The sequence below is a fragment of the Mustela nivalis genome (genome assembly GCF_964662115.1).
Source record: "Mustela nivalis genome assembly, chromosome: 16".
NCBI classification, from domain to species: domain Eukaryota; kingdom Metazoa; phylum Chordata; class Mammalia; order Carnivora; family Mustelidae; genus Mustela; species Mustela nivalis.
The window spans coordinates 44,707,408-44,987,533 of NC_139035.1; the positions used below are offsets into that span (position 1 = coordinate 44,707,408).

The 280,126-nt window shown below is 52.3% G+C and overlaps 6 protein-coding genes and 4 long non-coding RNA genes across 32 annotated transcripts; 3 read left to right on the plus strand and 7 right to left on the minus strand.

The window, feature by feature from the left end:
- The first annotated feature begins 4,532 nt into the window (after nucleotides 1-4,532).
- Nucleotides 4,533-6,539, plus strand: LOC309849499. Its single transcript, XR_014303732.1, has 3 exons — nucleotides 4,533-4,615; nucleotides 5,988-6,110; nucleotides 6,388-6,539. It is a non-coding gene; the product is annotated as an uncharacterized lncRNA (long non-coding RNA).
- A 3,121-nt stretch (nucleotides 6,540-9,660) lies between these two features.
- LEMD1 (LEM domain containing 1) lies at nucleotides 9,661-36,587 on the minus strand. Of its 5 annotated transcripts, none has more exons than XM_082702122.1 (7): nucleotides 36,511-36,587; nucleotides 34,962-35,082; nucleotides 34,043-34,165; nucleotides 31,347-31,417; nucleotides 29,247-29,324; nucleotides 11,392-11,468; nucleotides 9,661-10,263 (listed from the first exon to the last, which is right to left on the minus strand). In XM_082702122.1, the coding sequence occupies exons 2-7, from the start codon at nucleotides 35,041-35,043 to the stop codon at nucleotides 10,068-10,070; spliced, it is 627 nt and encodes a 208-aa protein (XP_082558248.1). In that variant the 5' UTR covers nucleotides 35,044-35,082; nucleotides 36,511-36,587; the 3' UTR covers nucleotides 9,661-10,067. The 5 variants fall into 5 exon arrangements, with proteins under 5 accessions (XP_082558248.1, XP_082558250.1, XP_082558249.1 ...); XM_082702124.1 differs by lacking the exon at nucleotides 36,511-36,587 and adding an exon at nucleotides 35,828-35,848; XM_082702123.1 differs by lacking the exon at nucleotides 36,511-36,587 and adding an exon at nucleotides 35,246-35,548.
- A 16,904-nt stretch (nucleotides 36,588-53,491) lies between these two features.
- Nucleotides 53,492-71,363, minus strand: BLACAT1 (BLACAT1 overlapping LEMD1 locus). Of its 4 annotated transcripts, XM_082702137.1 has the most exons (3): nucleotides 60,648-61,817; nucleotides 59,905-59,999; nucleotides 53,492-56,634 (listed from the first exon to the last, which is right to left on the minus strand). In XM_082702137.1, the coding sequence occupies exon 3, from the start codon at nucleotides 56,594-56,596 to the stop codon at nucleotides 56,495-56,497; it is 102 nt and encodes a 33-aa protein (XP_082558263.1). In that variant the 5' UTR covers nucleotides 56,597-56,634; nucleotides 59,905-59,999; nucleotides 60,648-61,817; the 3' UTR covers nucleotides 53,492-56,494. The 4 variants fall into 4 exon arrangements, with proteins under 4 accessions (XP_082558263.1, XP_082558264.1, XP_082558261.1 ...); XM_082702138.1 differs by lacking the exons at nucleotides 59,905-59,999; nucleotides 60,648-61,817 and adding an exon at nucleotides 71,064-71,363; XM_082702135.1 differs by lacking the exon at nucleotides 59,905-59,999 and having other exon boundaries at nucleotides 60,648-61,056.
- Nucleotides 71,364-85,548: 14,185 nt separating this feature from the next.
- On the minus strand, nucleotides 85,549-89,330 carry LOC309849524. Of its 2 annotated transcripts, XR_014303750.1 has the most exons (4): nucleotides 89,055-89,330; nucleotides 88,622-88,778; nucleotides 86,516-86,621; nucleotides 85,549-86,027 (listed from the first exon to the last, which is right to left on the minus strand). It is a non-coding gene; the product is annotated as an uncharacterized lncRNA (long non-coding RNA). The 2 variants fall into 2 exon arrangements; XR_014303751.1 differs by having other exon boundaries at nucleotides 85,549-86,621.
- A 22,728-nt stretch (nucleotides 89,331-112,058) lies between these two features.
- Nucleotides 112,059-136,877, plus strand: CDK18 (cyclin dependent kinase 18). Of its 8 annotated transcripts, none has more exons than XM_082701769.1 (18): nucleotides 112,061-112,298; nucleotides 124,351-124,533; nucleotides 125,556-125,822; nucleotides 127,640-127,789; nucleotides 127,945-128,084; nucleotides 128,662-128,787; nucleotides 129,623-129,679; nucleotides 130,500-130,614; nucleotides 130,804-130,898; nucleotides 131,121-131,183; nucleotides 131,799-131,922; nucleotides 132,050-132,170; nucleotides 132,954-133,051; nucleotides 133,280-133,385; nucleotides 133,500-133,542; nucleotides 134,237-134,327; nucleotides 134,654-134,731; nucleotides 135,348-136,877. In XM_082701769.1, exons 3-18 carry the CDS (start codon nucleotides 125,702-125,704, stop codon nucleotides 135,380-135,382), a joined length of 1,563 nt encoding a protein of 520 aa, XP_082557895.1. In that variant the 5' UTR covers nucleotides 112,061-112,298; nucleotides 124,351-124,533; nucleotides 125,556-125,701; the 3' UTR covers nucleotides 135,383-136,877. The 8 variants fall into 8 exon arrangements, with proteins under 8 accessions (XP_082557898.1, XP_082557895.1, XP_082557897.1 ...); XM_082701770.1 differs by lacking the exon at nucleotides 112,061-112,298 and adding an exon at nucleotides 112,330-112,412; XM_082701772.1 differs by lacking the exon at nucleotides 125,556-125,822 and having other exon boundaries at nucleotides 112,059-112,298.
- Nucleotides 136,878-161,502: 24,625 nt separating this feature from the next.
- On the minus strand, nucleotides 161,503-165,687 carry LOC309849496. The gene is made up of 5 exons (XR_014303729.1): nucleotides 165,597-165,687; nucleotides 164,860-165,217; nucleotides 163,408-163,485; nucleotides 162,380-162,532; nucleotides 161,503-161,791 (listed from the first exon to the last, which is right to left on the minus strand). It is a non-coding gene; the product is annotated as an uncharacterized lncRNA (long non-coding RNA).
- MFSD4A (major facilitator superfamily domain containing 4A) lies at nucleotides 165,451-195,649 on the plus strand. 2 transcript variants are annotated; one of them, XM_082702116.1, is made up of 10 exons: nucleotides 165,451-165,767; nucleotides 176,298-176,496; nucleotides 177,138-177,398; nucleotides 180,456-180,624; nucleotides 181,065-181,180; nucleotides 182,468-182,641; nucleotides 187,431-187,578; nucleotides 190,854-190,924; nucleotides 192,157-192,277; nucleotides 193,414-195,649. In XM_082702116.1, exons 1-10 carry the CDS (start codon nucleotides 165,538-165,540, stop codon nucleotides 193,467-193,469), a joined length of 1,545 nt encoding a protein of 514 aa, XP_082558242.1. In that variant the 5' UTR covers nucleotides 165,451-165,537; the 3' UTR covers nucleotides 193,470-195,649. The 2 variants fall into 2 exon arrangements, with proteins under 2 accessions (XP_082558242.1, XP_082558243.1); XM_082702117.1 differs by having other exon boundaries at nucleotides 165,458-165,767; nucleotides 192,255-192,277.
- A 4,595-nt stretch (nucleotides 195,650-200,244) lies between these two features.
- ELK4 (ETS transcription factor ELK4) lies at nucleotides 200,245-218,764 on the minus strand. Its single transcript, XM_082702118.1, has 5 exons — nucleotides 218,527-218,764; nucleotides 213,261-213,476; nucleotides 211,122-211,994; nucleotides 209,772-209,888; nucleotides 200,245-208,401 (listed from the first exon to the last, which is right to left on the minus strand). Exons 2-5 carry the CDS (start codon nucleotides 213,465-213,467, stop codon nucleotides 208,303-208,305), a joined length of 1,296 nt encoding a protein of 431 aa, XP_082558244.1. The 5' UTR covers nucleotides 213,468-213,476; nucleotides 218,527-218,764; the 3' UTR covers nucleotides 200,245-208,302.
- Nucleotides 218,765-236,240: 17,476 nt separating this feature from the next.
- On the minus strand, nucleotides 236,241-255,432 carry SLC45A3 (solute carrier family 45 member 3). Of its 7 annotated transcripts, XM_082702110.1 has the most exons (6): nucleotides 248,359-248,564; nucleotides 247,783-247,867; nucleotides 242,707-243,082; nucleotides 241,078-241,860; nucleotides 240,095-240,360; nucleotides 236,241-238,032 (listed from the first exon to the last, which is right to left on the minus strand). In XM_082702110.1, the coding sequence occupies exons 3-6, from the start codon at nucleotides 242,876-242,878 to the stop codon at nucleotides 237,595-237,597; spliced, it is 1,659 nt and encodes a 552-aa protein (XP_082558236.1). In that variant the 5' UTR covers nucleotides 242,879-243,082; nucleotides 247,783-247,867; nucleotides 248,359-248,564; the 3' UTR covers nucleotides 236,241-237,594. The 7 variants fall into 7 exon arrangements, with proteins under 7 accessions (XP_082558236.1, XP_082558235.1, XP_082558238.1 ...); XM_082702109.1 differs by lacking the exons at nucleotides 247,783-247,867; nucleotides 248,359-248,564 and adding an exon at nucleotides 255,298-255,432; XM_082702112.1 differs by lacking the exon at nucleotides 247,783-247,867.
- A 9,442-nt stretch (nucleotides 255,433-264,874) lies between these two features.
- On the minus strand, nucleotides 264,875-274,329 carry LOC309849497. Its single transcript, XR_014303730.1, has 2 exons — nucleotides 272,422-274,329; nucleotides 264,875-269,610 (listed from the first exon to the last, which is right to left on the minus strand). It is a non-coding gene; the product is annotated as an uncharacterized lncRNA (long non-coding RNA).
- Between the last annotated feature and the right edge of the window lie 5,797 nt (nucleotides 274,330-280,126).

The window sequence follows — 280,126 nt, forward strand, 5'->3', positions numbered from 1 at the left end:
TCCTGGTTTTGGCTTAGGTCGTGAACTCAGGGTTGGAGGATGGAGCCCTGCCCTGGGCTCTGGGCTTGGTGCCCAGTCTGCTTGTCCCTCTCCCTCTGCTCCTCCCCCCACCACTCACTTTCTCTCTCTCAAATAAATAAATAAAATCTTTAAAAAAAATAAAAAAAAAAAAAAAAAAGAAGAATCTCTCCCTATCTCTCCCTCTGCCCCTCCCCTCTCTAAAAAGAAAAAAGAAGTGTTCTTCGGAAAGACCTGTAATGCTCTGAAGCAGGATAAAGGGAAAGAGCCACATGGAGCTTTGGTCCCAGGCAAACTGGAGCCCTGGCTGGATTCACGGTAGAGGGGTGAGCAGACAGGGTCCTCTGGATTGTAAATAACATCGCAGGGTTGCCTGGGTGGCTCAGTCATTGAGTGTCTGCCCTTGGCTAGGGTCGTGATCCCAGGGTCCTCGGATGGAGCCCTACATCGGACTTCCTGCTTGACAGAAAGCCTGCTTTGCCTCTCCCGTTTCCCCGCTTATGTTCCTGCTCTCACTGTCTCTCTCTCTGTCAAATAAATAACTAAAATCTTAAAAATAGATACAAAAATAACATTGCAGAGTTGTCCTGTCCCCATCTTGATGTCAAGGGGCTGCCTGTTCGTTTATCTGTATCAGTTAGTCTTTGGCTGTGAGCTGCTCAAGGCGGGTATAAACTGAGCAGGAGAAGTGGCCCTTAGCCGCTGAGGATGACTCTCAGAAAGAGGGGTCCTCCACGAGCTTTTGCAGCCAACCCGCACAGCAGGGCTGGGTATGCTGGGCCAGGGAAAGAAATCTGGGCAGAGCGCCAAAACAGCGTCCGCGGACATACTCTGGACAAGGCGTAAGCCTCGGTCTGTGTCTTTGCTTTCCCCGCTGGATTGTCTGCTTTTGTGTCATCAGATCGCAGTTCCCAGCACAGGCCTGGGCACCTGATAGGCTCTCTGTAAAGATCAACAGAATGATTCACAGGAGGAAAATTGCCACTGCTTTCAAAGAAGCAAACTCTAGTGGTCTGGAAAAAACTGCCAGCTAGGTGAGGTATCACTGGGGTTAGGGCCACGCTGGAGCTCAAGAGAGACTCATTGAATATGGGGGCCACAAACTCCCCTCGGCGGCCGGGTTTGCTGAGAATGCAGGTCTTTTCATCAAAGCAATACGGCTTTCCCACTTTGGGAGAGCATATCCCATCAAAAAGAACCTTTTGATGGCTTCTCACAAGCGGGAGACATATGTGCTGTCACTGAGAATTAATTGTCGAAAGCCTAGCCTAAGGAAATGCCCAATTTTCTCCTTTTTGCTACCAGATTTGGTATAAGCAAGAAGTAGACTGGCAGATGATTACTGATGTGTTCTCTACACCTCTCCAAATGGCCTACTTTTGCAAGCAACATCCCACCTTTAAATAAAGCTGCTAGCAAATGCAGAAAGCTGTCTATGTTCTCTTGCCAAGTTGCAGTATTGGAGTTATAAGTGAAATACAGGAAACCTCTAGAATCTGCAAGGCCGCTGCTACTCTGATAAGGAAAAATCCCTCAACCCCGGGGATCTCCCATACTGGGATGTAGTCTTGTTTTCCACGCTTGTCCAAAATGAAGAAGGATGGACAACGCTGTCTGACCTCTGAACACGGTTACAGAAACGGAGACCAGATACAGTGGGGAAGTGGACTGGTTTCAAAACAAAAACCGGGAGATGGAAGGCATCACGTGAGACGGGGCTGTTAAAGAGCTATTTCACGAGGCCTCCATTAAAACCAAACAAAATAATGGTAAGCATTAGTGGAACTTGGGGTGCAGAAAGTGGCTTTGGGGCTAGAAAATGCATATGAGCACCTCAGATCCCAGATGGGCTCTGCTAGAACCACCCCAAGGTTGATGTTCACATACCCACCCGTTACAGTACGTACCTACATGGACCCTTCCTGTTCTGGCACATTCTGGTGGGGTTCCCATGGGCACAACGTGGAAAGTCGAGGGCTTATCCAGATTCAGTTCATCTTGGGGGGGGGGGATGCTGGCAAGGAAAGAAGAAAAGGACAGCCATTGTGATCTAAAGCAGCATTTACACAGAGGGAGAACACTGGAGGTCTGGAAGCGGAATGTAAACTGTGGATGTATTTTGTTTGGCCCAGAGGTGGGGTTTTTTTTGTTTTGTTTTCTGTTTTTTTACGAATTTTGAATCAGTTGCCAATTTGAAGAATTCAGAGATTTCACCTAAACATCCAGAATTTTCGCTTTTCTGGAAGAATCTACCCACGTTACTACACATGGCACATCCTGGTTGGGCTGGGGAGCTACTGCCCCCTCTGGTGTACCGTGCGCCCTGCAAGTCGCTGGGCTCGTGCCTCATTTACAGTAGCCTTGCATGGCCCTTGTGAGTTGTGTGAGTTTGAGACCCCCTGATGCTGTAAGCAAATGCTGTGCATAATTGTTTGGTTTCTTTTTTTTTTTAAAGTGTGATAAAATGTACACAAAATGTACCATTTTAAGCATTTTTCAGTGTACAGTTTCATGACGAAGCACACTCACACTACTGTGCCATCATCGGCACTGTTCATCTCCAGAATGTCCTTCATTCTGCAAAATGGGAACTCTGTGTCTCTTCAACTCTCCACGCCCCTGTTGGCAACCAGCATTCTACTTTCTGTCTCTCGGAATTGGCCTCTTCTAGGTCTCTCGTAGAAGGGAAGTCCTACAGCATGTGCCCTTTTATGACAGGCTCGCTTCACTTAGCACAATGTCTTCAAGACTCCTCATGGCTTTGTTTCTGACTCAGAATTCTGGGGCTGAGTTTACGGACAAAACTGAGACCCCAAGAAAGCCCTACAATCCTATAAGCAGCAAGGGGACCAGTTGGAATGGGAACCTGGATCCTCTCAGTCCCTGCTCCGGGCACTTTCCTCCTCCTTGTCACTCTTCTTCCTTCTCTTTCTCCTTCTTCTTCTTCTTTAAAGGTTTTACTTATTTGAGAGAGAAAGAGAGAGCACAAGCAGGGAAAGCAGCAGAGGGAAAGGGCTTAGTCCCAGGACCCTGGGATCAGAACCCGAGCAGAAGGCAGCTGCCTAACCCGCTGAGCTGCCCCGACGCCTCACGTTGCTCTTCTTAGACCAGATTTCAACTCCCCAGCAGGATAAGTAGGAAAGACGTGTTCTTCACAGGAGCAGAGTCATCCTTGTTCATAAGGGTCGTGAACCTGCCCTTCTCCTGGTTGGCCCCTTGGAGGGGTTGCCCAACATCAGTCTCATGAAAGGGGAAAGAGGTGCCCTCGGAGGAGGACGGTCATGGACATTAATAACGTTTCCCCCCCCAAGGGCCTAAACACAGTTGCAACCACAAAAAAAAAAAAAAAAAAAAAGACAAAAGACAAAACTCACTCTGTCCCCTTCACATACTTTTAGTGAATCCTTGAACTCCAAAGAGGATTTTAACAACGGCTCTCTAGGAAATTGTAGCTGTCACACCGTTCTTATTGTCAGGAAATGAAGAGAGCCGCCCTCATTCATGTCTGAGTATTTCTAGAATAACCCCCTTCTGGCTCTCCCGGGATTGATTCGCAAGGTTACATACCCCCCCACCCCCCCACACATGAGAATGTTTGCAGGAGCCATTATATGGCAGTGAATGTGGTCCTTGAAGGCTGAGAGGGAGCTTGCGGTAACCAGGCTGATGAGCGCACACATGTCCTCCCTGCTGCCCCCCTGTACCCCCTCACCCCCCCATCTGCCCCTGCTCTGCACCCACCCACCTGCTTTGACAGAACACCCCAGAAGGACGTGGGAGAGGGCTGCCTACCCAGGCGGGCACGGGAGCCATGGGTGACAGCGGCGCTGGCATTCTGTACCCTCTTAACGGGTTCATTCCTTCTTGAGCAAGCTTGTTAAAAGTTAGAGGGGCTTCACACCAGCTAACTGGCTCCTGTCTCATTTTCTGCCACGCTGGTTTCTACGGGAGTCTTTCTCCCGAAGCACGGGCTACGGTTGTTACGCACTTTCTCATTTTAGCCTTGAGATCATTTCTTGCTTCAGGCAAGAGTGAAGTTTAATTTTACTCTGCGTCAGCCCCTTCCCATTACTCTAATCAACAAGGCTTTTCTTGGCTGGGGGCGGGGGTGGGGTTTGGGGAGAGAAGGAAAAAGGGAGGAAAAAAAAAAGGCAAGAAAAGGCAACCTCCCCAACGTCAATAATCCTTTTCCTTGAGTGAAGAATAATCATCAGCTACTATAGATATGAATAATGTGGTCTAGCACTTCTTTATTTATGACTGTGGCAATGAAAATAACTTGGTACTTAACCAATTATTTTTAAGAGGTGGTAGCACAGTGTTTCTTTGAATGTTAAAAACCAGAAATAGAGCCTTTAAGAATTTCTCCCATCTGCCAGCCTGGATGTTGGCTGGGTAGAGATTTTAACAGCACACATGTGATAGGCCGGGCCTCCTCGCCCCCTATGTAGAACACAGGCCCATGAAACCCAGCACCCCTCTGTGACACGCAATTAGCTGAATTCCGCTTCGCCAGCCAGCGCTCCACCAACTGAACCGTTGGGCAATCGGGGGAGACAGAGCCCCTGTCTGGGCGGCAGGTCCTCCCTGGAGGTAAGTAGTGACATTTACGGGAATGAACGCTGTGCTGCTCTGGGAATGACAGCCTGTTACCAGGGTAAACACTGCATAATGAGGTTGATTGGGAATGCCTTTCGGCAGTGCCTTGCTCATTTCAGGAACTTCTCCTCACAGGGATGAAAAGGAGGCAAAATCTGGGCTATTGGTTTTGTGGTTTTGCATGTGTATTTGGGTTGGAATCCACTTAAAAATGAAGTGGGCTCATTCTGCATAGAGGGAAGCCGGCGCTTTGAGAAGAGATCCAGACATGATTAAGATCCAGTCCCCAAGCCAAGGAGCTCCAGGAGTTGTAGGGGAAGGCAGATGAGTAGTTAAAACTGGAAAAATACCACAGCCCGATGGCTGGGAGTTTGCTCTGGACAAGAGGAGAATAAACCTCTATACAGATTCTCTTTCTATTACTGAGACTAGTGGGAAAGGGAGCCCTGCCTGGGAATTTGATTTGGCCCAAGGTAAGAAAATCTCAGTGTCATGGCTTCTGCCCGATCGGTGTGGAGCCGGAGGTGGGGTGGGGGCAGGTAGGGGACTCTTTGGGAAGACCACCCAAATAGGCTCGTTCTCTCCTGCCCACATTTTAGCTTCCTTATGTCTGAGATTTCAGAAAAGTGTCTTCTGCAGCTCGTGTTATACTGTGAAGAATTAGGGCAGTGGTGGAAGTGGCCTCCACTCCTCTGGCCCTCTGTTGAGGTCAGCTGGGTGACCTCACCTTGGAGGCCGTTTCTTATGGAGGGCGCTGCTCTTGGGGTGGAGGGGACAGTCAGCCCCACTCCCCACACACACTTTCCCCACATGACCAGGGGAGGGGGAGCCTTGGAAGAGAGGCTCCTGGAATACTTGGGTCCAACCCACATCACCAATATTCACACAACAGGACAAGTGCACTTTGGCGGGGGTTTAACGGTTTCTTTTCATGCCCCACCCTATTTGCTCTGGACAACCGTGGCCAGTCCTTCTCTCCCTGGGCGACCCATGGAGGTGCCCCATGGCCGCTCTCCAAATGGATGTCTTCTCTGCCACCCTGGTTCTCACCGCGTTGCTGCATTTGTTGGCACACACGATGGAGAGTGTGTCACGGTGTGCTGCCTCTCGTAAGTGCTGGGCTCCCCGCTCCTGTGGCTGCAGGGCCCGAAACACCGAGAAATGCGGTGCCCTCCCAACATCCCTGAGGAATTTGACCAATGACTCCTTTGGTTTGGCAGCTCTTTAAGAAGCCTTCTCTTCCTAGCTCTCCTGGGAAGCCAGGGAAGCCGCGAGAACCAACAGAGAAGACAGTAAGGGAGGCAGGGAATGTTAGCTCTTTTTTACTTTTTTTTTTTTTTTAATATTTTACCTATTTATTTGACACAGAGAGAGAGAGAGAGGCAGATGGAGAGGGAGAAGCAGGCTCCCCGCTGAGCACAGAGACCATGGGTTCATCACCAGAGCCCAAGGCAGATGCCCAACCCACTGAGCCACCCAGGCGCCCTGGGAAGGTTAGTTCTTAGAGGTGTTCCTCTTCTCAAGTTTCTGCCTCTGAATCAAGTTCAGACTCCTTAACCTGGTTCCCAAGACCGTGATCTAAATCCTGCCTTCCCTCTGGCCCCATTTCTCACCACTTCCCCTTCCTTTTCCCTTGCGGTTCCCCAAACGTGCCTGCTTGCTCTCATATACTCATCTCCATAAATACTGTGCCCTTGACCTGAAGATGGTTCCCATAGCCTCACCCACTTTTCTCCCCCTTCTTTTGACTGCCTCCTGCTCATCATGCAGGATTTCGCGATGATCTTTCTCCCACGTGTGCTCCCAACACCTGTGAAAGTTGCCCTCCTCTGCGCTCCCAGAACACCCTGTCCTACCATCACAAAGATACCGCTGAACACTGTGCTGTCTGTTGGCATCCCTATCTCCCTGCTCAGACGGCATAGTCCTTGAGAACAGGGACTATACTTTATGTAGATTTTATTGATTTTATTTGATTAATCTGATTTATTTGATTTGAATATCTGATTTGATTTGATCTGAATTAAATCATTCGATGAGTATTTCATTTGAAAATCTGATTTATTTGATTACATCAAAAATATTGATTTTATTTGCTCTTCTTTTTGAGAGTGTGCAGGAGGTATTAAATAATTTATTGGATGAATGAATAGTGAAACATTTCCTGGAATCAAACCTGTATGCTTGAGTCTCTTCCTTTTAGATATGTTTTTCCCAAAGGGGGACCCTTTCTGCAGAGTTCATAGACTCCGGATGGACCTACCCCATTGGTTCTCTGGCCTGACTCTGGGTCAGCCTGGCTGAGGCTTGAGCTAGGACTCTCCCTACATAAGCATCTGATGGTGGCGGGCTGCTCAGGGCTTTTTAAACCTTAGTATGTGTGGCCTGGGGTCTCGTGAAAGGCAGGTTCCAGCCTAGTCGATGAGCGTAGGTCCTGAGACGTTAATCCTGCTGGCTGGGGACTCACACTTGGAGTGGAAAGGCACTGACCAGGTGCCTTATGCAGTCGCTTTCACTGATTCCAAGATTCCAATTTATAAAAATTAGTTGGCAAAAGTAGAAAGTACTGAAGCAGCCTTTCTAGGAGACACTTGGGTTTTTCAATGCTTAATTATATTAAGAACAGAAGTGTCCTTTTTAAAGAACATACAATCATCACTGTAGGTTGCTTCCTCCTATTCTTATACCCAACCTTCTTCTCCCTTGTCTGTCTCAGAGATTGCTAAAGCGCAAATGCTCACATCCCCAGCCTCCCTTAAACTGTTCTTTTTTTTTTTTTTTTTGTAAGATTTTATTTATTTTGACAGAGAAAGAGAGAGAGAGAGAGCACAAGCAGGGGGAGCAGCAGAGGGAGAGGGAGAAGCAGGCTCTCTGATGAGCAGGAAGCCTAATGCGGGGCTCAATCCCAGGACTCTGGGATCACGACCCAAGCCAAAGGCAGACGCTTAACCAAAGCGCCCCTCTTCCTACTGCTCTTGTGGAGAGGGATGTGGTTAGCCCTTGTGTTCTGCCTTAAATGCTAATGTGCTAGCCTGAGCTGCAGCACTAATTTCAGCAGCTCAAAGAAAGCAGGCTAGAGTCTTTGTGATTCTCTCAGCCTTTCTCAAATGCTTTTTACCTCATGGTCACAGAATAGCTGCTGCTGCTCACTAAGATCTAACATCTCTCTCTCTCTCTCCTTTTAAGGAATCTCTACACCCAGTCTGGGGCTCAAACTCACGACCCTAAGATCAAGGGTTACATGGTCTACCATCTGAGCCAACCAGGCAGCCTCCAACATCTCATTATCACTGAGTATCTAGTTCAGATTTTTTTTATCTTAATTTTTTCTACAGCTGACTTACTTGAATCATTATGTTTGGTTATTTTTACCAATGTTATATGTCTTAACCTCCAAATTTCTTATGAGATAAAAATAAATTCTTACTTAAGTTCCCTTATCAGAGTTTTATGTTTCTTACAGTCGAACTGTAATACAGTATTACCATTTTAAATATTAAAATGTATTCTCTCTCATTAGCAAATTAACATATACTGCTTATAGAAATCTTTAAAAATGTGGAAAAGTAGGAACAAGGAAAAGAAAATTAGGGAATCTCATCATGGAAGTACTGTTAACATTTTTGTGTATTTTCTTCTGGTGTTGCTTGTACAGTTGGGATAACATATTTTAAAAATACCATTTTTGGGGTGCCTGGGTGGCTCAGTGGGTTAAAGCCTCTGCCTTCGCCTCGGGTCATGATCCCAGGGTCCTGGGATCTAGCCCTGCATTGGGCTCTCTGCTCGGCAGGAAGCCTGCTTCCTCCTCTCTCTCTGCCTGCCTCTCTGCCTTCTTGTGATCTCTGTCTGTCAAATAAATGAATAAAATCTTTTTAAAAAATACCATTTTTAAAAAAGTAAGTTTAAAAAAAATTTTAAATTTTAAAGTAAATTAGTAGTGGGGGCACCTGGCTGGCTCAATAGAGTGTGCAACTCTGAATGTTGGGGTCATGAGTTTGGGCCCTATGTTGCATGTAGAGTTTACTACAAAGAAAGAAAGAGACTTCCCAGGGCACCTGCGTGGCTCAGTCGTTAAGCATCTGCCTTCGGCTCAGGGGCTCAGGTCATGATCCCAGGATCCTGGGATCAGGTCCTGGGATCAAGTCCCCCATCAGGTTCCCTGCTCAGCGGGGAGCCCGTTTCTCCCTCACCCACTCTTCTTGCCTGTGTTCCCTCTCTCACTGTCAAATAAATAAATAAAATCTTTAGGGGAAAAAAAAAAAGGACTTCTCACTCTTAACTATAGAGAACAAACTGCTGGTTACCAGAAGGGAGTTGGGTGGGGGGATGGGTTGAACAGGTGATGGGGATTAAGGAGGGCACTAACTGTGATGAACGGTTGTTGTATGAAGCATTGAATCACTATATTGTACACCCAAAATTAACATTGCACTGTATGTTAACTAACTGGAATTTAAATAAAAACTTTTAAAAGCAGGTGGGGGGTTGTGCAGGGGAGGAAGACTTCTCTGTATCTAGAATTAGGTCCTCCAGGAAATAGAAATATTGTGGCGAAGTGTAACACTGCTTGAGTATTTCTTGAAGGCTTACTACCCATCAGGTGGGGACCAGGCTAAGTACTTTGCATGGATTATTTCTTCAAATTCTTCATCCCCTAAGAGGTCTATTCTATCTCTAATTTTCAGAAGTTGAAACTGACACACCAGAGAACAAGGAACCCCCCGCCAAAGTCCGAGGAGCCAGGCACCTCCCCAGCTCTGCCTGCTCCCAGAGTCCACCCCGATACCAACATTCCCTCACCAGGCACTAATTTATTCAAACCTTCTAGTTTCAATGGCAAAATTGCTATCTTGCTCTGAATTGCTTCCCTTTCATGACTGGTGATGCTGGATATGGCTTTGTGTTTACCGAACTAGACACATTCCTTTTTTGTTAATTACAGGTCGGGGGCCTTTCCCATAGTTGACTCTACCACTGGAAGAGGGAATAAAGTGGGACCTACGGGCTTAGCCCTGTAGTTCAAAAGAAAAACGCGAGACACGGTTTTCTTTTTGGAAGTATGCTCAAATGTGGTGGTGGTTTTATTGATGGCCAGCACGACCCAGGGGACTCCTTCTGCCCAAGCTCCTCGACAGGAGTGCCCCATTCTGTCCCTCGTTTCTGCCACAGTGGATGTTGGTTTTTGTTCATTTCGACTTTTGGCATTGTCCTCGACCTCCCCGGACTAGTTCCTCATTCTGAAACACGAGTGGTGAACTAGACAGCACGTAAGGCCCCTTCGGCTTTGAAATCCTGAGCCTGGGTACAGATTTGTGAGAGCAGCAGCACAATGGAAAGCAACCTGGCTGTGGGGCTGGGCGCCCCGGTTGGAGCAGTCTTTCTGTTCTTTTCCTGCAGCTGGAGGGCTTCGATGCGCTCAGCTGCTCCCTCCCTGCTCTGTTCTAAAGCACTTAGCCAAAGAATGGCTTCCTTTCCACCGTTATGTAGACAAAGACGACAATGATGAAGATACCAAGCACAGCGAGCTTCAAGCCCACGGGAAGCATTTCTAGGTTCCCGTACTCAAAACTCCTGTTCCCGGGGCAGTCACCAGTCTCTCGGGTGCTCCATCCTCTGCATCTGGGGTTTGACGCTCTCGTGGGTAACCTGTGAAAACATGAGTGGTTCTTAGGGCTGTGGACAGCTATGACTTGAGCACCCCTTTAACGTATGTGGACTTTGGGCCCCAAGGGAGCAACCGACGTGAGGCTACAATTGAGCGAGCAGCCCTCTACTTGTTTAAAACCTAGGCTGATTTCAACAAGGGAGGCTAACGAGGGATCCCAGGGATGTGAGATCCCTAAAATCCCCAAAAGCATTTTTTAGTAGGACCACCCGCTTGCACACCGTCTCCCTATGTTGGCCCAAGGCCTGCCGCAGGGACCCGCAGACCCGTCAGCCCCCACTGGGAATGGGTCCAGGCGGATGGGGGATGCCGCGACCCACGCTCTCTCCTTTCTCTCTCCACACGTGTAAGGACTGCCCCTCAGGGGTAGGATGGGAAATGCTTTCGAAATCTGCTAATGTTGATTTAAAAGGACAAGTGGGTACGGTCTGAAATCTCTTAGTGAGAGTTTATGTATGGACCCACTTGTCTAATCCTGGAAATCTACCTAAGTTTATTCAGAAGTTCTGGAATTTTCCGGAAGACTTTTCTTTCTGAACAACAACTAAAATGGCCTGTCTTGAGCTCTTATTTCAACTACCTGCTCTTTTTTTTTTTTTTTTTCTCTCTCTCTCTCCCTATTTTCCAGGACATAAATAGGAACGGATTCTGGTCTCAGTTTGTAGTGACTTTCAGTATCCAGCCTCTCCGGCCTATTTCCTTATCTCCAAACTTAAGTGGTGAACTAGATAGTTCATGCAAAGTCTTTTCAGTTTTGAAATGAGGAGCTACAGGGATGCCTGGGTGGCTCAGTGGATTAAGCGTCTGCCTTTGGCTCAGGTCATGATCCTGGTGTCCTGGGATGGAGCCCCACATCGGGCTCCTTGCTTAGTGGGGAGCCTGCTTCTCCCTCCGCCTGCTGCTTCCCTGCTGGTGCTCTCTTTCTCTCCCTCTCTGACAAATACATCAAAACTTAAAAAAGAAAAAGAAATGATGAGATACGACGAATCTTTTCTTTCTCAACAGATTCTATTCAGCCTCAAGCCCTTCACAGAAATTTGAATAACAAATTTGTCCCCAGGAGTTATATAAGACAACAATATCCTCTCACATGCTAAGAAAAGCATTACCTTATTCCCTCGGAATGCTTATAAACCAGGCAGTTGATATCTAGGGCTTTTGGTTTGGTGATGGAAGTCTCGAGTCTCTAATGAACAGAAAGAATAGAATTTATTGTTTCCCAGGTCTGGTACAAAGGACTTTATTTTTTTTATTCTAGAAAAAGCCATATACTCTGAGGACTGATCGATATTTCTGTTACATCAGGTCTTTAGCCACCTCATAACACAAACTTCCAGTTTGCCTTTACTCAATAATTAGCAAAAACATTCCCATGCCGTGGAGTAATATTATACTGCAGTGACTCATGCCTTAACAATAGACACTCTGGTAACGAACTCTTTATTTTGCTCTTCTTTGTGCCTTATTGCTTGGAGTTGTTTTTGTTTTTTTATGAGCAGGCATCATTTATATATAAAGAATAATGTTATTGCTCAATCAGTTGAGCGACCGACCCTTGGTTTTGGTTCAGGTCATGGCCTCAGGGTCATGAGATCAAGCCCTGCGTGGGGCTCCATGCTCAGCGGGGAATCTGCTTGAGGATTCCCTGTCCCTTTCCCTCAGCATCCACCCTCACCCCAATTTGCACACTCATGTGCACGCACTCTCTCTCTCTTACTCTCAAGAAATAAAGAACTCTTTTTAAAAATTAAATAAATTAAAAATAAAAATAAAATGTAAAGCAAGTTGGCCATGGACAAAAACTGGAAAGTATGGGGTGCCTGGGTTGCTCAGTCATTAAGCATCTGCCTTGGGCTCAGGTCATGATCCCAGGGTCCTGGGATTGCGCCCCGCATCAGGCTCCCTGCTCAGTGGAAGCTGCCTCTCCTTCTGACTCCCCACCCCCACCCCCTCCCCCAACCCACTTGTGTTCCCCCTCTCTCTCCCTATGTCTCTCTCTGTCAAATAAATAAATAAAATCTTTAAAAAAAAAAAAACCAGAAAAGTAATTTCAGAAAATGAAAATGCTGTCCTGTAAAAGGTATAGAAGTCAGGACAATCACATTTTCTGTTCTTTTCCCAAAACTTCCTTTCATTTTGTTATTTTTCCAATAAAGTGAAAAGGTACAGTTCTCTATGCCTTTGTTTCCTCCCTGTGAAATAGAGTTGTAAAGATGGAGCGACTTACCATATGCAAATAAGGGGCCCCTGGGTGGCTCAGTCAGTTAAGCAACTGCCTTCAGCTCAGGTCATGATCCCAGGGTCCTGGGATCGAGCCCCACATTGGGCTTCCCGCTTAGTAGGGAGTGTGCTTCTCCCTCTACCCCTCACCCTGCTCATGTGTGTTCTCTATCTCTCCTCTTTCTGTCTGAAATAAAGTCTAAAAAAAAAATATATATATATATATATATATATATATATATATATATATACACACACATATGCCAAATGATTAAAACATCTCCCGGCCCATAGTCAGCATTCAATGCACGTTAGCAATAATAATTGTGATTCTGGTCATTATTATTAATTGCATGTTGCTGTTTTTCCTCATGTGTCTAGTTTAGCTGATTGTCCATTCATGGTTATGATGCGGGCCTCATCATCCTCAAACATCTGCAATGTCCCAGTCAGGTGTTGTGTCGGCAGGACCGATGGTCTCAGCCCAAGGTAGGCTGGGGGGAGAGCATGGCTTGGTGTACCATCATTTATGACTGGTCACCCGCTTCCCGGTACTGGCCACGGATGCCCAAGCAGCTATGGCCTCCCCCTCTCACCTCCACTCCCTTGCCTTGTCTTCTTAAAGAAGATGTTCTTTTTTTTTTTTTTTAATTTGACAGAGATCACAAGTAGGCAGAGAGGCAAACAGAGAGAGAGGAAGGGAAGCAGGCTCCCCGCTGAGCAGAGAGCCAGATGTGGGGCTTGATCCCAGGACCCTGGGATCATGACCTGAGCTGAAGGTAGAGGCTTTAACCCACTGAGCCACCCAGGTGCCCCAGAGAGGTTCTTAACAATTGCTTAGTGATACCCAAGCCAGGCCTTTGCTGATGATGGGAAGCTATGCCCAGCCCAGGAAGGCCACATCAAGAAAGCAGCCCAGTGCAGACACTACACATGTGCACACACCTACGATTTCCCAGAAGAAGGGGACACTTGCAGAAAACAGACTTTGAAAATCCTCAAGGATCCAGTGGTGGTTTGCTACCAAGAGACGCTTCAAACTCTTTTCAAGGGTGTAGGAAAAATTGTTTATAAGCACATTTTTTTTCAACCTTTTTAATTACAGAAAGTTTCAAGCAGACACAAAAGTAGACAACAGGATAATGAGCCTCCACGTACCCATCACATGCAACTTCTTTTAAATTCTCCTACATGCAAAAATAGGTCTGTTCAACAAAACATTGGGGGTAGAAGTCTTTTGCAAAATCAAATTATAGGATTTCACAGCTCTTAGGCAATCCAGTATTCCCTTCTTTCTCTTCCCTCCTGCCACAAGGAGGTTTAGGTCTTTGATTGCCTCTCCTTTTAGCATTTCTGTCCTTGACTATCATTCACACGTAGAGTTCCCCCTATAGCATATGAAATGTGGACATTTGGGTTTTCAGAAAAGGAGTAATTATGGCTTATCAACTTGACTGTTCAGCCATCAATAAGAATAATGATTATAAAGTCAGGGTTATTGATCATGGCAAACAGAGTAGAGAATTGTACACGCACAGTGATGACAACTGGCTAAACTTTCACCATGCGGTGCCCATAAACAACAGCTAGAGGGAAATAGAAACAATGAAACGGTTTTTGTGTCAGGTGGCGTGTTTAGAGTTGATTCATTTTTCATTTAAAAAAAAAAATCCTTTAATGTTGTTAAAATACGGTTTTCACTATAAATGCCATTTGCAATGGAACTAAAAAATATTGGTGTTCATTAAAGCAATGGTTTAGTGAGGATGAAATCACCCCCCTGGGGGAGTGTAATGCTCCTTTCTCCCTATGCCCGGAGCTAGAATTGGAAAAAAAAAAAAAAAGGAAAAAAAGTCTGGCTGTTTTCAAAGCATTCACAGCTAAGGTTGTGGCCGCCTCTGCTTCCCCACCCTCTTCATTAACCCCCTGGCATTCAAGTCAGAAAATGTCACCCAGGGGCGCCTGGGTGGTTCAGTGGGTTAAAGCCTCTGCCTTCAGCTCAGGTCATGATCCCAGGGTCCTGGGATCAAGCCCCACATCTGGCTCTCTGCTCAGCGGGGAGCCTGCTTCCCTTCCTCTCTCTCTGCCTGCCTCTCTGCCTACTTGTGATCTCTGTCTGTCAAATAAATAAATAAAATCTTAAAAAAATATATATCTGAAAAAAAAGAAAAAAAGAAAATGTCACCCATCCACATGTTATTGATCACAGCTGTAGTGACAGATGTAATTATCCTGAGATATGCCAATTCGATAAACGAGTGTCTTAATATCATCTTGACACCTATGTAGTTATTTCCTGTGTGCCGAGCACCACTCTAAGCATCTTACATAAATAAATCCATTTAATTCTCAATACCAACACCCTGTGAGGAAGGTGCTTTTATGGCGCCCATTTCACAGATGACAAAACCGAGGCATGGAGAGTTTAAATCGCGTGCCCTTGGCCACACAGCTGGTGAGTTGGCAGAGCCAGGAGTCAACCCAGGTGGCATAGTCTCAGAGCCCCTGCCATGCTCACTCTGCTATCCTGCAGAAGATGGATAGTGAGGCAGGCTTTACTAGAAGAGAATTAGAAATATCATGTTTTGAGCATCTGTTGTCTTGGGCATTCAACATGCCCCCAACCACATATTCTTTCTAATAACTCTGTAGTGGCCATTTTATTTTATTTTATTTTATTTTATTTTATTTTATTTTAAAGATTATATTTAGTTATTTGACAGAGAGAGACAGCCAGAGAGGAAACACAAGCAGGGGAGTGGGAGAGGGAGAAGCAGGCTTCCTGCAGGAAGCCCTGTGCGGGGTTTAATTCCGACACCTTGGGATCACAACCTGAGCCGAAGGCAGATGCTTAGTGACTGAGCCACCCAGATGCCCTATGTAGTGGCCATTTTATAAATGAGAAAATTGAGGTTTATAGGAGTGAAACTATTTGCCTGGGTTACATGATTAGGAGAAAGCACAACTGTAACCGAGCCCCCATATTCTGGACCCAGTGCTTTGTGTTCTTGTTTTGTAATATTTCTATTGGGGAAACTCATCATGAAAAACAGAGCAGAACATGTTTGTAAAAACTGTTCTCACTAACTGATAAATGATCAAATCATTAATTCCCTTCCCATAGAAATGAAACTTGTAGCCATCTGATTTCTTATTAATTATCTTCGATGAATTGTTCTTTTTTTTAAGGAAGATTTTTCTAGATAAACTAATTTTGTGCTAATTCTGGTTTACTTAGTATATCCATGGAATCTGCAACCAGAGTGTGTATGAGATATTATGTCCTACTGTATTATAGGGAACTACAAAACCCTGGGCTAATATCCAGAACCAGATGAAAAAGAATCATTTTGTTTTCTCATTCAATCCTTACTCATCAAAAAAGGTATTTGATTTTTGAAAATGATCTACTGTGACTTAAAACAATTCATTTTGGGGAATGAGGAAATAAAAGTATGTTTGCATATCCACGAGACACGTATTTGACAAGGTAGACCCCCCCAAACCTAGCCAGACCCCTGTCATAGCCTGACCCCTGCAGTTACAGGCAATCAAGAGAGGGGGTGTCGGGCACCATGCCGAACTGTGCCAACTTCTTCCCCGCTCCTTTCTCTTACTCTCCCAGGACGACAATGACTACTACTACTGCTACTTCTTTTTAAGATTTTATTTAGTCAGGGATGCCTGGGTGGCTCAGTTGGTTAAGCAGCTGCCTTCGGCTCAAGTCATGATCCCAGCATCCTGGGATTGAGTCCCACATTGGGCTCCTTGCTCCGCAGGGAGCCTGCTTCTCCCTCTGACTCTGCCTGCCACTCTGCCTGTGCTTGCTCTTTCTCTCTCTCTCTCTCTCTCTGACAAATAAATAAATAAAATCTTAAAAAAAAAGATTTTATTTATTCATTTATCAGAGAGAGAGAGAGAGAGCACAAGCAGGCAGAGAGGCAGGCAGAGGGAGAAGCAGACTCCCCGCTGAGCGAGGAGCCCAGTGAAGGACTCGATCGCAGGACCCTGAGATCATGACTTGAGCTAAAAGACAGTTGCTCAACTGACCAAGCCCCCCAGGGACCCCTTACCCAGGATTTCTTACTGCTGGCCTCTGGGCGTGTCAGGAGGCAGTGCTGTTCCAAGGGTCGGGGATGAAACCCTTTCCTAACTACAATGTGTTACGCTTTCCAATCACGCTAGTTCATGGATGGCAGTTTTTCAAAAACAACTTATACTATAGAACCAGACATTTTTACCAATAGCTTGACAAACTGGCCGTTGTGAACCTGCTCCCAGCCAGGAAAAAACCTTTTGATTTAGAGCTCCTTAATATTGAGTTAACCTCAAAGTCCTTTATTGACTAAAAATGATTTCATTTATAACAGATCCTACAGTAATTTCAGACTTTTACTTCATTGTTTTTTACCTCAGCCCTGATTTAATAAAGTTCTCATTTTCAACACTGTGCTCTGTTAACCTAAGTCATGATTTTGAATTAATTAAAAGCCTTCTAAAATAATCTCTACCACATTAAAAAAAGAAAGGTTGAAAACATAATGATCGTCACGATTCCTGGTTTGTTTATTTTTTTAAAGGGACTCTTCTAGCAAACCAGGAACAGAACAGGAACTTCTTTAACTTGACAAAAAGTGTCTTCCAATACCTACACCAAAAATCATCTCAAAGGCAAAATGCTAAATGTATTTCCTTTTTTTTTTTTTTTAATTTATTTATTTGACAGACAGAGATCACAACTAGGCAGAGAGGCAGGCAGAGAGAGAGGAGGAAGCAGGCTCCCTGCGGACCAGAGAGCTGGATATGGGGTTTGATCCCAGAACTCTGAGATAATGACCTGAGCCAAAGGCAGAGGCTTTAATCCACTGAGCCACCCAGGTGCCCCTGTATTTCCTTTAAAATCAGAACCAAGGAAAGAATTCTTATTACCATTCTTATTTAATGATGTAACAAAGGAGACTTAGCCAGTCCAATAAAACAAACAAATAAACAAAGAAAGATATACAAACTGCACTAAAAAAAATCTACAGAAAAATTATTATAATTGCAGAGGGTCGTTGTTATAAGATCAATACGCAAAAGTCAATTCTATTTCTATATACTAGCAACAAACCCTTTAAACATGATTTTTAAAAGATACTATCCCCAAGAGCAACAAAAATTAAAAACTTAACACAGCTACCTGCTAAATCTAATAAAAGATGAACATGATCTACACTGAGAAAAATTATAAAATCTTACTGAAGGACATTAAAGAAAATTTAAATTAATGTAAAGAACAGGAACAGGAAGAGTCAACAAACAATAAAGATTTTGCTCTTTCCAAATTAATTCATAAAGTCAATAAAATTTCAATCAAAATTCTAGTCTGAATTTTTCATGGAACTTGATAAGCTTATTCTAAAATCTATATGGAAGGACAAAAGGACAAGTCAAATAGAGAATCTATTTTAAAACAGAAAGGAGGATGGGGGCTTGTTAAGGTAATTAAAACATTCTGCTGTTGGCACAGGCCAGACAAACTGATGAGAATAGAGACCCTGTTGAATTAATCACGGCTTTTGTTATCTGTGGTTTATGATGCTTTGACATCTTGACTCTTGCTAATCCTAAAGAGAAGGCACGTGAGCAAGCCTTTCAGAGGCAAGTCAACCAACCCCAAACCCATATCCCCAACTACCTCCTTTGCCTTTCATACACCAACCCAATATTTCCCCTGCTGTAATTCAGCCCGGGGCCGGATACTGGCCAATTAGGAACCAGTCCTGTGGCCTGGAGTCCACTGAAATAATTAAAACTAGCCAATTCTAAAATGCTTACCTTACCTGACCAATTTCTTCCTACAAAAACCACGATGAATTCGGTGTCCATATCTTTCTCTCACCGCCCCCGGCCCCCATCCCCCACCACATCCATTGACCCTGGTCCTTCCCCACGTGGCCCTGCGTGCCACGAACTCTTTCAGTGGCCGCTCTCTCCACGTCTGTCCCCTTACCATACGTGGTTAAAACAAATCCTGGGTACATTTTGAAACAACCATGTATGTATGGAAATTGGATATAGGACAAAAGCTAACAGTGCAGATCAGAAGAAAAAGGGCAGACTTCACAAATGGGATTGGGAACAAGATGGGATAGATATGCTTCTCTCAATTTCTTCTACTGAGTATTGCTCCAAAACCTGGACATTACATATAAAGCAAATATAAAAAGATGCTGAAAGGTGGAGAGAAGCAGAGGGACTAGGGACCTTAGCACCCAGGAATGACACATGGTGAGTGTCCTGGGCCATGCTTTTACCCCCAGAGGGAGCGCTGGAGAAAGGTAACCTGAAAACCATAATGGGTGCAAATGGAAAAAGCCCCCAGAATAGCCTAAGGACTGAAAAGGAGAAAGGGGCAACCAAGCATGATGGGAGACTTTTTTGACAATCACTGTCGTACCCCAGCCACAGGGCCCACCCCCATCCCCACCAGCCAAGATGCAGGGGGGAAGCTTGGACCACCAGCCCCAGGTGTCAAATCCTCCCCCTCCCCACAGGGGTGGAGTCAATGGAGGCCACACAGGAGCCCCCACCCCAACAGTAGCCCAGCAACAAGGTGCCCCCACACCCAGACCAGGGTGGCACTGGAGGCCCGGAGGGGGACCTGGACTTCTTTTTTTTTTTTTTTTTCCAAAGATTCCATTCATCCATTTGACAGACAGAGATCACAAGCAGGCAGAGGCAGACAGAGAGAGAGATGAGGAAGTAGGCTCCCCGCTGAGCAGAGAGCCCAATCCCGCTGAGCAGTGGGGCCCAATCCCAGGACCCTGAGATCATGACCTGAGCTAAAGGCAAAGGCTTTAACCCGATGAGCCACCCAGGCACCCCGGGACCTGGACTTCTATCCCCACCTGACAGCAAAGAGCTGGGGCCCCTCTTCCCCCGCTTCCCCACAGTTCCTCAGTGTGGAGTCTGAGGAGCCCTGCCGAAACAAAAGATTTAACTGAGATCCGGAGTCTCATAAACATCAGCCAATGGAGATGACACAGATGTTGGAATTATCTGACCAGGATTTTAAAGCGGCCACCATAAAATGCTTTTCATAGGCAATATGAGCAATAGGAAATGTTTTGTAACAAAAAAAAAATTAACTCCTTGCAAAAAAGTAGAATATATATACAGAAGAGCCCCGTGTAAATTTAGAAGTGAAAAAAAAAATGCAACCACCGAAATTAAAAACTCACTAGATGAGCTTGACAGAAGAATGGGGAACACAGAGGAAAGAATCAATCTACGTGAAGATAGAACTGTATAAATCACCCACAACAAAACACAGAGAGAAAACAGGAAAAGAAATAAAAGCACACACACACACACACACACACACACACACACAAAACCCCCAGATAAACAGAGTCTAGGAGGATTACTGTAGAAGACTGAGCATTTGTGTCATCAGAGGCCCTGAAGGAGTGGAGAATGAGGTCAGGCTGAAAAAGATGTTTGAAGAAATAAGGGCTGAAAATGTCCCAAATTTGGCCAAAGACATAAATGTACAGATTCAAGAAACTCAGTGAATTTCTGAGGACAGAGCAGACACAAAGAAATCTATACCAAATACGCATCATAATCAAACTTCTGAAGACCTTTGAGACATCACCAAGAAAATAAAAAGGCAACCCACAGAATGGGAAAAAATATTTGCGAATCTTTTCTCTGACAACAGTCTGGTTTTCAGAATATATAGGAACTCTTATAACCCAACAATAAAAGAACAAGCAACCTAATTAAAAAACAGACAAAGGGCTGGACTAGACATTTATCCAAAGAAGATATATGAATGGCCAATAAGCACGTGAAAAGATGCTCAACATCATTAGTTATTAGGAAAATGGAAATCCAAACTCACTGAGATAGCATTTCACATCCTCCAGGATGGCTACTAAAAACAAGTCGCATAGAACGACAGGTGTTGTGAAGGGTATGGTAACCCTGGGTCCTCAGGTATTAGTGTGAATGTAAAATGCTGCAGCTAATGTGGAAATTGATTTAGCCTCTACTAAAAATGTTAAGCACAGAAATACCACATGACCCAGCAATTCCACTCCTAGGTGTATATCTGAAAGAATTGAAAACAGAATTTGAATGGAAATTCAAATTCTTGTCCTTGGGTTTTTACAGTATCACTTTTCCAAGAGGTGGAAGAGGTGGGAAAGACCTAAATGTCCATCAGCAGACGAATGAGTAGGCAAACATGGTCTATTCATGTAACGGAACGTTATTCTCTCAGGCGCTGATACAAATGCAGGCTGTGATGTGGATGAACCTTGCAAACCGTTAGGTGGGTGAAAGAAGCCAGTTGCAAAATGTCACAGACTGACTATTCCATTCGTATGAACCTGTTGGGAAGGACCTGCTTAACGAGTATTGAGTTTTATTTTGAGGTCATGAAAACCTTTTGAGACGAGATAGAGGTGATGGTTTCACAGCACTACGAATGCCCCCAAATGTCAGAGAATTGTGCGCTTTAAAGTAGTAAATTTTATGTCAATTTAATCCTAGTAGAAAAATTTCTGGGGCATCGGGGTGGCTCAGTCAGTTAAGCATCTGCCTTTGGCTCAGATCATGATCCCAGGGTCCTGGGATGGAGCCCCATAGCATCGTAGCATTGGGCTCCCTGCTCAGTGGGGAGTCTGCTTCTCCCTCTTCTCTCTGCCTGCTGCTCCCTCTGCCTGTGCTCTCTCACTCATGCTCACTCTTGAAGAAATAAATAAAATCTTTAGAAAAAAAGAGAAATTTCTGATTCTTGTCACTGTAGTGTGAATATCTTTATGTCTTAAGTCTAAGGAAATATACACCGAAGTTTTGGGGATGGCATAAAAGATCATGATATTTACAATTTAGTCCAAGAAAAGAACAGATAAAATGATATAACAAATATGGCAAAATGTTAAAAACCAGTAAGCCTGGGTGAAGACCATAGAAGAATTATTTGTTAGAAACTTTTTGTAAGTTGAAATTATTTTTGTCATTATTTTTTTTTTTTTTAAGTCACTGAGGAAAGAGTGAAAATACAGGGCCCAAGCGGGGGATGGTAAAAGGGAAGACTATGCATGTATGGGAGCACGGAGTAGAGAAGAAATCTCTGCACCTTCCTCTCAATTTTGCTGTGAACCCAAAACTCCTATTAAAAAAAAAAAAGATAAGCGCAGACTACTAGAAGATACGTGCTACACTTATGACTGACAATGGATTAGTATCCAAAATATACAAAGAGATCCTGTACCTTAATAAGAAAAAGATAACCTAATAGAAAAATGGGCAAAAGACACGAACCAGTACTTCATAGATGAGAAAACACAAGTGATCAAAAACATGTAAGATGCTCAACCTTATAAGCAAAATAATAAGCAAATACAATCTTATACCCACTACTTTGATAAACATTAAGTGAGCCGATATGAAATTTTGAAGATTAAGAATGACAGAGCTCTTCATATATTGCTGGTAGAAATGGAAAATGACTCAAGTCACTTTGTAGGGTTACTTAACATATCTCTAAAGTTGAAGAGGTCTGTGTCCCTGGTTATCCAGTAATTCCACTCCTAGGTGTATTCATTCAATCAGAAAAAAATTCTTGCACATGTATACAATGAGTCACATATCACAATGTTTGTAGCACCATTGCTCTTATTAGAAAAACCTGGAAACAATCCAAATGTCCAATAAATAAGGAATGGATAATATGTATATATTTTTAAAGATTTTATTTATTTATCAGAGAGAGAGAGGGGGAGAGAGAGAGCACAGGTAGACAGAGTGGCAGGCAGAGGCAGAGGGAGAAGCAGGCTCCCTGCTGAGCAAGGAGCCCGATGTGGGACTCGATCCCAGGACGCTGGGATCATGACCTGAGCCGAAGGCAGCTGCTTAACCAACTGAGCCACCCAGGCGTCCCGGAATGGATAATATATTTTTACAATAACTATATAGCAGTACAAATGAATGAACCAGCACTATAAATATTGGAAGAAGCCCATGGCATAATGCTGAATGATAATTGGAAGTTACAGAAAATATTTATATGATGCTGTTATTTATTGAGTGAGTGAATGAGTGAGTGAGAGAAGGTGGGGAGGGGCAGAGAGAAAGAGACAGAGAATCCCAAGCAGACTCCACGCCTTGTGTAGAGTGTGACTCGGGGCTCGATCTCATGATCCTGAGATCATGACCTGAGCCTAAATCAAGAGTGGGACTCCTGATCAAATGAGCCACCCAGGTGCCCTATGACGATGTCATTTAAATAAAATCTACAATCAGGAGAAACTAAAGTTTGTGGGTATATAAAGGAAAGGAAAAGTAGCAAATTCTGGATAGTGGTTACCTTGCGGGGAAGGAAGGAAGAGGAAGGAATACGATCGAGAAGGGCTCCACTGGTCGTCAACAGAACGGATTTATTTTTTTAATCTCTGGGGTGGGAATCTACCTGCTCATTATAGAATTTTTTATATCTTTTTTAGATACCTAAGATCTATCATAAAACGTCAAAAATATTTTCAGGTTTGAATTTTTTTCTGTCCCCTTGGGCAAATGCCAGCTGCCTATCTGCATATATGTCAGCCCATTTGAACAGCGTTCATTTCTGTACCAGGGCTTCTGCGTTTGAGTGGAAGGAGCACGGAAGAGTGCCTCCTAAGGGCTCTCATTACAAAGCGATCTCCAGACCAGAAACCCCCGCTTCCACAGGTGAACTCCTGTCCAGGAAGCCTTCTGCGATATCATGGAAAGAGACACTGGGGGGAGCTGTTTCACTACTCAGGTGCCTGGTTGCCCTTCCTCCCCTTTTGGCAGCCTGCTCTAAAGGAAAGGGCAATAGAATGGAAATTAGGAGGCTGGAAATCTATTTCTGATTCTTCTGCTACCTCTCCGTGTGGTCTTGGATGAGTCATAATCCCTCTTGGCCCGTTTCCTCATCCTTCATCTGAAAGAGGCCACAGAGCCTCCTTCGAGAAGCCTTTCAAATAGGAAATTCCATGATCAATAATGACCAAAAAAATCACACCTGAACTTACGAATAGTGATGAACAGGGTCTGCTGCTTTACAAAACCTTAAAAGTCCCAAGAGAGCAATATAATCTGGGGTTCTCATATAGGAGGTGCAGTGGGGAAACTCCTCTCCCTAAATTGATACATAGAGCCATAGACCTGTAATGCAGAGGATAAATTGGCCAAAGGTTATATTCGGAGGTGAAAAGGAGAAGCTGCATTTTCTAAATAAATTCATCTTTTTCTATAGGAAGAGAACACCGCCACTCATAATTCAGTTTTACGAAAATAATTTTACCTTTATTAACATGTTATCACTGTAATAAGAGTTTGTTCTCACTATAGCTTCCTGCTGCGCTTGTATTTCAAAACCTGGGTTCTATTACACAGAAAGAATCAGCATGTCCTCAATAAGATAAAGACATATTGATCATTAAGCATATTTAAGTATATCTGCCAGGAGGTTAGTATTTTTGTAGGGAGAATGTTAAATTACATTCCTTGTAAAGACAGTATTTAGCTCCCATTAGCACGTTACAGGTAAGAAGAGAGGGCTTATTAAGTAGTTATAGAATATGTAATTTACTCTTCACTTTGACCCAAGTGGAATATACAACTACTACTGGGAATAAGGATGTTTTTCAATTGATTAAGAAACGGTTACAGCGATGTTTAACATGGGGTCTCCTAAAACCTTTTCATGCAACTCAGCTCAAACTGCATACTTAAGTAGTCCTTTAACACATACTCCCTTGGCACATCGGGCCTCCCGAGGGTAGCATTCGGGGTAGTCAACGCACGTGCTAATTACAGGCCAACGTGGTAACTTATCATCAGTAATAGGAGAGTAAAAATCCTATTAGAGTTTTGGCACAAAGATATGGAAAAAGACCTCAGAATCGGAAGAAAAAAGAGACATGAGCTTTCCTTCCCTTCCTTTCCTTCCCCTGGGAGTCAGTGTGGGAAGAGGGGACATGGGTGCTGAGGGCCAGCGTGTCCAGAGGCCAAAGAGAAGGAGGGCAGGGGGCTGTGTATATGGAGGGGGACATTGGGGTCCCTTATGGTTGAAGAAGGAGAGGAAGAGACAGCACGAAGGCATTTGTGTGCCCTGTGTCCAAGGAAGAGGGATGGCGAGAGAATGGCCACGTGGAGGGTTTGGCACGTCCAGTGGCAGAGGAGGGGGTCATGGGAGTTTTGCAGAAGAGGCAGTAGCTGTTACGGTGGGAGACTTGTTACACTGACAAAAATTTTTAAATTGACCAAAAATACATTGGGGATAACAGAAGCCAGGTTTCTCACTGTTGTAGGAAGGGGAAAGGGTAGAAAGAACATTGAAATATTGGATCGGAACCGGAGATCAACATGGACCCGTGGCTTTTAACTTTATGTAGAGAGAGAGACAAAATCGTTACAGATGTTTAGGTGTATGTGTACATACGCAGATATTTATTTTTTAGCTCTATTCACTCAGAGCGCCTGGAAGCCACGACTCCCCAGGAGTAATGAGCTCCCTAAATGCTTAGATTTTGGTTTCCAAATACCACCCTGCAATGAAAGGAACCAAGGCTCCCAGGGCAGGCAAAGCACAAGAAGGGACTGAAATTTCTTGTACCGGAAATTAAGAAAATCCTCAAGGAATAATGAGGACATATTAAAAGGACACAGTACACGTTTTGAAAAGGGCTCCCACAGGCCAAAATGAAACAATTTGAGCAGTAAAATGATATCAGTGAATACAACCTATGGGCCAAAAGGAATCAACAAGCCCATGCTAATATACACGAATGAATGAATGAGAAGGGGAGCTCTTCTTTACGGTAGAATGTCAACTAAAAAATACAGAAGGAAGGATAGAAATAGAAAATCTTTTTATCCTTATTTTTAATTTTTTTTTTTTGAGTAATCTCTCTGCCCGCCATGGGGCTTGAACTCACAACCCCGAGGTCAAGAGTCACATGTTTTATCAACTGAACCAGCCAGGTGCCCCTAGATATAACAAATCTTAATGGGCCATCATCATAATGGAGGCGGAATCAGGCAGTCATCCATGGGTGCTGGGGACAATGGATGAGGTTTGATGAGGAACACTATGTTGGTATCATTTCAGAATAATTCCCCACAAAAGCCGGATCCGTTACAAAGGGGAGAAATCTGACAGACGCCAACTTTCCCAGGTGATTTAGGTTGCCGTCACCGGCAGTGGGACAGGATGACATTGTTCCCTGGTGTGATGCTCTGAGAAGAGCACAGCACCCCGTCTGAGGTATTTCTGCCCAGAATGCAAAGCCTCTATGAATAGTCAAAAGGAAAAACCAGACAGAATGAAAGGCCTGTACTTTCTAAAACAGTCAAGGATAAGGATGACAGGGAAAGATTGAGGCACTGTTCCTCCAGACTGAAGAAGGCTGCCGAGAGGCAAAGTGTGTCCCTGGACTGGTCGTGGACCAGAAAGCAGAAAGACATTTTGGGGACAGTTGGTGAAATCTGAATGGGGTCTGATTATTAGACGGCAGCATTGAATCCATGTGAATGTCTCTCTTCGGAGCACCACATGGTGGTTATGGAGAATGGTGTGTCCTTTGGGGGTAGCAGAAGACATGCAGGGGAGCTGAGAGACTTCCTGTCTACAGTGGACCCTCAAACAGTACAAAGACACAATAGTAGGGCATGTGCGTGGACACGTACATGTACGTGTGTGTACACGCGCACAGAGTGAAGGCGGTAAAAGCTAACCACTGGATAATCTGGGCAAGAGCAATCTAGGATTTCTTTATACCAATCTTGCCACTGTCCCTCAGTTTGAAGTTCTTTCAAAAATAAATTATTCTGGGGTGCCTGGGTGGCTCAGTGGTTTAAGCCTCTGCCTTTGGCTGAGGTCATGATCTCAGTGTCCTGGGATCGAGTCCCACAATGGGCTCTCTGCTCGGTAGGGAACCTGTTTCTCCCTCTCAGTCTGCCTGCCTCTTTGCCTACTTGTGATTTCTCTCTCTGTCAAATAAATAAAATCTTTTAAAAGTAAATAAGTAAATAAATAATTTTTTCAATGTTTCAAAAAGCAGGGGAAGGATTTAGCATAGATTAAGAAGGCATCCTTACATACAAGGAGGACACATATGACTTTTTTTTCCAAAGGTTGTTCTGCCCCATTCAACACACAGCACTGATACAGAGAATAATCTTTAATTATATCTGTATATTTAATTCGATAAATATACCTGTGGGCACGCTGAGAAACCCTTCTCTGTAGCACTTAGGAGTTTAATACTGACGTTCAGTTGCCATCATATTATTTTCCACTAAGTAGTTTGCTTTATTTTGTAGATAATTAAATGTGTTTTTTCTATGATCGTACTAACGATATTACTAGCTATTAGTGTACCTATGTGACTCTTACAGTGTGGCATCTGTACTCTGTTTCACATATTTTAACTTTATTCTCGCGACGCTCTATGACGTTGAGACCATTTATGAGCCTGATTTATAGATGAGGAAATGAAGACGGGGAGGTCAGGTGTCCTGTCTAGGTCAATGGCAGAGCTGGGATTTGAATCCAGGCAGTCTGGCTCTAGAGTCCAGATTTTTTTTTTTTTAAGATTTTACTTATTTGACAGAGATCACAAGTAGGCAGAGAGAGAGGAAGGGAAGCAGGTTCCCTGCTGAGCAGAGAGCCCGACATGGGGCTCTATCCCAGGACCCATGACCTGAGCTGAAGGCAGAGGCTTTAACCCACTGAGCCACCCAGGTGCCCCTAGAGTCCAGATTTTTAATACACACATTCTTTGTTTCCAGAGCTCATTTTTTAAGCTCCTCCAGGGCAAGAACCGTGGCTCCTCAAGCACCTATTTTCTTCTGCAGAAAGTTCTAGCACAAAGCCCAGAATAGGTAATTAGCTGTTAATTCACAGGCTGAGATCCAGGGGTGGAAAATCTGTTGCAACCATTCCCTGGGTGGTCATCAATTCACAGGGCCCTAAGCATTGTGCCTCAGGAGAAAACGTTAAGGTAGTTCTAAGAGACAAAAGAGATGGTACAGAATGGGAAGTCAGAGAAAGGGAGATGGTCCACACCAATACAGGGAAAAGGTTTCCTTGGGTTCAGCCAACAAAGACTGAGCAGCTCAAAGACTGAGTAGCTCCCTCCCCTTCTCCCCGTAGGCCTGGCACCTGGTTCAATGCAGAGCATTCAAAGACTGTAGGTTTCCGTGCTCAGGGTTTTACAACCTGAAGCCGAAGCTCTTAGGCAGAGGGTGGCAGTCGGGGAGGACAGAAAGGGCAGACTGCAAGGCCCAGACTCATGGAACTCGTTTTTAGAAGCTCCCAGTGGAATGTGTAGCACAGGTGGCAAGATGGAACAGAGAGTTTTCTGCGCTGGGAGAACAGAGAACCGGGATGCTGGCAGCACTGAGCATGCGTGTCTGGGAGGGACCAAGGAGACACGGAAGGGGCCAGGGGCGCTGCAGAGCACACAGCTCCCGGGCCCAGCAGCCCTCTGGGGGTTGGACAAGCAGGTGTCCAGAGTTGGGAGTACACGTGCAGACACCCCACCCCACCCCTGGAACCATTCCTAAGCCCCGGGTGCCCAGATGCCCCAGTTTGCCAGGACCGTCCTGCTGGATTCCCGTTATTCCGGCGTCCCTTCTAGAAGTGTCCCCTTTCGTCTCAAAAGCATCCTGTGCGGGGTGTAAATAACAGGGTCACCTTACTCCGAGGCTACTCTAGGCAGCCTGATGTGGCCGATCATTCTGCTTCCCCAGCATCCCAAATCCCACTTCGCCCTCTTTGGTGGGCGGGACTTAGAGCTTGCGTTACACACATTGGCGTTCCTGCCTTCTCCATCACCGGAGGCACCCGCTGTGCGCCGAGTTCATGTGATGAAAAAATCCCCAATAAAAAAATACATTGGCCTGACTTTCTGAGGGGTCTGAATCGCCAAAGCAGGGGGCTGCGCATGTGGTCTGATAAAACACAGGCACGTGCGGGGTTACAAAGCGACCGGAAAGGGACATAAGCCAAATCTCAAAGTGGTTTGTATCCGCTGGGTAAGAGAGAAACAGGTGCTCGTTGGTGTTTCAAAGCAGCGCAAATTCTGCCTCTCCAGCTACTCACAGGACAGTTAGGTACACACCACTGCTCTTACATCGTTGAAGCCTATAGTGTTAGACAAGGGACTCCATAAACACACTTTTTACCACCTTTTTCATGGAAATTTAAATGCTTATTTACACTTACTTCAGAATTTAAAGTTGAACAGATGTCTCGAGGCCCATCTGAGAATCAGAATGGCTTCTATATATCCTTCAGATGCAAACATTTGGGGACTCACAAACTTTCTATTGAGTTCTCTTGCCAATTCAAAGTATTGATGTGGTTTTATTTCAGGTTTACAGAAGGCAAAGACCCAAGGGCGCCAGTCCCACCCCCATGCACCGCAAATACTCAGGTTGGTTTTTTTCTCCCCTCTGGGTCTGTGCAGGAACTAGACAAAGGGGTGTTCTGCCGACAAGAGGTTTTCTGAATGGGAAGGATCCCTCTGATCTTCCCATTTGGAAGATTTAAAAAATTCTTTTAGAATGTTTGATAAGCTACCAGAATTCCTTCATCAGATCCAAATTCTTTCCTAATGGGAAACCAAAGCTACAGGAATGCGTATTTCGCGTTTCCTTCTCATTTACTGAAACTCAGCGAGGAGTACTCAGTACTGGGCTATGCTGGCAAACTAACCTGTTTGTCGCTAGAGCTGTTCGGTAGATGTGCTGGGGTGAGCTCGGGGCTCCTACTCTGTGCGAGGGCCCGCGACAGCTGTTGAAGAGGATGGGCAGCAATGTTAAGGGAATGCACAGGCACGGCCTTGGAGTCGGGTCCTTAAACAATCACAATATTTTAACCAGAAGAAAAATGGGCAGGGGATGGAGTGGGGGGTTGGAGGCTGAAAAGAATGCCAGGCATAAGGAGCAGTTGAGGCAAAAGCACATGGGGAGGAAGTAAGAGAGGTGGGAAAGCAGGGAAGAATTTGTAGGAGGATGTGGGAGATACTGGGGTCTCCTCGTGCTATATGGCAAGTTTGCCCCTTGTTTCCAGACGAGTGAATGACTCGGCCCAAACACTGCTCATATGTGTCCGATGGAATCAGGGAACATTAGAGGCGGAGGTCAGTTAGGAGGATGTTACAATCGTTCCAATAAAAAATAAAATGCGTACTATAAGGGCACCTGGGTGGCTCAGTCGGTTAAGCGTCAGACTTGATCTCAGCTCAGGTCTTGATCTCAGGGTTATGAGTAATACGGATGCAAGCTAGGAGAGCAGAAAGGAGATATGGATTTTTAAAAATCATAATTCAAATCCACTGGCAACTCTTTATATGTGAGGGGCAATGGGTGTTCCAAAATAACTCTGAGACCTTGAGCCCGGACCACCGGAAGGTGGTGAGAGCATCAAGGTGAACAGAGGCCACAGATGCAGGTTTGGGGTGGGTGAAAATAAGCATGGTCCTGGATGTCCTCTGTGGGAGGAGCTGGGAGGTAGAGCTCACCCTGGGGAGAGGAATAAATGTGCTTTGTGTAGTCTATGAAATGTCACAATTATAAGTAACATTCGCTGCATGAATGCAGGAGGGAGGGGAGGAAGGAACAAAAGACGAGGAAAGCAAAGGAAAGAGCCCTCTGGGAGGTGGCTGCATGTGAAGGCCTCTGCCTCGGGGGACAGGGCCCGTGGGGAAGCTTCTGTGTGGAAAGAGGACAGGAGGCAAAGGCAAGGAGTTGGGCAATGGAAATGATGTGGAGCCGGAGCAGAGGGGGCCTGAGACAGATCTCCCTGAGGAGCCTGAAGACAGCCAGGATGGAAACTGTCAGAAGGGCAGAATCAGGAACCAAGCCACCACTGTGTCCTCAAAATAGAAAGAGACAGGCGTCTCTAAATACGGAGGGACAGTGGTCAGAAGACTGGAAAAATCCTTGGGGTTGGCATCTTGGAGTTCATTATGTGAACTAATTACGTGCCTCATTCAGGCGCTTTCCCTTCGCCCCACGCTATGAAGTAGGTCCAGCTATCAAGCCGCACGAGGAGTTGACATCTGTTAAGTAACTTCCCGGAAGCCCCAGGACGAAGCCGGGGGAAGAAGGACTCTAAGCCAGTGAGGCATCATGACAAAACCTCGGACCTTCACACACTTGGCCATGAGCTTCAACATGGCACTGAGGATAGAAGCCAGAGCTCAGTGTCTGGAAAAGAGACAGAAGCAGGGGGACGCCCGGGTGGCTCAGTCGGTTAAACGGCTGCCTTTGGCTCAGGTCATAATCCCAGGGTCCTGGGACTGAGTCCCCATCGGGCTCCTTGCTTGGTGGGGAGCCTGCTTCTCTCTCTCTCTCTGCCTGCCATTCTGCCTGCTTGCACTCTCTATCAAATAAATAAATAAAATCTTTTTAAAAAGTCCTTTAAAAAAAGAGAGAGAGAGAGAGAGAAGGAAGCAGGAACTCATATTGATTCTCTGCTCAAGGTGGGTGCCCAGGTGAATGTGGACCCTGGGGCAGGGAAAGGGGCGGGGGTGGCGGTCAAGGCGGGGAATGGCAGTAGGAGGGCAAAGCAGGACAGCCACAAACTCAGGGAGAGACAGGGACAGTGACTCTGGGTCTTGAGCCAGAACATGGCAATAGTTTCACAAAACAGAAACCTGCATTACAGTGAACTATTGTAAACTAGGATTTTCCCACTGGAACAGAATGCAGTCACTTTTACGATTTCCTTTCTTAATACATAGGAGGGGTGCTATTTCCTATGTTTAATATAGTATGGGTAAAAGCATTCATGCATTAGAATTGTACATACTTTTTTGGGTTCCTTGTTTTTTTCTGATGAGAGAATGATATTTCCTTTCAAAATGATAGTGGCATTAAGCTCTGGATCATGAAAAACAAAAGGAGAATAGGCCATGAGAACATACGAGCTAGAGAAGGAAATAAACACCAGTCATCGGGGTGCATTCTCCCAATTGTAGGGCAGAAGAATTTCATGAGGGGAAGAAAATTCACTTTGCTCTGCTGAGGGCAGAGGGCATTTCTGCAGTGGCCTTTGTGCAAAGCGCTGCGGCCTTCCCCTGGGAACACAGGGAGGGCTCCTAACAGGAAGGTCGTCATGTCTGTATGACTCCAGGAGCTCACAGCTGGCTACACCTCTGGGCGGCTGTTTTCAGTCTAGTTATTGCCCCTTTGAACCAGCTGCAAGCCTCACCAGTCCCTGAATGTCAAGGTCGGCGGGAGGACTTTCTCCTTCCAGGTTGGAAGAAGCCCCCAGAGGCAGAAAGGTCAGACCTGCCCTAAAGGACTTTACCTCTGGGGACACTGCCAGGGGCAGGAAAGGTAGTTGTTCATCAACCCTTGGCTTCAGCCCGTGGAGAAGCATTTTGATAAACTCACAGCAATCATGACTGTTGCACATGGAGCAGAGCTGCTGGAGGGGGTTTTAAAGGAGCCCCCTGACTCAGAAATATCTGGGAAGCTGGAGAAGAGGTTCGACTAAAAGCTATGTCCACTCGGTGCCAAAACAAAGAGTGAAAATGAGAAAAAAAATCAAATCCACCCGTTGTCTGGGTTACCTACTGCTTTGCCTCTGAACTGGCCCCTGCCACATGTTCCCCACCGGGACCACTACCCCCCCACCCCCCGGGACGAGGTGTTTCTGTGAATCTCCCCAGGACTTTATCAGTCCCGTGACAACCCCTTCATTCTAATGGCACCAGGGTCTCTGAGGCTTCTCCAATGAGCAGATTTAAATATCTGATTCAGACCTGACCCGGAGAAAGCAGTCGTTGTGTACCTGACCTAAGCACTGTCCACTGACACCACAGAATTGCATGACAAGGGAGGGACTGACCCAGAGCTTTCACCTCTGACCTGACTGCCTGCATGTATCTGGCATCAGGTGAACACAGTCCGTAAGGTAATGGCAAAGCTTACAAACGGAAGGACCCATTTTTTCGAAGCCTGGGCATGCGTGCCCCTCTGTGAAGGGCTGCGTGCTGGGAAGCAGGAGAGCTTGGTCTGGGACCACCACAGCTTGGCTCTGCAGCTCTGACTTGCCGTCCTGGGCAGCTTTGAGCAGTAAGGACACAAGCCTTCCTCTCTGGAACCTTCCAGCCTGGCCCTCCTTTTCATCAGAGGGCTGGTCTAGTCCCTTCAGCTCCTGTCTAGGGCAGGAAACACCCTCAGTCCCAGGTCTGGGACAGGACTCTGAACATATCCCCTTTGCAGAAAGGGCCTGCGGTATGCCCAGGAGCTGGTGGGGTCCGGTCCCCCAGCCCTGCTGCTCTTTCCAATGAGGCTGACCCCGCAGGACTTAGGGAAATCTCTCAGAACTGTGCTCCGGCGATACCAGGCATCACCAGCAGATTTTTCAAAAGGCCCCAGGCACTTATCTTACTTGTTCAACTACTCCCTTGAGCTGTATGAGATTGCCGGGTTTTGGTAGGTCAAACACAGTCAAAAAGGTAATGTGTTCGTCCTCACAGTAGAGATCGTGAGAGCAGTGTAAGGCTTGGGCAAGAGCACAATGATGAGAACCAGACCTGGGTTCAAATCTCAGTTCGGTCACCCTCTTTCAACAAACACAACCTGCATTCCCACTCCGTGCCTGGGAATGTTCCAGGAGCTGCCTGTGTAATGGTGACAGAGACAACGGACCTTGCTGTTCACGGCACATTCTGGGGCCACGTCCTAGCTATTCGATTTTTGGGTTGGTCACTCTGCCTATCGGAACGTCAGCTAAAAGTTTGTGAGACTTAAATGAGATATTGCACATTAGGCCAGAAGTGCACTGGGGGTGGGGGGCCTTCCAGCATGGCAGTTCCTGTTACTTTACTGTGCCTCTTAGATGACTCCTAATAAATTATTTACTGAATGAAACGGCCTTGGAATGGACTGTAGGAATCTCCGAGCCCACCCCCTACAGGAGAATGGTGCCTGTGGGGGCAGGGGCTAGTGGAACAGAAGCCACCCACCCCCCCAGCCAGATCCCAGAGACAACAGCTCTGCACCTACCCGGGAGCTCGGAGGAGACCTGCTGTGGTCAGCTCCCATGAAGCCAGAAGGGCAGTAGGTATAGGACTTTCGGGAGGTACTGTTTGGTTCATCTTTCTGAATGGATTTGAAATCATTTAATCTGAAGAAAATAATCGTCCCATTTATTGACTGAGGCAAAGCAGAGTTTGGGGTCTCAAAGGAGATGTGGAAAACGACCTGTAGGAACTCCCGGTTTTAGAAATCAAACACAGATTTGGCTCTGGCTAGTAAGAGGACCTGCAAATTGACCAGTTCTTCTCCCTCCTCCCTCTTTCCACCCAGTGGAGTTGCTGGCATGAACATGGCCATGGGATAATGGATTCCTTTTGTGGCCCGGGGACCAATTCTCCAGGCCATAAGGCCAATTCATAGGTCACCCTGCCTAGCATTTCCAGCTGCATAGAGCATCCCAGACCAGGTATGAATAAGCCCACAGTTGTTATCAAACAGTACAGCTTCTGATCGTACCTTTACTGCCGTCATCATCCTGAGCTCCGTTCAGCCCCTCAGGTCCATTCATCACCGGTGGTGTACAGGGAGGTGAGACCAACAGCTGCACTAACTTTTTTTCATACACTTTTCTGGTGGAAGCTGAAGAAGGAGGTGGAGAATGGATTAAGCTATGCCGCTCCTGCAGGGGATTTCACTGCGCTCGCGGTATTTCACAGAGGGATCCTTATTCTTGTACCTTACATGGTTAATTACGGTCTTTACAATCGGGTCCACCCCTCAGCTACTCAACGCACTCCTTTCCTTCCACAAGCAATTAAGGTGAGGTCTCCATTGGATATATCCCAAAGTAAGACTGACAAAATTGCACTTCCTATCTACGGGGAATATGAATATGTACATAAAGTTAACATAGTGCACGGACTAGAAACGAAAAAAACCCTAACAGGGTGATAGAAGCAAGAGTAACCAGGTTTCCTCATTGGAAGAAACCAGTCCTTTCTCTCGGGCACCCTACTTAGTAACCTGTGCACAGAATCTGGGTGTATTTCTCACTCCTTCCTTCTTTATGGTTTTCTGCGTTTTTTTTTTTTAAATTTATTTTTATTTATTTATTTACTTGACAGACAGAGATTACAAGTAGGCAGAGAGGCAGGCAGAGAGAGAGAGGAGGAAGCAGGCTCCCCGTGGAGCAAAGAGCCCGATGAGGGGCTCCATCCCAGGACCCTGGGATCATGACCTGAGCGGAAGGCAGAGGCTTTAACCCACTGAGCCACCCAGGCACCCCGATTTTCTGCGTTTTAAGAATTTTTTTTTCTATTTCCATGTTAATGTTTTTTAGTTGCGTTATGTTCCTTCCAAAGTAAATAATTTTAAATCTTGGGAGGTAGTTTGTAAATAATAAACGACGAGTCTCTGATGTTTGCCTCATACGTACGGAGTATTGGTCCAGGTGAGAATCCGAGCTTACGAAGTTCATGCTGTAACTCATAGTTCCTCAGACACTTCACATCCACCATGGTGTGAGGAGGAGTTGGGTCTCTTTCAGACAGTGCAATCTACAAAAGAGGAAAACAGTCAACTCATTAAATCAGCCTTACAGAGAAGAACTAGAACTTTCCCAAAAGTCCACAGAAGGGCTTACAACCCAATCCCTCCACTTTTGGAGACGCGCAGGCAATAACACACCTCCCACTCCAAAACCACCATTCTCTACCATACATCTCTCTTGGGTTGAGGTTGCCTCTACACAAAGCTTTGGGTGGGTGCTACTTCCCTCAGTGTCTCCGGGGTTGAATTATTTCTAACTTTTCTACCCATCTCATGGGAGAAAATTCTTCTGCCTCAAATGAACACGGGAACAAATAACTTCCATGACAGCTTAGGAACTCTGAGTAAGACGTAGAGCTCCGAGAAGATAAGAAGTTAATTAAATATGAAAGAGCTGAGAGAGATTTTCTAGTGAGTTAAATAAAAGTTATTTATCCCTGCCCTCCTTTTGATGAGAGTACAGAGAGTCAAGAGCGTTCGGTTACTGCAAACACTAGTAGTTTTCACACTTGTAATTTAACTCGGAACATAACGAGATGGTAGTTTTTAATTAACCGCCAGCAGACTTTGTAATTGCTGAATTGGCATTTGGAAGAAGAAAAAAAAAGTCAGCTATTCATTCTCTGGCACATAAATTGATTTATACAGTCTTACACCAGTCATGATTGGCTTACCCGTCCTACACTAGCCTCAAGTTCCATCAGATCTATGCACCTGATAAATTTATCCCCCCAAAAGGACCCCTCCACCTACCTAACAAAGTCTTGGAAAAGACCCGTGTGTCACACCTTTCAACAGAGATCTGTAATACAGAAGTGTATGTGTTGTACCTCACTTCTATTATGTTTCCAGGTTTTTTAATATTGCTGTGAAAACCACTGCAAGACAATCACTCAGCGTAAGAGGATCTGGACCAATTTTAAGTAATGACTTTGCCTTTATTGGTGATCAATCAATGTCCAATTAGGAAGTACGTGGTATACAAGCTAGAAGAAGCTGTGAGTAGTCATGTATAACAGGGCTGTTGGAGAACGCCTTGCTTTACAGTTCTCCTCTTTAAAGCTGCACTTGGACCACAGTCACATTCTGGCGCACAGTAGGGGCTTAGTAAATGGAAGTTTCCTTCTTTTCTATGTGTTGGGGAAGCTGAATTAACATTTTTGGCCCTTAGGAAACAACCTAATATAGAAAGGAAAAGGACAATACACCTCGGATTATTTTTTTAATTATTCTTATTATCATTAGAAACTAGCTTGGGCACGCCCCGTGACATTTGTTCTTGAGAACAGCTGTCTGTTGTTTTGCCGCATTCCCCAAAATAACCTCCAAAAGAACCCTCATCAATTTCAAGTGACACTAGGCAATTGCCTAGAGGGAACACACATACGGAAGAAAAAGATTCAAATGGAATCCAACGGGATGATTAATCCACTTACCCCTTTACATGGTTGTCTAAAGTCTATGCAGTTGGGTTGGTTACTAAAGCTGGGGGACTTTCACCCAAGGGTTTCTAGTAACAACCGGTCCCTCTTTGCCTATTAGATATTACGGTAATCATAATCCGGACAGTGTGACATCAGTAACCCCCATAGCAACAGACTGATGTGAAAGCCAGATGATTAATTTAACCTGAGTTCAAACGGAAGGAGACACTGGTTGACTTTAGAGGCAGCCTGCCGTGATAAAATGTCAAGGGATGCAGAGAAGTTATCATGTATGCACAGGAAGTGAGGGGAAAGACCTGCTACCCAACCAAACAGTGCCAGGAAACTGGGAAGATAAAGGAAAAATCAAACAAACTCAAGGGTCTCCGCCATCTTCAAAAGACCCACGGTGGTAGGTGGGTAATTTGGCCTTGGACTCTAGGCAGAAGTGAGAAAAGAGAAGATGGCTATATTAACTTGTCAAGGAATTGCTCGTTTAAGAGTAAGAAGATCCGTTAGGTGATCAGCTTGAGTCTTTTTAAAAAGAACGGCTGAGAATTTAGAAACAGTTACGCAAGACAAAACCTAAATATGGGAGAACACCCTGCCTTCATTAAATGCCAGGGATAGGAGGGAGTCACCTGAATGGGTTAAGGGGACAGACAGTGAGCCAGCCCGCTTGGAGGCCGTCCTAGCTCTTATTTCTTAGCAGCTGGGTGACATCAGGAAGGTAAGTTACTAACCTGTGTCTCCTTTTCCTCCTCTGTAATGGGGATGACAATAGTACCTATCTTACAGGGCTGTTACTCGGTGGCAACCGGGTTTATAATACACATAAAATGCCTGGCACTTAGTAAGCACTATATACATGTTTCCCATTCTAATTATTCGTGAGCCATATCTTCAAAGCCTCCATGTGTAGTTTCTTCCTAGGAGGCTCCATCCCATTCACACTTGTCCATGGGACTCGACCATTTCAACGCCACCCAGAGCCTGGGAAAAGATTAAACATCTTTCTGTGTATCGTCAGGAGGCTCATTGACTGATTCCAGGCTGTGGTTTCAAGGGCTACAGCTCCAGAGTTTCTGAATAGAGCATCAGTTTCCAAACAAACATGTAAGGCAAACATTTGCCAACATCCAAACATTGGATTCCCCAAACAAAGACTTGGAAAATTGACACATTTGTTTCAATGAAAGCAAATAAATGATAGGCTTGGGTTATTAGGATGCATAAGCATTTTGTTTACATTTCCCAGAATTGCTTTCAACAAAAAAGCAGCCAGCAGGTGGAACTGCTTGCATTTAAACAGACTATTAGGATGAAACAGGCATTTCTAGAATATTTTCTGAGACCTCAGCGGTTTAAAGGAACTAGGTTGACAAAGGTATTCTATCAGACCATCTGACTGGGTTGAGCCTCCTATTATGTGCAAACTATTCTGTCTGAAATTATTTTCCTGAAGATCCCACCAGCCTATCTAGGATTCTGTTCTCAGCATTACTCTGTTTAAGAATTCCTATACTCTGTAGGGCCCGGAAATACTTGATTTTGATGTTTGCAGCTCCCCTTTCCCTCCATGTTACCTGTGCAGTCCTGGGCACTTGTTTGTGTTTTGTTTCTTATTCCCTCCATGGCTGCAAAGATATTTTATTCCATTTCTTGAGGCAAGCAGGTTTTAATTGCCAATCGAGAAGGTATTCAACATGATAAGGTATCTAAACCCTGAGAGCTTCCTCTTTTCATTAAAATGTAGATCCAATTTCTTTTCCCTTAATGCCACATGCTGTTATTAAGCCGAAATAACGGAAATAGTAAAAGCCAGATGTCACTTCGGTCTCAGGTTTGACGTGGGGCACAATTTCCTCTCCTCAAGTTTAATCTGCTGTTATTTACTAACCCCTTCCTTTGGAAGAATGCACAATTTAAATGTAAATGCAATTTACATAGGGGAGCTGATAGTAGATTTGCGGTTTCAATTGCCAATAACCGTTTGCAAAGGGGGAAATCAGCTGAAGCAAAGATCAGCAGCTGTCAGGCTGAAGTCTGCATCACTTGCCATTATCCTCGACTCTCCTCCTGAAGGCACCTGCCTCTGAGCCTCCGCGAGGCGGGCAAAAGGAAGTGGAGAAGTGAGGCATCTTCCCAGATATTTTGCACTGCATTTACTATTGACTAGGGGAGAGAGGAGGAAGTTTGGGTTTCAAATGGGAAAATTCAGTTGGCATCATCATTGGATGAGACTGACTCTAAGTCTTTCAACGGATATTTATTGATCGTCTCCTATGGGACAGACATCATGCTTGGCCTAAATTAGAGAGTGGTAGAGGAGAATCCGAAGATACAGTTCTCCCTTTAAGGGGCTCTTTGTCTCCTTTAAGAAAAAGAGAACAAATAATCATGAGAGAATCAGGTAAGCTGTTAACAGAGAGTTATCGGAGCCCAGATTCGGAAGCCTCAAAGTGTTGAAAGATTCATTTAGGCTGAGACTTCCGGAATGAGCTCTGTAACAAGGGGGTTGGGGAGAGCCATTCTAGGAGCATAGTGATAGAAGGGAAGTGAGCTGCAGGACAGGTTGGCCGCTGATTTGTGAAGGAGCCTGTGGGCCACGTGGAAGTTAACCCTTTACCTCTGGGCACATCTGGAAGTTTGGAAGTGGGATCTGGCAAGATTAAATTTCTCTTTCACACTGGCTGGGGGTTCCATGTTCATGCATGTGATGTAATTTAGGTTTGGTTCTGAGTGGAGACTGAGTCAGTAAATGCAAAGTCTGGAGGCTACTTGGGGAGTTGTGACAGCAGTCCAGAAAAGAGTTGACTCACACTTGGGCCAGGCCAGGGGTGCGGGGAGGACTGGAGAGGAAGATCCATGATTCGTGAATGATTTAAGAGCTGGAATAGCCAGGACAGGATGTCTGATTGGATGTTTCCTCCTGACTTCACTGGTGCAGGCACGAGCTCCATCTAAATCCTTGGGTGACTGGGCTAAGCATCTGCCTTCAGCTCAGGTCATGATTCCAGGGTCCTGGGATCCCGGGCTCCTTGCTTAGCAGGAAGCCTGCTTCTCTCTCCCCCACTCTCCCTGCTTGTCTTCCCTCTTCTGCTGTGTCTATCTCCATCAAATAAATAAATAAAAATCTTTTAAAATAAATAAATCAATCTTTTGTCTCCTCCATGAGTCGCCTTCCAGAAGGAACCATACGGAGTGTGGTCTACACAGCACTGACACAGGAAGGCTTCCGTTCTCATCTAGTCAGCCCTGGTTTACCCACACTACTTGAAGGCGGCAGCGATGCAGATAATCCCTAACTCTCTCCTATTTGGCTTTGGAATTAATTACACCTTTTAGAGCAAATTTGCCTTCCTAATTAATCTTTCTTAGGCTAATATTAAAATTAACTAATATTCTCTGAGCCTGTAACAGCTGGGCAGGGGAGGGGGAGAGCAGGGAAGGGGAGGGCAGGGTAGCTGCTCAGATTCAGGCTGAGTGGCAGGAGAAAGCCACTTCACGTTAAAATTCGGGGTGAATCATCCACGGGAACCCTGAGCCAGGTCTAGCTCTCCAAGAGGCTGCATACAACCAGAGACTCAGATCCCCTGGGGGTTCAGTCGCTGAGCACCTACTATGCGCCGGGCACCTGCGCACCCGGCTGAGTCTCCAGGCGAACCCCACAGGATCTCTGCTGCCAGGGATCTAGCTGCCTGTTTGACAGGGACAACGGAGGAGTAAACAGATTCTTTAATCCAATGCAGTCAGGCCTCTGGCAAAAGCGTCTTCTCAAGAGAATAAGGCATGAACAAGGTTAATGGAGAAAAAAAAAACCAAAACAAATGTATGTGAAACAAAGGGGAGAAATCCGCTTAATTGCTGTTTTACAAACACACCAGCAAATATATTTTTAATAAAATGAGTGCATATAGTTTCCTCTTTCAGTAACTCCAGTATGTAAATTCCTCTTATGTGAAGTAAAATGTGATCCCCACCCCCCACGATTTTTAAGCCATAACACTTTGACCCCAAGATTTCCTCTGAGCTACCAAGGAGGGGTGCGGGCACAGAGTCACCCCACTCAAGGGCAGCCAGAAGAACTCTACCCCTATCTGGTTTCCATATTGAGCTCTTATGAAGACTGTTTCTATTTGATTGATTGATTGAGAGGGAGAGAGAGAGGGAGCAGGCACGCAAGTGGGGCGGGGGGCAGGCGGCAGAGGGGGAGGGAGAGAGAGGATCTTTAAGCAGTCTCCATGCCCTGAGCAGAGCCTGACTTGGGGCTTGATCTCATGACCCTGGGATCATGACCTGAGCTGAAATCAAGAGGAAGATGCTTAACTGACAGAGCCACCCGGGCATCCCTGAAGCCTATATTTAAAGGAAGAATTTCACTGCTATACAAAGTTAGGAAGCCACTCATCTAGACCGTTTTCTGAACGGCTTCTTAAAACCAAAATGACATCTAGTCGTGTTATGAAGACAAACCAAACCTTAGATACTGACAAATTATGGTCCTGAGGGCTTCCCTCCTAGTGTTCTGTAAGCCCTGCATATGGAGATTGATTGTGCATAAACCTGCAAGAAATTTTGGATCATCCATGGTGACAGATATCTAAAGTGTGCTTTTTGTCCTCAAGGGGATTATGTTCTAAATGGAGAAACCAAAAACACACCAGGAAAAGGTAAATCAAATTTCATAATCGAATACCAACACAGTGGTACCCGTGGGTGCCACAGACGTTCAGAAGCAGAAAAAAAAAAAAAAAAAAAATCAGCACGGGTTGGGATGGTAAGTGTTCAGGGAAAGCTCCCCAGAGGAGACGGAATTCAGAGTGTGAGCTAAAGCACGGGCAAGGTCTGGATAGGCAGGAAGCAGGAGGGTGGGCATTCTAGGCAATGACACATCATGAACAAAGGAATGGAGTAGGCTGACTTCAGCAAAGGATTTGCTTAGAGAAACAGATGGATACGGTTGAACCAGAGAGTCCTTGGATTTCCTATTAAGGTATCCAAGACCATTCTGCCTCTAGGATCCTCCCCTTCCGGGGTGCCCTGATGGCAATGATGGGTCGCCCCTTGAGGTCACTGACAGAGGATGCCCGGTGATGACAGCAAGCCATCAGAAAGGCCAGGCTGGCAGTGCAGGACAAGATGCATTTCAGAGGAAGAGATACCACTGGGGAGACACCATGGGTTCCTGACCCTAGTCTCCCCTTGAAATGGTCATGAACAGTCGTGGAGGGAATGCAAAGAGGCTTTGGCCTGCCAGAGCCTTGAGAGGCAAATGCGGAGTGGTCAGGAGCACAAACTCTCAGGTCACACTGCCTCTGTCTGTGTCACGGACCTGCCACTTCCTATAAGCTCTGTGTCCCCAGGCCCTGGCTTTCAGAGCTCAACAATGGAAACATAATTGTACATTCTTCATGGAATTACTGACAACCGAATTAATGCATCTTAAGTGCTTAAAACACTTAAAATATATATATATTTTATTGGGGCACCTGGGTGGCTTGGTGGGTTAAATCTCTGCCTTCGGCTCAGGTCATGATCTCAGGGTCCTGGGATAAAGCCCTGCATCAGCTTCTCTGCTCAGCAGGGAGCCTGCTTCCCCCTCTGTCTCTGCCTGTCTCTTTGCTTGCTTGTGATCTCTCTCTCTGTCAAATAAATAAAATCTTTTTTAAAAAAAAGAGACTTCAGGGGCGCGTAGGTGGTTCAGTGGGCTAAAGCTTCTGCCTTCGGCTCAGGTCATGATCCCAGGGTCCTGGGATCGAGCCCCACATCGGGATCTCTGCTGGGCAGGGAACCTGCTTCCTCCTCTCTCTCTGCCTGCCTCTCTGCTACTTGTGATCTCTGTCAAATAAATAAAATATTTTTTAAAAAGATACACACACATATGTATTATTAACTTATTTGACAGAGCATGAGAGAGCATGGGCAGAGTGGGCAGAGAGGCAGGTAGAGGGAGAAGCAGGTTCCCCAATGAGCAGAGAGCCCAGATGTGGTGCGCTCAATGCTAGGACCCTGGGATCATGACCAGAACCAAAGGCAGACATGTAACCAACTGAGCCACCAGGTGCCCCTAAAACACTATTTCCAGCAAGTGCCCACAGATAAGTGCTCAAAGGTGTGAATTGTTAGGAAAGCCTCATTTCTATGGTGTGGCATTAGGGGCATATCCAAGGGGTGTCCGTGGGGAGGTGACACAGGTATGACAGTGGCATCTCTCCACCTCAACCCCACCTTTCCTCCTGAAGCCAGGGAAACCAAAAGTAGCTTGTCCTTCTATAAAGAACTATAAAGCTATTACTCCAAGGAACATAGAGAGAGAGGGACTGCCCTGGGGTGGGCCTGGGCCTCCAGTGCAGTCAAGGGAGAGTGTTTGCTCAGCAAGAGGAACACTCAGAACACTCAATAAGAAGCAGCCACGTTTGAGAGAAGACTAGACACGGCAGAGGGAGAGGGCGTGATGGGAGAGCCAGTCCCGTCCTGAAAATCCAGAAGAGGTCAATTCTCATGGCTTAAAGAAGACTCTGCAAGAGTTTAGGACAGCCACGGAAAGATAATCAAGGTGGAAGCAAAAGGAGGAAGAACGAGTAGGAACATGAAACAGAGCCAAGAATGAGCTGAGTGAGAAGGAAACCCTAATGGCCCATATACACGGTTACTGTACTTGCTGGAGGATTTCCAATTTGACCTAGCTTTCCAGCAACCATACAAAAATCTAGTCCATTCTATACTCATAAAATAAAAACAAAACTGTTTCAGAAAATTCGGTCTGTTCCTGGTAATAAGAAGTGTGGATGTTTTCTGGGGAATCCTCTGAGAGTGCAGAGCAATGGGGTGACAGCTAAGGGGCGGGGCCAAACACCGGTGGTGGGTGGGGGCTGGGGGCAGTGCTGGGAAGCACAAGGAGCTCTTGACTTTATCCTGAGGACAGTGGGGGATATTTTTTATTTCCATAATTTTTTAAGATTTTTTTTTAATTTTTAAGTAATCTTTACACCCAACATGGAACTCAAACTCACAACCCCGAAATTAGGAGTTGCGTGTTCCACCTAAATTATGGTGCACCTCCATAATTTTTAAACCCAATTAGCTTTAAACAGTTTCAAGCAGGGGCACCTGGGTGGCTCAGTTGGTTAAGCACCTGCCTTTGGCTCAGGTCATGATTGAGTCCCTCATTGAGCTCCCACTCTGCGGGGAGCCTGCTTCTCCCCCCCCCCTCTCTCCCTCTGCAGCTCCTCCTGATTGTGCTCTCTCTTTCTGTCAAATGAAAATAAAAAGTTTCGAGCAGAAGGAAATTATAAGCAAGTAAAGTGAAAGTTTAACGAAACTCACACATACCCTTCACTCTGCTTCCACGGTTGTGAACATTTTGTCTGTCAGCAAAGGGCTATGAGCAAAGGAGTGACTTGATGACATTTGCGACTGAGAGGATGCCTCTAGGCGCTTCAGAGAGAATGGTAGGAGGGGTGCACGACTGGGTACAGGGTATCATTAGGTTATAGCAAGCCATTCGTTCATTCATTCATCCATTCAACAAATAATTCCCGAGTTCTACCACGAGCCTGACACTGTTGTTAGTGCCGCGAATTTAAGGGCAAAATAATGGGGCTCCTGTCCTCCTAGAGCTCGTGTCCTAGGACGGGAAAGCAGACAAATGAGCAAATGAAATGAACAAAAATATTTCAGAGTGTGACAGCGAGACAGTCTGATGTGACAGTGAAGGACTCGGGGGGCAGGGGGCTCATTCAGATTGGGTGGTCAGGGAGGGTCTAGCTTGAGTGCCCAGAACAAGAAGCCCAGGGGTCCTCAACAGCATCAGCAAGAGCATGGGAGAGAGGAGACCAGAGAAACAAAGCAGGAAGAGGTGATGGCTTGGACTGAGGTGAAGGCGGTGGAGAAGCAGGTAAGCGTATCTGGGGGAGATGTAGGAGGGAGAGCCAACAGGATTTGGGGATGGATCAAATGTCTGGTGGAATGGGGTGTCAAGAATGGCTCTCTGGCTTGAATGGAAGGAAGATTTCTGGCTCCAACATCTAGGTGGACAAGGATGCCCTTTATTGAGACAAGAGGGATAATGAGCAGGGCTCAGAGCCCCAGGGCCCCCTCCCTCACAGGCCCTTTCAAAATGAGGACCTGGCAAAATGAAACCGCTTCTACCCCCAGCTCCAGTCATGAAACCAATGACCTACATAGCTCCTGGATCAGACAGTTGCCTGAGGAAATTCCAACCACCACCATCACCCAAACCGTCCAAAGCTGGTACTAACCCACTCCACTTCCAATTACATAGAGAGTATGGAAGGATGCTTCTGGGTCCAGCTTAATTTGCTTGGGCCGTGGGGGAGATGAAGGAGATGCCACAGCCTCTTGGGGAGGGTGAGAGCATTAAGCTGAATCAGAGGAATATGGTCTCCATGGTGATGTTTTTATCATCATAGCAGGGGTCCTCTGAAGCCATGTCTGTGTCTCATGCCATTTTGGGACTTGGCTTATCTCAGTGTCCTCTGTCCCCATAGTCATGAGGGCTGAAATTCAAAAGGCGTGGGATTTGGCTGGGAAGCAATACGCAGGTCTGGCTAGAGGGAAGCCTCGCATTAGAATTTCAATCCTTTGGCTTTTACGTGGTGTACAAATTAAGGGGGACATAAAAGGTGGCCTGTGAAGACAGCTGGGGTAGGGAGGAAGATGATGCCCCCAAATGCAGTCTAGACAGAAGACCACGGTGGCTAGGCAGGTGTCTGTTTCTGAAAATGACACCTCCAACTCTCCTTCCCCCGATTTTCATCAGTCCTTGCATTTTGCCCTAGAACAGCATTTCCCCCCCAGCTGTCTATTTTGAGGGGGAGGGCAGGGACGGGCATTCAGAGTCATTGTCTGGGAATGAATCCTGGACAGCAGGAGGCTGCTGCTCTCACTCCCCGTCCCCATCATCTGTCACCCAGCGAGGGCCGCCGGCAGCCAGGCTGCGGACTTCCTAATGAAGACAGAGAGGTGGTTCCGGCTGTGCACAGGTGCCATTTCCCCATTAACAGAGGTGACATTCCGAAACACGACTCATTACAGAGCAGACATTGGACAGGGCTGGGACACATATTGATGGCAGCCGGGCCAGCCAGCGTCTGTCTCAAATCCCACTACCCCTGAGACAGCAAGCAAGAGCGCCAGAAAGAAGCGTCATAAGGGTCGAACCCACTGGCCCCTCACTTTGCAGAGAAAAATGAATACTTGCCACTCCGCGGACATTTAGGGCTAAGTCATTCTCGCCGCTGCCCGCACACAGAAGGGTCTTCAGGCTACACACCCCCTCCCCCCACCCAACGCTGACCCACTCCCGAAGAATCCTTCAATTCCTTCCCTCCTGGGAAGGGCTTTCGGTGCGGATGGCTGGGGGTGTGGGTGGGGAGGCCGGTCCTCAAAATGGGACGTGGATCTGGACTGGGCCCGCGGTGTCGCTTAGAGCTACGGAGCCAGGCTAAGAGCTTGCAGACTGAGGGCGATCAGGGACCGGGGCGCGTGGAAAACCACAGTCGTGGCAGATGCTTTCCACCGGACAGGGAGGAGTGGACAGAGCTCCACCTCGGCCAGGATGGGCCTCTGTTCCGCTGGAGCCGGGGACCATCAGGAACTGCAGAGCCAGCCGCTGCCGCGAGCAAACAGGCCAAAACTCGGGGCGCAGGGTCCCCGCGGCCAGGACACCCCCATGGCCGGGAGCCCCGGAGCCCCCACGGCACCCCCCACGGCACCCCCCACGGCACCCCCCACGGCACTCCCCCCCCCCACAACACTCCCCCCCAAGGGCGGGCGCGCAGGCGCGCTCGGCCCCACCGCCCGCCCCCTCGCGCCGCCGCGGGGCGCCCCCGCCCCCGCCCCGCCCGCTTCCCAACCCGCAGCAGACGGAACTCGACTTAAAAATAACTATTTTGACAGTTCAGATGTAAATATGTGAGCGACGCGTGGGGCTGTTTTTCCTCCACACTTCCCTCTCCCCCTCGCTCCCTACCCCAGCCCCTACACTACCGACGCTGAGATGATGGGAGAGCGCCGCCTGCAGGACGCGCCCCCGCGTGGAGCTGGGGGAAGTGCGGGCCCGAGAAGGTTCGGTTCCTGGCGCGGGGTGGGGGTCGGGGGAGAATGCGAAGTTAGACGATTCCGAGCTCGCTTCCCCCACGCCACAGGGCGCAGCGCTTAGGGGCCAGCCCATCTACGCACCATTTCTTAGTTATTACCGGAGAAAGGAGACGTGACCTAGGACACCTTTGAGCTTACTTAGTAACTCCTGACTTACCCCTAAACGTCTTCAATTCAATTACTGACTCCATGTCCTATACCCAACACTGTGCCAGAGGCAGTACAAGAGGAGAGATATGCAAAATCTTTTGCCCTGTGTAACTCTTCTTTCTTTCTTTTTAATTAAGATTTTATTTATCCATTTGACAGATCACAAGAAGGCAGAGAGGCAGGCAGAGAGAGAGGGAGGCGGAAGCAGGCTCCCCTCCGAGCAAGAGCCTGATGCGGGGCTCGATCCCAGGACCCTGAGATCATGACCTGAGCTGGAGACAGAGGTCCCAAACCACTGAGACACCCAGGCGCCCCTGTAACTCTTCTTTCAAACGACCCTGTCGGGTAACTTGTCTTTAGCCCCTGAGCTAAGGAAGCATTTAAGCACATGCTATCTTATTTGATAAGATGGGGGGAGGGGCTGGGCATTATCGCCTGCATTTTACATAGGCAAAACAGAGGTTTGGGGAGATTAAGTGAGTTCTCTGGACTGCCACAGCTAATGAAGAGAACAGATCAGAGCGCAAGTCTGGTCCTCTTTCCTCCATAGCCAATTCAGAGGAAGGGAGTTGGAGGCAGAGACTCACCCATTCTACGAGTAGGGAGGCTGAGGTCCAGACAGACAAAGACACTGGCTGTCTGACCACCTCCAAGCATCTTAGCTGGAGCAGAGCCAGGACAAAAACATTGTGTGTGGGGGTGGCTTTAGGACTGCCGGCTCCCGCCTCTGTCCTCAACTTCCGGATGCAAGCAGTGCGCTGGGACTTGATGGAACATCATATGATGTCTTTTAGGTTTTCTGACAGTCTCTTTGGAAGGAAGGTAGAGGAAAAGGTAGTTGGTGAGAAAAAGAAAGGGAAGGGAAGAGGAGGGAGGAGGTCTGGAGAATGGAGGAGTAGAAGCAGGCACAGGCGTGCACAGGCCGGCTGGGCAGAGCGAGGAGGTAGAGGTAGTTCCTTGTCACACCTCCCAGCTACACTTTTCTTTGTCCCCTTTTCACCACCACGTCATCCCCAGTCAGATGCCCATTGATGCTGTCACGCTTTTCCCCTCGTCCTGATGAAACCCGCTTCTGGAGGGCATCTGATGTAGCTGGTGATGCAGTAGGGCAAATGCCTGAAAATCGACCCGTTTGCCTCCCTCCTGGATTACAAACCCAAGGGGACCAAAGCCTAGAGCAAAAGAGAGGAAGCACTGATGAAATTTCAGATATCAGACTCTTTGGGGGAGGAGAGGAATTTGAGAACAATAGGGCCCACCTGCGACGGAAGAGGCTATGTACAACACCTGCTTGCAAGGTTCTGGCTGGCTCTGGCTGGACATCTGACCACGGGCAGATGTCTGTAGACTGGCGAGGAGGAGAGGGGGTCCCAGGATCTGCGCTTTGAATGTTCTATCCTCTTCATCCTTCAAGGCTCAGCTGAAATTCACCTCTTCTGTGAAGCCTTCCCTGATTCCTCCCCATTTTCCAAACAGTTCTGCTCTCTCAGACCCCTGCAGCTTTAAAACACTTTGCTATATACTCTACCTAAGGCATCTTGCATCCTTAAGCTCTGGCATGTTGCTTTTTTTTTTTTAATTGTGAGTTCCGCAAGGGGAAGAGCAATGTCTGATTTCCCTGTTTTTCCTGCAGCTCCTCCCACAGAACTTTGCACAGTCAGAACTCAAGATCTTGATTGAAGGGCTTGAGCTGACAAGCAGTACAGTGCACACCTTCCCCACACAGCGAGGTGAGGACCGGTACTGACAGCCTAAGGGCTAACGGCGGCGTCCCAGGCTGACCAGAGACTGAAAGTTGGAAGGCACTGACCTGCCGCAGACCATTTAAAGACACTCACTGAGGGGCAGCTGGGTGGTTCAGCCCCATAAGCACCTGACTCTTGATTTCAGCTCAGATCATGATCTCCAGGTCTTGGGATTGGCCAGTGTGGGACTGCCCGCTCAGCGGAGACTCTGTCTGGGATTCTCTCTCCCTTTGCCCCTACCCCTGCTCGCGTTCCCTCTCTCTAAGTAAATGGATAAATAAATCCTTAAGAAAAAAACAAACACCGAGTGCTTCTGTGCTAGGCAGCATGGTGGCTGGAGCAGGAGAAGCAGGGAATCCACTATTCTAAACCTTAGATTAGCCTTGTCCTGTCCCAAAACACTCCATGCCTACGGGATGCTGACTTTGGGGTTAGAACTTACGGCTCTAGCCTCCCAAACTCCTCTCAGGTCCTCCTGTTTCAGGGATAATTTGGAATCTCCATCCTTCTGATCAAAGTGGAGTTATGGTATAATAATTCTTTTTTTTTTTTTTTTAAGTTTTTATGTTTAAGTAATTTCTACACCCAATGTGAGGCTCGAACTCAGGACGCCGAAATCAAGAATCCCATGTTCTACTGACTGAGCCGGCAGGCATCCCAAAGAATTTTTTCAAAAAATACTTTTATTGAAATGCAATTAACATACCACATAATAATTCTTTATCCTGAATATTATGCCATCTTGTAGCATCTTGCTCTCCTTGTAAGTTTGGAAATTCCCATTTGTTCTGTCAACAGTCCTGAGAAGCCCGACTTAAAGGTCTTTATTCTTTCTGTAAAAAATGAAAGCACTTTTCAGCTTATGTGATTGTATTATAATCTTAAACAATGTTCCCCGCTTCCCAGCCCACCTCCTCCAGCCAGCTTGATCCCACTGTTTCTCTGGGACTCCGAGGAGGTAGGAGGCCTGCCTTCCCTCAATGTATTATAGGTAGCACAAGGGAAGCTTGCAGCTCTAGGGGCTCAGTTCATGTCCCAGAGCCTCCTTCTAAGCCCTGTCACCTCGCTTTATGTCCACGCTCCTGACTTCTTCCTGCTCTTCATGCCCCTTTCTCTCCCCAGCAGAGCTGGTGGAAATAAACGTTGAGCTTCTGCTGCTGGAACGTATCACAGTGAGAAATAAACACGGATACCCCATCTACCCTGACAACATAATTCATTTACTGCAAAGGGATATAATAAAGTCTGTTTATTACAGCAATTAACAGAGAAGCATTTGCCGGCATGCTTTTCAGAGGCAACCAGAAAAGTGCTTACTCCAGGTGCATGGATTCGGGAAACCGTGCAACTTGAGCCAAAATGAAACCAATTAGAGGCTTAGTACATGCATCCCAGCCACCCTAGACAACTGAGCCATCCCCGAGTCAGTTCAGCTGAGGTGGAACCTCACTGTAAGAGCCCAACACAGTATGATTGCCAATTTGTTGGGTTAAGACCTGGACCTGTCTTCAGGGTCATGGTCTTGAGGATGTCCCTGAGAGGCTCCCGCCAACCCAGCTGCCCCAGCTGCTGGGTTCAAATCTCACTGACCATCAGAGCATATAGGTGGGGAACTTTAGCACCATTGACTCTCAGCATACCACTGTGGGGGAGGTGGGGACATAGGGAGAGGACCAGAGGCTGGGCCAGGCAAAAGGGACAGAGTAGGATCAGCCCTAAGAAATCCTTTCATTAGGGGTGGCTGGGTGGCTCAGTGGGTTAAGCCTCTGCCTTCGGCTCAGGTTATGATCCCAGGGTCCTGGGATCAAGCCCCACATCAGGCTCTCTGCTCAGCGGGGAGCCTGCCTCCCTCTCTCTCTGCCCGGTGCTCTGCCTACTTGTGATCTCTTTCTCTCTATATTCAATAAATAAAATATTTTTTAAAAGATTTTATTTATTTATTTGACAGACAGAGACCACAAGTAAGCAGAGAGGCAGACAGAGAGAGAGGAGGAAGCAGGCTCCCTGCTGAGCAGAGAACCCGATGTGGGGCTCGATCCCAGGACGCTGGGATCATGACCCGAGCCGAAGGCAGAGGCTTTAACCCACTGAACCACCCAGGCGCCCCGATAAAATATTTTTTTAAAAAAAGAAATCCTGGGGCGCCTGGGTGGCTCAGTGGGTTAAAGCCTCTGCCTTTGGCTCAGGTCATGATCCCAATGTCCTGGGATCGAGCCCCGCATCGGGCTCTCGGCTCAGCGAGGAGCCTGCTTCCTCCTCTCTCTCTGCCTGCCTCTCTGCCTACTTGTGATCTCTGTCTGTCAAATAAAATAATAATAATAATAAAATATTTTTTTAAAAAAAGAAATCCTTTCATTAAACCCTGACTTTAGGGGTATTGTCAAAGTTTAAGACCTCAGGGTGCCTGGGTGGCTCAGTGGGTTAAAGCCTCTGCCGTCGGCTCAGGTCATGATTCCAGGGTCCTGTGATCGAGCCCCACATCGGGCTCCTTGCTCGGTGGGGAGCCTGCTTCCTCCTCTCTCTCTCTCTCTGTCTACTTGTGATCTCTGTCAAATAAATAAATAAAATCATTTAAAAAAAAGTTTAAGACCTCAATCCTGGGGTGAAGAAACATGGCGGTATGGGGGAGGGGGAGGGTAGGAAGGAGAGGAACTCAGCCTGGAGTGGATATGTGCTAACTTGCTTTGTGCCTAAAGCCTGGATGAAGACACAAAACCCAATTGCTCTGGTCCTTGGGTGGAGGGGCAGAGGAAAGAAGGGAGATACTGGTTTAGAGTTCCCAGGGATGTTACGTGTATTTGATTGCTAATTAATCAAACTTTGCTCTCCGTCCCCTTTCAAGGGGCCGGGGCTTGGCTTGTACCAATAAGACATTCTGCAGAACGAGGTCTGACTTTCCCAAGAGGAGCAGCAGCTAACCCCTCACTTTCCCCGAACCACCACCACCCGTGTCACAGCCCTGTGAGAAAGACATCCAGAGTAGCCACTCTTCCTTTCTTCTCTGGAGCAGCCTCTCAGAGAGAACGTGGGGAGTTTTGATCTCCTTGAAAATATGAAACAGAGCGCCTAAGTCAGCTGGAAAACCAAAGGCTCAAAAGTGCAGAGGCGAACCACCGCCAGGCAGTTCCTCTAGTTGAGGCAAGACCAAGGGTTCCCCCTTTCCTCCATTACTCTTTCTCCTTCTCCGGCCTCTGGGAGAAGGTGCTGTGTTGAAGGATGAGGGCAGAAGCCCGCCTGGCCTCTCTGGAACAGAGAAAGTCAGAGCTTTGAGCATCATGAACAACGGGATAAAAATAGCAGCGTTGCCACGGCGACGAAGGCTGGGGAGAGTCCTGAGGACCTGGCTGGGGCCTGCTGTCTTCCCCTGCAGCCTTCCTCCCACCTCTGCCTCTCGGATGGAACACCGGAATGAGACGAGGGTGGGGGGAAGGCTGCCCAAGGACGGGGACACAGACCAGTACCCACGAAGAAACCCTTGAACTTCAGAGACTGGAGCAGGGGCTGCCCCCTTTGGGGGATTTCTGGCTTTTAGATCTCCTTCCTCAGTATCGCGAGTTCCTCCAGGGATGCCCAGGGTAGCTCCCCAGCCTCACCCTCCTGTGGGATGGTCCTGATCTCCTGGCTCCCCTGTGGAGAGCCAAGGTTCCCGTGTTCTCTTTTGTGATCTGTAGCTCTGATCCCACAGGAATTTACAGAAGGGAGCCCAGGCTGGACTGGCCACAACAACCGGACGCAGTAGGCACTGACCTGGGAGTGTGGAGGGGGGATGGTGGGGGACAGAGGATTCACTCGGGCCAGCCAGCCGCCGGGACCCTGGATTGTCTAGCCACGGTCCAGCGTGCTGTTTGCACTGGGGACAGGGTGATGACAGCCAGCTCATGCTCTTGCTTTTGTGCCAGAGGGATGAAGGGTTCGTTCTTTGGGAACAGATTCTGGTTCTTGGTTCTGATGGGGTTGTCAGTCCCAACCCATGCTGGGCACAGCGGCCACCTTCAGCGTGAACACTGGGCTTTCTGGACCGGTCTACGAGGGGCCCACCAAGTGCAGCAGTGAGATTTCCTTTGCTGGTGAAAGCCCACCTTCATAATGGTAAACCAAGTATTGTCTCCAAAAGTACAAGCCACATCGAGGCACCTCTGATACAAAGCGCCCTTGTAACCCGTGCCTTCCTGTGGGGTAGGGAGGAAATGGGTCTTGTCACCACCTTTTAGAGTCTGGGAGAGATGAAGCAAGTGGCTGAGGTCAGGAGGCAGCCTCCATGGAGAGCTGGGAACCTGGGGGCTGCCGCTCTCTGTCCAGACACGGTCCGTCTGTCATCAGCCCATCCCACCACCCACGCTCCCAAACCAGTGGGCAAACTGCACATTCCTTCAGGAGACAGGGCAGACAGCAGCCCAAGGCCCCTCCCCTTGCAGAAGGCAAGGTGATGAGGCAGGACGGGTCAGGCAGCCTCCGCTGAGATGCCAACCCACTTGCAAAGGCTGGTGTGTGTTGTGGGGTTGGGTGATGTGTGTGCAGGAGGGGAACCCTGGGGTGCAGCGACAAGCCTGGCTGTTGGAGGCAGGAGAGGCAGGACTCCGCGGAGCACTGGCACAGGATTCCAGTGGCAGCTCTGGGAGCCTGGGCGTCCCTCTCAACACTCCCACCCGTTCTCAGATCTCCCATATCGCTTGCATCTGCCCTGCCAGCGCATGGGCTGCAGGCCAGGAGTGCGGGGCCCCTGCGACCCTCCTCTTCCACCGCCTGAGCCCAGCTGAGGCTCAGCGTCCCAGGGCCACACACAGAGCCCTGGCCTCCGGAGGGGGCTCCTTAGAGGACGTTCACGGGAAGAGACTGAGTCCCAGAAGTCAGACAGGATGATGAGGTTCAGTCACACGGGGTCACCGGTATCGAAGCAAGGCTGGAACCTGGGAGAGCCGGTTCCCAGCCCAACGCCCTTTGCATCCCGCTGCACTACCTCATGCACAATTCAGTTAAATGATTGCTCTTTTTATTTCTTCTTCTTCTTTTTTTTTTTTTCAAAAATAACAGTCTTATATATTTCTATGGACTCCTGTGCGACACCCAGAAAGCCCTTCCCTGGGAATGGAAAAGGAAATGACATTCTAATTAAAATGCCCTGAGACAAGAACCCTGAGGGCCAGGCTCCCAGACAACATTCGAGGCACAAGCACCTCTCCCATTTCTTTATCCCCTACTCGGCGGCCCGCAGCACAACAGGGGGAAACTGAGGCCCAGGGAGGCCAAGGCTTCCTGCCCTCCTACAAGGACTCAGGGCGACACAGTGAGGAGAGGCCTGCGCCCTCCCAGAATCATCTATTCTCGTGTCCCTTGCTCCCACCCAGGAGCTCCCAGCCCCCTCCTCAACGTGGAGTCTGGGAGAGAACCGTGGCGTGGAGGGAATCAGAAACAGGAAGGGCAACACGGTCCCACCTGTCCTCTGCGAAGGAGCCTCAACGCAGGGCAGGAAATGAGGTGGCCAGACCTCACTCCCCCAGAAGGAACAGAAGGAAGAGAAGCCTGGTCTACAAGTCAGAGGCCTGGGGGGCATGGTCTGGGGACAGTGGGGCTGCTTCTGCCCTTTTGGATTAAACCTCTCGCCTGGGCTCACCCAGGGGCAGAGAGACAGGGGCGCAGGTGTCCAGACTGGTTCTCAAGAGGCTGAGAAGAGCAAAGTTGCCATTTCCCTGAGAAGGAAGCCGAGGGACAACAGAATGTGGGGGGTGTCTGGCTCAGAGCTGCTGCTGTCCGCCTACTTCCACATTTCAGCACAGGCCCCAGCCTTCACCCTGATGAAGAAGGGGCCACTGGCTTGGGGGCCAAGGGCTGCCTTCTGCAGGCATAACTGGGCCTCCACTCAGAGAGGCCTTGACCTTGGGACCGCTCCCATGTTCCCATAGCAGGGGCTCCGATATCCAGCATCCCTTTGGAGCCAAAGGAGTTCTCCTCGGGGGGCAAGGAGCTCTCTGAACAGGCTCACCGCCAAACCCCTGCAGCTGAAATTCCTGCCAAGGCCTGAGAGGTGCGCAGGGGCAGCTCTCTCCTTCACCGCCCCTCCTGACCTCTCCTCGGGGTGAGCCTCTGTGGTCAGGACCTAACACCCAATCCCTCTGAGGCTCCGGGGGATTCAGTTTCATCCTCCACCGCAGGAGTGACTTTCCTGGGGCTGCAGCCTCGCAGGTGACCGCTAGGGACACACATGCCCTCCAGGCGGGCTCTCCTGCGGCAGGATCAAGGTACCCTTGAAAAGCCTTTCTGCCCATCTCTGTGCCTCATCCAAGTCCTCTGCTGTGTAAGAGCCCAAAGAATTGGGGAGTTTTTCTTCCATCCCTTGTGACCCCACTGGCCTTTATTGCTGTTTCCTCGAGGGAAGGACTTCTGTTTATAATTCTTTGGATATAAAAGGAACTAACAGATTGCACAAGGCTGGGACTGGATGGTAGAGGCCAAGGAGGGGGTTGGAGGATAAGAGGAAAGAAATCAGCTGTGCTCCGGCTTCACAAAGATGACCTGGATCCCACCAGATCTGCCCCAAACTCTGGGAATCTCCCTGAGCATGGGGCATGAGCTGGACGGACGAAGGTTGCCAGGATAGAATGTGCCTTTGCTTCTTCCAGGTTCTGGATGAACCGGCGGAAGAGGACTTCTGCCCTCCCGGACTGCCCAGACAGTCACATTCCAAGGGAAAGGGCACCCAGCCCCCTCCTTCTGTCCTGGGGCCCTGACCTTCTCTAGCCAGGCCACCTGTTAACTCTCAGAAAGGTTATTCCGTCCCTAGATGCTGCAGGGGATCTGACTTTGTTCCTGGGCTGACTTGCTCCGTAGTGAAGTAGAGGGGATTTGCTAAAGCTACGTAGTGAAGTAGAGGGGGGATTTGCTAAAGCTACAGAGTCTGCTGGAAGCGTCTCTGCCACGGGCCTGCTGTCCGTGTGACCCTCTAGCCCCTGAGCGGTTCAGGCACAGTGACAGAAGGTAAGTTCTAGCAAATGGGAGGAGAGAGGAAGGAAGGAGATAGGTTTTGGTTTGCTTCCTACCGGCTGGAAATAGGCTGGTGGAGGGGAAGAGACCGACCCTGGAAGTCTGACTGAGGGGGGCAGAGAGGAGGGGAGAAGTCAAGGCAAGTCCTTGAGGGCTCCCTCTGCCCGGTTTCCCCTAAAGGCACAACAACATGCAAGCCTTTCCCTCCCTATGGCTTCTGAGAAGAGGAAGAGGAGGCAAAAGGGCGAGGCAGGGCGAAGGGAGAATAAAGGGAGGACATGGTCTAGTCCAGGAAAGGGGTCCCACAGTCCGGCCCTGGAAGACAGTTCCTGAGAAGGGGATTCGGGGCCTGGGGAACGGGCCCCCACATGTGGGCTGCTGCAAGGAGGCCTGGTGGGAGTGAGAGGGTCCCGGAGGCCAGGGCTGGAAGGAAAGTGGCTTTCCGGTGTGCGGGGGACACGCAGCCGGCTTCCTTCCACGAGGACACCGCCTGCCTCTCACTGTCCCGACTCTGCCGTCCGACTCGAGAGCAGGCTGCCCACCTTGGGCCCGGCTGCACCCGGCCCAGGAGGACGCGGGGAGGGGACAGGAAAAGACTCCTCTCTCGGGGGTGCTGCGCTGTAGAGGCTCCTGCCTCAGGTCCCGGAGTCCCAGGAGCGACTCCATCCCGGGCTTGGAGGGTCTTGTTTTACGCCTGCACCCTGCCTAGGCTGCCTGCGACCTCCTCCAGGGTCCGGGCTGCCGGGAGGTCCTCTGGCAGAAAAGCCCGCTTCCGATCCGGGAGCAGGGCTCCTAGCCCAAGGCGGTGCATCCCTCCCTCCGGGAGGACTTGCCCTGAGTGGAGCACCTGGAGCCCTTGAGGGCCGAAAGCAGTTTCACACCTCAGGCCGCCCCAGGGCTTCTCGGTCTCTGGAGGGTTGGCCAGGTCCTACCAGAAGTGGGTGCCCTCAGGTCTGGCACCTGCTGGAGGCGGCGGGAGATGGGGGCCCGGGTCCTGCTCACACTGCCGTTTCCCGCTGTCTGTGAACTTCCTCCTTCTTCCTCTTCATCTTGCAGAAGCCGTGGAGGCCACAGAAGCAGGCGAAAGTGAACTGGGGCATGCCCTAGGCCAGGCTGGGGGGAGCTCACCAGAGAAGATCTGCAGGGAAAGGCAAGGGAGGAAGAGGGACAGGAGGAAAGCGGGAGAGAGAAGCAAGCTGGGGTTAATGTTCCCAGAGCCCTCCGGGGCTGACCAGTCACTGCCACTCCCTGAGGGTGCCCAGGCCCCCGCCAACCCTCTCACCCAGGCCAGGGGGAGGGGCCACCACACAACAGCCTCTGTGAAAGTCAGAGTGTCCTGATCTCTGGGGAGCTGATGTCATCCCTCTGATCGGAGCCTGGGAGAGTCCACGGTAGGCAGGAGAAAGCTACAGCACCTGCTGCCTGTTCTCCTCCTGCCTCCTCTGCCTAGCTCCTCACCGCACACCTCTGCTTGGGGGACAGGAAGAAGGAGGCTCAGAGTAAGCTCTGTGCCACCTTACAGGGGTTGGGGGGGTCCACTCGCCCCTTTAGGTCACACAGTCCCGTGATCCCAAGGGAGGACTTTGTGGACCTGTATCCAACACAGCCCTGACCTTGGTTCCTGGAACCGAGTGCCGGGGATGATAGGGGGTCCCCCCTTTCCTAGCAGGCTCGGTTTATTTGATACCCTTAGGGCAATCTGTAGAGAACAGAATGGACTGTCTTTGACTGCTTAGAGCAACACAATTCACGGTTCTCCTCATGCAGAGAACAGACAGCAGAGTTCCTTCAGCCAACAGGCTATTTTATTGAGCACCTACGCTGGACCAAGAGGTTGGGAGGTAAAGGGTGCAGAGAAGAGCCTCTTCGCTGGCACAAAATTCAGTTGAGACTGGATAGCTGAGCATGTCACTACGCCCCCACCCCTGCCCCCACTTGCACAGCTCTCAGCCCCCAAGGCAGGGCCCCCTGTGGCAGTTGGGGCGGTCTGGCTAAGGATGGGAGGAGGCTGCAGGGGACTGGCACTCAGTCTGCAGATCCTTCCGGCTCACTTAGCTGCCCTGGCCTCCCTGGGAGAGAGCACACGTGTGTTCAAGCCGGCTCAGTCCTGCAGCCCGGCCCAAAGGGAAAACCTTGCATGGAGGTCAGCCTGCCTCCAAGGCCTGCTTTGAATCACATCCCCCTCTAGAAGGGAGACAAGGGGTGCAGCCCAAACGCTGAAGTCAAGGAAGCACGAGGCCTGACTGTCGTCCAGCCTCTTGGGCGAGATTGCTTCCAATGGCCCAGGCCCCAAAGGCTAACCACACCTCCAAGGGGTTCCACTGTGTTTGAGGAATCTGGCCAGCCCCAGGTGCCAGCCCTCTGGACAGTTCCACAGATCTGGCCAGCCTTGCACCTTTGGACAAATGGCATGTTTCTCCAGGCAGAGCAGAGGCCCAGGTGGCGGGTTCTTGTTGAGCCCAGGGCACCCAGCGGGGCTGGGTCCTGTCGGGATCCTCCCCTCCTGTCCCCTCCAAGTGTCCTGTTAACAGAGCTGGTGACTGTAGTGACTGTAATTAATAGGTGCGATGCATTTGCAGCGGCGAGCTGGGTGGGCAGGAGGCCCAGCTTGAGTCAGCACGGGCAGGTAGACAGGTTATTCAATCGCCCACTTTCCAACATACACCCACTCTCCTGGAGAATCTAGAAAGAGCAGAGAGCCATCTCCGGAATATATATAGACAGAGCTGAGACACAACTACTATATTTCTAGATCTCTCCACAGCAGCTATCTCTGGATCCCTCCTGTGACAAACCTAGAGAGACGGGGATCTAAACTGGGACCTTGATGGCCTGGGTTCTATTCTTGGCTGTGTCACCCTGGCAAGTGGCTGTCCCTCTCTGGGCTTTCATTTCCTCATTTCAGGGTACCACGAGGTGAATCAAGGTTTAACGGCCTCCAAACCTAAGGGGCTAGCAGGGCACTGGGCATCCTCAGCTGACCAGGGAGAAAGGAGGGAGGCCAGGTGGGCTTCCTTGCAATCAGTAATTTTAACACCTACACTTTCTTGGCTAGGGGGATGCCTATCAAGGGTACTATCAACAAAGCATTTCCATGATTACAGGAAAAAGACATGGGGAAACATTGGGAGGCACAACAAAGCTGATCTGGGGAAGAAACTCATAATTAAAACAAGCCAGGAAAAAACAACAACAACAACAAAAAACCAAGCCAGGTCAAGTAGCTCTGGCCATGACCCTCCCACCCCAAGCCTGGGTCTAGGAGCAGCTCGGGTTCTCTGGTCCCCCAGGTGTATAGATCCTCTTCCCTCTCCATTCTACTTCCCCTCCAATATCTGCCTGTTCTACAAAAACAGCAAAGCATGCCCCTTGGCGTAAATATTCCTCCCCAGGGTCCTTTAGGAAAGACAAGACCATCTGGGCTTTTTTGCTCACTGTGGAAAGTGTTGGGGGGCAGAGTTTGTAGGCACCAGGACCTTCACTTCAGAGTTTCAGGAGGGTCGAATCAAATTGCCCCAGGGCTAGGGGGTGCCTGGGTGGCTCAGTTGGTTAAGCAGCTGCCTTCAACCCCAGGTCATGATCCTGGGGTCCTGGGATCCAGCCCCACATCGGGCTCCCTGCTCAGCAAGGAGCTGCTTCTCCCTCTCCCTCTGCCCACAACTCCTGTGCTTGTGTTTTCCCTCTCTGTCAAAAAAAAGAGGAAAAAAAAAAATCTTTAAAAATAAATAAATAAATGGCTCAAGAGCTAGGCTAGAAGCTACAACCTAGTTCCTGAGAGCTATCCGGGGGGCCAATCATCTCCCGGAGATTCCTGGGTCCTGGGTCCTCTGATATAAATGCAGGTTTTCCCCTCTCCCCCTTCCCTACCAAGGCCTGGAAGCAGTCTGGGTCCTGGGTGTGATGCAGGTCCCTGGGCCAGCCCCTGAAGTGGGGACCTGTGGAGCAGAGAACCCCTTCCCATTTCCGGGTCCCTCCTGCCCTGCGTCCCGTGCATCCTTCAGAATCCCTCTGCCAGCGCGGTGCCTCCGCTCCGCTCTCGGTGCTGCCCCCTCCCCTTCATCCTGTCATCCTTGGCAGTGTCCCAGCACCAACTGGAGGGCTCCCTGGATGTCAGGTCCTGGTGAACCTGCTCTTGGTAGGTCTACTTGAAGAGAAAGGGGTTTGAATGTTCAAAACGAAGGAGTCCAGAGTTTCCAGAAAGCAAGTGGACCAGCGCGTGGAAGGGACCCCCCCCCCCACTTATCCGTGTTCATGATGGAAACGTCCGCTCCCACCCTGCAGCTTCCCCTCTGACCTCAGCTTTCATGCCTCCAGCCCAGGAGGGGCTAAGGGATAGAAAGCTGGGCTCCCAAAACTCAGAACAGGAAGGAAAGGAAGGTGGACACTGGACGGACCCCTGCTGGCTCACGGTTGGCTGCATCGGACTGCAAGCTGCTGGCCCAGATTTCTTCCCCACCCTCCTCTCTGGCCTTTCCCCGGCTCAGGGCTGAGATGACCCGGGGTCTGGGGGTGAGAAAGATGCTCCACTTAGCCAGCTTTGTGGGAGCCCAAGCAGAAGAGCCGTCAACCCACAGCACATCACCCCCAACCGCGAGGGGGTTCCCAGCCTCTCTGGCCTCAACCCCGCTTCTCCAATCTATCCCAGGAACCCTCCCAGGGCCCCCCAGCCCCGGCACCTCCAGACAAAATGGGGCAGTGGGTCAGAGGCCGCTTAAACACATGGAGGGATCAAGAGGAACTGGGCTAGAAACTAAGAGAGGGGCCAGCCAGGGCTCCACGCTGGCAGACCACGAGCTCTGGGGAGCCTCAAATTTTGGCGGTGTCCTCCATCAAAGTGGACGGCAGTGGGGGGCTGAAGAGTGGGGAGGTATTTACAAGTGTTGGGACTTGCCAGGAATCCTCTAACAAACCAGAAAGGGAGTCTTTTCCCTCCTACCCACCCATCCCCTCAACCTCCCAAAGCAGAAGCAGAGAACTTCCCATGAGGCGCCCTCCCAGCTTCACTCTGCCCCACCCCCACCCCAGGTAAAGGGCAAAAGAGAAGTGACCCAGTGAGGAGGGGCGCCTCACGCCTCTAGAACAATGCTGAGCCCTCCGCCCCTCCCCAGCTCCCCTTAGCACCGCGCCTCAGTAATTAAAATATGAATTCACCTTCCCTCCCCGAGCCATTCATCACTGCGAAGGGAAGCAGCTGCGGCTTAGGAGACCGGATTTGGGGGATTAGCTCGGGCGGTGGAGCAGACACACCAGGAGAAAGAATTAAAAAGGAAGGGGGTGAATTGGGTTTTCTCTCCCCACCTCCTCCCTCTCCCTCCTGCTGCCACCGAGACTCACACCCCACCCCTTCCCCCAAAGCCTGGCCTCTGCAGGTTTCTGGGAACTGTAGTCCCCACGACCGTGTTGACAAACAGGCAGGCCACGGGTGGGTGGTGACACAGACTACAGATCCCAGGACTTCTTCCCGGAGTTGGCAGCCGCAGAGCTGGGCACAGGCCTCCAGTCTGGGAGTAGCCCTCACTCTCCTTGGAGATTAACTCCTTCTTGGCCTGCTGGAGACTGACTTCCAGCCTCTGGTTTACGGAGCTCCTTGGAATCGGGAGCCAAGGTCCTCTCTGCCTCTGATGCTTGTAGGCCATTCCTGCTTATTTCCTCCTTGCCCACCTATGGAGAAAGAGGGGACGTTCTTCCCACCTCTCAAGACTGCAAGGACAAACAGGCAGTTAGCAGTGGTTCTGAGGGACTTGGGGCCCCGGGGACTGAAAAGGTCATCCCCAGGGACTGGAAGGGTCAGACCGTGAAGTCTTGAAATGTCTTGAAGCCCTGACCTCCAGGGCCTTCCGGGAGGCCCGCTGCTTGGCAGAGGCTGACCCACCTGAAGAGTCAACCTAAGTGTGTCAAGGGTTGTCAGCCTGACACGCTGGGAGCACAGCAGTCCAGGTCCAGACCGTTGGGGCCAGAAGGGCTTCCAGGGGTCAGACGTTAGGGCCATCCTCTTCTAACAATGGGGCAGAGATTTTTTTGAATAGTCTTTGCATTTGAAAGGAGCAGAGTTTCAGCAGTGAAACTCCACTTGCACTAAAAAAAATGGGACACACACAACCAGAGAGATCGGCTTGAATCTGTGTTGCTCTACATGCGCCTGCTCTCTCAGAGGAGGCCGTATGCTGGGTCTCTCTGAGCACTGTGACCAACACTGAGGTTCGGGGTCATTTTTTAGGTCTCAGCTGTCTGCAGGCAGGGACCAGGATAGACACGGGCTTCTGATCCGCGAATCCTCCAGGGAGAAAGGGCAGGAGGCCAGCTTGCCTATTCAATTCGGTTGAACAATTATGTGAAATATATAATTACGTACCTCCTCCAGGCCAGCAACACCGGCAGTGACCAAGAGACAAAGAACAGAGAGAATCCACAACCTTGTAACCCCAGAGGTGCCCTGGGCCCAGGTCCAGCAAGGCCACCCTGCTCTGTGTCCCCCTTCTCCGGGCTCACAATTCATTTAACCAACATTTACCCAGCAACCCCCTGCTCAGAGCCTTGCCTTGCTGGAGCTTTAGAGAAGCAAAAGCTGGCCTGGTCGTCTGTTTTCTTCGTCCAGGCCCAGCCTGGGGCTGCGGGGGCCCTTCCCAGCAAACTGTGCACCGGGATTCCTGTTAGGGACCTCGCTGCAGAGGCAGGAAGGAGGCGCTGCTCCCACCTGACTTGTCAATGAGATCCGGGAGCAATGGGCAGTAAACTTGGATGTCCTCTAAGCAGAGGCTCATTCTGCGCTGGGGCAGCTGAACAGGGAGGGAGGTGGGGGAAGTTTCTAGCCACCTCTGAGCTCTGGGCAAGAGAACCGAGGGGGAGAGTGACAACACCTGCCAATTCTCATCCCTGTGCCTCACACCACCCAGGCTGGGGCAAGTCGGGGGAAGGGGCTTGGAGCAGCCCCGGCGGAAAGCAGCTGGCTGGCCCTTTCTTTGCTTCTACAATTGTTTTGATTTTTTTTTTTTTTTTTTTTTTTTTGCCCCTGTGGTCTTCTTGCTGGAAAAAGAAAACCAGCGATGGACAAAGGGTGATTAGAGTTGGGCCACAGAGCCAGTTTGTGGACGAGCATGCAGCAATTTCCAGCTTCCAGAGTGGTTCTCCATGGGCTGCCTTGTTGGCTTTCCCTGCACCAGCATGATGGGATTTAAGAGCCAGATTCAAATCCCAGCTCTGTCCCTTACTAGCCACATGAACTTGGGCCCGTTTCTTAGTTCCCGTGTGCCTCAGATTTCCTAAAGTAAAAAGGGATAATAATAGTAATTTTTATCTTAGAGTCGTTTCCAGGATTAAACGAGTATAGGTCAGATGGATAGAATCTTGTCTGCTACCTAGCAGACACTAGATAAATGCTGGTCAGGGAGATTAAGGGCTCGGAGACATTGTAAGTAACTTGCCTTCTGATTCTCAATACCAAATATAGTACTCTCTGATTCCTCTTCAGTGGTCTTAGACAGACTGGGCGCTGAAAGGGGAGGGGAGGGGAGGGTACTTCCTCTCCTTCTCCAGCCAGACTGCCTGCCTTATTTCCATCTGCTGGAACATTCCAGGATGGCTGGGATGGACTTAGGTAGATTTGCATGGGCTGGGACAGTAGGGCAGGAACGTGAGTGAGAACGGGCACGGGCAGTCAGGCAAGATGAGTGACAGGCCGTGGGAAATAAGAACAGGTCCCATTCATAGACCCAGGGAGAGGGAGACCAATGCCAGGGCAGGGTGGCCAACCAGGAGCTAGGAACCTCCCACTGCCCCTTGCAGCCCATAGCGGGAGGCTGTCTTCCTAGTTTCCCTCTGAGGAACTTCCTCTCCCTAAGTAGCCCACCTGAGCTCTCCCGTTTCAGCCACTGACAAGTCTCGAGGTCTCTCTTACACAGAGAAGGCTGTGCATTCGAGCAGACCACAGAGAAGTGAGTGAGGCAAAGAAGCATGAACTGTTCTGGGGCCTCTGAAGGAAGGCCTGAGTGCTGTGTGGCCCCAGGCCTCTGGCTTCGGCCCCCAAACCTCTGAGCATAGGCCAGTCCTCAGTAACTTGGCAAGGGGTAGGAGACTTACAGACCTCAGCACCCCTCGAATGTGTCTCCATACTCAGAGGGAACTCCCTCTGGAATCACCAGTACAGCCTCCTCATTTCAGAGCAAGGGCCCAGGCCCAGAGAGGGAGAGTGACTTGGCCAAGGTCACACAGCCTAGCCCCAGACCCTCCATTACCAGATCCCCTGGATAACCCCATCCCCAAGTGGAAACCCCTCCCGATACCCCCTTTGTGGCTGGCTCCCAGCCTGGTCCTCTGGGGAGGGAAGTGCAGATCTCAGGAGGAGTGTGCCCCTCACTGTAGCCCATGGCTTTTAGCCCTACATGAATTAGAAACAGCAATCACATAGGAATGAAAAGCCATAGGCCACAGCAGAGCTGAGGGGGTCCAGCGGTGGGAATCTCAAAAGGAAGCAGGGAGCCCTCCCCACCAACCCTCCCCAGCCGCCCTGCCACCCTCGAGGTATGGGCCAGGTCACATTCTCTCACATCCCCCACCACCTGCCCTGGCTCCAGCGTTAAAGCCTTCCCAGTAACGAGTTTCCAGTTCTGGCCCCACAAAGTCCCCACACAATGGGCCTCCCTCCTGTACGAGGAGGGGTGGCTTCCTGGCCATAAAGGACCTCCTCCAATTCCCTTAATTAGCCTCCAGCCCCCTGCTCAGGGTCCTTAACTCCCCCCCCCCTCCAAAACCCCCACCAAGAGTAAGGCCGCAGTTTTCAATGGTGCTGCTGCCACGGAGGGCCCAGGGCCGGGCCCCATATTAGCTGCTCTCCTTACAAAACTTAACCCTTCCTAGTCCAGCCACGGGAAGCAGAGGGCAAAGGAGGGTCTCGGTAAAGGAAGGCTGAGATGAGGGCCTGAGTGTGGGATTTGGGGGACGGGGGCCCGGGGATGTGGACAAGGAGAACCGGAGGTCCTATTCTTTAGAGGAGTAAATGCGTTTCCGGAGCACCCCGGAGGTTGGGGGCTGGCCCACACTTCCTAGACTGTCAGGGGGCCGCCAGCTACAGACCAACTCTACCGGCGCTCCTGTGGTTTAGAGGAAAGCGGGACTTTGTTTTCAGCCCCAGATGGAGGCAGGAAGGGGCCTGAGCTTGACATCCCAGGCTGAGGGCTGCGAGCTTAGGACCTACCCCTGGGTGATGCTGTGGGAGGGGTGCTTGCAGCTCGCTCTCCAGCAGTGTATGGTGGTTGGTATCGGCATCTCTAGGACTCGGGGAGTTGCTGAGTGGAGGGGAACCAAGGTCTCAGAACCCTGGAAAAGATGTGTTCCAAACACAAGGACTGTCTCCTCCTCTGCTCTGATGGGTCGCTTGTGGGCAAGCACCAGCCTCGGAGGACAGGAGTTCAGGGAGCCCAGGTTGAGGGAAGCCGCAGGGGCTGCGGACCCTGGCAGCAAATCGAGAGACTTTCGGCTCAGACCAGGTCCCGCGTCTGCCAGGGAGCAGCGGCAGCCCTCACCTCAGGGCGCAGGCTCACCGGTTCTCTTCAGGACCCTGGGCTTCCGACCTCCCTAGACTGGGCTTCCCACACTGCAGGAACAACAGGGCACACACACAACATACCACACACCACACACACCCACGCGCGCGTCCTTTCCAACCTGTAGGCAAAATTGCTGGACATCTTCCAACTTCCCACCTGAACTTCTGGGCATCTGCCCCAACCCCAGGAGCCTCTGGTTCTCCCTTGGCTCCCTCTCCCGTGGGTCCCCATATCCCAGACTGAGGACCCGCGGATGCCCGTGGCCTCCAAGCAGAACCCCGTGGCCTTCAAGCAGAATGCCCTCAGTCCCCTTCCAAGGGACACTGGAGTCAGGGGCTGGGGTCCCAGGGAGGGCTCACCTGGTGGGCCCCCTGGCCCTGGAAGTCTCCTCAGAATTCCCGCAGAGCCACTTCCTGCCTTCCTGGCAGCCACTCACTCCCCCACTTACCCCCAGAAGCTCCACGCCCAGCGAGGGCAGGCCTCCTCCCTCTTCCCGCCCACCAGCCTGGTCTGAGCTGTGCCCAACTCAACTTGACTCATTGAGAAGCCCTGGCCTGCCCCTCCCCCAGCCCGGTGGCCGATGGGGTGGGGGTGGGGGTGGGCTGGGCAGGCGGAGGAGGTCAGGTATTCCTTCAACCCTGACTTGGGCCTGGGTAACAAAGGTCTCATTGAGCCTCTGGCTGTCTGGTCGGTGAAGCACAAACCTCTTGTATCTACTCGCTTTTGATCTCACTCCCTCTGAACCAGCCGTGTATTACTCACATCCCCCTGCCGGGCTATTGGTGTGGAGGGACTGTTCCTCCCCTCCCTTCCTCCCCATCGCCTTTCTCTCCTTCCTTCCCCTGCTGCTCCCCTCCAGCTTTTTTATGGTTCAATTTTTGGCAGGAGACCTGAAGCGGCTCCCTAGAGGCCACCCTCTCCTGCCTGGCTGGCTCTCCCCATCTCTGTGCGCCCACCCTGTGTCCCTCCACGTCCTCTGCCCCTGCACTCGTGGATCCTTCTAGTTGGAAGATCCACACACCAGTTAGATCTGGGCCCCCCCCATCCCCCCTCATCTGGTGGTTCCCTCAGATTCCTGGCCCCGGGCACAGGAAAACCCCTGCCCCTCCGGCCCCAGCCCACCTGACAAGCCCCAGGGAAGCACCATAAAGAGCCGTGTCTGAGGTGTTTCTGGGGCCAGAAACGGGGTGGGGGAGGGAACATCTGTCCGGCAATGGCTCATCCAGACCTCGCTGGCAGGTGGAGGAAGGGGACACAGGTCAGCTCTCTGCTTCCTCCAATCCTGAGAATCTGCTTTCTAGCGAAAGGTCACTACTTGGTGAGGGCCCAAAGGCCCTCAAGCTGGGACCACCCCCACCACTCCTGTGTCCTCTGTGGTCACCCCCCGAATCTTCAGCAACTCTGCTGGTACTGAAAGCTGGGGCCCGGGCTGCCCACTGGCACCTTCTTTCTATGGCCTCCCTGGCTCTGTCCCCACAGAGAGACAGTCACCTTTGAGCTTTGAGCTCTCCCCGGAAATGCCACCAGATGCTAAGAATCCATCCCCATGGTGGCCGGCTCCAGGGAGCTCTGCCAGCTTCCCCCCACCCCCACACCCTGCCTACCACCTGTGGCCTCTCCCCCCACCCCACCCCCCACCCCGCCCCCAGGTACTCCCATTCAGCCAAACTGAGGATTGGGGAAAGTTCTCTTGCCCCGACAGAGGCCCCATTCTTCCTGCTGCTGGCTCTCATTGTCCCTCATGACTCCACACATTCTTGAGCCTCTAATGAGAAGCCAAGACAGCCACCTTCCCGCCCTGTCTTGTGGTCGGCACAGCCTGGGCCCTGCCACGGACAGGGGCAGGAGGTGGGGGAGGGGCGGGGCAACCGGGAGGCAGTGAAAGGAGATGGGGGACAAAACAGAGGGAGGGGCAGGAGCGGAGGGAACAGCAAATGCTGAAGGAGATCATGACGGGGGCAGAGCGGTGATGCAAGAGGAAATTAGAGAGGAGAAAGCGAAGGGGAGAAAGGGACAGAGACTAATATTTGAGGGAAAGATGTATGTCATGCGGGCGCTCGGTCTCTGTTGATTAATTATAATTATTCAGGACCACAAACCCTAATATTCTCAATCCCATTTAGCAGATGAGAAAACGGAGGCTTATAGAGGTGAGTGGGTATGGCCAATGCCCATGTGCCCCTTGCCCTGTGCCTCCCTCTCCAGTGGTAGTGCCACTGAGCCCACGTGAACTGGAGAACGGGGTGAGCCTGGACACCGAAGCCTCTTCCCTCGGACAACAGGCTGCAGCAGCAACTCCCCTTTTAGGAGCCTCGGGTCCCACCATTCCCTGCAAGGGCACACCGTCACCCTGAACCTCAGGCTCAGTCTGGTCTCACTGGGGTTGGAGGCAGTTGGAGCTGAGGATAAGCCAGATGGGGAAGCAATCCTCTACAAGAAGAGGAGTGAGGGTGTTTCTGGGGGGCTCAGTTGTTAAGTGTCTGCCTTGGGCTCAGGTCATGATCCCAGGGTCCTGGGATGGAGCCCCGCATCGCATCGGGCTCCCTGCCTAGCGGGAAGCCTGCTTCTCCCTCTCACACTTCCCCTGCTTGTGTTCCCTCTCTCACTGTTTCTCTCTGTCAAATAAATAAATAAAATCTTAAAAAAAGAAGAAGAAGAAGGAGGAGGGTTGTGAGGCTGGGGCTAGCAAGCCATTTACCCTGCCCTCCATTGGCGAGAAAGCCACAGATGGAGGGGGAGAGGAACCCAGAGATAGAAGGGGCAAGGGGCTCAGACTGGGCTCTGCTCTAGAAAGGAGCAGCAGAAGAGGACCTAGAACGGCTCCAAAAGGAGCCACTGTGCTCCCTGCCTCCAGAGGAAGTCAAACACCAGGTACACAACCACGTCTCAGAGCCACTGCCAGGCACAAAGTAGGTGCCCAGTAAATGGTCTACTAGTGTAGAAGGGACCCTTGCACTTGGCAGTTGGCGAGATAGATCCAATCCAAGGTCCCATCAACTCCAAGATTTAATGAGTCTATGTTGGAGCCGACTTCTCCTCTCAGAACTTTTCATACTTATGTACCTTCTGGGGCAGCCTGGAGCCCGGCAGCCGTGCATCTTTGCCCCTGGTGGGCAGGAAACCAGGCTATTGGGAAAAATCTGAATAGGAGGAGGTTCTCACCCCCTCACCCACACACACACACACACTAACCTGGAAGGGATTAAGCTGGAAGTATACCAGAAGTATACCAGAAGATGCAGGCTGAATGATGGAGGTATCCATTTGCCGAATGAATGAGTGGATGGCTGGTGAGCCTGGAAGGAGGAGAGATCTAGGCTCTCCCACGTTCCAGGTTTAGTGTGTCTGGGGCTCCCCCATGCCTCCGCTCTCTGGGAGGAGCGTCCCTGTGCTGCACCTTGGCATCCGACTCCACTTGCCGGGAGAAGGGAGGCACGTCTGAAACTTCAGAGGAGCCTCAGGGATTTGCCTCCGCTGCTTCTGCCCCAAACAGATGTCTGGCTTTGGAGTTGTAATCAGGATGATCAACGGGTACAGTCCCTGGCCGAGAACGGACTCAGGAGAAGACTAGTTCCAGATGGATTGCCAGTCTCCCTTACGTGGTCCTCCAGACCCGAACCAGACCAGCAGCGTGCTTGTCGCTAAAACAGGCTGAGAGCTTTATTTCTGAACCCTCCGGTAGCCTTCCCTGTGCCTCAGACTCCCACGACTCCTCCCTCCATCTCTACTCCAGAGCTTGGTCAGCTCAGGTCCCCTCTCGGTCCCTGGCTCCACCGGAGTAAGAAAGCAGAAAGGTCAGGCATGAATTTTCTTTTTCCCCAGGACTTTTGTGTTGTCTCAGGAGGGCTCACCTCTGAGCCCTCCCAGACCAACAGGGAGCTCCCTGCCCCTGGGCTCTCAGGGAAGGGGAGAGAAAGGAGACCTCGGGCAGTCTCAGGTAATCAAGGCAGAGAGAGACCAAGGGGAAGGAGAATGCAAAGACAGAAGCTGGGAGAGATGAGGGAGTGGAGAGGGGGTGATCTTTCCAGCCTTGATACTTGCTGCCCCTGCATTTCTACAAAGCTCCAGAACTGGGGTCTGGGAGGAAGAAGAACCCAGGGAAGTGCTTGCGTCACCAGAATCCAGCCTCCCCAAACACAGGACCCAGGCCACAGTTCAGCCCTTCAGAGCAGTTACGCTGTTAAAGAAAAATACAATAACGGATCATTGGCAAACTCAATGCATTTCAACCTGAGCAATTCATGAATACCAAAATATTCTGATGTTCTGCCCAGGCCTAATTCTTCTCCCACTCCTTTCCTCCCCTGCGCCCCCAAACCCACAAAGGGCAGGCAGTGGCAGCCTAGTCTAAAGAATTACACAGCTGGGCTCTCCCAAGTCTTAAAGAGTGCCTCTCAGAGGAAGAGGCAGGGCGCATTCAGGGTGGGGAGAAGGCCCTCGGGGCAGCCACTCACTTAGCAAACACTGGGACAGGCACAGTGCTAAGCACCGGGAGACAGCACTTGGTAAGGCCTGGCCACCAAGCAGGCAGTCCTGCGGGAAGATGCGCCCCTATACATATGATTGCATTCTGAGCCCTCCTACAACCTGATCCCTGTCTCCTCCACCAGCTAAAGCCACCACACCACCTCCTGGGGGTTACAATGAACTTGCTTCTCCCTATTTGAGGGTTCCTCCTTCCTCTTAATGCCTTTAGGAGTGGCTGCAGCTGGATATACACTTCTTCCTCTGTGTGTGTGTGTGCACGCTCGGCCCATGTGTAAGAGATGTTCCTCTTTCTACTGATTGTGATAGGCCCCGGTGGGGTGATGGGGAGCTGAAACAGAGTGACAGAAGCTGTTCCCAGTCCCAAGCCTCAGCATTATCCTCCTAGAGGATGCAAGCAGGGTTTTAAGGCCTCCACCCCCCACCCCCAAAAGGGGGCTTCTTAGAAGACAACCAATACATAGCTCTGTGATCTCAGGACCCCTATCCCAGCCTCAAAAGAGCTGAATTTCCCTCTGAAGTTACCCCTTCTTAAGGCTTAAGTCTGGCCAAGTTGTTCACTGGCAGATGAAGGTACGCTGGAAAAATCACCAGGACAGAGTAAAATCAGACCTGAAGAGGAATTTCTTAATGAGGGTTGAGGGGAGGAGGGCAGGATACTACACTTTCAAAGGGAGACTGTGGAATGTCGGTCAGGAAGGGCGGGCTCTCCCTTGGGCAGCCAGGCGCCCTCTCCTGACAGGTCTGGTAGAGCCAGGGGCTGGTAGCCAGCCCGGTTCCCTAGGGGCACCCTGTCATGGACCCTTTCTCAGCAAAGGGAGCAGCTCTCCTCTCCAGAGCGGCCTCCCCCGCCCCCACCCAGGCCAAGGCTCCAGCTCCCGGGCGGGCCTCTAGCTCCAGCCCCTCTTCATGTGCGAGGGCGCCAGGGGCGAGGAGGGAGGTGGGCGGAGGACCCCGGGCCAAGAGTTGGTGGTTTTGCTTCTAGAAATGGCTTCTCTCGGTCTCCCCAGCTGAGGTCACCTGAAGACTCCTGTCCCAGGGGTACCGGGCACCTCTGCTTTTCCCTTCTTAGTGCTAGACAAATGCACAGGTGTCACAAAGTCCTGATCCTTGCCTCATTCATAGCCCCTTCCCCAGCCCGCCATACCATGGGGTAAGGGAAGGGGGGGCACCCAAAACGGGTTTCTCTCTAGCTCCCTCTCCTACTCCCCCTTGAATCTTACCAGCTGCAAAAAACCTTTAAAAGGAACAAAGGCAATGGGGGCGGGGTGGGGGGTTTCCCTGTAGCGGACTTGGGGCTGCGGTTGACGCAGCCCGCTGCCGGTCAGCGCTGGCTTTCAGGTGAGTGCCCGAACCCGCAGCCCGGAGTCCACCCCTGCCTCAAGGACCCCTCATCGTCCAGCCAAACACACACCCACCCCACCCCACCCCCACCCCGGCAAAGAGACGAGTCCTCCACAGCTGCTCTCGGTCCTCAACCCGGCAGAGGGGTCCCCGACTCGCAGCACTTTCTGCCTATTTGGTTTCGCTCAGTACTCACAGTTCGGATGCTAAGCCGTCTCCTCTCGCACTCACTTCCTTTGTCTCTTTCTCTCTGTCCCTCTCCAACCTCTCTCTCTCTCTCTCTCTCTCTCTTCCCTCCTTGTCTGATTCTCTGCTGTAGCTTCCAGTGGAGAAAAATAATTATTCTTCTCAATGGGTTCGCACGGGGCGCACGCACACACGCGCGCGCACACACAGACACCGCCGTGGTACCCAATCAATGCACAAATCTTCGGGGTCCCTTTAACCTCTGCGGATGACTCCGGGAGTTAATTATGAAGCCTATTTCGGCGCAGCATAAATATGCATTAAGGTATGAAATGACAACCGATGCGCTGAACTTCAGGGAATTGGCATTTAGACAGACTTCGTCTCGCCGCCCCCCCGCTCCCTCCAGAGCCCCGCGAGCCACCTCCACAGCCTCGCGCCCTCCCGGGGCTGGCAGTGGCCCTCCCCGGGTGGAAGAGGGCCACGTAGCCGCGTCCGCGCCGCGCTGAGGGCTCCGGAACGCCCCCTCGTGCGCCCCCTGCGGTCGGGGCAGACCTTGCGGGGGGGGGCACTCCCCTCCCCCACGCCCGCAGGCCGGCGCCCAGGCCGCCACGCCGCACCCCCCTCCGCACGAGGCCCGTCGGTGAACAAACTCCGCGCTCAGGGCTCTGAGAAGCGGGAGGGGGCGGGACGGCTACCTGCCCGCACGCCCGAGTCCCGGGAGGAGCGCGAGAGCCCTGGGACGCGGCTCCACTCGCATTCAGGCCACGCCACCCCGCGTCCTCGGATCCCGCCGCCCCCGGCCGGCCCCGACCCGCACACACAGGCACGCGTTTGCACACGCGCGCGCACACGCAGGCACGCACACGTATGTGTGCACACACAGGCACTCCCGCGCGCGCTCACGCCCGCACACACTCAGGGTTATAACAAAGGAAGAGGGGCCAGCGCTGCCTTACTTTTCTCTCTCTTCTCCTCTCTTTTGCAGCCCCCCAGCCCCGGGCCGGCGTGCCCGGCCCACCCCGCCCTCCGCGCCCGCCCGACGGCAGCGGCGGCCGGCGTTCCGGGGCAGCGCGTCGGGGCGGCAACTTCGCTCCCGGGCGCCCGCGCCTCGCAGCCCCGGGCGGGCGGGAGACAAAAGCTGCGGCGCCGCCGGAGGCCGCGCGGCCAAGGTGTGCTCGCTAATTGTCAGGAAATGTGTGTGTGCGCGCCGGGAGCCCGCAGGGGCGGGGAGGGGGCGGCGGCGGGAGGGAGAGAGGGGACGAGGAGACCCACCCCCCCACCCCCCCAGTCCCCGCCGCTCGCCAGCGCCGGGCACCCGAACCTGGATTAGAGAATAAATTATCTGCTCTCTTCTCATTGGGCTGTGGCTGAGGACGCCGTCGGCGGCGCCGGGCTGGGAGCTCGCCCGGCTCTTTGCATTCACCGCACAGCTCCGGCTCGCCTCCCTTCGCGGGGGCCGAGAGCTCGGGGCCTTGGCTCCAGACACCAGAGGACACCAGCCGGCTGCCCGCGCCGCCCCTCCCCCGCCGCCCGGCTCCGCCTGACCCCTCTCCCCTCCCGATTCTGGCTGGTGCTTTGGGGACCAAGGGACTGGGAAAGAGAAGCCCAGAGACTGGAAATCTCAGAGTCCCTCCCCCACCCCCCTCGTTTCACCCCTTCTGCAAGGAGAATGATGGGGGACAGCTGGGGTCGGTCTATCTGAGCCAAGCCCACCTCAGTCACAGAGGGCTTTGAGAGCCCTGGGAAAGGAGCCCTCCCAGAACCGAGTTCTCTCTTTTGGGGTCATCTCCTGTCCTCCACACGGCAGCAGCCACGACAAAGAGGAGATGGCCCTTGGGCTCTTTGCTTTCTCCTCTCCAGCCCCACCAGCTCCAGCCCAATCATGTTCCCCTCTGCTTGAGCCTTTCTGTGGCCGACCGGGGAACATAGTTTATGAATTGACTGCAAAGGAAAACTCTCTAGTTCAAAGCAGCTCCCTGGCAAGAATGAATTCATTCATTCATTCATTCATTCTGCAATAGGCAGGACCATCCCCGTATCCTGACAAGGGCTAGGCACCAGGAATAGGAGGGGAGAAGATTCAGATGACACAGTCATGTAAAAATAAAATAACAACTGTACAAGAGATGCTGTATGACACTATACAGGCAAGTTGGAACCCAGAAACAGGCGTGACTAACTTCAGCCATTCATTCAACAAATACTTCAGCATGACTTAAATGCCAGGCTCTGTGCTGAACCGGTGGGCTTGATGCCTGGAGCAGACAGTCTGGTGGACAAGATGGGCACTGACTGGTGCCACATGAGCTAATCAGAGGCATGGGGGCGGAGAGACTAGCAGGGGCTCCCTCTCTACTCTGGAGAACCCAGAAAGGCTTCTCTGAGGAAACGAGATAGAAGTCCAGCCTTAAAAGCTGAAAAAGAGATAGCTAGGTGAAGTTGGGATGGGGAGGGACAAGGGAAGAGGTCTGGACAGAAGGAACTTTTTAGAAAGGCCCTTGAGTTGCTGGTAACCGGCTCATTAGAAGGCAAGTCACTGGCCACCTTGCAGAGAGGGAGACGAGCCTGGGAAGAACTAGGAGAGCTGCCCAGAGTAGTATTTCCAGGTGTAACCCAGGGCAGACTTCTCCATGTTCTACACCCGAATGTTCTAGAAGAGGCTTACTTGTGTGTTCGGTCTTATTCTAGGCCAACCCTATACCTACCCCCATTTTACTTCTAGTCCCTGTTTTTTGCAACCAGACCAACTCTGTGCTGCCTAAAGACAACCTGAAAACAAAGAACATAGAGAAGAGCAATACTACTTCAATGTATCACTTCCCAGAGGCTTAGACCACAGTCTCCTCTGTCATTCAGTGATTCAGTGACCCTTGGCCCTCACACGGGGAGGCTGTCCACAGGACTGGCCTGGTCTCCTTTCCATGTGTTGGGATTGGATGCTCTCCAAGCAGTTCTGCATTTATAACCCTTATATTCTCACGACAGCCCTGTGAGTTATCTCCATCAGACAGATGAGGAAACTGAGAGTCAGTAAAAGGGGTGGCCTGCCTAGTGCCACCTACAAATGCTGTGGCCAAGCAGAATTTGTCATTCCCTGTCTCCTCTCTACCAGACTTCAGGATTTCCCAGCCTCCCTGGCTCTTTGGTGAACCCCATGAAGGTAGGGTCTCAGTGATCCCCTCCTCTACGAGAGCCTTCAGCACCTAGGACAGGGCCCTGCACACTCAGGGTCTGGAGCCAACCCTGTTGTGTGAGTGGCTGCTGGGAGGGTGGCGGGGGAGCTGCTGACACAGCAGATTGGGATAAAGTTATAGCAGAAACTGTATCGGTTTTGGACTTACACACACCTCAGTTGGAAACGCTGTTATTACACACTATGTGTGCACTTAGCCTTTCTGAGCCATGGTTCCCCTGTCTTCCAAACAGGATTCACAATACCCACCTGAGAAGATCACTATGAAGATTAAGTGAAATTATGTATGTGTGTGTGGCGTATCTCTGGAAAAAATACCCAAGACATTAGTAACAGCAATTACTTCTGGAAAGAGGATCCAAGTGGATGTGGCTCAGAAGTATAGAGAAATACCAACTTTCCGTGATTTACCCTCTAGTAGTTGTGACATACCATATGCATGTACTATCTGCATAGTCAGAGTGAGTAATAAAATATTTTAATGAGATAATATGCACAGCAACATAACAACAACAATAAGAGCAATGCTCCCTACACATTTGTTGAACTGAACTGAGTTTTCCTGTTTGAAACACCGGGATGTGTCTATGACTCTGGCCGGAATATTTGCACACTGCCCCGTCCGTCTCCAGGCAAAGGTGAAGATGTCTAACCAGGTGAGATATTTTCCAGCCCAGAAATTCTACAGTTCAAGCCTTTAGTCACAGGGGAAACAGCATGCCAGCAGGCTCATTGTTCTGTTATGAGACTCAACTCCGGGGACGTAACAGGAGATGGAAGAGGGTAGAGCAGGGGGGACACGGAAGGGAAAGCTGAAGGGTACGGGCAGCCCCTCAGCAGGGACCATGCTGTCCAGGGAAGCTAGGGCAGAAAGGGATCCTGGGCCTGCCCCTTCCCAGGCTTAGCCAGCAAGCTGCCTGCCCAGGTACCCTGTGGCCCCCAAGGAAAGCTGAGAGCAGCAGGTGCAAAGCCTAAGGAGGGGAGTGGGCTTTCTCCTGTTACCCTCCAGGCATTGAGGTCCTGGGGCAGGACAGGGCAGCCATTCATCAGCCAACACAAAGGGACACTTTCTCAGCCACACAGAGACCAGGCCAGGTCACCTCAGACACTGGGGCATAACATCAGCGGGAACTCTAGAGGCCTCTTCAGAAAAGTTTTGGACTCCCACATCTAGTGGCGTTGGGGGAGGGGTTGGGACAGGAAGGAAGCATGTCATGGGAGATTCTGGAGAGGAAAAGAAGCTTCTCCAGTGAGACAAAGGGAGGGCAAACAGAATCAGAAAAGCTAGAAAAATAGGAGTCAAAAGAAATGGAAATCATTTCTTCTGGAGGAGCAGCAGGTAGGGGAGAAAAGGAAGCAAAGTCAGAGGCCCAGGGCTGGAACGGCCGTCTTTCTGCCTATGGGAAGGACATGGCTCTTCTCTTTTCTGCTTTGAGTTTCCGGAGAAGGGCCTGGGGCTGAGCATCTGAGGTAGAGCACGGAGGATTTAAACATGTCCCTGCCTTTGCCTCCTATCAACCTCTTCCTAATTAAGGCAGAACACAACTACAGTTCAGTCCCTGTTCAGTCTTGAACACAGGAATGGTTTTCATCAGAAGGGACAAAGTGCTTATATATTAAGCAATCAAAGGCACTTAGAGATTTTCATCACCTGCAGGATTCTGGAAACCTGTTGTATATAGTGCAATAGGTTATGGCTTGTCCTCTTACAGTCACCAGAGCATCAATTAAATATATGTAGGTTTTTTTAAGAAATTTATTTTGGCGGTGGGGGGGAGCACACACAGAGGAGAGGGGCAGAGGGAGAGGGAGAGAATCTCAAGCGGGCTCCCCACCGACTGTGGAGCCCAACACGGGGCTTGATTCCAGGACCCTGAGATCATGACCTGAGCCAAAATCAAGTTGGCTCAATCCAAGGAGCTACCCAGGTGCCCCAACTACATGAAATTTTGATGGATGCACAAGCCCTGGGCCTGGCACAGCACTAGACTCAGGGATACGTGGATTAACGTCATGTGTCCTTTTCTTCAGTAGAGTTCTCATATAGGCCGGCTAAATACTCCAGACAGTATGTACCTTTACCTGACCACCCACCTCCTTTAACGACAGTATCAGGACATGCTCCATCGTGTCTCATATCCCAGATCCCAGTCTCCCACATCATCCATAATCCCATAGACTAAAATGCCCTGACCACTCTGTGTACTGGCTGCCTGCACCCCATCTCCCACCTGTCTCCAATCCCCAAGCCTTGCCACTCTAGCCTCTGGAACTCAGTCTGCCACTGGCCAAAGAGCCTCCAATCTTGAACCCTCTCCTGAGCATTCTCTTCATTGTCTTACTCTACGGACACCTGGCTGTCCCCCAAAGATACTGCCTCCCAACGGCCTTGTCTGTAGGCAAGGGTGAAGGATAAAGAAAACAGGGAAGATCCTTCTTTTCTCTGGTACCCCACACATCTCAAGGTCTAGAGAGGTGTTTCCAGCTACTTCTCCTCTTCCTCCTGCAAAAATGTCAGCGTGTTTGATGTGAATGGGGCTAGACCCTACCCTGTGCTACCTTTCTGCTATCTTCTCTACCTTTTTCCGTGGTCATACCCTAATTCTTGCCCTCACCAATATGTTTACCTTCAATAATCCTACTTTTAGGCATCCCAGCCCCTAATGCCTCCTCTAGTTCCCATCCGCTTTCACTGAGACCTCCCTTCCAAGTATTCTTTGATCCCATAGGGACCGGATACAGTGAGCAAGTTTTTATTGTCCCTGTGCCCTGCATGTGACCATCATCCCTTAACCAGCTTCATTGTCACGTTCTCTTACAAACACCCTCAGCTACTTTGCCTCGTCTCCTTGCCTCCTTATACTTGCCTCCTTATACTTTTCTGGTAAAACCCTAATTCTGGTTAAACCCAGCTAGCCATGTACCCTTCGCCTGTACCCAAGCAACCGAACATTACTGAGGATAATCATACAACCGTGCTCATCAACTGGTCTTGCTCTAAACTTGCTACTTTGAATCTCACAAGAGCACTGAGCTCCACCTTGCAAACCTTCTACACTCCCATGGTATAGTCCCCTTCCCTCCCTCTCAAAGGATTATTTCATGCCTCCTCTCTCCTACTTCTCTTTTCAACCCTCCAGCACCACTGATTCCCTGATATTATAAATAAAAAGAAATGCAAACAAATGAGAGCTATTTCACCCTCCCACCAACCCATCTGCATGATTTGCTACTCATAGCCTGCCCCCCTTGCAGATGAAGAGGCTCTGTTCTTCTCTGAGGTCAGTCTCCCCCCATTTGTGCACTGGACGCCATCCATTCTTACTTCTTCCATGACTTTGCTTCTTGCAATTATTCCCTCTCTCTCCTGAGTCATTGGTCTCTCCTTAGATATATCCACTAACATAAAAAATATGACTTAATATTGCCCACCTTTAAAAAACCCTCCCTTGGCCCCCACATCTTTTTCCAAGTAAAGTTCCATTTCTTTGCTGTTATATAGTGAGCTTCAAGTCAGTTCTCTGGCATTACTCTATACTTCCTTACCTATAGTCTCTCTTCAACTCACTCCACGTGGACTACTCTCTCCACCACCTGCTGACATCTCCTGCCAAGGTCATCAGCAACCTCCCTCTTTTTTTTTTTTTTTTTTTCCCTTAGCTCCTCTCTTACCAAATCCAAGGGCTAAGTCAGTCTGACTTACTTATGCCTCATGTTTGACACGATCAACTACTCTCTCCTCCTTGAAACACTCTGCCCTTGAAATACAAGGGCCCTCTTCTCTCAACATTCTCTAACTTTCTCTCTAGGCAATCTCATGCAGTCCTGTGGCTTGAAGGACCAACTTCTCCCCTGCACTGTAGGCCTGCATATCCAACTTGACCTCTCCCCTTGAATGCTATATTTGTCCCCTAGGACAGCTATAACAAAGGACCACAAGCTAGCTGGCTTAAAACAACAGGAGTTTGGGGTACCTGGGTGGCTCAGTGGGTTAAGCCTCTGCCTTCGGCCTTGGGTCATGATATCCCAGGTTCCTGGGATCGAGGCCCGAATGGGGCTCTCTGCTCCCCAGGGAGCCTGCTTCCTCCTCTCTCTCTGCCTGCCTTTCCACCTACTTGTGACCTCTGTCAAATAAATAAATAAAATCTTTTAAAAACAAACAAATAAACAGAAAAACAACAACAACATAAATTTGTGGAGGCCAGAAATCCCAAATCAAGGTGCTGGCAGGCCCGCATGGCTTTGAGGGCTATAGGGGAGGATCCTTTTTTTTTTTTTTTTTTGCCTCTCCCAGCTTCTGGGACCCCTCATAATGTTCCTTGGCTTGTAGCAGCACCACTCCAATCTCCGTCTCCATCCTCACATGGCCATCCTCCCTCTGTGTCTATGTCTTCACACCATGTTCTCTCTGTGCAAGTCCAAGTGTTCTCTTCTTTTATTTTTTTTAAGATTTTTTTTAAAGTAATCTCTACACCCAATGTGGGGCTTGAACTCACAATTCTATGATCAAGAGTCACATGCTTCACTGACTGAGCCAGCCAGGCACCCCTTTCTTCTTTTAAGGACACTAGTCAGATTGGATTAGGGCTACCCTAATGACGTCATCTTCACTTGTTACATTTGCAAAGACGTTGTTTCCAAATAAGATCACTTTCAGGGGCGCCTGGGTGGCTCAGTGGGTTAAAGCCTCTGCCTTCGGCTCAGGTCATGATCCGAGGGTCCTGGGATCGAGCCCCACATCGGGCTCTCTGCTCAGCAGGAAGCCTGCTTCCCTCTCTTTCTGCCTGCTTGTAATCTCTGTCAAAAAAAAAAAAAAATCACTTTCATAGGTATTGGGGATTAGGATTTCAACGTATCTTTTGAGGGGTGACATAAGTGAACCCATAACAGATGTTTCAAACTTCACATGTCCACAATGGGATTCTTGGTTTCTCTACCTCTTGCCTCCAGCTTTCTCCTCCTCTACTTCTCCCCCTCAGTTAACAGCACCACCAGCTCTGTCCCAAAGCCCAGAGAACATCCACGCTTCCTCTCTTTTCCTCACCCGCTGTGTCCAACCAGCAAGACCCACTGGCCAAATCCAAGTCCTTGTCCTCTCTCTCCTGCTACCACGTGAGTCTAGTAATCTCCCCTCTCTCCTGGGCGGCTGCACCAGCCTCCTGTTCCACTCGCCGCCCCCCTCCCACCACAGTCTACTTTCCATCGAAAAGCCAGAGTGATTGTTTTAGAACATAAATCAGATCACATCCCTCCCACTGCTTAAAACCTTCCAAAGACTTCTTACTGGAATTAGCATAAAATCCAAGCTTCTTAACTTGGCTTATGAGGTTTTATAGGATCTGACCCCTCTTCTCTCATTTCCTACCACTCTCTCCCACTCTCGCCTCCTCTCCAACTGTACCAGCCTTCCTTCTGTCTCCCTGGAACATTCCAAGCTCCTTCCTGCCTCAGGGCTTTGCATTTGCTGTTCCTTTTGTCTGGAACACCCTTCCCCCATCTTGGCAAGAACAACATCTCCTCTCATTCCAGTCATATCTCAAATGTCACCTCCTGAGAAAACGCCCCCACGGCGACAGGCACTGTCTCTATCCTATTATTCTATTTTTTAGATTCATAACTTCATTACTATTTGTTCATTCCTGTGTTTACTGTCGGACGCCTATCAGACTGCAAATGCCATAAGGACAAGGGTTTAATCTGTCTTCTCTTTTTTTAGTTTCATTTTTATTTTATTTCACTTTTTTCTGGAAGCTCTACACCCAACATAGGGCTTGAACTCACGATCCGGAGATCAGGAGTCACATGCTGTCTGTACTGACTGAGCCAGCCAGGTGCCCTTGATCTGCCTTTGCCTCTTCGAAATCCCAGCACCTACAACAGAACACTGGTGGGGGGGGGGGGGGGAGAAGAAGCAGCACATCGTAGGTGCGCCACAATGTCTATTAAATAAATAAACTTATCACTCCAGGCACTGTACTAGGGCCTGGGGATTTGATGACGGGTGACCAACAAAATCTGTTCCTTCTCCTTGAATTGGACAGGGACTGATGCCAGAGCAATGTCACAGGGATAACCAGATCCCCATCAACCTCTCAACAACACTGACTCTAAGGCTGGCTACGCTCCCTCTTTCTCAGCCGCAGACGCTTCTCCACGCTAACACCACTCTCGACATTCCCCAGCCTCCTCATCTCAGTAGATAATCTTGTTTTCTATTTCCCAGAGAAAACTGAGGTCCAGACCAAGAACTCCTGAGGCCATCTTTTATTTCGTTCCTTTTACTTCTTCCTGTCTGCCCTTCTGGAAAGAGGGTGGGGTTTGCGTTCAGGGAGATGTGGCCAATGACTTAACCTCTGAGTCTGAGTTTCCTCCTCTGTAAAGTGGTCATGATAACACGGGCCTCAGTGGGTTGAGAATTAAACAAACATCCTCTGTCACATGCCTGCCTTTCCATAGATGCTCAGTAAATGTTTTATTCCCTTCCCTGCACCCTCCCCATCCCCCACCCAGCAAGTGTTTCATTCCTGGTTTATAACAGAGAAACCGAAGGCGAGTGTAATGCTGCTTAAGTCTATTGGTTAATTCACACAAAGTCACACCCTGCTATCCGGCAGACCCCAAATTAAATCCCAGAGCTCAGCCCCCAGGCCCAGGGCTCTTTGCATCGCAGCAAAAAGCAAACATAAAGACAATCTAGTGATTTTTTAATAAAGGCCAAATTAATTCAATGTAAAGGATTGTCTTTCAGTCTGGCATTTTGTCCTATTTCTTTTCTCCTTTCTCCTCCTTTCCTCTTTTTCCTTCTCTCTCCTTTAGTCTTAGAATGTCCTTTATCCGAAGAAATGACATATTTTTTTTCCTTACTTGGAAACAAAGCTAGCTACACAACTAGCCCCACTATTACAAAACTGCCTCAAATCCTACAGAGGCTGCCACTCATTTTCCTGTGGCAGAGGGCTGACCCCAGGACTTCTGCATTAGAGGGGCAAAGGTGGTGGTTTGGTTGGAGGAGGGCGGGAGTTGCCTTGAAGCCCGTTGCGTAACTATTGACCTTGGTTTGGAAGCATTCATGGAGATTTCAGAGAACGGAGAGCCCCACGGTAGCACACAGGACCCTCAAAGTGCTCAGACAGGCTCCTGCTGCGTCCTCCCCGTGTGGTCCTTCTCTGGCCACTTAGAGAGTCGTCTCTGCCTTTTCTCTCTAGATAGTTTCCAGCAAGTCTCCTGTGGAAATTTTTGGGTTTGAGTGAGGAGTGTAAAAATGTGGTCAGCATATTGGCTCTGGTATTTTTTTCCTCCCATGCAACCGGCCCCAGGAGGTGACTGACCAGCTGGGCCAAGTGCACGGAACACCTTTTCTCTGGTTGCCCATAACTCCTGAGCCTCCCAGACCCCGCAGGACCCTGCAGGACGGCAGAGAGCCATAAATCCGGCAAGCCGGGGCTGGGAGCTCCCTGACTGCACCGGGGAAACACGGCCCATCTGATTGCTACATGAGCTGAAGAGAGAAAAAGCGGTAACGGGAGTGCTGAAAATACGACCGGTTTGGAACAAAATGAAGCAACAGAGGACTGGCAGGCGGGACTGGGCGTTTTTCTGTCCGTACAACAAAGGGGCTGGATTACACATCCCTGAAATTCTGCGTTCCACTTTGTAACTAAGGTCAAGCACGATCAAGCAGATATGGGAGATGTCAGGGCAGGAAAGCAGAACTGGGGGACCCAGAGAAGCTGCTGTTCCACACCAAGCTTGTTCATCTCAGACAAGGGCAGCCGTGGGAGGCACGCTGGAAGGCCAAGGACAGGGCTCTCCACTGCCATCAATCCATGCAGAGCCACTGGCTTTGCAGACTCGGCCAGTGCCTCTGAAGGCCCTGGGTCTTGCCCCTCATCCTCAGACATTAGTCCTTGAAACCTCAACAGCCCATTCTGGGTGGCCTGGCAGGTCCTCTTGATGATCAAAACAGAGAGGGGTCTAGACGACAGGATCTCCTGCTCCCCTGGTGAGCCGGTTGGGTGGACAGGGCAGCAGAAGGCACAGGACCAGCAGGGGTCCACAACCATCAGGTCCAAGTGCACCTCCTGCTCGCCTACTCAGCCCCTCTGTCCTGTCTCCCTGCCTCTGCAGTTCACTGCCCCATCCCGCCTCCTCCCCCGCCACCCCTGCTCTCTTTGTAGGAGCAGGGACAGTGACACTGGTCTCTTCTTTGACTAGTTCCCTGAGCCCTGACTGAGCATCAGTCTCCTTCCCTGGGAAGACCAAGACACACAGTAGGCGTTCAGCAACAAGGAGGAGCCTGGATGCTTAATCCTTAGCATCCCATCAGCGGATTTCTAAAAAGACTGAGCATAGGGGCGCCTGGGTGGTTTAGTTGATTAAATATCTGCCTCTTTTTTTTTTTTTAAGATTTTATTTGTTTATTTGACACACAGAGAGAGATCACAAGCAGGCAGAGATGCAGGAGAGAGAGAGAGAGAGAGAGAAGCAGGGTCCCCACTGAGCAGAGAGCCCAATGCTGGGCTCGATCCCAAGACCCTGAGATCATGACTCAAGCCGAAGGCAGAGGCTTTAACCCACTGAGCAACCCAGGCGCCCCAGCATCTGCCTCTTGATTTTGGCTCAGGTCATGGTCTCAGGGTCCTGAGATTGAGCCCCCCATGAGGCTCCATGCTCAGCAAGAAGTCTGCTTGAGATTCTCTCTCTCTCTCTCTCTCCTCCTCTGTCTATCCCCTGACTTGAACTCACTCTCTCGCTCATACTCTCTCTCAAATAAATAAGTTTAAAAATTCGGAGCATAGAATTACCTGGGGATCTTGTTAAAATGCAGAGTCTTGACCCTCACCCAAGTCTACCTGAAGTATGTTCTCTTGGGTGGACAGCTGGAAATGTCATTTATAACCAGCTCCAGTAGCTGCTGGTAGTACACGCAGGTGGCGTGGCAGGACGTTTTGGGAAACACTGCTCTGCCTGGTGATTCCTGTCTGTATTCCTACTCCATACATGGACCTATGGGAAAACCACAGGAAGCTTACAAAATGCCCCACCCTCAAGGCGCCTCATTGGCTCAATCAGTAGAACATGTAACCCTTGATCTCATGGGTTGTGAGTTTGAGTCCCACATTGGGTATAGAGAAGAATTAAAAAAAAAAATCTTTAAAAAAAACCCCAAACAACAAAACAGAACTTACAAAATGCCCCACCCTCGAAGAGTTCACAGTTCAGCGGGAGAAAGAAGACAGCACGGGAGCAATTAGTGCTCAGCTCCTGACAGATGCTACGTGCCCCGAGAGTCTGCCAAAGGGTGGGCTGAGTCAGAGAAAGCTCCGGGAAGGAAGCGAGGTTCAGGCAGGGCTAGGACGGTCAGGAGAACAGTTTTCCTCCCCACGCAGCCAAGATAGGGTCCATCCTGGAGGTGCTCTATTAGCCAAACTCATGAACTCTGCCCTGCCAACTGGCATTCGTGCACCCCCCCTCCTCCTTCCAGACGGAGCCCTCTGTTCCCTGTTCTGTGGGACATAATTACACTCTCTGGCCTGTTTTTGTTGTTTTTTTTTTTTAAGCTTTTATTTATTTATTTGACAAAGAGAGATGGCAAGTAGGCAGAGATGCAGGCAGAGAGAGAGAGGAAGAAGCAGGCTCCCTGCTGGACTCTATCCCAGGACCCTGAGATCATGACCCGAGCCGAAGGTAGAGGCTTTAACCCACTGAGCCACCCAGGTGCCCCTTCCGGTGGATCGGGCTGGGCAGGGAGGCCTTTCTCGGGGAGAATGGGAGCGTAGTAACCTTGCTGCTCACTTGCACAAGCCTCTCCTTTCTCAGCAGCTCTGCCCCCTAGCCCTGGGTCCACCCCTGCATTTTAGAACAGCACGTGCTGGGGCATCTCTCTGGGTGGCACAGTCAGTTAAGCGTCTGCCTTCCGCTCAGGTCATGATCCCGGGGGTCCTGGAATCCAGCCCCACAACCGGCCCTCTGCTCAGCGGTGAGACTGCTTCTCACTCTTTCTCTGCCTCTCTACCCCCACCATCCCACCACCAAAAATGTTTCCTTAGGGAATCAGTTTTTATTTCTCCTATGGTTTGTAGTGATAGTCACTAAACTGTGCCTACTGTGCTACAGAAACCTCACACCACACAACAGAAGCACGATTATTTTACAAACCACCAAGAAAGTGAAGCGCTTTGCCAATTACTATGCAACCCCTGCTTGTACGCTGTGAGCTGATTTCAAAGATGCTTAAATACGAAAAATAACTCATACTAAGATCAGCAAGATGATCTGAACGACAGAGAACACAACGCTGCTATCAGTCCACCTGGCTTTGGTATATGAATCTTTTTATTGGATGTTTATCCCAAATTCAATAGCAAATGGGAAGAGAATACAGAAAGAGAGAGGGGAGAGGGAGTTTCCCATTTTTGTGATGCTCTCAAAGCCCACTAGAAATTTAAAACATTATGGTTTCATTGCATAGGAGGAATTGTAACGCTGGAAGACATTACATGCTCCCAAACGCCACAGAGGTAGAAGTGATGTGGGACACAATACTAGGACTTCTGTCTCAAAATCCAGTGCCTAAACCACCCAAGTGTCCATCAACGGACGAATCGATAAACAAGATGTGGTATAACCATACGGCGAAATATTATTCAATCAGAAAACGGAACGAGGAACAAGTACGCGCTGTAACACAGATGAACCTTGAAACCATTGTTCAGTGAAAGAAGCCAGACATCAAAAGCTGCGTGTTGTATGATTCCACTGACAGGCAATGTTTAGAACAGGCAAATCTATAGACACAGAAAGCAGGTGAATGGCTGCCCGGGGCTGGGGGTTGGGGGTTGGGGGAGAGAGAGGAGTAACTGTTAATGGGTGTGGAGCTTCCTTCTGGAGTGATGAAATTTCTGGAATTAGAAAGTGGCAATGGCGCGCCATCCTGTGAGTGTACTAAATGCCCCTAATGGTAAATTTCATGTTATGCGTATTTCACCAAGATTAGGAAGAAAGACCAGGGGCTGGGTGGGTGGAGTTCCATTTCTTTTCCTCTGTGATGCTATGATAGCAGCAGGGAGGAGGGGTGGCAAGGGAGAAGGAGAGAGGATGGGGGTGCCAGAGTAGAGGGCACCCAGGCACTTGGCAGGCCTCCCACCACCACGCACCCCCGTTGTGACTCTCCCTCCTCGGGCAGGAAGACAAGCAGAGCTGGCCTGGGATCATCCGTCTTCATTACACCATCCCTACCGGCTCCGTCACTTCTTGCCAGAAAACTCATCAATATTCCCCTGTGGCTTGGCAGACCCAGCCCCCCTCCCTCCCCTGCCCCCACCCTGGCTCCTCCTCTTTTTCCCAGGCTATGGACTTGGACCAACACACCCCAGCCCTCCACTCTGGGGTCCCTGCTCTTCTTTCTCTCTCCTGGAGGTCCAGTCATGCCCTCCCTCCCGGGCTGCATTGGATACATGCCCTGGGGGCGTGGAGGGGTCTTCAGGAGCCCAGCAGGCTCAGAGGTACTGAGTGTTGTCAGCCCCTTCTAGAAGCCATCCTCACCTCTCTACTTGGAATTTCTAAGCACTTCCTCGCACTCGTGGACTCCCTGTGTCTACTTCATTTTTCTCAAGTCTGAAGCATCAGTCATTTTCTAATACAAGTTACATATTAATAGCCTCTAGTACATACTTATGCTGTTTACTCATCCACCTATCAGAATGGATACTCTGTGAGGGCAGGGCTCCATCACACGCATTCACCGGAGCACGTCCAGCACCCAGACTGGTGCCCAAACTAATAAATGGAACGAACGGATGTCTCAGGGCTGGGTCCAGATGCCCGGCAACAAGGTGTTCGCAACTTCTGCCTTTATCTCTGTTCTGTCCTACTCTGCCTCATCCTCTCTTCCAAAGCTACCCTGGACTTCTTGCAATTCCCCCTGCTTACTGCCAAGGCTATTCCCATTCTGGGTCTTAGCACTTGCTCTTTCCACAGCCCTGATTCCAGGGTTATTTCCCATTCCACGTTCAACCAGCCTTCAGATGGCCTGTCTCACACTTCCTTCGGGTGTCAGCTGAAATGTCATCTCCTCCAAGAGAGGACCCCCTGAGCTACCACAGCACCCCTGATGTCCCGTCACCTGCCTTCAGGCTAGGTCACCTGCCTATCTGGCTAGGTACTGCAGATCTTCCTTTCTCTCCCTCTCACTAGACTATAAGCTCCATGAGGGCAGGAATCTAGGCTCCCCTCAGGTAGCAGGTGCTGCTGGTGTCCCAGCTCACCTCCTTTGCCCTGGCCCAGTCCTGCACAACAGATTTGACTCCAGCTGCGAGCATCTGCATTTCTTTGCATGATGGCTTGTTCCCGCTGTGCCCGCGTTACTTGCATCTGCATCAAGCAAAAGGGAATTAACAGGAAATTAACACACAGATGCAGACACACACAGAAACACTCATCAGGGCTGCTGGGAATCGGTTTATACATCCCCTTGCTCCCTTCTCCTCTGGCAGGGTGGCTCTGAAGTCCAAGTTCTTTATGGACTCCCAGAGTTAGGCAGTGGCCTTTGAGCTTCAATTATTCTCAGTGGTAATTTTCTTGATAATAATCCTTTATTGGCTGCCTCCCCTTCTCTTTTTCCCTCCCCTACGCTCCTACTGGTGTATCCTGGGATCACTTCCCAAATAGAATCCTACAGTTAAACTCTTATCTCAAATTGGATCACCCATGCCTTGCTAGTGGGGATGTAAGATGGCCCAGCTGCTTTAGAAAACAGTTTGGCAGTTTCTCAAAGTGTCAGACATGGAGTTACCATATGACACAGGAATCCCATGCCTAGGCGTGGACCCCAAAAAAACTGAAAACATATGTGCACACATGTTCATAGCAGCATAATCTAGAATAGTCAGAGCACGAAACAACCTCAGGGACCACTCGCTGATGCATGGAGAAGCAAAATGTGCAGATTGATACGGGGAATAGTATTCAGCCAGAAACACAAAGGGAAGTGCCGGTCGCTGTTGCGGTGTGGGTAGCTGTGCTCAGGGAAGGAAGCTGGTCATGAAAGTCCACGTGGTGTATGATTCCATTCATACTGAGTGTCCAGAACAGGTGTATCTCTAGACAAAGCCCAGGGATGGCTGCCGGGGGGCGGGGAGCGAGGACAGCAGGGAAAGGCTGCTAAGGGCTGTGGGATCTCTTTAGGGGATGATGAAAATGTTCTAAAATTGAGTGTGCTGATGGTTATACAACTCTGTAACTATACTAAAAATCCCCAAAGTATACACTGCGAAGGGATGAATTGTACAGTAAATGAATGCTATCCCAATAAAGCCTTTTAGTTTCTTTAGAGCCCTTTTCTCAAGGCTCACTCCTAAAGGAACCCAAAGGAAGGTCACCAGAACCTAGGATTGGGCCTGGCACATAGCAGGTGTTCGATCGACATAGAAATACACGTGAGGGGGCGCCTGGGTGGCTCAGTGGGTTAAAGCTTCTGCCTTCGGCTCGGGTCATGATCCCAGGGTCCTGGGATCGAGCCCCACATCAGCAGGGAGCCTGCTTCCTCCTCTCTCTCGGCCTGCCTCTCTGCCTACTTGCGATCTCTATCTGTCAAATAAATAAATAAAATCTTTAAAAAAAAAAAAAAAAGAAATACACGTGAGTAACAATGAATGGGAAAGAGCTGCAGGCAAAGGCTTGATGACAAATCATCCCCGTGTGCTACTGGGAACAAATCCCCAATCTCACAGGCACTTCTGTTTGGAATTATCTCAGTGGGAGAAGGGAGCAGAGTGGTGTGTGTATGTGTGTCCCTGAGATGGGGAGGGTGGGAAAGTGTGTGTGTGCGTGCACGTATGTGTGTGTGCAAACACAAGTGTATCTGTGTGTGAGGGTGTGCCCATGTGTGAGCGTGGAAGCATGCATGTGTGAGCATGTTTGTGTGTATGGTTTGCCTGGTGTGTGTATGTTTGTGCGTGTGCGTTGGGGGGGGTGAGGCAAGGGTCAGCGTAGGAGCCCCGGGGAATCTTTTTTTTTTTTTTAAGATTTTATTTATTTATTTGACAGAGATCACAAGTAGGCAGAGAGGCAGGCAGAGAGAGAGGAGGAAGCAGGGTCCCTGCTGAGCAGAGAGCCCGATGTGGGGCTCCATCCCAGGACCCTGGGATCATGACCTGAGCCGAAGGCAGAGGCTTTAACCCACTTAGACACCCAGGGGCCCCCGAGCCCCGGGGGAATCTAAGAACAGAATCGCTGGGTGCTGCGTGGGGGAAGGCTCTGAGTGAAAGGGACCACCTCCGGAGACCCGAGATCCAGGGAGGTCCTCCCTGCCCCCTTCTTATCTCCTCCGGGCCCATGAAGCGGACGCTGTCCCTTCAGCAGGATGTTCCTACCTGCGAGGGCTTGGCCCACGTTCTCCGCGGCTCACTGCTGGGCAGGTCCCCGGCGCAGGCGTGGAGGGCTGAGAGAGTAGAGCGACCCCTCCACGTGCATAATCCAATAATTCAGAACTTTTCTCTTCCGTTACCAATAAGACCAGTTCTTAATCACCTTAGAGCATAATCCCCGTTAGAATGTGCATCCAATTATCTGTGACTCTTCATCCCACTCAACAGAGACTTCAGAGTCCCCCGGCCCAGCCGCCCAGGGCTCTGTCAAACTCCCCGGATTAACTCTGAGCCGCCTCACGGAGTCTCCTTCGAGTCTGTGCAATGCGTGGGAAGCGCCCACGGGTGACCAGAGTGTGAGCACTGGGTGGCGCGGGGCAGGGCCCCGCTTGCTCCCGGTGTGGTAAGGGCATGGGGCTGGGAGTCTGCTGACACTGACCTTCCATGTCCTGTGCAACACAGGACAGCCGTCCTCCTCTCGCCACCTCGGCAGCCACCACGACCACCCCCTCCTTCTTCACACCCCCCGCAGTTCCAGGCAGTTCCAGGAGTGCCTGCCCAGCCGCCCCGTCACATTCTGCAGGGCCATGTGGACTCTCCCTCTAGCTGTCCCTGGTCCAGGAGCTCAGGGGCAGAAGACTAAATCCTCTTGGCTGGCTCCGGACTCTGCCTCCCTGGGCACCTGCCCTTCCCGCCCCAGCAGATGGCCACAGCGCCCTCGGGAGCTGAGAGCAGGAAAAGAAGAAGCATGGCGCCGGGACCTGGCGTGCCCTGCCGTTGCCTCCCATGACCCTGCCATCTTCCTTTGGACCCTGCCCCCAGAGAGCCCTGCTCCTGTCCGGGCAGCACTGGCTCTCCACCCCAGCCCATCCCAGAGCTCCTACTGACCATTTAGTCAGTCGGCCCCCAACAAATGTCCTTGGCCCGTCTAATCTAGGCCAGGCACTCTGCCAGGTCCGGAGAAGACCAAGATGAGTAAGGAAGTCAGAGGGTCCCTGCCCTCGAGGACCTGGGGAGAAGCAGACACGTAACACGTAACATGTGGTAAGAGCAAGACTGGAGCTCGTAAAACATGGTGTGAGAGCTTACCGGGTCCAAGCACAGTTTGTTTTTGCGCAATTACTGTTTAAACACACCTCTGTTAAGTCATGAAGTCTCACAACGACGCCGTAGCCTGGCTATCACCAGGACAGAAGCTGAAGCTCAGAGAGGTTAGGTGACGTGTCCCCGGGTCACCCAGCTAGTACAGGGGGTGAGGATGGATTCAAACCCATGCCGTCCTCCTCCAGAGTGGAACTTTTATTTATATATTTATTTGTGTTTTAGAGGAGAAGGGGCAGAGGGAGGAGAGAGAGAATCTTAAGCAGGTTCCACGCCCAGCACGGAGCCTGATGCGGGGCTCGATCCCCCAACCCTGAGATCGGGACCTGAACTAAAATCAAGAGTTGGGTGTCTAACGTACTGAGCCACCCAGGCGCCCCTAGAGTGGAACTTTTAAACAATGTTAGTTTGCTTCCAAAGGAGTACAGGAGAGAGACACACAGGGGCCGTCTCAGCTGCTTGGAGGAGGAGGGAGGGACTGAGACAAACCTTAAACTTGGCTTTAAACACAAGGGTGGGAGGTACCTGGCTGGCTCAGGCAGAGGAGGAGCATGCAACTCTTGACCTCAGGGTCCCGAGTTCAAGCCCCACACTGGGTAGAGAGATTACATAAATATAAATAAATAAATAAATAAATAAATAAATAAATAAATAAAGGGGGCTTTGAGGCTCCCAATATTAAGCCCTTAATGGTCCAAGCCTTTTCATGAACTGAAGGGCAGCAATGTGGTCCTTGGTATAGGTGGGCAGGGTCAAGGTGCCAGGAATCTGTGACCACGAGGGACCACAAGACACCACGTCTCTGGCAGCTGGTACCCCTGCGTGAGCAGGGGGCAGTCCTGGGACCCTGGCAAGGATTTCCTTCACTGCCAGGATACACTGCACTTTCACGGTCATAATGCACCACACTTGAACTTCACCGTTTCACGGTTTGTCTGCCTGTCTTGTAATTCTCCAAGTTCCCTGGGAGCCGGGGCTATGCGTGTCTTACTCCAGGTCATGCCCCGACTCCCAGCCACGCTTGCCTCCTACGGAAAACACACAGTAAAGTCATTGAATGAACGGGTGGGCGGGTGATGGGGTGGGTGAATGAATTTGAGCCTTACCATCCTCCAGGAAGGTGGAGTAGGTAATATCATCCCCTATTTGAAGGGGTTCAGAGCGGAGGCAGGGCAGAGCTGTCGCACCCTAGTGTTGGTCTGACTCCAGCCCAGGGAACTTCTTTGGGTCATACTAGGGCAGGTCCCCAGCATCACAAGAATCAGGGGACAGCAGACTTCTTGCCATCCCAGGTCCCATGTTCCTTCCTCTTTGCCTTCTCCTTCTGTTGGTCCCTCCGGCAGCATGTGCATAGACCCCAAAAGGTTGCAGTCCCTTCCTCTGGCTTGGCTCATTGCTGTGTTCTTGATGCCCATCGTAGCGGAACGGACGTGTGGCTGGGGAGGGACCCAAATATTACACCAGCAAAATCCTCTACACCGGCCCCTTCACTGCAGTGAGGACCCATGTCCCCAACTCCCAGGGATATCACTCCATTCATTCGTTCACTCGCTCAGTACATACTTATTAAGGGCACACAGTGTACATGGGACCAGGGACGCAGGCATGACCTCAAGTGACTCCCAGTCTAGCAGGAGAGATGGATAGGCCGTCACAAGCCAATGGGCTAAGCAACAAGCATTGCGTTGGGTGCCCCGAGGAGGATAAGAAGGAGTCCCCTCCCGGAGGGGCCCAGACACAGAGATGAGAAATAATACAATTTGCCAGGGGTGTGTGTGTGTCGGGGGAGGAGAGGGAGGATTATAAGAAAAGCCAAGCAGCTGAAGCAAATCCATGAGGCAGGAAGGTAGCAGGAGAGGAAGCTGGAGGAGGAGGTGGTAACCATCCCAGTCACCAGAAAAACTCATTTAATTCTCACAAGTCTATGAGGCCAGTAGTCTTAACATTATGATCTGGGAAACGGTGGCACAGAGAGGTTCAGTAACTTGCCGTTGGTCACACAGCGAGGCAACAGCCAGCAGGATTCGAACCCAGGAAGTCAGGCTCCAGCCTCTGTGCCTCTGATAGCACATGGCACAGCCTTGGCCGGCAGGTCAAACCCTTGGCTCTTTGTGGTCATGCTGAGGAGCCCAAGATGATCCCACAGGGGATGCGGATCCTGCAGAGATCCTGCAGCTTAAATGGGACAGAGGGCTGCTCAGCACGGCCCCTTGGGGGGTAGCCTGGAAGCCACGTAGAGGATGGGTTTGGGGGTGAGGCAGAGAGAGCCGGTAGGAGGAAGCTGTTCCTGCAACCCAGGTGAGGAGAGGGAAACAGGTTGGTAGGAAAAGGGTGCTGGGTTTGAGATAGGCTAAGGTGACCTTGGCACAAGGAAGTGCATGGCAGGACCTGAAGAATCAGAAAGAAGATGCAGGGGTCGGGAGCAGGGGGAGGGGGGACCCTCCTGATTTCTGGCTGGTGCTGAGGGCCTGTGCTCCTCCATCTGGGAAACAGAACTCAGGAGAAAGGTGGGGAGCGCCAGAGCTTAGGCGGGGACATGCCACCCCTGAAATGCCTTTAGGGGACACCCAGGTGGTGATGTCCCACAGGCCCACTGCTGCCTCCCAGGCCCCACTTCCTCCCACCGCCACCCCGCCCTCTCCCCCAGCCAACCACTGTCCCCCGCCCAGTCTTCCACAGCGCCCCAGAGCCACCGGCTTGTTGGAAAGCCCCTTCCAGGGCCCTGCGGTTCCCAGGGCCCCTCCCTGCCTCCTTTGGAGGGGGCCCTGCGGACCCTCCCCCACTTCCCGCCTGCCCCCTGACGGTGGGATATGGGACTTTTCCACTTTGGTTTCCCCTGGCAGCGGCAGAACGTTCTCTCTCCTTACAGGACACTTTATGTGACACGACCGCGGCCCATGACCGCACCCCCGATAACCGAACTGGCGCCAGACTGAGGAAGACCCCGCGCCAGTGTGCCTAGGGGAGCGGGCACAGGGCTCCTGGAAGGGAGACCTCTGGTCTATGGCGGGAGATGGGGAAGAGCTGAGTCTGGCCGGCCATGCTTGGGAAGGGAGGAGACCCGAGGTGCACAGCGGGCACTGGTCACTGGGGACTGGGAGGCCTCGATGCTATCCTAGCCCTTTGGCCGCCTCGACATGTGACCTTGGGTAGCACAGTCACTTGCATGGGTCTCCTCTGTACCATGCATGACATGAGCTCTCGGCCCTATTGCCCTCACCTCCCGTTGTGGGGAGCCTCTCCCTCCTTTAGGAGAGGGGGAACCCAGAGGGCCACACAGTGCTGTTCCAGAGGGAGGCGTGGCACTTGGCAGAGAACTCAGCAAGGTGTTTTAGCAACAAGCCCGACAATAGAGCGGCTTAGAGCTGGGAGCTTACTCTGCCGCTTCCCGCTTCCCTCCCCTCTGTGTCGGGACTTGCCGGGGTTGGGTGTCTGCATTTCGGTAAGCCTCTTGCTACAATAGCATTCTCGGCAGCTTCAGTCACTCAGACCACAAGGGTAATCCGCTCCGGAAGAGCCCAGCCCAGCCCAGCCCAGCCCAGGGGCCTCCTGTCTGGGGCAGGGAGCCCGCCCCCAGGTGCCATGGCTCCCACTGGTCTGCCTCCCCATCTCCCTTCTCCCCTCCCCTCACCCGCCATGCCCCACGCGCCCACCAGCAAGCACCTGTCAGTGGGAGGGCGCACGGGTCACTCTCAACTGAAAGGAATCCGTTAGACTGTAGGAAGAACTGTCCCAGGGTTGGGGGGGTTCAGTAAGAAGCAATGTGGTCCCTGTGTATCTAAAGAGTTCTAAAAGTATGCGCGGTTTTCTTGCCTGAGGTACAAGTTAGCTGAGTGGAGGTTTGGCAAAAGGGCAGGGAGATGGCCATTAAGCCTTCAGAACTCTCCAGAAAGGAGTTGAGTGGGAGTTTGGGGTAGGTGCTCTATCAAAGCTGTGCATGAGGAAAACCCCCCAGGAATAGCTCTCTGAGACTCAGCTCCCCTTTGTCTCTTGAGGTAATGAACTTGAGTGTGCGTCCTGAGTCCTGGGTATGAGTCTGACTACAAGAACCTCTCTGACCCACTGTTTCCTCTCCGGTCACACAATTTTTGGATGGAAAAACATCTCTGACCTGACACCCTCAACATTTGATACTACTCATTTTCCTTCCATTTTGAAATCTTCTCCCTCAATTACCAAAAAGTGGCATTCTTTTTTTTTTTTTTAAAGATTTTATTTATTTATTTGACAGAGAGAAATCACAAGTAGAGGGAGAGGCAGGCAGAGAGAGAGAGAGAGGGAAGCAGGCTCCCTGCCAAGCAGAGAGACCGATGCAGGACTCGATCCCAGGACCCTGAGATCATGACCTGAGCCGAAGGCAGCAGCTTAACCCACTGAGCCACCCAGGCGCCCCCAAAAAGTGGCATTCTTTAGGTCCTCCTTCTTCTGTGTGAATTAGGGATCTTCCCTTAGCAGGAAACAGAAAACTCTACCTTACTGACTTAAACCACAAGGACCTTGGTTCATTCACCAACAGCTCAGGCAAGGATTGATGGGACAACCTCAGGACATCACCGCGGGCCGAGCTTCGTTTCCTCTCCCGCTGTCTTCCTCAACCTAAGGCTGGCTCCTCTGGGGGTCCCCGATGGGGGTCAAGTTCTCTTGGTCTGACATGGCTCTTTGTTCATGTACCGATGGAAAGAGCTTCTTTGTCCCACTGTCCATCAAAAGTGCTGTCATTCTCTGATTGGCCTGACTTAGGACAAATGTTCCCCCTGGACCAATCGTGGTTGCTAGAGGGGCTCCATGTGCCCCACTCAGAAGCTGCTGGAATGAGGAAGGGGGCTGACCCCTGGGGAGACCCATACACACCCCCGGCCCGAGCCCGCCCCTTCTCTCCTTTCTCCCTGCTGGTCTCAGCCTTCCCCCACACCGGCAACAATACTCCCTCTCCCAGCTCCAGAGGTCACGTCCATGTGGCCGATTCCCTCCTGTCTATGTCTCGAGCTCTCTCTTCCAATATCCACGCAGGATATACCCCCAGAGCCTCACTGGGTGCCTGAAACCACAGAGAGGACGGAGCCCAATGTATGCGATGTTGTTCTCCATATGAACACACCTCCAATCAAGTTTAACTTATAAATTAGGCACAGTAAGAGACGAACAACAATAATAACAAAACAGAACAATGATAACAATAGACTGTAATAAAAGTTATACGGATGGGTTCTCTCTCTCAAAATCTCTCACGGTACTGTACTCATCTTTCCTATGATGCTGTGAGATGATAAAACGCTTATGTGATGAGCCGAGGCGTGGGGAATGACACGGGTGCTGTGACCCAGCATGAGGGTGCTGTGACCTACCGACGATACTCAGAAGAAGGGTCATACTCAGAAGAAGGGGTGGGGGGCTATGGTATCCTGAAGAATTCACAGAACATTTCTTCTTCTTCTTCTTCTTTAAGATCTTATTTATTTATTTGACAGAGATCACAAGTAGGCAGAGAGGCAGGCAGAGAGAGAGTGGGAAGGAGGCTCCCCGCCGAGCAGAGAGCCCGATGCGGGGCTCGATTCCAGGACCTCGAGATCATGACCCGAGCTGAAGGCAGAGGCTTCACCCACTGAGCCCCCCAGGTGCCCCTCACAGAGCATTTCTATGTGATGTCCTCGAATTCATCCTCATATAAAAAGAATAAATCATCTTTTCCCGCCCACTGACCCGTCACTCAGACACACCGCTTCCTCTCCCCTTCATCCTAACTGAGGCTGGTCCTTCTCCTTTGCCCTCCCACATCCCGTCATCCTCTGTCTGGAACCCGTGCCTTCTCCACTGTGTCCACAGTCACCTTAAGCTTGTACCATAGAAACACCCTCCTCTGCCTCCTTCCCAGCGGCGCCCCTCCTCGTCACTCTCGCCTCAGCCTTCCTGAGGCTTCTCCAAAGCCTTCTCGGCTCTCCCCATTGCCCACACGACCACACGACCAAATCCTCCTCCCTTAGCCTGGCATGCAAGGCTCTTTGCCAAGCAGCCTCCTTGAACTTCATGGGCTCCCATTTTGCCCTCCGCTCTGGGGTCTGTTCCAGGCCCCCGCCTGGTTCGCTCCAGACTTTGAAGGACCTTGAGCCTTTCTGCCTCCTCACTCTGCTTCCAGCCGTTTCTGGAAGGCCATCCTCCTGACAGCCTTCCCTGACCCTTGGAGCCCAGCAGCCTCTCTGTCGCAGTCCGCTGCTGAGCCTCCCGTCTGCAAGCGTGTGTGCCAGCCTGCCCTCGGCGTCCCAGCTGTGTCCACAGCCTCCGCACAGAATAGGTGCTGCCTCAAATCCCCTGGGAGAACCTGTTCTCGCTTGAAATGAGCTCACGTCTGTGGAAGCCCCTGAAAGGTTCCCAACCCCCCAGAGGAGTGGTCTGGGGTCTGACCAGCAAGAGTGGGACACGGAGAGAAGTCGCAGTGGGTGGAGACTCCAGGAGAGCGTGGCCATTGCCCAGGAGAGAGCCACGCCTGGCATCAGAAGACATGCTATGAGCTACCACCCCAGCCACCCCACTAACAAGCAGGGAGGTCTTGGTCAAGTCACGCCACTCCCTGAGCTTCGGTTCCCTCCCTAGGATGACATTATCCCACCTGCTCTGCCTGCATCCAGGGGCACCAGAGGATGACATGAGGTGAGAGAAGGAGTGTTTACCCAGCCGTCTGGTCTCAGCCCAGCCTGCCCGAGAAAGAGCAAGAAGGAAGCCTGACCCGCCCCCATTAAGAAGCCCTGCGCCAGTCTGGCCCTCAGCGGGGTGCGGTGGGAGCAGGAGCTGATCAAAGGCCAGGCTCGTAAACAGTGGGGATGGCACCTCTCCCCACGCAGGGAAGCTGCAGACCGACTCCATCTGACACCCTCCTGGCGCCAGCAGGGCCCTCCCGCCCTCTAGTGGGCACCACTGGGAGGTGCACCCACTTCGGTAGCAGGAAGGCAGGCAGAGCCGCCTACCAGAAGAGCAGCAAGGTCTACTGACTTGGGGGGATGCCGACATGTACACCGCGAACCGTGCTAAGAGATTTGGCTCCTTAGAGAAGTCTCCACAGTCCTCCAAGTTCTATGTTATCATCCCCTTCATAAAAAATCCTAGGGTTTAGAGGTTTGGGGATTGTATAAGCCCCAGAGTTCATACAGGTAGAGCTGGATTCCCAGTCCAGAGGCTGCGTGGAGAGGTCCAGGTCCCTTCAGGATTCCCCTAGAGAGCTACCTAAGAGCTGGGAAGATGCAGGTTCATCACCGGGGAATCAGGGCAACTGGCTCCAGCAAAGGTTTCCCAAGAGCCCACCTCCTCCTCTGCTCCTTGGCCCCACAAAGCCCACCCTTTACGCCCAACCCTACTCCCCACCCCACCCCTCACTTCCTACCCAGCAGCCAGGCTGCTTCCCCTCCAACATGGGGGCCAATTGTGTGGCTCAGGGCCCTTTTTCTCTAAGGTTGGGATCCACAAACTTTTCTACAAAGGGCCAAATAATAACCATTTGAATCTTTGTGGTCCTCTGGTCTGTGCTAGAATTCAAGTCTCCCCTGTAGAAGGAAGCAGTCCTAGAGAATGTATGAGTGAACGAGCATGGCGGTGTTTCAATAAAACTTTACCAACAGACACTGACATTAGAATTTCATGTGATTTGGGGTGTCGTAAAATGTTCTTTTGTTGAATGTGTTCAACCATTTAAACATGTTGAGGGTTCGCCAGCCCTCCAGCTTACAGGAGACTCCCTTACCTGTGCATTTGAGAAGGCATTTTCCTTCTCCAAACCGCCAGTGGCAACGAAGTATGCACCAGAAAGCGTGCCGGTGTTGCTGCCCCTGTGGCAGGGGTCTAAATCCTGATTCTGGCACCAGCAGGCATGGGATCCTTATGTTGTCCTTCTCTGGGGCTCTAACTGTGTCCGTGTCTCGTACTGTGTCGTTGGAGAAGCAGTGTGGTGCGGAGACATGAGAACTGAGTTACGAGCCAAGACACCAGGCATCTTGTCTCAGCTCTGAAGTTGGGGGGAATTACAGGGTGCTGAGGTGTTAAAGCCATTTGCATCGGGACACACAAACCTGGATCTCAGAAGAGATGAAGATTTGGGCTAAGAATAGATTGTAAATATTCTCACTCCCCCCATTCAAAACTTAACAGGCAAGGCCATGGGATGTGTTAACTGACCTTATTGTGGTCAACATTTGTATATAATACATATATATACATATATCTCTCTCTCACATCGTAAGGTGTACACCATGAATTTATAATGTTATATTTCAACTACATCTCAATAAATATTGGAAAACAAAACCTGGAATAATTTATATATATATATATTGAGAGTCAGCAGCATACAAATGGTCACAATGCCCTGGGAGAGGATGACATCTCTGGAGGGAAGTAGAGAAGAATCCTAAAAAACACCCAAAGGGCAAGTCTTAACACCTTGTGGCCAGGAGGTGGCAGCATAGGCCATTAAGGAGCCTTCGGAGGGGCAGGAAACAGGCTGAGGAGAGAGAAGTAGGCCCCCCAGACTTCAGATTTGCCTAAGGGTTGGGCAGGTAGGGTCGGGTGTGGGGCTGGGCCAGGTGTGGGGGGGGAGGGGAACTAAATCAGAAGGTGTTGTATAGGGGCGCCTAGGTGGCTCAGTGGTTAATACCCTCTGCTTTCGGCTCAGGTCATGATCTCAGGGTCCTGAATTGAGACCCACATTGGACTCCCTGCTCAGCAGGGAGCCTCCTCCCACCTCTCTCTCTCTGCCTGCCTCTCTGCCTATTTGTGATCTCTGCCCATCAAATAAATAAATAAAAATCTTTACTAAAAAAAAAAAAAAGAAGAAGAAGGTGTATGTATATGTTAGGTAGAAAGTATAGCTAGCTTTTTCCAACTAAAAACTCACTGGAAGGGATGAAGCAGGTTTTATCTGGCCTGCAGCACTGACCTGGGAGCCCAAAGGGCAGCCCTCATTTGGAGAAGCCTTCTCCAAATGATGATCTGATCCTAAGCTGCCTAAGTTCAAATCCCAGCTCTAGTGTTTATGAGCTGTGTGACCTTGGGCAAGTTACTTAACTTCTCTGCTTCGGTTTCAACTATACAATAGGAACAATGATAGTATCTCTACCCATAGGGCTATGTAAGCATTGGATGGACTGATACATGAAAACTCTTAGGACTGTGCTTGGCACATAGAAAATGCTTAAACATGAGCAATTAATGTCGGTAACTTTAAGATCCCACACTGAATGAGAACCCCACCCTGTCCCTTACTTCCTATGAGGACGCCCCATAGTCTCAGCCTGGGGATGCAGAGTGATAGCAGCCATGTCAGATCAGCCCCTGGGAGAAGGGTCCAGGCAGAAGTGGAGCACAGTTGACCAGCTCAGGGGTCACAGTTCTCAGGGGCCATGCCCACAGAAGGGTCAGAGGGCACATCCCCCCCCCCCCCCGATCCTGATCCCTTTTACCTGGTCTGGGTCCCCACCAGTCTCCAGGAGGAATTAGAGATAGAATAGAATAGAACCGTGGGGCGTGTGTGTGTGTGTGTGTGTGTGTGTGTGTGTGTGTAGGACGGGCGTGGGGGGAGAAGACCTTGTCTCCACCCCTCACTTCCTCAGCTACCCCAGTCTGTCTCTGATCATGAAGTCCCATGAAGTGGAAGAACCCTGGGCTAGGCATGAGGTGACCCCGGTTCCAATCCTGGCTCTGTGACTTTAGTTGACGTACCTTCCCTCTCTGACCTTTTCCTCAAAGGTCCCTCCGGGCTCTGGTATCTCATGGTTTTTGGGTGGGCTGACGCTTCCTCTCCCCCAGCCCCGCCACTCCATCCCAGCCACCTCTTCCACTGGCTTCTCCCTCATCGTCCCCCACCCGGCATCCTTGCAAAAGGCTCTTAGGTCTAGAGATGGGATAAGTCTTTCTCGAGAGCGAATAAGAGGAGACAGACAGCCTCGCGGCCTATCAGTTTCCCTCTCCCCTGCAGCAATGCTTCCCAGGGGTCAGTAGGTGGGTCCAGACTGCCAATTTAGCCAACGCTGGGCCCCTGGGAACGGGAGTCTAAAAACAGCTACAGGCGGGCAGACGCTGTAGAGGTCAGACGCCTGAGAGCAGTCAGCATCGGAGGGAGGGAGCGGGGGGGCTCCGGCTCCGCCTCGGGTTCCAGTCCTGCGACATCAGTGTCTCCAGTGCCTGCCTGGGCTGTCATTTCCGGACAGGCTGCAGCCCTCACCCCGGTGGGTGCCAAGGGCGCCTCCACCCTCCGGAGCCCCAGGGAGGAAATGAGTTGGGGGAGATGGAGGCTCCCAATGGGGGGTGGGGCTTTTAATACCTCAGGGGGCTGGTAGCATGGAGGGTGGAACCTTCCTTGCATGGAGGGTGGAACCTTCCTTGCCTACCAGACGCCAGGCCTCGAGGTTTTTCCCCAAAAGGCCCTCTCGTCAGAGCAAGCAAGATTGTGACCTTCTGGGGCAAGATTGTGACCTTCTGGGGCGCCTGGGTGCTTTGGTGGGTTAAGGCCTTTACCTTCAGCTCAGGTTATGGTCTCAGGGTCCTGGGATTGAGCCCTGCATCAGGCTCTCTGCTCGGCAGGGGGCCTGCTTCCCTTCCTCTCTCTGCCTGCCTCTCTGCCTGTTTGTGATCTCTGTCAAATAAATAAATAAAAATCTTAAAAAAAAAAAAAAAAAAGAAAAGAAAAGAATGACCTTCTCCCGATACCACAGAGGTGCCGGAAGTGGACAGAGAGAGCGGCTCTGGCTGGCTCTCGGATTTCTTGGGAGCCGCACAGCAAGATACGGAGAGGAGAGGCTGAGAGACTTTGAGGGCACAGAGAATCAGGAAAGGACAAAGCAGTGGCCTGCTTGGGTTTGGGGCACAGTCAGTCCCTTCTGGATTCGGGGAACTGAACCCAAACAAATAAGCAGGATTGGCTTGATAATTTGCTGGACCCGAAGCAAAACGAAAAATGCAGGGCCCCTTGTTCAAAAGGCATGAAGAATTTCAAGAGGACAACAATATAGGGCGCCTGTGGCTCGGTTGGTTAAGCGTCTACTTTCGGCTCAGGTCATGATCTCCGGGGCCTGGAATCAAGCCTGTGTCTGGCTCTCTGATCAGTATCAGTGGGGAACCTGCTTCTCCCTCTCTCCCTCTGCCTGCTGCTCCCCTTGCTTGTAGTCTGTGCTCTTGTCAAATAAAATCTTAAAAAAAAAAAAAAAAAAACAAGGCAACAATAAAGCATTCAACCAGGTGTGGGGCCTTCTGAGTGTGGGACCCCCCAGGGCACTGCATGATCACTTGTCTGTGAAGCCAACCGTGCCCAAAACTTTCATGTATTAAGCACCTACTATGTGCTGGACACTTGATTTACATCCTCTCCTGTGGTCCTCCAACGGCCCTATAAAGTAGGCACGATTAGATTCTCTTTATGGATGAGACAATTTAGAGAACTTAAAGCACTTGGCTAAGGTCACACATGCTGGTGAGTGCTAACAGTACCCAGATTCTTCCGAGGCCAGAACCTGTGTCTTTTCTCGAGCGGCGCTGGCCCTGATCTGCCGCGTCCAGGGGCTGCCAGGATCCCGGAGTTCGAGCGCGGGCACTCTGAGGTGGGGCAGAGACTCCCTGCACAGTGTGGCCGGCCTGGGCCAGGATGCTGGTGCCTGCAGGGGGTCCAGACCCGAACTGGAGCATCAGGGCCCTGTGGACTGTACACGGGCCCCAGACTCAGACGGACCTGGATCTGTAGTCAGCTCTGCACTGCGCTGCGGGACTACGAAAGCCACTTAGCTGCTTTTGGCCTCAGCCTCCTCATCTGTAAAATGGGATAACAATATCGAGTTCATGATATCATGAGGATTAACTGTGATTTAGATTATGTGCCTGACACATAACAGGCCCCCAGGAAAGTAAACACATTGGCTGTCCTCCTGCCCAGCTTTCCTCTCTTCTGAAAGCCCCATTCTCCACCTGTTCCCTATCTTTCCAAGAAGAAGTGGCAATTCCCTCTATCCCTAGGGCTTCTCCTCTGGGCCTGGCTGGCCAGGGAGATCTCCTCAACTGCTTTCCCCTAAATTACCTGGCGGCAGGGTACACTGATTTATTGCTAATTGTGCCAGGAACAATCAAAACGTAAATGTAGGTAAATGACCAAGTTTCAAGATTCTTACAGGGTCATGGTGGGTCCGACTCCTCTTGGGGGTGGCAGCTGCTGGTCCTGATGCCTGTGTCTGCCTGTTTTCCTTCCTCAGTGGGGTCTCAGCCCAGTGCACCTGCTTTCCTTGCCCGCATCCCCTTCCAGGGAAAAGTGAGCAGTCCCCTTCCTACAGGAAGGCCTCCTGCCCTGGAGGGTTCCAACTGGGTACCGGGGCAGGACCTAAGTGCCTTCTAATTCTCAGGGAGAGGCCTGGGATTCTGGCAACTCCCTGCTTAGGCCCCTCATGGACTTGAATTTAGGACCAAGTCTCCTTTGAGTCCCTCCCAGCCCACAGCAGGAAGAAGAGGTAGATGGTTGGGCTGGGGGACGCCTAAGATCTGAGAAACACCCTAGTACCTGGGAACACACAGCAACTTCTCCCTTCCTCTCCCCTCCCCTCCCCCAGAACCCAGCCAACTGCGGCCTCAGGCTGCCTGGGGTGACGCCTGCCCCTTTGCCCTCTCTCCAGGAGTAAATATTGGATCAGCTTCAGTCACCAGCTGTTTAACTAAGAGCGAAGTTGTGAGCTCACCAACGGTTGGGATCCTGGGAAAGAAATGCTGAGCCGTATTAACACCCCAGGGGGACCATGGGCCAGCTCCCTGGGGCACACAGGAGGCCTGGGGGTCCAGACAGTTCACAGTTCCTTTCCTCCCGCCCCCCCCTCGCTCCCGGCTCTGCCAGGCACTGCCACATACGTGCCTGCTAGTGAGGCTGTCCCCTGGAGCGGCCTGTCGCCCGGAATCGGTCTTTCATGCCAGGTCACTTGGCGCTCTAGTCTGATTTGGGGCACTCTGGGCTTCCAGATACCGCACCTGGTCATACCTGTTCATTCTCTTAGACTTACCCTCGGCCTAGCCGCTTAGGTGTATTTCCCCAGGTAGCTCCTGACCTGCTCATATGTCTTTGGGTTGGACATACCTGCTCACTCAGGCAGAGGGGCCCCCGGCCCCAGCTGATCATTCAGGGGCATCCAACCCGAGCGGGCCCAGTATCCGCTCCATCACTCACAATCACTCACACGGGGTGCTCCTGGGAGCCCTGGTGCTCTCACCACGCTGGTCACCGGCTCACCCCAGAGACAGAGGACTGAGTAAACCCTTTCTCACGCCTTTATTGCTCCTCCCCCAACCCCAGGCCCCTCCAGATTCCTTCTGGTTCCTGATGCCTCCTGACCCCTGCCACTCACCAGGCACTTACCCCTCAGGCCACACCTGGCGGCTTTGGGGGCTCCACCCCTCCCAGGCGGGCAGGGAAAGGGGAAGTGGGTCTGGGAGGGGCCCCTAGGAAATGAGCTGTGACTCCAGGGCTGGGTTCACACGGGGCGGTGGTGCGGTGGCAAAGGGCTCCGGGCTGATCCCAGCAGGCCACAGGCGGCTCCTGCCTAGGCATTTCTCAGGGCCCTGCTAGCCTCAGAGGCCAGAGCCGTGAGTCACCACTGGAAGGCTGTCCTCGCCTCTTCCCCTTTCCCCAGACTGGGGGTGGTGGTGCTGACCCTGCTGACCCGGGGTCCATCAGAGTCAGGATGACCGCGGCGGGGTAGAGAGCCAGGGGCCGGAAGGATTTCTGGGCCCTTTTCTGACTGCAGGCGGTTAGCTCCCTGGGTGGCTGCTGGGCACTGGCCATCCACCCAACTGCTCTGTTTTAACCGTTAATGTCTTGCAAATGTATGTCAAACAGCACGCACGTCTCCTCTCTGTGCCCTGGTTTCAGAGGCTCTGGCTGCTGGGTCTCCTGGTCTCTGCCCCCCCCCCCCCATGAACTCGTCTTCTGGCCTGTGTAGACTGGTTTGCTCTGTGGGTCTGTCCTCCATCAGGATCCAGCTGCCGGAGCCGGAGCTTGGAGCATGGAGTCACTGAGGCCCAGGCCACTCCGTTAGGGGACCAGGTAACTCTGGAGGGGTGTAGGCACCCCCTCTCTGGGCCTCAGCCAGCTGCCTTCTCTCCCTGTCTCCTGTAGCTCCATCCTCACACGGGGCCCTCCCCGCATAGTCACACTGGTGGAGGGCATGGTCTTTGCCCTTCGGCTGGAGATCAGGTTTGGCTAGAGACGTATGGGTGCCCGGAATATCTTCTTGGTGTTTGTTCAAAGTGGACTTAGCAGAGAGGCCAAGTGCTGGGTTGGGGTGGGCACAGAAGACCTCTGGCTTTCCCAATCAGTGTTTGCTCCCCGCTGCGCAAAGCAGAAACCTTGCGGTTGGCCGACGCCACCATCTTGCCACTAGAGCAGACTTAACCCTGAGGAGAACTCACCTCTACCCTGAGAGGGATTGTCAGACGATTTCTCCTACACACGTCCTGTTATATGTCCAGAGGTGGTCTGGGCACCTGCAAACTAGCCCACTCCCTCCTCCAGCTTTGGCTGTTGGAAGTCTCTGGGGGCTGTCTTGTCCAGCCCGCTCCCCCCAGAATCCACCCCTTCAGCCCCCTTTTGGTTACAAACCAGTGGAGAGAGTGTGTGTGTGTGTGTGTGTGTGGTGGTTGTGTGTATGTGTGGGGTGTGTGGGGAGCTGTATGGTGGGCATGTCTCTGTGTGTCTATGCGTGCGTGTGTGCACGTGTGCATGTATGTTTGGCGGGAACATGTATGTGGTGTGGGAACATGCGTGTGGTGTGTGGGTGCTTACACGTCCTCAGACAAACCTGGAGCAAAGACTTTCCAACACCTCTCTTTCTAGAAGCCCGCTTCCTAGCGCCCGGCTCAGAAGTCTCTGCAGAAGCCGATGTGGCGCATTTGCCATCCGTGGGTCCTGGGGGTCCGGGTGGGGAGGAGGCCAGATCCCGCCTCTCATTCCATGCCCTTTCATCTCCTTTTCCCAAGAACTTCCCAAATCTCCTCCCCAGCTCGGGGCAGAGTCCTGGGGACCCCCACTCGCAATTCACAGCCCTCCGTGTCCCTTCTCCCAGCAGGGTCAGAGCAAGGCCTCACCCCTGCCCAGCCCTTCCCCACTGCTCCCCTACCTCCCCACAGGAGGGAGAGGAGTTTGAGTTTAATTACGGAGCAGACACTCGGCAAGGAGGTGGCTCCCGGCGGGGCGGGCGGCGTCTCGGCACCCCGGCTAATGAGACGGTGCCCGGCCGCTGACGGAGGCAGGCTCTGTGATCAGAGCTGTGAGGGCTGTCGCTTTTCCACACAGTCAAGAGCAACAGCCTCCTTTTTCTCTCTCTTTAATCTGCCTACCCCGGGAGAAAAGGAGTTCTGGTCTCTCCTGACGTGTTGTACCAACCTGGACATACCATTGGGTGGCACCGGGATCTGGGATCCCTTCGAATGTCTCTTCTGCATATGACGTTATGGGTGTTCATAGACCCGCTGTAGCCCTGTGTGGACTCCCCCCGCCCCGCCCCTACTCAGGGGTATGAAGTTCTCCACGTGCAGGGGGCCTGAACCCAGACGGAGATACGTGAGGGTAGGAACGGTGTCTGTCACCTTAACCACCGCATAAACAGTGCTTTAATTAGTGTTTACTGAAGGAAGGAGAGAGGGAAGCAAGGGACCCAGGAAGGGAGGGCATGACCCCTGCCTTTAAGAAGCTCAGAATCGAATGAGCTGGACAAGCAACACAAACTAAAAGTTTTAAATAACAGCCCAGGAGAAGAGTCCACCAGTAGCGGCCTTCGTTGTGCTTACTGGACAAAATATCACAGACGCAGGACAGAGGGCCACCGGTGCTGTGCGCCCTGGGATGGTGGCGAGGGTCGGTCTGGGGACAGAGGCGGTGGCCTTGTAGCCTTCGAGAAATTGTTGTCGAGGTGTACGCGATGTTCCTGATGCCAGTCTTGTTTGCTTTCTCTGCGGGGCAGTGGGATCGGGACAGATGGGCTGGGAGTCTGGTGCCCTCCGTAGGCTCCTGCTGCCCCGCCCCCATCCCTGGTCCAGCCCACTGGCTCCGCAGTCACCGGTTCTCCCAGCTGCCTCCCAGCCCACCGCATACAGGCTTCTGCCCCCGTCCTGCTAGGGACTAGGGAGATAGAGACTAAATGTGCGGCGTCTGGCCGCGGGTAAAGGTACTGGGAGACACGCAGTGAGCGGATACTTCACACTGAGGCGTGATCAAGCCTGTCCGGCCAGCATCAAAGACTGTGAGGTATGGACCCCCGAACAGCGTTTTGAAGAAGGAGCAGGAGTTTACCAGGTAACAGGTGAAGGAAGAAGCCTCTCCAGTTGTTGGGAATGACACGCGCGTGAAGGCACGAAGCAGTGACGTGTGGAGGTGCGTGCAAGGGGTGTGCACAGAGTTCCACGTGGCCTGGGCATGTACCAGTGTTGGGGGAGGGCAGAGTAAGCCGAGGAGGGAGGCAGAGGCCGGCCACATAGGGCCTCTTGTGCCCTTCTTCCCAAGCAAGTCTGCAAATGAGCTTCAAGAGGCCCATAGCTCCCAAAAATGAATGGAAAATGCTGGACATGGATGTTTTTGATTCTAGGAAAGGAGTCCCTTCGCTTTCACCAGATTCTGAAGGAGGGGACCAAAGGCCTATGGCTGGGGAGCCATCAGGAGAAGCAGCAGGCGGGGGAGCCCTTTGTCAAATCTTCATTTGGAATGAAGATCTCCCCGGGAGCTGACCAAAGGCGGGACGAAGCCAGGTTGCCAGGGACGCCTGCAGGGTCTGGGCTTCAGCCCGCTTCCCAGGGCCCCGAGCAAAGCTTCCTCAAGGTAGTCTTCAGCCCTCCTCCAGCCTTGTCCGACAGACCTCCCCGCCATCTCCAGACGTCTCCGCCAGCGCGCTCTGCAGGCTCCTCACAGTCCGCCTGGCCCCCGCTGAAGCCAGCATCGGCGCCTTTCACGTGGTAAATACCAAGGGAATGTTTCTAGACTGAATTGGGGTCCACCTGTACAATGAGCTCACGAGCTGGACTTCGGCGTCCATCTGGGGGTCGGCCAACTTACTTTTACCCAGAAGTCTCAAAATTCTTAGGGTTTTCTGAAAAGACAACCTATGGTTCCTACCCTTATTTAGTAGTTGAAAAGGAATTGCACTATGATATGATAACACAAGCCCATTCTATAGTACACAACACTGAGCATGTCTTCGACCCCATCTAGAGGTGAGCAAACTGAGGCCCAGGGCTAAAAATAAAATGGACTTCGCAAGCACAGGTGAACTAACTCTCTTTTCCTTCCCTCCCCGTGTGACAACCCTCTCCCCTTAGTGACCTAATGCTAGCCAGCTGTGGTCTGCGTGCTCACCCCAGTGGCGGGTCCAGTCTTGTTGCTAAGGGCCACTTTCCCATATTCCCTGCTTTGTGGGATGGTTTCGTTGCCATGGCAGTGCAGGTTGTGTGTGCCTGTGGTGTGTTTGGGAGGCACTGCTGGACCCAGGGGTGGGGTTCTAATTGGTTTGGTGGTTGCTAGGGTCAACAGGGCTGTGATTGGCTTGCTCTGTTTATGTGCCCACCCCCTCCTGGAACCCTCTGGAGATGCAGCTGTTGCTCCATCTGAAGTCTGGAGCGGTTGTACATACCGCGCATGAGTATATGTGTGTGTGTGTGTGCGCGCGAGCTCACACGCACAAGGACATCCATGCCTGTACATTTAGCACAAGCAGTGAGGAGACGGTGTGATGCTTGGTGCCGTGACCAAGTGGCAGCTTCCGGGCTCTTTAGTGGAATCACACTGGAACCAGGTAAATGACATTTGTCTCCTAGTCATCCCCACTCTCCGGAAGTCACTGGAAAACAGTGGTCTGGATTTATTTAGAGGAGGAGGAAGAATTGGCTGCGTCCAGCCAACTCTTGCTGTCCCGACTGACTAGCGCTCTTGGAAGGAGCTAGGCCTCAGGGGGTTTGGTCCGTGGCCTAAGGTCCCCACTGCCATTCTCCTTCCTGAGGTTCTTGGGGAGGGTTTCTCTGTGGTCTTATTTCATTTCTCATTTCTCTGGTCTTCACTTGTCTCCTAAGAACCTTAAGAAGGGGGCGCCTGGGTGGCTCAGTGGGTTAAAGCCTCTGCCTTCAGCTCAGGTCATGATCCCAGGATTCTGGGATCAAGCCCCACGTCAGACTCTCTGCTCAGCAGGGAGCCTGCTTTCTCCTCTCTCTCTCTCTGCCTGTCTCTCTGCCTACTTGTGATCTCTGTCTGTCAAATAAATAAATAAAATCTTAAAAAAAAAAAAAACTTAAAAAAAAAAAAAAAAAGAACCCTAAGAAGGTCTCTTTGGCCAAACACTAATGATCTCATAATACATGCAGATCTTTCTAGAGTTTACAAAGTACCTTCACATTCACCCTCTCACCGAACCCTCCTGAGAGCCAGCTTCCACGTCATTCCCATTTTTCAGAGGAGGAAAACTGAGGCCCAGATAAATGAAACGACTCTTCTACCTTAGGGCAGAGTCAGGTCTCTGGCCCTCCCCAGTGTCCCCGCAGTGCTTTGGAAGACTGCTGCCCGTGTGCGGCTAGGACCCGAAGGGACAGCCTGCGGCAGTTTGCAGAAAGGAGATTCTCTGTTGGCTGAACTCTCGCTGTCTGGATGTTGCCCCTCCCTGGGGAAAGGGGGGCGGGCTTGAACTTTGGTTTTTCAGAAGCTATTCGAATGCACTGCCCACACAGTCTGTGAGGGAGAGCTGTTTCCAGCTTCCCCGCTCAGCCCTCGGGCACCCAGGGACGCCTGTCCTCTCCGCAGAGCAGTGGCATGTTATCCGCAGCAGGGGGGGAGAGAAGGGATTCGAGTGGAGGAGTGGGCTGGGCTGCGCCTGCCCCCCGCCCCCCCCCCCGTTGTCATCCTGCCAGCACTGCCTTGCGGTGACCAGGGTCACCCCCAGATGCCATTTAGGCTAGCAGAGGGGAAGGGGCCTGCAGGGTCTAGAGGGGAGGGGTCCCGGAAGCCGGAGCGCCAGACACCGCTCACTGAGAGTCTCTTGTCTAACCCTCTGCAAGGAGGCTGTGATCAGGCAGAGAAGAGAAACAAGCCTTGACTGGGTGCCGAGTTTCCATCACATTTGAACCTCACGAGAGCCCCATGAGGAAGGGACTATTGCTGTCTCCACGTTACAGACTGGAAAATCAGAGGGGTCATAGTCTGTGGCTGTAAAGCCCAAGGTCTTGCTTGGTGGGGCAGGAGGGCCGGAGTCCTTCCTTTGTGGAGGACCAGGTAGGGCTGCTTCTTCTAAGCCGGGCTCCTTGAGAAATACATGGAAAAAATTGGCATGAGAGGCAAGGCGGGGGACACCAAATGGTTTCACAGGGAATTTTTAGAAGGGCACAGACAGGAAACAGAAAAATCAGGATGGCCCAAAGAGCACACACACACAGCTAGCAAGCTCTGCCCACATGGCCACGTTCGCTCTTACCTCGGTCCCTTCCTCTAACTGCCCGTCTGCACGTGCCCTTCCCTGGGGCTGCCAAGGTTCTGCAAACAATTGCCTGGGTTCCACACAGACACCCCCCCTGCAGTCCACCCTCTTCTCCCAGCCCCAAGGAGCCTCACAAATGCGTTCAAATGGAACATTTCAGATTGTGAAACTCAATCCCATGTCAAGGAGTAGGGGGTTGGAGGGGGTGTGCTGGGACCATCTCTGAACAGACAGCTGGCCCTACGTTGTTTAAGTTGTCACCTCTCCTCTGTGAAGTTGTCCCTGAGTCTTTGAGCACCATTTCTTCCTCTGTCCCAGCCCATATTGCTTTGCTATATGACTGTTTCTCTGCGTATCTCTCCCCTACTGGATGGGGAGCTACATGAGAATAGGGACTGAGACTTAAGTCCCAAAGATAGAGGACAATTGGTGGCACATGTCAGATCTTCAACAAAGGCTTGTGGCAAGGACAAACAATGGTGATTACATCTACTATTTATTGAATTCCTCTTAGGAGTTGAGCCTTATGCTTTGGCACACATTATCTTTAATATATACAACAACCACGCAAGATGAATATTAGTATCTTTGTATTACAGATTGCAAAAACTGGGCTCGGAAAGGTTAAGTCATTTGCCCAAGGTCATACAACCAATAAAAGGAGGTTCTAGGAATCACAGCAACCCTAAGAAATATCCAGCTTGGTCTATCACACCAGAGGTTGCTCCCGTATCTTCCAGACTCAAACAGACACAAAGTTCTGTGATCCTGGCTCCTAATCTCAAATCAGCCTCTTCCCCTTTCCCTGCTACCACTGCTCCAGCCTAAGCCGGCATCAGCCTTCACTGCGATCAGCCTGCAAACTGGGGTTCCTGTCTCCTGAAGTGCCCCACCCTCCATCCCCCTCTTGACTGGGGATCATCCTACATCACAAACCTGAGGATTTCTCTTTCCCCTGAAATGTTCCACATTTCCGAATAGATCAAACGTGGGAAGTTTTTTCAGAATCCAGCACCGGCTCCCTCTATGACATCACCTCCAGTCCCAGCCCCTCTAAGCTCTGACCTCTCAACTCTCAACTCTGCACAGGTGTTACCTACCCTCCTGGGAAAACGGAAACCCCTTCCTGCCCTCCACTGTCCTCTCATCCCGAGACCCTCAGCGCAAGCAGCAAGACACCCCAAACAGACAGCCTCAGCTCTAAGCTGGGTCACACAACATCCCGACTCTTGTTCCCTGTCCCATTAGACTGTGAGCTCCCCGAGGGACTGTGTTCTTTCCATCCCTTGTGCCCAGCATGCTGGCTATTGTTGGGTATATAAGACATACTAAGAAAACTTTTGTTGAAACTTCTTGACCTCATCCATTCCCCTGATTCCTTGAAACTCTACCCTTTGGTCCATATTCTCGAATCCTCCAATACCCACAGTTCTTTAGCCATAGCCCTCTCCCCTGCCCTCCCTGTCCTTTCCTGCCTCTGTGCCTCCCGTGTTATTATTATGCACGTGGATTATGGAGCCCTGCAGCCTGCTGTCCCCAAACCCTGGAGTTCTCTATCCATCCAATCTTTGTACCCCTTCAAGCACTTGGCAGATTTCTTTTTCTAGAGGGCATGGCCCAGGAAATCTGCATGCCTTGGCAGAGAAAACAGAGGTAGCGGAGTTGGGAGGCCCTTTGTGGGGTGCCCCTGTGGACCAGCCAAAAGTCACTCTCTTGGAAGCACCCGGGGTCTTCCTTCTTTCTGCATCTCCAGCGCTCCTGGAGTCTCAAGTGATCTCGTGTTGCAGGACTAATGTGCGCTGGTGGCGGAGGGCAGGCGGTGGTCCTGAGAGAGGGACCTCAGACCCATGGCTTCCAGAAAGGAAACAAATCCATGCTGTGGACCACCCACCTCAAGACACACTCCCCCCAACCCCATGAGGACACCCAGATTTCAGGGGTCATGTCCACCAGCAAGGCAGAGGACACAGACCTCTTTGGTTTGCTGCCCATATGATCTGATGCCACCCCCCCCCCCCCCCCCCCCCCCCCGCCTCACAGTCTTCAGGAGGTAGCGGGGCTGGTGGGGCCACTGTGATCTTCCCTGCTTCCCGGTCTCCCTTAGACCCCTGAAGTTGGATGGTGTGGCCTTTGGCCTGGGTCCTAGTTGTGGTTTGTCACTAACTCTTTGTGGGATGATGGGCCAGTCCGATCTCCTTCCTGGGCCTCAATTTCCCCTTCTGTAAAATGAAAGCCGGACTAGAGCTAGCTATTCTGTAAGATTTCTTGGATGATTCTCGGTTGGCCTGTGGGGTTTAATTCCAAAAGGACAAACTGAATTATCCTTCAGGGTAGGAAGTTGGGGGTGATGGCTAACGGGGAAGCCCGGAGAGGTGGAGTCAACCAGGTGGGAGCTTGGTCCCAAAAGGTAAGTGACAAGTCCCACTGGGCTGGGCCAAGGGAGAACCCCAGGGCCACTGCTGCAAAAGGCCACGATGGCCAACAGGACCGGCCTGGGCGCATTAGCGCCTGCGGTGCCCTGTGCTGGGATCCAGGATCAGACTCAGAAGGTGGGAAAGCTACCTTTAGAGAAAGGCACTGTCAGTAAATCACCCCTGGTGATCTGGCCCCAGTCCTGGGGTGCTCTGATCCAGAGGGGCTCAGCGCATAGTCAAGGCTCTCGGGGCCAGCCCCAGAAGGCTGGCAGACGCCGGGCCTAGGAACGAAACCGGAAGAGGCACTTGGACCCTGGTTCCCAGAGTGGGAGAAAGGGGTGGGCACCCGGGCAGAGGGAGCCCTGGGGATTGGCAGTGGCTGTGGGCAGGGCAGGAGGGACGGGGGAGGAGTCAACTTGTACACGTGAAAAACTCTGGCGGGGGCCGGGTTTTTCCCTTCCTCCTCCTCCTCCCCCTCCCTCCTCTTCCCCACCTTCCTCCACCCTCCCTTCCCCTCCCCTTCTCCCTCCTCCTCCTCCTTCTCCACCTCCTCCTCCAGCTCAGGTTGCAGCTTCTCTGGGGAGCCGCTCACCTTTCCGGAGTAGCCCCCAGCCCGGGCAGGGACCCCAGCAGGGCGCAGGGCACGGCGCCCAGCCCCGCGGCACCCCGGCTGTTGCGGGCGGGAGCCGGCGCGCCGCGGCCCCCAGGACACGCGCGGTGAGTCCCGCGGGCGACGCGCAGTGTCCGGAGGGCTGGGCGGGCGGCGCGCCGCGGGGAGGAAGGGGGCGGTCGGAGGAGGGGGCACCGCGGCGCCGGGGAAACCGAGCAAAGGTAAGCGGAGCGGCTCTTAAAGGCGCCGGTCTGCTTTTGCCCTGGGGCGGGAGGTTGGAGGGCAGTGCAGGCGCGCCGCGGGGAGATCGGAGATCACGAGGCGCGCTGGCTCGCGTGCTGGGGGTGGGCGATGCCCGGAGCAGGCCCCTCCCAAGTTCCAGGTGCGCCGGTTCACCTTCGCAGACCCCCGCCTCTCCCCGACCCGGGAGTCTCCGCCGAGACTCACTCCGGCCCCCGGGCTCCCTGAACCCTAGGAAGCAAAGTTTATAACCCAGGTTCAGACCTGGCGCTTTCTCATCGCCCTTCCTTCTGGGAAGGGCAAGGGTCGGGAGTCTCCGGTGACGGGAGAACCCGCGCGAGTGTGGGGCCAGATTGCACCTTGAAGGGCTTTCTGGGCTCCGGTGAACTTTCCAGAGCGGCAGGCTGGAGGGTGGGAGACCAGAGCCCTGGGGTGAAGGTGGAAGGACAGCGTGGGGGCGCTGGGGCCTCTGGGGATCGCTGCCTCTTCTCTGCCCCCCAGGAGACCGCAGGGGCAGTGGCTCCCAGTCCGCAGCAGCAGTAAGCAAAGGGTTAATAGAGCCGTGGGGAAGGGCGGCTGGTGGCCTGTTGAGCTGTGCGGGTGAGCATTCGGCCGCTTGGGGGGCAGGGGATGGGTTGGGGGAGAGGCTCAGAGGATCGGGAGTCGGTAGGGGCTGGAGGCCTCCCTTCTCTCCGTGTTGGCAGCGGCGGGAGTTCCCGGAGCTGTCTGCAGGCCCTGTGGGCGTCGGGCTGTTCAGACAGTGACCGATTTTCTGTGCTGTAGGGTCAGCACCCTCCTAGGCACCAGCAGCCTCTTTAATGCATGGTGAACCCTTTCTGGACAGCAGGGGTAGGAAAGTTAGAGCTGTGTGAGGGGTGTGTGGGGGGGTCAGCTCCCCCAGAATCTCATCCCCAGGAATTGCTCTGCAGTTCCTCAACTGTGGCCTGGGCACTGTGACTCACTGCCAGCACCAGCTTGCCCTGCCCCCCACCCCGGCCAGGACCCTGTGAGATGCAGGGGGCATCTCCCACGGGGCATGGGCACACAGCACATTCTGGGACACTGGGCTGGGGGGCGCAGAATCCTGGAGGATGCTGGGAGGACTGGCTCCCGGGCTCTGCCCGCCCCCACAGAGATCCTCTACCTTTAGTCTAGCCTTGGGAAGCGGCTGGGACACATGGCGAGGGGAGGCAAAGGTGGTTCGAGGCAACCCTAGCTTCTGGGTTTGGGTCTGCATCTTGAAGGCTGTCTAGAGAGAGGGTCACCTTGCCAGAGCAAAGCTACTGGCTCGGATTACTCTCTCTGCTCCAGCCACCTACTGTGTAGCGGAAGTGGGGCTGGCTTCCCCCCACCCCTGCAACCTCACCAGCCTGTTGGGTTCCTGGGACTCTCCCCACTGGCCAACCATGACCCTCCAGGAGAATGGATCCCTCCTTCTTCCCATATTTATGGGGGTTTCCAGAGCCAGAGTGGACTCCATAAGCTCCATCTGAATTCTGAATGCCTTGGTGGCTACCAGTTAGAGAGTATCTGCTGGGTTCCCAGCAGATGCAGTAGACATTGCCGACCTGTTTTATAGGCGAGAAAACAGAGGCTATGAGAGACCAACTTTCCCTCAGTATCACATTAAGTGGGATCCAGCCCACTTCTGTCTGAACCTGGGCTTCCTGCTAGATAGTCCCTGCCCCATCTGGGGAGCTCCTGTCCCACTCTGGAGTTCTCTGGTTTGACATCAGTCCCCAGGAGAAGGAAGGATGGGTGTGGTGCTCTGGGTAAGAACGTTCCCGCTTGTTCTGTGCCACGCAGAGCCAGGCTTTTCTGTGGGTCGCGGGAGAGGAGACACTAGATCCGAGGAACCTACAACTAGGTTCTTGGTCTGAGATCTCCTGGGATCCAGCCGATTGCCCGAGGAAGCCACCCCCTGGGTCCCTGGGGTCATGATGCTGCCTTTTGGACTGCACTTGTTTTCTCTGTAGGCCCAGACTCTGTCATCTGTCAACGTGCCCCATGCTGTAGGGCAGGGCTTGGGTTGGTCTTCCCAGCTTCTACCCCAACTGTGCCTCTTTTTTGGTGGGGGTTACCCTCTTTGGGACTTTGGGCTCGAACCTCTATCCATCCCTCCCGATTCCTTTCCTTCCCTGAGTTTGAGACCTAAAGGGGAGAGAGAACCGGGGTCTTATTGGAATCTGGGTCCAGAACACATTAGCTGAGTCCCCTCACCCCAACAGGCACCTCCGGGCCTCAGTTTCCTGGTCTCTGAAATGGGAATCCTCGTAGGTCGGGGGGTTAGATGAACGGAATGAAATAACACACAGTGCCTGGCACGTAGCAGATGCTCAGGGACTGTTAGCTGAATCGTGCATGGTTATTTGGGAAGGAAATTTCCCAGTTATCACACCATGCCTGGCTCTGAGGTAGAGACCGAGGCAGGCTTTCCTAATCCCAGCAGGCTGGGCCCTGAGCATCTTTCCTGCTCTTCCAGCTTGGGGAGGAAGGGGTGGTTGGAAACCTGCCAGGAGGGGACCAGGAATCTGGGTTGTGGGGACTCTGCCCTCTAGTTTCTAGCATGAGTGAAGTGGGCACTGGAAGCTGGGAATCCGGCAGGTTCCGGCCGGCCTCTTTGCCCTGGGGTAAAAAGACCCTCGCTCCCTCCTTCATTAAGTGCTGTCCCTTTTCTCCTCTGTCGTCTGTGAGGGAGTGGCTGGCCTGGGTCCAAACTTATCTGATTAGCGTCACCTCGTTCCTTGGGAACAAGTCACATTTCTCATCTGTAGCCCCGAGTCCTACCTACCCCCACCCCTTCTGTCGCCAACCCTGGACCCTTTGCCTTTGGCCCTGCCATCAGCTGCTGAGTGGGCGGCTCGCCATCTCGGGAGGGTGGAGCTGCCCAGGGCCGGGCTTGTCTTGTCCTGGCCCCCACAGCTGTGTGCATTTCCTGGAACCCAGCTCTAAGGCCAGGCTAACAGCAGATCGGCAGATCAGGCCAGGGCCTGGGGCCCGGGATCCCCACAGAGCTGGGGGCTGGGCCCGGCAGGAGCTGGCCAGGGGTGCTGCAGCCGATCAAGAAGGGGGAACGCTGTAGGCGCGTCTCAGCCAGGACTCCTGTCTGAAGGAGAGCCCATCTGCTTCTGAAATCTGCAGTTTTATCTGCAGGGGAGGAGGGACCAGGAGGCAAGTGTGAGGACTGGCCTGCAACCAGAAAGGGTCTTGAAGCTCCTTGCAGACATACGTGTCCCTGGTGAGTCAGGGCCCCCCTGGGTAAGAAGACATGGGCCAGAACTTTGGAAGGAACGGTGGTGAGACCCTCTTTCTTGGAACTGTGGACCGGGGTGTAACCCTGTGCTGCCTTCCTGCCTACCAACATTAAATCGAGTCTGCCTTCGAATGAGAGGGGTGGGGACAGGCAAGGGGATTCTGTGATGGCCAGCTGGGGCGTTCCTTCATTTATATGTGAGCGCCCGCCTTCTGTCCAGCATGGGGGGCGGTTTGGCGACTTAGGAGTGGGTTCCGGTCCTGCCCCTGCTGCGGAGCGAGGGGCTTCTGGTGCAGGACCTCATTCACCCAAGCCTTGGATTCCTCTGTGAGAAAGAGAGTGGGAGCATTACACATGAGGATGACAGTGAGACACTGGCCACCACACTCCTGGCTTTTTGCCTCACCTCGTGTCGTTAGCGAGGGCTGGTTGCTGTCCGAGTCCCTGGGCCACACGTGGCAGTTCTCAGTAGCTTGACTTCTGCTCTGTCCCTGTAGAACCACAGCTGAGGCCTCGCATACGGGAAGGGGACTGTCCTTAAAACGTTTCCACTCTCCCTCCTTCCAAGGACCTTCTGTGCTTTATTGTTATGGGGGTTAAGTTCTGACAAAACTCCAGAACGATTTCTCTCTTTACACCCTTACGTCTCTCAAGAAGCCTCCGCTTTCTTGCCTTTGTGGGGCCGGGGGTTGAGGGGGAGGTCCCTTCAGGAACGAGGGCTGCTTCTCTCCTGTGGCCCCAGCAAAGGAGACCCTTGCTGGGGGACCAGGCCCTGCTCTGTCCTTTCCTGGGTTGTGGCAGGATCCAGTGCCTGGGAGCAGGTAGGAGACAGGTCTTGTGCCCGAGGTTTCACTCATAACGTCAGTAGTGCTAGGTCCCCAGACCACCTCTGCCACCCGGGCATGGGATGAGGCCCAAGAAGGGGTCCCAGAGCCCCTCCCTTAGCAGCTGGCAGTACCCCCCACTGTGGCTGGGCCGGGTGCCCTGCTCTGTGCGGAGGCCGTAGCTGAGATTGCTTCTTCCCAAGGCAGGGTGGTCCTTGGGTGGGCTTGCCCGGGGACCTCTGGGCAGGTCCTCGAAGTCCCCGAAGGAGCAAAGAGAGCACTGAAGTCCCAGTCACAGGCCCTCGGTTCTGGTCTCAGCTCTGCCCCTTCAGGCTGCGTGGCCCGAGGCGGGTCATCCCCTTGGCTGAGTCTTGCCTTCTTCTCCTGAAAAAGGAGGGCACAGACCAAGGGATTTCTAAAGCTCCATCCAAGATGACTGGTTTGTGGTTCCAGCTTTTGGCAGTCCTGCTGCTAAGGTGAGCTGTGCTCTGGGACTCCGGGAGGGACCCTGCCTTCCGTTCTTTTAAACTCAGGAGCCCAGACAAGGGCTTCCCCCAGCCAAGGCCTGCCGTGGCTCAGATGACTGAGGAACCCCTGGGAGGCCTCCTCGCGTCAGATAAGAGGAGAAAAGAACCTCCCGAGGGAGTGGGTGCTGGATTCAAACCCTGTGCAGACACCGGGCGCTCAGGGGCTGCCTCCGGGATTGAGGGCACGTGAGCCAAGAATGGTCGGCATGGTTTTAAACAGTGGGGAAAATTCAAAAGAAGGAAAAAAAAATACTCCGTGCCACTGAAAATGATATAAAATTCAGATTTTTGCGTCCACGAGTTAAAGTTGACCGGAAGACAGCCGACTTGTTTGTGTCCATCCTGTCTTTCCGGCACTTTCTACAAAGGGCGGGGGCGGGGGTGGGGTGCGGTGGTGTGATTGCGGCGGAGACGGTATGACCCCCAAAGCCGAAAATATTGACTATCTGGCCTTTTACAGAACAAGTGTGCCAATCCCCGTTCGAGATAATTATAGTCCTCCCCAGGCTTGCACTAAAGAGTTTTGGAATCTCAATCTAAAAATACTTTTCTTTTCATTTAAAAAGAAGTGTTACTTCTTTTAACATAAGCAGCGAGTGGCCATTATGCAAGTATTGGAGGAAGCAAATAAGCAAAAAAGGAGATATTAGAGTCACTCCTGGTTCTGCCACCCAGAGAGACCTGCTGTTAGCCATTTATCTTGTGTCCGTCTGGAATGTATGCAGTGTCCGTGTTTATAAGCGTGAGTCTCCAGCGTGTGGATACCCAGCCTGCAGGGAGCGTCACAATTGTACATGTCGGCCCTTCTCACTGGAAAACACATCTCAAACTGTCTGCTCCCTCCAGACCCAGTGAGGTTTATCCTGGTGTGTCACAACCCCTGGGGATGTCCACAGACAGCTGGGCAGGGAATCCTTCGGACCTGCTTATTGCCACTCGGGGGCTTGCTGGGGCCAGAGCTCTGGGTCTGGGAGTCATCAGCACGAGGCTGGCGGTTTCCACCACGGGAAAGCATGAGGTCACCAGGAAGAATGCTCAGAGGGGAAGAACCGGAGGGCCAGGGCCCAGGGCCGGAGAGGGAACTCTGGGGAGTGCCAGCTTTGAGAGACAGGTAGAGGAAGTGAGTCTGGGAGATGGGAGAGGAAGAGGGAAGCAGGAGGAGAGCCAGGAGGCCTGGGGAGGGGAAGACTGGGCGTGGCACTTAGGACAGTGGCTGCCCACCGCCCCCAAGCCCGGCTTGTACCTGTAGCATGAGTGAGTGATTAGGAGAAACCAGCACCTCCCCCCCCAGGAGCCTAGGCTCTGGGCAGCAGGTGCCACTGAAGGGGGCACTGAGAGAACAGCTGAACGAGGGGGAGATGTTCAGAGGTTTCTCAGAGGGGGCCTTGGAGGCAGGGAGGAGCGGGAGGTGGTCCAGGCCAAGGGGGCCACCTGGGCCCAGCCTGGCAGGAGGGAAGCCATGCAGAGCCTGAGGAGGCCAGCTTGCCCTGAAGGTTGGAGCATATTGGTGGGGGTCCTGTTGGAACACGGGCCAGACTGGAGCGGGTGGGGGGTGCTGGGAGCGGACTAAAAATAGGACTGCAGGCTAGAGACGCTGGAAAAGCTCCTCCCGCCCTGCCTGCTCCTGAGACTGAGAGGTCCCCAGGGATGCCAGCACTTGAAGTTAACAAAGATCCCAGGACGACCACCGAGAAAGCTGGCTTCTTGCATGGCCGAGGGGGAGCTAGAGCGTGGGCGAACTTGGTCCGCCTTATTTCTCCTCCGTTTCATTGGGTGGAAGATGGTGGGCACCAGCCCTGGGGCTTAAGCAAATGGTGAGGAGAAAGGTGTGAGCTGTTTCCTTGGGGACTGACCTCAAAAAAAGTTCCAGACTTTGGGATTTCGCAAACGCTGAGCGAGGTGGCTGACGGACCTCCCGTGAGGGTCTTCAGCGGAACCCGCGAAAAGGAGCAAGGAAACGGTTTCCTCTGCCTGGGTTTTGCCTTTACTGCCCCTTGCTGTAGCCTCTGGTCTAGAACGTTCTGCACAGCCCAGGACCCGAGCTGGTGGGAGGGCACCTTGTTACATCTTAGCATTTGCAAATCCAGAGCCTCCCCAAAGACTGCAGACCAGACTTAGCTAGGTCTGAAAAAGGGTCAAGAAAAAAAAAAAAGCAGAAGATGATAAATGGGCCTCCGTTCCTTGAGCCTTAGGAAGCCAAAGGGAGCAACAAAGTGAGCATCAGCAGGGCTGATGTGGGGCTGGAAGTGGACAGTCAGGGGGTCAGGAGAAGTCAGCTGTAGGGGTCAAGGCCAAGGTCTGTCCCACGTAGTGCACCTGACCTGTGAGGTCCTAGGAATCTACCCCTGAAGGAATGGGAACCCCTGAGGAAGGTCTCAGGACCCTGTCAAATCCCTTTGCCACAAGCCCCATAGACCCCAACTCAATGGTGTTTGGTGGGAACCTAGCATTGGGACTTTCCCCATCCCCAGTCAAGAAAAAAAAGTATCCCTCGCTGTGGGTCATCTGCCCAAGAGGAGACCTCCACAGACCTCGCTGAGGGAGTCGCTGCCCAGCAGGCAGCTTCCCCTGTGCCTCAGTGGTGCCCCTTCCTCCCCACCCCCACCACTGCCATCAGGGTCAAGAGCAGCCCAGGAAGGTGGGTTAGGTCACAGTTAAGGCTTCGAGTCCAGAAGACAACTGACAGTTCCTGGCTGCTCTCTGGTCTCCAGGTAGCCCCTAGAACTCGGGACTTGTAGCTTTCAGATACTCACTCGCTGGCCATTTGAGGGTTTGCTCAGTGCCAGTCCTGGGGGTGTAATGATGGGTCAGACCCAGTCCTTGCTGTTAACCTGCTCTCAGGCAAACCTGTGGGTTAGACAAATGAACAGGGACACCTGCGAGCCAGGTGCTCTGCTTGGGAATGTCCAGGATGCCGTAGGCTGGTGCCAGTGGGCTTTCAGACCAGGGGAGAAGCAATAGTCCTCACAGAAGGCCTCTTGGAAGAGGTCGTGCCTTTCTCCAGCCTTGAAGATGCGGACACTTAAACTGGGTTTCTCCAGTCTTTGGCCCACCAGTCCCGCCGTTCCAGAGAACCAAGGATGTCCGGGGTCTTGGGCTGGTTCTCTGGACTGCACACCTTGCTATGCTTCCCCAGAAAGAGGGCAGGGTTGGGCCCACCCCAGGTGTGCTCAGGACCCACCTACTAGGTATGGAGCTGGCCTCGTGAGATAAACCTAGAAACGGGCCTTGGCCGGATGAAAGAAGGAAGAGCCCCAGCGTATACCGCCTTTGTCCTCAATGGGCCTTGTATGTATGTAGAGGAAAGAGTTTTAAATAAGCCTTTGGGGCTCAGTGGCCTGTGGCCTCATTCATTCGAGTAAGGCACTGGGCAAACAGCTCACCGAACCCCGCTCTCGTCCTGGAGGGCGTCACAGTCTGGTGATAAATGTACACAAGCTGGTTTAGCAGTGACAAGGAGGAAGCGTCCCAATTGTGGTCACATGTGGTTCTGCGGAGGAAGCAACACTTGAGTTTGGAAGTCGTCTTACCAAGGGAACAATGAGGAAGGGCATCCCAGGCCAAATGAGCAGCACGTGCAAAGCTGTGGGGCACGAGTGTGGTTTACTCTGGGAACAACAAGCACACCCCATAAAACTGGACCCTCCCGGGAGTGGTGAGAGCCGAGACTCGAGAAGGAGACAGATCAAAACACAAGGGGCCTGGTCTGCTGGGCCCTGGAGTTTGGACTTTTGTCTGAGGGCATTGTCAGGTTGAAGGATTTTAAAGAGGGGAGTGACATCGTCAGAAAGCAACCAAGAAAGTTAAGTCCGGGAGTCTCTTGGCAGTTGGATCGGGGACTAGATATTCTCCCCATTAGGCAGACTGGGAAACCGAGGCATGGGCTGTTTTCCCAGGTCACGGTGCTGGTGAGTGGGAAGGTTAGCGCTGCACGCTCCCGGAAGGCCTTCCCCGCCTGCTTCCTGCATTCCCAGCAGAGGCAGTGGGAAGAACTTGTCCACTGGCCGGCTGCAGGCCTCTCTGTGGCCACCCAGGAGGCCCCAGGCTCCCAGCATCTCCTCCAGGCTGAGCTGGCACAGGGCGAGGTCAGCGATGAGGCCCCCCGGGGCTGCTGCTGCTGATTGCCCCTGAGGTTTGTCGCAAGCCCGGGAAACCAAGGCCCCCTGGGCTGGGTCAGCTGCAGGATGGGGGAAGAGATGCTATCTTCCAGGGCTCCCTGAGGCTCGGTCTCCCTGGGAGGAGGGAGTGTCTCTGAAGTCCCAGCTCATGACGTCTGCAAGCTCGGTCAGCCGTGGCCTCTTGTTCTTTTGAAACCCGCCCAAAGGCCCAAAGTGGCTGAGTGGCCGAGGTGGGGGGGCGGGGCAGGGAGAGGGTGGCAGAGGGTGTCCTGGCCAGTGATCAGCCTTTGAGACCAAGGCTCAGCCCCTCTGGGCTCCCGAGAGTGAGCAGTTGTGAGTTTGAGCCTCAGGCCCTGCCCCTGGGCCCTCAGAGACTGAGACAGGGGGACTTGGAGAAGCACCTGATTCGTTCCTGGAGCCCAGAAGGTGCTCACCGTGGGCCTGTGTGATGTCTGTGAGGAGCAGAGTGGCCCTGGTGACAGAGGCACTTGAAAAGTCCTCCCCGGAGCCCGGGAGAGGATACGATCTCCCGGCCGCCTGGTGGCCCTGGGGGTTGGGGAAGGCTTGCCAGACTCCTGGCCTGAGCTGGCCTAAATGTGGGCAGGGGTACCGGCGCTGGAGCTGAGCTTGGGTTGTGGGGAGCAGGGAGACCAAAGCCGTTGGAGGCAGGAGGCTGGATTGAAGGACCTTGGGTGCAGGCTGTAAATTGGGGCTTCATTCAGGGAGGAGGGAAAGGGCTTCTCAGAGGGGTTTGCTTGAGAGAGGCTTCTCAGAGCCTGGCTCCCTGGAGGTTACGGGAGGAAGCCGGCTGCTGCCCTCCATACCTCCTTCCGGGAGAGGCTGCCCAGCTTCCCCGGAGGCTCTGCCAACCTCCTCCTCTGCCTCCGTAGTCTCGCTGGCAGGGCCTGGCAGGTGGCCCGGGCCTGGGGCAGGTGGGGCTGGGACCTGGCAGAGGCTGTCCTGGGGGCAGCCGGCTGTGTCCGCCCTCCCTGGACACTGGGCCTGGGGGCCAGCCAGGCCTGCTCTGGGGAGCTTTCTCCCTTGCAAGGACCGGGGCTGAGAGCGGTCAGCTGGGAGGCTGGGGTCTTCTGCCCCGTCCGTCTAAGTCGGGGTCGGGGGAGGCCAGGCCCGCCTGGTCTTTCCCTCTTAGTCGGGAGCCTCGGGCCTGCCCAGCTTCCTGCCCTTTTCCATCGGGGGTCCCGCAGCACTTCATACGCTGTAAGGAGGTCTGTGAGGGACACGTCTCCTGTGTTATCGGGGGCCTCCTTTCCGGCACATCTTTGCATCCGAGCCGGAGCTTGCGAGAGGAGGGAAGTGCAAGGTGTCCTGGTGTCCTCGTGCTAGGGCTGTGTCATGTTAGCTCACCCGGCGTCTGCACTCAGATGTCTGCTGGACATGAAACACTGGCCCCAAACCCAGTTTCTGGACTTGCCTCCTGAACCTGTGCGCCAACATTCCCCGCGTCCCGCGGTGGCCGCTCCGTCCTCCCAGATGCTCCAGCCAGAGCCCCTCAGGGTCTTGCTCGACTCTTCTCTGACACCCCGTTCTGCAAATCCCTTGGGCTCCACCTGCAAAATACAGCCAGATGCCAGACGCTTCCACTGTTCCCACACTGCTCTCAGCCACCACCTTCTGTCACCTGGATCTCTCCAGTAGCCTCCCAATAGGCTCCCTGCTTCCTCCCTTGCCCACACAATCTGTTCTCAACACAGTAGCCCAGGGAGCCTGTTGAAATCTAAGTGCGACCACAACCACATCCCGAAGCTGCTGAAACCCTTCTGTTCCCTGCGGGGGGCCCACACAGTCTGCTCTATGCTCAGCTATGGCCTCCTCTGCACTCTCCTATGGCCTCCTCTGCTGTTCCTAGAGCATACAAGCTCACTTCTGCCTCAGGACCTTTGCACCTCCTGCTCCTGCACTGATCTGCTTCCCCTAGATTCCACATGACTAACTCCCTTGCTTACACCTTCTTGGAATTATTCCTGAGATGTCACGTTCCCAGGGAGACCTTCCCGACCACCCTGTTTCAAATTGCAACATCCTACCCTCCCCACCCCCATTCTTCTCTGCTGCTTTCTTTTGCACCTGTCACCATCTAACTTCCTGTGCAGGTTATGTATTTATTTTCTTGTCTATGCTGCTCCCCACCATTCAAATGGAAGTGCCATGAGGGCAGAAATTATGTCTGATTCTTTCATACATGGATTCTCAGGGTCTACAACAGTGCCTGGCATGTGATTCTGTTAATAGATACTTGTCAACTGAAGGACTGGCGCCAAAGCTCAGAAACATTATATACCCCAACTGCCACCCTCCAGCCCTGCAGAGAGTGGCACCAGAAAATGAATTTGGCTTTTAAGTCGGGGTGGGGGTGGAGGAGACTTGGAGGAGACCTGGAACTGGGAAACAGCTCTTACAGCCTAGGCCCCAGAGAAGGGCAGGGTGGGGAGGGCTCCCGTTAGGAGAAGCAGGGAGCAACGTGGTCACGGAGTTTGGGCCCTTACTAACAAGCAGGAAATTGCTGTATGGTTTTGAGCAAGTCGGGTCTCATCTGGGAGCCCCAGTGTCCTCCCCGGGGCCGCAAAGGGGATGGAACGGTGGGTCTGTAAGTGCTTCTCCTGCTGCGGTTCCCAGCGTTCAGCCCTTTCTCAGTGGAGTTCAGCCCTTTCTCACTGGGCACATGGTGGCCTCTGGGCAAGTGTCAGCTCCCTCAGGGCCTGGCTCCTCCCTCTCCTGGGCCACCCGCTGCTCTAGCACCAGCAGGAAGTTCTAGGCTGGTTGGTGTGTGCCCGGGAGGAAATGACAGGAGGTAAGCTGGGAACTCCAGGCTTACCTGGCAGGCGGGCAGGAGGGAAGGACTGGTTGCGGGGTCTGCTTGTGGGGAGGGGGGACGTCTGTGCCCATGGTCCCCGAGGGGGCCTCTTCTCCTCCAACACCTCCCCGGCCAGCCCAGCATCCCTAGATGCCCAGCTCCCTCTTCCCCTGGCACCAGTTGCACGAGGACAGCCCCAGATGGCTCCCTGGCCTGGGGACAAAGGCCACACTGTGCCCGGCCTGGGGCTGGCCTCAGGCTGGGTCACACTGAGCCCTTCTGTCCCCAGATGGGGGTGAGGGGCAGACAGCAACAAGGTGACAGGCCTTTTTCCTGTCTCCCTTCCCCCTTGACCCCCCAAAATTGAAGAGCTGATTCTCTCCAGGGAAAAGTGACAGAGGCATCTTATGTCTTGAGCGAGGGGACAACAGAGAGCATTCACGACTCCGTCTGCCCTGTCACACCCAAGACCCTGCCGGGTTCAATGCCCCGATTGTCCCCAGCAGAGCGAGGCGTCCACTCTCTGCTGTGGTCACCACCCCTGCCGCCTGCCTTGCTGTCGCCATCAGTAAGTCCATCCTTACATCCGACCTCCATCCCTGTCCTGCTCCAGGGGAAACTGCTTCCTCTGGGTCTCTCTCGAGTGGGTGGAAGATAGCCGGTCTCCCTCGCTCTGTATCGCCTGGCCCCGCGTTCCTGCTAGAGATGCCGTCGCAGCTTTGCTCTCCTTGTAGCTCCCCAGCCCACCTCCATCGCACCCCAGGCCCCAGCCGGTGGCCCCTTGCTCCTAACAGAGCTGAGGGGAGCCGAGGGGACAGCAGGAGCAGGTGCCCCTCAGGGCTGGCTCTCTTTTGTTTTGCAGAAATCGGGGGTCTCCCTCCTAGAAGACTTCTGATGAGCCCCCCTCCCCCACAGGCAAGAGCAAGGGTATAAGATTTATGGCAGCTACTGGTAGATTCCTGAACACAAACCCAGCATGCCATCCCATAAATCCCAGACGGCAGGACGGCTTTATGGGGGAGCCCTGTTTTTAGAAGGGGGCGTGCCTAGTCCCTCTTGGCAGAGCTCAGACCTGAAGGAGCCAAGTGCCTGGCTCCCCCCATTGCCCTAGGCTAGCCATGACCGAGCTGGGACATCAGTCTGCAGGGCAGACGTTTCTTCCCCTTCCGGGTTGTGGGGTGTTGGGAAAGGGGGGGGCTCTGCTGCTCCACTCAGCCTGACATCTGCCCTCCTTCTCCCCAGCTCGGAGGATACCGTGTCTCAGCACAGTAGGGCAATCTGGAATCCTGGGTGAATTACCATCCCTTACCCAGACCTCAGATGCTTCTCACCAAGGCTCCAGATCACAAAGAATGCCTTTTTTTTTTTTTTTAAAGATTTTATTTATCTATTTGTCAGAGAGCGTGGGGGGCACGAATAGGGGGGAGTGGCAGGCGGAGGGAGGAACGGGCTCCTTGCTTAGCAGGAAGCCTGACGGGGGACTCAATCCCAACACCCTGGGATCATGACCTGAGCTGAAGACAGATGTTTAACTGACTGAGCCCCCCAGACGCCCCTGGGGATGCTTTTTTTTTAAATTTATTTTCACAGTCACCGTCTTCAGTTCCAGACTCTGAGAGGGAGACCCAGGAATCTGAATTTTTAAAAATCCTCCCTGGTGCTACTGAGGTTCAACAACTCTGTAGACAACTGACCTGTCCAGTGGGGACATCTCCACTCTCCTGTCCTGCTGGGAAATGTCCGACGACGGGTCGGGCACATCTAGGTCCCCCTGTCCCTGGAGACCATGTGCAGCTGCTGTCCCGAAACTTCTGTTAGGGGATACACTCTGGCCTCCCGCTGGCTGCACACGGCAGGGTAAGGCGGGGTGAGTGCCTGCTGGGAGCTTCACGTCTGTCCGTGCATCCTGCAGACCGTGGGCCTGGGAGTGCAGGGGGCCAGGAAGGAGCGGCAGAGGGTGGCCGGCAGGAACAAGCTTAGGGACGGGGACTCAGGAAAGTCCAAGGTGTTGGGCTTTGCCAAGGAAGCTGGAAGAAGAGCTTCGGATGCCTTCTTAGAGGGGGCATCGGGAACCCCTGAGTTCCTGGAGAACAGGGACCACACTCACTCCCCATGTGACTCCATGTGACCCAGGACGTAGTAGCTACTCGGTCCTCAGCTGTCTGAACTGAACCTAGGGAGACTCCGGGGCCCAGGGACAGAGATGGCTCTGCCGGAGGCAACCTGAGGGAGGAGGGCCTGGCTGCCACCCGCCTTCATCTCTGCTCTCAGAGCTGCTGCAGGTAGCTGCCCCGGGAGTGTGGGGGCAGCCAGGACCCTGCTGGCCCAGGGAAGAGCCCTCTCTGGGCTGGCTGAGGACAGAGGATGACCGTGAAGCAAAGCGAACATGTTATGACCCAGAACCCCTTAAACCAGGAGGACTCAGAAGGGGTCTTTGGCCTCAAATTACCAGCTAGTGATTGGGAAAGGGCTGTGCCTGGCTGTTCAGGTAAAAGCTGGGAGGGGGTGTGGGGTGGCCCCCCTCCCATCACAGGACTGGCCCTGGATGCCTTCTTGGCCCGTGTCAGAGGGGCGCTTGGGATGCCTCTTGGTCCCCTGTTCACCAGGGAGGTGTGGGCCGAGCAGGACCAGGGGCAGCTGCACGGAGAACTTAGGACATCATGGAGGGGAGTGGGGGGGGTGGGGGTGAGGGTGGTGACTGGAGAGGCAGGTGGGTTTTCAGGGCAAGATATGGAAAGAGGGGGAAAGAGGGGTGTGCAGGAAGAGGCAGTCTAACAGAGTGGACAGCAGGGTACCCCCTCGCTCACAGAGCACAAGGCCTGGGGAGCCCCGGGAGGGAACACTTTCTGGCTCTGGAAGGGGCCTTGAGGGGAACAGAGCAGCCCACCCTTCCCGCGCTATGTTCTCTGCGGCCTGGACGCTCTGCCCCCTCAGGGCTCTGGCTTGGGGGGGCCTCCGCCTCCTGTCCCTGGGGCCCTCTTTTTCCGGCAAGCTTCTGTGTTTCCCCTGAGACCTTCAGCTGCTCCTGACCTCCCACATCTCAGCTGGAGAGGTGGCGCTGGGCCAGCTCAGAGGCATATGTCCCCTCCCTTGTCCCTTCTCCTTTCCTGCCTCACAGAGGCCTAGGACAAGCCAGAGAGGGAACTCCAGGTGTCTGTGCGAGGGTGAAGTGGGGTTTGGAGCAGACCGAGGCCGTGGGCCAAGCTGGGGTTCAGCTGCTGGGCGTCAGTAAGACTTACTGGCTGTTGACATACTCAAGCTCTTACACACAAGTTGGTGAAGAGCTATTGGCCCGAGTTCTGGTCCCCTCCCTGCCACTCCAGGCCTCTTGGAGAATTCTCTAGACCTCCAGCAGCTCAAAGGTCTGGCCCTGGTGAGGCCCCCAGGATCTTGCTGGCACGTATGGCTGTTAGGCAGCAGTTTGCTGGATTAGTCCATAGTGTGACTACCTCCCCAGGGGCGGGGGAGGGGTAGTGATGGGGGAGCGGGATTCACATGGAGGGAGAGGGCTATGTCCTGGAATCTCGGCGAAGAAGGCCTCCCTAGGTGCAGGCCTCAGAGCTTGATGGGCCAGCGGAGACCCAGACCCAGAATTCACATCTGCTGTCAGCCCAGCCTTGTGCCTTGTTCTCACCCACTCTGCGTCCGTCCCCCCCCCCCGCCCCGCATCCCAGGCCCCACCGCCCGGGACCCGCTGACCATGAACAAGATGAAGAACTTCAAGCGCCGCCTCTCCCTGTCTGTGCCGCGCACCGAGACCATCGAGGAGTCCTTGGCCGAGTTCACAGAGCAGTTCAACCAGCTCCACAACCGGCGCAATGAGGGTGAGGGGTCCAGCTGCCCCCCTGCCCCGCCCTGGCCCTCCCTACCCAGCCCTCATGGCTGGGGGAGGACAGAGGTGGGAGGCAGTCTCCCTTCCCCTCACCCCCAGCCCCGGGGCGGAGGGGCAGGGTGGGCAGCTGACACCTCCCCCTCTCAGACCTGCAGCTTGGGCCTCTTGGCAGAGACCCCCAGCCGGAGTCCAGCACCTTCTCCCCGACGGACAGTGGGGAGGACCCTGGGCAGCTGTCCCCTGGTATGCAGTACCGGCGGCAAAACCAGCGCCGCTTCTCCATGGAGGTGAGGGGCGATGGGCTCTCCCCTGGGGACCCAGCAACAGTATATGCCCAAGGAGGGTGGCCGCCTGGGACCCCGACTTCATGGATTCACATCCCAGCTCTGCTGTCGGTCATCTCTGTGACTTTGAGCAAGTGTTTCAACCTCTGCATACCAGTCTCCTTGTGTTAAAATGGTCATCGGGAAGATTAAGCAAGTTAATATATACCAAGTGCCTAGAACAATCCTGGTACATAGGAAGCTAGACAACTTGACTGCTGTTCTTATTACTCAGAGACCTGGACCCATGTATGAGAAAAATAGGCTTCTTATCCGTTGGAATCTCATTCTTTAGATGGTTATACTGCAGCCCAGAGAGGGGAAGGGAACTCCTGAGGTCACACAGCAACTCCTGTGTGTTCACATATGTCTCTGAGCACAGCTTTGAAGCAACTTTGAGCCTGGGGTCACAGCCTGTGGTTTGGCCCTGCTGGGGTTGCTCTACAGGGAAAGCCAGGTCCTGGGTGATGAGTGAGGGTCCCACAGCACGAGGTAGCCTGGAGCAAGCACAGGTGTCCCCCTCTTACCCCGGCCATTGCAGGACATCAGTAAGAGGCTATCTTTGCCCATGGACATCCGCCTGCCCCAGGAATTCCTGCAGAAGCTACAGCTGGAGAGTCCGGACCTGCCCAAACCGCTCAGCCGCATGTCCCGCCGAGCATCCTTGGTGAGTCCTAAGAGGGTCAGGGGTCACCAGGGGAGACCCAGCTTGGACACATCAGATTGGGTTTGCCTGGCCCCCCGGAGCCCTGCAGCAGTTTGTGGGCCTCTGGCGCCACCTGCTGGCCTCAGCGGATTCCCAAGCTTGTACTCCTTGGTCAGTGCATTCCCCTAGGTGAGTCCCACCAGGGCTGGAGCAGAGTCCCTAGCCCTCTCTGGGCCGCCACGGTTTCCACTGCGGTGAGACCCCTGGACCAGATGGCATGTGCTTTCCGGTCATGGCTGCTTATCATATTTCTTTGGGAGCCCCTTGCAAAACGTGGACTCTGGCCCCCCACTTCAGATACCTATAGAGTCAGACTCCGGGTGGTGGGGCCCAGGAAACTCCGTTGCTAAGGGTCGGGTACCACTGAGCTAGAGGAAGTATCCTGATGAGAGAGACTGCTGGGGAGGCAGGTTCTGAACTGGACACTTGAGGTACAGTGGGGAACAAGGCAGTTTCTGCTACGAGGCTCTAGTATTCTGAGCACGGCGGAGACGGATAGGTTTTGAAGGTGCGTGGCAATCCCAGGTACCTGGGTCCTGACTCCGCCCCCTCCACTGCCAGGGGAGGAAGAAACTCATACTTCCAAGGCTTCCTTCCTTTCTCATGGGGACAGAGGGGAGAAACCAAGAGGCAGGACTTGTGGCTGCCCTCATCCCTGCTAGGCTCTGTTGTTCCCTCTCCCTGATGGGGGTCTCATTCCCTTCCCTCCTGGAGGCTGGCGCGGGGGGCGGGGGTGGCCTGCACGTCGGGCTGTGTGGCCTTCACGCTCACAGGACCCTGTGTCTTTCCCTCTCAGTCAGATATCGGCTTTGGAAAACTGGAAACGTATGTGAAACTGGACAAACTGGGGGAGGTAAGAGGCTGGGCAGGCGGTGAGGAGCAGGGACAGGCTCTCCCGTGCCGCCCTGTCCTGCCTTATTGCCCCTGCCCCGTGGAGACATACCATCTTGGCCATCCAATCTGGCCCAGCCTTTTGCAGGCGTTGAGGGGGGCCCGGGTCCTGGAGGAGGGTATGAGGATGGCGTGGGGCCCGTGGGCTCTGGGTGTAAACCAGTTTGTCTGTTTTTCCTGCAAGTATTTCTCTGGGTTCGAATCCTGTCTCTGCCATTTATTAGCTCTGTGGCCTTGGGCCAGTTATGTGACCTCTCTGTGCCTTTTTTTTTTTCCTCTGTCAAATGGAGATGCGACGGCTGTGTGTCCTGGGCTGTCGCGCTCCGTTACTATAATAAGCTTGCATGCACGCTTACACCGTGCCTGGCACAGGGGCCGCCGTGTGGGCCGTTAGCTGTCTCTGTTACCACTGTGCCCTGCTTTGTGGCAGGGCTTCGGGGCGGCCAGAGGTTTACAGACAGGAGGAAGACACAGCCGTCTCCCTCCAGGAATCCAGAGAGGAGACCTACCTGTAAACATCAACATAAGGAAGAACAAAACTGGCATTCTGACAGAAGGGCGCCTCCCCTGCTGGGGTCTCAGGGGAAGGACGGTTCATTCGGAACAGGGAGGAGGGAGGGCGGAGTCAGAGAGAGATGGGCCTTGGAGCAAACAGGAATTTCAAGTGACAGGAGAAGAGGGGGGGAAGGGCATAGCCCAAGCAGACACACAGAGAGGAGGGCCCTGGACAGAGGAGTGTGCGCCCTGAGTGTGGCCGGCGCTGTGGGGGTTCTTGTCCCCAGGGAACCTACGCCACAGTCTTCAAAGGGCGCAGCAAGCTGACGGAGAACCTCGTGGCCCTGAAGGAGATCCGGCTGGAGCACGAGGAGGGGGCACCTTGCACGGCCATCCGAGAGGGTATGGCACCCTAGGGTCCTGAGCTCCTGGGGGCTCCTGGGAGGAGGGCTTCATTGATGTGAGCCCCAGTGGGAGCCTTGGGGCAGAAGGTCATTGCCGGAGTGGGGTCTGCTAGGGCTGATCCCAGGAAGAGAGGGTGTGAGGGGTGTGTGGGGCCACAGGGACCCAGGCAGGCCTGTCACCCCACAGTGTCTCTCCTGAGGAACCTAAAGCATGCCAATATTGTGACCCTGCATGACCTCATCCACACGGAGCGGTCTCTCACCCTGGTGTTTGAGTACCTGGTGAGTTGGGCTGGAGCTAGTGGCTTCTCCCCTGTGCGGTGGGACATGGGGGCGGGGTGGGGGGAAGCCCAGGCCTTGTTCTAGAATCAGGTTCTCAGATGCTCCCATGAAGGAGTGGGCCCAGGAGGTGTAAGGGCAGCTCAGAGCCTGGGCCCTGCCCAGGGAGGGGCTTCTGGCCAGAGGTCAAGACAGGTCAGGGCTGAGCCAAGCTCTGTGTTCCAGGACAGTGACCTGAAGCAGTATCTGGACCACTGCGGAAACCTCATGAGCATGCACAATGTCAAGGTGAGGGCCTCGGTAAGGGCTGCCTACCCCCGGGCGCCCCATTTCGGTCCCCATCTATTCTCAAGCCCAACACAGGCACCCTTCTTACCACCAGGGGCCCAGCGGCGAGGTTGCTCAGACCTTTCAAGGTATGAGGGTGTGCAAAGTCATTGCCATTCAGGGAATCCCAGGAACTGTGCTAATAAGCACCCTACCCCACCAGTGCAGATACACACCCTCTGCCACCATCTAGCCGATGATACAAAATTCCCTCTCCAACTCTGAGCACCAGTTTTCCATCTGTCAAATGGGTATATGGACGAAAGGAGGCTTGTGGAGAAGCTTGAAGGGAGGAAAGACCCCTTCTGGCCATTGTGAGAGAACCAAGTGCATGGCTCCCAACCCCGGTGGCCTTCCTGGCCCCGCGTGGCCCCCCTCAGCTCCTGGCCAGACAGTGCTCTGGCCGCCAGCACCCTGATGCCTCTTCCACACACCTGGGGCCCTCCCCTAGCTCCCCAGGGACCTCACCGCACACACCGCCCTCCCCACCCAAGCCATGGGGCAGAAATATAGATTCTCCCAGGCGGGACACACCCGCCTTCCACTGCTCACCTTTCTCATCCCCTCCTCCCTCAGATTTTCATGTTCCAGCTGCTCCGGGGCCTTGCCTACTGCCACCGCCGCAAAATCCTGCACCGTGACCTGAAACCGCAGAACCTGCTCATTAGCGAGAGGGGAGAGCTGAAACTGGCTGACTTCGGTGAGGGCGGGGCCCGCCGGGGCCACGGGGCGCGTCCGGGCCAGGGGGCGGGGCCCGCCCGCTTGCAGGGGCTGGGTGCTGGTGGGGGGCAGGGAGCTGGGAGGCTCAGTGACGTGTCCGTCCCCAGGACTGGCGCGGGCCAAGTCAGTGCCCACGAAGACCTACTCCAATGAGGTGGTGACCCTGTGGTACAGGCCCCCTGATGTGCTGTTGGGGTCTACCGAGTACTCCACCCCCATTGATATGTGGTGAGTGAGCGCCGTGGGACCAGGGGGTTCCCACACCTCCACATTCACTTTTGCTGTCTCAAGGCCCTCTGCCAAGAACTGCCTAACCTCCTTTGACTAGAAGCCATGTGACCCCCTCCTGAAGTAACCGGATAGGAAAGAATTAAGTCTGGACTCTGTTAGCGTTCCCGGGGCTCTAAGTAGACCCTCCCTGGCTCTGCTTCTGAAATACTGCTGCAGGGATACCTGGGAGGTTCCCAGAGGGTGCGGGAGGGCCGCCACTGTAAATACGACGACTCTTCTCCAAGCATCAGTTCTACTGAAAATTTTGGAAAGGATCTATTATTTGTGTGTGTGTGTGTGTTAAAATTAACATGCATATGATTTGGTGTAGAATGAAAAAAAAAATGAGCCCAATTTTAAAGCTGAAACCCAGGTTTCTGATTAATGCCACTGTGTTCTGTGCGCCGGGGTCCCCAAGAGAGTGGATTTGCAGACTCTGAGAATCCTCTGGACAGAGTCTGAGATAGCGCTGCTTTCGAAACTCTACATGGGTGCAGACCCAAACTCTATGGGGTGAGGGGAGAGGTTAAAGCGCCCTAGAGCCCAGAGGAGCCCCAGAGAGAGACCCCAGTGGCGCATGCGGCTGTGCTAGCCTCCGCTGTCCTGGGCCGCCCACCCCAGAGCCGGGACCCTTGGAGCCACGATGGCAGGGCGTCCTTGGTGCCCTGGTGGAACAGCCCTAGGAAGGGCGGGTGCGAAGAGGCCCAGCCTGACGCCGCCCCTGCCCATTGCTCCCCGCAGGGGCGTGGGCTGCATCCACTACGAGATGGCCACGGGGAGGCCCCTCTTCCCCGGCTCCACGGTCAAGGAGGAGCTGCACCTCATCTTCCGACTCCTCGGTCAGTTTCCGGCCGCTCCCATCCTCTCGCCACCAGGGGGCGCCAGAACTCCGCCCAGCCCAGGCTCACACCGGGACTGGGAAGAGGGGCTCCCACTCGCTCTCCACCAGGCAGCGACCCCTGTGGCCTCTGCCATTGTCTGCCCCCACCTCCTTCACTGCATCCTTCCCAGTCGCCCGTGGCCCTGGCCCCTCACTGTGCGCTTCCCACGCCTTCTCATCTCCCCAGGGACCCCTACGGAAGAGACGTGGCCTGGCGTGATGGCCCTGCCCGAGTTCAGAGCCTACAACTTCCCGCGGTACCTCCCGCAGCCACTCATCAGCCATGCTCCCAGGTAGCCCTGCTGCCCCACATCTTCTATCCTGGTCTTGGCCCGGGCTGTCCCTCCTGGAGGTGGCCTCCAGGCCCCCAACCAGGCCAGGCCTGTGCCAGTTCCTTCCTCCTGCAGGTTGGACACTGATGGCATCCACCTTCTGACCAGCCTCCTCCTGGTGAGTGTGCCCCCCCCTCCCGGTGGGGCCCAGGGACAGGCAGCCTGAAGGCCCCAGATCCCACCTGGGCCCTCCACCTGCCTCTGAGCTCACAGCACACACCCTCCCCCATATTCCACCCCATCCCCTTACCCCCAGCCCCCACCCCCCAGCACTGGTTCCCACACAGAGGTGGGAGTGGGCACACTCTGAACTCAAACCCTCTTACTATGTAGCCTTGGGCAAGTTCTAGAACTTTCCTGAGCTTCCATTTCCTCCATTGCAGAGAGGAATTGATAATTCATATTTCCTAAGCTGGTCACAAGGATACACTGAGATAATGGAACACACTTAGTGTGGGACCTGTCTTGAAGGAAGCGCACAGTAAAGGGGAGTTATTGGTATTACATGTTAGTGTTGCTGTTATTAATGTTATGATCACAGAGGCTTCAGCCTCTGGGTTTCCATCCCAAGAGGAGGTCACTCAGGAAGTCCCATTTCTGGTTTTCTCTTGGTGGCTGGAGATCTGGGAGCTGAGCCCGGAGACTGCCTCAAGCTGGCTTGGAGGGGGAGGCTGGCAGCAGACCCTGTGGGCTCCTGGGTTAGACTCGGGCCCCCCTCATGCTGGCCATCTAACTCAGTGTAGGACTTGCTGCACTGAGGGGTCCCCAGAGTCCCCAAGCAAAGGCCCCATAGCCCACCCTGTGCCTTTCAGTACGAATCCAAGAGTCGCCTGGCAGCAGAGGCAGCCCTGAACCACCCGTACTTCCGGTCTCTGGGAGAGCGTGTGCACCAGCTTGAAGACAGTGCGTGTGGGGAGGTTGGGGGAGGGACCAGGGTCACCCCAGAGCCAAAGAAATGGGGCGGCAGGTGTGGGTGGAAGAGCTGGAGCAAAGAGGCCGGAGGCCCCCAGTGCAGCCAAGTGCTTGGGCACAGGACTTCCCCTCCTTGGGTTCCCGACTGTGACTAAGGGCAAAACTGGGGGATCTAAGAAGCCGCCTGAAAGGCCCAGTTAGGTGCTCCTGGGGCAGTCCTGAATGAAGGGGTTCCCCAGCCAGAGGGCTCTCTGTGAGTGTGCGGGCTCCCCCCAGGGGCTCGGCCCTCTCCCTACCTCTCTCCTCTCTCCCCACAGCGGCGTCCATCTTCTCCCTAAAGGAGATCCAGCTCCAGAAGGACCCGGGCTATCGGAGCCTGGCCTTCCAGCAGCCAGGTAGGGGCTTGCGCCTCCCCCGCCCCTTATTAGAAGAGACCAGGACAGGCTGCTCCTCCCTCTTGAAGAACAGAGTGGGCAATCAGCATGGCCTCCCCGCAACGTTGGCCTCCCTTTGGGGGGCCCAGGGAGAGCAGGGAAGGGCCTGGTTTCCCTATCTCCTGCCCAGGCTTCCTCCCACAGCGTGTCCCTTGTCAGCCCCAACCCGGCATCTGACAGAGCCCTGAGGAAGGTGCATGATCTCTGGCTACATTCTGTCTGCAAACCCACCTCCATTCTGGGTTCTCTCTGTTCTGGAATTCTCCACAAATCCATTCTGGAATTCTCCCACCTCCATTCTGGGAGAGCCATACCTTGTCTCTAGAACAACTGATGGCCTTAGATGTGACAAGTACATTATTTTTTATCATCCTAAAATACCCTGACAGAGCCCTGAGGAAGGTGCATGATCTCTGGCTACACTCTGTCTGCAAACCCTGGTTTGCAGGCTAGCAAGCAAATCCTTGCTAGCCCTGTCAGAGCAGCCCCCGAGGTTGTCTCGCCTGGTCCCCGGGGCACCCTGCTGCCCAGCCCCCTCTCTGCAGCCGCACCCTTCCCCCCCAACTCTGTTCTCCAGGCCGAGGGAAGAGCCGGCGGCAGAGCATCTTCTGAGCCGGGCCCACCCTGCTGCGGCCCCAGGGACGAGAGACGAGCGTTCTCCGAGAGCACGACGGCGGGCAGGAGGGGGCCTGCGTGGCCCTGGGAGGACTGAGGAACAAGGGCTAATGGCCGGCCCAGAAGACTTCTTGGCAGCCCTGCTGGCCACGGCTGTTTCCTCTTCCTGCTTCCCACATGCCTCCCCTGTGGCCTTCTCCTCGACACCCACCCCTCTGTTGCTGGCCCTGGAGCTGGGCCTGAGCTGCTTTCCTGGGAGGAGATGAGGGGCAGGGAGGGACCACTGACCCTTTCCCACCCCGAGGTGCTTGGGCACCAGTGTGGGACCCACAGGGAGGGGAGAATCCGGGTGCCCGGCTGAGCAGGGTGCACTGAATGTGGGTCCCACCATAGCCCCCCCCAGGGGCTGCCTGGCGCACGTCACTCTCTTTCTTCCCCTCTGGGAGCAGAAAGCGCAGGGCACTTGTCTGGGACCCTGGAATCCTGGGTGCTGTTGTGGGCACCAAAACCCAGCCTCTACCTGGAGGGCAGGTGTCTCCAGAGCAGCCCAGCCCTTCTCCACATCCTCAGCCTGTCCCCGTTCCCTCTCCTGGCCAGAGGCCCCATATGCTGCTGGCTGCCCGGCTGAGTCCAGAGGCGGCCTGGTCCCACCAGCTGGCCCCCGCCCGCCCGCCCAGCCTGAATGGGATTGCCTTAAATTGGCAGGGGGTAGAGCATCACTGCCCTTGGAGCTCTGACCCAAACTCCTACTTGTCCCCCCTTCCCCAAGAGCGGCTCCTGCTTAACACGCCTGGGCCCTGATAACCCAGCCCGGGCCAGGGTCCAGGGGACGACACCCCGATAGGCAGGGTCACCCTGATTCTGGTACCAGACCAGCCTCAGCTCCTTGGGGTTCGCCCAGCCTCTTCCCTCCTTCCCAGCCCCCACAGCCCGGTCCATGCTGTACCCCACCCCGGCACCAGCCTCCCCATGACCCCGGCCTCCCCAGAGGGCAGGGTGTAAATGCCACAGTCTGACGTGGAGGAAGGTGGGACAGGACGCACAGGCTTTGAGCCTGAGAGCCCCACCCTGGGGAGCTGGGAGCATGAGGGCCCGCAGCCCCAAAGTAGGCCCCTCACCACCCCTTCCGAGCACGCCTGTTGTATTCCCAAGGTCTCCTCAACACTTGCCTGCATCTCTAATGGCAAGGCCAAGGGGAGGCCGGGCGCGGCTGTTCTTCACAAGCCCCCTGCCCGGCCCAGCCCGTAAGCCTGAGGAGCAACCCCGGAGGGTCTTGGCCTCCGCGTGAGTCCTTCCCCTCCTCCCCCCACTGTACTGTGAATGTCCCGTGACTCAGCACAAAGACAGATAATATATTTAATTCATGTTGTACAGAAAAGCTGATTTTGACAGATTGATGCCAAAGATGGAGGACGGAAGACCCTTCTCCAGGCCCCATGAGTGTGGGTGGGGCTTGCTTGTATGTGTATATGTATAAAGTGGACAGAGAGTTTGGTTTGTGTATATCTGTGAACCCACCCTGGGCACGGGAGGGGAGCCCGCACCCTTCCTGCTGTATGCCGGAAGCTGCTGCCTCCGGAACCGGAAGTTCACTCTGGGTGTTGTGGGGAGGCATGGAGGAGGCCTTCAGCCAGGGACCAGGGACAGGGCCTGAGGGGTGGGGCCAGCCAGGAGAGCAAGAAGGAGTCCCCGGGGAAGGGTCTGGGGGGCCGGCTGCTGTACCTGCCCTCTTGCTCCCCCAACCAAACAGCTCCCTGACTTCTTCGGAGGGAAGAAGGGGAGGTTTAGGAGAGGGCCGACATGGGGGGTGGCCAAGGCCAGGGCCCAGAACGAGGTTGCACATGTCCCTAATCCAATCCAGGAATTTCTACAAACTTGGATTCCACCTTCTGTTGCCCAGACTGTCTCTTACCTTGGGGGCACGCGACCTCCTTGCTCTCTCCCAGACCTCTCCATGTCTTGCTCTGCTTTCCAGTTCAGTGTCCAGGTTTTTTTTTTCCCCAAGAGCACTGTGAGAATGCCAGGCCCCAAACGATTCTTCCTGACCCTACCTGTCCAGCAGCCTCCTGGCCAGCCGTAAGGACTTTCCAATTTGAAGACATGCATGGGTTGGCTGCTTTCAGGGAAGGAAGCTAATGCAGAGGTTGGGTGATGTCTTCTGAGGTTGTGAAAGTAAGGGGCAGACCAGGGCTAGGTTCTCTGGCCAGCACGACCACTGCCAGCCCAGACCTCCTCACCTGTTTTAGGCAGCTGGTCACCAAACGGTAGGACAGTTAGTGCTTGATGGGAGTCAGCCTGGAGTCAGGCCTTTTAAGCAGAGTTTGGAAGGAGACAGGACAGACCTGAGGTCTGCGAGGCTCCCTCCTACGTGCCGGGCTTGGTGGAGGATCATCGCATTGACCCCGCACAACAGCCCACTTCTCTCCCCACTGCGGGTGGGGACAGTGAGTGTGAATGACCTCCCCCAGAGTCCTGTAGCAAACAGGTCTGTTTGCCCTGCCAGCGCTGGTCTTGCAGGAGGGGAAGGAGCCAAAACAAGGGGGAGTGGAGAACCAGGCCCTGAGAGCCAGGGAAACCACACAGGAAGGAGCTGGGGGCAGAGGCTGCTTTGCGGAGGCCTCCAGGAGAGAAATGGGCACTGGGTCCCCACTGTGTTGCAGGCAGTGGTGCTGCCAGTTCATCCAGGTGCCTGTCCCTTTAAGAACAGGTGTGGAGACTCAACTGGCTGGGGGGATGTTGGAGGTCTCTGTGGAGGCAGCAAGGCAGCCAGAGCTGCCCTGGGAAAGCCTGGGGCACCCAGGCCTTGTATATAGTTAGTGCTCAAAACCTTTCAGCTGAGAAGTAGTTCAGGAGGAGGCTGGAGGCCCCAGTGACTCTGGTTATGAGTTGTAGGGGCAGACGGGCTTCAAGGGCTGGCCCCAGGGTTCCGGTGACCAGACTAAACAACGCAGCCCAGGTCCTGGAGCCCCATGTTCTCTGGGCATCACTACCATCATGTCCTTAAGCCTTATGGCTCTCACAGGCAGGAACCTGCCCATTTTGCTGGAGCCCTGGGCAAAAAAAGCACGCCTTCGGGAGTCTTTCCTATCTCCTGCTGGCCCCCCTGGTGCCATCTGCTTCTGGGGTTGGTCAGGGATGCCCATGGTCCCGACTGGCCTTTCCCTTCACCACACCCACTTGGTCTTGGCCTTGGCCGGGGACATTGGTGGTTTGCAATAGCCCCACAGCTGCCTGACAAAAGATGCTCATGGACATCGTGCAGGGGTCAGGGTGGGGGCTGGGGCTGACTCTCCCCTGCCCCACCCTTCCCTTCCTATGAGCTCCCTGTCGTCCTGACCCTACTGCATGGTCCAGTGGTCGGGGCTGTTGTCCCACAGGCCACCACTGCCCTGACCTGCCGGCTGCCCAGGCCAACTAAGTGGTCAACACTTCGGCCAGATCTCCTCCTCCTTTTCTTCCCAGAAGCAGCTCAGTGCCCTGCAGCCCATTTTCCCACCTCCATCCGCTTGGACCCCTTCTTCTGGTCTTGACGGTCCACGGCATTCCACCAGCCCTTCTGTTTCCAGAGCAAACCACCAGCACCATGAATTGGCCCCAGACTGACTGGTCCTATGCCGGACGCCAGGACACCCAGATGCAGGAGTCCGCCTTCCCCTTCCAGGAGCTCAGTCCTGGGGTGCAGGGGGACTTTCTTTACACAGATTTCGGTCAAGCAGCCATTGGGTGCCAGGCACTGTGTTGGGCCCTGAGGAGGGGACACTGAATAAACTAGCACGTCCCTGGTGTCCTAGGGCTTAGAGAGATGTCACCCGAATAAACATACAGCCCATCAGGGGGTCAGTGGTGTGATAAAGCCAAATGAAGCAGGGTCGGGAGAGAGGTGATGGCCCAGGTTGGGGGCTCTCTGATAAGATCAGGGGGAGCGGTGAGTAGTGGCAGGGAGTCATGTGGACCCCCAAGGACAGAGCCTTCCAGCAAAGGCCCTGAAGGGCGTGCGTGTGTGCATGTCTGTGTGTGTGTGTGTGTGTGTGTGTGTGTGCGCATATGCACACAAGGAGGAGGCAGGCTGGGTCACAGAGGATGGGCAAGCTGGTGAGGTTAGGAAGGACCGATGCCCGGGGCTGGCTCGGATCCATTCGCCCAGACCCACTGGTGTGGGGCCAAGTATCAGCAGCCAGAAAAGTCTCCCCAGATGACCCTAACGTGCAGCCAGGCTTGTGAGCCACTCATGTGGGGTCTTGTGGGCCATGAAGGGGAGAAACTCTGAGTTTCACTGTGGATGGGAAGTCACAGATCTCTGTTTTCCGAGGCTCAGAGAGGCCCCAGGAGGAAGGCTGTGAGAGGGGGAGGGGAAGGACATCCACACCCTTCAGGACAAGCCCAGACCCAAGGGAGGAGGGAAGAGGAGCCGCTCTCCTTCGGGCTGCTGTGAAGTGGGGGCGGCCATCACATCCCAAGGGTGAGGCGGCTGGGGTTTGGGGGTGAGCCTGGCCACACTGAGCTAAGGGGGCTGGTCAGAATTTGAAGCCAGGTCTGCGCACCTGTGCGGCCACAGGCTCTGTGCTGCACCACCTGCCTCCCAGGCAGATTCAGCTTACTTGTCTGCACGGAGAGCCACTTCTGGCATCCCGGGGACTGGGGGCAGCACCCTTGGCCCCACCCCATCACCTACAGGCATAGGTGACCATGGGCACCAGAGAATTAGCTGATAGCCACTGTCCCCTGTCCCCACCACACACCCCCTGCCCTCCCCCAGGCCCTCCTCTGGACCCTCTGGACCTCCCACCATCCACCAACCAAAGAGGCAGCGTGGGACCCCGGGGCCCGCGTCCTGCTCCAGCACTCTGGCTGCTGTCCTTTCTGATGCTGCCCTCCCAGGGGCAGAAGGACCGGGCAGAGGCCAGCTTCCCCTCCCATCAGCCATTTCTCCTCCCTCTCCCTCCCTCCTTTGTACCTCTCTCTCTCCCCTTTCTCCTCTACCGCCCCCTCTTGCTGCCCCTCCCCTCCTTCCTCTTCATGGGGGGCCCTTAAACCTGGGGAGCAGCCAGCAGACCCAGCCTCCTCCCTAAGGGAGATTTTGCAGACTCCCCAAGCCTCCGACCCTTGTGAATTCTCCGGGTGCCAAATGTCATCCTGTCTCTTGTCCTCATGGATTTTCTGGTGACGCCAACACAGACATGGGGGGCCACGGCCTGGCGGTGGCTGTAGGGGCAGGCAGGGGTGTGGCTCTGCCCTCCGGACCGGCTGCCGTCAGCACTCCTCCCTGCTTAGAGCTTCCAGCCCTGTCCTCATCTTCCTGACTCCTCCTCCCTCCTTCCCTCATTCATTATTCATCTGAGCGCTCCTGACTCCGTGCCAGACTGTTTCCAGGACCAGGGATACAAACTTGACCCTGACTTAGACCCTACTTGGGGGAGCTCAGAGTCTCAGAGTCAGTTAGGATGTGGTCTTGGCTTCCTCTTATGAGATCTCAGTTACTTGGGGGAAAGGGAGTTGTCTTTTAGTCATTCTTTTAAAATTTACCGAGTTCTTTTTTTCTTTTTTCTTTTTTTCCGTTAACATTTCAGAGACAACAAAACCTTTTTATGCCATCCACGTTTTCCCTGGAGGAGGGGTCAGCTGGGTTCTGGGTTCTTGAGGAGAACTCTTGCACACCCAGAGCTCCAAAATACGTGGACACGGATTCAAATCCCACCTCTGCTCCCTGCAAGCTGGGTCGCCTTGGGCATGTTACTTAGCCTCTCTGTGCCTCAGTTTCCTTCTCTGTAAAACAGAGGTAGCAGCAACACCCATTTTTGCAGGATTTCGAGGATTCACGAACAAGTGCCTGCAAGGGGTCAGGCACCTCCTGCTCATAATGTGGAAGCATCAAGACCCTACCCATGCCCACACCCTTCTCTACGAGCAGGAATTCCAGCTCCCTCCCTCCCCCAGGGATCCCAGTCCTGGCATTAAAACTGGGCACTTTTTCTTTGCTTTCTTTCTTGACCCTTGATAAGATCTCGTTCATTCGTAAGAATATATTAAGCACATTCTACCTAAAAGATTTTGCAAGACTTCTAGAAGACATCCTCAGCCCAGCGTTTTGGGATTTAAATGTAGCTGCGGAAGTCATTATGGAAGAGAGTTCACAATCAAAGCATTGGGTCAAGGTGTCTCAGAGTGGGTCTGCTGCCTTCTGAGCTTGTGAGTGCTCTGTCCCTAGAAGCGCTGAAGCAGAGGCATGGGAGCACCTCTTGGGAAGTGCTCAGGGCGCACTCCAGCTCTGCCAAGTCTCCCCTGCTTGCAAAGGACGGTGCCATCTTCGGTCGGCCAGATCTGTACCTGGTCTCACCGTATTCCTTGGGTCTCTACTTTGCCAGGCAGGGCAGCACGGGATGGCCCACAGATGAGAAGCTGGGCTCAGAGCAGCTGAGGAAAACGTGGCACACAGTGGTGCTGGTGTGTGAACCCTATTCCCGCCTGGATTCCAGGAGGCTGGGCCACTCTCCCCATGAAGTCACTCACTTCATAATAAGACAATTGGCCTTTCCAGAGCAGGGAGTGACCCTGGAGTATGGATAATAACCAGACCTGGGATTCCAGAAGCCGGAGCTGATGAGTGGGAGCGTGGCCTTGGGGAAGAGGGGTTAGGCCCAGGGGTTAGGGGCCAGAACCATTTCCTGCCGTGGGCACCTGCCTTGAGAGGTTATCCTCAGCCACCGTGACTGTGCACTTCTGGCCGAGAGCCCCACTGGGTGATGGAGTTGACTGCCCAGCTCACTGTTCAAGATGGTGGGAAAGGCTGGGACAGATGAGCAAGAGAGTGGTGTGGCATGGAGGTCAAGAGCCTGGCGGCCTCCACTTAGATCCTGCTCCCTCACTTCCTGGCTGTGGGACCACATCATGTGGCTGCTCTGGGCCTCAGTTTCCCCAGCTGTAAAATTGGCTGATCGTAGGAGTACTGTGGAGATGAAATGAGTTAGCACATGGAAAGCACTCAGAAGCTATGGGCCACATAGAAAGCTCAGCATAAGTGTTAGTGTCCTTATCTGCGTCCCATTTAGATGGTGGATGGCCGCAGGGATCAACCACCACCCCCCGTTTTCACTGCTGGTGCTGTGACCAGAGGCCAAAGGGTTCTCACTAGGAAAGAAGGGCTGTGTGGGGGCTCAGGAATGAACAAACCCCCTTAGGGAGTATGTGTCCTCCCAAACTGCCGTCAGAGTTTGTGAATTCCCACGTCCGGTATCCTGACAGTTTCCGTGTTACGCAAAGTGCTATAAGTTTAACAAACTACCTAAATGTTCTTTACTTTAACAGACAGTTATTAAAAATCTCCTTGGCCCTAGCAAGTCTGTGAAACACTGAAGATTTAGAAATGAGTAAACAGGGCGCTCTCCCAAGGAACTCCTGTCTGGTCAGGGAAAGATAAGCCGATTGCATAAATTACAGTAATGGCTTCGAAGTGAGCTTAGTTATCTGGACCTCACAGATGCCCCGTGATAAGCCCAAAGAGTGTGAGCGCCTGGCGGCGGGGGTGGTGGTGGTGGTGGTGGTGGTGGTGGTGGTGGTAAGCCTCCCTCCCCTCCCCTTCCTCAGCCTCTGCAGTATCGGTGAGTTTTGCAAGCCTCCGAAAGTGAGTTGTACCTGTACCCTCAGTTCAGCTCTGGAGGTGAAGAAAAATGAATTAACATAAAAATGAAGCACCTGATACATCAGGAAACTGCTGGAACCCCCTCTTCCCCAGTCCAACCACCTGCCCTTCCCTACAGCAGGGAGCGTGCCCCACGCTACCCCTGCCTTGAGACGGGACCTCTTTAGGCGGCGTAAGTGCCCGTTCACAGTCACAAGGTAAAGCCAGTCTTGTTTCTAGGTGTTTCCAGACCCTACTCCCTCCACCCCCCGGCTCAGAATGCTTAGGGGAACTTGGCAGCGGTTGAGCTCCAACATGCCATTGAGTGTCCTACTGTCGCTTCTCCTACAAGGTTCCTGCAACCCGAGCCCTGTGTGCCCCAGCTCTTAACCTTCCTTCTCCGGCTTGTATCCCATCGCCCACAGCATGCTCTGTGCTCTGCTGCTAGACCAAGGACCCATCATGCCCTGAGACACTTCCTCCGCCAAGTCTTTGCACCCCCAGAATGTATCTGTCCATGTTTCCTCTGCCTGGACTTCTTCTTCCACCTCCCTCAGTAACTCCAGCTGAGTCAGACTCACTGGCCCTTGAGCACATGCCTTCCCCTGTTCCTGTCCTGAAGGGGCGTCTCGGATGCCTTGCAGGGCCCTCCCTGCTCCAGATTTTACACTGACCTATCTGTTTCCACTTTAGTGTTTTGTAGGAGTCACTTCCCTCTCCTCCTTTCGAGCTTGCCTCAAACTCTCTTCCTCCAGGAAGCCCTCCTTTTTTTTTTTTTTTAAGATTTTATTTATTTATTTGACAGACAGAGATCACAAGTAGGTGGAGAGGCAGGCAGAGAGAGAAGAAGGGAAGCAGGTTACCTGCCAAGCAGAGAGCCTGATCCGGGGCTCAATCCCAGGACCCTGGGATCATGACCTGAGCCGAAGGCAGAGGCTTAACCCACTGAGCCACTCAGGCGCCCCTAGGAAGCCCTCCTTAATCAACTCCGTGAACACTCTATGTTCTCGGTTCTGTTGGCATCAAGTAAGGCTGCGCCCATTGCAAGGGCATCAGGGGTTTTCAGCCCCTCATAAGCTCCATTGCCGGAAAAGCCACCCAAATATTCACAACCTGAGTAAAAACAGAGCTTAGTATGGAAATGTGACCTCTAGGTAAGTCCTCCAACACTCTCCACCTCTCATCCGTTCTCCCCCAAGCCTGACTATCTAGAAAGTCTAACAGCTTGCATTCTTTTCAAGATTCTTTTTTATTGATTTGAGAGGGAGAGAGAGAGTGAGCAAGGGAGGGGCAGAGGGAGAGGGAGAAGCAGACTCCCCACTGAGCAGAGAACCCAGACGGATACAGGGATCATGATCAAAGCCAAAGGCAGACACTTAACCTCTTAACTGACTGAGCCACCCAGGCGCCCCTCCCAGCTTGTGTTCCGTACTCAGGTTCCCAGTGTCTGCCAGGTCTCTTCCCAGGGTTCAGATCCTCAGTTCCCTGGGTGGTCTTCAGTGTGATCGCCCCCAGGATGCCACCCCCACCGCAACTGTTTTATTGGGGTCATGGTGCCCGTGGGTGACCAGGTAGTCCCTTGGCAACAATGGTGGTACTTTCACGCACAGCAGACCATTTTGCTCTGAAAACATCCTATGAGGTAGACAGGGCAGGCACAATGACCCCATTCCACGGATGTGGAAACTGAGGCCTGAGGAGGTTTAACACCTTGCGCACAGGGTTAGTTAAATGACACAGCAAGGCCTCCCACCAGGTACACCTGAACTGCTTTGTTTGCCTGCTAGGACTTTAATTCATTCCGACCCCGAGCTGTGGAGCCCTTGGCCTCTAGCCCCGGCAAGGGAGCCAGAATAAGCAGATTTGACTTCTAATCTGACTTGCCCAGCTGGTTCAGAATGCAGCCGCTCCTCACCTTCTTTCATCCACAGCTGCTCTGGGCCCCTCTGTGCACCCCTCCTTCTCCTCCCCGACCCCCCCAAAACTAGCTCTGGGAGCCCTGAGGTGGGCGTGGGGTGGGGTCCCCAGGAGGATGTGAGCCTAAGGACAGGCGGGATGTTTTTCCTAGTCCACATTGTTCTGCCCGTGCCCATTGTGTGGGTTGAGAGCTGGACGTCACCAAGTCGCCTGGCAGGCTTTCAGCAGAGCTGGGGAACATTTCCGGAGGGAACTGACCCGTTATGAATGACTGAAGCTTCTCGAAAGCGTTGGCATTTCTTTGGATCGGCCAGACTGGGGGAGGTGAGGCAAGGAAGACGGGATGACAACCGTCTCCTGGCCCACCTGCCATTTGCCAAGAGGTCTTTGTCCCACAGAGCAAGGGGTTGGAAATGTCACGTGGAGGGGAAGCGGGGTGGGAGGGTGGAGGCGGACAGAGGGCTCGGCCAGGGGGAGCCAAATTGGACGATCATTTAGTTTATGTCACCTGATTCCAACTTGGAGTTCCCACACCTGTGGATGGGAACCCATCTAGACATCTTTGAAAAGCCCCCATTGAGTTCACCCCACAGGAAATGCAAGGTCAGGAAGGTGTCAAAGCAGCTGAGGGTTTGTGGAGGATGAGTAATGCCGGCTGTCCACTCCCAGGGAAGGCATTTATTCACGCATCCCTCTCTCTATCCCCAGGCCGGGTGTGCCTCCAGACACGTCCCTCGGTGCCAGCGGCTGGGTAGCCGTGTTCTCTCAGGGTCTGATTGAATCCTCACAGCAAGACCAATGGGCAGGGGTGCCTGGGGGTCTCAGTCAATGAAGAGTCGGCCTTCGGCTCCGGTCATGATCCGAGGGTCCTGGGAGTAATTGAGTCCTGCATCGGGCTCCCTGCTCCATGGGGAGCCTGCTTCTCCCCTTCCCTCTGCGGGCCGCTCCCCCGGCTAGTGCTTGCTCTCTCTATATATAACAAATAAATAAAATCTTTTTTTTTTTAAGATTTTATTTATTTATTTGACAGAGAGAGATCACAAGTAGGCAGAGAAGCAGGCAGAGAGAGAGAGGAGGAAGCAGGCTCCCTGCTGAGCAGAGAGCCTGATGCGGGATTCGATCCTATGACCCTGGGATCATGACCCGAGCCGAAGGCAGAGGCTTAACCCACTGAGCCACCCAGGCGCCTTTAAAAAAAAAAAAAAAAAGCAATGGCAAGCATAGTAACCCACATCTTCTTCTTCTTTTTTAAAAAGATTTTATTTATTTATTTGACAGAGAGACATCACAGGTGGGCAGAGAGGCAGGCAGAAAGAGAGGAGAAAGCAGGCTCCCCGCTGAACAGAGATCCCAACTTGGGGCTCCATCCCAGGACCCTGGGATCATGACCTGAGCTGAAGGCAGAGGCTTAACCACTGAGCCACCCAGGCGCCCCCCGACCATAACCCACTTCTTATAGATGAGGAAATAGAGTTTCACAAAGGTTAGTTCCCGACCACACACACACACACACACACACACACACACACAGCTATTTCTTGGCCCAGCTGAGATTTGAACCCATGTCTCTGACACTGCGAAGTCCATGTTCTATAGCAGGGTTTCCCAAACATTCACAAGCATAAGAATAGACTGCGCGCTAGCTAAGAATGCAGCTTTCTGGACCCTGTCCCCACACTACACCCCCCCTGCACCATTCCCCATTCTCATTCAATACAGCAAGAGTGGGTGGCAGGAATTTGCATTTTTGCCAAATAACACAGGTGGTTCTGAAGCAGCTGGACCACAGGCTGAGAAACACTGCCTTGGGGTCTGGGCTCCATTCTATGACTTTAGCCAAACGGCCCCCCAACCTGGTCTGAAAACATGGGTGCAGCTCCAAGCCCCTGCCAGGACCTCAAGGGGTGGCCCTCTTACCTCGCTTGTCCCTTACCTGAGCAATGAAACCCAGGAAAGGCAGCCTGGAACCTAAGAAGACAGCCAATCTGCAGTCTAGAAAAGTCTCCTGTTGCCCTTTGTAACATTTTAAACCCACAAGAGGAATCCGTATAATAGAATCAGGGATAAAGGGGTCCTTGCTCATCCCTGGGATGTCTGTGGACCCCTGCCATGGGAAGAAGCTTGGCACAGACCCCTCAGAGAACCTGAGATGGCGAGGGGTACAGGTTTCTCAGAGCTGGGTGCAAGCGGGAACTTCCTGCCTTAGAATTATTTGGGCTTTGCTAAGAATTCAGAGTCCTGAGCCCCAATCCAGACCTCCAGAGTCAGAAGCTCTGGGAGTCAACTCTGGGGCCCTGCATCTAAAACATATTCCTCAGGCAATTCTGAAGCACATAGAGGTTTGGGAAGCAGTGCCCAGGCTGTCTGGAAGGCAAGGAACTCCTGCAGCTCGGGGACCCCAGGAAGGCTGCAGAGCTACAGCACGGGCTGGGAGCCCTGGGCTGCTGCTGTGGGTTAGCAGAAGGAGTGTCACCCTTGGTGTGTGCACATCTGGGTTTGTATCCTGGGCAAGTGACAACCTCCCCCAACCTCGATTCCTCACAGGCCAGATGAGGTTCATCTGGGTCACCTCCCCACATCACTTGGTGGCCCAGGGAGGGCGCTGTAGGCACAGAATGGGCAGCCGTGGGTGTGCAGTGGCAGAAGCTTATTCTAGGTTTTTAGGCGATGCCAACAGAAGGCTCCCAGCAGCATCCGACATCCAGCTTCCAGCTGGCTCAGACCCACTCCATTTCACTGGGGAGCCAAAAGCGGGGTTGCGTGTGGGAATTGTGCCTCTGGACTCCCGTAGAGTGGCCTGGGGCATCGTGGGACGGTCAGGGCTCGGGCTATGGCTGGTCGAACTCCGAAGCCCCGGTCAGACCTGGAGGGCCGTTGCCAGCTCTCCATCTGCTCCCCTGTCCGTCCATTCTCAAGCCCCTTCACTCCACTTCAGGGGGTCACACCGAAAGCATGGGCTCTGAGGAGTCAGCTTGAGCCCTTCCTTGTCGTGTTTCCCTGCTGCTGTCCCTGCTGAGCTGGGGGACTCACTGTTCCCCTCTCCTCCCCGCCCCCCTCCGGCTGGTAGCCAGGTCCTTCCTGGAGACGGACCTGCTAAGCCAATTCACGGCCAGGCGTGAACTAGGCAGACCCGCGCCCTCCCCGGGAACATGAGCCCTTCATGAGAAGCTGCAAATGACAGACACAGTCAGCTTGGATGACAACCTCTCCCCGGGCAGTTTAGTCTTGTGGTTAGGGGCACAGCCTCTGGAGCAGAAGGGTTCAAATCCTGGCTAGCCCATCCACTAGCCAAGCAACCGGGGCCACCTGCTTTGCCTCTCTGTGTCTCAGTTTTCTTGTGTGCAAAACCAGAGTTGTCATCAACGTGCCCACTTCCTTAACATGGGGAAAGCATTCAGAACATATCTGGCGCATATTAAGCTCTAGGTAAATATTAGCCAGTAGTGCTTATTAATTCGAACACTGGGCTTCATAGGTAAGTGCCCTTGTCTGCCCAGGGTGTGTGCTTGCCGCATCTAGGCTTACTTAGCCCTGGTTCTGTCGTCACAGGGTTTTCCCCGAGATTTCCTGAGAGGATGAGTCCCAGCCTGAGACCCTCACCACTGGCCGGATTAGGGGAGAGTCTATGAGAATATCCCTTAAGTCAGGGCATAAATGGTTGGGAAAGGAACTTGACCTCTGCCATTTCTTTCAAGTTCAGCTCCCCTGTGAACTGGGGGCGGGGCTTGGTGAGAGATGGGGGTACCGGGGGCCATTGGTGAACCACTGGGTCTGTCCACGCTGGGAAACCGGGAACAAGCCAAATTGTCTGGCAGCAGCTTTTTTCTGGGGGAATCTGCAAAATGGCCAGAAGACTCCAGTCCTCCGGGCAAAGAGATGGACAGTGGGGCCCTGCTCCACTCACTCCTCCTGCTCCTATCTCCTCCCCTCTGGCCAGTGTCCCTCCAGGATGGGGAGGGCAGGAAGACTGGAAGGCTCCTGGAGTGGGGTGGGGGGAGGGGTGGTGTGCAAATCTCTGCCCTAAATGTCACCTCATCTCCCAGCCCGACTTGCTCCAAAGACATGAGAGCAGACCCGCCATCCTGGGAGGGCCCTCTCCTCACATTGGACCACCACGGGTCGGTCCAGCGGCCATCGCAGGCTTGGAAGACACCGCCCTATCCAAGGACACTGCTTCGGGAGCTAGGACAGCAGCCAGATCAGGCAGAACACTGAGTTCACACCCCAGAAACTCTGATACACAGAAAGGAGACACCAAAGCGAAGTGGGGACCGCAGCCAGCGGTAACTCTCTTAGGTCCTCTGCCGCGCAGAAGGTGGAGGGAGCACGAGGGCCTCCCTGGGAGGCCCATACCTTCCTGGCTTTCGTGGTGAGTCCTGGCCTACACCTGGAAGAACAGTGACTCAAGACAAAGGCCACACACTTGCGGAATACAGTGCAGAGGAGACAGTGGGTTACCGGGGCACGGAGGAGGGCGCCCCTGATTCTATCTGGGAGCAGGGACATTTGAGCTGGACAGGCTGGGTCGTGTTACTGAAGGACAGGGGACAACAGCCAGGGGACTTGCTCAGGGGTCACAAATCCTCCGGGGTGGGGCGGGGGTTGTCCGGCAGGGATGGAGAACAACAGAGGAGGGTGGAAAGGCGGGCAGGGGCCTCGAGAGGCCTGTGGAAGGGACGGAGCTTTATCCTGCCAACAGTGCGGAGGAGGAACGGACAGGACTTTTTCCTGATTATTGGAAGCCATATATCTTTATCATAAAAAATTGGGGGAGCAATAGCAAAAGGAGAAAGAAGGAAATTAAATCACTCGGATGCCAACTACCCAGAAATAACCACCGTTAACATCTTGATGTTTTCCCTTTAGATTCTTTTTTATAAAGAGAAATTTAAGAAGAGGATATATATGATCAATACGACATGTAACATATGGACTTTTTTTTAAAGATTTTATTTATTTATTTGAAAGACAGAGATCACAGGTGGGCAGAGAGGCAGGCAGAGACAGAGAGAGGGGGAAGCAGGTTCCCCGCTGAGCAGAGAGCCCAATGTGGGGCTCGATCCCAGGATGCTGGGATCATGACCTGAGCTGAAGGCAGAAGGCCCACCCCACTGAGCCACCCAGGCGCCCCCATAGAGGCATTTTAATAGAGTGAGATTGTGTATTTCATACTAAAAGATTATGTTATATTAGAACATCTTCTGAATTCAGAGAATACATATTACCATACAAGTTATTTTATAGTAATTTATTTTTTAAAAAGATTATTTATTTATTTGACAGAGAGAGAGCACAAGAAGGGGGAGCAGCAGGCAGAGGGAGAGAGAGAAGCAGACTCCTCACTAAGCAAAGAGCCCAATGTGGGGCTCCATCCCAGGACCCTGAGATGTACCTGAGCCAAAGGCAGACATTTTACTGACTGAGTCATACAGGTGCCCCATTTTATAATAATTTAGTATAATATGCATGCTTTTAACTTTTAACTTTTTTGGGTTTTTTAAATATTTTATTTTTAAGTCATCTCTGCACCCAACATGGGACCCAAACTCATGACCGTGAGTGAGATCAAGGGTCATGTGCTCCTCGTACTGAGACAGCCAGGTGCCTCTGTGCGTGCTTTTTGAAAAACTAGACTGAAATTCTACAAAGGCGGAGTTTTAAATTTTATTTATTTATTTTCAATAGACAACACATTCATGTGCTCCGTAATTCGAAAAGTCCAAGAGAGTATATAGTGAAAATGTTCCTTTCCGCCCATACCCCCCAGCTAGCTTTCTCCTTGGAGTCAGTGAATATTGCTAGAAACTTCCAGGGACTTTATGCGTAGACAAGATAAACACATCTTATCTTCTCCCCATTTCCCAAATGTTACACAAGTGTTAGCCACTGACTCTGCATTGCCCGGTTTTTACTACGTATTTCTTTGATACTTTTCCTGTCAATATATAGTTTTCTCATTTTTTTATGATGACATTTATTCCATGATACGAAGGTATCTCATTTCTGTCCCTACTTAGTCATTTTAGGGATCTTCTGTCTGCATAAACAGTGCTGCAACCAATAACTTTGGACAAGGGTCATTTTGCAGAAGAACACCTCTATCTGCGGGAGAGCCTTCTAGAAGTACGAAGATGACGAGGATGATGGGATCACAGGTCAGGGGTCAGGTGCAGTCATAAGTGTTGATGGCTGATGCCAAATAGCCCTCTGCAGATGTGACACCAATTGCTTTAAAGTGTCCCTCTTTGGGGCACCTGGGTGGGTCAGTCATTAAGCGTCTGCCTTCAGCTGGGGCCATGATCCCAGGTCCTGGGATTGAGCCCTGTGTTGGTCTCCCTGCTCAGCGGGAAGCCTGCTTCTCCCTCTCCCCCTGCTTGTGTTCCCTTTCTCGCTGTGTCTCTCTCTGTCAAATAAATAAAATCTTTAAAAAAAAAGAAAAGTGTTCCTTTTCTGGGGCATCTGTCTGGCTCAGTTGGTTAAGCATCTGCCTTTGGCTCAGGTCCTGTTCTCGGCTCCTGAGATCGAGTTCTGTGTCAGGCTCCCTGCTCTGCGAGGAGTCTGCTTCTGCCTCTGCCTCTGGCTCACGGTCTCTCTCTCTCTCTCTTTCTCTGTCAAATAAATAAAGCATTTTTAAAAATAAAAATAAAAATAAATAAAGTGTCCCTCTTTTGATATAAATGAGGTATGAAAGCAGGTGGGAACTTGGAGGCTAAGGAAGGCGGGACCCGCTGCAGGCAGGCAGCACAGGCGGGGAGGTGTTGCCATGGAGCAGGAGACACTGCCCGGGACTGGACTGTGGGTCAGAACCGCCCAACAAAGGCGGTGCTCGGAGCTGGACCTGCGGCTGCAACGCACGTGCCGGACCTAGAATTCACGGGCAGGGACACCAGCGAGCATTCGGAGGGGAGTGTGTGGAGGTCTGTGATGGGGCGACAGGGCGGTGGGACGGGTGGGGAAGCCCCATCTGATGTGAAGGGACAGCTGGGATAAAAGCAGCCAAACAGAAGGAAGGAGTGTCTCAGGTTTCAGGAAACTCCGGTTCCCAAAGTGTCAAGATACTAATGATGAGCACGAAACTGAATTTGGAGCATTCTCCTATGCTCTGGAAAACATGAACACAGACCATGAAGAAGGAACTGAAGGAGCGCCCGGCTGGCTCAGTCAGTGCAGCGTGAGGCTGGATCTCAGGGTCGTGGGTTCGAGCCCCGCATTGGGTGTAGAGGTTACTTCAAAAAATAAATAAAAACAAAACCAAAAAAGGAGGGAAATGCAGATTTCCGTTTCCAGACCGACTACTAGCCACACGTCTGTCATCCCTCCTGGGACCCCTCACAAAACCGACGATAAAGCAATGAAGAAAAGTACATTCTCTTAATGAGGACAAGAACAGAAGGGAGGCTGGCACAGAGGGACAGTTGGCGCGAGTATATAGGGACGGACATGGAGAAGAGCGGTCCCCGATGAAGGGGGAGGCAGAGTGGGAGGCGGCTGAGAAGGCCCCACGTCATCCCAGCACAACCACAGTGGGGCTCAGAGAGGCCGGGGGTTGGACGGCGTAGAGGAGGCAGGAGACTGGCAGCGGTGGCTAAAAAGAGGCGGACTGGCCATCAGCGCGGCAACAGCAGATCCCTAAGTGACATGAAGGGCAGTCAGGGATCCATCCCCATCGGAAGGTTCAACAACCCCAAAGAAGGGGCTTCCAACCTTGTTACTTGGAGTCCCCCCTCCCCCACCCTTGTGACCTAGGCTTCCTCCCCGGAGGATATGAAGCCAACTGACCAGTCCAGCCTCGCTCTTCAGCACGGAAAGACAAAGACCCTCAGACATCTGGCAAAGCCTCTGGTGTGAAAAGGAAGCAAAAGTAAGTACCCAGGGGTGGCGAGGATGCTCCACGAGAAAGAGAAAGCCCTTCCGACACAGACGACACAAGAAAACCTTCCAAACCTGATAGGTATTTTCAGGGAGATTTGAGGGCTGTTGCATCCCCAGACAAGGACAGGAGGCTATGAAAGAAACAACCAGAAAATAGTGTGAGTGGGACACCTGGGGGGTGCAGTTGGTTGAGCGTCTGACTCTTGATTTCGGTTCAGGTCATGATCTCAGGGTCATGAGATCGAGCCCCGAATCCGGCTCCTTGCTGGGTATGGAGTCTGCTTGAGATTCCCTCTCTCCCTCTCCTTTTGCCCTTCCTCTTCTTCCCCTGCCCCTCATGCTCACTCTCTCTAAAAAAGAAAAGAAAAGAAAAGATAAAGAAAAGAAAATACTGTGGGCTACCAGAAATTAAAGTTAGGATTATAGAAATAAATATTTCAGTAAACAGTGTTGGAAGGTAGAGAATTAGAAAATCATTATGATAAAAGTCTATCCAGAACAAAAGTACAAAGAAATTCTAAAATAAAGAAATAAAATAATTCCCCAGAGCCAAAGAGCAGAATTTTTTAGTATAAAGTGGACACCAAGAATCACGAGTGAATAAGACACCGTAAGCTCTGTTGTCGTGAACTTTTAAAATAGCAACGAGAAACACAAGATCCTCAAAGATTCCCTAGAGGGGAAAAAGTTTACCTCTAAAAATATAAGAACCAGGGGCACGTGGCTGGCTAAGTTGGTGAAGCATGTGACTCGTGATCTCGGGGTTGTGAGTTCGAGCCCCACATTGGGTGTAGAGATTACTTAAAAATAAACTCTTAAGGGGTCCCTGGGTGGCTCAGTGGGTTAAAGCCTCTGTCTTCGGCTAGGGTCATGATTCCAAGGTCCTGGGATCAAGCCCTGCATTGGGCTCTCTGCTCAGCAGGGAGCATGCTTCCTCCTCTCTCTGTCTGCCTCTCTGCCTATTTGTGATCTCTGCCTGTCAAATAAATAAAATCTTTTTTAAAAAAATAAAATCTTTAAAAAAAAAAAAAGAATTAGACTGGCCTCAGGATTCCCATTAGCTAAGGCTAGAATAATATCTTTAACATTGTGTGAAAAAAGCGATTTTAAATTTTTTAATAAATTTTTTTATTTATTTATTAGAGAGAGAGAGAGAGAGCATGAGGAGGGGGAGGGGCAGGCAGAGGGAGAAGCAGACTACTCGCTGAGCAGGGAACTGGACCTGGGGCTCGATCCCAGGACCCTGAGATCATGACCTGAGCTGACAGCAGACGCTTAACCCACTGAGCCACCCAGGGGCCACCCCCCAAAATAATTTTTAATGCGAAGTCTATATCCATCCAAATTACCATTCAAGTGTGATGGTAGAGCCAAGACACTTCCAGAAAGGAGGAACTCAGAAAATCCATGTGCCATAAGCCCCCTCTTAAGAAATTACTTTGATGTAAAATGGGGTGTGGGAAAATGATAGCATAAACAAAGGAGGAAAAGAGAGGGAGGGAAGGCGGAAGGAAGGGAGAACAATGGGACCAGGCCAGGGCATCAGTGAAAGGAAGAAGTCCCTGGTGGACAACTGTGTGACAGAAAAGCAACACACCCAGGGGCGCCTGCCTGCCTCATCAGAAAAGCACGTGACTCTTGATCTCAGGGCTGTGAGTTGGAGCCCCACAATGGGTATAAAGACTACTAGATAAATAAATAAGCCAACAAACAACAACAACAACAAAACCAGCTTGCCCAAATTAGAGCATAAGAGAGAGGACCCTGTGTACGGGGCCCCTGAGGAAAAGGGGGACTTCATAAACAGAATCCTCGATAGGCTGAAACGCTGGAAGATAAAACTTGAGGAAATATGGTATCACGTGAAGAGAAGAAGAGAAGTACGAGGAGAAGGAGACAGGCAGTCGAACTTTAGGATAAACTAAAACAAATGAAAGGAAAGGTCATTCTAAGACATTACTGGCTGGGCCACAATTGGTATTTACATAGTCACAAACGTAAACATTATTTATTGGACTTAAACTTTTAGAACCAACCTGTAGGCAAAACGCGAAGACCTAAGAACGGTTAGAAAGTTAGAATTTCAAGGAAATGTTCAGAAGACAGAAGTTGGGAAGGAGAGCCCAAGGGAAAGGTAGGCGTGATGGTAGGCTCAGCCTACAAGATGGCGAGTCCACACTAGCTAGGGCTGACGAGATGAGAAATAAGATATAAATATGTTACCTGAAACAGCCAAGGTCATCAACAGATTTATTTTCATTTTATTGAGAGGAACTGAATAAAAACAGCTCTCTAACCATGCTGGGAAGAGGATGGGCAGAGGGCTGTACGGATGATGTGTGTGAACTCCATTCCCGTGCTCCCCAGTTAGCAAATCAATAGAGGCTGTCTAGAAAGGAGAAATCCAGAAACAGCAGCATAAGCACATTATTTAGAGATGCGGAAGTCACTCCCAGAACAACGGAGGTAGAAGTGTTCGCCTCGGAGGAGTGAGACTAGGGGAGAGGATGAGGTAGGGCTGTTCACCGTAGGCGCCTCCGTTCAGCCGTCATTTTAACCAAGTGCAGGATGTTCTTGGATATAAACACTTAATTGTATCCCAAGGAAGACAAGAAGGCAGGCTCATGCACCTGCACGTGAGGACTGGAGGCCAGATTCCAAGGAATCAGACACCCGAGTCATGAAATCCCTTGCAGGTAAGACTGAAAAGCAACCAGGATAAACGGAGAGGACGTTGGCGACGAGAGAATGTTCTGATTTTCGCAAAGAGACAGACGGTATTTCTGGAAACAACGGACCAAATCACTCAATATAGAATCCCGGCAAAATTCTAGCACAGATTACTAAACAGATGGCTTGGGAGTGTTTGGGGATTTATTTATTTATTTATACTCTGCCTTGTTCCAGAAAGAAGGATTTGTAGAGGCTTACAGAGAGGCGAACAGTACCACAAGATAAAAAAAAATAATAATAACTTTCCGTGAGGAAAGAGTCTCAGAAAGTTAACCACGGCGTTGCTATGTGACCCAGTAAATCCGCTCTGGGTAAGCGCCCGAAAGACCTGAACCTCGTTCTTGTGAAAACTTGTATGTGAGTGTTCCCAGCAGCGTTATTCGTGCCGGCAGAAAAGCGGAAACCCATGTCCATCGATGGATGAATGGAAAAGCAAATTGTGGCACAGCCCTGTGATGGAATTTCTTGTTCAGCCACAAAAAGGGTACTAGACGTGTGTCACAACACGGAGGGACCTCGGAAACATGCTAAATGAGGGAAGCCAGACCCAAAAGGCCACATATGATATGAGTCCCTTTCTGCGAATTGTCCAGAGTAAGTAAATCTATAAGGAAAGATGGTAGACAGTGGTTGCCAAAGGCTGAGAAGACAGGGGAAGGGGTTGTGACTGCTAATGGGGATAGAGTTTCCTTTAGGGGTAATGAAAATGTTCTGGAATTAGGTAGTGGCGATGATCACACAATCTTGTGCGTGTACTAAAAACCGCAGACTCATACACTTTGCTTTTTTATTTTTATTTTTTTTTTAAAGATTTATTTATTTATTTGACAGACAGAGATCACAAGTAGGCAGAGAGGTAGGCAGAGAGAGAGGAGGAAGCAGGCTCCCTGCTGAGCAGAGAGCCTGATGAGGGGCTCGATCCCAGGACCCTGAGATCATGACCTGAGCCGAAGGCAGAGGCTTTAACCCACTGAGCCACCCAGGCACCCCATACTTTGCTTTTTTAAATTAAAATTATTTGAGTAATCTTCTACATCCGACATGGGGCTCAAACTCACAACCTTGAGATCAAGAGTTGTACACTCTTATAACGGAGCCAGCCAGTCACCCCTGAGTCATTCACTTGAAAAGAGTGAATTTTATGGTATGGGGGTTATATCTAAAAAAAAAAAAAAAAAGGAGGGGGATGAGGAAAGGGGAATAAAAGGACAGAAAATAAAAAGAGGAACCAAGTCAGCAAAGATACATGTACTACATGATTCTGTACAGGTGATGAAGGTGGGCCATGACTTCAGCCATGAGATTTCTAGCAGCTTCTATCAGCTTGGAAAGGGTGTTAATTAAATGATACCCAGCATCCACAAGATAAAAAAAAGAACTGGATATTCAGGAGAATTGCAGTTTTTTCTTGGTACGGATGCCTGGCAGGAATCTCTCCTGTGCATCTTCCTATAGGGATCCGTAGGCGGCAACATTCCCACCGTAACTGCAGTAAACCATCATAGGCTCGCTCCAGCCAGGCAGAAAGCCCCGGTAGAATTCAACAAGGGCACTTTAACGCAGGCCCTAAATGGTCTGCCAGGTTATGCGAGCAATTCTCCAAGGGCGAAATGTCCATTCTCTGGAGCAGTGGTTTCCAACCTTGGCTGCACATGAGAAAACCCGCAGGAGCTTCTGCAAAATACCAGTGCAGGACCCCATCAACCAGAGAAGCTGACTGTCTTTAGCTTCCAGGTGATTCTGACCCATAGCCAGGTCTGAGAATGACTAATAGATGAAATGTACATCCCTCACCAAACCCTCCACGAATAGTATTTCTTGCCTCAGAGCTTATTCGTAAGTTCAAGCTTCTAGTAATGAAACTTGAAATTCACGGACTCCTATTTCCTGGATGTCTGCTGGGCACCAGGTAGGTGCTGGGCCATGCACCTGAGACAGAAGGATTAACGTGTGACCCAATCTCCATCCTCGGGGCACAGACATCCGATCTGCGTTAAGGACACCCCAGCTGGTGGTCACAAGGAAGGGTGGTAAGTGGAGATGGAGGGAACACAGGCAGACCCCTTGGGTAGCAGTGGGGGGTGGGGAGGTCCCCACAGGATGACTAGCTCACCTGAGCTCCGAATGAAAGGTTAATTAGAGGGTGGAGAACGGGGCACTGTATTCAATGTTTTTCTCAATGAGTTGGATGACGGCTAGTAACCATCCATTATCAATGTGAGGGGCCATCCTTACTCTGGGACAGCTGGAGGAATGGCCCTTCTGCGGCACAGCTGAACTGGGATCTACAGTGTGCTGGCAGGGAAGAGAAACCCAAATGGAAATTACATGAGGCTCAGGGTAGGGGAAGACAACTAAAAATGTAGGCGGCACCGAACTCCGTGTTCTACCAGAGGCTCAAGTGTGCTCTCATTTCTTCCCACCGCAACCCTGTAAGGATGTGCTATTTTACAGTTTAAGAGAATTGGGCTGACAATGTTGAGGGCGGAGATGACAGTTGAGTGCGGGACCAGAACCTAGTGCTGGTCTCTCCTGCTCCCACGTCCAGATTCTTCCCATTATTCCTCATGTAGACCAAGTGCTATACTGCATAGGACTTCCATAAGTCAACTGCGTTTCGACAACTGCGGTTCTGGGGGCGTGGGGTGCCTGGGTGGCTCAGTCGGCCTTCCACTCAGATCATGATCCCAGGGTGCTGGGATCAAGTCCTGCTTCCCGACACCTTGCTCAGTAGCGAGCCTGCTTCTCCCTCTGCCTGCTGTTCCCCCTGCTTGTACTCTCTCTCTCTGACAAATAAATAAATAAAATCTTAAAAAAAAAAAATAACAGTTCCTGGGGGAAAATGTCACCAGCTCTAAGCCTGCGCACCAGTCTTGGGTGTGTAAGTAGGAGTCGAATGTGAGAGGCAGATGGCGTTATGGGGAGGGTCCAGACTTTGGAGTGGGCTCAAAATTCAGCTGCGATACTTTCTAGCTGTGTGGCTCTGGGAAAATTACTCTGCCTTCTTCAGCCTCAGTTTCCTCATCCATAAGAAAGAGATAATAATGCCTGCCTCATAGGATCATTGTGAAGATTAAAGATAATGTAGGTACAGACGCGGAGAAGATATTTATAATATACGTGAGAGAAGACTTCTATCTAGAATATAAACAAAACTCCTCAATAATATTTCTAAGGACAGACAACTCAATGTTGAAAGTAGGCAGAAGACAAGGGGCCCACGGGTGGCTCAGTCGGTTAAGTGACCAACTTTTGATTTCAGCTCATGTCATGATCTCAGGGCCGTGGGATCAAGCCACTTCTGAGCAAATCCTCAACAGACCGAGTATTTCCATTCCCCAAAAGACAAGTCATGAACGTTCACAACAGCCCTATTTATAATATCTCCAAACTGGAAAAGACATGAATGTCCATCAATAGCGGATGGGATAAATAAATTCGTGTACATAACTTTGTATGCCATAAAACTGTATGCAAATAAACTGTGTGTATGTATACGGCGGAATATGGCACAGCAATGAAGAAGAACAAACTTACGCTCTCACAGACATAATACTGAGCAAGGCCATTACTGTTTCCGGGATGGGTGCTGGAAATATTCTGTATTTTGATCTGGGTACGTACACACATAAAAATTCAGTTTGTTTATTTAAGCCTTGCACATTTTAATCTACATAAGTTTGACCTCTATAAAAAAAAAGTAAAGTAAACAGGGGGTGCCTGGCTGACTCAGTCAGCAGAACATGTGATGCTTGATCTCCGGGTTATGAGTTCGAGCCCCATGCTGGGCACAGAGCCTACTTCGAAAAAGGTAAACAAAAAGTCACTGTATGTCGTATGCTTAGCACAGAGTGGCCACTCGATAAAGCCATCAAAGTTGCCAGAAAAGAGGAAACAGCAAGCCCATTGTCCTCAGTACCCCTTAGACCACTTGGAGCCCAGTATGGTGCTGGGAGACCCCATTTTTATGAAGCTCACTAAAAATCAGAGCATGACATGATCGCAGAAAAGCATCGCAAGGGGTCTAGAATACATGGCCAGCGAGGGTTAGCTGAAGGAAGTAGAGAGGATGTTGCTGGGGACAATGAAACTTGTCAAGGGAGAACATGAGGAATGTCTTCAAATAGTGAATGGCTCTCTGTAGAGTGGGAATTCGAGTTCTCCTTTGTGGCTCTAATGCAGTCATTCGCACACGGCAGCTGCCGCCGAGTCCCCTGGAGGGTTTTACTGAAACAGATTGTTTCTGACTAGCTGGTCTGGGGCAGGACTGAGAATCTGTTTCTTTCTCTCTCTCTTCTTATTTTTCTAAAGATTTTATTTATTTATTTATTTATTTATTTATTTATTTGACAGGAGAGACCCAGCGAAAGAGGAAACACAGCAGGGGGAGTGGGAGAAGGAGAAGCAGGCTTCCCACTGAGCAGGGAGCCCAATGTGGGGCTCCATCCCAGGACCCAGGACCTGGCAGACACTTAATGACTGAGCTGCCCAGGTGTCCCTTAAGATATTGTTTTTTAAATAATCTCTGCCCAACGTGGGCACAAACTGACAACCTCTAGACCAAGAGTCACATGCTTTACTGACTGAGCCAACCAGGCACCCCTAGAGAATCTTCAATTCCTTCTTACTTTTTTTTTTTTTAAGAGAGAGGGTAAGCAGCTGTTGTGGGAGCAGAGCAGAGGAAGAGAGACAGAGAAAATCTTAAAGCAGGCTCCACGCCCATGCAAAGCCCCAGTGCAGGGCTCGATCTCACGACTCTGAGATCATGACCTGAGCCAAAATCAAGAGTTGGAGGCTTAACCAGTCGAGCCAGCCAGGGGCCCCAAGGATCTTCATTTCTAAGGAGTTCCCAGGACATCCTGATGCTGCTGGTCCGGGGACCTACTTCGCTAGCCCCTGTGCTAGCGTATAGACCAGGAGAGTGATTTGTGCTATTGTTGGGAAGGAGAACGAGGAGGAGGAGGAGAATCCATTGAGCCTGGTACACCAGCTCCTCTATCACACCCTGTCTACACTTTCTCACAGGAAGGGAGGTATTATTCTCCCCCATTTTCTTTTTCTTTTAGTAAGCCCTGTACCCAGCATGGGGCTTGAACTCACAACCCCAAGATCAAGAGTCTCCCACTCTACTGACTGAGCCAGCCAGGTGCCTTCATTTCCCCCATTTTAAGAGAGGAGGAAACCAAGGCTCGGTTTGGCACACATCTCACAGCTTGACTCCGAGCCTGGGCACACGAAAGTTGAGGCCGAGTGGCTCCCTGGGCAGTGCTGTAAATGGGATTGGGTGTCTGGGTGGAAGGATAATTTCAGAGGGTCCTTCCAACCCTTAACTTGAGGCTAGCTTCAACTAGTCCCGTTCACCACTAACACATATTCAGCACCACCAGAATTCTCTCCAGGATGCGTGTGGCCACCAGTCTCATTCTTAAGAGGCTCCTGGGCCATCTCACCCACTCCTGTCTCTCCTAGCCCTCCTGGAACCTGCAGTCACCACCCCCCACCCACACAGGCAGATAACTCGGTTCATCCAGATAGCTGGCGAAGGAGATTTTCCTACGCATACCCATCTCCGCTGTTGGCATTCGTATAAGGGTAAGGTGGCCGGGTCATCTGGATACAGTCCTTGGCACCAAGCTGTCTGCCACTCCCCCCACCCCCCAGTGCCGAGCCCAGACCGAGCCTGCCAATCCACTCTGCACACTCTGGCCAGCAAGGAGATGATGCGGGGGCTGTGAAGATAAAATCCAGAAGTAGGGGAGGGGTGGCCTCATTCCCCAATGGCCGGAGGAACAGCAGATGTGCTTAATGACCTTAAACTGGAGACTTCTACTGCTCCTGCCTGCCTTCCTCCGAGCCTGGGAAGCAGAGACCAGAGGGTCCTGGGGACCCAAAGCAGGCCCACAGTCACGGAGAGGATCCTGCCAAATGCGAAATCAGGTCCAAGTCCAGGTGAAATGCTCTAGGCTGTGATCATCAAAACTTTTCTTTTTATACATTCTTTTTTGAAAGATTTTATTTATTTGAGAGAGAGGGAGAGCACAAGCGGTGGGAGGGGGGGGTTTCGAGAGGGAAGGAGAAGAAGCAGGCTCCCCGCTGAGCTGGGAGCCCAGATGCAGAGCTTGATTCCGGGTGGTTGATGGATTGCTTATCAACGTCCAGGTGTAAGCGGGAGTCAGGGAGTCAGGAGAGGGCGAACAGCTCTCACCGAAGAGCCAGTCCTGGCACTCAGTGAAGAGCTGAGCTCATAGCCCTTCCTTGGAGGAGAGGCACTGCACAGACATTTAGCAATGATTTAAGATGGACCCCCAAGGAAGGACCCTAGGAAGGTCAAGGAAAGCTTCCCAGAGGAGGTGACCCTTGAGGCAAATAAATAGATTTCAGTCTGCAAGTGCCTGAGGACCCTTCACTCCCATAGATCTTTATTGCCACTCTAGTTCATCTTCCCTTATTTTGGGGTCTCAAACTGCTTTCCAGAGCTAGTGAGGAATGGGGATAATTTCCTTCCAATGCACGCAAGAAGAAATCTGAGAGTGGCTAAGGGACCATCCAAGGTTTTGTCGTTAAAATTGAAGAACGACCCCAAGGTGCCCAGGGAGGGCTAGACATTTGGACAGTCGACACAGAAGAAATAGAGGACCGCTTCTGTCCTTAGGGAACTTGTTACCATGGGGAGATAAGATACATAGATGAAAAACCAAAAATAATTATAAGGGCAAGGTGCAAATAATTCAGTACCCATCTACTTATCCGGGACCTGCTATCTGCAAGGTGCTCTGTGAGGCACCTGGATGTGGGTGGGGAGAGTTGGCAAATATAATATAATATGGTAAATATAGTCCCAGCCCTTACGAACTCACCGTTTAACTGGCTGCAGGGGAGGCAGGGTGGCAGGAAGAGGAAGCCGGCAGTCCCTGGGTGTAACAGCTGACCCTGAAGATTATAGGGGGCCAGGCGGGGATCGGGGGCTTGCTGGAATTCGGGGATTGGGTAGGATTTTTCCGGAGAAGTTTCTTGAAGAAGGTAGACAAGGTGATGATACCGAAAAATAGAGACAAAGAAGAATAAGAAGAGAGATTAAGCAAAACATTTTCCCATATTCCTCCTTCCACAACAGTCCAGTAAGGAAGCCTTCCCAGGCAAGAGGAGATATTTCCCCCTGCAGGCTCTCAAAGCACCTCCACGACAGAAAGAACCTCACAGTTGCGCCAGTTTCCCTGCCTGTCTGTCCTAGCTCAGGGGCCCTGCAGGCCAAAAGGAAAGGGAAAGAAAGGAAGGAAAGAAAGAAGGAAGGCAGGAAGGCAGGCTTCAATTCTAAGGAGGCTGGATATTGTGTTCACGGAGAGTTCTCACTTTGTTTTTGTTTACTTTTTTTACTTTTCACTATTTTATCAAACCATAGCTTACTTACAATAGAAGACACAAATCCTAAGTGTACATATGTTTGTACGTGAATGAATTTTTAAGTATGTTTATATCTGTGTAACCACCATCCAGATCAAGTTATAGAATGCTTTGAGCACCTCAGACACACTGGGCTGCCTCACTGTACCAGGGTCACGGCCACTGTGGCTGGAGGAGCTGAAGCAGTAGGTGATGTATCTAGGGCGTATGTCTAACGAAATTATGAAAACATTTCAGGCGTTTGAGCTGAAAAGGCCAAGTACTGGGGCAAAGTCATATGCATGAAGGACTAACACGCCCAGAGCCATTAGCCTTGTCCTGTGGGTGGCTGGGGGGAGCCACAGGGAGGGGCATTTCAGTTGAGCTCCAAACCCTTCCTTGCAACTGGAGCTGACTCACAGTGGAAGCGGACCCGCAGGAAATGATAGGTAAGGCCCCGAACAGTAAGAGGGATCAGTCAAGAACAGGACTGACAAGCTCTTACCAGCAGTGATGGGTGGGAATAGGAGACTCAAGTTGGAGATGGTTCCTTCCAGCTTTGACCATCTATGGTTCTAGAAGTCTGTGAGAATGGCAGAGAGGACCTAATCAAATGCTCGTTGTTATGATTTATTTTTGGTTTTGTTTTTCAGAGGAGAACTTTTTTTTTATCTTTCTTTTAATAAAGATTTTATTTATTTATTTATTTGACAGACAGAAATCACAAGTGGGCAGAGAGGCAGGAGCAGGGGGAACAGGCCCCCTGCTGAGCAGAGAGGCCAATGCCGGGAGAAGGGGTGTATGTGTGGGGAGGTTGGGCTCAATCCCAGGACCCAGAGATCATGACCTGAGCCAAAGGCAGAGGCTTAACCCACTGACCCACCCAGGTGCCCCGCAGAGGATAACTTCTAATTGAATCACAAATACTGTGTAGACTGACTTACCACCTCTGAATAAATAATTCTTATTACCTCCCAAACCACCAAGCCACAGAGACCCTGAGGCTCTGCTCCCAGGCGCTCAGAGTCTAGGGCGGATGGAGCAGATGCGGGAGCGAGAGTGGCTGTGAGAGACAACCAGTGCCTGCAGGACAAGTTGGTTACCTGTCCTAAGGCCAAGTTGTCAGGAGAGCACCCACCCTCCTACCTCCTCAGCCGCTTCAGCTCTGGTCCCCCTGGAGGGCCAGTGGCCATGATGTCACGGCTTCTGCCACCCCTAGAACACCTGAGCAGAGGTGACAGTCTGGAACTTATTGCTCTGCCTCCAGAGGCCAAAGCAGGAACCCTGGCTCCCCCCAGAAGCTGGTCCAAGCAGGACTTGTCAGTTCCATGGCCACCTGGGGGGAGGCACAGGCTGTGTCAGCCACAGTCTCCTCCAAGAACTAGGGGTCTAGAGACTAAAATCTCTTCCCCCACAATCCCATCCAGGGTTTTCCAGCATTAAAAACAAAACAAAACAGGGGCGCCTGGGTGGCTCAGTGGTTTGGGCTGCTGCCTTCGGCTTTGGTCATGATCTCAGGGTCCTGGGTTCGAGCCCCGCATCGGGCTCCCTGCTCTGCAGGAAGCCTGCTTCCCTCTCTCTCTCTCTCTCTCTGCCTGCCTCTCTGCCTACTTGTGATCTCTGTCTGTCAAATAAATAAATAAAATCTTTAAAAAACAAAACAAAACAAAAAAACCCAGGAATTTTCTTCAGAACTCTTGGCCCAAAACACCCAGAGAATTTTTCCGGAATACCTCATGGGATTTCTCCCGATCTCTGACCTTTCCTTCCCACCTCCTCCTCCCCACTCCCCACCGGGAAGAAGGAGAGAGACGGAGTCCGAAGAGAACATCTGCATCCGGCCACCTCCTGCACCTGCCCAGCGCCCCATGAGATGCGGCGGGCGAAGACCAGCTCTCGGGCGGAGCTTGGCGTGAAGATGGGATGTTTCATAAGGTTTTCTGTCTCAAGTGCTCACCCTCTGGAGGTGCTAATGAAAGCCATGAATACTCTCCCAAGAAAAGCATGTATGTAGGTGATTGTCTTCTATTCCAGGGAAAGATGGGGGCGCTGTCAGACCCTCGAAGTCCATCTGTGAAGCCCCCGAAGTGTAGGGGGCTGTGCTCCGGGGTTCCTCCACGGCACAGCCCAAGCCAGGCTGGAGTCTGGGGGGAAACTGTCGCTCCCCGAGCGGACGCGCAGCGCTGGAAGAGCCCGCCCTCCAGGCTGTGCGAGCATCCAGGACGCCTCGGGCTCAGTTCGCCCAGCTCTGCAATGGGGGCTCAGGCCCCTCCGCCCCCGAGCGGGCCGTGCAAGGACGCGGGTGGGACGGGCAGCTGGAGAGGGGGTGGGAGCGAAGAGCGGCAGGCGGTCGGTCTCCCGCAGCCCGGGAGGGTGAGCGTGGGTTCGGGAAGCAGGGGGGACGCCGGCTCCCGGGGCTCGCGAGGAGGGCGCGGACCCCGACGCGCTGCCGGTCGGCCGCACACGCGCCCCCCTCGCTCCCCCGGCCCGAGGGCGGGGCCCCTCGCCGGGCCGCCCCTCCCCGCCCCTCCCTCCCGGCCGCCGGCCTCCCGGGCCCAGCCGGCCCTCCCGCGGGCGGCGCGGCACTCGGGCACCGGCGCGCGGAGCCACAGCCGCCAGCCCGCCAGCCGGGGCCATGGGCTGCGACGGCCGCGTGTCCGGGCTGCTCCGCCGCAACCTGCAGCCCACGCTCACCTACTGGAGCGTCTTCTTCAGCTTCGGCCTGTGCATCGCCTTCCTGGGGCCCACGCTGCTGGACCTGCGCTGCCAGACGCACAGCTCGCTGCCCCAGATCTCCTGGGTCTTCTTCTCGCAGCAGCTCTGCCTCCTGCTGGGCAGCGCCCTCGGGGGCGTCTTCAAGAGGACGTGAGTGCCCAGCCAGCCCGGAGCCCCGCAGCTCCGCAGCCCTGCAGCCTCCCAGCCCTCCAGTCCCCCTCCTCCGCTGCTCCTCGGCACGGCCGCGCCGACCCTTCCCTTCCCTGCCTTTCCTTTCCTTCCCGTCCTTTCCTTTCCCTTCCCTCCCTCCCCTCCCCTTCCCGCCGCCGCGTCCCTGCCCCCGTGGGGCCGAGGCTTCCCCGGCGCCCTAGCCTCCGGGCGGGCGACGACCACCCCTCCCCGCGCCGCCAGCCGCGCCCCGCCTTAGCTGAAGGACTGCCTCCCTCCCCCACCCCAGCTCTCCCCGGAAAAGTCTCTCCAGGGACTGAAGGTGACTTCGGGATTATTTATTTGCCTTCGCAAAACCCGGCTCTCACCCGCCGCCCCGCCCGCGCGCCACGGGGCCAGGGGTGATGGAGTTGGCCGCGGCGGGAGAGTCTCCCTCCTGCTCCGCGGCTCCGAGCTTGGGCAGTAGCCCCTGCTGCCGGGGGCGGAATTGGAAGTGAGGTGGAAGGAGTGGGAGTGTCCCCTCAGGGGCCATGCTAGGTGCCAGAGCGGGCTGCTGCTTGACAGAGCGCCCTGGGGCGGGCTCCACGCACACCCTCGGCTCTGGTTCAGCTGACACACGCTAGTCCCGCTATTCCTTCTCCCCCGGGGGCCTCGGGGCCGCTGGGTCCTGTGTGGTCCTGCTTCCGAGAGACAGCAGGTTCCTGCACTGGCCCCTGGAGGCCAAGCCCTTCTGCCTCTGAGACGCTCAGGACCTGACCATTAGGGCCATGTGGGGGAGGCGTGGGGTGTCTCAGGCACACCTTGGTAAGACGACCCTCCATCTCTGGTGCCAGGGGACCCCTCCACTAATCCCACCCGGCCTTACTCCTCCTCGGCCTCTGTCCCAGGGCAGAGCTCTAGCATCTGCCTGCCATGGCCCCAGAGATGCCCCTTTGTATGCTTCTGCAGAGCCTCAATCTCTGGCCTTAAATTGGACAGGGCCGCCCCCGCAGAGCCCTCTGGAAAGGCAGCAGGATTCGCTCTCCTAGTGCAGCTGGGAAAACAGACCCAAAGCAGGGAATAGATGACTTGCAAGCTGGAGACTGCTGGAGATTTCCCTAGCCCCAGCTTCTGGCTGGCTGGTTTTCTGGACTGCACCGACTCAAGCAAGCAGAGGGCCAGGAACAAAACCATAGTTAGGCTATCCCAGAGAAACATCTGGTGGGGGGGGGGGGTTGCTTTCTGGGTCAGTTGCTCTCCCCCCCTTGGCTCACTCCTCCACATGAGAGTGGGTTTTCCTATCCACCTTGCTTCTGAAGCTGATGGAGAGAATGCAGGTGTCACATAGAGAGACCCCACTTTAAGGCACTCAGCTGACAAATCATTACCAATTAGGGTGTGATTAGCCCCATTATCAAATTCTCTTGTAAATGGAAGACTCCTCCTCTGAAGAAGCAAGTCTGTGTATGCTGGTTTTTCTGTGGGTTTTATATAAGATTGGATGCTTGGGGGATATAGAAAATCTTCCAAAAAATCTCAAGATCCTTCCTGATTCTGCCTTGAGGTTTAATTAGAAATCTAGCCGGGTGTTTTTTTCTGTTTCTCCTTCTTTCTTTTTAAAAAGTATTTTGACTTACAAAAGCTTCCTTACCTGGAATTTTTTAGGACCTGCGGTAGTGCAAAGAACAGGAAGGGGGAATGAGGATTATTCTAAATGGCAGGTTGGTGAGCCTGGTTTTGTGAAAACAACAGAGATCCACACCTAGCTGGGCCCTGTCTTCCTCACTTGCTCCACACCTCTCTCATGGCTCCCTCCCTAACCAGGAGCTCTGAGCAGGCAGTGGAAAGGGTTCAGGGGCTCACGGGAAAGAAAAATGATATTGGTAACAGCAATAACTAACTTCACCAAACTGTCGCTCAAGGCCGGGCACTGTTCTCTGTACCTCACTTGTACTGACTTACTTGTCTTCCCCACCACCCTACGGATTAGTACTATTTTCTCCCCATTTTGTGCATAAGGAAGCTGAGGCACAGCGAGAGCAAGACACTTGCCCCAGGTCATACCACACAGCTGTTTAAGTAAGGATTTGAACACAGGCATTTGTCTCTAGAAGCAGATGCGTGGGAAATGGCTCTTGCTTTATGAGCAGTCAGCTTGAACTGTGTAGGGCACAAGTTACACCCTGTCCTCTCCAGGCACAGGCATATGGGTTGCGGATTCCTGAGCTGACACTCCTGGGAAGGAAACCCAGGGCCTCTGGGGCTTCCTGCTGGGATCTGAGGGTGGGGGTAGGTTGCTGTGGAGGGCATTAAGTCCTATCAGTTCAAGTTCACATTTAAATTTGCGACCTCAGTCCTCCTGCCCCCAAAACAAAATGTCAGGAAGAACCCTTTCCTTTGGCTAAGAGCAGAGTGGACTTCAGTGGGAATGAAAGGTGTGGCAACAGGGGTGGTGTGTGTGTCCACGGGAGTCACTACCCAGCTTGGACCTGACAGCTTGTCACAATCCCCAATTTCTCAAAGCCCCAAAACCAACCACTAAAGCTTAACTCTGTGGGCCCTCACTACAAGTTCAGATACTGGTACCCCCGCCCCCAACCCCCATACGCTTTTCAGCTTAAGTGATTACCAGCTAGTGCTAGTGCTCCGGGCTGGTACTGGTGAGAGCATGGGGGCAGGGTTGGTTTGACACATGGTGAGGGCCAGATGTTGTGGACAGACTCCCCGAGAGGCACTGGGCAGCTCAAGTCAAGAGCTGCCTACTGCTTGGCCCAGACTGAGGACCAGGGCTGAAGAGGGATTCTGGATGCCTCCATAGGGACATGCATTGGAGGATCTGCATGTGAACAGCCTTTGGATCTTAGAGTCGGACAGGACGGGACAGGAGCTCTCTGCTCGGGGTAGAATCAGGACCCCCGACCACCCCTCATCCCCCGCCCCTGTCTCAGTCAGTTAAGCCTCTGCCTTCAGTTCAGGTCCTGATCCTGGGGTCCTGGGATCGAGCCCCACATCAGGCTCCTTGCTCAGTGGGAGCCTGCTTCTTCTCCCTCTGCCTGCTGCTCCCGCTGCTTGTACTCTCTGTTAAATAAATAAATAAATATCTAAAAAAAGAGAAAGAGAGAGAGAGAGAGAAATATCTTGCTTATCGGGAGTGAGGAGCCATTCAGAGAGAGAACACAAAGTCACCCGGTTGGCAGGGTGTATAGGTATGTGCTTTGTCACACAGGAAAGAGAAAGGAGTATTTAGATAAAAGGTTAGGGGTTTTTCTTCCTGGTTTCATGGGGACCTGTCTAACCACCTCGGGCAGTTTGGGAGACCCCTTTATCTCAAAGGCATCAGGGTAGATAAATGGCTTTCAGACCTTCCCTGGCCTTCTCCCAGCCTCGCCTTGGCCTCCCTCCCCTGCATGCACACTCTTAATTGAAGGCTTGACTTCCCCTCCGCCGTACTCACGGTCTCCTTCTCTACCTCTAATTTTCCCACTCCTGCAAGTCCTGCTCTGCCCCAGACCCAGCTCTCACTCCCTCCTGCCCCTTGCATGAAATCCAGTCTTCCTTCCATGGAGGGGTTTCCCAGGCCACCGTCAAACCTGCTTCCCCAAGACCCCGGCCCCCTGAAGCACCTGGAACGTAATACAAAAGTCAGTTTCATCCTCTGAACTGTGCCCTGGGTGGTCTCCCATCTAGAAAGGCTCTGCCTCTCTCTCCAGCAGCTTGTCCACATTTCAGCATGCAGCAAACCTGGGCTGAGAGCCTCCTGGGGGGTCTGGCCCCAGACGTGATTCTTGCTTTAAAAAACTCATCTCAGTGGGGCACCTGGGTGTCTCAGTCATTGGGCATCTGCCTTTGGCCCAGGTCATGGTTTCAGGGTCCTGGGATCGAGCCCCAAATCCAACTCTCTGCTCAGCGGGAAGCCTGCTTCTCCCTCTCCCACTCCCCCTGCTTGTGTTCCCTCTCTCACTGTGTCTTTCTCTGTCAAAATGGGTAAAATCTTTTAAAAAAAGAAAGAAAGAAAGAAACTCATCTTAGCCTGGGAGTTACCATACGACCCCACAGTGCCACTCCTAGGTATATGCCTCAAAGAACTGAAAACATGCCAACACAAAACCTCGTACAGGAATAGCGGCATTATTCATCATTGCCAAAAAGTGGAAGCCAACCAGATGTTCATCAGTGGATGGACGGACAAACAAAATGTAGTACACCTACACAGCGGGGTGGTATTCAGCCAGAAAAAGCAACGAGGCTCTTATGCACACTACAGCATGGGGGAAACTTGAAAACAAAATGCTAAGGGAAAGGAGCCGGGCACGAAAGACCTCGTGCTGTATGGTTCCATTTCCGTGAAAGTCCTGAAGGGGAAAATCTACTGATACAGAGCGTAGAGTGGTAGGTTCCCAGCATATGGGAAAGGAATGGTGCGAGGGACGCCCCGTGGGTACGGGGTTTCTCTCTGAGGTGAGGGCAATGTTCTAAACTCAGATGGTAGTGACGGCTTCACAACTCTGAACGGCTAAAAACCACTGAATCACATACTTTGAAGAGATGCATTTTATGGTATGTAAATTATCTCAAAAAATGTTTAAGATTTTGTTTTTTTAAGTAAGCTCTATACCCCCTGGTGGGACCCAAACCCACAGCCTTGAGGTCCAGAGTTGCACACTCCACTGACAGAGCCAGCTAGGCACCCCTGTCTCCGTTTCTTTGTTCTTTTTTTTTTTTTTTTTTTAAAGATTCTTATTTATTTATTTGACAGAGATCACAAGTAAGCACAGAGGCAGGCAGAAAGAAAGGTAGAAGCAGGCTCCCCGCCGAGCAGAGAGCCCGATGCGATGCGGGGCTAGATCCCAGGACCCTGGGATCATGACCTGAGCCCAAGGCAGAGGCTTTAACCCACTGAGCCACCCAGGCGCCCCCCGCTGTCTCCGTTTCTTAAATTAAAAAAAAAAAAGAATCTTGAAATGCAAAGGTTTCAAAACTCATCCCACCCCTTAATTCACTCATCCAACAAGTATCTTTCCAGCCAGACCGCGTTTGCAGGAGTGAACACAATAGACAAGGTCCCTGCTCCCATGGAGCTTACGCTCTGGAGCCCCCGTCCGTGAACCGGAGGCCGGGAAGCAGGGTGGGGCTGGAGCGTAGCAGAGTTGAGAGGTTACTTTTACCAGCGGGTCAGGGAAGGCTGCTCTGAGGAGGTGACATTTGAGCTGACGTCTGAAGGCCAGGAGGGAACCATGCATTCGAGTAACTGGAGGAGAGCGTTCTGGGCAGACGAAGCTGCAAGTCCATCCAAAGCGGGGAAGTGCTCCCTGCAAGGCTAGCTCCCCAGCAGACCAGGGGTGTGGTTACACACGGGGTGCAGCAGCCCCAACCCGACAGCCCTAACAGGTCCTGAGACCTGCCTTAGGTTGGGATCTCCCCAAAGACAGGCTTTCTTGCTGCTCCCTCTGAGTCTCCCGAGCCTTAACACAGGGCCCTGAGCAAGCTGGGGTGTCACTGTGGGAATGACTGGTTAGAGGAGGGCCTTCTCCTGGCCCCCTCAGTCTGGGTTGTCCCTTCCCTGTTGGGCAGCTTGAGCTCCGGTCTCCAGCCTGCCCAAGATCCCAGGAGATGCCCTGACTCCTGTTTTTTTGTCCCAAGCCCCCATTCCTCTCTTGGAAGCTGCCGGCTCCTTTCGGCGTGGGGAGGACCTGGGGGTGCCTCTGACTCTTGCTGGGTTCCGGGCACTTCTCCTCCTCCCTGGCTCCTCCAGGAAGAAGATTATCAGGGTGGGGATGTCCTGAGGTAAGATTGTGGGCACAGCAGTGCCCCGCCTGGGGTCCCTCATGTCGCCGTGGCAAGGGGCTGGTCCTCAGCAGCATTTCTCACCACCCAGCAGACGTGGAGGGCAGGCTGGGCTGGCTCATGTCTTACTGTTTAAGCCCTTGCCCTGGTTGGGAGCCAAGCAGCCCCTCCTCTTATCACGGAACCGGGAGGGCCAGAGCCAGCATCCCGGCAAGGCCAAGTCAAGGTGATCACGTGTATCCTCGGGGTAAAGCAGAGCACCTGGGCCAGCAGGGTCGGCAGCGTGCTCAAGGTCACACAGCAGACTGGTGGGGCAGGCACCACGAGGCTCTCCCTCCCCCATTTCACCTTCTACATGGAGCCATCAATGAGTAACCTGGCCATTTCTCAGACTTCCTGAAGAAGGGTTCTTTAAACTCTGAGCTCTTCCTGCATCTCCCCAGGCCTTAGGGAAGTAGGACCCCCTCTCTCACTGGCCTGAATTAACCTCTGAACCCCGGGCCAGGGGAGGGAAGATCAACGAATGACACAATGCTGGCCTTCACTGGATTGGGAGTCAGAAAACTGGATCCTGACTCTTTTCCCCTGTCGGGGCTCGGCTCCTGATCTATAAAATGAGGGGTAGGTCCTTGCTGCCACTGTAGCAGTTCCTTGAACCGACACCCCAGACCAGCAGGCTCTGCGGCCCAGCCTGGCTGGGACATCCGGGAGCTGTTGAGCACTCTCCCCTGGCAGGGAGGAGGTGAGCATTAGGGAAGGGAGCTGCCAGTGGCCGGAGAAAGATCCCAGGGAGCAAGCAAAAGACTAAGATCACACCGACTGCACATGCACATGCACAGCAGCCACAGGAGACAGAGCTTACCGTCCGCATTCATAAAGGAGCTAAGTATTCACCCCTGCAAGCTCAGAGGGGCTATGGCTAGGTATTCACCCCTGCAAGCTCAGAGGGACTGTGTGTAAATGCTGTGCCCTGAGCCACCGCTGGAAAGTGGAGGGTTAGGAGGACCAGTCTTTTTTTTTTTCTTTTAAATTTTTAATTTTCAATTGAAGTGTAGTCGACATACGTATTTTATCCGTTTCAAGTGCACAACATAGTGATTGGACATTTCTGTATGCTAGTCCGATTATACATCCTACTACATTTGTGCTGCCAAAGCCGTTTTGACATTATTATTCCATAATTTTCAATTACCCACATTCCTGGAAGGGGCCTTTGACCAAACCATTAAGTGACCAAACCAATTAGTCTATTTCAGTCTGGCTCTGGGATGTATCTGGGACTTCTTTTCCCTTGGCAGCAGTACGCCGTTCTCAAGAAATGTGTTTAGGCTGAGTTTTGGAATGCCCAGGCACAGCCCTGCTGAAGCAGCTGGGGAGGGCAGGCCGTTGCTGGGGGGGACACACAGGCTTTCCTGTGCCACAGCCGTCCCCAGGAAACGGGACACGTCTCCATCCCCCGGGAACCGCAGGCCCAAGATGGGCTGCGCCCTCCCCAGCCCCAGCTGGTAAGTGGCAGGTTCAAATCATGCCCCGGGGCTGGCAGGAGATGCAGGAAGGGGCCTTCCCAGGCCAGTTTCCCTCCAGCCTCTCCTTTCTGTTTTCTCATCCCTTCCTGGCTGTCCCTGAGCCCGGGGACAAAAATCTTCCCTGCGGGCATCCCAGAACGACAAGGTGAGAAGGTACAAATGGAAGAGAGGGAGGCCAAGATGGGGCAGTCCACCGTGACCGTGGCCCTCCCCCGCAACCCCACCCTTCCCCAGCCTCCTGCTGCTGCACTGTCATCCCAGCCCTACCTAAGGCTTTATGTCTGGCCTCTGTCTCTGTCTCTGACTCTCTGTCTGTCACGTACCACAACTCCCGCATCAGGCCCCTCTAAGTCTCCAGGCCATCCTGTGTGGGGTGACAAGGCAAGCCTTCCCCAAGCACGTTTCCCATCTGGGCAGCAACAGCCAGCACCCCTGGATGGAACAGCAGCTCAGGGCCAAGCGCGGTGCCAGGCACGGGGCCCGCAGTGAACAGGTGACACACATGCCTTGGGAAGCTCGCCACGGAGCCAGGAGCCAGCAGGTATCCCAGGAAGGGCTGGAAGCTGCCAGAGGGACCCCTGGGGGCTCGTGTTCCAGCCATCACAGCTGTTCCCGCTGGTTCCTAGTGGGGTCTGTGGCCCAGCACCAGCTCTTTTACACACACGCGCGCACACACACACACTCCCTCTCTCTCCCTCTCTCTGTCCTCCACGGAAGCACAGCATGACTTAGGAATTACCAAGATGAAGACCTGGGTTCGAGTCCAGATGCTCGGCTGCTTTACTCTCTCAGTCCTAGTTTACGCATGGGTCCAGCAGGCACCGTCGCCCTGGGCCTGTGAGCTAAGGTTTGCTGTCATTTTCTTTTCCCGCAGCTCTCCTGGACATGCTCACTTGCTGATCCTATGTCCCATTCCCACAGGGCTTGTCCACACTCACTTCTACTTTTCATTCCTTCAGGACTTCACTACAGGGCTCTTTTGTTTGCTTGTTTGTTTGTTTTTTAAGATTCTATTTGTTTATTTGAGAGAGAGAGAGCACGAGCCAGCAGGGGTTGGTGGGGAGCAGAAGTGGAGGGGGAAGCAGACTCTCCACTGAGCAGGGAGCCTGAAGCGGGGTCTTGACCCCAGGACCCCGGGATTGGGGCCTGAGCTGAAGGTAGACACTTAACGGACTGAGTCACCCGGGCACCCCTACAGGGCTGGTCATTAGCCACATTCGTCTGGGTCTTTCAGGGCCACAGTGATAACGTGTGAACTCTTCACCAAAGTCTGCCCTTGACTTGGGGTGTCCACGCTTTACTGCAGAGTGGTGAGTGAGGTGGTGGAGAGCTCACCCCACCCCGTGTGTGCACGCTCGATGGGGAGAATAGTGGAGGGAGAGAGGGGGACCTTCTTGCTATCCCTGAAGTCAGGCCAGCCAGGAAGCTGCCGGGTTCATCTTGTGCAGGCAAAGGAACAGGAAAGAGAGAGTGAGCCATCATGAGAAGCCTGCCGCGTTCATCACCTGTGGAGACGTGGACATCCCCTCCGCGCCGGGTGCCAGGGAGTGAAGGGGGACCCGAGGCCAGTTGCAGAGGCAGAAATGCACAAAGCTCAGTGGGCCCCCCAAGCTGTCAGCAGGGGAAGGGGGGCCAGGAGAGACCTGAGCAGGCCTCCTCACGACACCACCCTCCTGACCCTCCTTCTAGTGGCTGGGGTGAAGTGTGGCCAGAGTCCGCATCTTCCTGCTCACACAGAGTTGGGAACAGACAGGGGTCATGATCAGTGATCTCCCCAGCAGATCAGCCTGGAAACAAGAAAAGAGGAAGTAATGAACTAGTGCTATCGGCAGAGGCCTTCTGATAAAGGAAGTAATCAAAGATGGACCAAAAGGAGAAGCAGAGAGCCAGAGGGGGCAGAGGCATGACCTTCAAGGGAAAGGCATAGCTGAGAGCTCTCCTGGGGCCTCCCTCTTTGCCTTAATGTGCTGGAACCTCAGGTCTTCTCGCCACACGCCCCTGCCACCTCTCCAGGTCCAGATGCCAGAACTTTTCATAATCTGAAAATCTTCCGTTATAACCTTTTTGTTCCAGAACCTTCTTCTTCTTCTTCTTCTTTTGTTTTAAAAGTAGGCTCTATGCCCAGTGTGGTGCTTGAACTCACAACTCTGAGATCAAGAGTAGTATATTCTGCCGACTGAGCCAGCCAGGCATCCCCAGAACCTTCTTCCTACCCAATGTCCTTCACCCATATTAGCCTTTCAGAGTGGTTCCAGAAAAACACTAGACATCCTTCCTTTCTCAGAGTCTGGTTATTAGGTAAGGCGTACCAACATGATCTTGACAGAGCCCTAAGACATACCATTCACTCGCTCACTCGGGTTCCATTCACTTCCCCTCATTCCTGAGGGGAACAGGCCTCAGCCTGCCTGTTGTGGGCTCCTCTGCAGGAAGGTCAGCCTCCCAGATACCTCTCATTGAGGACAGCCACAAGGACTCCATTCCAGAAACTTGCAGAGCCAAGATCTCTGCCCAAGGGCCAGGGGGATGGGGTGGAGGAAGGTGCCAAATTACCCAAATACCTTGGCTTCGGGCTTTGGTTCAGGTGGTTTTAGTTGGCGCCTGGGAAGGGCCCTTTGGCCATTCCTGTGTGGGGAGAGCACACTGCAGCCCTGCTGGGGAGGGGAGGGGTTCGGGCTCCGCCCCAGGCCCCACCCCCACAGTTTCCCCAATATGGCACATTACCTTGGGATGCTCAAAGCAGATGCCCCTCACACATCTGTGAGAGGGACAGAAAGAGCTCTGTGTATAATAGTTTATGAGTAAACTATTCATTTATTATTTTAAAGGTTTTATTTTTAAGTCCTCTTTCCGCCCATCGTGGGGCTCGAACTCAAAACCCCAAGATCAAGGGTCACATGACTCTACTGACTGAGCCAGCCAGGTGCCCCTCTACCTAAGCAATTTAAAACTGCTTGTACGTGAAACAGGAGCAGTTACACTTCCTTCAGTGCATATCGTGGGCCGCCTCTGTGCGGCAGGGACTGCAACCCGAGAAGACGGGGGACACAAGGGACATCGCATCTGCAAGCTCCAAGCTAATGACAGAGCTTCTTCTGCAGCCCTCTCCCCTCTTCTACCAGAGGCATTCCCAAGGCTGCCCGGCGGGGGGAGGACAAGGAGGGGGCTCTGTATTTGAAGAACCCAGAGCCCCTCCCCCTGACTCACGCCTCTGCCCCTGCAGCCTGGCCCAGTCATTATGGGCCCTCTTCACGTCCACGCTGGCCATCTCGCTGGTGTTTGCCATCATCCCCTTATGCCGAGACGTGCAGGTGCTGGCCTCAGTCATGGCGCTGGCGGGCCTGGCCATGGGCTGCATCGACACCGTGGCCAACATGCAGCTGGTAAGGATCTACCAGAAGGACTCGGCCGTCTTCCTCCAGGTGAGTCCACTCGTGGGCATGGGGCTGCGTGGTGGGAGGCCACGGGGTGCTCCCTGGGCCCTGGCCACCTCTCCTGGGCCCCTCCCCGGGGCTAGGTGTCTTTTACTTTAGGCCAGGTGGTGATGCGGTAGGAGACCAGTCATGATCTCTGGACTTGGGTCTCCTCCTCTCTCAAAGGCGGCCATGCTCCCTGTGTGCCGGGTGGTCACGGGAGTCTAGGCGCCCCCCAAAGAGGTTCTTTGTGAACCCGAGAGTGCTGTGATGGCAAGACGGGAGGGCTTGTTGTTTCCTCGACTCCTTCCCCCTCTCTGTATTTCCCTTCCTGTCCAGCCCTGCCCTTTATCAAGCCCCCGTCCTTATGGGGGTGTTAGCTGGTCGATGTTATCATGGGGCCAGCCCGCAGGTGTGGTTAAGATTTGGGAAAGAAGGAAGTGGAAGAGAGGAGAAGGGCCACTGTCACCCAAGTTCTCCCAGACCAAGAAGGTCGTGGAGAGGAACATCTCTCCTCACCTCTCCTGCTTCCCTATTGCTCCCCCACTCTGGGACCAGGCAGGGGCTCCCCAGATGGGGCACAAAGTGGGGGATGGGCTAGGAAGCGTGAGCCATCCCCCTTACCCCCACCACTTCTCTTCCCTCCTCAGGTTCTCCATTTCTTTGTGGGCTTCGGTGCTCTGCTGAGCCCCCTGATTGCCGACCCCTTCCTGTCTGAGGCCAACTGCTTGCCTGCCAACGGCACAGCCAACAGCACCTCCGGCAGTCACCTGTTCCACGCGTCCAGGGTCCTGGGCCAGCACCATGCCGAGGTGTGGCGTTTGTCCAACCAGTCACTCTCCAAGCTGCCTCCGCAGGACAGAGCCGGGACCCGTGTGTCCTACGCTTTCTGGATCATGGCCCTGATCAATGTGAGTGCCACGAGGGGAGGGCTGGGTGGGGACAAGTGGACAGTCACACTTACCAGGCCATACCAGCTCCCAGGGTAGACTCTTCTGATTATGAGCAACGTGCTGGCCTGTGGGAAAGCAAGGGGATGGGAAAACTGACCCCCTCCACGGAGGTATCTGAAGGCAAAGGGGGGGGTCACAGGAGGTCATTTCGAAGGTCCTTGCTGGGGACAATCCATGACTGTGATCTCAAGGGAGATAAAGCCGTGAGCAGGTTTAGCACAATGGAATCAGGGTCAACTTTCAAACCATCTGAGGCTCCATGGGAAACCAGCTCTTTTCCTCCGAGGCCAGACAAAGCACATCCAGGGACAGAGCCCTGTATGATGTCAGGCTCTTCCCCAGGGCCCTTCATCGTCGGTGGGATTCTCCTGCGCCCTGGTGTGAGGTGGGCTCCTGCGGAGGCTGGGGGATGGACGAGATGACCTCTGAGGGGTCCTGCCTACACCAAGGCTGCCATAGAGCAGAGCAGAGAGGCCACTCACGGTGACTGGGTCAGTTACTGAGGCCGCTCTGCTGCCCAGCTGCCGTCCTCCCCATCAGCCTGACTGAGGCTGGCTAGAAACCCCTGGTGCTCTGCAACAGGTCCCTGCAGAGGAGCCCAGGCTGTGGCCAGAGGTACCTCTGCCCTCTCTCCAGCTGGGGAAGCACCGTCAGGAGCCAGGAGCACCAGCAACAGACTAGGACTCCTGGCTGGGGCCCGGCCTGGGCTGGCAATGCCGATAGAGTACTCCAGAGGGCCATTTGCCTGGCTGTGGGTGGAGGACCAGATGGCTTGTCATGACTGAGGGCCTCCGTTGGCTCCAGGCAGACTTGTCCCCCCTCCAGGGATAGGCAGGCTGGGTTCAGGCACCCAGCTGCTGTTGGGCCTCAAAGTGACGGGGAACATGTCACACTGAATGGGGTCTCTGAGATCACCCAGTCCTGCGGAGCAGCAGAGAGGGGGTGGCACGCCGTCCCTGGGACCATCGGTGGCTAGCAAGGACCCGATCAGTGGCTAGCAACGCTCTGGCCGGGCCGGAACCCTGGGTCCCCGCACAGACCCCCTTCCTCCTGCCCCAGAGTCAGCGCTCATTTTTCCTTTCTTCTGCTTTGTAATTTTCCTTGTATCAGAATCTTCCCTCAGCGCTCTCCAAAACCCAGGCCCCATCTTTTGCTCTTTCCATGTTCTGCCCGTGCCGATCGTTGCTTTGGAAACAATACAGCATTGGGCCTGTGGCTACCAAGAGGGGACCTGTTTGGAGCACTGTCCAAACAATGTCGAAGCTAAGACTCTGGGATTAGGAAACTGGAAGGTCCGGCTTAAGTGGCCGGTCTGTTTTCTGTTGCCCCACGAGGTGCAGACTGGAGGCGCTTGGCTGCAGGATGTCCGGACTTCCATACTGGAAGATAAACAGTGCAGCCCAGAAGAGAACGGGGCCGTGCACGCTTGTGGGCATGAATGTTCACACTCACTCACACATGCACCCGCACAGCCCACCTGCACAGCCCACCCAGCACTCTCTGACTTTGAAGGCGGAGCTCGCCTCCTCTGAATGGGCTTCTCATAAAAGCAGTGTTCCGCGGGGCCAGTCCCCCGTGTCGTCCTTCCCACCACGTGCCTCCCTGGAAAGCCCCACTTGCAGTGACCAGGCTCTTTACAGCTGTTTCCCCTTGGCCTTCACTCCGGCCTTCTCCTGCTGCAGGCCTCTGTGTGAGGGTTTCCTGTTTCCCCCATCAGACTGGAGGGAGGGCTTGTCTCCTCCATCAGACCCAGACTCCTGAGGGGGGGGGTCATCTCCTCCCCCTTGGGCCTGATGTGTGGTGTTGCCGTGGCGTGTCTGGCCTGGACGCAGCTCCGAGTATGGAGGGAGCTCCCTCAGGGACAGCACTGCAGGGAGGGGCCAGCACTAGGCTGGTGTTCTTGGGGGGGGCACCCCTGGGAAAATGCCCCCATGCGCCAGCCTGGCTCCAGGGACTGGGGCCTGCTGCCTCCCGCGTCCACAGTGGCTGCGCCCATCAGGGTGGGGGGGGTTGGAGAGGGCCTCTGGGGAGCTTCCGCAGCCCCCCGGACTTCCTCTCTTTCCTGAGCGAAGGGAACCGGGAAGAAGCTGTGGCAGGAAGCAGAGGTCGGACTTGACAAGAGCTTCCTGGAGGCGGGGGAGCTTGGATGCAGGCAGGGCACCCGAGGGAGGCGGCGGAGGCTTCTCCAGGCAACCACAGAGGCAGGAGACACCTCTCATTGCTCTGGGGGTTCCCGAAACCCCAGCGGCTTAGTGGGACTAGCCGCACGCGGAACACCGGGCTTGTGTGTACATGCTGCTCGGAGCCCGCATCAAAAGCAGCGCCTGTCTCCGCTTTCTAGTTTGGACACGAGGTCCCTGTGGACAGGCTCTGTACCTCCTCGGAATAACCTCAACCAGACAAGCCCTGAGGGGGCCTTGGCCCTGGACACAGTCAAGGCGCCCAGGCCCCCCTCCCACTCTGCCCCTCATCGACCGTGTGACCAGGCATTAAGGCTTTTAGGGTCTGTAGCTTCCTGTTCTGATCTCTTCCCGTTGCAACAGGTCATGACTGAGTCATAACTTTGAGCCTCAGTCACCACATCTGGAAAATGGGCATAGTAAACAAACGCAAGCTGTCTTTGTAAAGTGTCACATGATGTCCCGGCATGAAGCAGTGTGGGGGCACCATTCAGGGTAAGGATCTTAGAAACGAGTTTATCTCTGGCCCCTCTCCAGGACCAGAGCCCTGGTATGAGTCCGAGCCTGGCATGGGACAAGGAGCTGTCTGCCAGAAAACGGATGTGGTTAAGGCTGGGCCGCAATTAAACCAGTCTGCGCTGGGTCAACACACCTGGCGCCCTTGGCCAGGGACGGTGTATTTCCCAGGTGGACACCCTGGGGAAAGAGCTGTCTTCCATCAGGACTGTGCAGACGCTCGCTGTTCGACCGTGTGGTGGTGTCTGCTGCGGGCCAGGCTCGGGAAGGGGCCCGCCTGACAGGAATGGGGCTCTCTTGACCCTCTGCCCAACCCCAGCTCCCGGTGCCCCTGGCCGTGCTGTTTCTGCTGTCCAAAGAGCGGCTGCTGGCCTGCTGCCCCCAGAGGAGACCCCTGCTCCTGTCTGCCGACGAGCTGGCGCTGGAGACGCAGCCTCCGGAGAAGGAAGATGCCTCCTCCCTGTCCTCCAAGTTTCAGCCACACCCAGGTGGGAGCTCTAATGACCTCTGCCACCCACAGCCCCACACCGAGGCTGCCCTGGTGTCCCCTTACCCCAGAGGACGAACGTAGATCCCATCCTGGGTAATGGTGGCTGGAAACAAGCCACAGCACTGCTGGCCTGGCGAGAAGGGGCTGGAGCGATCCTGCCGAAGCGTGCGGGTTCGGGTTGCCATCCAACAGCCCCAGCCTCCCCTCTGCCTAGACCGACCTGCATGACCTGGGCTGAGTTACTGGATCGCTCAGAGGCTTGCCTCCACCAGGACTGAGAGGGCCGTCCCTAACAGGTGGTGGAAGTTAGTAGAAGGTGGGAGGCGGGACATGGTCCCCATTCTGCCAGGCTCTCTACCTGCCAGCTGCTTCTCCCGGGCCTACAGGGGGGAAAGGAGCAGGAGCTGAAACTCACCCTTGTCCTTGTGTCTCCTCCAGGCCACGAGGACCTGTTCAGCTGCTGCCAGAGGAAGAATTTCAAAGGAGCCCCTTATTCCTTCTTCGCCATCCACATCACAGCGGCCCTGGTCCTGTTCATGACCGACGGGATGACGGTGAGCCTGCCCTCCTCCCGGGAGACTCCAGCTGGGGGTAGCAAGAGAAAGAGCCAAGCACCGTGGTTTCCCAAAGGCCTCACCTCTATTGCAGTGGATTCAAACATTTATGCTAAGTGGGGGAGACTGTCTGCAGAATTGTTCGCAGCCCCTTGGTACTATCTCTTCTGTCCTAGCCCATTGTCTTTATTTTCCCTAACTCTGTGGCTAGGGGCTTCTCTGGTTTGTTCCCAAGGGTGGGCTACCCACATTTTTTTTAAAGGGGCAGAGCCCAGGGGCACTTGGGTGTCTCAGTCAGTGAAACGTCTGCCTTCGGCTCAGGTTATGATCCCAAGGTCCTGGGATCGAGCCCTACATCGGGCTCTCTGCTCAGCAGGGAGTCTCCTTCTCCCACTGGCCCTCTCCCTTTCCCCCCACCGCTTGTGCACATACACTCTCTCAAATAAACAAAAAAATCTTAAAAAAAAAAAAATAAGTAAATGGGCAGAGCCCTATTTCTCCAGGTAGAGGTCACGCCGTGTAAACCCAAGGGCACTCTGCTTCCTGGAACACATTCCAAACCCCAGCTTCTCAAGCCGTGTGGTAAACAAGCGACAGGCAGGACTGGGCCCAGCTCCGTGAGCCACAGGGGCCTCTGCTACTCTAGTTAGTGTCTGTCCTCAGAAGTCTCGTAGGATTCGGTCGGGGTCCTTTTGAATGGCTGACCGGATTAACTGACTACCACATCAGGGTCTCTCCAAAGAGGAGGCCCCAGGAGACAGATGGGCCAGGGGGAAATACACGTGCTAGCCCTGGTCGACTTCCAACTCTCGGTGTGACCTCGGGCAGCTCACTTCTCTCTGCCCCCTCATCTGTCAAATGAGACACTCTGACACCCCTTTTGTTCAGCCGTGGTACCCTTCCTTCCTGTGGCATCCTCATAGATAAGACATGTGGTGGAAGTCTGCTCCGGTGGAGGGACCGGGTGCAGTGCCCGCGTGCTCAGACCTCCCGGGGCCCCCTGTGGAGACCCAGAGAGGCCCCCTCCCCCACCCCACCACTGCCTCCCTTGGCTTGCCCCTCAGGACAGGTGCAGTCTGTAAGCTGTGGCATGGCACGGGTCCTGTCCTCAACTTAGGCCTGCATGTGTCTGGCGACTCTGGCTCCAAGCCCCCCCCTTTCACTGAGGCTCTAGGAGCAGGACCAGTCCTTCCTCAGCCCTCAGCACACCTGCCTCCACCCTGGGTTTCCTTTTCTGAGGGTCCAGCTGCCCCGCAGGTGTGCTCAGCAGGGCCTGTCTCTCCCCAGGGCGAGTATTCAGCCTTTGTGTACAGCTATGCAGTGGAGAAGCCGCTCTCTGTGGGGCACAAGGTGGCTGGTTACCTCCCCAGCCTCTTCTGGGGCTTCATCACCCTGGGTCGGCTCATCTCCATTCCCATCTCTTCCAAACTGAAGCCGGTCACCATGGTTTTCATCAATGTGGTAAGTGGCCTCCTATCACTTCCTGGAAGCACAGGAGGGCTATTTACTCCTGGCCCTCCTGCTGCCCCAGGACATTTGCTCAGGACTGGACTCTGCCAGCAGAGCAGGAATGTAGTAGATGGAGGAAAGCAGAAGTGAGAGGCGCTGGTGAGGAAGGGATGGAAACCAGAAGGGGGAGCCTCTCTGTGTGACCTTGGTAAAACCTCTTTCCCTCTCTGATTCTCTGATTTTTGTACCCATAAAAGAAAGGGGCTGTAAGAGGTGGTTACTGCTGTGAATGGAGCAGATCCCAGGGCACAAGCTGCCAAGGGTACAAGGGAAGCAGGTGCAGGCCTTGGTCCTCCTGTGTCCTCTTGGCGCCCAGCTGGTGAGAACCCCATGGCCACCCGAATCACCATCTCTGGGCTGGAACCTCAGAATCTGCATTTTGAAATTCTCCCAGATGACTCTTCATAGCCAGACTAGAAGGGAGGATGGCATTCAGGGAACTGGCCCGTCTCGACAGCTGGGTGTCCTGGCCCAAACCTTCAGACCTGATGTGTGTCCGTGTCAGCATCTGTGATGAAGGGTCTAAATTACAGATTCCTGTAAGGTCATCTAGCCCAGCCTCCCTTCCAGGGCTCCAGGCACGTCTATAACATCCCCTCTAGGGGTCCACAGCCTGCTTACATACCTGCCGTGACTGGGAACTCATCCCTTTCCAGGTAGCCAAATCCACTGTCAAAAAGTACTTCCCTGCGTTGAGTTTCCAGCGGAAAGGGGGTCGGGAAATAATGCTGGGGCTACAGAGACCAGAGACCATGAGCTGCAAGAAAGGCCTTATCGTTAGCTTTGTGCTGGTCGATGACCTCTAAGAAAGAAATTCCCGTTCACTGTAGATGGGAGGTAGTGTGGGCAGAAGCCAAACTTGAGAGGGAGAGGGAGACAGGAAGTGGAGGTGTGACTGTGGCAAATATTTCTGAGCTGGAGAGAGTTCTGCTTGACAGGAGCCTGTGTGTAGGCAGAGGAGAAAGGGAGGAAGCCTGGGAGGAGGGGTCTGGGCAGATGCCATTGTTAGAGAGGAAGGGCCCTGGGGTAGGAATGGAGAAGGGAGCATGAAGCTCAGTGAGGAGGAGGCCGAGGGGGTGCTCCAGGGAAGGAGCAGGTCATGGGGTGGAAGAGTCGGGGTACATGTGCTCCAGGTGGCCAGCCTCTGCGAGACCCAAGGTCAGCTGCTTAGACAGAGGACAGTGGGGTGGGACTCTGAGTCTGGGGGGAGAAGAACATCTGAAGCCCCCATATGACTTAGCCATTGATGATAAGAAACGCACCGGGACTACTGGCTTTTTTTTTTTTTTTAAAGATTTTATTTATTTATTTGACAGACAGAGATCCCAAATAGGCAGAGAGGCAGGCAGAGAGAGAGGAGGAAGCAGGCCTCCGGCTGAGCAGAGAGCCCGATGCGGGGCTCGATCCCAGGACCTGGGATCATGACCTGAGCCGAAGGCAGAGGCTTTAACCCACTGAGCCACCCAGGCGCCCCGGACTACTGGCTTTTTAAAAGGAAACTCATATTCCTGGGCCCAGCCCAGGCTTCATGAACCGCAGTGTCCAGGGGAGGGAACCTAGCGATCTATACATTTAACCAACACCCCAGGGGTTCGTGTCATCAAGCAAGCGTGGGAAAACACCATCCTAGAGCAAATGACTCCCAAATACATTACCGGTGCTTTTGCAAAAGACAGATTCCCGGGCCCCTCCCTCAGAGATTCAGACTGGGGTGCAGAGAGAGGAGCCATGGCACCTCAATCGTTTTCAGGGCCTTTCAGCTGCCTTTGGTGGGCACCCCATCAGGGTTACCCTTCCACAGCCCTGAGTGAGTTTCCTGGCTCCGCACCTGCCCAGTGACTGTCCTATAGACACTGCGACTTCTTCCGAACGGTCCTTTCATGTTTAAATTCATGGTCACCCTGCTGCCTGTTCTCCTGGGTCTCCACGACCACTTCCCCACTTCCCGGTGAATGAACAGCCATAGGGGAAGTTCAGCTAGGGAAGAAGATGGGCAGAGGAGGGTCGGGATGAGGGTGGCCGGCAGGTGGGAAGCAGGCTGTGTGGGAGGAGGGCTGCCTGGTGGAGCTGCTAGCTGGCCATGGGCGTATTCAAGCTTTTGTCACCCAGGCTAAAAGAAGAGAGGTGTTTTTCAAACTCCCCCAAGTCTAGGGATTTTCAGGGTGACTCGTCATGGCTTTCCTGTAAATTTCCTACAATTTCAAATCTGATTTGAAAATGGGGTGGCCAGGCAGCGGGGGCGGGGGGGGCAGGAACAGCATCTTCAAAGCCCTGGTTCTGCCCCAGGCATGTAAGTTGGGAACTGACTTTCCAGAAGGGGCCAGTGCCACGGTGGCACGGAGCGGGGAATGGTCCGGGCAGAGGCCGCTGCTGGTTGAAAGGCCCAAGGGTGGAGTTAACTGGGTAACTGGGAGGGAGCATGGTGGGCAGGGTCGGCGACAGGGAGCAGGGAACCAGGTTGGGGGCAGCCGACGTGGGCTAGATCCTGCAAAAGGCCTTGTAAGCCAGGTTTGGGTTTTTATTCAAAGTGGGAGCAAGGCAGGCCTTCAGTAGGTGTGAAGCAGGGAGTGGACATGATCTGCTTTGAATTTCAAAAACATACTCCCCTGTCCTGGGTGAGAGTCAATCAAGGAGAGAGACGGTGAGGAGCCCGTCTCGGAGTCCACACAGGAGAGGCTGCGGCCGGATGAAGGTGGTCAGGATGGTTTTGGAGAGGTCCAAGAGTCTACCTTTTATCTGGGTGGAGGTGGTAGGATTTGCCCTGGCCTGAATGTAGGAGAGGAGGGAATAAGGAATTGAGGACTACCTTAGATCCAGGGCCTGTCCGCTGGGCCCACATCACTGATGTTGGGGGGGCAGGGGGAAGAGTCGGTTTGGGGGAGGAAAGGCCAAGTTCTGTTCGGACAATCCTGTCAGCCAGCCAGTCACCCATCAAAGGGGTGGTATTTCGTGCCAGGCTGGAGCTCTGGACCCAGGTCGTGGCTGGAGGGATGAGTTGGACGAGACTGGCCGTAGAGATATTTGAAACCAGGGCGCTGGACCAGCAGGAAATGCAGACAAAGAAGAGCCAGGGGAGTCTGGGGCCGCGCCAACGTTTAAAGATTGAGCAGAGGAGGAAGAAAGAGCAGTGAGGCTGTGGGGCCATTTTCTGTGCCAAAGAAATACATTATATTTGGAAGCTTAACTATGTCGACTGCTTTTACATTTTTACTGCATGAGAGAAGTCTTTCGCGTCGCTTCTCCGCTGTGAAGAGAGTGTCTCTCCATCAGCCGCCATTTGCTGTGAACCCCCTCGGGGACAGGCTGACAAGGCCTCTGAGCCACAGTCTGAGACTGAGATCTTGCACAGAGACTGGGGAGCTGGTAAAGAAGGGTGAAGGGCAGGGCGCTCATGGGTGGCCATTGCTGGAGCACGTCCCTGGGGTCTGCCCGAGGAGGGTGACCATCCCTTCCCTCTGCCCAGGCTCATTTTATCTGTCAATCAGCCAGGGTCGGGGTGGGGCTGGAGGTGGTTTCTTACATACCTTCTACGCTCAAAACACAAATACGAGGATTGAGTGTTGTCTGAAGACTCACAGTTTAAGAGCCCCTGTGCGGCGGTCATTTCTCCAGCACTCTCCAGGGGAGCTTTGGTAACCCATTCTGCACACTAAGGGCCTAGAATCAGAGAGATCAAGGACCTCAAAGCCCCAGACTTGGTACTTACACCTGGATCTTCCGCCTCCAGACCCAAGCTGCCTGTTTCTTCCCAGCGGAATTTCCATCCCCCCCCCAGGGGAATTTTGCATAGAAAGTATTCAGTATTGGGGCGCCTGGGTGGCTCAGTTGGTTAAGCCACTGCCTTCAGCTCAGGTCATGATCCCAGGGTCCTGGGATCCAGTCCCCAGTTGGACTCCTTGCTCGGCAGGGAGCCTGCTTCTCTCGCTGCCTCTGCCTGCCACTCTGCCTGCTTGTGTGTGCTCTCTCTCTCTCTCTCTGACAAATAAATAAATAAATAAATAAATAAAAACTTAAAAAAGAAAGAATTCAGTGTTGACCTAAAAGCATTTTTAAGGAATTTAGAAAAAGCGTGACTTAACAAAACAATGCCCATGTGACAGAGACCCTTTCTCAACTAGAAAGATCTCTGGCCCCTGAGTCCACATCCCAGGGGTCTCTAACCCCAAGCAGGAATCTGGTCACAGGAGTCTGAGCTGAAGCCCTGGGTCGGGGGGCCCAAACTGCCACGGCCACCGACCCTCTTCCTGGGAGGTCCTCCTGGGTCCCCAAAGGGTGGGGACCCCACCACCCACCCCTACTACCACCCCCAGCCCTGCCAGCTTCTCCTGTTACCCCTGGGCTTCCTCTGCGAGCTCGCGGCTTTTGGGGCAAGAGAAGCAGCTTGTCTTCGTGAGGAGTGGAGGGCAGAGAGCTGATGGCTTGGCTGGAAGTCCCCGTGCTCACAGATGAGACCTTGGGGACAAACGGTACTGCCGCGCCAAGCGCTTCTTGAGTGTGATGACAGGCCTAGCGGTCTGGACGGCCCCTTCGCCGCCCCCTCCCCCAGCCGCCGCCCTCCATTCAGTTCCCGGGGCTTCCTCCGCGGAGCCCCGCCTGGAGAAGGTGCAGTTCCCACAGAGTCCACAGGGAGGCGTCCTGGTCACACAGCGCCGCCCCGGGGTCAGGGTGGCCCTTTCCAAGTCAGGAGCCCGAGGCCCCCGCTCTTCCCAATGGCTAACAGCCTCCGTCCTTACTGTCCAAGGTCGGCGTGGTGATGACCTTCCTGGTGCTTCTCGTGTTCTCCTACAACGTCGCCTTCCTGTTCGTGGGGACAGCCAGCCTGGGCCTGTTCCTCAGCAGCACGTTCCCCAGCATGCTGGCCTACACGGAGGACATTCTGCAGTACAAAGGTGGGTGGCCAGAGGTGCAGAGCCCCCAGCGTCCTCCCGGGCTGGGTGCCACGTCCTCCCCGCCCCGCCTGCCGTTTCGTGGTATATTCCGGCTCCTTCGCTGTTCTGCCCCCTCCCCGAAATGCAGGCCCCCCACTCACCTCCGGACTGGGCTGGGAGCCGCTTCACAGGTGGGCCCACGTGGCTTGCAGCCTTCCACCTGGGGCCCCTGACTTCGGGGCCCTGAGAAGCAGTAAGCTTCTCGTTCCTATTTTCTGTTTCCCATGGTAATGCCTACCGACCCGCAGCTGGCGATCATGGCTGTGCTGGAAATTCTGAGTCCCAAGACCAGGGCAGTGATGGCATTGGAAAGGGGTTGATCACTGCTCAGTGACAGCAGCTCCTGGCTCCATTGTGCTTCTGGGTGTTTTTGGAAGCCTAGAGGAGTGGAACAGTGGCTCTGCACTTGACTTAGGGTTGTGACGATGCGGTTCTTTGATGTCAAAAACCTCAAATTCTCTCCACTAATCTTCCTCCTCTTTCTGGAGCCTCCCAGCTGCACATAGCAAAATATCTTTTCTTAAAATGAGTTAATTAAAAATAATTATGTTTCGAACACTTAATGTTACCCGTAGAAGCCACTAGAGTGCCCTAGGGTGTCGGAAAACCCAACGTCAAAGAGGAGTGATTTCTTTAGGGGAGGTGTGGTGCGGTTGGGGGTTGGGGGGCAGAGTCATAGAGCCAAGACCAATTTAGCTACCCACAGTAACAAGAGATGGGAGGCCTGGGTCCTGGAAATTTAAGGATGATCTCCAAACCCCAAGTGAGTAAATGACGCAGAAAAATAACGTGGGTATCCCATGTCACACGGAAGATCCCAGAGTTCTAAGTGGTCAGCTAGCGTAAGAGTCTAGGAGCTCCTGGCTGGTTCTGTCCATACAACATGTGACTCCTGCCCCGGAGTCGTGAGTTCAAGCCTCACCTTGCTTGAGCGCAGAGCCTACTTAAAAAGAAATTAATGAATGAACTAAGCCAAATGGAATAACAGTAATAATAACACCAGTTGGTATTGGTTGATTCTGCCTGCAAATGATCTCTCAAATCCATTTTCTCCTCTCTCACCATCCCTGCCGTAGTTCAGGCCTTTCCCAGCAGGTGCCTGCTTAGAATCCTTCACGGTGCCCAGCTTTTCCCAGCTTCTGATGACCTGCCTCCCTGCCTTAGCAGGTCTTGGCCTGTCCCCTTCACGTTCGCCTCCCTCAGTGGCTCTCAATGCTGCTACAATCACCTGGAGCACTTGTAACAAACCCCAAGGCCTGGCCTTTGTTTCCACAACGTTCGATGGAACGGATCCAGAGCCGCTAGGGGCTCTGAAGCGCCGCCGGGCTGGGACCACTTGGGAGGCTGTCCCCCCTGCACTGCTGCGGAGGGTTCCCTGTGAAACAGAGCCGGCCGCGGCCTTCCTGGCTTCCTGGGGGGCTCTTTTCCTTTCTCACGCCTCCTCCCGTCCCGCTGCTTCCCAGGGCCTGCATGCTAGTCGTGGTGAATGACCTGCTGTTCTCTGCCTGGAGTGCCCACTCTGCCCTGTCCCTGCCCACCCCTTCTGGAAGCTTCTCTGAACTCCCCTTGGAAAACTGTATCCTTCCCCCTTTGTATCTGCCTCAGCTTCTGTATCTGTGTCCTCTCCTCGACGACGTGCTCCCTGCGGGCCCTGGAACGTCAGTCCTGCCTACACACTTTCAGGCTTTGTGATCTCGTACGATTCCCTTTTCTTCCCCTTTCTGAGCCTCAGTTTTCTCATCTACAAAATGGGGCGCACGTACTTACCTGGAGGATTGTTTGTGCATTTGAGGAAATGTAGAACACTTGACTTAGCAGCTTAACCGCTGCTCAATCTACATGTTAACTCTAAGTCCCCTGAGTCCTCTCGGTGTTCAGCTTGGCACCTGCCGCACAGAAAGTACTGGAGGGTTTTCGAGTGAATGAGTAGAACAGACATGGATGCTACTGGAATTCAGAGAAGGGAGCGACCGGTGTAGAATCCACACACAGCTTCACGGAGATGATGGGATGGGAGCTGGCCCAGGATCTGGAAAGGCAGAAGGAGAAAAGAAAGGCATTCCAGGGAAGGGTGGGGGGCCATGGACAGGGTGACAGCAAAGGCAGAGAGAGAGACCAATACAAGCCAGTCTGCAAGAAGACCTTGACGCCCATAGTCAACAAAGATGATCTCTGTTTTATTCAAAAAACACTAAGCGTCTACTGTATGTTGGCCTCTGAACTAAAATTCGAGGCATAGTCCTGTCTCCTGGGTTTGTAGACAGACAGTGGGGAACCTGGAAGAAGGGCGGGGTGGGGGGGTTGCCGGGGGAAGTGGAGGAAGAGCAGCTTAATGCGGGTTTGGGGCCGGGGGAAGAGTGCTGGAGGAGGTCTAACGGAGGGAGCTAGAAGATGAACAGCAGCTTGGCAGATGCAGAGGAGGAAGGGAGGCCGGTGCAGCGTGCCAGAAGCTGCCTTCCAGCAGGAGTGGGCAGCGGGAGGAAGCCCGGTGGTTCTCCCGGTGGGAGGGAGAGGAGGAGAGATCGTGAGCAGGGGTGAGAGGTGGCTGAGCTCTCTGCAGGGATTATAAAGGGCCCTGCAAACCCCCATGAAAGCCTGGGAACTCGATCCTGAAGGGATGAGACTGAGAGCTGGCAGGGTCTCGAGGGTTCGCTGTGCACCTGCACGAGGCTAAGGACGTCCCTGTACTGCATAGGACCTCCCAGAGGACAACCCTGTGGAGGTGTTTGTGCCCATTTTACAGAAGGAAACTGAGTCCTAGAGAAGGGAGAGAACGAGCCTAAGGTCACAAGGCTAGTAGCCCGGGGCCTGAGCCGGACTGGGAAGCTTGGACTTGGAAGGTCTGTGCCATGTTGCCGGAGGGAGCAGAGGTGTGGTCATCAGGGAGGCCATCCGTCTGCCCAGGGCAGGTCAAGAAAGCTTTCTGGAAAGGCAGGTGGCAGTCAGATTGGGAAGGACCCTTCCTAATGCCAGGCTGAGCAACTTAGAATTCACCCCCAAGATAAACCTGAGGACTTCAAGGTTCTAGAACCATGAAAACGTCGTGACAGCAGGACCCAATTACTCCCACAGCCAAGTTAAGGGCCAGAGTGTGAGAAATCTGAGAAATTCGAAGTAGTCTTCTCAGGCCGTCGCACCATTTTCCGGAGTCTTCCCAGAAATAACTGGGGTTATACCAGCTGACTTCTGTCTCCTTGATTTGCCTTGACTGACCCAAACCCTTCTCTTCGGGTTAGGCTGTGCGACCACGGTGCTGGTGACGGGTGCCGGAATTGGCGAGATGGTTCTCCAGATGCTGGTTGGCTCGGTATGTGGGGAAGCTCGAAGGGAAGGGGCCATCATTTGGGGGGGCCCCCCTCCGAGCGGGCGGGAGGCTGCAGCCAGCAGCTGTCCCTTCCCTGAAGGTCCCGCCCAGCAGGCAGGGCCCGCTCTGTGACCCGTTTCTGCCTCTGAGCCAGCTTGGAAAGCCGAGCTTCCGAATGTGGGACTTGGAGATGGGAAGGCATGGGGGGTAGAGTCCAACGCAAACACAAGGCCTGTCTGGGAGCGCGGCCAGTGGGGCCCCGTGGGAACGTTCGTTAGCTCCCAGAGCCTGTGATGGGACTGATGGAGTCGAGAGTTCGTTTCCCTCCCCTTCTCATTCCACTGTCCCCACCCCACCTCTCCTAGCCTTTGGCCACCCTCCACGGGGCCCAGCTGTCCTGCCCAAGTCCCGCCCCGATCAAGGGCCAGCCCTCCCGCTTCTCTTCAGATAGACCCATGTCTCATCTGCTCACCAGGGGGACAGAAATCTGATATTTATTAAAGAGTATAAGGCATATATATTGATATAATTGTCATTGTCCTTATCCCAAAGGGGGTTACTGAAGGTCAGGTAAATTAGCAACCTGCCCTCGGTCAGCCCGACTTCTAATAAGTAACAGGACGCTCAAGCCTAGGTCTCTCCGTCTCCCACATGCCCTAATCACAGCCCTCCTTCTCTCTTCTGGTACCCTGCCCGGAGGGGGAAGGTCTGTGTCGAAATGACGTGATGTCTGGGGTTTGCTTCAGTGAAATCTAGGGAAGAAGTGGGGCGGGGAGGGGGGAGTACCGAGGAAGTTGGTGCTAATTGTTCGAGTCAGGTGATGGGTCCCTGGGAGCTCCATATGCTCCTTCAGCCTCTGCTTTACATTTTCCGTGATAAAGGGACACCCATAAAATCCTCTGCAAAGTCTGGGCAGGTCTTGTGCATAGAGAAACCCTATGCTCAGACTTTTAAGGAAGAGATGGAGATTTCCAGAAGATCCCAGACAAGAGCCAGCAGGGACGGCAGGGGTCATGGGATCCAGCCCCTGCCTCAGAGCAGGATCTCTGCCTCCTTCAGAAACATAACCTTGAAGCGAGGCCAAGGTGGCCCTCCGGCCCATGATATCACTGCCCATCGGGGTGGTGCCGGGGCTGCAGCCTGAGAAGCCTGCGGGGGGTCAGGGAGAGCTGTTGCCCGCTGTCCCCCTTTCGTGCGATGGTATGACGGTCTGTGTCTGTTCTCCCCTCTGGCAGATATTCCAAGCTCAGGGCAGCCATAGTTTCCTGGTCTGCGGCGTGATCTTTGGTTGTCTGGCTTTCACCTTCTATATCTTGCTCCTGTTTTTCCACAGGATGCATCCTGAACTCTCATCAGGTAAGGAAAGAATCTGTGTCTACACAAGAGGAGGAAAACGGGGGTGGGGAGGGGAGGGGGGTGCCGTGAGAGATGCCCTAGATCTTAGCTTGCCACGAATGCTATTCTGTTCCAAGTCAAATGCAAGGAAATGTTTATTTTTCTACAGCTTCCTTTCCCCCTCTTCCTGCTTTGCCATGCGATTGTGTGCGCTGGATGCTTAGGGCAGGAGGGAATGGGATAGGCTGACTCATGCCTTCTCCAGGAGGAGAGGGGCATGGATTGTGAACTTGGCTTCCTGCGTCCCACCAAGCCATGGGACCACGGGCCAAGAATCTCTTTCCAGCCCATGCGGGGCCCTGAAAGGCAGAGTCTGCCTCCTCGGCTGGAACGCGGCCCAGAAGCCTAATTGGCCATCTCTTTGCAGTTTAGGATTTTGACTTTTGTCCAGATTTCTTTTCCAAAAAGAGGTCCTTCGGGCCAAGCGGCAAAGGAAAGCTCCTTCAGGGCAGAGACGCCTCCTAAGAATAGTTTCGGTTCCTGGAGACCCCAGGCAGGGGAGTCCCAAAGCTATTTTCATATCCCTGAGCCTCCCTGCCTCCCAGCCTTTCTGCCCAGAGATCTCAAGGCCCCAGCAAGCGTATCAGCTCTGCATGGAGCCAGTTCTTAAGAGAGCATGCCCAGGCAGAGCCCTCATCCTCTCCATAAAAGAAAAAAAAAATCACAAAAAAAGTGGAACAGGTATCTGCAGTCCTCTCTCAGCAGGCGGCCACTCAGTTTAAAGGCCCAGAAGACCGATGGGAGGCCCCCAGTCAGCACTTGGCTGTGGCCTTGCTCCGCAGGTGGCAGGTACCGAGCCTAGCGCTAAGCAGGAGACTTCATTCAGGTTCCAGAAACATTTCCCGAATTTGCAAGGAGCAACACCTACAGAGTTCCCTGTTCAGGGGAGACAGAAAGTCACCTCTGTTCCCCAAGTCCACACTAGTCTCAACAAACTGCCTCTACCAATGGTTACTGGTTCTGGTTTGCCAGAACTAGTGAGTCTGCCTTTGGACTTGGCTCCCTGCCGAGCCGTAGAAGGGGCAGAGGAACAAAAGCCTGGGAAAGCATTCAGAAGTAATCGTTGCTGCCACACTACCTGTTTTTTTCTCTCGTAGTTCCTACCCAGGACAAAGCCCTAGGGATGGAAAGCTCAGAGTGCTACCAGAGGTAAAGCTGGGTGAAGGGGCCCGGCGGAGACTGCCAGGCCCTTGGGTGCCAGCACAGACCGAAGTGTTCCAGACAGCGGGGGGAGGCCGTGGGGGCCATCTCCCCATGCCTTGGCTGGGATCTTCTCTAATCCTTGGTTGGGTAGAAGAGATTAAATTGACTTCTGGTACCTGGATCCTCCTGGGGCAAATCATTAGAAGTTTATGGGATGGATATTCAAGTTCCCTTCCTCTTCCCTGGTTTGGACCTTTAGTCAGAGCTGTCCAGGACACCCAGATGGGAAGGAGGAAGACAGCCACACGCTTCACTCCGTTGGTCTTCTCTTGCATGGACCATGCCCCGCCTGGGTTTGAAGATCACTTTTAGGTGAAGTTTGGAAGTATACGTTGAAATTGTGAAGTTCAAAGATCATGGCTAGATGTAAATATATTTTAAATTGGTCGAAAACAAACCCCAAGCTCTTCCCTGGCATGCTCAACGGGTGTATGTGCTTTTTTGTTTTTGAGAGTCCGAAGTCCCTCAGATTCTGGTTGCTGCAATCAGTAGTTCATTTAACATCTAAAACATCATAAGGAAAAGTTAGATCTTGCTATCTTTGGGACCCTAATTCAGTGGTATGCTGGGCTAGCTCCGACTTGCCTTGTTAAAATTTCATTTCGAGAGCTGGTTGTTACACACAGCCATTATTCAAAATGAAATTACAGAAACTTACAACTAATTACATTAAAAACAAAGGTCATAACCACTCAAAACTCATCACTTCCTTGAGGGTTTGTTGTTTTTTTTTTTTTTTTTTTTTTTTTTTAAATCTGTCTTGCATCTGTGTATCAGAAAGGTGTGCTTCTGAGCATCTCTTTCCGACAGCACTTTCAGGGATCACGTGTTTGGTGGCTAGAGATCGGCCACGTGGGAATATTCATCCCACAGAAACTGGTAAAGGCTATGATCCTGGCTCTTCTTCTGCGCCCCCTCCTGCCCCCCAAGAGCCCATTGTTAAACATCCACCAGCATACCACTGCTAACAACCAATGCTAACCGCCCCGAAGTTTCCGGGAAAATGGGATGAAGGTTCTGTTTTTCTGGACTGCACTTCTAGAAGGTGGAAAAACAGCACCAGAACTTCTAATTTTAAAACTAATTTTAACTTTCCATCGTTTATAGAGGAAAAAAAGCTCTTTATACCGTGTCAGCTTGTTTCCTTTAACAAAAAGCCAGGACTGCGGAGCCATTCAAACAGTGCGGCACACCGGAGGAGACCTCCTGCCCTGAGCGAGTCCCCTAGTAATGCAGAGGGTGTCCCCAGCCCGCCACTGGGAAAGGGCTGAGAGCACCGAGGCGGCCGTAGGTAGAGAGACGGCTGTCACAGCAAGTGTACATTCGTTTACCTGCAGGTTCTCTGTGTCGGTACAGATGTACGGGTATGAACGGGGAGAGTGCAGTGAGGTTCTCAGCAGCGGGTGTAAGCAGTGCGCCCCACACGGACAGGTGTCTCCCAGATCTGTAGCATCTGTCCTGTGAGCCAGCCCCACTGGCACCCTGTGTGCTGGTGGGACTCCAGGGGGAACCAGCCTGGTGGGGGCGTCCGCCTCCCCCTTCAGCTGCGTACATGACCCTGGGCACACAGATCACGGATGCTCTTCCGGCCTGGCTTTTATTTTTTTCTTTTCTTTCTTTTTTTTTTTTAAATCTAAGTGACATTTCTAAAAGCACGTACCCTACCTCAAAGGACTTCTGTAAGAAAGTGACTTTGTTTGAAGCAACGATTATATGGCTGACAGAAAAACCGCTTCGTCAACGTTAGCAATTTTTATTCTTAAAACCTCCTCGTTAGCAGCTCCAGAATTGTTCCTAGGGTTGGCACATATTTATTGTAAGTCAGATCCAAATTCATTTTGAAAGCTGAGGGTCTAGGGGTGCTGTGTTAAGAAGATCTCTAAATACTTTGCTGGCTGCCAGACTTAAATTTGCACTCAAACTGGAGGGATCACTGACCTGGACACAAAAGAAAGCAGTTGTATTTTTCTTGTGGTTTTTCAAAAACAGCAACAAAATCCTTCCTTTTGATACAGGTTTAGAAGAATCACTGGCTTTATCTAAGGTGTCATGATTAATTTAAGGATATAGAAAACAAGATTGAAACAAATCTAAGTGTACCTTTCCTGAAATAAAATATTTTAAATTTAATAAGTGTGGTATCCATTATGGACAATGGATTCTTTTATATGGAGCCCAGAAACAAATGACCAAATATTTCCCGAAGTGTGGCCTCCCTCAAACCGTAGGTTCACATGGCTGATATTTTAGAAGAAGCAAAACTCTTAGGAGTGAGAATCACCGTTCCCTTCTATATATAATCAGAATAAAGGACGGCAGATATGTTTTCATATCACACTTCAAAATCAGTTTCAGAGCAAGGAGGGCTTTTTAAATGGTCCTCCTTCTTCTAAGAGTGACATTTCTGAGCGCGGGAGATCATCCCGTTCTCATTCTGTTCCCAGCTGTCCCTCTGCTAGTCAGAGGCGGGACTCTAATCCACCCAAGTGCTGGCCTTCACTGAAGGAAGACAGAGTGGTCTAGAAGTCTTTCAGAGTTTTTAAATGATTGATGGAGAACCTGCTGTGTTCAAGGCCCTGATTAGGCGCAGAGATAAAGCAGAGCCTGAGCAAGGGGTCCCTGCCTCCCGGAGGCTACACTGCAGCAGGAGGCAAGCGGACAAGAACGTGAGTGGGATAATGGAGTGCCACAGAGGAAGAAAAAGCGGGGGGAAGGGAGTGGGAAGAGGGACTGTCAGATGCTCTGAGAAGCCTTCCCAAGGAGGCGTTGTTTGAGCAGTGATCTCAGTACCGGGAAAGAGCCTGTCGCTCGGACACCGGGCCGGGGACGGGGCGAGTGAAGGGGTGTTGGCCAGCTTGGGTGTGTTGTCCCCTGAGGAGCAGCCGGCAGGTCAGCGGGGCTTAAGTGCAGTGGGGAAGGTGGGGACAGAGGCAGGAAATGGGTGGGAGTGGCAGCTAGGGGCCGGATCCCACAAGCCGCGGCAGGAGTCCGGATTCTGTGGTTTCTATGTGAGCTCATTGGGAGTTGCAAGCAGACAGGGCACATAGTCTCATTTACACATTTGTTTTTTAAAGGTTTATTTATTTATTTATTTGACAGAGATCACAAGTAGGCAGAGAGGCAGGCAGAGAGAGAGAAAGGGAAGCAGGCTCCCTGCTGAGCAGAGAGCCCGATGCGGGGCTCGATCCCAGGACCCTGGGATCATGACCTGAGCTGAAGGCAGAGGCTTTCACCCACTGAGCCACCCAGGTGCCGCCCCTCATTTACACATTTTTTTTTTTAAAGACTTTATTTATTTATCGGGGCGGGAGGGGTGGAGAGGTAGACAGGCAGAGGGAGAAGCAAACTCCCTGATGAGCAGGACTTCATCCTAGGACCCTGGGATCTTGACCTGAGCCCAAGGCAGACGCTTAACCCACTGAGTCACCCAGGTGTCCCTCATTTTTTTTTTTTTAAGATTTTATTATTTGACGGAGAGAGACACAGTGAGAGGGGGAACACAAGCAGGGGCAGTGGGAGAGGAAGAGGCAGGCTTCTCACCAAGCAGGGAGCTCGACACAGTCTTGATCCCCAGAACCCCCTGGCATCATGACCTGAGCCGAAGGCAGATGCCTAACGACTGAGCCTCCCGAGGGCCCTCCTCAATTTACACTTTTCAAAAGTAATGCTCTGGTTGTTGTGTGGGGAAAACCGTGGGACTGGCGTGAGACCAGGCCACCAGCAAGGACACAACTGCCTAGACTATGTAAGACAGGATGATGGCTAAGACAGTGTTGGTAGCATCAGAGGTAGTGAATATGACTGGGTTCTAGCTGTATTTTCAAAGTCAGGATTTGCTGACGGATGGTGGGTGTGAGGAAGGCGGGAATCCAGGATGATGCCAAGGCATGTGACTTGAGTTACTGGCCCTATGACGAGGCCATTGACCACTGAAGAGGAAGGGGGTAGCACTCAAGAGTTCGGTTTCAGGGGCGCCTGCGAGGTCAGTGGGTTAAAGCCTCTGCGTTCGGCTCAGGTCATGATCTCAGGGTCTGGGATCCAGCCCTACATCAAGCCCTACATCTGGCTCTCTGCTCAGCAGGGAGCCTGCTTCCTCCTCTCTCTCTCTCTCTCTCTCTCTCTCTCTCTCTGCCTGCATCTCTGCTTACTTGTGATCTCTAATAAATAAAATATTTAAAAAAAAAAAAAAAAAAGAGGGGCACCTGGGTGGCTCAGTGGGCTAAAGCCTCTGCTTTCAGCTTGGGTCATGATCCCAGAGTCCTGGGATTGAGCCCCACGTTGGCCTATGTGCTCTGCAGGGAGCCTGCTTCCCCATCTCTCTCTGCCTGTCTCTCTGCCTATTTGTGATCTCTGTCAAATAAATAAATAAAATATTTTTTTTTTTTAAAGACTTTGGTTTCAGACATGTTCATTTTTTGATGCTACCTTGGGTATCAAGAAGGCTGGGGAATTTCAAAGTTAAGAGCTTAAAAGCTGGAGCGCCTGGGTGGCTGTGGGTTAAAGCCTCTGCCTTCGGTTCAGGACATGATCTCAGGGTCCTGGGATCGAGCCCTGCATCGGGCTCTCTGCTCAGCAGGGAGCCTGCTTCCCCCTTTCTCTCTGCCTGCCTCTCTGCCTATTTGTGATCTCTGTGTTAAATAAATAAATAAAATCTTAAAAAAAAAAAAAATAAGAGCTTAAAAGTCAAGCCCAAAGATAGAAATTTCGTGGCCACATACATTAATAGCACTTAAAGTCCTGGGACTGGAGAAGAGACCATCGAGAGAGAGAGACTCTAGAGAGACTGGAAGCTTGAGCCCTGGGGTTCCTCAACACCTAGAGGTTAGAAGAAAGAACCTGGTCCAGCAGAGCAAGTGAGAGAAGCCAGAGGAGGAAGTTCAGGAGGCACTGTGGTTTCCTAGAAGGCATCCTGAAAAGTTATCTCGAGGAGGAGGAAGTAACCGGTGCGGCCAGGAGTTCCAGTGAGGACTGAGCATCAGCTGCTGGCCTGGGCAACACGGACAGTGGCCTTGACGCAGGGTTTCTGGCAATGACGACGACGGCGCCATATTCAGTAAGTGGGAATCCCGACGTCAGTGTGATGCTCCAGCAACCACCTCGACGCCAGGGCTTTCCATCCGTTAGAAATGATGTCTCCGTTTCGGTTTTCATGCCACCATCCTCGGAAGGTAACTGATCCCAAAGGGCGTCCCCTTCATGGACTCGGGTTACAGGGCGTATCTCAGTGCTGTGCTTTCCAGGGACAACCGGTGTGAACGCTTCCAGCGGCTCCTGATTCTCTCCCGCCTGGAAACGCGAGCTCTGGGAGATCACCCGCTGTTAGGCTAGAATTTTGTCATTAGAGGTATCTAAAAAAACACAGAAAGTGCAACAAAATGGCCCTGACGCTTCTCAGGAGAAGGAGTCCACAGGAAGATTAGAAAATGGTGGACCAGGGATGCCTGGGTGGCTCAGTGGGTTAAGCCGCTGCCTTTGGCTCGGGTCATGATTGCAGGGTTCTGGAATCGAGTCCCACATCAGGCTCTCTGCTCAGCAGGGGGCCTGCTTCCCTTCCTCTCTCTCTGCCTGCCTCTCTGTCTACTTATGATTTCTCTCTGTCAAATAAATAAATAAAATCTTTAAAAAAAAGAAAGAAAAAAGAAAATGGTGGACCAGATAAGCTTTTTTTTTTTTAAAGATTATTTATTTATTTATTTGTCAGTGATAGAGGGAGAGAGAGCGAGCAAGCACAGGCAGACAGAGAGGCAGGCAGAGGCAGAGGGAGAAGCAGGCTCCCTGCCGAGCAAGGAGCCCGATGTGGGACTCGATCCCAGGACGCTGGGATCATGACCTGAGCCGAAGGCAGCCGCTTAACCAACTGAGCCACCCAGGCGTCCCCAGATAAGCTTTTTTTACTGGAGGATTTCTTAGAGCTTTCCATCTTCTAATAATGCATTTTGACTCTCCAAGAGTTGGTACCCCCATTTCCCAAACTTATTCGACCTCACAGGACTTTCATTTTAGTGACTATTTTGACCACAGTGGCTTAGGAGGACCCAGCCCTCGTCAGAAGTGGTTCCTGCCCAGCCGCCTGCACATGGCTACCCACGACCTGAAGGGACGCGTCACTGCTGCCCCCAAAGAACCCTCTGTAACTCTATCGGGTCCACACCCGGGGATGGGAGACAGACCTCTGTGATGTAATGGGTGCCACTTAGTAACCCCGCTCTCCCCCATGGATACTGTATCAACTCCCTTCTGAAAGGGCCTCATTTCATTTACTTCATGAACCCAAGTCTCCAGTTTCTTATACTGAAAACTACATGAAGAGATAATGTCTAGGGCAGAAATAAGCAAGACATGCTTCTTGTGAGGGCTAGAACGAGTCTACATTTTTAAAATTGTAGAAATTTAAAAAATTTAAAAGCTACATTTTTAAAATTAAAAAGTGAAATTCACAGGTAAAATGAAAAGATTTCATGTGGTGAATAATTTTTCTAGCCCACACAGTTCTCTTAATTCCCTTTTATATGAAAGATCTTTTACAGTCTCCCCTTTCCACCACCTTTATTCCAACTCAGGCTTTTAATATTTTAATGCAGATACGCATCAAGTAGTTGACAGGTTTTAATGACAACCGCTAGGAAACTGAACTTATAACTGACACTGATCCATTTAGCACGGATGAACACAAAGTCCACACAGACCACCTCAAAGGAGGTGAGAGGAGTAATCAATTCAAGAAGTCATTTTGTTAAAAATATTTATTTAAAAAAATACAATTGTTGTCCATATCTAGTTGCACACATATCTATTAACATATCCATATAGTTTTGGACTTCAGTAAATTTGCTACAGTGCTTTCTTAAAGCTAGCTTGCCATTATACAAAGCAAGTTCCTCTGTCAGTTCCTGCATAAAAATAGTTGTTTTTAACATATCCTTCTACAAAGACACACATCACCATTACAGAATTTAACAAAATTTTTGCATAAAACTTGAAGTGATAGAAAAAAGGGTCACCTGACAGGCTATCAGCGCAACCCCTGCTGTGTCTGGACCACGCTGAGAACCAGCTACACTCTTCTCTTTTGAAAGCAGCGTATCAGGAAGCCCTCCAAGTGCTACCGCCTTGTCCTCACCCACCTGCGCTCTGTGTGAAGGTGCTCGGCCACATCTGAAGGGAATTCGGGACTCTGGCTAGTCAATCCTAGCCAACCTTAAAACAACCCCCTCTGGTTCCCAACAGGCTAGGACAGACTGCTGAGCGAGAAGACACAGCAGCTGCTCTCCAGCTGCACCAATCATCCGTATGAGTTTAATAAAGGGCAGCGGTCACCATCATTTTAATTGCAGTGTTAGGAAAAAGAAGAAAAAAAGCAATTTTAATACTCTGCAGGTGTCCCTAGAGCAAATTACACTGACATGAAGACAAGTTCTTAGTGACGTGTTATCTGTCATTCGTGCCCCTGGTAAGTGTGTGCCTGCATCACCTAGCGGTCTCTCACGCACACGGAAGTGCTGGACACCAGACACGGGGAGAGATCGATTTCAACAAACAAGGGGGACAATGAACCAGGAAGGAACGGTCTTCCCAGTCAAGCCGATCCCGACTAGAGGAAAAACCCTGACAGGTTCTTACTACTGCACATCCCAAACTAAGAGGCGAACGTAAAAGAACACTTCTCTCCGAGGTCTCTAGCAGACATATGCTCGTCTTCGGCATCAGACACGGGGTGGATGAAAATCAAATGTTTACTATGTAGTAACATTCAGCCTTCATGCGAGAGCCACACCTGAAGATCCAGTAGGGCTCAGAGAAAATTACGGGTTTATTCTTCAAAATGCAAAGTTATACACTTTTTTTTTTTTTAAGCCAACTTGATTATCTGGCCAATAAAGGGTATAATTCTAAAAACCTGATTTTAGTCAAAAACTGTATTCACCTCAAACCAAGCTACCAGTAGCAGAATGACTGGACTGAGTGTTTCATATTTAATCTTCCCTACCCACAGAGGTCAGTGAAACTACATGAAGGCAAAAGTGCAGAAACCGATATGACTGTGATTAGGAAACTCAAATGGCCAGACCAAAAAATAGGCCGCGAGTGATCAAAACACTTAATTGTATTAATTTCTATCTTTACATATATGCATATTAGTTAATTTCACTAATCATGAACACGGAAGTACATAAGACATTGCTACTTCCCACATAAGCACTGAATGTAATATACATATATAGGCCTTGGTAGTACTGGCCTCAAAAACAGGAAATAAGAAATGTCTTTGAAGGGACTGCGTCCCCTAACAGACAATAAGCAACAACGAGTAAACAGAGAAGGAACAGGAAAGTGGACAGTTTACAAAGCTGAGTGTGTTCCATCAACTGTAAATCATTTAAAAAGTCATTTATTTCTACAAAGCACAATATTAAAAGCTTGCAAATGATTTTAAAACATCCTAGCCAAAAGAGCATACCTTATAGAGCCTGAAAGAATAGCCCATTAGGTAATCCATTTGTCTTTTCTCCAAAGAGTCTTAATTCCAGAAAACATAAATGAGAAATAAACATTACTTCTCTGACCCTCAGTATCCTTAGGTCAAAATTAAACAAAATAATCATTAAGTGCTTCCAGTTATTAGTAACAAAACAGTGCTAATAATGGTGCCCCAAAAAGTGCCAAGTGATTTAATACCAGTATGTGGCATTCCCACCCCTGAACTCTATTCTAGGCAGACTTGAATGATTCTACTGGCTAGAACTCTGGCTCGGCCACGGGGAGTGCCCATCCTTGTCCAGAAGGTCCCATGCCTGTCCTAGAGTGGCTCATAATCCTTGGAGGGACAAGAGTCAGAATGGGCCCTTATGAGATGGGAAACAAGGCAAAGCTGAAAGAACATTCAGCCCAAGATACTCTGAGGTTTCTGCTAATGCTGCTTCGGTACAGTTTGGATAAACAGTGCCAGAACTTCCCCAGCATTTCATCAATTCACGGTCAAATCTCTCCTTTAGAAATACTACTCTCGGTATAAAACCGCTCTGTGAGAAACTTAGAACCCACCTTAATGAGGATTCTACACAAAAGCGGACCTGTAGAAATGTCAGGAAAGGGCCGTGACACGTGTGCAGAAGAGCGGGTCAACATGGCTTTGTTCAGCACACGTCATGTGCAGCCTTCTAGTTCTAAAAGGGTGGCAAGCAGTTAGTCTTTAAGGTCTACGATTCTAGGGATTTAAAAATAAATGTGCAAGGGATTTGTTTTTTCAAAGTGGCAACTGCAAAGTGCGGCCGATTTTAAGTTTCAGTATAAAATAGCCTAGGAGCCATCCAAGAGGATGAAAAGTATGTTCCCTCTGGAAGGTTTATTTACACGCACGCACACGCACACACACGCTCAGTGCATCAGCATAGCCACACGTACACAGGTACTCAGCCGATAAGCCAGAATGACTTGGAAGGAAATGCTCTCGTCTCCCTATTACGTCTTTAAAAATAAAATTTTAAACCTCACAAAACTTTCTGATGTGTATTATAACTAAAAAAAAAAAAACTAGAGTTCAAGAGCCTTACTATGTTTGATTGTATCCCTCCTGAGTTTTATTAGGGGATTCATGTAAAAGGATGTTAACAACAGCCTGAATGTCGTGATTTCTGCGGAAAGCCTGAGGGCCAACACCTCCCCTATCACACCAGCCACTCTGGGCTTCCCGCGTTCGTGACGGATGGCAGCATCCCGGCGACAGCCATGCTCTGGCAGGCTGTCAGTCTATTGCAATTTTTTTTTTTTTTTCCAGAAAAGCCTGAAGAAACTGGCAGCTTTAAATGGAACATGTAAAAACCACATCAACAACTCACCTTTCAGGCTACTCTGTTTACAGGTCAAAACATGACTTTTGTGCTAACAGGTTCCACCAAGTACAAGAAATGAAATCAAACTGCCTTCTTCTCTTGCTTAATACTCTACCACCCACAAGACTTCTAGATTCTAAGATTAAAACTTCAAACTGCAGTAAGCAGAATTCTGATGACTTAAGAGGGGTAACGGGGCTCCTTCTTACAGGTAAGGCCTGCCACACTGAAACTAACATCTGTTGACCCAAAACCAAGAAGATAATTCACAAAATGTTTTCCACAGGCCCCATTCTCTGGTCAGGGTACCGGCTAAAGAAAGATAATTAATGTTGACCTCCACTTCCCTATTGTGGGGTGAACAATGAACTTCTCAGCTCCATTTAGAAATAACAAGTTCTGTTCTCCCCTCAGATAACTGGTGAGTAATCTTTCTAACTTTCCCGTTGGTTTGGTAATTCACTCGGAGCTCCAGGTTTCCGCACAAAGACACCTGCACTCGTCTACAGACTGGTCTACACGCCCAAGAGCGGCACCTGCACACAAGTCTAGATTTCGGGTCTAGATAACTAAAATATATACGAGTTAGTGAAATGATCAGTAGCACTGGCCTATTAAGGAAAGTGTTTCTTCAGATGCTGAAATGTTTCAAAAAATCAAAAATCAAAACTTATGAATGCAGCAAGGAAATGAAGGTGGTTATATAGTTCTGCATAAAGCAACTTAAAGTAATTGAGAATTTGTTGGTGAAATATAACATTAATAAGGCCAAAAGTTTGTAAGCAGACTAGTAAAAGTCCTACCTAATCTGGAGAGAAAAGAAACAGGCTGTCAAAAATACTATGCAGGAAGCTTGGTAATGGCTTATGCAGGAAAGAAGAATTAATGTCAAATTTCAGGAAGCTGAAGACAAACTGAAGATTTCCTGAAGATTTCCAAACTGAACTTCTAGAGATTTGACATGAAAATCAAATCAAACACGTAAAGGATTTCTCCATGTATCACACAACAAAAGCATCCACCTTTTGTTTTCAAGATCAGACTGGAAATGATACCCCGAGGCAGTGGTCTGTTCGGTGGAGACTGTGGGCTGCCAGAAGTGTGCAAGACAATCTCCTGGGGGCAAGAAGAAAGACTAGAGCTTCTAGTCAAGACTTCCTTTTTATACCATCCTTAATTCTGACTTTTGTGTATGTCTTACGATGTACATGTGACTTTCGCACAGTCGTTTACATCTTAATTTATACATACAGGATTTTCCAATAGGAAACTGGTGTTCAAAAACTTTCACGGAGCAAGCTGTGTGTTCAGAAAGGCTGGAGAATGCTTTTCTGAAATGCCAGGGGGTGCTTCCAGGTGCTTAACTTCCCGAGAAACCTACACAACTACCTTTAGAACTTCATAATCCTAACAAATATTCTGAGATCGGGATGAAACAAGGTTACCGGGCCAGACCTCACCCAATGGGGCAGGCCTGCGGTCAGAGGACCAAGAGCCTGCTGTGCCGGCTACAGCATCCCCAGCCTCTGGCTTCCTTTCCCCTCCAAGCCCAAGTGACACACAGTATGGAAAAAACTAGAAATTGGGCCAGGTGAATAGATTCAACAGACCTGCCTTTTTGGATCTCTAAAACTGTATGTACATTGTCAAGGAATTCTTCTAGTTAAAAAAAAAGTCCAGTACCCTTTCACCATATTTACCCATGTGTGTGTAGATACTGGCTCATGGGCTTACTTTCCCCATCAACATCTGAAGAAGAAATTTACACTCATAATTTAATCATCAAAATGTGGAAAAATTAAACCTACATTTTAATTCTAAGACGCTTATGTTGACTTCTTGAGAATTTCTGGATTATTCCCGTGTATCTATTTTTAAAAATCAATGGAAGTTTTCACCTTTGTTAGAACACATAAAATATGCCATGAGGAATATTACATCACAAAAGCACTGATAAGCCATTAAAAAAAAAAAAAGATTACTGAAGTTAGACATATGATTTTAATTTTGTATTTTTAAAAATCAGCATATGAATAAGAAAAAAAAAATTTTAGAATTTATGTGAAAATCCACCCCGGGACGGAATAAATGAGGTGGCCGCCAGCTGCGTGCGCGGCTCTGTTCATCCCTTCTCAACACTAAGGCAGTGGCTTAAAATCAGCCAAAGGGGGAGTCATTTACATCATGGAAATCAGCAAATGCTACAATTTATGGACTTTTTCCTTTCCCTTCAGAGAGCCTGGTTGTTAAACATTTCCCAGCTACAAGTGAGCAGATATGGGCCAGAGTAGATGAAAAGCTCAGATGATCCCAGATGTCTCAGAAACTCATTCAACCTGCTCCTTTACCTTAACTTGGGCTACTTTTGGGATACAGCCACAGATACCAAACAGAAGGCTCTCCAGTGAATATTGATCTTAAATGGTAGGTCACCTTTTTTGATGCTAAGAACGACCCTGGATATTAAAAAAAAAAAAACCAAAAAACAGAAAAAAAACATGAAGCTGAAACTTTTCCAGGAAGGAGGTAGTTTACAAACAGAACGGTCTGCCTCATTCACTTGAGCTCAAGTTGTAAACTTTCATTTAGAAAAGGAAACACACACACACACACACACACATATACACACACACACACACCCCCCACACACTTTCCACATCAGTTGATCTCAAACAGAAAGCAGATCATCCGTCTCCTGAGGCCCACACCTCTTGGAGGCTTCCGGGGTAGGTTTACAGACAGAGGACTCACTAAAACTGGTTCCCAGGAAGGTGCTGCGACTGAGTTTTAACGGTGCCCTCGATTCCCAGGCACCCCTGTGCTGAGACAGTTAATCTTCAAAGATATTGTCTACGAAAACAACCAATGGCTTTTCTCCTTTACTTCAAAAAGATAAAATACTTTTGTGCTTTCAAAATTGAAAATATCAAGTTAAATCAAGCCATCAATACTTACACTTAAAGTACAAAATAGTCATTAGCCTAATAAAACTATTCCAAAGTGCTGCCGAGAGGTCTACTTTCAAACAAGCATGCGAAGTAAGTGACTCCGTGTGGGAGACAAGTCCCACCGGCTGCTCCCCAGAGCCCTGGGACCCCGCAAGAACAGATGGCAGGTGGCGACCACACGCGAACCACTAACAGGTCTCTGATGCTACAAACAGAAAGACAGCTCCCTGAATATGTCCCTCCACTACCACTAACCTAGCTTGGCTGTCCCACACTACAGCGTCTCTACACGGTACAGAAACGTATTTAAAGTGAGTCTTACACATCTGGAAGATGCTGGTTTGTCTCAGTGTCATTCTGAGCTCTCCAATCCTTAATCCCTCTTTCCACTTAGTTTATGGGACTCAATGAACTGTTTCTAGAGTTAAAAGATGAGGTTAATGGGCAGTGTTGTGGTGGTAGCCGTGGCATATAATCTAATCCTAGACTCTATTTTTTTTTTTTTGAAGATTTTATTTATTTGTCAGAGAGAGAGAGAGCACACAAGCAGGGGGAGCAGCAGGCAGAGGGAGAAGCAGACTCCCCACTGTGAGCAGGGAGCCCGATGCGAGAATAGATCCCAGGACCCCGGGATCATGACCTGAGCGGGAGGCAGTAGTTTAACCAACTGAGCCACCCGGGCACCCCTAACGCTAGACTTCAAAAGCCACGGTTTTCACCAATTCCACTGCGATGTTGGTATCGATTCAGTCTGGAGGCTCCAGAGCATCGTCCGCATCTGCACTGATTACCGTGCGGTCAAAGTTTCTCAATGTGGTAAGAGAGAGAGGAAGGCCTCCGTTTCTCCCTACTAACGTGAACAATGCAATCCCTGCATATGAGCTTCCAAACCAATTCTGCTGCTCTCTCACTAAAAAACACTTTGCCAAAGAAATAAGCACACCTTCACCTCACCGTAGACTTGGAGGCTTCGCCTTGCTTTGTGTCTTCCTCATCACATCTTTAAAACTAGCACAGCCCCTAACAACCTGAAGTTTAAAAGAAGGTAAACGTGCAGTAGAAAATAGGGTAAGACGAACAGAAAAGAGAAAGTCTCTTCTAACTGGGACAGCCCCGCATGTTGTTTCAAGTTATCCAGCTGAACGTTTTACTCAGAGATGCCTCCGGACTTCAACACCCGGTTTCCTCCTAAAAGCCATCACTTAACCAGGCTGTGTACCACGGGGGTGTAATCACCCCACCCAGAGAGCCGACGGCACTTCCATGCTAGAGGCGGGCTCCCCTGCTCTCACTGGTTGTTGCAAACACCATCTTAACCCCCAGGTTTAAAACACCTTCCTATGTTGCAACAGACTAGGAGGCTCCGAGCTCTGTTCACAAGTTGAGACAAGATCACACATGCGGCTGAGAAATCCACCGCGATGCAAGAGGTCTTTTCTGCGGATGGCTTACATACGTTACTCTTCAAGCCAGACAGAATCTCCCCCACAGTGTGTGTGGACAGGCATGACTGCTTTTTCTTCACTGCTTGTGCACAGCTCACTTTTTGTTTTTCCAGAGAACACACTTAGTCGTGAAGATATGACCAACTGCAGTTAACATTTCTCCAAATAATGCACGCAAAGCATAACTGTTTTCCTGGCCAAAGGGTCCCAGTAAGGCAAAAGGAGTAACTTTGTTCTTAACTGCTCTTGCGAACCATAGCTAGCTGCTAAACCCCACCAAAAATTGAACACAAACCTCAAAATATTAGAAAGGAAGGAAGGAAGGAAGGAAGGAGGAGGGAGGTGGAGCTTGGACTCCAATTAAGGCATTTTTCTATACAGTCCAACTTGAGTCATATTCAAAGGGAATCTTAAAAAGGCATTTCAATGGGGAATGGCAAAAATCACAATAGTCTATTATTAGCATTGTAGAACTATTAACTGCTCACTTCAAAGGTAATCATGTTGAATGTCTCTCTGTTTCTTTTTTCCTCGGTTCTCTCATTCCACAAGTGCATAGGTTATGTTTTCTGTAAATCTGGGGAAAACGGGCCAGGGGTGGGTGGTCCATCCAGGCCAGACACAGTGAACGGTCCATGACTGTTCAGTACAGAAGGAAACTGGGAAAGAAAGTAAAACACATTATCATCCTATTACTCAACCCCAACTTTCAGCTTTCTGTCCCTGCCAGAGTCCCTGAGGCAGAATGTGAAATCCGCCTGTAGTGGCTCACGGGACAAAGGTAGTAACCATTTATCACCGAAGAATAGGATGTCACAGCAAAAACGTTAAAGAAAAAAGTGTTTGTCCTTCATGTTAAATAATAACATTCTCTGGCCTACCTTGATGGAAAGAACAAACCAGAAACTTCCCTCATAGCCTAAAGTATACAGGTTTACGTTTAACTTCACACGAAGGTTTTAGAAAGTTCACCCATGCCCTATAGAGTGTAACTCAATTACAAACCAAATCATAGACTTTCAAAAGGATATCCAGAAAGAGATGCCCATCTATGAACTCTATGTGTAACTGGTGCAAATAGCTATGGGGTGCTCATGCTAGAACAGAGTCCCCCATCATGTATTCTAAGACCAGTTCTATAGGGAGAACACTATAGGGAGAACACTGCTAGAGCACTGTGCCTTTGCTTAATGTCTTAGATCATTCTAGAACTCCATCATCTGTGAGAGACAAAGAAAAATGGAAAAATAAAATATGAAACATTCTCAACACTTTCTATTCAATAATTCAAAAACTTAAAAAAAAAAAAAGAAGTAGCTTTTTAAATTTTCTTTTTTTTCTTTACCATTTCATTTCCAAAAGAACAAATGAAAAAAATTGCAAAGTATAAGAAAATTTCCCAGCGAGCCACCCCTAAATAAGTGAATGAGTCAACCAAAATAAACTCTGCAAGCTGTAAAGTCTAGATGCTGGGGGAAAAACAATGGCTGAACGCTCTGAGACCTTCCCTGTGATCTCAGTTAAGGGATACTACAATATCCGTTTTTTAAAACATGTATTTAAAATGTTTGTAAGTATCAATTCTAAATGAGTGAGAAACAGAGGAGTATTTGATAGACCATTCTCAAAAGTTTCTCTTTTTTAAAAATCCTCAGGTAAAAGTAGATTCTCCTGCCAATTTTCTCTCACACAAACACACGCTTGTATTTGCCGTTTTTTCAAAAAAAAGAAAAAAAAAGGGGGGGGGGATTTCTAGCACTTAAAAATGACAAAGAAATTGGGTGTGTTCAAAAATCTACACAGTGCTGAACAATTCTGGGTCTAACTGAAATGCATGGAACAGTAAAGAATGCAAAGGAAGCATGGCTATGCGTATCTGCCAGAGCTGTCCACTGGCTTGCATTAACCCTCGGAAAGCATATTTATTAAACAGAAGTTTTGTAAGGACAAGGAGTGAAGACACGGTCTTTCTCCCCTTTCTGCCTGTGCCAGGCCCCAACTGCAGGAGACGGGCTTGGAGGTGACTCACCTGGAAGAGTGTGTTAGCACCTTGCAGTCTGGCTGGACTCAGGGGAGCGACAGGGCTGAGAGTACTCCAGAAGTGGATGCTGGAGAGCAAGGGGCTGGGCGTCAGCAAGATGGGCGTCTGCAAAATGCAAAACGAACCCAGTCACTAGGTGACTCACCAGGATGTGTTTCCACCTTATAGTAACACACCAAGAGCCCTGAACCCAAATCTTTTTTTAAAGATTTATTTGAGAGAGAGCGAGCGCGTGTGCGCGCACATGTACACGAGCGGGAGGAGGGGCTGAGGGAGAGGGAGAAGCAGACTCCAGGCTGAGCACAAAGCCCAGTTCAGGGCTTGATCCCAGGACTCCAGGATCATGAACTGAGCTAAAGGCAGATCCTTAAATGACTGAGCCACCCAGACGCCTCAACCCTGAACCCAAATATTGTCCTCTTCTCCGCTAAGTAGGTCTGAGATTTTTCATGAGGAGAAACTCAGAAATTATTTTTACAACCTAAGTAAGATAAAGGGCAAATATTTTCTAACGTGTTTTGTAGGGTCTTTCCCAAATTGAGAGCCCAATCTGGTCACGTGCAGAAAAATAACGGGTAACTAAAGTCACAAACACAGTTCTCCTTAGTAACGGGGAGCCTGGGAGTCATCCATTTAAATGCTACACGGCTGGCGCCTGGATGGCTCAGTCAGTTAAGCGTCAGACTCTTGATTTTGACTCAGGTTATGATCTCAGGCTCCTGGGATCAAGCCCCACATTGGGCTCTGGGCTCAGCACAGAGTCTGCCCCTCCTGCTCCACTCATGCTCACTCTGTCTCTAAAAAACAAAACAAAAAAATTTTTGAGAGATTCTCTCTCTTCCTCTCCCTCCCCATCCCCTCTCCCTCTCTTAAATAAATAAATGTTACAGGACACGAGCAAGTTAAGAAATAGCTAATGTAACTATACAACTTTGTTTCTCAACATCACACCAACTGGTTTTCTTCAGGTTCCCAGGATTTACTGTTTTCTAGCTTTTGACGCTATCGTTATTTTTGTATAAAATACCACTGAGTCTTATAAGGACTCCCCTCCAAAAAAACGAGAGCGACAGTCGTTGCTTTAGGAGGAGCCTGACAAGTATTTCTTGGTTTGCAGAGACAATGAGTCCTTTCAGAGCCCTTCTAGAGCCCCTCCAACCCTCGCCTGCAGCAGCTCCGATCAGGTGCGGAACCGGGTGACTCCCATGGGGGTCAAGTCCGCTTTTCTCGTGCAGACCCAAGCAGTGGCATGAGAACAGGCGGTTATCAGTTCTGGATTTGTTTTAAAAGGGGAGTCAATGCAATCATCAGTGGCCCCAGAAAGTGAGAGGCCGTTACCTGTGAGAAAAGGGCCGGCGTCAGAGAAGCTGTGGGGAGAGACGGGCTCAGTATCCCCAGCGGGCTCGGGTCGCTGCCCGTGATCACCAGGATGGGCGCCAGCTCTAACCCTTTGGGTTTCTTGGATCTTGAGGAATTACTTGTTTTGTCCTTTTCCAGCAAAGCTGAATCCTGGTCTTTAGGTTCTAGTGACAAGTTCTCTGGAAGCTCCATGGGCTGTGATGCTACTGACTCAAGGTCCGTGTCAAGGTCGGGATGCGGACTCAGTGGTGGCGAAGGTGTCCTCGGGGGCTCCTGCATAGAAGGGGAGGCCGAGGGCCCAGGGGATGCGGCAAAGGTGCCGGGGCCGCTGGGGGCAGTGGCCGGGGCTTCCAGGGCGGGCAGTCTGGGGGAAGCCAAAGTCTCCAAGGCTCGGAGAGGGTCTTCTGAAGACGGAGAAATGCCCGGGCAAGCCGACGCGGCGGCAGCAACAGGTTCAACCGGAAGCTTCTTGGAAGGCGTTGTTACAAATCTGATGACAGACGGTGTTGGCTCCTGGGGCGGCTTCTTCTCTGCCAGCTTCTCAGCCGGACTCTCGATCTTTATAGGTCTGAAGAGCTTCTTGTTGGAGGAGTTCAAAGAGTTGAGCGTGAAGGAAGAATACAAGCCGGAGTGGATGTAGTCATTGCGGCTAGAGGCCCGGGCCCCGGGCTGCAGGGGCTTCTCTCTGCCCCCGCTCTCGGCGTCCCTGGAGCCGCTGCCCACCTCGCTGCAGCTCACGACCTCACAGTCTCCCTCGGTCCTGCCCACGGTCAGGGGGTCCATTTTCAAAATCTCTGGGTAAGACACAAACTTGTACACAAACTTCTGACCATTCACTTTTTTAATGATATTCTGTAGATAAATGAAATAAGCATGCTTACACTTTCTTGTCAATGCACTTCCCACAGCTCAGAAGAAACAGATCTAATAAGGGCCTCTATTGGGCAAGCAGTTTCCTTAAGAGCTTCAAAATCACCCACACTGATCTAGCTGTACCAAACCCAGGTCCTAGCACTATGGAGCCAAAGCAGAGTGTATTTAAATGTCTTATGAACAACTGACATGACCTATTAGGTAAGTAAAAGAGAGGTTTCAGTTGCCTGACACCCTCAAGCAAATTATCTGTATTAAGTCAAAGATCCCTGAACTGCGGTCTCAAACAATCCCAAATTGCCAGCCGTTTGCATCCTGAGTGAGCACAAGGAGAACACTCTGTCTGCTGGGCCCTCTACTTCCTTCTGCAGCTCCGGTCCTTCCTTACCCCACACCCCCATGGGGAAAACGGATAAGACCAACCACTTAAAGGTGAAAAAAATTAGGATCTCAGTTTCTCATTTTAACTTTATCCATTTAAGCTATTCGTTTCACCTCAGAGCCCAAAAATGTATCCAAAATAATAAGAAATTAAACAAAAAATAAACTTTAACTAAGAAATCAAATCTGTGCACTAACAGCTATTATTTAAAGTATTAATCTGGGACGCCTGGGTGGCTCAGTTGGTTAAGCAGCTGCCTTCGGCTCAGGTCATGATCCCAGCGTCCTGGGATCGAGTCCCACATCGGGCTCCTTGCTCCGCAGGGAGCCTGCTTCTCCCTCTGACTCTTCCTTCCACTCTGTCTGCCTGTGCTCGCTCTCACTCACTCTCTCTCTGACAAATAAATAAAATTTAAAAAATTTTAAAAAAAATGTTAAAGTATTAATCTGGTTTCTCTGGGTTAAATTAAAAAGTGAAGCTACAAAACCGGCATCTATGTGACAACTTTTAAATTGTGATACACATGAGAATGTTTTATTTTGTCCTCAAGAATCTCAAATTTTCTCTTCCTTATTCCCAACCCTACACTCACTTTTTCTTTAAAGACAACTGCTGAAGTTATGAAATAAACTGGATCAATAAAGCCAGGACAGTGATCATTTTGCAGTGTACACAAGTATCAAATCATTATGCTGGACTGCTACAACTAATATAATGTTTTATGTCAATTACATCTCAGTTTAAAAAGGTTTCAAAAATAAACCAGGATGTTAGTCCCTTATAACCTCATCAGGAGACAGGAACCGTTCTTTTTTTTTTTTTTTGAGAGGAACCGTTCTTGATCTGAGGCGGATGTATATTACCTTTACATAATAGTATCTGAGAGCTCGGCTGAGTTTGTCGTAATTCATATTAGGCTTGTTCTTACGAATCCCCCAGAGACGAGCCACCTCTTCCGCCTGCAAGAGCTTGAACTCCCCATCGTTAGAGGTCCAGCTGATCATGTGCTTGTTCTGAGGCTCCTGTAGGAGCTGAAGGAGGAACTGCCACAGGGTGATCGCACTGTCCATAGCAGTGAGCTGAAAGAAGCACACAGGTAAGACACATGAGAAATTAATAGCCGGCACTAACAGGACACGCACCGTACGCCAGGCACTGTGCTCCAGAAGCATTACTTCCTTTCCTTCCCCCAACAGTCCCATCCTACAAAACAGACAGCCTTGCAGCCTCATTTCACATTTGAAAAAACAGATTCAGAAAAGAGTTAAGTCCGAGGCCAAGGAGGTAAATGGTGGAGCAGACATTTAAACCCAGGCAATCTGCACCCAGAGCCCGAACTCTTAAGCAAGGAATACTGCTTAAGAAAAGTCCTGCTGGAAGATAAAGTGAGTTCCTTAAGTCACAGGAGCAGTGTGAGGACTGCTGATCACCAGAGGACCGCTGTTACTGAAGTTTTATAGAAGCTCATGGCCCTACCCTCTGAGCCCACCATTTAAATCAAGCAACTTGGTTTATTTGCCAGAAGTATGTGTGTCTTCTGGCAAATAAACCAAGTGACCTGAAGATGTAGGAAGTAATCATAATCTACTCTTGCTCCACTGGCATTTCTCCTCCAAATCCTTTCTGTTCTCATAAATTAATTTACATTTAAATTGGCAGCAGTGAAAATTCAGAAAATGCTCCCTGATTTAATTTACAAGTTCTGTCACCTTTTTAGTTTTTTAAAGGAGACTCCATTCCCAATGTGGAGCCTGAACTCACAACACTGAGATCAAGAGTCGCGTGCTCTACTGACTGAGCCAGCCAGGTGCCCCTACAGATCCTCCTTCTTTGATGAGTGGCCTTTATTTATCAAGACATGAAATGAAAAATCATTCAATGTCTCAGGTTTTAGGATTTCCCTGTTTAGGCCAGAGTTTCTCAATTTTGGCTCCTCTGATATTTTGGGCCAGAGAATTCTTTATTCCTAAAGGAATTTTTTTTTTTGAGATTTATTTATTTGGGGGCGCCTGTGTGACTTAGTCATTAGGCATCTGCCTTCCGGCTTAGGACGTGGCCTCAGGGTCCAGAGAGCTAGTCCCATGTTGGGCTCTCTCTACCACTCCCCCTGCTTGTGTTCCCTCTCTCACTCTCTGCCAAATAAATAAATAAAATCTTTTAAAAAAAAAAAAAGATTTATTTATTTGGGGCACCTGCCTTCAGCTCGGGTCATGATCTCAGGATCCTGGGGTCACACCCTACGTCAGGCTTCCATTTATATGAAATGTCCAGAATAGGCAAATGTATTCAACACAGAAAGCAGATCAGTGGTTGTTAGGGGCTAGATGGAGAGAAGAATGGGGAGTGACTATGGGTTGATGTAAATATTCTGAACTTAAGACTGTGGTGGTGGTTACAAACTCTGAATATACTAAAACCACCATACTGTACAACTTAAGTAGATGAATTTTATCTCAATAAAGATGTTAAAAACAAACACTATAAATATTACAAAACCATAGGTCTTAGGAGCCTAATTCTAACAATGTGTAACTCACAAAGGATGGGATCCTTGAAGGTCAACTATGTCTGCTCCCAAAAAAGGCAGGAGATGAGAAACTACCGGAAGATAGCTGGGCTTCTAGAACTTTTCCGAGACACTCAAAATGTCCTTCGATAATCCTCATCTGCCACTTTGAAGCTAGTTACAGATACTGTCATCCAAAAGTAGAGATGGGAAAATAAAAAAGAACAGGAAACAGAAGTCTCCAGTCACATAGTTAATGGAGAGGCTGAGCCCAGGAATCCAAGTCTCTCTCCTCCCAGTCACCAATCTGCTCCTCAGGAGAACCACTCCCTAGGTGGGTAACTGCATCCACAGGGCAGTACAATTAGATACTAAGTGATAATGACCTACAAATTGGAAGTGTGACTTTGATGCTAAGTAACCCTCCCCTGCTAACCTTTCCCATAGCCTCACTTAAAAGGAGTTAAAAGAGTAGTTTTAGGGGTTACCAGGCTGGCTCAGGCAGTGGAGCATGAGACTTCTGATCTTAGGATTGTGAGTTCAAACCTCAGGCTGAGAACAGGGCTTACTTAAATAAAAAAGAGTGATTTTATAGTCTGATCCATCAAGTATTGGGGGGCGGCGGGAGGGGGGTGCCATTTCTCTCAATTTACCAGAGACCCTTTTTCTAATGATATCTGCTCATGGCTAGTTACTTTTTAAATTATACATGCTTCCCACTTAAATGACTTGTTTTTTTTTTTTTTATTTTAGTCTAAACCTGTTAAAAGTACTCCCTAGTAAATTTTAGCTTAACCAAAGAACTGTCTCCATATTTCCAGACACCATCTTCATACCAAGAATGCCTAGCCGGGCTCCTGTGACTTATCAGTTAGGTGTCTGACTCTTATCTCAGCTCAGGTCTTGATCTCAGGGTACTGAGTTCAAGCCCCATACTGGGCTCCCATGGAGCTTACTTTTTAAAAAACAAAACAAAACAAAACAAAACAAAAAAACAATGCTTACAGAGGTCGGGTATTAATGTGGGGGGGTGCAGAGAGAGAACATGATGGGGAGAGGAAACAGGGGAGACAGGGAGGGAAGGGTTAGAGAGAGGGAGGGGAAAAGATGAAGGACAGAGCTAAAATCTCAGAACAATTACAAATTTGGTGCCTGTAATTCTATTTGTTCTTGGAAGAATTGCCATACTAAATTCTATAGTCTTAATACCTACCATGTAGATAATGCTTGAGCCCCATGGGTTTATAATGGTTAAGATAAACACGCAAAGACAGAAATAAGCATCAACATCTCCACAATGAGCACAGGAGTGCCATTCTGGGCAAAGAAGAGGGTCCCCCAAGTATGCGTGTACCCACAGGGGCTCAGGTTTCACCTTTCAACTTCTACTTTCCCTTCTGGTTATTAAGGGAGCGCAGGGACTGAGTCAAATGCTGGTGAGCTGCTGCTGCTGCTACTTTGGGGCAGAACCTAACTGTAGTGGAAAATGCTGATGCTTTTTTAGTATTTTACAGTGCCTCTGGGATAGAAGGTTGTTTAGAATCAAAGGACATTGTGGTTTTGGAATGAAGCACTGGAAAAGAATGTTCTTTTGCAAAAAACTAACATGGATATGAAATGAACATCTTCAGTGGGCGATTTAAAGGAATATTTTACTCATTCAATTCTAGTATCAGGTCATACTCTATTGAAAAGTTGGGTGGCCCTCTGGGTATACAGTCAAGCTGAACTCTTCATTTCAGTTTCTAAAAATGTGCTATCAGGGGCACCTGGGTGGCTCAGTTGTTAAGCCTCTGCCTTCAGCTCAGGTCATGATCTTCAGGGTCCTGGGATCAAGCCCGGCATCGGGCTCTCTGCTCAGCGGGGAGCCTACTTCTCTGCCTACTTGTGATCTCTCTCTCTCTCTCTGTCAAATAAATAAATAAATAAAATTTTTAAAAAGGTGTGCCATCAATGTGAAATTCAATTATTTCCTCAGGCACAAAAGAGAACTAAGGAAAAAAACTTCCAGAAGGTAGTTATTAAAAAGGTGAAATGATGAGTCGAAAAATACAAATACTTTTATTCTAACTACTTATCAATAAAAACCTTTACTTTGTCACAGAAAAGCTCTGAGTTTTCTAAAGTTATACTTCAAGAAGAGCTTTTCAGAAGTGTAACAAGGGAGAGAAATACTTAACTGTTGCAAATAAAAGAACATGACTGAGAGTTAAATGTTGAAACTGTTAACACTTCAAAGACAGATCAATCCCAGAGGTAAACTGAAAGAAAGCATGTTGAAATAACCTATTAGGGAAAGGAAGTCTCTAGTAAATGAAACTTTTTCCACCCTAAACATGTTTATAATACACACAGCCCAGTTGCTGTGGTGACCCAGAGCCCAACTATTTTTCAGAAACAGCAGCTAAGATCCAAATATTAAAGGTCTCCAAATGCAGCGTGCTGCTTAAATAAAACCAAACCAAATTATGTATCAAGACTAGTTCTGAATTAAAATCACCATCGTTTATGAGAAGTAACCAGGAATCTCTTCACTGTTCAGTACCCTATATTACGAAAACAGTAAATGTATAGTTACATTGCCCTAAAACTTGAAAACAGTATTTCCCTAAGAATATAATGCATTTCACTTTTGCAGTTTTAAGTAAAATCAAAGAAAGGGAGTTCCTGACGGGGCGGTGGGGGAGGGTGGACGGAATCCTACAACATCTTCATGAAAACACCACTGACAGTCCTAAATATTAAAGCACCAAGTTTTCCCTCGCAGTGGGGTGGTGGCTAGGAGCGCGCAAAGGGGAAGGGAGGACCTGACCCACGGCTGTGATGAGGAAGAGACTCCAGAGTGAATGCCCTAAACTTCAAATACAACAGCCTGGGAAAAAGCCAAGTAAGTGAGAGAGAGAGAGAGAGTGTTTGTTTTGTTTTGTTTTTTACTACTTCCATCAGTGAACAATACCCCTTATTTCCTGCCAGGGCCAGTTAATTAATATTCCTCCCCCAAAAGATGTTTCCAATTGATCCTCCCAGGAACCAAGAAGCGACCAGCCTCTCGCCGCGGCTGTACATTAGGCGGAAAGTCAAGGGTGGAGGGGGCTCGCGGGACAGAAGTAGAAAAAGAAATGAAACTTGACACCGGATGAAGAGCGAGCTTGGGGAGAGGAGGAAACTTCGGCGACCGTGTGCCCCAGAGCAGATCAAAGTCCGGGGAAGAGCCGCAACCTCACGCGGCCTCGGGAAGCGCTGAATTACTGTACTTTCATTTTCCAACTTCCTGTCACCACAAAGAGTCAGAACTCACCCCCTCCCCGGCCGAAGAGCCACTGCCACCCAGTGCCCCAGGGGACCTGAGGGGCCACGCGCGGCCCCGGACGCTCCGCGGTCCACCTGCGCGCCCCGCGGCTGCGGCTGCGGGCCGGGCAGGGCGGGCCGGGGGCGGGTCCCGGGGGAGCGCGCGCCCGCCCCCGCGCCCGCCGCCACGCTCACTTCCTGTTGTGCTGCCGGCCCACCCCTGCCCCCCGGCCCCGGCCCCTGCTCCTGCTCCCCTTTCCCCGCGGCTGGGGGCGGCGGTCGCGAGAGCCCCAAGGGGCGCAGGGTGGACGGGGCGCGCGGGGCCGGCCGCTCACCGAGGCCGGGCGCGGGGCTGCCTCTGGGTCTCCGCCTGGAGCGCGATGCTTCTGTCTGCCCGCCGCCTCCTCACGCCGGGAGCTCGAGGACGGCGCGGCAGCGGCAGCGGCTGCGACCCCCGCGGCGGAGCCGAAGAAGGCGGCGGCGGCCGAGCGGAGCCCGCCGGGTACCCGCAGCCGCCCGCATCGCCCGCCGCCGCCGCGCCCGCCGCGGCTCCTCGCGCCCCGCCCTCCCCGCCCCCGCACGCGGCGGTGGCGGCGGCGGCGGCGGCGCGGGTCGTGGGGCCGCTACCCGCCGGGCGCGCGCTCGGGGCGTTCCTCGCCGGGGCCCGGCCTGCCAGTCGCTCCGCGGCCGCCGCCACTCTCAAACCCCCCGGCTACGTCGGGGCCCTTCCCAGACGCCGCTGCTGCCGCTGCGCGTCATTTCCGGGGCGGGAAGGGCGGAGCCGCTGCCGTCGGCGGTGCGGGGTCGTGAGCGACGGCGTCTTCGCGCCCGGGTTTCGGGAGCTCGCAGGGACGGGTTGGCGCGCGGTGCGAGTGTCCCCTGGAGTCCCGCACTGGCCGCTCTGCTCCGGACTAAGCGTCCGACCGAGTCCGGCGCCCCGGAGCTGCATCTGTGTGGGGCACTCCCGGACGGGTGGGGGCTCCGCGTCTCCCGCGGCGGGGAGAGGGGGTGCCGCTCGCCGGGCGGCGGTCGGGGGACCACCTGTGTTGTGGCTAAGCAAAAGCGTGAGAGCTTCTCTCTTCTGGGCCACTCGTCCTGCCTTTTCCCCGGCCGAGTGGACGGAGGAGTTGGTGCTGCCGCAGCTTGCTGTCCCAAGGACCGGCTCCCGGGACACAACGAACACCCCCAGTGACTGTTAAATCAGCGCTGCAGCTCACTGGCCCGGGGTGTGACGGATGAAGTCAGCCCTGGAATCCAGTCGAGCTTTCACCCCTCACTGTCTTGGAGACCTTAATAACTTTCTTAACTTCCCAAAAAGTTTCATCGTCTGTGAAACGGAGAGAGCCCAGTCTCCTAGAACTGTGACGATCAAAGCAGATCGGGCGCTCCAGTCACCCGGCAGAGTTCCTAGCATATAGGTTCTCATTAAATAGAATTCTTAAGCAACCAAGTCACACTTGGTACTAAATACTACTTGAGTAATTCAGCAGCAGAAGGGGTGCAGTCAGTATGCTAGACTGCCAAACAAAACCCCGAAGAAATAGATTGCATATTCTTTTAAAGGAGAAACCAGAAGGATGGTGTGTGAGCTCCCTTTACGCGACCATTTACTACCTGGAAGACCTGCAGGGAGTTGCTTAACCTCTGAACCTCAGTTCCTCCTGTAAAATGAGGATGATCATGTGTAGCATTGCTGAAAAGATCGAATGAGATAAAGACTGTCATGTACTTAATGCATTTCCTGGCACATACTAGACACCCCACCAAATGGTGATATCAATTACTTTTGCCTCCACCTCACCCCCAGAACTGGATTCAAGGTAAAATTAACTGAACACACTGAGTAAAGTGTGATCCTATTATCCCGGGTAAGCTTCTCGAAGAGCATTGGCACGTCATTTTATTTCCAACCTCCTCCACCCTAAGACAGAGTAATTATAACACAGAGGTATTCCTGTAAAAGCAACACTGCCAAGAGATGTTACCTTTTTAAAAATAATTCTGCCAGAGGATGTAAACATATTTTCATTAAGAGGAAACGTGCAATAACTGAAAAACACTAGCACTCTTGGCTTCTATCAGAATGTTTTCTCACAACAGTTTCCATTTTAGAATGGGGGGGGTTGGTGGTGGAGGGGGGTGGAAGGGAGGGAAAAATAAGAATTATTAAAGTAGGCTGTTTAAGATACACCCTTGGGAACATTTGTTTATAGAAAGATTTCATTTCAAGCCTTAGACCAAGAACAGTGAAAGGTTGTGGAACTCGTCAACAGACTACCATGCTCTGCCCAAACCAGCAGGAAACCTGGGATTCAACCTCGGGGTCTGCAGTGGTATCACAATTTCTTTGGATGCAGTTGACAGTCTTGGCGATTGCAGTGTATTTTTGGAAAAGAGCCTACTTTGGGTGCTCTTAAATTAGTCATAGCAAGTCTGTCTGTTTTTAAATTGACTTTTTTTTTTTTTTTTAAACAGTCCATGTTGACAGCAGAGAAACTAGAAGGAAAGTCAGATTTCAGATTGGTGAACTGGGAGAAAAAAGTTTATAAATGTACCCTGTTTTCCCACTCAAGATGCTATAAATACAGACTCTCTCTCCACAGTTCCTCACACAACAGATGGTTGTTTTTGCAAACTCCATGGTGATTATGTTGCTTTTTTGTTATCTTGTTTGGTCACTTTCCCACTCAATAGATTTCCAGTTGTAGCCTTGGCCCCTCAGGGTTATCTCGAATAAAATCTGCAGATTTTATTTAAGTGGTTTCCTATGTGTCTTTCTCCCAGGCCTGCCCTCAATTGTTCTTTTCAGTCATTTTATTTACCCCAGTCCTGCCATCCCTGTTCCCTTAACTTGATTACATTTCCTATCCCAGTAACACCTAGTTATGATAATTTCTTCTAGAAGCAACTTCCCCCTTCCCTCTTTTCTGTTTTGCTGCCTCATCATTACCCCAAGTTAACATCCCTTTTTCCTAAAGAAATATTTCCTGGACTCTGAGCAAGCATGGAACCATCCGATTGCCTGTCCTGTCTTCCAGGCAACGTCTTGCAGCACATGAAGTAAAGAAGAGAGAGCTTTAAGTCAGAGGAAGCATCAGCAGCCCCAGATAGGGACAGATGTGAAGCAAACAGCAGCATGTGTGTCATGAAGGAATAAAACGCAGGGAATTCTGAATTCTCGCCTTTCGATCTCCCTAAACTCCAAGCTTGATCCTCCTGAGAAAATCCTGACAACTTATCACTTCTGGGCCTCACTTTAAATATCTTTAAAAATAAAAGCTATCTATCCATACCTTTCACTTGTAGTCTGCGGTGGATGGAGGAAAAGAAAAAGGCAGTTGATCAAAGTAGACTTTGAGTTCTTTTTGAATGACCCTATAGTTATTACGTTTGTGGGGCTTGAAATGTTCAAGGAAAAGTTACCTTTGAAAATAAAACAGGCTAGCTGGATCCCGCAACTGGCAGCATTTGCTAACCCCACCACCGGTCAAGGCCCTAAGATTCACCAGTGACCCACCAGTGGCGTGATGGTTGGAAATATCTCTACACCAAGACTATCATTCTGGATAAAGACATATCATCCCCAACAGTAGGACCTATAATCAGAAGGTATTCCAGGTCCAGAGAAAAACCCATGAAAAAGCCTTTGAACAAGGTATTTGTGGCCTCTAGACTGTGAGGAAAGCTCATGGAAACATCTTTCAGCCTGCGCTGTAATCTTTACACAACACCCTGTTTCCCAGAGAGGACATGACGATACATGACTTTATTGCAGTTACCTGCCTGGGGCATGGTACGGGATCTACCCCACTTCATGACCTATCCCAAACACACCGCAGAAATAGCCTCATGTACTTTTCTTCACCGGAATCTACACTCAGTCTCTTTCCTCCTCCACTAATGTGTATATTTTTTAAGATTTTATTGATTGGTTGATTTCAAGAGAGAGGGCAGGAGAGGGGTAAAAGGAGAGGGAGAGAAAAAATCTTCCAGCAGACTCCACACCTAGCACAGAGCCTGATACGGGCCTCAGTCTTGCAACCCTGCGATCATAGCCTGAGCCAGAATCAAGAGCCAGATCTTAACTGACTGAAACATCCAGGTACCCTCCAATATTTTTCAACCTAAAACAGTTTTATTGGTCTTTGATACATGTACTTTTTCTGCTTGTGAAAACTGCTGTTGAATATGTATATATTAGACAAAGAGGACAGAACTGATCACTTCTTTTTCTAACTGCTCTTTGGAAAAGGTGTGACTTGATTGAAAAGCTACCTTGTGGGTAACCATGTAAGATTCTGGGGGGTTGACTAAACTCATTGTAGGATACAGATTTCTCTGAATTTTAAGCCCAGAGTTGTTTCCTCTCTTGTGAATTATATGATAACTGGGTGGAATTTTTTTCACTTAAAATTAATTCAGGAAGGGGCACCTGGGTGGTTCAGGGGGTTAAGCCGCTGCCTTCGGCTCAGGTCATGATCTCAGGGTCCTGGGATCGAGCCCCACGTGGGGCTCTCTGCTCCGTGGGGAGCCTGCTTCCTCCTCTCTCTTTCTGCCTGCCTCTCTGCCTGCTTGTGATCTCTCTCTGTGAAATAAATAAATAAAATCTTTTAAAAAATAATTAATTCAGGAACCACCACCAAAAGGCTTTTTTCTTTTTTCTTTTCTTTCTTTCTTTTTTTTTTTTTTTTTTGGAATTTTCAGTCATGGACCAGAGACACTGACACCTTCATAGACCATCACGCCTCTCCATGACTTCCGTCGACTTTACAGTTCTCTCGCATTATCTGTTATGATCCTATTGACATAGACAAAAAAAAAAAAAATTCAGCTGAGGATCCAGAGATCATGGAGAAGGAACACTCAGGCTGACCAATGTAGGGGTAAGCACAGCTCTTCCGAGCTTCGCAGCGCTGTGGTGAGAAGGGCGGGGGAGGGAATTTAGCACCTCCCACTGCATTCAGGAACATTTCCTGAAAGAGGTGGAGTTTGGAAGACTTGGTGCTAATTCAAAAATGTGTAATGCCAGCTTTTTTCTGCCTTACTTTATTTATCCAGCTGCGAAACAAAATTAGTCTTGCCGTGCTGAAGAACGCGGCGCCGGTGAGTTGCATCCTCGGTTCAGAAGGGTGACACGGCCAGCAGCCTCCCTCCTTCAGACTCTCAAGGGAAGGAAATTTAAATTCTGCCTAGGCTCACCCTGTAAAATGGGGAAGTCGTTGGGTCCATAGGGCTTTTTCCCCACTTTCTTCTCTCAGCTTCTCCCTGCTGCTCTGAAGATACAACTGTGGTGCGTGGACTATGTCTAGAAATTGGCTTCCAACAGGAGAGCCCTGAAGTGGAGGGAGAAGAGGGGGTTCTCCCAGGATGGAGAAGACTCCAACGGCAAGGTTTCCCGGCTAAGAGAGCTCTCGTTAGATCTTGTTTGAAATTGTCTCCCTCCCCACTGGAAATATACTTGATCTTCGTTTTCTTACTTCCTCTTGACCCCCCACCCCAGCCCTCTCCCTCAGCCTTATTTTTCTTTCTCTGCCTACTTTTCCTTTCCCTTTTTACCTCTATGCCTTTACTGTGCCAGTGGCCCCCTTGAGAATTTACTAAAAGTGATCATCATCCTCAGAAAATGTCAGAGCAAAAGATCTATCTTGGGGAGCGCCCGGCTGGCTCAGTCAGGAGCACATGGGGCTCCTGATCTCAGGGTTGTGGTGTGAGCCCCATGTTGTGGGTAGTTTACTCAAAAAAAAAAAAAAAGCAATGCTTTATTATATATATATACATATTATATGTATATATATATAATGTTTAAGCATTAATCACGTGCTGAGCACCGGGTACTTTCGGAGAGGCAAAGACGACAAAGATCAGTCTCTTCTCTTTACAAGTTTTCTAAAAGACGAGAAGCTACAACCCATTCTGTCACAGAAGGGGATGTTAGTTAAGTAGAGGCGAGAGGAGTGTGTTGGGGGAGCGGCGGGAGGAAGGGGCGAGGAGCCCACCAGGCCCTGGAAGAAGCAGGAGCGGATTTGTAGGGAAGCATTCTGTCTGGGATGCTTGTCCTGTTCCCAGGCCCACACCGCCACCGCTGACTTTAGTGCCGACTCTAGGTCTCAGCTCAGGTGTCGCCTGCCCTGGGCTGGTGACCTCCTCTGTCTCCATGGCGGCCAGCACCGACTCAACCTGCTCACTTTCTCCGTCTGTTCCACTGTTCAGGCTGAGTCCTTGAGGGGAGAGCCCAGGTCTCAGGCACCCTCACAGCCCAGCACCCGGGGCCATCCCTTCGCCAGGAGTTGCTCAGTAAGTGCTCATGGGCCACCAGACCAGCAAGGCCAAGGGGGGGCACCTGGCTCAGAGATGCAGACAGCAGTGGGAGGTGTGGGGTGCCCAAAGCTTGGGCCCTCCCCCTCACAGCCTCCAGCTCCATCCCCTTGCCTCTTTTGGTCCGTAGCCTCTCACCTCTCCATCCTGCCGGTCAACCTGTGTGGTCTCACCCATCCTGAGAAAACCCCCCTCCAACCATCAGCCTATCCTTTCCTTCTCTTCAGTATCAGACTTCAAAAAATAATGGTTTCTATTTGCTGCCTACTCTTGCTCAGCTTTCACTTGCTTTCCAATCTCCTGAATGTGTCTGCTGTCCCCACCAGTGGCTCTTCGAGGCATTGTCCCTCCCACCATCCCCGAGTCCTCCTCAAGCCCAGCTTGAACAAGACCATTTTAGGCAAACATCCCCGGCCTCCAAAGCAGGCTTAGCTGTCCCTTTCCGGTACCTTCCCCTGAAACGCTGGCCTCTTGTGGCTTCCATGAGTCTCCCTATATCTCTCTGACCAGTTTTTGTCTCTTTCGGGGCTTCTGTTCCACTAGCTCTAAAGAAAGGGTTCTAGCCTTGCCTCAGGCTTCTGTCTCTGGGTTATGGTCCCTCAGTGCAGTCCCCATGAGGGGCCTCATTCTCTCCAAGGCTTTGTTCACTACCCAAATGTTCAAGACCCCAAACCTTTTTTTCTGACCCTAAAATTTCCCCTGACCTCTGGATCCCTGTCTCCAGTTTCCTACAGAACTTCTCCTCCTGGGGCACCTGGGTGGCTCTGTGGGTTAAAGCCTCTGCTTTCAGCTCACGTCATGATCCCAGAGTCATGGGATTGAGTCCCGCATCAGGCTCTTTGCTCAGCAGGGAGCCTGCCTCCTCCTCCTCTCTCTCTCTCTCTCTCTCTCTCTTTCTCTCTGTCTGCCTCTCTGCCTACTTGTGATACATGAATGTGCTCAGAACCCCTCTATCTCGGAATATACAACTTGAACTCATTACCTATCCCAGCGACCGAGCCAAATCCTTCCCACTTCTAGCTGAGGGCATCGCCTCAGTCATCCCTGGCAATCCCCCCTCCCCACTCTCCAAGCACAGTGGGTCACCATGATCTGTTGTGTCGAATCTCTAGAATAGCAACCCCCACCCCCTCTCCATGGCTGTCCCAAGGCTCTCACTGTCTCTGGCCAGGACTATTGCAATGGCCTTCTACTTTCTTTCCCAGGATCCGGGCGTGCCAGCCCATCTCCCCACGGCCACAAGGAAACCTTCTGCAACACATACTTGAGTGGGTCCCTCCTCTGTTCCAGAGTATCCAACGACTAGTTTCTCGGCTGCTTCCGCGAGAAGGTCCAAACTTTAACCTGAAAAACCTGTGAAGGGCAAGGTTTAAGGGCCACATCACCCTCCGGTGTTCTCTGTTTTGATTAGTGGCCCTTTCCTGGCTAGCCCCTTTTCAGTCTGAGCTCTAGCCTCGTAAGCCCTGACCCCTCGGTCACACCCAGCACTGCCAGGACACCAGCCTTTGGCTCACGTGACTCTCTCAGCCTGGAACGTCTCCTCCGTTCCACGGAATTCCTTGAAAGCAAGCACTGAGTCCGTCACCTTCGCACACCCTCTGTCTCCTAGCTTTGTGCCTGGCCCATCACAGGGACCTCCTGAATATTGAACGAAGGACTCCCGGTTCTCAAATGTCACTTCTCCGCGGCTTCTCCTGACCACTGCCCACCTCCCATCCCAGTGAGATATGCTTGTCCCTTCCAGGTCATTCCCTAAACAAATATTTCACAAGTTCCTGCTTCATTCCAGGCACTGTGCTGAGAGGGATGGATAGGAAAACCTTCAGACTAGGGTAAGAGACCATCAAGTAAACAATTATAACACTGCGAGAAATGCCGTGATGGGGGTCCTCTGTCATATACCTTTCCTGTAGAGAAATTAACATGGAAAGCCAAACCATGACCATCATGGTGTCTGGGCAGAGTGGGGAAGGGGGGTTGGATAAACTGCCTGCTCCATAATATCCCAGTCCATTCAGGCTGCTGTAACAATGTGCCACAGACTGTGTGCTTATCAATCACGGAAATCTATTTCTTACCGTCCTGAAGGCTGGGAACCCCAAAAGCAAGGCACCAGGATGGTTGAATTCTGATGAGAGCCTTTCTTGGTTCATAGCTGACAGTCCTCTCTCTGTGTTCTCCCATAGTGGAAGGAGTGAGGAAAAGTAGGGTCACTTTTATGAGAACACTAATCCCATTCTGGAAGGTTCCAGCCTCAGGACCTAAGCACCTTCCAAAGGCCTGACTCCCTAATACCATCATCTTTGGGGATTAAGATTTCAACATTCAACAAATGCTGGGGTGCCAACATTTGGACCATAGCCCATGTTAACTACATGGGCCCATGATGCTGGAGGGCTTCCCACAGGCCAGAGAGCCCCTTTCCCAAACATCAGTGGGCCAGTCACTCCCAACACCTTGTTTATCTAGTCGCCTCCTTCTCTTTCCTACTGACCATCTGCAGAGACATTCTCCTTAGCTGTCTTAAAACAGTCTCATAGGTCCTATGCAAACTTGCCACCTTACCCTAGTTCTGTGCGGAGCAGACGAGGAAGAAGAGTGCCCATCCATTTATAGCTTCTGAATGCCCTGTTTTCTCTTAGAGCCATTTGTGTCCTTGGAACGGGGACCTTAGTTTCCCTTGCCAAGCAGAGTGCGTTATACACCACAGACCAGCATGTTTGGTTGGACAAATCGTCATCTTTTCCTCTCTTCAGACCCCACTCTTTGCGGCAACTGGCCAGCCTCTACAGCCTCCCGTTGGAGACTCTCAGGGTGAGTGGTGCTTCGAAGTAATGTAGATCAACCATTCCTTGTGCATGGCTCTCCTCCGTGACCTGCACTGAGTGCCGCTCTGGCCCGGATTCCAATGTCCTGAGCCCCGACCTCCCTCCCTCCCAGCAGCCTGCTTCCCCTCTGACTGTCAGAGTGGGTATTCCCAGAGCCTTTCCCAGCCCTGCTCTCTGGAGAACACAGCACGACTCCATTCCTGCCTCCCCAGATCAGCCCTCTGGGAACCCAGGACCAATCTCCAGCCTCCTGAGGGGTCTCTGGCTGAGCTCAACCCAGCCCCACTCCTGGTCCCTCCCGCACATGATGGGATTTCAAGCAGCTTCACCATCTTGCCCCGCCGCCCTTGCTCTAAATAGGAGGGGAAGTCACTGTACCGGACAGAACGGGGCTTTCTCTTTCAAGCTCTTGATCCAAAGAGAAGATCGATCAGAAGTGTCATACGAGCAAAAAAAAGCAAAAACATTGCACCTAAGGTTCGAAAGTAGGCTACTGGTTGCCTCGCTGCTCCAAACACCCAACCACCCACTCTACCCACAACACATCCCAATGTAACTAGGAAGGCAGACGGCTGTGCGCTAAAAATGTTCTCTTTAAAAAGATGCGAGCGTTCCTGCTAGAAATCCATATTTTTTTAAGGATTTTATATATTTATTTATTTATTTGACATTGAGAGAGACAGAGAGTGGGAACACAAGCAGGGGAAGTGGGAGAGGGAGAAGCAGGCTTCCTGCCAAGCAGGGAGCCCGAAGCGGGCCTCCATCCCAGGACCCTGAAATCACGACCTGAGCCAAAGGCAGATACTCAATGACTGAGCCACCCAGGCACCCTGAAATCCATATTTTCAGGTTTTCTGTGAGTTCACTGGAATTAAGGATGGGGCCAGCTCCGTGGTGCATTCGTCCCCCAGATGCAATGCTGTCTCCGCTTCCCAGCCTAGTGGGGCGGGCGCTGCTCTGAGCCAGCTCCAAAAAATAATAAGGAGTGAGGCCTCCGGGCTACCCCGTCCTTCCTGTCCCCTGTTTCCCATTGTCCTCAGTACCTCTTCCTTTCACTTTCAAGAACTAAACCACGCCAGCTCCAGCTCTGCATAGTTCTCTTCGGCACATCTCCAACAAAGACCTCCAAGAGGGTAGAAGCTCTGTCGTTGCATCCTGTAACCCCGACCTCCCCTTCAACAACCGTTCTTCAGAAAATAGCAAGTCACCTACGTTCTCCTATGATATCAATACCTTATCTTCCCAGGGATAATTGCATCTTAAGTCCTATTTCTAATGACCGTCTCCAGTTAAGGGGATTATGAGCATCAGCTACGAGGGGAACCTTCATTCTGGGGCTTCTCAGGATCAAACACTCAGTGGGGAGTGTTTGATTTCGGGCTCTGGCATCTCTGAGATGCTGATTCGCTGATTCGTCCGGTGTTAATAAAACCTCCTTGCGTTAGTCACTTCTCCAGGAAAACACAACCAATAGAATGCACCTGGAGGGAAAGGCGTGTTACAACGAATTGGCTTCTGGGGCGCCTGGGTGGCTCAGTTGTTCATTGTCTGCCTTCAGCCCAGGTCATGGTCCCAGGGTCCTGGGACTGAGCCCCGCATCGAGCCCCGCATCGAGCCCCACATCGGGCTCCCTGCTCAGCAGAAAGCCTGCTTCTCCCTCTCCCACTCCCCCTGCTCATGTTCCCCTCTCTCGCTGTGTCTCTTTCTGTCAAATAAATAAAATCTTTAAAAACAAACAAAAAACCCCAAGGAATTGGCTCCAGACTGTGGAGCTTGACAAGCCCCAAGATGTGCAGGTGGAGTTGGTGAGCCAGAGACCCAAGGGGTTGTTCCAATCCAAGTCTGAGGGCCTGAGAACCAGGAGCATTGAGGGGAGAGTCCAGTTCAAAAGCCAGCAGGCTCAAGGCTCAGGGAAAGCCGATGTTTTAGTTTGGGTCCAAAGGCAGGAAAACATCAAAGTCCCAATCTGAAGGTAGTCAGGAAGCAGGAATCCTGTTTTGCTCAGAAGAAGGTCAGTTTTTATGTACTGTTCAGGCCATCACCTGATTGGACAGGGCCCACCCACATTGGCTTTACTCCGTCTTCAAATTCAAATGCTAATCTCATCCAGAAACACCTTCACAAACACAGCTAGAATAATGGTTGCCCAAGCATCTGGGTGTCCCATGACCCCGTCAAACCGACGCATAAAATTAATCGTGAAAGTAGATGATGGATCAGGTTTGAGGTTTGAGAGTCTGGGGTGGCTGTGAAGGGCATAAAGAGGTGGACGGAGCCCCCAGAGGCTGTGAAGGAGCTTCCCTGCGATACTCAGGCGAGTCCCCTGAGGCTGCTACCCCCCTAGTGGGGGCAGTGAGTTCAGTGTGCTGGGGAGGACACAGGCGAGGGCCTTTCCGGCAGCGAGTGGGTGGAGATAGGCCACAAGATGGTGGCAGTGAGGTTAGCGGTGAGGTAATCAGCATTAGAACACTTAGGACGGAGGATCAATAAGACTCAGTGGTTTTCTTTATGACTAATGCATGGAGACCGAGAAAATCTATGTGCGATTGATTGAAATGTGCATGTATTTCACGTGTTCATTAGGTCAACACCACGTTGAACTTGTTTCGTAGAAGGAACTAGTCTTGTCCTGATGGTCTTTCTCCTCCTCCTCCTCTCTACATTCCTACGATTGGATGGTTCTTGTCAGGCTGCCTGCACCGTTAGCGCTAACTTTGCCGAACCTGTCTTGTCTTCCCTTAGACAGACCTGAGCGCTCAAAGAGCAAGGACCACACTTCGTATGTCTCCAGATGCCCCCCGCCCCACGTTGTATGCCCCGGGGCGCCTTCTGCCTCTCAGATGGTCTGTAAACAGGAATGGTTCATTAGTTGACTGGTGCGTATCAGAGGTGATGAGTTAAAAGTCCTTCACTTTAAAAAATAAATAAGTAATAGGGACGCCTGGGTGGCTCAGACATTAAGCGTCTGCCTTGGGCTCAGGTCATGATCCCTGGGTCATGGGATCGAGCCCCACATCGGGCTCCATGCTCAGTGGGGAGCCTGCTTCTCCCTCTCCCTCTCCCTCTGCTCCCCCTGCTTGTGCTCTCTCACTCTCTCTGTCAAATAAATAAATAAAACCTTTAAAAAATTAAAAAATAAAAATAATAAATAATAATGACCTTTTTATTTTGGAATACCATTAGACTTACAGAAAAGCTTTGGGGATAATGCAGAGGCTCCTTGTGCACTCCTCACCTGCACATTTTGCAATCAGTGATAGAATAAACCTAGGCCTGGAGTCAGTGAGCCCTTGGACACGTCACACCTCCCAGCTGGCCCCAGTTCTGTCACTGGTGAAAGAGGTTACAAGTGTGTGCTCTGCCCTAGGCCGTCCCCGTGTCACTGGAATGAAGTCACTGGGATGAGGCCAGCCTGTGGGGTGGTCTGTGGATCCAGCCTGCTGTCCCCAGAGCCGGCTGCCCCTGGGACCTCGGGCTCCTGGCAGCCAGCGGGCGGCACCCAGGGTGTGTCCTCACCACCCCGTCTGAGCTGCCACCATGTCTTTCGTCAGCACAGCCCAGGGCTAACATAGGCTCCAGCACACAGGAAGGTGGACAAACACTATCTGATGAAAGGAAGCGAGAACATTACCTGGGGCCCGTCCAGTGCTCAACAGTTTCCGGGAGGGGGGTGCAGACACAGGGCAAAGCATGATGGAGAAGTCAAATGCCGGTCAGGGGCAGACGGGGTCTGGTGACCCTGTCTCCGGGGCATGCCTCCCACTGTGTGCAGAGGTCCAGTGACAGTGTTGGGTGTCAGAAAGTCCCCTTCTCAAACGGGCCTCTAGCCAGTATGGTGACGAGAGCGCCAGGCTGCTGTAATCAAATCTGACCCTGGAAACCAAGGGTTTTTTCCCCAATGGCACAAGCGGTAACCCGAGATCCCAGCCGCCCACCGGCTGTTCCCCACTCTCCTCCTCCTGCTCCCCGATCCCACTGTAACTGGCTCTGGGGTAACTCACATCACCCCAGGCCCGGAAGAAGACCCATGAAGGCACAGGGACGGGGCACCACCCACCTAACCCCATCCCCGCCCCCTTTCTCCAATTCCTAGGTCAAACTACAAGCTAGCACCCAGGGCTCCATCCCTTTCTGGCGGGGAGCCAGCCGTGGAATAGTCCAGCCCTTCCTCTCTCCTCCCCAGAAAAGATCTTACTTCTCCCTCCTCTAAACGCTCCGGTTTCTGCTCTGCATTTTCCACTCATATCCTGCCCCATACATGGTGGTACATCTGACTCACAAGTGCTTGTTCCTCTCACCTAAATTCAAGGGTCTTTTCTTTTTTTTAAGATTATTTACTTATTTGACAGAAAGAGAGAGAGAGGGCAAGAGAGCACAAGCAGGGGGAGTGGCAGGCGGAGGGAGAGGGAGAAGCTGACTCTCCACTGAGCAGGGAGCCCGATGACTTAGGGACTCAGGGATCAGGATGCTTGACCAACTGAGCCACCCAGGTGCCCCCCAGTGGTCTTTACGGGCAGAGCCAGACTGCAGTTGTCTAAGACCCCCGGTGGAGAGGACTGGGTGACTCCAGTGGGGAGGTCTTTGAGGCTACTTGCTGCGTCCTCCTCCGTCGGCTCCAGAGTCCCCTTTCTCCCTGCTTCTCTCCTCCGCTGGCCTTCCAGCACGTGTGTTTCTGCAAGGAATGTAGTTGAAAACCTGAGCAACTCCCAACACAAGGCCCAGAGCCTGAGAGCTGGCATGGCCAGTCCAAGACATGGAATACTTCCACTAGAAAGGCCCCTCGAGCCCCGGCCTCCAGCTCCCACGTGTTGCAGTCTCCTCTGGTGCGCTCTGGAACGGTCTGTACCAGCCAAGGAGGGCTCCCGGCTGGTGGGCCAGGCTCTGCACTCCAGCAACACAGGCTGACATGGATGGACGGGCGGTTCTTTCTGCTTCTTCCTATTTCAGTGTGGGAGAAATTAGAGAAGTAAACAGTGTGTGTGTGTTGTACTGTCTTGAACTTGATTTGGAAGTATCAGTATAAACTCGCAATGTGTTTACGTTTTAAAATTTTCCCCAGCTTTGTCCACTGGAAAGGCCTAAAACAGATGACGTACCCAGTAATGGGCACTCCTGAGGCAGATCTTTTGGTCTCCAAAAACCTGACCCCACACAAAGCAATCAGAGACCCTCAGAAGAAATCGCTCATTCCGAGTCGTGGCAGGAAACATACAAGATGAGCCTGGACATCTAATCAGGCCCGAAAATGAAAGAAGCTTTTGGGGACCAAAGATGGTGTGGAGAAAGGACTCGGAAATTGACTTGGAGAGGCTCCCCCCGCACCCCCCCCACCCCGGCCAACAGTAGGAGCAACATGGTGTGCACAACAGCTGTGGGGGACTGAAGGCTGGCAAACATGCTTAAACCCACGAACGCATAAGGACACAGAGGGAACAGACCTTCCTGGCAGCATCCGGGAAGTTGGGGAATCAATTCATTATTTTGAAAACTGGTAAATATAAGGGAGGAGTCAAGCACTTTTTGAAGAAATGTGATTTTCCACTATCTGTGAAATAACGGGCATAAGTAAAGAAATCAGGGACCATGAACATCAAAAAAGAAAAGACAGCCAGACAGCCCGTGCTCCCTTCTGTGGAAGTACACACAGCTATTAGGTATTCTTTTTTAAAGATTTTATTTATTTATTTATTTTTTAAGATTTTATTTATTTATTTGACAGAGAGAGATCACAAGTAGGCAGAGAGGCAGGCAGAGTGAGAGGGGGAAGCAGGCTCCCTGCTGAGCAGAGAGCCCGATGCAGGACTCGATTCCAGGACCCTGAGATCATGACCTGAGCTGAAGGCAGCAGCTTAACCCACTGAGCCACCCAGGTGCCCAAAGATTTTATTTATTTAATTTATAGACAGAGATCACAAGAAGGCAGAGAGGCAGGCAGAGAGAGGGGGGAAGTAGGCTCCCTGCTGAGCAGAGAGCCTGATGCGGGGGGCATGATCCCAGGACCCTGAGATTATAACCCGAGCTGAAGGCAGAGGCTTAACCCACTGAGCCACCCAGGCACCCCCCTATTAGGTATTCTTACAAAAACAAACAAATCAGATCTGATCTGGTCTCTGACTTTACCAATTTACAGAAAATACAGGGACAATAACATGTGAAATGTCACTCTGGGAAAGTAATCCACAAAATCCAGAGGATCTATAGGAAAATAACCCGGTTTCTCTAACAATTGACAAGGAAAAAAAAAAAGAAAACTTGGAGGTACCTGCAGATTAGAAGAGATCTAGGAGACACATCCGCCAACTGGAACATCTGGAACTTATTTCTGTTCCAATTTGAGCAAAAACTCTACAAAATCATGAGACAGGGAAATGTGAACACGAGATATTTGATTACACTAAGGAATTATTTTTTGGGTCTGATTATAGTAATAGGATTATATTTTTTGTTTTAAAGTCCTTACCTTGTAGAAAAAGATTCTTTTTTAAAAAAATTTTTTAAAGATTTTATTTACTTGACAGAGAGGGATACAGCAAGAGAGGGAACACAGCAGAGTAGTGGGAGAGGGAGAAGCAGGCTTCCCACTGAGCAGGGAGTCTGATGTGGGGCTCGATCCCAGGACCCCGGGATCATGACCTGAGCTGAAGGCAGACACTTAATGACTGAGCCACCCAGGCGCCCCGAAAACACTCTGATGTACTTTAGAATGAAGTATGAGTAAATAGAATGAAATCTGCTTCAAAATTATATAGAAGTATACAGAGGTATTGTTAAGTGAGTTGAATATTTAAAGGCCTGTGTCGGGGCGCCTGGGTGGCTCAGTGGGTTAAGCGGCTGCCTTTGGCTCAGGTCATGATCTCAGAGTCCTGGAATCGCGTCCCGCATCGGGCTCCCTGCTCAGCAGGGGGCCTGCTTCCTCCTCTCTCTGCCTGCCTCTCTGCCTGCTTGTGATCTCTGTCAAATAAATAAATAAAAATCTTAAAAAAAATAAAAATAAAATAAAAATAAAGGCCTGTGTCCTTTTGATGCAACAAACACGCATATAATCAAGCCTTTGGATCTTGTCACCAGAAGGGAAAAAAGGAGAGAAAGAGGAACATCTTCAATAACACCAAGGATACAGTTACCCAACATAGAATGTAGACAACTCTGGTGGAAAACATGATGCCTTCTTCTCAAATGCATGGCATAAAGAAAAAATTAAAAAGAGGGAAATTGTTACAGTTGAAAAGAAACCAGAGATACGGCTGCTAGACACACGTTTTCCAGTTTGGATATCAATTTGAACCAACCAACTGGGAAACGCCATTTTTTGAGCAACTGGGGAAAATTATACATGGATTGGGTAATCAGTGATAATAAGGAATTGCTGTTTGTTGGCTATGTTCATAGTTTTGTGAGTTGCTAAAAAGTCCTACTTCTTAAAACACACACTGAAGGGGCGCCTGGGTGGCTCAGTGGGTTAAAGTGGGCTAAAGCCTCTGCCTTCAGCTCAGGTCATGATCCCAGGGTCCTGGGATCGAGCCCCCCCCCCCCGCCCCGCCTGCCTCTCTGCCTGCTTGTGATCTCTGTCTGTCAAATAAATAAATACTATCTTAAAAAACAAAACCAAACCACACGCTGAAGTATTTACAAGTGAAATGAAATTGTGTCTGCCGTATGCTTTAACACTACCTCCCCCTCAATGGGTTGGGGAGAAAGAGTAGATAAATTAAAAGGGAAAAAAAAAAATTAAAAGGGCAGAATGCTAATAATTGTTAAAATTGGGTTCATTGTACCAGGCTCATTATTCAGGTATGTTTGAAATTTTCCAGAACACATAGTTAAATATAGAATATTTTAAAGATTTTATTTATGTACTTGAGAGCAAGAGCACGGCTGGGGGCGGGGCAGGGGTGAGGAACCGAGGGACAAGCAGACTCTCCACTGGGCCCCAGGACCCTGAGAGCATGACCTGAGCTGAACTCAGACACCAACTGACTGAGCTACCAAGGTGCCCCCCACCCCTTTTTTAAAGATTTTATTTATTTGACAGAGATCACAAGTAGGCAGAGAGGCAGGCAGAGAGAGGAGGAAGCAGGCTCCCCGCTGAGCAGAGTCCAATGTGGGGCTCGATCCCAGGACCCTGAGATCATGAGCTAAAGGAAGAGACTTAACCCACAGAGCCACCCAGGTGCCCCGGTGCCCCCCCCCTTTTAAAGATTTTATTTATTTAGGATAAAATATAGAACATCTTAAAAATAAATAAAGCTAGTTCTTAAAAAAAAAAAATGTAATCTCTGTACCCAGTGTGGGGCTCAAACTCCTGACCCTAAGATCAGGAGCCACGTGCTCTAACCACTGAGCCAGCCCAGTGCCCCCAGCACAGCTGGTCCTGCACATGGTGTTAAGTACACTGAGGAGGTGTTAACTACACTGTTCCAGGAGGACCGGAACAGGAAGGCCAGCCAAGTCTGGAAAGGTGAGAGAGATGGCATGGCAGGGAAGACTCTGAATCCGCCCTCAGCCTGGCAGGAAGGGTGAAGGAGACAGGAACCAAGGCTCAGTGACGTTAAATTCCAAGCCTGCACGGGCCAGGTTCCTTCCTCCTTCCTATTGCTGCAGTTGATAGAGGGTGCTTGTTCCAACTTTTGGCCACATTATGAGCCCTTTGAGAAAGAGAATGCCCCCACTCTCCTGCACTCCATGTTTTCCCTACCCGCCACCCCCAAATTCCCAACAACTCTCCAATCCAAGGGGTAGCACATCCATGCCCAAGCGCCAATCATAGGTCGTGTCCTGGTCTATGGCTCCATCTGCTGGTGACACTGGGAACTGAAGCTGCCCACACAGGATCCCTATTGAGAAGGAAGCTAAGGATAATTTGAGATCTGATCCTTCCCCCTCCAGGAAAGATAAACACAGGCCAATGAAACATATAAGAAGCCTTTAATTTCATCACCATAAACATTATACTCTGATTGCTCACAAACAGTATAAAATATTTACTCCACTAAATAAATAAGACATAACATTATTGCAAACGGCACTTTAAACCCCCCAGAGATAAGACCTCCTTAGCCCAGGCAGGGGGTACTCCTGAGTTTCCGTGCGAGATTCCCCAAGCACGGATATGCCCTGGGGCCTGAGACGGATAAAAGCTCTTGAGGAGCCACACTCTGTGCTTCCGATCCTGGAACAGCCCCAGGGAGAGGGTTGTGGAGTCAGTGGGGAAACGGGGTGGAGGGGTGGGCAGCTCCTTCATCAGTCCAGCCCTGGAGAGAGCAGAGGGGAGTGGGGGTGGGGGGTGGGCTGGGCCAAGAGAGGAGGGGAGGCTAGGGAGGCTGCTGAGACCCGGAGCCCCCCCCTTCACTCACCCCCAGCTCCCCCAGTCTTGGGTAACATGATTTGGGATATCAGCTGGGTAAGCAGAGCTTCCAAGCTCCTGGGTTAGGCAGTTTTAGGGCCAGACTGATCACCCAAGGGAAGATGATTCTGGCAATGCTCAGCCCGATAAACCAGATGCCTCCCGGGGCCCACTGGCGATCTCACCTCTGAGACACCGAGATGACAGAGCTGGGAATTGATTCCCCTCTACTTAGTTAAATAAATAAGTTAAATATTTAAAGGCCTGTATCCCTATGATGGCAACATAGGGGCCAACAAGCCATGTCCTGATCAAATGTAGTTGTTGGGGAATGGGAGAAGGCAGTGCCATGCGGCCAGGCGGCTTCCTCTCTCCCCACAAATAACTTTCATAGTCTCAAATCCTGCAGAGGAGTTTCATACTAGAAACTTCCATGCAAGACAACATCAAAGGAATCTATGGGATAAGAGGGCTTGGAGATGAGAGACCAGGTGGTCGAGGTTACTGAGCTCTCCAAATCCCTTCTCTGGGTATGTCTTGACCAGGACACTAGCAGTTAACCCTGCCTGGGTCATCTCCCTGCAGAATCCCGCATTCCAGTGCACGGAGCTACGGAAATGCCCTACCCTTCTGGCCTCCCTGGAGAAATCCAGACTGAAGCCCGTTTGGACCAACAGTCAGCCAGCCCGGAAGACTGGTGAGAGAGAGGAGAGAGAAAGAGAAGCCCCAGTCCCCTACCTGTGCAGCTCTGCACCTCACCGCCACGGGGTGGCAGCAGAGAGCCACACCACTTTGGCAGGGACAAACCGGAAGGCCCCCCCAGGGGGCCAACTGGATCCGCTGTGGGGGGTGGGGGAGGGGTTGGGACCCAGGGAGGCAGGGTCCTCAGTGGTGACCCTCAGTGGGTCACAGGGACTCTACACAGAGTATTTGGTCAAGTCACTCTTGTCAAATACCACCTGTGTAGCAAAATAAATGGCCACAAAACCAAGGCCCGCAGCCGACACCATGTAGGCAGTGACAGACTGGCTGAGCTGAACAATGGAGCCCATAAACAGGGACGGGGCCACCTGGGACAGCAGGAATGCACTGTCCAGGATGGCAAGGTCCAGGCAGATGCCCCGGCCCGGGATGACCCTGGTCTCAGGCGGCTCGCCCACCACCACCCGCATGGAGACGTCACAGGCAGAGGCCCCACAGAGCACAGGTGAAGAAGGGAGGAGGCCGCCGCCTCCAGCACCCATGTGTCCATTGGGGAAGGGAGATCCGGGCTTGGGGCCAGGTGGAAAGTTGGGCATCAGGCTGTCCTCACTGGCACTACTTCCGGCATCTCCTCGGTATTTGGGCAGGAAAACCTGGGGAGGAGGAAAACGGGAGAGGTAGGAATCCAAGCACAGGATCCCAGCTCTGAGAAGAGACCCCAGCATTCACACCAGAGGCCGGAAGAAGCCAGGCCACCAGCCTCAATGACAGCTGCGCAGCAGGCCAGACCCTCCTTCGTCCGGGTCTAATGAAGACTCTCCTTCCAGGGCAGGGGATGGGGGGCACAGATCTGAATCCAGAAGTCTAGGTCTCCTCTAGCCTCTCCTGGAACCAGTAAGGGGCCGACAAACTTCAGTTGCAGGTCAGGAAGAGAATGGAACCCCAAGGTAGAGGGAAAAGACAGAATGAAACAGGTGAGAAGAGAGACGTGTAAGAACTGAGGAACAAAATCCAGAAACGGGACCCCTGAGGGCCCAAATGCCCACCCAGGGGTTTAACCCTCCTACTTTCTGCCCCTCACCACTCTGCCTTGGGACATACTCCCCAACCTCGCAGAAAGATGCTCTGCTCCCACTGGGGTCCCAGGCCGTACTGTGAGGCACAAGGCCCCAGACTCAGGACAGGGAAGGCCCAACAGACTCAGCCTGGAGGAAGAGAGGAACAAGAGGAATCTTCCAGACTCCTTCAGCCTAGCTGGGCTAATGTTGAAGCCCTTCTTGCTTCTTTCTCACTGTGTGCTAGAACCCCCTACTTAAGGATAGGGCTAGAATTCAGCCTCTATGTCCCTTTGCCCACTAGCGCCTAACGTGGAAGGGTCCTTGAGTCGGCTGCACTGGAGCTAGGACCCATGGCAGAGCTCAAAAGGGAAGGAGACAGCTCTTGGGGTGGCCAGAAGTAGGCAAGGCAAGTACAGACGGCGTACGTGGCCAAGTGTGCCATCAACTGCTTCTTGGAGTGGACGTCCCGGGACCTGTCCTCCCCGCCTGCCACCCCCGGAAAGACCAGTGAGCCTGGAGCCTCAAGAGGCCCCAAGGCTAGACACACTCCGCGGTCTGAGGGGAGGACCAGCCTGAGCATGTTCCCTGAGTGCAAGTGCGCATGCCCAAGCCTGGCGTCCGGACACCAGCCCCGAGCCCCCAGCCGGGGCAGCAGCAGAATGAAGGCCAATGAAGGTCATCTGTGTGCTGACAGGGGCCTCAGGGACCGGGCTACCCCAAGCAAACCCTGGCCCCTCGGTCCACATGCCCCACCCCTGCAGCTGCCTATTCAATTAACCACCCTCCTAGCTAGCCATTTCTCTGCTACTTCACTCGTGTCTTCCGGCGGACAAACTTCCTCCCTATGGTCTGGAAGCTCTAGGAGGGCAGGCCTGCGTCTCCTCCCTCAGGACACCCCAACTTCTTACCCTCTGGGCAGAGCTCCCTGAGGCCCGTGAAGGGGACAAAGATGACCACACAGCTTTGGTCGCGAGGCTTCCCACAGAACGGGGCCCCTGGAGGGGCTGGCTGGCGTGGGGCCAAGCAGGAAGGAGGCCCCCAACTTACAGCGGCTGGGTGAGCCGTGCCAGGTGCATCGGGCTCAGAGACCCGCCGTGGGGGCGAGGGAGGGGACAGAGGCAAAGGTGAGAGACAGGAAAAGAAAAGAGAGAATTAGGCAGAAAAAGAAGATAAACCAGAAAGAGAAGGGATAGTGAGGACCCTTCTCCCTCTTGGAGACCAAAGCGGGGCAGGGCCTATCACAGTGCCCCTTCGCGAATAAAGAGAGCCGTTGCCAAGGCCAGACCACCACTCAGGGCAGCTGAAGCCAGGAGCCCAGGAGGTCATCTGATCAGCCCCAGCACCACCTCTGCCTAGAACTACCCAGCCCAGACTGAGCGCCTCCTCCACTAGCCCAATTCTTCTGGATCCCCAAAGAAGGAGTTAACATTTCCTGCAATTATCCATTCAAGTGCTTTATAGCCCTGACACCAGGAAGTCATTCCCAGAATCTAATCTACACCCTCCTTCCGTGCAGCCCACGTCTCTGGCCCAGGGCTACACGGCTTCCTCTCCAGTCAAAGAAGGACTTCTCGCTCTCCAGCTCTCCAGCCGGACACGGGCCAGGCTCCTCCGGCTGCCCTCCGCCCCCGCCCCACCCAGCGGCCAGCGTGAGTACCTGCTTCTCCCGGTGGTAGAGGGAGGCCAGCGTGTAGGGCAGGATCTGCAGGGCGGAGAAGGTGAAGCCGGTGAGGGCAGCCGACGCGGTCACCACGGCCACGCTGCGGGACAGGCACATGGTGCCAGCAGCCACGGGGAAGGCCACCACGCTGGCCAGATAGACGGCCCGGGTACCAAATCGCTGCACCAGCCGGTCCATGACCAGTGAGAAGAGCAGGGACACTGCGCACTGCAGGAACAGCCCCAGGCTGCCCATCCGGACCCCTGTGGGGTGGGGGTGGGGGGGAGAAGAAGTCGGCGGGAGCAGGAAGAGGCTGGTACAAACTGGGGAGGGCTCAGAACTGTGGCCAGGCCCGTGTCCCCCTCACCCCCGCCATCAGCCCACCCGACTGCCACATGTGCGATCTAGGTTCCTCCAGGCAGGCCGTTAGATGGTGCGGTCAAAGCCTCCAGCTAAGGGCAGGGGACCACACCCTGAGGGTTGCTCCGGGCCTCAGCTAGTGCTCAGCTCTCTAAGACAGTACAAGGGAACCCAAAGACAGCTCTGCACTTGGCTCCAGGACAGAGCTTGGGAATGCTGAGCTGAAAGTCTGGCCAGGGAAGGGGGAGAGTCTACAGGGGGAGCAGAGGGCACACTACAGTTGGGGCCAGGTGGACCCGAGACGTGGCCTGGACTCCTCTGCCCTCTCTGTTCCTTAACTAAGCTGAGCCTTTTCTTCTGGCAAATGGAAGCAATGACTCTGAGCAAACTCTCCGTGGCCTGAGGTGCTGTGACCCCAAGCCACTGTGGCGGCCTCGTGCACAGACAGGCCCATTTTCCTGACCAGGATATTGGGAACAATGGGGAACCCAGACGCACAGTAATGGGCCTGGCTCAGACTGCACAGAGTGCGGGCCACCACAAGGCCATCCCCTGCAGCTGGAGGTGGGGGGGATCTCTCACAGCAGCCCCCTCCTCGCCCCCCATTGCGGAGGCCTTACCTTCATCATAGTGTCTCCGGGCCTCGGTGCCCGGCTCAGCCCGGGGCACACCCTGGTACAGCCCCTCGCCCACAAAGTCCGTGTAGAACAGCGTGAAGGTCATGAAAGCCATCCAGCTGCACAGCTCGGCCACAAAGAGTCTGCGCAGGGTGCGAGGCACACGGCAGCAGAGCTGGTGCAGCCGGGGAAACAGGGCGCCCAGGCTCCGGAAAGCCAGGCGGGTGTGGCAGGGGCAGCAGTGCGGCCCCGGGGGGACAGCCAGCCCTTCCGCCGGCTCAGCCGGACCCAGCGCGGCCTCCTCGGCCACAAACAGCGTGGCCGCCACGCAGGTGAGGAAGATGACAGTGAGCAGGCCGAAGAGGCACTCCTCCTGGGTGCCCAGGTAGGGGGCCAGGGCGCTGGCGTCCCAGTCGATCGCAGGCAGGAGGTAGCCCAGGCAGCCCCCAAGGCTGATCATGAAGGCGTAGACGGAGAAGGCCTGGCGACAGTGGTCTGGGTCCCGGAAGAGGTCGGAGAGCAGGGCCTCCAGTGGGGTGAAGCACACCTGGCCGCAGAAGTCCAGCAGCCCCACGCCCAGGATCAGCAGGGCCAGCTCCAGGGGCCTGGCATCCGGGCACAGCAGCCCCGCCAGCCAGCCGGCCCTCGGGATGAGGAAGAGGCTCAGGAGGACGCCCAGGGACAGGGCCCATATGAAGGGCCTCCGGCGACCGTAGCGCCCACGCCAGTGGTCACTGGCCGAGCCTAGGAGTGGGACCGAGATGAGGCCCAGCACTGGACCAATGCCTGCAGGAAGGACACGTTGTATGAGCCACAGGCTGCAGCCCTCGGGAGTGGTGGGGAAGGGAGACCGAGCTCCTGGAGGAGGACGGATATGACCACCACATGCAGGGCCACTTCTTTGCTTGACACGGTATGGGGTATGTCACGCAGATTCTAGGTTCGCCCTCGCAGCCAGGACCACTAACGCCGCATCCTCAGATGGGCACAATGATACACGGAACAACCGGTAAGTGAGCCTGAAGCGCAGGGACCAAGGGAGAGGTGGGGGGCACGAGGCAGGGTTTCAACAGGCAGTGTGACCCCCACCCCCAGCCCAGCATCCTGGGAGCCACCCCAGGGCGAACTCATGCCTTCTGTGGCTTTTACAGAACATATCCACAGTCGGGGCCCAGCCTGGGCTCTAGGGGATAAGAAAGAGCCCTAGCTGAGAGCCCCTGATCTTCCTAATCGGTAGCTAGCCCTCCAGCCTGCCTAAGTCACCCAACTGCTCAGCAGCCTCCATGACTGATGAAGCGGGGGACCCCAAAGGGTATTGTAAGGATTAAATGAGTAACAGATAGAAAGGGCTGAACTAAGGGAAAGCCGTGTCTTCTACGTGCCAGGCACTGTGTGAGGGTCTGGGGTATTGAGGGGACCACGGAATGTCCCTGTGCTCTTTTCCTGCTAGGCACCCATTGCCCCACCCCTGCCCACGGTCACCCATCCACCCAGCAGGGCCCAACCTGCTGCCTCCACTGGCTCTTCCTGAGCCAGCAGCCGCCTCTCCCTCTTTGGGCAGAGACACCGTCACCCTGCCTCCTGGGTGTCATGGACCCGCAACAGGAGGCAAGGAGGCTGTGCTGCACTCACCGAGCACCATGGTCATGAACTTCTCCTCGACCCCCACCTCCAGCAGCAAGGGTGGCACGTAGGTGATGCCGGCGGCCAGGCACACTTCCAGGCCGAAGGTCAGCAGGTTGACCAGCAGGAGCTGGGCTTTCCGGTGCCGCAGCAGGCGGCCGGCCCACAGCCTCTGGACCATGGTGGGCTTCACGCGCTCCCCGGCTGCCGTGGCTCGGCCCTGCTCCGGACGCCCAGGCCTCTCCTCCTTGCTGCCACTGAGTGCCCCGGCCTCTGCCAGGAGCCCATTTCTGCCAGCCTTCCGCGCAGGTCCGGCTCCTCAGGCCACGCTACACGCCTGTGGGTGCGGGGAGCCTCGGTGGGGACATAGCTCATCCCTCAGATCCTGAAAGCACAATAACAGTCAAACCCAGACTGCAATCCTGGGAACCAGGCCTCTGGGATTTGCTCTGAGTTCTCTGAATCCTGTTCACTCCCAGGCTGACAATGGAGTGGCCGTGCCACCCCTGCCGCCAATCAGGAAATGCATGTTAATATTAGCCTAAGGCTGACATAACTAATAAGGTAAATATCATTTTTAAACCTCAGCACACTCCAGAGCCAAAGAGATGTCCATTTTTCTCTGTTTTGGACTATCTTTGCCTTTGCCCTTGCCTGCCGGTATGGAAAAAAGAAAAAAAAAATCAGACCAATTGAATTCCCAGTTCCCCAGGCCCTGTTATCAAGGTGCCTCTGGAGACCCTCTGCTGGGCCTGGTGTGTTTGCTTTTCTCTCTCCACTTCCCAAAGCTGGGCTGGTCAACTCCCCTCTGTTAGGAGCAGCGCTTCCTATCCCGAGCTGCTGGCCACAAGCCACGTTGCATCATAACCCCGGCCCCCAAGAACGAGGACAAGGGGGTGGGGAGGGCGGGGAGGCTGTGGTTTGTTGGGTTGAGTTTTAACCTGTCATTGAAACCACTTAAAGAGGGCGCCCCTGGAGGACCTTGGCCTGCAAACCTCTTCCTGGAGTCTCTCCGTGGAACATTCCCACGTGGACTGCCCAACTGTCACGGGACAGGGGGGCCCGCTCCCAGGTCCCCACCTCTCAGGGGCACCGAACTGCACCAGCCCGTACAGACACCCGTAACCGGGCGCTGCTGGAAGGCCCCCCCACTTTCCAGAAAGCCCTTCTCTGCTCCCCAGATGGTTCCGTTCTCAGCAGAGATGTCCCCACGGCCCTCCCCGCTAGGCCTGCCTCCTGGGCATAGAGACCCCATTGGGGCAGCCACACCACGCTGTGCCCCCCAGCCCCAGGCAATGGGCCTCCAGCTCTTGCTTCCTGACAACAGGACCCAAGGCGGTCTGCTCTGTTTAGGGGCGACCACGAAAGAGGGAAAATCAAGTCAGCCACAAAGAGAAGTAGAGAAGGTGGGTCTTTCTGAGAAAAGTCCCCTAACTTGTCATTCATTCCTCCCAAAGAGGTGCGGACAGAGACTCCTGCCACTCCCAGTGGGAGTCTACATGCCCTCCCCTGCCTCACCAATCCACCCCCACAAAGGCCCAGGAATAGCACTGGGTCCACAGTCCCCAGGGCCCCTTGCCCACAGTGGCCTTGGGCGCTACAAAGCCTGTGGTAGGTGCTCTCTGAAATACGCCACAGGGAAATCAGGTGGCTGCCTATCCGGGGAAGATGTGTCCTTCCCATAACTGCTTTCCAAGCCCTAGGAGACCAGAAAGGAAGGCCAGGCAACTTGTGACCTCTTCCCCAAAGCTCTACTCAGACCCTGACGATCCACTTTGGGAAGGGGCATGCACTCCTATGGGGGTGGCACGGGGAGGGGTGTAAAATAGGGGGTGGCATGGCTGGGAGGGGCCACACATCAGTCCCCGCTGGGCAGTTCTGAGCCATGCTCCTCCCCTGCTGCAGCAGCCCTGGGGAAGCCAGGAGCCTGCACACAGACCAAGATAGGGTGCTGTACTCTCCAACCTGGAGGGTGGGGTTCTGGGCCAAAAGGCTTCCAGCCCATTCTACTCCCCGCCCCCAGTCTGGGCAGGCCCTGGACATTCACCTGCTGTTGGGTCCTCCCTGAGCAAACAGACGGTCAGACCCAGACTCACCCACAACCTGCCCACATTCCCAAGCTCTCATTGCTCCCTGTGGTTGCAAGTAAATTGCAGTCCTGTGACAAAACCAGGCACCCCGCCTGCCTCCTTCCCTCCCTAAGCCGGCCCCTTGCTCCCTGGAAGACGCAGGACACCCTCCTTAGCCCACAAGAGAGAAAGACAAAAAGATGAAAGAGGGTGAAGAGAGGGCTTTCCCTTCTTCAGTCCAGATAGCTCAGGAGGGGCCTCCTCCTCCCTCCTTTCTCCTGCCCCTTCCCCTCCGCTGCACCAGGCAGCTGGGGGCTGGCCCAGGTGAAGAATTCATTCAAAGGAATTGGGTAGGAGGTGGGCAGGCTCAAAGCCCAGCGAGCGCCTCTCTGTTCTTAGGTTGCGAAGCCCATCCTCGCTCTTTTGACTTCAACTGTGCCCCAAGGTCCAGGGCACTCTTGCCCCACCTAGACTAGAGTTGATTCTTTCCAGCCCAGAACCACAAAAGACTCCCTCAGTGCTAACCGGCCACCTGCTGTCCCTCCAGGGCAGAAGCACAGAAGCCCAGGTCCACAGCAGTGGGGAGGCAAGTGGTTCCCTGCCACTTTCCCACTTTCGTGGCCACCCCTCCCTCCCGCAGCCCGAGGACGCGCTGCCCAGCAAAGCTTCTAAGTGACGGATGACTGTCAGCCCCCCCGTTTGGGGCACCCCCTGTCTTCCTCAGGAGTGCAGGCACGGAGACCAAACTCAATTCTCCCCAGTACCCGGCCTGTCCCACTGCTCCTGGAGCACTGGCCCATCTGGCACAGAAGATCCACCGGAAGAGCGGGCCTCCTCTGGAGACTCACCTGGTAGGGAGGAGGCAGGAAGAGGAGGGCAGCGGGGTACCCAGAGGGGATTGTGGCCTGACCCCCGGAAAGGAGCAGCAGCCTTCGGGGAGGACGAGTCCTTCTCAAGTTCTAGGTATCTGTCCTCCAATGACAGGACAGCAAGAAGGCTGGGAGAAGCCCAAGACCTCCAGGAACCTCCATGGAGCTCTGCCCCAGGCCATCTTTCCTCATCCCTGGGGGAGCAGAACGCAAGCCCGCTGGGCCTGGTCAGTGAGCCCAGCCCCGGAGCAGCAGCCCTATGGGCAACCTTCCTAATTCCCTAGCACCTGCGAAACGTTTTCCCCAAGAAGGCACGGCAGAAAGCAGTGCGGGGGTCGGGGGTGGGCAGCGGGAGAGATGGGAAAGTCCGAAGGGCCCCCCCATCCCTACCCCCACCAGGGAAATCCTGGCCAGACCCTCGGAAGGGGCAACTCCTGAAGTTTCAAACGTGGTGAGGGGACCCACAGCCCACTGGGCAGGAAGCCCCACGCTGGGTTCGGCCACAGGCGAGCGTGGGGAAACGAAACTGAGCAGCGAGAACAAACTTGGCCTGAACTTTCTCCAAAATTCAAAAGACAGAGTGAAGGCGGCGGGAGGAAAGGCGAGAGCCCACTTCTGGTGGCTCCCTGAGGGAAGGGAGGGTCAGAGGGACGCATAAAGAGGCCTTTGAGGGCTTTCAAAGGGGCTCCTGCCCCCCTCGCGCCCGAGGTGGGGCTGGGGGAGCAGATTCCCTGCGCTGAGGGTGAGGGACAGAGGCCAGAGGAGCCGGGCTGCAGCCCGCCGCGGGCCAGTGTCAGGCCGCAATTCTATGGGCTCTTTATGCAGAAACCGGCGTTCCCCACCCGCCCAGGCACATCAAACAGCTCGGCCCCCACCCACCCTGACCCCAGCAGCTCGGCGACCCTGCGCCCTCCCGCCACACTCATAAAGCCGCCCAGCTTTCCCACACGCTCCTCTACCCCTCACAGCCTGCTCCTCTACCCCTCACAGCCCCCAGGCGGCCCCTCCCGTGGAGAAGGAAACGGGGTGGGCTGGGCTCCCTCCAGGAATCATGACTCGGCTGCAGGAAGGGGGTGGGGCCACTCCTGGCCAGGCTCCCCCACACAGGAAGGGGGGGACCCCCATTCCCCCACACCGGACTGGATCCTAGGAGCTCATTCCAAACCGAGCTCTCCCAGTTCTCTCAGCGCTCTAGGTTGGGGGCACGGAAGAGGACTGGGGCGTTCACCAACCCCGCATCCCCGTGACCCAACCCCTTGCCTCAGCCCCAGGGGACCAATGTCCTTGGCCTTTACTGGTAAGACCTAGCACACTCCCGAAATGCGCTCTGCCCTCCTGGGGCCCAGTGCCACCCCAGAAAGAGGCCGTGCTGGCCAGCCAAGGGCCCTGCAAATGAGCATCCTTTGAGGCGCCAGCTCTCACTACAGCCCCGGGCCGGGACGGGGGCTCTGGGAATCGCTACCTGGGCAGCTGGGGGAAGGGCGGCACACAGGACACAGCGCCTGGGGCGTGCCTTCACACCCACATTCGGTCTTGGATTCTCGGGCTCAAACTTCGCAGGAAAGGCGGGTCCGCTCTCCCCCACCCCACCCTACAAAAAAGGCAGCGATCTGCAGAAAGAGGCCAGGCCTGGGCTACGCAGGACGCCCCCAGCCACCTGACCGCTCAGCTCGGGATGCAACCTCTCCATCTCGAGGGAATGGGCAGAAAGGAGGAGGGGGAGGGCTGGAGCGAGGGGAGGAGGGCCCCACCCCTGGCCCAGACTGGCTCCCCAGCTCCGGCCTCCCCCAGGGCCTAGGGGCCAGGGATTTGGAGATGGCCCTGCTGCGCTGCCTTTTCTTTGCTCGGACTGGAAGCCTTCTGCTTAGCAGCTTGTCAGAGAGAGCGAGGGGGCTGCAGGCCGGGACACAAAGGGGGATTAGGGAGAAACCTCTCGGCCTGCAGAGTAATCCATCAAACTCTCTCCCGGCTGCCAACACTGGCCCCTTCCCACTCAATTCCCCTTCCAGCTGCCGCGGCCCCCCCACCCCCTCTGGCTCCGGAGCCCTGTCACTTCGGGCAGCACAGAGAATCCCAGGCCCTGGGGGGGCAGAGGGGGCACAGGGCAGACACTGGGAAAGGGGCAACGGCCCCCTCCCCCCACTCACCCCCAATGTGTGAAAACCCAACAGGTGGCAGTGGCTTGGAGGAAAGTTGCTTTTGTTGCCCTGTCTGAGAGCCCCAGTCCCGCTTCTGAAAGGAAACAAATGCGAAGAGGTTGGGGGAAGGGGAGGGGAAAGGCCCTGGGGGGGGGGGCAGGCAGTCCCCAGAGCCCACTCTCCTCTCCTCTCCCCTCCCCTCTGCAACCCAGTGACAGGAGTTCTGGGGCTGCTCTGACCCTCGACTTGGCCGGTCAGTCCGGGCCAGCCCAAGTGGAGGTGAAGCACCTTCCCAAGGGGTCACCTGGCAGTCCCGCAGTGACCTTCTGCACAGACACACATCTGGCTCCAGGCAGAGACCTCCCAATCAGACTTCCCTTCGGACAACAGTGGCAGCCAAGGGTCACGCCAGGTCACCGTGACCAAGTGCCCTCCGACCCCAGGAAAATCAGTTACTCTTCACCCTCGAGCTCTCTTCCACCCCCCCCCCACAGGGCCACCGGTCTTTGAACCCTGGGGGGTTCGGCAGAGTGTCCCTGCTGGTGGCAGCCTGATTTCGGTGTGCATGCCAGCTCCCCCACTCACATGACCTGGGTAGTGGCCCACCGGACCCCCCGTGAGGTGGGGACCATGAGTACAGGCATTTGCAGGGCGAGGACACGGAGATGAATGCCATCCCCCTCGCAGAGACAGCTCGTGGAAGTTCTGGCGGGGACACCTGGCAGAGGACTCTCTCACCCCCAAAGGGGAGCAGCGGGAGCGGCGGCTGTCAGGGCGGGACGGACTAGCAGCCCTTCTTCTCCGGACCCACGTGCCGCCCACACCGCCCTCGCAGCTGCCACTCACGCCCCTTTTGGCCCCCAGAGGCAGAGGAATGCCAGGAATGCAAATGCCTCCCCAGGTGCTGGCCCGGACAGGTGAGGAGAGGTCACTGCTGCAGACCTGGCGGGTGGCGGAGGCTTGGCGGAGGCGGAGAAGGAGATGGAGGGTGGAGTCAACCTCCCCGGTTGTGGGACGTGGGTGGATCCCCTTGCAGGGACAGGAATTGCAGTGGCTGACAGCCGCTGTCCAGAGGTGTCTGGCATGTACTGGATACCTGACATGCCTTTCCCTCTAATTCCAAGCATTCGAAATGCTGCCAAGTGCTCTGAACTGGGAACCAGGACAGAATAGCCCAATTTCAACAACTTTTGCTGCTATATAGCCTGGACAAGCCGTTTTATACATACACATACACACACACACACACACACACACATACACACTAGGGACTCACAGGTGTAAAATGAGAACGAGTCTATATAAGGTCTAAGGTTCTTTACAACTGAACGGCTAAGTGATCTCGTGCCCACCCACCGCCCATCCCACTCCCTGTCCAAGCCTCGGGTGTGGTGCTCTCCCTCAGGTAAGTGCTCACTGCCAAGGCCACATGGCACTGGGGAGGGGCTTTCACAGCCTTCCATGGTAGAGAGGCCAGCGAACCAGGTGGAGAGTGCCAGCAGTTAGCGGCCACCCAAGACTGAGCCAAGTAACCGAGACATCTGGGGGCAGAGTTACCCTCTTCCCTACTCCCTTCCAGAGCTGGACTCCAATTGCCTGGCAGAAATTGGTAAATTCTTTCTCTACTTGGGCCACAAGAAATGCTTCCCTACAACGTGGGGTAGAGGTACCAAGAGATCCCCTGGTCCAGGGTGGGGAGAATGGGGAGCTTGGCACAGTCTCCAGGCCGCTGGAAAGTTCTCGGCCTCTGATGCCTTCTCAGTTCCTACAGCCCCTGTGAAGTGAAACTTGAACAGCCTCCCTCCTAGTGAATTTGAACTTTGCCAGCCAGCCAGCCAGACCGGGCAGCTCTCCTCATCCCGCACAGCCAACCCTTGCCCCCGCCCTGTAGACTGGCCTCCATCAGGAGGTGGAAGCACGCAGAAAAGAGGCAGGGGATAGAGGGTCTGGACAGACCTACGGAGGAGAAGAACCCCCGGCTGGGAGGAAGGACCAGGATGCTGGTCCTAGCTCTGCGATGTCCCACCTCTAAGGTTTCAAGTTCAACGGTCTCAGGCCCTTTCAGCCCTGATATCCTACAGTCTGTGACCAGTTCTATTTATCATCAGAAGGCTCTGGGCCAGAGCCAGCCCTATGAAAATGTGTTCTCAAAACCCCAGTCACTCAGTAGTGAGCAGGGTGCAGGGGGTTTCCAAAAAGGACTCTTTTATTAAAGAGTCCTAGTTTGCCCACGCTTGAAGGAAGTATGCCTCAGCGCCTGCAACCTAAGCTCCCCCAAAGGACCGTCAAAGAGCACAAAAATTAACTGGCTCACTCGTTCACCCACCCACCCATCCAATGCTCGCTGAGATCCAATTACGGGCCAGCCCACCATGAAGGTGCGGTGGATACAGAGACCACAGCCTGCAGCCCCCTTCGGGAATGCTAAGACCCAAGTCCCTAGAGTTGGGGGCCCGCGGTACAGGGCATAACTGGTTCTCCCAGGGCTTCCTGGAGGAAGAAGCCATGATGCAGAGCCTTGAGCAGGTCAGACCTATGCAGAAAAGGGCAGATACCTGCAAAACACAATCACTAGAGACTGGTACTTCTACACACACCAACCTCTCCTTTTGGCCTCTCCCCGGTGAGGCATAGTGGCAAGAACACCAAACCCAAAATCGTGGCAATGGGTTTCAATCTCAGATCTGGACCAAGATGGGGAAATGTATCAGCCCCGGGGCTGATTTTCCTTCCAAAGTATGGCCATACTCCATTTACTTCCCCCGACACATCCTCATTCACCTGACTCCTGTCCAGCTCAAGTCCGAATATCCTCTTGGGCTCCCTGGAACCCAAGCCGTCAAGGATCCCCTCTTTCAGGGGCAGCTGGGTGGCTCAATCCGTCAAGTGTCTGCCTACAGCTCAGATCATGATCCCAGAGTCTAGGGATCAAGCCCTGCATCCAGCTCCTTGCTCCTTGGGGAGCCTGCTTCCTCTCCCTGCCGCTCCCCCTGCTTGTGCTCTCTCTCCCTGTGAAATAAACACATAGATACAATCTTAAAACAAAACAAAAAAGGATCCCCTCTTTCCTCGAAAACTTACTGCACTCAACAGGCAGCTCTCAGCGTTGGATGCTGCCAGTGGTCCTTCTGGTCTCCTTCCCTAACCTCTGCCCCATCAGCCCTTCAGCTCCTGGAAAGCAAGGACCACAGTCCTCGTCCAGGACCTAGAAGAAGGAGTCCTCAACAGAAGGCCTTTAAGTGAGGCTGAATCAGGATTCCTGTCTGCTGCAACATGAACGGCCTGCCAGGGATTCAGGCAGGGCCACGCTCGAGGTATCTGGGCGCCCAGCTCTTTGCAGCGACAGGAGCCAGGAGCAGGAAACTAGATTGTCACATCCCTAGAGATGGGCTGTGCGGTTCCAGCTCGGAAACTATTTGTGCCAGCTCAAAAGGATATTCGAGATTAGAGGCTGGGTGAGAGGTAACAAAGAGCACTGGGGAAGGAGGGAATTGTCTCTGGCTCCTGAGGGCAAGGCTCCCGCTGGGCATTGGGTCTGGCCTGAACCTGGTGACCGAGGAACTATGGGACTATGGGCCATGGGACGAGATGCTGCTCTCCAACCCATTCTTGCTGGCTCGTCCCAGCTTCCCGGAGAGAGTCATCTCCCGAATCAACAAAGAAGCGGAAGGGAACAAACACGCAATGAGCCCCTGGCCTGTGCAGGCCCTCTGCAAAACATGCCTATCTCGTGTAATCCCCAGGGTAACATTGCGTGGTGAATATTATCCTCGCCATTTTATAGACACGGACGCCACGGCCAATCGGTGAGGCAGGCCCGTCTCCAACATCAGAAGCAAGAAGCCCTACAAGTCATTCAGGGGCAGTGGCAAAACTGTGGACTTCTTCCCATGGAGGGGGAAACATAGACCCCATAGTAGGAAAAGGGATTAAATAGGAAGTTCTGGCCAGATGTCAGGACCACCCCGTGACAGCTCAGTCAGCTCCTGCCCCCCAGCAGGGACACTTAATACACTAGACAAAGCTCCACACTCCAGCTCCAATGCTGGGAGTCAAGTGGCATCAGTGATCACGATGCTGGGCCTGGCACCAACTGGTCCAGCCTCTGTCCTTGCTGCTCAGCAAACAGGGCCACTGACTATTCAAAGAAAGGCAAGCTGGGTTTTTCTTCTGGCCATCAGAAAGCAAAGAGCTTGGGGGCCGGGTGTGGGGGAGGAACAGAGTAGAACCCCATCTTCAGTATGCCCCCTCTTCCTCATATGGTTTCCCTAAAAATCACAGCAAATAACCTTTCTGCAGAGGAGGCTCTTAATCTTTCAAGATACATATTCACCTCTATTATCTCCTGGTACTCTCGCTCACCTTGAGGAGATAGGCAGGGCCGGAGTTTCTGGACTGATTAAAAAACAAGTCACGCACAGTATTTATGAACAGGCCAGGATGTCCAGTCCTGGTGTGTTCTTTGCACTAGACCACAAGTTCAACAGCAAGTAGGTCATTCACAGTTTACATATAATTATATATGGTCTCACTCCCCTGCTCAGAAACTCTGGTTTCTAAGCATAAACCACAAATATTGCCTCCACTGTCACCCGATAACAACAGCTGACATTGATCAGGCTCTGTTACACCCCCTGAGGCCATGGGAGCTCCACCTGTATCGGCTCCTGCAACCCTCAGAATCCGGTGACGCGGTGCCTTACAGAGGAGGAACGGGAAGCACAGAATAATGAAATAACTTGCACAAGAGGAAACGGGGTTGAAATCCGGGTGCCTGGGTGCCGGAGGCCAGTCTCTTCACTAGTTATACAGACTCCCTGAGGTCGGGGAGACCTTGCTCCCAAAGAAACAAGAGCAGAACCCAAGCATGGAGTCCCAGGCTGGGTGTTGCTGTCCATTTGGTCCTGAGTAATAGACATAGTAAGTACTAGCTAACGTTTATTGACCACTTACTATTACCTAAGGCACAAAGTCCAGTGCTCTGTATGCATGATTTAATAAAGCTCTACATTTTTCCTATTTTACATATTATAGACCGTTAGCTATTTACATTTAAGAAACAAACAAACAAAAAAAAGCTACAGGGCACCGGGCTGGCTCAGTCAGAAGAGCATGCAACTCTTGATCTCGGGGTCCTGAGTTTGAGCCCCAAACTGGGTGTAGAGCTTACCTAAATAAACTTAAAAAAAAAAAAAAAGCTGCAAAGTATTGCCATTATCAGCCCCATTTTGCAGCCAGGGATATGGAGGCTTTGAAGATGTTAAGTAACTCACCTAATGTTTCCATACCCAAGAGAGCAGCCAAGGTAGATAGCCTGTCTTTCTGACAATCTAGGTTCTTTTTTTTTTTTTTTAAGATTTTATTTATTTATTTGACAGGCAGAGATTACAAGTAGGCAGGCAGAGAGAGAGAGGAGGAAGCAGGCTCCCTGCCGAGCAGAGAGCCCAATGAGGGACTCCATCCCAGGACCCTGAGATCATGACCTGAGCCGAAGGCAGAGGCTTTAACCCACTGAGCCACCCAGGCGCCCCAATAATCTAGGTTCTTACCCATAATGCTGTGTTGTGGGTTCTAATGATCCAAATCATGGTGCTTAATTTCACTTTCAGCGTCCTCAGACCATCCCCACGTTTCTGCCTTGTCCCTCCAGAGCCCTGCCCAGGCTGCGAGACGGGCCTCCACACCAACCCGCCACCACCTGGTGGCCTGGAAGGACTTGGGTGGGCCACGGAGAATCAGGAGCAGCTCTTTCTCCTCCTCCTTCGGGATAACCCAAGAGCCAGGAGGGGCAGGGAAGTTCACCACAAGCTCCATGAGGAAATAGGAAAACTTCCCCTCACACACCCCACACACATACTCTAAGTGGGGCCTGTATGTCCACAGCTGTACATTCAGCCACAGCTGTATTTTCCTCTTCAGACTCATCCTGCTGACTCAAACTCCATTTTTCTAAGCACCTTTAGAAAAACAGAGTCCTGGCTCCAAGACAGGCCTGGGGGGAGGAGATAAGGGAGGAATGAGGGGATGGGACCCATCCAACAGAAGGGCCTGTGACCTCAAATACCGCAGCACTCACTCCCTAGGAGAAGCTGGGCTGCACATTTCCCGGGGCTTCCCTTCCTGCCTGTCCCTCCCGGGCCCTCCCTTCCCCACCCCCAAGGCCAGTCTGCTCCCCAAGCCTTGGGCAGGTGAGCCCCACACCAAGGCTGCTTGTTCTGAAAGGAGATCTGCTAGGTGCCTCAGGAAAGGCGGCCAGAGGCCCCTGGGGCCTCACCCCCAGCCCCGAGCAAGGCTTCCAGGAGCAGAGGTGAAGGTGGCCCTGGGCCTAGGTGCCCGGGCTGTGCCCCGCCGCAGACTGCAGGGCAGCAAAACAGCAGCTGGGCTATTCTTAGTGTCCGCTCCACTGGGATCAGGTCCGTGTAACAGCTGAAGGGCAAGTCCTCACCAGGTACCCACGATGCCAAACCCCTCCCAACCCCAACTCTGGCCCCTGGAGAAAGGAGGAAGCCGGGAGGCACGAGCAGCCCTGGGGGTGGAGGAAAAGCTGAGCAGGTCAAGAGTGACTGTGAGGAAGATGGAAGCTGATTCAGAGGTCAAGGGCAAAAGCAAGTCACTGGGGGTTCGTGCGCTTCAGGGGAGCAGAAGACTAGGCGAAGAGCTGGCTCGCACTCAGGAGAAACGCCGCAGGTCCCAGTGAGCTCCTCCAGCAGGCCATGCCACTACCTAAGCCCAGAGTCCTGAGAAGCCAGCGCGGATGTCCAGGTACCATCTCATCACACCTGTTTGCTGATTTCAGCACTGCCACCGTCCCTACCGGAGGCCCCCTGGGGGCGCGGAGAAAAGGGCCTCTCCTTTTCCTCCCTCCCGCCCCCGCAAGGATGACCGAGGCTGCGGGGCAGGGGGCAGAGGAACCCACACACCCACACACTCCAGCCTCAACTCTCTGCCCGGAGCCCGGCCCCAACACTAGCGTCCGAGATCGCTCGGTCACCTCTCCCTCCCTTCTCAACCCCCGCACCTCAGCCCAAGCAAGCTGGCCCGAGCCCGGGGACCCCACGGCATCCCGGCCGCCGGCCCCTTTCCCGGCTCCCCAGTCCCGGACTGTGCGCGCCGCGGTGACTCATCCCGTCCCTTTCCGGCGAAGCCGCGACAAGGGAAGAAAATAAATGCAACTTTCCAAAGAAAACTCTGACGCTGGAGCTGCAACAGGAGCGAGCGGCCGGTCCGCCCGCCGTCCGCCCGGCCCGGGGCTCCCGGGAGGGCCCGCTCCCCGCCCACCCGCCGCCGGGCCCGGGACAGCGGGCGACCCGGCGCTCCAGCCCAACCCGCCCTCCGCGGAGGAAAGCCCGGCTCTGCGGGGACCGAGCGGCAGGACAGAGGGAACGCGCCCGGGGCCCGCCACCTCCCCCGGGAGTAGCGCGGGGCGCGGAACACGCCACCCCGCGGAGCTCCGCCGCGCGGCCCCGCTCCCTCCCCCGCGCCGGGGGGTCCCCTCCCCCGGGAGAAGAGGGGGCGCGCGCCTACCTGGCCGAGGTGTGCGGCTGTCACCCAGGGCCGGCGCGCGCAAGCTTGTCCCCCCGCCTCCTCCCAACGCGCGCCAGCCGGGCCGCTTTTAAATCTCCAGGTTGCTCGGCGGGGGGAGAGAGCATGCGCGCTGGGGCTGCGGGAGGGGGAGGGGCGAGGCGAGGCGGGTCGGGGGTGGGGGGTGCGGGAGGGGTGGGAAGGGGTGGGAAGGGGTGGGGCTGGTCCCGGGGGAAGAAAGCGGGAGGTCTCGGAGCGGTCTTTGTAGCCGCGACCGAGACGGGCAGCCCCCGCGTGGCTCCCCGCCTGCCCTGTCATTACCTAGGGCCGTGCACCGCCCCCTCGCCGCTCGCCACCAAAACATTTAGGTAGAGACTGCCCGGCTCCGCGGGGCACCTCCCCTCCCCGGAGCCAGTCTGCGACCATTACCCGCACGTGCTGTTCTGGCCGTCCGCCGGTCCGGGGGCGGAGCTGCACCCCACCCAGCCGGGACCAGCCGTTCGAAGGAGATGGCACCCTCTTCCCCCGGTCGCTCTTCCTGCCGTTCGCCACCCTCCGAAGCAGAAAGCGTTTCCTAACTCAGTCCTCAGTCCCTCTGTTTGAAGTTAAGAGCCGAATTTCAATTTGGTGTCCCCTGAAAGATGTGACCGGGGGAGAGGGAGTGAGGAGCTGAAGTGAAATGTCCCCTTTGTCGGCTGTTGAGCAAGTTCCCAACAGATCCCGTGTTTCCAGAAGGCCTTTGACAAGAGCAGAACAATGCAGGTGGGAGACACAGAACTGGAGGCCCAGGCTAGCCTTGGGGTGGGGGAGGCCCAGCTGTGCCTTTTTCCTTCGGGGCATTGTATTGGGGTGGAGAGAAATCACAGGTGTGTGGTTTCTTCGCTTGAATACCACCGCATCACGGCAAGATGCCTCTGAAGGGGAGAACCTAGTTGGCTGTAGCCTGGACTGGGCACCTGGGTCACTGGGACCCAGTGCTGGCCCTGTCACCAACCAGGTGTGATGGGAAGCAAGTCCCTTCCCTACCGGGGCTTCTGTAAGCAGTTGGCCAGAACATCTCTACGGGCACGGAAGCTGGGAGGCCAAGAAAAGTGGGAAGTACAGGAGGGGGCCAGGTGCAATGGAGAGCAGAGCAAAGTTGAGAACGTTCAAAGTCACTAGACACTTGGAAACTGTCTCAGCACTCATTCCTCCCAACAGGTGACCCTCTGGTGCCCCAGTGACTTAGCCAAGCCTTTGGCATACCCACGTTGCAGAGAGACTAGGGTAGAGTTCTGGGTCCCTGAGCTGGTGTCCCCTCTGCCCCAGAAAAGATGGCTGGAGTCAGAGGGAATCCCAGGTCAGCTGGAAAATTACAGAGCAGGAGAGAGTGGACGATGGTATTTTCCAGGCTTGGGGAAACAGTTCTGGGAGCAGGACAGACAAGTCTGTCCTGCCTCAGAGGAGAAGCAGCCCCTCTCTGCCCCCTTGACTTTTGGCCAGGAGCCGACCTGCTTCATGCCTTGTGCTTTGGGCGGTGAGCAGACAGCGTGGTCTGAGATCCTGGGCCCTATTCAGCAGTGGTCACCTTGAGTGAGTAAGTACAGGTGAACTTCTTTACCAAGCCAGGTAGAAGCCCTCGCCAGGGCCTGCCCACTGGGCACAGGGTCCCGCTGGGCCATCTGCTATGAAGATGCTCCCTCCTTCTCTTTCTGCTGGTTCAGCCTCATGTCATGATAATAATAACTGACTCTTAACTGATGGTACCAGGTACTTTTCTACATGCTGCCCGTATCTTAGCTCACTCCTTCCTTATGACAATTCGAGACACCAGTACCATTTTTGGATAAAGAAGCTGAGGCAATTCTTTGGTCCAATGACGACTCCCCAGCCACACATCCCCATCATCTCTGGGCTCCAGAAACAAGGCAGAGGCTCACCAGCGACTTCCGAGTCTTAGAGAACATCCTGACACCCATAGTGCTTCTCACACTGCTGGGTCCTTCTGCATAAGTGGAAGCTTCCCTGGGCCTCAGTTACCCTGGAAGTCTACTGTAGGAAAACCGCCATGTCTCTTTCCTTCCTCCCTGCCCCTCACCACACACACACACACACACACACACACACACAGAGCCTACTCCCTAGCCACTTCCCATTTATAGGAAATGGGGGATGACGTGAGGAGCAAGGCCATCCTTGGGGAATGGCTAATAGTCTGACTGGATATTGGAGAAACCAAAGATGCTGGCAAAAACGCATTAGCAGCTTGGGCTCCACCCCCACCACAGTCCCTTCCCATTATCCCTGGACTCAGAAGAAGCATCATCCTCTTTCTACAGAGATCAGATACCCAGCTGGGGCTGGTTAGCCTGGAAGAAGGCTGAGAAGGTCTGAAGGCTCCGGCTCCCCTTGCTGTCCAGCCATCTCCACCACCCAGTGACTGTGGTCGCTTAAGGGCCTCTTTGCTTTTTCCCCTGCCTGCCTCAGGATGAGATGTGAGCGTCCCTTGAAGCACAAAGGCCACCAGCAGAGCCAGATCTTGGCTGTGGACTGGGAAGGGAGAGGAGGGTTGGGTCTCCTGGACACAGTAATTCCATTTACGGGATTTCTCTCGTGGCAAAATAATCAGAGATTATTTTGTATCACATAATGTATCAGAAATATGCACAAGGTGTTCATCTCATCATTCTTCATAATGTGAAAAACTAGAAACAATTTTTTTAAAGATTTTATTTATTTATTTGACAGAGAGAGAGAGAGATCACAAGCAGGCAGAGAGAAAGGGGGAAGCAGGCTCCCAAGAGAGAGAGCCCAATGCGGGGCTTGATCCAAGGACCCTGAGATGATGACCCTAGCCCAAGGCAGAGGCTTAACCCACTGAGCCACCCCGGTGCCCCTAGAAATAATTTAAACAACGGCAGAATAATAAGCCACTGGTAAGCAATTTAAGGCAAATCTCTATAGTGGAACATGATGCCACCTTTACAGGGGCGCCTGGGTGGCTCAGTGGGTTAAAGCCTCTGCCTTGGGCTCAGGTCATGATCCCAGAGTCCTAGGATTGAGCCCCACATCAGGTTTTCTGCTCGGTGGGGAGCCTGCTTCTGTCTCTCTGCCTACTTGTGATCTCTGTCTGTCAAATAAATAAATAAAATCTTTTTTTAAAAAATGGCGATAACATAGAAAAATTTTATTTTATTTTATCTTATTTTATTAAGATTTTATTTATTTGACAGAGAGAGTGCACGCACACATGAGCACACAAACAGGGGGAGCAACAGGCAGAGGGAGGGGGAGAAGCAGGCTCCCCAGTGAGTAGGAAGCCTGATGCAGGGCTCAATCATGGGATCATGACCTGAGCTGAAAGTAAAGGCTTAACCAGCTGAGCCATCCATGAGCCCTTATTTTTTTAAGATTTTATTTATTTATTTGAGAAAGAAAGCATGGATGGGGTGAAGGGCAGAGGGAGAAGCAGGCTTCCCGCTGAGCAGGGAGTCCACTGCGGTGGGGGTGGAGGGGTGCTGGATCCCAGAACCCTAATACCATGACCTGAGCCAAAGGCAGATGCTTAACCAACTGAGTCACCCAGGAACCCCTGAAGATTTTATTTTTAGGGAATCTCCACACCCAGTGTGGGACTCTAACTCATAATCCTGAGACCAAGAGTCGCATAGTCTATGGACGGAGCCAGCCAGTTGTCCCCACGTTGGGGAATTTTAATTGACAGGGAAGCACTGATGATATATACCAATGGAAATAGCTGACTACAAACTAGCATGCACAGGGGGATATACAACTTTTTTTAAATTAGGTATATACTAATACAATGTGGCATCTTGGATTGGATTTTGGGATAGAAAAGGGAACTTAGTGGGACAAACTGAATAAAATCTGCAGTTTAGTAAATTGTACTCCACCCATATTAGTGCCCAAGGTTTGGTAATTGTACTGTAGTTACATTAACGTCCAAGGAAACTGGTGGAAGGCTATATGGGAACGCTGTATTATCTTCGCAACTTTTTTGTAAATATAAAATTATTTCAAAGTAAAAAGTTTTAAAAATTAAGTATATATTGGGGCAGTAGAGCATGCAGACTCTCGATCTCAGGGTCATGAGTTCAAGCCCCATGTTGGGCTGGAGCCTACTTAAAAAACAAACAAAACAAAAACCTTAAGTATATATCTAGACAGCGAAATGATTTTAAAAAATAGGGCACCAGGGTGGCTCAGTCCTTAAGCATCTGCCTTCGGCTTGGGTCATGATCCCAGGATCCTGGAATCGAGCCCTGCGTCAGGGTCCCTGCTTGGCAGGAAGCCTGCTTCTCCCTCTCCTACTCCCCCTGCTTGTGTTCCTTGTCGAATAAATAAATAAAATCTCTAAAAATAAAAATTATAACAACAACAACCAGGGATGCCTGGCTGGCTCAGTAGGTAGAGCATGTGATTTGAGCTCCGAGCCATGAGTTCAAGGCCCACGATGGGCATAGAGCTTACTTAAAAAACATAAGTAAATAACCAAAAGGTGAACACTGGTTTTCTGTAATTGGGAAGGGTGATTTTGATCTGAGGCTGCGCACCTAGGGAAATCTCCATATCTCCACATTCCCTGCATGGATCTTAGATTGCTTTTGTAAATAGACTCAATAGACACCATTTTTTAAAGGAAAAGAATAAAATAAGACAAAGGAAGGAGGAAGAAAGAGGGATGAGAAATCACCAAGGAGGGGCACCTGGGTGGCTCAGTGGGTTAAAGCCTCTACCTTCGGCTCAGATCATGATCCCAGGGTGCTGGGATCAAGCCCTGCATCAGGCTCTCTGCTCGGCAGGGAGCCTGCTTCCCACCCACCCTGCCTGCCCCTCTGCCTGCTGGTGATCTCTGTCTGTCAAATAAATAAATAAAATCTTTAAAAAAAAAAAAAAAAGAAGAAGAAGAAGAAGAAGAGGAAGAAGAAGAAATCACCAGGGACCTGAGCAGGAAAACCAGCCCCAGGGCCTCCTGCCCCTAGACGTTTGGGCGAAGAAATGAGATGGAGCAGAGTTTGAGAAAAGTGAACTGGAGGGGTTATACCCACACACCTGGGCCACATTTCCACCCTGAACAAAAACTTCATGGGTGCAAAAGAGGAAGATATTGAGCCCAGTGAAAGGAGAACTGGGCAACCACGTCTTCCTCTCAAGCTCAAGGTTGGAAATGACAGCAGCTTCTGGTTCCTGAGGCCACTCTTGCTCCTCTTGGATTGTCATTTCTAGAAGGCAGAGCCTTGGAATCGCTGGCCAATGCAGCCCCCCATTACAACGCAGGGGACAGTCCCATTTGAGTGGTGCCCCATGCAGGGAAGGTTCTAAAACAACACAACACCTTCGAGGGTACTTCCTTCACGAAAATTCCCTCTGACCTTGAAAACCAGAAACCCTTTCAGGAAGAGAACTTTCCTGTGGATTTAAACTTCCTTCTGATTTTTCTGCCTTTCCTCCCTCCCTCCCTCCCTCCTGACCCACCTGGGTCCCTTAGGGAACCAGGGGAGAGACCAAAACTGCCTCCAAAGCAGAGAGATCCAGCCGAGCAGAGAACAGAGGTGGGGAACCATGGCGCCCGCCCAAGGTTCCTTGCAGAGGTGCCGGCTTTTGCAGCAAAGTCAGTGTCAAAAAGGAATGGCTTCAGAGGGCAGACCTACAGCAGTGGAGAGTCACAGCAGCCAGATCACAGATGAGTTCACTAAGCGTGCGGTTCCCAAGCAGCTGGAAGCAGGTTAAGGACGGTAGTAGGGACCAGGGCACCTGAGTGGCTCGGATGGTTAAGCCTCTGCCTTCAGCTCAGGTCATGATCTCCAGGTCTGGGATCAAGCCCCACGGGTTCCCAGCTCAGCAGAGAGTCTGCTTCTCCCTCTCCCCCTTGCTAGTGTACTCCTGCTCTCTCTCTAATGAATAAGTAAAATTTTTTTAAAATAAATAAAATCTTAAAAAAAAAAAAAAAAAAGTTGGTGGGGCCATTGCAAGGCTTTGAGGTACCAGGTAGAGGGTGAGCCTGGGTGAGCACAACGGCTCTTCCCAGCTCCGGAGCCGGCGAAACCCGCCCCATCCCACTCTCCTCTCTCAAAGGCCAGACCTGAGTCCTTTAGCATCCCCTGTATTTTAAGGGCATCAGCAGAATGTTCGAGTCCAGGAGCCTTGGAACTGGAGCGGAGAGGGCTCAGTCTGAGAAACCAAACAGGCTGGTCGGGACTGGGGCTAGAGCCCGGACAGGACTCCTTCGGGGCAGTGCGGCAGAGGTGAGAAAGGTAGCACAGTCTTCCCCGAACGGGTTTCAGGAGTGAACCGGGCAGCTTCCCTGTAAGGCCCTAACTGAGAAAGACACTTGTTAACTGGGCTGGGTTCTAAAATGCCTGAAGCAACGAGGTGATTAAGCCCCCGTGAATGCCAGGGATTCTGCTCCAGGAGCTCAGACCGCCGGAGGGGCCAACTAGGTGGTGGGGGGGGGGGTCGGAGAATGGGGAGGGACAGCCGGAGGCAACCCGGCTCCCAGGCTCCCCGCCCCGCCCGCCCTGAGCTCTCCCACCAGCTCGTCTCTGAGAGGCTGTGTGCTCCGGTGGAAAAAGTGTGGGCTCTCCAAGGCTCCTCACCAGGCATCCAGTCATTCATTTCTCATTCAACAAACATTTATTAAATAACAATTACAAATCAGGCTCTGTGCTGGGATGTAGTAATTTGATGCCTGCAAGCAAGTCCCTTAACCTGGGATTCTCAATTTTTATGCAGAAAGTTTGTTGGTAGGAATGCAGGCCATTGCCTAAATAAGGGAGAAGCATCCAGGCCTACCTGCGGAATCCTCCCGGCCGCGCCCTGCAGGGGTGAGAAGGAACGGAGGGGGCGTGCTCCTCGCCCTCACGCGCCATGCGGTCTTCACAGGGAAACAGAACGTGCTGCAAAACTCGGATTCAGCGGCAGAACTGCAAGTGCAGGACCCTCGGGGCTACACAGCAAGTCCAGAGGTCAGACGCAATCGCAGGGTTCAGTGCGGTAAATCCGGGGAAGCCGGGCCCGGCTGGCAAGTCCCCAGCCGGGGTTCTGAGGCCAGTGTGCTGGTGACAAGGAATGATAATTACTTGCTTCTGTGCTATACTTAACAGCTTACAAAGCACTTTCTCGCAGACATCGGGTTTGATTCTCACAGGTCCCTCTATGGTAGGCAGGTACCGACTTCCTTTTACAGACGAGGAAACTGAGGCCAAGAAACTCGCCCATGGTGGCAGAGCAGAAGCCAGCGAGAGCCCGAGGCCCATCCTGTGGGTGTGCTCAGAGCCCCGAGTTCCCTGCCTGGTGGCCAGAACCGAGATCCACTCTCCCCCTCTCTGCTCTGCGCCTGGGTGCCCTGTGCAGGCCCAGACAGAGCCCAGACTGGGAGGCCAAGCGGCTCGAAGGGGATTTGGTTGCCATCTGTGACTCCATGGTCTTCAGAGGAGGGGAACATAGAGGGGTCAGGCAAGGGGCAGGAGGGTGCAAGGGAAGAGGCTCCAAGCAAGGTCTCGATCCATTCTCCCTGTGGGGCTGACCTGTGGGGCTGACCTGTGGCGCTGCAAGGCAGGACTGCAAGGAGGAGGGCTCAGCCATACCCACCATTAAGTGCTGTCACGAAGGGGCAGGGAGGGGTCAGGTGAGGTGTGGGGGGGGGTAAATGCTAGGACTGCAGCAGGAGGGGTGGGAGTCAGACTAGAGGAGGGACTTCCCAGGCAGCCCAGGTAAGGTGTGACATAACTAACCTCCCTTCCCTAAGTGCCCCCTCAAGCTGAACCCAGAGCAGTAGATCGACGGCCTAAGGAAGGATGACCCGCGGCAAGCCCCATCGTAGGGATCCGATAGGGGGAATCCTGTCGGCAGGGCAGCTTTTCCTCTTCTGTGAGGGATGACCTGAATGGGCCAGGAGTTGTGGGGAATAGGTTGGGTTGGAGTGACTTTTGGCAGGATTTACTACTGTCCCTGCATCTGTGTGCGTGTCTGCCGGGTGAGGGGAGCTGATACTAATTTAAGCGGCTGTAAAGCCATTCTCACGGTCCTGATGCAATGCTCAGTAAAATAAGCAAGTGAGTAATTAGTAATTAGATGGTGAACTAACCTCTTGCCTCTGGGTATGGTACTGCTTTTGCACAATCCATCCCCAAGCCTACGGGGAAGAGAGGCACAGGCCTGTAGTCTAGGTCTGGGCAGGGCCACTAGTCCCCAAACTCTGCAGTCCCAGAGAAACAGAAAGAATTGGTAGGAGGGGCCCTTCTTCTGGGCTCCAAGGCCAGGAAAGGGTGAGGGATCAAGCCACAGAATCGATATCTTAGCTTTCGTTTGTTTCTTCTTTTCCTTTTCTTTCCATTTCCTTTCCTTTCTTCCTAAGTAAGCTCCACACCCAATGTGGGGCTTGAACTCACAGCTCCGAGATCAAGAGTCACATCTCTACTGACTGAGCTAGCCAGGTGCTCCTGGTTTTTCTTTACTTTAATTAATTTCAGAGGCCCTCCCAGGGCTGCCATGTACAGTTGTACATGTTATTCACCCCCCAGGCACAAGTAAGTGAGGCTCATGGCTGCATCCCCCTTTCTCTACATTGCATAAAAGCTCTGTACGGGCTGGCCATGGCCCTGGCATCTTCCGTGGACCAGGCTGTGCCCCAGTCTGAGAAATACTTCCTGACTCTCCCCTCCTCCGCTTTGGGTCATTTCTGTCCTACTACCGCTGGTTTTGTTTGTTTGTTTGTTTGTTTGTTTAAAATTTTTACTTATTTATTTGACACAGAGAGAGATTACAAGTAGACAGAGAGGCACGCAGAGAGAGAGGGGGAAGCAGAGAGTCCGATGCGGGGCTCCATCCCAGGACCCTGAGATCATGACCTGAGTCGAAGGCAGAGGCTTAACCCACAGAGCCATGCAGGCACCCCACCTACCCCAGTTTTTAATCTTACACCTACAACCAGAATAGGGTCTCCAGAGACTTGGTAGGTGCAAAGATCATGGATTCTGGAGTTAGACTTGGGCTTGCTGGCCAATTGTGCCCTTACTAGAGGTAAACTTGGGGCAAATGATTTAACTTTGCTGAGCCTAGTTTGCCTTGTGCAAAATGGGGACTGTAGTACCCATCCCATGGGGTTGTGTGAGAAGTACGGGGCACTTCGCTTAGTGTCCGATGCAGAGCAGTAAATAATCACTGTCCTAGCCCCTCTCCCCCCATCCCCTGCCTCCCACCCCTTTCTCAGGGCCATTGCCAGTTTCTGTCCCCCTCACCCTGCCAGTCTGTGTCTTTGACCCCTGCCCCATCCATGAAAGTAGCAGTCCCTTGCCCGCGAATCGCACTGTTTTTAAAACCCTTGCCCAGACACCTCCCATTTGCTCCTGACCTTTCTGAGCAACAGACAGGAAAGGTGTCATTTCTGCGTTTCTAGGATGAGGACACAGGACTGGAGAGGTGACTTACCAAGGCTACAGAGTGGCAGAGCTGGACTAGAACCCAAGGCCCACCCCCTTTGTGCTGCGCTCCCCAGGGGTCACGTGGGGGTTTCTAGGACTTCACCAACACCTTCCAAGAATAAAAGAGGCAAGTGGCAGGCGCCACCTGAAATCCACACTTTTTTTTTTTTAAGATTTTATTTATTTATTTGACAGAGATCACAAGTAGGCAGAGAGGCAGGCAGAGAAAGAGGGGAAGCAGGCTCCCCGCTGAGCAGAGAGCCCTATGCGGGTCTCCATCGAGGACCCTGAGATCATGACCTGAACCAAAGGCAGAGGCTTAACTCACTGAGCCACCAAGACACCCCTGAAATCCATACTTTCAAAACCTCTCTCTCCCCCACCTTCTCTACCCTGGGCAGGTGAGCAGTGGGGGAGAGCCAGGGACCAGAGGCGCTGTTGCTCTGGGCCCGGCAGGAAGCAGACTACCATCTCCTGCTAACTGCCAGGGCAGGCACCGGAAAGCTGGGCCTTATCAGAGATACTGAGATCACACCACACGGGGTGGGCTCTCTGGATGTGAGCTGTTGATAGTGTCTGTGAGGCCTCCCAGCTCCGAAGCAGGCCTCCCTCCCCTTACTCACACCCCTGAGTGACTTAGCCTCCAGCCCCCCCTCCTCCTCTGCTTGGGACATGCTAGGGACATGCTAGGCCTTGGTGATTTCTAAGTCACTCAGCCACTTTGGGCCTGTAGGCTCACTCTGTGTATTGCAAGGGGTGGGCACGAAGATCATAGCTCATTCCCGGGAATATTCCCTCCCAGGCCTTATGGCTTCGTGCTCGGCATGTCATTTGGTCCTCACGATGACCTTGGGAGACAGGTATTATTAGAAAAGGGTATTGTCAACTTCAGAGGTAGCAGGTGACTCGCTAGGGCTGCACATCTGCTGAGTGTTGGAGCCTGGCCCCAACCCCTAGCCCCTTGACCTTGATTACTTGAAGGGGAGGCCACCTAAGCGGGAGGAGGGTGCTGGGACCTGAGCCAGGGAGGCAGGACCACGCTCTGGCTGTCTCTGCGCCCACAGCAGTCTTTGCTAGGACAGGCACAGGGCAGCATTGGGGGGGCTCTGCCCTGCCCTCCAGACTCCCCAGAGAGGTGGAGGGGGGACCCGCAGAAGGACCAGGAGGGAACAGCAGGCTTCTGCTTCTGCCCTGGGCTGCGGCTGCATTGCCCTGCCATCCCCAGCGCCCAGGCCAGTTCAAGGACTGAGTCTCCGCATTTGCATTTTGATTCTTCTTCCTTCCCTGCACAGCCTGGGAGACTGCACACCCCTCCCCACCCCTAAGGCCACCGTCTCAGCCGCCACAGGGACTGGGAGCCTCCCGAGGTGATTATAAGCTCCCCAGGGAGAGAGGCCTGTCATTAGGAGCAGACTTGCCACTTCCTAGAAGCAGCTTGCTCTCCTGGTTTTTTTCTAAGAATCTACCTGGGCTCTCGCTGGCTGCCTCCTACACGGGGCCTGCGGTGTGGACGTGGCCCAGCTTCTGAGGAGAAAGGGTGCTGGGGGCTCCCCGCCTTTTACAGTTGCCGTGCCTGAGGTTAAGCCGCTGGAACCGCCACACCCCCTCCCTCCCCCCAGGGAACAAGGAAGGGGAAGGGGAGGCCAGTGGCTGCCACAGGGCAAGGGAGCTGTTGGGGGGGTAGGGGGCTCTTCCCCAGAAGGCTTAGCAGGTGCAGCCCCCTCTGTTTCTCTGACGGGGGCAGGGGTGGAGCAGGCCTTCCAGGGCAGGCCACAGGGAGCCCTGAAAGGGGAGGGGTCCCCCCAACCAGGTCATGCTGTCCTCCTCACTGCCAAGCAGCCTCTGAGACAAGCCCTTCGCTTCTGACCAGCAGCCTCGGGCCGCGCACTTCTTCCGGGGAGGGCCAAATAGTAAATTTGTGGGGGGCCATGCGGCTCAGCTCTTGCCAGCGCCCGGCCACAGATGCCAGGCCCGTGAGTGGGGGTGGCTGTGTTCCCATTTCATTTCATTTCTGGACCCCGAAATTTGAATTTCATACAATTTTCATGGGTCGCGCGTTAGTCTTGTTATTTATTTTATTTTTTTTCCCACCCCGTATAAATGTAAAAACCCTTCCCTCGCCCTCAGGCCTCACAAAACCCAGAGGGGGCCTGGATCTGCCCGGTGGGGGGAGGGGCGGTTTTGTCTTTGTCTCTCCCTTGCCATCACCTTGCATGTCACCTTCCTTAAATAAAAAGGACGATAATGTTGATTAAAGGAGTGGCGAAGAGATTGGTGCGCTCCCGCACCTAGGGGCTATTTTACTGCCTTTGGATAACCGTGTGGGTTTATTTTTAAACCAGTGCTTATTCCGGATCTATTTTGTGCTTTCACATGATTCTCTCGTCCTCAAGGCAGCTAAATGGTAGCATTTGTGTTTTACATCCGAGGAACATGAAATGCAGAGAGACAGGGTGACTTGTCTGGGGCTGTGCAGTGAGTATGGCAAAGCGGGGATGTAAACCGCCACTGGGTTGTCCAGTATCCGGAACCAGTGTTCTGCCCACATTATGGGCCTTTTCCAGCCCCAGGGCAACCTCGGGAGGATTCATCTGCCATCCAACAAAACATTGGCTCAGCCCCTTCTAGATGCTGGGGACACACAGGTGGAGAAGACAGGCAAGGTCCCCATGTCTTAGAGTATACATTCCAGCAGGGAAACCACACAGATTCCTATCTAAATAATTTCCGATGGCTGTGAAGGAAGGAAAACAAAATGAAGAGTTAGAGGGCCTGTGGGGAGGAGTTGGGAGGGAGGTCAAGAAAGAAAGGACCCTCTGAAGAGGGGAGGTGACACGTTTGGGTAGATCCTGAAAACTAAGGAGCTCACCCCTGGAAGATCTGACAGGAAAGCCCTGGATAAATGGAATAGCAAGTGTAAAGGTCCTGAGGCAGGACCTGCCTGTAAGGCCGACAAGTGCCAGGAATGGAAAGAAAGCCAGAGCAAGAGAAGGAGGTAGAGATGGGGTGGGGAAAAGTGAGTGGAAACCAGATGACAGGAATTTCATTCTTGTATGGCCAAAAGACACTGTAAAGAGTCAGGCAGAGGAAGGACGCAATCTAATTTATGTTTTTAAAGATCGCTCTGGAGGTATGGAGTTGCCAAGAAGAGGTATCAATAAATCCAGTGAAAAAACAAGTTTGAAACAAAACAGGGTGTTTGGTGTGAGCACTGGAGCAGCATGGGGAGGGTCTAGACAGGCTAGGAGATATATCCAGGGAGAACTCTAGGTCTCCACCTTCCCTCTCCTATCTCTCCTATCATCACCCTTGACTTGAGGAAGTCAGCCCTCTGAGACCCAAAGGGAGGAAAGGGACAACTGGCAGAGAGAAGGAGGCATTTGGGAAAACAGTGTCCTTTTGTCCCCTGCCACCTCAGAGACTGGCTTCAAAGGCCAGGGGCTCTTCCCAGGCAGGTCTCTGGACCCCAGCCTGCACCTGGGAGGCACTGGAGGCAAGAGGAGGAGATAAGAAGGGGAACTGGATGTCAAGAGTCTTCAATCTCCTCTTCCAGAGCAGAGACCCAAAGGGAGCTAACCCTTGTTCAAAGAAACAAGAATGGCAACAAGTAAGGAAGGTTCCGTTTCTCCCTTTCCAGGGGCCAAAGGCTGGGTACAGTCCCATGGTGGGATCAAAAGGTTAAGCATCTTGGTCAGATCAAAGTCTCCACTGGGAGGAGGGCCATGCAGGGAAGTTTCTGGAAGGCTCTGGAGGCATCAAGGACTTTGGCTGTTTGGGGTTTGGAATTTGAAGCAGGGAGGGGAGGGGGGTTGGTGGACGGTTGCTTGCATCTGGCAGGGAAGGGATTCTACGCAGCACAACCCCACTGCTTTTCCAAAGCGGAACAACCACTGTCCGTCTCAGGCCTCTAACATAGCAAGGAGAACTAGAAAAACAACACCAGCAGAGCAGTAGTGGAAGGGACGACCCCTTGGGCCGGAACCCCATTGGCATCGGCTCTGTGGTGAGGCAATGCCCAGCCACAACAGCAGAGAGAGGCGGCCTGTGTGGAATCCAGTGGGCTGCCGAGCCTGAGCTCCCCACCCTTCATCACACTCTCCCTGTTCCTCTTGTGCCTCTGTGGGCTTCCTTTAAACCAGATTTCTGAAGTCTTCTGATTAGCCCGTTCCGACATCTATGGGCCCTCCTTCCCCTTTGGGAAGGGAGAGGAGAAGGAAACTAATATTTATTCGGGGTCACTTGGAGTCAAGAACTCTGAACGTACTGTTTCATTCATTCTTATGACTCCTCCGAGAAAGAAATTTTCCTTTTACAAAAGGTTAGGGACCTTGCCCAGAACACAGCTGAAATGGGGTGCTGGCAGGATTTTGAATCAGGTATGCTTCCAAAGCCCCCTTCTCTTTGCTCTTAGAGCCGCCTGGGCGTCTCCGGAACTTCTCTGCGTACCAGAGCGCACTGCCCTGTGCTCTCTGTCCGCTGCTCTCATTCTCTTCCGCCTGGAGACTGAGCCCTACCTTTGGGTTCCTCCTGCCGTCCCGCTGCTTCCCTCTAATGATGACCTTGCCTCCTCTGATCGATCTTTTCTCAGAGGTGTCTTGATTTTTGGCTGGTTATTGGAGGTCATAGCCTCACGCGGGGTAATTCCTGTGTTCTCGTTCACCTGTCCCTGGATAGAAGTGCTGCTTGTCCTCTGTCATTTCCAAGAAATGGTAACTGAGGATCCGCGCAGGATGCTGTCACTGGATAGAAAACCACTCAGTGTTCACCTAAAACCTGGACGCCAATGTCCACAGCCGCCTTATTGGTAATAGGACCCAAACTGGAAACGACACGGATGTCCTTCGACAGGCGAGCAGTCAAGCAGACTCTGGCACTAACAGGCCACAGATTACGGCTGGAGAATAAAAAGGAATGAACTATTGATACACATAACAATTTGAGAGCCACCTTCAGGGAATTAGGCCAAGAGGCAAGCCAGTCCCATGCTATATGACAAGTCACATGCTATATGACTCCTTTCATATAGAAATAAAACTTGAGAAATGGAGCCCAGCGTTGCCAAGGGTCAGGGATGGCCTGTGGGGAGCCCGGTTACGGAAGGACAACATCAGGGATCCTGTTCCCTGTGGGGTAGTCATTCAGAATCTGGATTGCGACAGCTCAGGTGTACATAGGTGACAAGACTGTAGGAAAGTCAACACCCAGGCAAACACACACGCATGTCACGGGTGAGTCATGGGCCATCTGCATGAGATTGGTGGATGTATCCGCGTCCATGCCCCGGATGTGATATTACACTAAGTTTTTTTTTTTTTTTTTTTTTTTTTAAGATTTTATTTATTTGTTCGACAGAGAGATACCAAGCATGAGCAGGGGGAGAGGCAGAGGGAAAGGAGAAGCGGGCTTCCTGCTGAGCAGGGAGCCTGATGTGAGGCCTGATCCCAGAACCGTGGGATCATGACCTGAGCCAAAGGCAGATGCTTAACTGACTGAGCTACCCAGGTGCCCTGATATTACACTAAGTTTTGCTAAAAGTTACCACTTAGCAAAGTGTATAATCGCTCTGTATTATTTCTTTTAACTGCATGGGAATTTACAATGATCTCAATTTTAAAAAAAGATCTGAGAGATTGCCTGCCCCCAAGGGCCTCAGAGTCTCTGTTTGTCCCCTGTTCCTTTTCTCTGTTTATGTCTGCCTCCCGCTAGGGCCTGAACATTGTTGAGACATAATAAAAGGGTGGTCTGATTTTTCTCAGGGAAGAAATCACTGTGTGGTCAGAGAAGGGCCATCAATTCCAGTTAATCTTCAAGCCTCTTCCTGATTTTCCCAATCCGGAGCTCCTGGACTTTGCATTTTGTTAAGGGAGAATTGGCAGGGGGAGTCACCTAGAACCTTGGGCATCCTCGCCCTTAGATCAGGGGTGTCGGAGGAAGGCCACAGAGAAGAGGCCAGAGAATTCTCTCTGGCTCGGTGCCGCCACCTCTCCCGGAATCCGGAATCCCCCATGTGGGGCCCAAGGGACTGCGGGGCGGGTCCCCCAGTCCCGCCCTCTCCCTCTCTCCAGCGGTGGAAAGAGGAAAGGTGCCCAGAACCCTCACATCCTGGAACAGGCGTCATGAGTAACCCTTCCAGAGAAGCCTCAGCGCAGCTGTTTCCTGCTCCCCTCGCTGCTCCCCGCACGGCCTCCTCACCTATGCGCCCACGTGGTACCGTGTTCTACCACCGCCTCCCGGGGACTGGGCCGCCCAGGGAGGCCTCGGGGGAGGAAGATCCTGCCCGCCTGCCTGGGCCCTCCGCCAGCCTCCCCTGCCTCCCCGCCCTGTCCGCCCTCCCGCCCCCCAGCCAAGCTGGAAGCAGCCGGCGGGTCCCCAGCAGCTGGACACAGCAGGGGTGGGCCAGCCACACTGCTCCTCACTCGGAGTTGCAGCTGAGGGACTGTGGATAAAAAGCCCCTCGGGGACTCTCCGCCAGGCAGCCACCACCTAATCTCATCCTCTGCTGGGCTTCCCCCACCCCCACCCCCCAGCATCCGTGTCGCAGCCATGCCCAGCGGCAGGTTGGGACAGAGGCCTCCGTGGTCAAAAGGAAGTGTCCTGAGTGCAGCCGGCCGGCACCCCTGCGCAGGGGTGTGGGGGAGGGGCGCGGCGGACAGACAGCTGCTTCCTTCTTGTCGACGAGGAGGGGGCACTGGGCCGGGGGTTTCCCAGCTTAACTGAGAAACTATTTCCTTTCACAAAGAGGCATGTAATTACCCTCAGGGGGATGGGGGGAACCTGGAGATCCGGCTGCCGAGCCTCTACTCTGACAAGAGAGGGGCTACAGAGTGATAAGAAGCCCCCCTTCCAGCCTCCCAGCCTCCCAAACACACAAACACTGGGTCCTCTGTTTCTCTTGGACCCTCACCCGGGCCACACTCTGGGTGCCTGAGAAAGTGTGGACTGCCTTCATCACGGTGGGGGAGCAGGGTGGGGAGTTGGGGGGGGGTGGGGGCAGACGGGCAGAGGCAGGTTCACTCCTCCCCCCTCCCAAGAGGAGGGTGGTCCTGTGCAGCCCGCCTCCCCGCTCCACCTTTCAGGTTCTCTTTCCACTCACACCAGCCATCCCGAGAGACCCCTGTAGGTGTGGATGTCCGTTCCAGGCTTCGCCACCACCCCGCCATCCCTCCTTCATGGGGACCTACTCCAGCATGAGAGAGACAGGGCGCAGTGGGGGCTTATGCTACTCTCAGCCCACCCTGACCTCAGCCCGCATTAGCACAGTCCTGTTTCCTAGGCAGAGCGCCCCTGGGAACCCTTTCCCCAGGGGTACTGGTTACCTGTGATGGGCCCCACAATCCACCCACCACCACCTAACCATGGAGATCTGACCCGCGGGGAGGGAGAACGCTGTTCTGAAGCAGGCCTGGCCTGTGCCCATCCCGAATGCTAGAGCATTCCAACACATACCCTGTCTGGCTCCATCCGCAAATACCAAAATGTACATAAGAAGCCTGTTGTTTGCCAGCTACTTTGTAGGACAAAAATAAATAAACAGATAAGGCCTGAAGCAAGGCATTGAGGAGGCTCGGAGAATCAGGCGCCAGGAGCAGCCAGGAGCACCGAGGCAAGGAGGCGGGGTGGTTCCCATCCTAACCATCCATCCCCTTACACAGATTGCACCATCACCGCCCGCACCCCCAAGAGAAAACAGAGAAATGTAACTTGCCTTGCAACAAGAATGAAGGCCCTGTGGTTCCAGGGCTGGGCTCCTTGCTTATGCTATGGAAGCATTACTAACATACCTAGCATCCCCTGGGGGGGAGTTTCGCTTCGGATCCTCACTCCAGCTCTGAGAAGTAGACCTTACTGCCATAGTTCACAGTCTGAGAAACAGACCAGGGAGGTGAGGCATCTTGCCAAGCAAGGGCCCAGCTGGTTGGTTCGTGGAGAACCAAAACTCAAGCCCCGGTCCCTGAGTTTCTGTCAAGAGCTTTTGTTTCCTCTTCACTGGATCTCTCTTTTCGTCTGTTTTCCAGCAATCCATTGCGCCCCGATGCTTCTGCTAGAGGCTGGATATTCTGGGAAGCCAATGAAGAGAGCCAAAATACAGCAGATCAGCATTGACCTTAGTTACTAAAAAGCTTGCTGTGTCGTGGTTGTTGGGTTATGGGATCTGGGGTACATGGTTCGAGTATGTCAAGGCCTCCGTGTCTTCCTCTGTAAATTGGGGATAGCGGTATTATCTGTACCTGAAGGGACCCTCGTGGGGACTCAAGGAGAGAAGGCGTGGTGAATGTTCGAAACGGTTCCTCCCACTCAGCAACGGGAGTTACTGGTACGGCTCACACAACGTCAGAAGAAGTAGAAGTCGACAGCCAGAATGAGCTTCCCAGGGTGAGATGGACATTATTTAAAAGATGTTACCGTGTGTGTTCTTGAACATGAACGTCTGTGGTTTGTCGAAGACGTTTTCAGGGTCCAGCTGTCTTTCCAGGAAGAGAATGAAAAAGCCCTCAAAACCAGGGCCTGGAGTCAATAGCAGGCAGCATCAGTCACAGGATAAAAAGCAGAGGTGCCAGACGAGGTCTGTGACAGTGCGATTCATCGAAGGGAGAACAATGGGTTTCGCCTCCACGGATTGTTACAGAGAGATGAAGCATCCAAGGATGGGGACAGTTATTTCCAGGAAAGGCAAATAAGGATTCAGCTATAGGATTTCACTGGGGCTGTGGAGCCAAACCCCAAAAGGATCCAATAGCTACTCAGTCTCAGTATCATCCCCTTGGCCAAGTTGCCTTTTCCAATCAGGAGGAAAGGGCAAAGACTCAGGCAAAGGACCCATCCCACTGATGCTCTGTCATCACTGAAGCCCCCAGTGGTTCTCAAATGTCAGCGTGCTCCAGAATCAACTGGAAAGCTTGTGAAACCCATCTGTTGGGCCCTAGCCCTGGGGGGAGGTCTGCTTCAGTAGGTCTGGGATGATACCAGAGGTTCTGCCCTTTGAACAAGTTCTCAGCTGATGCTGAAGCTGTTGGTCCCAAGATCACGGTTAAGGCCACTGGCTGAAAGTGCTTTCCTATGGGCGGCAAAGGATATAAAATTGCAGAACCCTTAATACTTTGCTTTCCAATGCATGTAACAGTTGCATGGCATTATTAATTATTACGCTCTTCTAGGACATTAATTAGAAAATAAAGACGTGTATTATCAATTAAGAATTTTATGTTGAAGGGCACCTGGGTGGCTCAGTAGGTGAAGCATCTGCCTTCGGCTCTGGTTGTGATCTCAGGGTCCTGGGATCAAGCCTAACATTGGGCTCTCTGCTCAGTGGAGAGCCTGCTTCTCATTCTCCCTTTGCTGCTTGCCCCGCTGCTTGTGTGCTCGCTCTCTCTCTCTGGCAAATAAATAAATAAAATCCTAAAAAAAAAAAAAAAAAGAAGAAGAAGAAGAAGAAGAAGAAGAAGAAGAATTTTATGTTGAAAACAAAACTCAGCTGAAGAAATCTCTTTTGAAAGTCTGTTTGACATACTGTCAAGTGAGTAGAGCAAAAGGCCTCCAAAGGCAGAGGGGGTTCCTTATTCCTCCCTCTGGTCCTTCGCCATCGGATGCCTTCCTGTGGAGACCCTTGCCTTATGTCCCCCTCTGTGACCAAGCTAGTGTTGTGCATCCACAAGAAGACTGTGACTTCCTCGTCTTCCAGACAGGAAGGCTGTAAACTCTCTTAGTTCACAGCTAAATTTTCTTAATACCACACTCCTAAGAGGGAACAAAAATCCAGTTCTCATGACCTTAAATGCTGACACTTGTCCAAAATGCCTAACGAGGAGGAAGCATGTGTCATGGACTTTCACAGAGCTCAGTGATGGTAATTGGGTTGAGAAAAGCGAAAAATTTTACTGAAGTCAAAATGACCAGTTCTAGCTCCTCGGACACAATAACGTGACAAGAGGAACCTTCGACTTCTGGGAGTTTATCTTATCTACACAACAAGCACAAGGGATGTTCTTTAAGATATGATGGAAGAGATTATTACAAGATGACAGGCTCTTGACCAGAATGTCAGGATTTATAGTCTGACCGTTACTGAACTTACATAAACCAAACTTGGTTTTTGTTTTTGTTTTTTTTTTTAAAGGCCTCCTTACTCTTTGTTGAAATTGGGTCTTTCTTCCCCAAGGCTGAAGAGAATTTGCGGGGGAGGAGGGAGGCGTCCATTTTGCTGTCGCTTATCCCTGAGGTTTTCAGTTGCCAAGACGGGCTTCGTCCATGAAAGGCTCTCCTGATAGGGGCTGTCCAGAAAACCAGAACAGTGAGGCTCCAGGATCGTGAGAACATAGGCAGCCACACTGCATCACAAACACAGTCCATTTGAGGTCCCTGAGTTCCGTCCCTGATCATGGCTCCCGGGGACAGTTTGGTGGCTTCCTCTCTGGTATGAAACTTGAAAGATCGAAGACACAAAATTATGCTGATTTCATAGCCCCCAAATATGCAACTGACAAGTATTTTGAGTCCATTTTCTTATCCAGATGAGTGTGTCCCTGTTGGCTTGGCGTCCCCATACCATTGGTAACCACTGGATAACATTTTTTTCCCTCTGAGAGGCTGAAGAAACACTCAACTCCAATCAGCTCTGTGAACTTCCACTACTAAAAACACACCTTTGTTGTTTAATTTTTTTTCAAAGATTTTATTTTATTTTTTTGACAGAGAGAGAGAGAGAGAGAGGTTCATAAGCAGGCAGAGACGGGGGGGAGGGGCGGGGAAGCAGGCTCCTGGCTGAGCAGAGAGCCCGATGCGGGATGTGGGACTCGATCCCAGGACCTTGAGATCATGACCTGAGCTGAAGGCAGAGGCTTAACCCACTGAGCCACCCAGGCGCCCCTACTAAAATCACACTTTTAGGAGTGCTGATGACCCAGGAGATGCTGTCCCTCTTCTCTCCCTTCAAAAGCTGCCCTATATTGTGGCTTGGTTAAAGTTTACCCTTCTGCAAGAGTGTTCTTACTAATAAATAACTCATTTGTACTTCAGAGACAAAGCTAAAAGGATTTGGTTCTGCAGGAAGGAGGTTTTCACCCCCACATACCTTGCCTGGAGGTACATTGCTGCTTTTGTTTGAGGCTGGTTGGTCGCCAGTGCCAACAGGGACCGGGGTGCACAGGGAGCACTTTCCCAGGCGTTAGGTGCACTGGGAGAATCGGGCCCTTATTTTTTTTTTTTTATTAACATATAATGTATTATTTGCCCTGGGGTACAGTTCTGTGAATCTTCAGGCTTACACACTTCACAGCACTCACCACAGCACATACCCTCCCCAATGTCCATAACCCCACCCCCCTTCTCCCAACCCCCCTCCCCCCAGCAACCCTCAATTTGTTTCCTGAGATTAAGAGTCTCTTATGGGAATCGGGCCCTTATTATTTCCCTTCTATAACAGGGGGAATCAGGCAGGAGGTGGGGGGAAGTGCGGGGGGCAGGTGGGTAGGTGACTTGTATGAGGTCACCCCATAAACTGATCTTCTGCTGTGGCCACCATCAGCCACAAAGCTTCTTGAAGCAGGTCACCAGAGGAGGAAAGATGACAGGGGTAGAGGGGTGGGGGGGTGTGGGTTTCAGGAAAACAAAGGACTGCTCATGCTAGAGTGGGAATGACGTGTTCTTCTCAACTCTGCTGCCGCACGCATACAGTTTCTGAAAGAATCCAGTTTTCACTATTTCTTTCTTTCTTTTTTTTTTTTAAGATTTTATTTTTATTTATTTGACACAGAGAGAGAGAGATCACAAGTAGGCAGAGAGGCAGGCAGAGAGAGGGGGAAGCAGGCTCCCTGCTGAGCAGAGAGCCCGAAGCGGGGCTGGATCCCAGGACCCTGAGATCATGATCTGAGCCAAAGGCAGAGGCTTAACCCACTGAGCCACCCAGGCACCCCCAGTTTTCACTATTTAATGCTTTAATTCCTTAAACCATACCGATATCCCAGAAACGCCACTGAGATCCAAAGTGCATCTTTGACTGGGTTTCTTCCGGGGAGTAGGACGAAAGTCTTAGCTATACCACAGGTCCCAATTTTTGGTTTGGAATATAGTCACCATAATTTTTTTTAAGGTCTTTTTTTTTTTTCTTTTAAGATTTTATTTATTTGACAGAGATCACAAGTAGGCAGAGAGGCAGGCAGAGAGGAGGGGAAGGAGGCTCCCTGCTGAGTAGAGAGCCCGATGTGGGGCTTGATCCCAGGACCTAGAGATCATGACCTGAGCCAAAAGCAGAGGCTTTAATCCACTGAGCCACCCAGGCGCCCCTAGTCACCATAATTTTCATTGTCAGTAAATATTACTGACTAAGCGCATCTCTAGGTGGCTCAGTTGGTTAAGTGTCTGTTTTCGACTCAGGTCATGACCCTGGGGTTCTGGATCAAGTCCCACACCGGGGTCCCTATTTAGTGGGGAGTCTGCTTCTCCCTCTCCCTCTCACCCTCCCCTCTGCTCATGCTCTCTCTGTCTCTGTCTCACTTGCACGTGTGCTTTCCCAAATAATAAAATCTTTAAGAAAAAGATATTATTTAAAAAAAAAATTTTATTTATTTATTTGACAGAAAGAGAGAGAGCACAAGCAGGGGGAACAGCAGAGGGAGAGAGAGAAGCAGGTTCTGCGCTGAGCAGGGAACCCGATGCGGGGCTTATCCTGGGACCCCAAGATCATGACCTGAACTGAAGGCAGACACTCAACTGACTGGGCCACCCAGGTGCCCCTAAATAAATAAAATCTTTAAAAAAACATATTGCTGGCGAATTCGAGGGGATCTCTAGAAGCAACAAGTGTTCTGGAATCTCCCATTTGTACTGTCTGGCATTATTTATTTCTTAATTTTTTTCTAAAGTAATCTCCATGCCCTGTGTGAGGCTTGAACTCACAACCCTGAGATCAAGCGTCACATGCTCTACTGACTGAGCCCACCAGGGGCCCCTCCACTGTCTGCACTTAGACTTGAATCTCCCAGAGTGGGGCACCTGCTTCTCAGGGTGGTGTGATGCCTGGAGAAGACTGAGTGGCCCTTGAACCAAATAGGTCTTGTTGTTTCACTTGAGGGCGTGGGGAGAGAGTGAGGAAAAGCGAGATGAGAGGAGGCATGGCCTGTTTCTCCCATGGCCCAAGACTGGCCCATTGTGTAGGCCTAGGACAACGGCTGATCTCTCTACCGAGATGCCCGGGTCTACCCTGCATACCGCATTCACACCAGCACTTCCCCTACAGTGAAGCTTGGCAAGCTCAGCTCCGCGCTGCTCCAGGTTTGCCAGGAAATGCTGTTGGTCTTGTCCTCGAGCCAGCGCTGTGGCTGTCCATAGGCTAGCAGGTTCCCCAACCACTTGTAGGCATACCTGGTTCATGGATAAACAATATTTTTGCCCCAGGGGCGCCTGGGTGGCTCAGTGGGTTAAGCCGCTGCCTTCGGCTCAGGTCATGATCTCAGGGTCCTGGGATCGAGTCCCGCATCGGGCTCTCTGCTCAGCAGGGAGCCTGCTTCCTCCTCTCTCTCTGCCTACCTCTCTGCCTACTTGTAATCTCTCTGTCAAATAAATAAATAAAAAATCTAAAAAAAAAAAAAAAAAAAAAAAACAATATTTTTGCCCCAGAAACAGTATCCCCATAGAAACCGTTCATTCACAAAAACAAGAGAAGGCGAGGAGAGATAGTGGTAAATGAGGTCAGAAGCAGGAGAAGAAGAGCAAACAGGCAGGGCTTGGAGTTTGTAACTGAGATGTGGCATGCATTAGATATGAAGTTAGGTCACTGAAGCCCTGGGCTGTTCCGAGATCGCTGCAGAATGTCGACCCGAGTCCTCAACTGAAGAAGTATGTCCTTACAGGGACCCCTGGGTGGCTCCTTCGGTTAAGCGGCTGCCTTCAGCTCAGGTCATGATCTCAGGATCCTGGGATCCAGCCCCGCATCAGGCTCTCTGCTCAGCAGGGAGCCTGCTTCCCTCTCTCTCTCCCTCTACCTCTCTGCCTACTTGTAATCTCTCTCTCTGTGTCAAAAAAATAAATAAAATCTTTTTAAAAAATTAAAAAATTTTTAAAAAGAGAGTCTTACAAAAGAGCTTTGCTATGTCATTATTGTTACAGACTTTAGAAGTATGACCACATTTTAAGAAGGCTTCATGGGACGCCTGTGTGGCTCAGTTGTTAAGCGGCTGCCTTCAGCTCAGGTTGTGATCCTGGGGTCCTGGGAGTGAGCCCCTCATCAGGCTCTCTGCTCAGCAGGAAATGCACTTCCCCCTCTCCTGTTCCCTCTTCCCCTGCTTGCGTTCCCTGTCTCTGTGTCTCTGTCAAATAAATAAATAAAATCTTAGAAAAAAATATACTGTTAAAAAAAAAAAAAGGCTTAGTATTTTATTCCATTAGGCTGACTGAGCGAACAAGAAAACCAAAGAGAGCATACATGTTTGTCAATGTCACTGTCTCTACACACCTGTTATTGATTCTGTCACTACACACGCTTGGTTCACTGTGGATGAGAATCACTTCTTGCCGCATAGCCAGTCAGCTAGAATTACGGAATTGGGCATCTTCTTTAGAGGTTTGGGCCATCATTGTTCTTGCTGCAATTACCTCCTACCTTTTTCAGAGCCTAAACCATCCACCCTCATCTCTTGTAGTCGGGGCAGCTCTGACCACATGTAGACTATGTATTCCTGTTCCTACCTGAGGTGGGAAGTGTACACCTATTAGATGCATTACGGTTCACATCGGCCTAGGACTTACACATTCTGCTAAAAGGGTTTGCATGTGTGTTCTCTACATATGTCATTATCTATTAATAGCTAACATATTACTAATAGTAGTCTTATATACACAATCTGCCATAACCTATTCCTTAAAGCCCAAATTTTTGGATAAATCATTTCCAGGTGGTACCTTAGAGCTAAGTCAACCCAAACTATTATTTCCAACATTTTGCTATCATATTTTTTAAAAAAAGACTTTATTTATTTATTTATTTGTCTCAGCGAGAGAGAGTGCGCACACAAGCAGGCAGAGTGGCAGGCAGAGGCAGAGAGAGAAGCAGGTTCCCTGCTGAGCAAGGAGCCTGATGCGGGATTTGATCCCAGGACCCCAGGACCATGACCTGAGCCAAAGGCAGATGCTTAACCCACGGAGCCACCCAGGTGTCCCTGCTATCATATTTTTAAGTTATCATTTGCTTTAGTAGGATGGAAACTCTGGGTGCACCTTCTCACTCCCTGACCCTGGAATTAGGAAGGCGTTGGTTTCACAATATTTGTCCAGGACTTTCTTACTGAAACAAGGGCACACCCATGAATGCTGCTGATTTCTCCTGGCCAAACCATGTGAGAATGGGCGCCTGTCCATTCTATTAAGATAATGGAGGGAACAAGACGCATGCCGTCAAGATAAAGGAACAAAAGGTACCA

Excerpts from the sequence above, each read along its gene's own strand:
- CDK18 (XM_082701769.1), top strand. The coding sequence starts at position 125,702 with ATGTCCGACGACGGGTCGGGCACATCTAGGTCCCCCTGTCCCTGGAGA. Across the intron at positions 133,052-133,279 it reads CCTCATCTTCCGACTCCTCG|GGACCCCTACGGAAGAGACG; the intron begins GTCAGTTTCCGG and ends TCATCTCCCCAG. Across the intron at positions 134,732-135,347 it reads CCTGGCCTTCCAGCAGCCAG|GCCGAGGGAAGAGCCGGCGG; the intron begins GTAGGGGCTTGC and ends TCTGTTCTCCAG.
- BLACAT1 (XM_082702138.1), bottom strand. The coding sequence starts at position 56,596 with ATGCCCCAGTTCACTTTCGCCTGCTTCTGTGGCCTCCACGGCTTCTGC.
- SLC45A3 (XM_082702109.1), bottom strand. The coding sequence starts at position 242,878 with ATGGTCCAGAGGCTGTGGGCCGGCCGCCTGCTGCGGCACCGGAAAGCC. Across the intron at positions 241,861-242,706 it reads GTTCATGACCATGGTGCTCG|GCATTGGTCCAGTGCTGGGC; the intron begins GTGAGTGCAGCA and ends TCCTTCCTGCAG. Across the intron at positions 238,033-240,094 it reads TCTACCACCGGGAGAAGCAG|GTTTTCCTGCCCAAATACCG; the intron begins GTACTCACGCTG and ends CCTCCTCCCCAG.
- LEMD1 (XM_082702121.1), bottom strand. Across the intron at positions 34,166-34,961 it reads CTCACCTGGACCAATACTCC|CTTCCACCAGAAAAGTGTAT; the intron begins GTACGTATGAGG and ends CTCCTTCTTCAG. Across the intron at positions 31,418-34,042 it reads GGATGATGACGGCAGTAAAG|AGCTTAATGCCACTATCATT; the intron begins GTACGATCAGAA and ends TTCATGATCCAG.
- ELK4 (XM_082702118.1), bottom strand. The coding sequence starts at position 213,467 with ATGGACAGTGCGATCACCCTGTGGCAGTTCCTCCTTCAGCTCCTACAG. Across the intron at positions 209,889-211,121 it reads CGCCGGCCCTTTTCTCACAG|ACGCCCATCTTGCTGACGCC; the intron begins GTAACGGCCTCT and ends TGCATTTTGCAG. Across the intron at positions 208,402-209,771 it reads GTGCTAACACACTCTTCCAG|TTTCCTTCTGTACTGAACAG; the intron begins GTGAGTCACCTC and ends TTTCTTTCCCAG.
- MFSD4A (XM_082702116.1), top strand. The coding sequence starts at position 165,538 with ATGGGCTGCGACGGCCGCGTGTCCGGGCTGCTCCGCCGCAACCTGCAG. Across the intron at positions 181,181-182,467 it reads TCATGACCGACGGGATGACG|GGCGAGTATTCAGCCTTTGT; the intron begins GTGAGCCTGCCC and ends GTCTCTCCCCAG. Across the intron at positions 192,278-193,413 it reads GCATCCTGAACTCTCATCAG|TTCCTACCCAGGACAAAGCC; the intron begins GTAAGGAAAGAA and ends TTTCTCTCGTAG.